The sequence below is a fragment of the Pleuronectes platessa genome, chromosome 4 (assembly GCF_947347685.1).
Source record: "Pleuronectes platessa chromosome 4, fPlePla1.1, whole genome shotgun sequence".
Taxonomy (NCBI): Eukaryota; Metazoa; Chordata; class Actinopteri; order Pleuronectiformes; family Pleuronectidae; genus Pleuronectes; species Pleuronectes platessa.
The window spans coordinates 12,834,823-13,113,194 of record NC_070629.1 but is presented as its reverse complement, the minus strand read 5'-3'; the positions used below and the strand labels follow the sequence as shown (position 1 = coordinate 13,113,194).

The 278,372-nt window shown below is 43.4% G+C and overlaps 1 protein-coding gene and 3 long non-coding RNA genes across 8 annotated transcripts; 1 reads left to right on the top strand and 3 right to left on the bottom strand.

Moving 5' to 3' along the window:
- The first annotated feature begins 20,785 nt into the window (after positions 1 to 20,785).
- On the top strand, positions 20,786 to 23,589 carry LOC128438439 (uncharacterized). Of its 3 annotated transcripts, XR_008338337.1 has the most exons (5): positions 20,786 to 20,897; positions 21,306 to 21,488; positions 22,108 to 22,194; positions 22,955 to 23,102; positions 23,333 to 23,589. It is a non-coding gene; the product is annotated as an uncharacterized LOC128438439 (long non-coding RNA). The 3 variants fall into 3 exon arrangements; XR_008338338.1 differs by lacking the exons at positions 22,955 to 23,102; positions 23,333 to 23,589 and adding an exon at positions 22,322 to 22,948; XR_008338336.1 differs by lacking the exons at positions 22,955 to 23,102; positions 23,333 to 23,589 and having other exon boundaries at positions 22,108 to 22,948.
- Positions 23,590 to 25,027: 1,438 nt separating this feature from the next.
- LOC128438438 (uncharacterized) lies at positions 25,028 to 27,816 on the bottom strand. Of its 2 annotated transcripts, XR_008338334.1 has the most exons (5): positions 27,711 to 27,816; positions 27,120 to 27,302; positions 26,414 to 26,500; positions 25,507 to 25,654; positions 25,028 to 25,276 (listed from the first exon to the last, which is right to left on the bottom strand). It is a non-coding gene; the product is annotated as an uncharacterized LOC128438438 (long non-coding RNA). The 2 variants fall into 2 exon arrangements; XR_008338335.1 differs by lacking the exons at positions 25,028 to 25,276; positions 25,507 to 25,654 and adding an exon at positions 25,661 to 26,287.
- Positions 27,817 to 160,302: 132,486 nt separating this feature from the next.
- Positions 160,303 to 232,244, bottom strand: LOC128438616 (uncharacterized). The gene is made up of 4 exons (XR_008338356.1): positions 232,170 to 232,244; positions 231,698 to 231,778; positions 161,658 to 161,746; positions 160,303 to 160,396 (listed from the first exon to the last, which is right to left on the bottom strand). It is a non-coding gene; the product is annotated as an uncharacterized LOC128438616 (long non-coding RNA).
- Positions 232,245 to 261,414: 29,170 nt separating this feature from the next.
- On the bottom strand, positions 261,415 to 278,152 carry mn1b (meningioma 1b). 2 transcript variants are annotated; one of them, XM_053421566.1, is made up of 3 exons: positions 277,410 to 278,152; positions 273,691 to 277,302; positions 261,415 to 262,939 (listed from the first exon to the last, which is right to left on the bottom strand). In XM_053421566.1, the coding sequence occupies exons 2-3, from the start codon at positions 277,250 to 277,252 to the stop codon at positions 262,710 to 262,712; spliced, it is 3,792 nt and encodes a 1,263-aa protein (XP_053277541.1). In that variant the 5' UTR covers positions 277,253 to 277,302; positions 277,410 to 278,152; the 3' UTR covers positions 261,415 to 262,709. The 2 variants fall into 2 exon arrangements, with proteins under 2 accessions (XP_053277541.1, XP_053277540.1); XM_053421565.1 differs by having other exon boundaries at positions 273,691 to 278,149.
- Between the last annotated feature and the right edge of the window lie 220 nt (positions 278,153 to 278,372).

The window sequence follows — 278,372 nt, the reverse complement described above, 5'->3', positions numbered from 1 at the left end:
CACTTAAAACATGAGGAGCTTCATTAAGTCCCAATGAAGCAGTGATTAAATATGAACCACACAATGAACCACTGCGGTCAAGCCAGCCGACACTCGCATCTCTGTGGTCAAATCAGCTGACACAGAAATTCTACTGCACTCATATACTGACACTGGAGACACGGAGTACTCGAAGTTAGAGGAAGAACTCATGTGGGCCTTCAGTGTCCTTATGCTAATGAGAAAGGCGGGCCTAAACTCAGTCTCGAGCAGGATTGGTCAACTGAACTACACACACACACACAAAGCCCCTGCGCTCCGCCACACACTCGCTCAGAGACACAAGCAGTGACTGAGACTTGAGCTCATCGCCGTGAAACAGCCGGTCAGTGACTTTGTAGAACAGTGGAAACACAGAGCTTCTCTGGTCACATCTGCTTAGAGATCAGCGGCTTCATGATCAGAGCAGAAGCTGCAGGTGGTTTGTACCGAGCTGGAGTTTCTGTTTCCTCCTTCTCCTCTCGGCTCGCTCCTTGTGCTCAGTAGAACCATAGACTGTATATAAGTAGAACACGTGACGCTCACAGTCAGGACTACTGACACCTAAATCATCCCAATAAAAAATAACCTTAACTAATCCTCTGAACTTGAACTAGTTCATTTTAAGTGTGAACTGGCTCAACGCTGCAAACAGCTACTGGACACCAGTCAGCATTGAGAGGCAGAAGTAGTAGGGCTGGATCATTACACTCTTCTGACCAATCCTGCATGAGACTGTGGTTAGGCCCGCCTTTCTCATTAGCATAAGGACACTGCAAATGAAAAGGAAATGTATCAGGGAATAAATAAATGTGCAAATATATTTAAGACATTTATTTTGACATTTCTGTTGTTATTAACGCATTTATTTATTTATTTCTGTATTAATTAATTAATTTCCTTTTTTATTTATTTATTTATTTCTGTATTTATTTATTATTACTTAAGTCATGTATGGTCCTCCATACTGAGAAGAGTAAAAATAAATTTGATTCAAAGTGAAACTGTAGAGATGTAAAATGAGTGGGCGGTCCTTCATATATGTCCCAGGATGCATTTGTGACCACACAATGAAATTAACAGCCTCAGTTATACCAGGTTCTTAGCCTCCTACTTACTGCTGTCGAGAGTGCTCGCAAGACCAAATCAGCAAGTTACTGCTGCAGTTACTAGGTCGAGGCTGGTTAGAGCACTTACAGCATGTGTGTACGGTCACATACGGTTATAACGAACTTTGATAACGGGGATAGCAGGCTAGCCACCATGCTAACTGCGGTGGGAACAGCGCAAAAACCCGCTGACTTTAATCCCACGGCTTAGGTTAGAAGCAAACACTTGGTAGTAGCTAGTATCGGGTGTCCGTGCTGACTGTGTGTGGAAGCTGGGGGGAGCTAGCTGCCTCCGTGTAGCTTCAAGCTGTTGCAGCTGTTGAATTAGCAACGCAGTTTGGAAACAAGACCGGGGAACCGCTGCGCTAAGACACGATAACATAAGCATTTTGACCCGCTGGGTGTCACTTTATTTCAGCAAAAACTGTCGCGTAATCAACAGCCTTTTTCTGTTAGCTGCCATCGTTCACTGTGTGTGAGGAGCCGGGGGGACATAAATAAACCAGCGTGGACTTCTTCTATATACATCATGAGGTAGGCTTCTCTATGCTCGACTTCAGTTGCGCCCACTACTGTTCTGGCGGTGAATTGTTTTCGGAACAAAAAGGCTCGTACCAGTGAACAAATCTTTTGTGGACTCAACACTCCAACCACCCCTCTATCGGCAAAGTGGTGAGTAGATAATGAGGGAATTTTCATTTTGGGTGAACTATCCATTTAAGGCCACTGCGCACATCCTGCTTCAGTTGCTTGATCCGTTCCGAGTGTGATGGAAATTCATCTTGAGATTTGAAATAATGAAATTCTCAGACCGGAGTTGCCATTGAGTCTTTATAATACTAATCTCTGCAGAGTTACACAACAAGCACGGGTGCTCAGGATGGAACAACTGGCTGCAAGTGTGAAAAAGGCGTTTCACATGAGAATATGTAAAACTGAAGACATGCCAGAGCTAGTCTTCTGTTTCTGCTTCTTCTTTCGGTTTATTGGCGGATGGAAACCAACATCAAGGCGCATTCAATACTAGGTTGATCTGTAGAGTGGACGAAGCCAGCCCCTATTCCATCTCAATGTTCTAAAAATCGACATGATAAAATGTTGTTCCTTAAGATCCAGCAAAGATCCAATTCCACATTAATCTTATTATCATTATCTCTTCTTCATTGGCGGGTGGAAACTAAGGTCAAGGTGCGAATCCGCCATCTACTGTGACAACTGTACCTCCATATCAGAGCCTGACTATGAGAGACAAGGTGCTACCTTTGACAGGTGTCGTGTTTAAGAGCGTTTTCAAACACCAACGCAGAGACAGAACACAGAGCACTACGCAGAATGGAAAGTTCAAGCTTGTTTATTGTACGATCAAAGATGACACGAGGTTGAGACAATGAAGCGGTGTGCGGATGATTTCGATCGCAGGATTCATTTTCAGGAATTATTATGAAATATAATTTCATATTCAAATATTGACGTAGTCTCTTAGGCTGGGTTTCAATATCTGGTTTCCTCAGTGCTGATACATTCTGGCATTCTTCCAGGTGTGCCTACTATCTCTGAAGGATTCCTCCTCTTCATTATCATTAGAAAGGACTTGCCGTCGATGGTTTGTTTCAGTGTAAACTGCAGACCTCTGTCGCTTGGCAGCCTGACGTCTGGGAGCCAAGTCTTCTTCTGTGTCAGTCGTCAATGTCAGGCTATCTGCTCCCTGCCTAGCAGCAAAATTTGAATCCGGGCAGCGAGGGTCCTGCTCGACCCTGGAGTTCGAAACTTTCTGTCGCTTTCGCTTTTCTTCTGTCGAATCCCTGAGTTTATTCTGAAGGTCACTGTTCAAGTGCTGCTGCTTCTCTGTTGGGATAAGAGCCTGGGAAGATATCTTTCTCTTCCGTCCTTGTCTGGAAACCTTGTATATTTCCTTCTCAGCTTGTAGCTTATTCACCACCTCCATGGAGCTGGTAGTTCTAGAGTCCCTGTGCTTCATCCTCTTCTTGTATAAGGGTGACCTAGATCTTCCTTTCCTATGGATGAGCTGTTCATTCAGGGATCTTTCTTTTTCCAACTGTTGTTGGGTCTCCAGCAGGTCATTGCAGGCCTGGACTCTCCACCTTCGTTCATATTGAGCGTTGTCCCTCTCGTTGTCTAACAGGTCTTTCAGATGTCTGATCTCTTTTTGAAGGCCCTGGTACTCATTCCTGGTGTACCAATATTTTTCTCTCTCTCTCTTTTCAGAGGTCAACTTGAATCGTGACATGGTGGGACAACTTGCTCTTTCTTCCTGGGGTTGAATCAGGTTGAATCAGCAGTAATCTTGCTGTTTGATTTTGTCGTTAAGCAGATGCCTGATATTGTTTATCAAAAAGCTTCTTTCTCTCTCAAAGCTGTGAGATGCTTAGAATGATCAAACGCTGGATTATAGGCAATGATTAAGTCAAGAGCTGCATGACACATCAAAGACATAGAATGTCTATAATCTTAGATTATTCAATTCTCCTATGATCTTGTTTGCATTGTTTACATTCTAAATAAAAATCTGTGATTCAAATTTAAACATTAAAATATGCTTCCCTTTTAATATTGAAAACATGGTTAATTGATCCTAAAGTGATTGACAGGCCTAGCAAACAATTACACACTGTTTTTATCAATGATCAATTGAAACGTTGATGTCACTTCTTGTTTTGCTGAGATCAGCTTCTTGTTCAGTGACTCTACACAAGCAGCTCTAGTTTTTACTTGTCCATCTCAAACAAGTTTGCTGCATAAAAATACACATCCATATATTTACACCTTAACTCTGTGCACTGGGCTCTGAGTGAGGCCAAAGTGCAGATGACCTACAGTCAGCCCAGTATCTGAAGGCATCCTGTACAGAGATGAAGCACTAACTAACTGCTTTTAAGCTTTTCTCCCCTTTATTTTCATAATATGTATTTGATCATTAATATCTAATATTATATTTAGTTATATATCTTTACAGTACTGCTCAGCACCTGTAGAAATAATGCCATGAACAGTATGTATTTGTCAGTCATGGAGAAAAACCTTGATGTAATTAATAGACCACCAGCTCTCCTCTGCTTACAATTTAAAAATGTGTTCCCACTGACCCCATGATGCTGAGATCATGGCTCTATGGGCCCAGATCATCTTCTGATGGGGGACTCAGACAAAGACATTTTCAGTCAGTGGCGCTGTGTCACAACCAGGAGCTGCTGGAAACACAGTGTGAACTATTTTTAGTGAACCATGGCGACATCCTGCAGAGCCAGGGGCCAGGAGGGAAGCTTCATCTCCGGGTGGTGGACTGCGTTCCAGCCAGCCGATATACTCGCATCTCTGTGGTCAAATCAGCCGACACAGAAACTCTACTGCACTCATATACTGACACTTATGGTAAACGCATCCAAACCGCCCAGAAAGGGGACGGCAACGGAGTACTCGAAGTTAGAGGAAGAACTCATGTGGTCCTACGTCCGGTTTACAAAATAAACTGTTAAAATTTAGCCTATACCAAATGCATAATTGAAAAATAATTTCTTGGATTAAATTCACAAGAAGTATATATTGTCTTACCTGTGTCATTTTTATGAATATCATTTTGACAATACCAATTATGAGATTTTACAAAAATAAAATTCGCTTCAATTAGGTAATTTCTGGATACTTCAAAGTACTTTTAAAACACTTTACTCAATACTTTCAGAGAGAGACTGATATGCCTGTGTTCAGGACCTCCCTGACTACCTACATACTGAATATCCAACATTTTTACTGTATAGATTAAGAGATTTTTCAAAGTTAAGTCAAACATGTGTACAATCAAATCAGTTCCATCTATACGGTAAAAATATTTGATAAATAGCATGTAGGTAGTCAGAGAGGTCCTGAACACAGGAATATCCAGAAAGTGATTTGATTGTATACATGTTGGACTTTACTTTGAAAAATCTCTTAATCTATACAGTAAATATGTTTGATATTCAGTACATTGATAATTTGAGAGGTGCTGAACACAAGCATATCAGGCTCTCTCTGGAATTATTGATCAAAGTGTTTTTACAGTACTTTGAAATATTCAGAAATTAGCTACATGAAGCTAAAATTGTGTGACTTTTATTTAGTAAAATCTCTAAATTGATACAGTCAAAATGCTATTCATACAAATTACACTATAAATGAGACGATATATACCTCTTGTGAATATAATCCAATAAATTTCCTTTTCAATTATGCATTTTGTATATGCTCCATGTCAACAGTTTATTTTGAAAAAACGTTTTGGATGCGTTTACCATAAATGTCAGTATATGCGCGCAGTAGAATTTCTGTGTCGGCTGGCTTGAACGCAGTCAATGAACCGATGTGTGTTTGTGTGTGTGTGTGTGTGTGTGTGTGTGTGTGTGTGTGTGTGTGTGTGTGTGTGTGTGTGTGTGTGTGTGTGTGTGTGTGTGTGTGTGTGTGCGCGCGCGCGCGTGTATGTGCGTTTGTGTGCATAAACCAGTGGATCATGAAGTTAAAAGGAGTTATGTCACAGTGTGTCTCAGTAGAAGTGCAGCAGCAGCAGCAGCAGCAGCACAGTGTGTTGTTGGGTTTCAGGTGGATGCTGCTGGTGTTGGTGGCTGCAGGCGGTCGCTGCTCTGTTGCCCTGGAAACACAGATGGTGGATGAAGGGCGCGCATACAAAAGAGAGTAAAACCTGTGGCGGCGGCGGAGGGAGCAGCTGGAGAGCGAGAGAGCACCGGCTCATTCAGTCCTGTGCTCTCTCTCTCTCCATGGTGGAGGACGTTTCTTTCTCTCTCTCCCTCCCTCCCCCTCTCTCTCTCTAACACCTTCCATCCATTTCCTTTGTCTCGGGGGTTTTCCGTCTCCACTTGTCCCTGTTTACCCAGGACTGGACCATCCCGTCAGTCAGTGCGCAGCTGTTGTCGGCACTCCCACATCTGCTGCTGTCGGCTCCACAGCCATATAGACGACGCTCGGCAGTGGAACATGTTAGTATGTGTCTGCGGAGAGCCGCCTTTCACGGCACAAACACACACACACACACACACACACACACACACACACACACACACACTCACACTGCTTTTTTTTGCCAGGATGGAAAGAAGAAGAGGAGAAGGAAGACGTGGTTTCTTTTTCACCGCGATGCTGCAGGACAGGTGCGTGATGAATTAGGGAATCAGGTAGGAGAATGAAATAATCCCGTAGTTCATTTTATTCTCCTCTTCTTTTACATTCCCACTCATTTTGACTGTGCTTAATATCAAAGTATATCACATTGGGGGATTTCAGTCCCCTGATTGGATAAACATTCACTCATTTACCGTCCTGCAGCAGAGGGCCTGGTGTGAGGAGAATGTCTTGCCTCAACGTGACACCCTTGGGGGATTTATGAATATCAAATTATGTTTATTTATGGAAAAACAATCTCTGGTGGAATCATGGCATGTTCAGATATACGATCTGTTTAATCTTGCCGCTGTAGGCAGTCGTAGGCTACAGCATAGCCAATACACAGGCTTTCATCAGATAGTTTAACATATATAACATGACTGCAGTTGCTGTAACATTTTGTTGTACCTTTTAGACATAGTCTAAAGTTCTTATCTTATGTGAAATATGTAATTATTTAGTTTCTGGGTCAATATAAGGCAATGTGGGTCAAAATATAGCAACAAATTTGATGTAAAAGCATAGAAGCTAAACTGCAGATGTCTATGATCAGCTACATATGTTTTATACATTGATTCTTTATGCCTTATCTATTTAGGTAACCTTGTGGACACTGCTGCACGGACATGACGCTGTACTTATCTACGGAGCTGCTGACAGGTCACCTTTCAGGACGCCAGGAGGATCCACATGGGAACCAACAGCGTGACAGGTTATGTGTATTGGCTGGATTATCTTTATTCACATCGTGACAGAAGTTAATCACAGGCACATTAACAGGAGACTTTAATGGCAACTCTGTCAAGCCAGTAAGATAAATGACATCAATTAAGCCTATTTCCTGTGATCCATCTTTTAGCATTGGATGTAGTTCATCCCTGTTGTCTCTAAATAAAAAGGAGAAATGAGAGAAGGGCCATTCCCTGGGGTTACACAGGGAAGACAGTTGGGTTGCGTCCCACTTTTCTGCTGCTTTGTGTTGTGTGTTCCTCTCCAGTTACACTGAAGAAAGAGCAGATCTGGGCTCGCCCTGGACCTCATTGTAAACCTGGCGACATTGCACCATCCCCGCCTCCGCTGCTGCAAACCAACAAGACTGGTAAATGATCTCCGGGTATATTTACACCACCCTGACTTTTATTTCCCTCGTGTTCACTTTACAGCGTGACTTGTTATATAAGGGTTTTGGATGAATATAAACCACAGAGCCCATTTCTATGGAATCTTATCTTGGCTTTGCCCACATACAGTGTGTGTCCCTCCCTGTGTATATATGTGTGTTAAGCCCCTGTGCTAGCTGAGAGTGCAGATAAATGGGGAACAGATGGAACATGAGAGATTAGTTATGTGTTAAATCGCTGCCATATTTTCTGCTATATGCCACTCTCCTTTCCAGGATTATGGTTCAGAGGGGAGATAAACCAACCTAAAAGAGTAGACGTGACCAAATCAGATTAGCACAATCTACTTTTCAGATTCGTTTATTCGACATTATGCAGGATTATCCTGTAAAAAAAAGTGTTTGCATATTTGTTAGACTGCAACAGAAATATGTCTTTAAAAGCATGTCTTGTAGGAGTAGTCAACAGGAATGTAAAGCTCATCATTGTTTACTTTCTTGTGACTGTAACTGTTGTTAAATGCCATTCCCCCCCCCAGGGATCGATGCACGATGCCACCACTGCTCTCCTGCACCTTCAGACGGAGAGGATCCATGTTGGAGTGTTCCCCCACTGACAGATGATCTTTGCTGCCTTTGTGCGTCAGTGAACGCAGCTTTGAAGAGTTAAAAACCCCGCCGCTCCTTAGCATAGTCAGTGTGAGCATGATCAGATTAAACAGGAATGTATTTCATCTGAAAAAGTTTTGCGCTGGAACGTTGAGGTTGTTTTTTTGTCACCCCCTCAAACGTCTGTATTTCTCCCCCCTCATCCCCTGCTGTGAGTAATACCAAATCCAGCTTCATCCGCCCCCGCTCTCACTTTTGGCTGATCAAAACCACTGACACTGCAGCCATCGAACGCGTCACGCTCGCTTTCCTCAGCTGCCGTGTGCAGTGACCTCTTCCCGCTGTTACCTTGGTTACTCTGTCTCACGCTGTAGTCACTTCTCGCCCGTGTAGGAGACACTTTTAACAACAGTGTTTCCTTGTGTGGTCATTTCTCAACAAAGCAAGAATGTATCTGGGCCAGGACCAGAATACATTGTTATACATTAATAGTATTCTCAGTGTGCGAGGATGGTGTCCACACATTTTACAAAGTGTGATCTACACAGTATGTCTTTGTTTGTCTTGAATCCTCTTAATTTGAGTGAATTTATACAGAAGGTTTTTTTTACTGTCAGTGTGGGTGTGTTTGTGTGTCTGTGTGAGTGCACTGGTGTGTATGCATGGGCTCTAATCAGGTTTGTGTGTGTTCATCCTCGTAACTGTGCATGTGTATTTGTCTGTCTGATATTTGTACAGGGCCTGAAACTATAAACTGCTTAACTGTGATTTCCCCATAGCCGAAAACCTTCTTTAAAAAAAAATTTGAAAACGCCACTGGATGTAACAAAAGTATTTACATATGATTCTTAGCATTTGTTACGACCTCATTGAAGAACCAGTTGGGTGATTGTGATTTAGATAATCACAAGAATGCTGCTGGAAATTAATGGTGTGTAGTTTTCTAAACGACGCCTGCTGGCATTAATTACACTGCTCGGTTGCTCGCAGCCTCGTCATCTGATACTTAAGCAAATCACATCAAATGCTAATAATTACATGCAAATAGCTTTCTACCCAGGTCTGGATCGTACTACTAACAGTATCTCACTAATACCTAACAGTACTAATGTGTGCTAATGATGATTACTAACCTGTCCTCTGAATGCTGATGGCTGGCCTGGTTCCTCTCTAACCCACTGACTAACCCTCTGCTTTACACACTCCTCTCTCATGACCCTGCAATCCTTCTACCGATGGCCACCGTCAGATTAATTATTAATCACAAAGAAAAAAATCTAAAATCTTTTAAAGTGAGCTCGTCAAGAAGGGTTTCAGGACATGGGAAGGGAAATGTTATTAACCACCAAATGAAAAGGGGAGCAGACGCAGCTGCTGGTATAAAGATGGGTTGACCACGCACCTAGCAGAAGCTGACTCTCATCTGATTCCACGTGTTCTTTACAGTTTATTCACTCGCCGAAGGCTGAATTCAAACATTCAGAGAGCAGCTTTGTGTCTGTGTCTGTGCGCTGTGTGGTCAACCTGTGCAGGTGAGTGCCTGGCTTGTTGTGCAATGACACACACACAAGCCGAGCAAACCTCCGCTCCACTACTAACTCCTTATGGTGTTGATACTAACAATGGCGAGGGTGTAAAGACCCGCCTGTCGCTCTTACTAAGATCTCTGTTCTCCCTGACTGAAAAACGTTCAGTCCTGATGTCTCCTTCTTAATTTCTTTGATCCGATCAGATCTACGTGATGTTCATTAAATCACATTGCATGGAAACCTTTATCCTAAATATCCTCTACAGTGTCATGAGTAAGTGCAGTGAGCCGTACGACTAAAAACATCACGAGTCCTGATGACTGAGCTCAGCAGCTACTAACATCACCTGAAGTGAACAGTTACTAACCCGAAGAGCGTTTGAACAGCTCTCTGCAAACTAACAAACTAACCCACTAATAAACTAATGATCTAACAAAAACAACAACTAAATTTACTAACTCACTTTGTGATGAGACTTAGTGAAGCAGCCTGATTTTGAGGAGTTGCATTATTTATTGAATGTACTAACAGAGTTAATATTTTATGAATTCATGACAGGATTGAATGTGTGTGTGTGTGTGTGTGTGTGTGTGTGTGTGTGTGTGTGTGTGTGTGTGTGTGTGTGTGTGTGTCAGAGAGAGCACAGAAGAGCATGTCAGTGTGTGTTTGCGCAGAATGTAACATGTGACTATAGTCATCGGAGCCAAATGTTTCCACTATTACTCTTTGAAAAGAAATGAGCATTAACATGCCTCTAAATCTCAGTTAAGACAATCAGCCTGTGCATGTGAATGCATCATGGCATGTAAATAAAAATGAGTTATGTATACAACTATTTTTATTCCCTATTGCTAATTCATCAGTTGTCTTTTACGATAAACTTTTGTAATAAACATATCTAAACAAAACATGTTTTCTGTCTCTCTATTATAACAGCTAACAACCAAGTGTAATGCAAAAGGTCCCGTGCAGCCACGTATTCGACCAGCACAACATCTTCACTCTCCTGTCTGTTGTTATCATACTCACACATTATTACTGCCAACACACACACACACACACACAAGGAAAGATTCAACAGTAGTACTCTCATACTGATAACATTGATTGTGTCATTTAAAAGATAATAAATAAAAAGTGTTTCATTCGTCTGTATCTGAATTTGATCTCTGAACCACTTGGGGCTTGGGATAAATTTTTCCAGGTAAGAAGTTCAGTCTTTTGTGACATGCACATATATCTGGACACATTTATTTTTTAAATGAACTAAGTTACAAGTGATCTGTGTGGAGGGAGTTTTTCAAGGTTTGTTCATGTCTACAAGTGATACAGTTACATGTATCAACGCCGAATGAATCTATTTAAACTTTTCAAAATAATATTGTCCTGGTACATTTGGCTACACATCAGTAGGATTTTAGATTTGTCATGGGTGCATTGTGACAGCAGGGGGCAGCAACTCATCACGATTTGATATTGTTTTGGTGCAATATGAGCTCTTCTACTTGCTTATTGGATTTTCTGCAGCTGCTGGAAAAAGGTTTACACTGGTGTAACGATGTCAAACTGTTTACTATTCATTTTGATCCAATTTCACGTTGATGGTTAAAACTACCCATTTCTGAATTTGTTTAAACCACATGTTCTATTATGGGATCGTACGTGACTTAAATAAAAGTAAAAATAAAAGTGTGACACATGTGGCTGTTGATTCCAATCCCTTGTCTGTTGAGATAAAAGGGTCAAAGGTCACCAGCAATGCAGACAGCATCATAGTCCAATAACATTAAATCCACCAAAGTGTCCCACGGCTTGTTCAGCCATGACCAATTAAACTTCTTGATGTATTTATTACAAGTACTTTTGTCTCTTTCTAATAAATACCTATTTTTCTTATTTTTCTGGTCCTTATGCTCCAACTAAATGATTGACATTTAGTTGGAGTATAACACACACACACACATATACACACACACACACACACACACACACACACACACACACACACACACACACACACACACAGACACACACACCTCAGTGAACCTTCATTCCATCGTCCTCCTTCGCCTGTTTCAGACAGACGAGGGTCTACTCTGCTCTGCCCCTCATTTTAGCTCGATGTGATCCAGATGAGGGGGGGTTTCCAAAGGTAGGAGCAGCGCAGGGCCTGGGGTCTTCATGGGTCAGCTGTAATTCACCACAGAGCTCAGAGAGCAGAGTCTTAACACCCACAAAACCCCTCACAGTACAGTGAGGCTCCACTTAACATCTTAAATATCACACAAACTCCAGTTCAAAGGGATGTATGTTGGGATGAAAAAGATTAATCGGCTTAATGATGTTCTCCGGTGGATGGTTAGTTTTAAAAACACACTAATGCTCTACAGGGACGAGGATGCCGCAGAGATATTTGTGGCCCATCGAGAGAGAGAGAGAGAGAGAGAGAGACATGAAGAGATGAAAAAATGGGACAAGAAATATCTCCACAATTAGGCTCAGAATCGTCTCAGAATTTCAACACTTATTTATTTCCATTTTAGTCCTTGATTGAAAAGAGGAATCTCTGAGCACAGTGCATGTGTGTGTGCGTGTTAGTGTGTGTGTGTATGTGTGTGTGTGTGTGTGTGTGTCTGTGTGTCTGTGTGTCTGTGTTTATATGTGCGATCCAGCTCTGTGTCAACAGAGACTCCATTACAGGGAGGATGTCTACTGGAATAGTAGCTCACTGCCTCCAGTGGAATTTGTCTGTAAGCTGTAAAAGATGGCGAAGGAGAAGAAGAAAAATGTGAACCTTCATGGGAACTATTTCTCTCTGCAGCAGTGACGGCAGATGTTATTAATTTGAAGAGAATCACATTTATTTACATGCACTGAATGTGTTTGTGAACGGGTGAATGGCAAATGGCAAATGCAGTGTAAAGAGCTTTGGGTGGTCATCAACACCAGAAAAGCTCTATATAAATACAGACTGTTTACAATGTTTTTACATTTTGTTTTCATTCTTTATTTATTCTAACTTAGAAACTCCTAGAGTGTTTCCTTCTGAAATCACAGAATTACATGAAAAGAAACTTGTACAAACTGCACACACAGTCCAGGAAGTGCATGACAAGCTAATCATACATCCTGCTCATATGAAAAAGTGCAAAACATGAAAGAAACCAACACATTGACTAATATTCAGTGGCATTCTGCAGCTTTCTTGTCAGTCCAGAGTCTGTGTTATTCTTGTAATAAACAGAATATGCAGTATAAGCACAGTTAGACCATTGCATTTGGGGAAGGGCTACTCAAATACTCCAATACTTGTATTACTTTAAGTACATTTAAAAGCAAGTACTAACTTTTACTGAAGTAGAAACATTAATGTTACATTTATAATTCTTTATGAGTACATTTTTGTCCATGTATTTAAATTTTAATTAAGTGAAATGTTCGAGTGCCTTATCAACTGCTAGATATATCTGTCCAATAAGGTAGCTCCACTGTGATGTGGTGAGATGGTAATCCTCCCTTCTGCACATCTCATCCGCCTTCTCTCCCTGATGCGTCTGCTAGTGAGGATAAATATTTCTGCTTAAGACGTCAGCGTCTCCAGAGAAAAAACTTCATTCCTCCACCCTGCAAGACAGACCCTTGTGTCTATATTCAGAAAGACACACACTTCAGCAGCGCCCGGCCCTGCAGAGTTTAAAATAGTAAATCCCCTCAAAGGCAGTTCAAGGCCTAAATAGAGATCTCTCTCCCTGCAGGTGTGTGTGTGTGTGTGTGTGTTTATATCTGCGTCTCTGCCTCGTAGTGAGAATGAAAACGAGAGACTATGTCATGGTTGAGATTCTATACTTTTAGGTGGTATCTCTTATTATGGCCTGCTGCATGCTCAGTGCTGTTAAGTTATCTTATGAGCCAAAAAAGAGAAGTGTTATTATTATTATTATTTATTTTATTTATTTATTTATTATGCAAATACAGCTGTGCAAAATATCAACTGGAAGCACCTTTACAAACTCCAGTGAAACAACCCCCCTCACACAGCAGGTTAATAATAAAATGCCATGCAAAGTATTCTACTAAAAGTTGTGTGTCACCTCTATAAGACTGCAAAATGTTGGAAATTTATGAATGTTGGTTTACTAAAAAATGTATTCTTACAATGAAACAAGTCTCTTTCATTTTCATTAAAGAAGATGTTGCATATTTCTTCATGTATCATAAAATTTGCTCTCGCAGTCCACTACATATAAATGCACACAGGGCTTGGAGCTCGTGGCCGGTTCTCATATTATTTTGGGCCCCTCTACAAGTATGGGAGAGCAGGAAGGAAAGTGGAGAGCAGCAGAATTTGGGTCAAGGGTTGCAGCTCTTTAAATGTACAATAGGGGCTTTAAACATGAGGGCAGGGGGAGTTCAAGAAAATGGTTTGCAGACTTTTAAAACATTGAAAGACGTGAGAAACGTGGCTAATCTCTATGAACAGGACGATCTTTGTATTCAGAAAAGTGCAGGTTCTTCACTCTGACAAAAGATCCCTGGACTGACCTGATGCAATATATCAACAAAATGTGCATGGTGTATTTTGGAAAATCTGACGGCACAGGTTTTTCTTCTGCATTATGCGGATGGAAAAATGACCTTCAAACTTGTATTCGAGTTTTGTGGAATATTTTACTACAGCTATTTTCTCTCTCCCCTGTTTCTCGCCTCACAGCCTTCCCCCTTTTTCTGCTTCTAAACTTTTAAATCATCTTCTATTAAACTATTAAACACATGATCGGCTTCCATTAAACTATTTGACACATGATCCACTTGGTCACACCATTTCCTCCTCGCTGCCGTGCCATTCTTCCAAACACTGAATCCTTGTTAATGGTGTGAAAATTGTGATATTAAGTCAGAGACCCCGTGCTTCCTAAATGTCTTTCTTTTCCCCGCCTGCAGCCAACATCCAGAGAGCAGATAAGCAGACAGTCGGAGAGGGCCAATCTGTCCTGCTGGACGGTAAATGATGGACAGTAATTAAAAGTTAGCTAATAACCTCTTCACACCTGACATTTCAACAGGGAGGTCTTGGACACCATTATCTACATATAGATTAAACAGTATAATTGGCAGGGAGATAGGGTTAGGAGGATCGCGAGAGGGAAAGGAGCGAGAGAGAGAGAGAGAAAGAGAGAGAGAGAGAGAAAAAGGCCAGGCCATCGCCAAACCATTAAGCAGAATATCTGAGTGACACTCTGATTTTTCTCCTCTTGCTAATGCGACAGGAATTGAGCTGAACTAAAATGCTAAATGAATGAAGCCTATCTCGGCCTGGTTATTACCAGGGCAAACATCGGCCACGGAAAATAGCTTTAATTTCATAATAATTGCTGGATGGACGTGACTCGTTAGAGACACAATGTGAGAGTGAAAAGTGAGGGAGAGAGGGAGAGAGGGGGGAGGAGGACGGGAGAAACTCTCGTGAGGATGAATGCTGTTAGTTGGGCTGCATCATTTCTGCTCCCACACACTGCAATTTACACAAACTCATTGATAAATTACAGAGTGGACTGAGACATTAGTCGACCAGCCATTATGATTGTGGAAAAACAACATTTAGAACAAACATGCTCAAACAGTTTAACACTTTCATGTTTCCCACAGGTTTGTACCCAACAATAATGTGGCATTACACATGCATCACATAATAATGTACAGAGCTCCTGGTGGCTTCACTGATGAGCATGTAGTTTAAGAACCGCTCACTCTCCAAGATCAGTGGAAACTGCTGTCGTGATGAGATTGATACCACACTGTCAGGCTGAAACCGGCAGTCTGTTAGCCTAGCTTAGCTCAAACACTGGACGCTAAGGGAAACAGCTAGCCTGCCTGGGTCTGTCAAAACATAACACCACGTCTAACCAGGTCACTGCTGCACTTCAAAACCGAGAAATCTAGAATGTCACTCAGGAGTTCACAGCCGCTTTATGAAACCACATTTAAATTCACTAGATCCAGATTTTCATACTGATCTGCACTAAATTGCACACACTCATAAATATTAGTCCTCTGCAAATACCACATTTTTTCATCAAGATCCATGAATTATTCCCTGAGAAATCAAGGAATGTGTTGACAAAAAAGGTCCTGGATCTGCCGCCTAATCTGCATAAATGGATTCTCCCCTGACCCAGACAACATCCTTCCACCAAGTTTCATGATATTGTGCGTAATCCTGCACACAGGCAGACAAACAAAAGGCAGATGAAAACACAACGTCCTTGGCGTAGGTAACTACGTCATTTAAGTGTGTCGCATTGTGTCACACTCGGGTCTCTCCGAGAAGTATCTCAACATAGAGGTTCTTTTGGAAAAGTACCTTGTTGAAGTGGTAGTATTTCTTTCACATGTATTTATAGCCTGTGTATTCCAACCTGAGGCTTTGTGATCAGAAATGTATTCCCAAAACAAAACTGGTGAGCCAAAATAAGGATAGATCCTGCACAACAGGAGAAGTTAAACAGATGGGAAGACATTGTTCACTCAACACCTCTATAACAGAGGTTGAGATTGTTACAACTCTCCTAAGTAAGTGATGTAAAAGTTGCCAAACAACTCTCTGTCTTGTGCTTCTCCCAACAATAAATCAAGTTGACGTTGAAAACTGAAAAATCAAGATGAAAGCATGCACGTACTTGATCCATTTAAATGTGTAACACAGTTAAATGTAACCTTTAAAAACCTGCCAGGTCACTGCTGTGTTATTCTCTCATTATTGTTCAGTGATGAATATAAACCCTCTCCCCAGCTATACCAGGGTCATTTAGGCACATTTTTGGACAGCCTTTGATTTTTGGTCAATTATTTTTCTCCGTCTGAAAAGGGGCAATTAACCTCCTGTTTGACGCAATTGCTTTTACCCAGTCGTTCTTCTTTATATTTTTCTGCACAAGCAATTTATTGAGGGATAATAGTCCCCCCCCCCCCCCCCCACCTCCAACCTCCTCAAAAAGGGAGAGAAAAAAAAGTACTTCAAATTGCAGATATTTGCCACTTGCTCACTTTAAGAATCAGTTGCTATATCCCACGGTATATTTTAGTGGTCAAATGTGATTGGCTGCAGACAAATAATAAACAAATAACATAAAAGCGCCCGCTGCTTTGGTGGATTTTGAATTTGTGGGAGAAAAAGGGAAGATTATTGTTGAATTAATGAACTAAATGTCACAATCTCATCAGTACAGTGGCCCTGAAGTGCAAATCACAAAGCAAAACAACATATCAAAAAACAGACTGACAAATGACAAAACACATTTTGTGAGCATTTGCTTAAATGTTAAAAAGACATGCAGTGGGAGCGTACGTCAACACAGCTACACAAAGATCGTGACTCTGTCTTTGATATATGTTCGTCTCTTGCTCCTGTAAAAAATGACAAAAGATTTCAACTACTAAAGCTCATTATATATTTAGTGAACATCACATACAAGTGTTAGACCATTGGTGTTACTATATTCTTAGCCAAAGAAAATCTGCATACACACTACTTAGTCAGCAGTGCTCAGTTTTATTAAATTGTGTTACACTGAATGTATTACTTGTTTCTATTTAAATGTCTATAACTTGTCCGAGTCAACATTTATAACTACAAATATTTTAAAAAACTGACAAATTATTTTTTTCTTAATTAGCTTAACTGTTTATATCCTCTGTAAATGTTAAATATGCTGTTTGAAACATAAAATTTAAAACATTTGTTTTAGAATTTGGGATTACGTTTTTACCAGTTGAGGAATGTGTCGTTACGATGTAGTTACACTCTCCACCACTAGATGTCCCTCTTGCTTTAGTCTGGAGGCAGCTGTGCTGGCCTTGTGGCGAGTGTATCTGAGCCATCTGTCCATGACTTGTCTCTCCAGACCTCGGGTTCATCCATCATGTCCAGAGGTGCTAGTCTCTCTGAAACCAAACAAGAAAACATTTCTTTATTCCTCGGCTTCATCTGTCCTCTCGGCTCTTTCCTCTCACATTCTCCACATTCTCTCTCCGCCTCGTTCCCTCTCCGTCTGTCTCTTTCCGTCCCTCCGCCTTCGATAAAAGGATCACTTTACTGTTTATACAAGGGGATTGGTGTTGTTAACAGGTGTAAGGTAATGGGATCCCGACTGGCAGCCAGGCACAGAGAGGGTCGCACCCCCTCCTCTCTCCAACACCAGCGATACTCCGCTGATGGATTGCACCCACCATTCATCTAAATTATGTCACTGGCAATGAGCTATCAGTTCAATCTGGCCTAAACGAAGCACAGGGTTTGTTTCTGTTGACACTTCCTCAGCACTCACTTCTCCTCCTGATTACTGTCAGGGCCTGTAGGAGTTACAGAGCTGCTCAGCCAAGTTCTAGGTTGGGTCCCTTTACTCTGTGGGGTGTGTGTGTGTGTGTGTGTGTGTGTGTGTGTGTGTGTGTGTGTGTGTGTGTGTGTGTGTGGTGTGGCCCCTTCTTACCCTTTCACTCTGTGAAGGGATGTTGGGGACAAGGATGGAGACTTTGAATTTGCGTTCAGCATCTACTGTTTGCTGTTATATGAACACATGCAATTACTTTAGACCCTGGTTTATCTGGTGAATCTGAAAAAAAGATTTGATCATTAATGGCATCAAGTGCAGTTCATCTACCACGGCAGAGTGATCCGTCCTGTACCGAGTGGAAGTTGAACCAGGCTTACACGACTGTGTAAATAGTAAGGTGCTTCTTTACTTCTGCCATTTTAATCGGCTCCAGCCATTTTGGATCCTGTGTTTCTCTTCTCTCCCAGCCTTCTCCGTGCGTGCCCTCCTCCTCCTCCTCCTCCTCGTGTTTAATTCCTTTTTCTCCTGTTGACCCTTAGAAATACTCCCAGCTGCAGAACAGATGTTCAATATCTCTTTCTTGCTTTCTTCCTTTCTATATAACTCCCCAGACAATGACTGAATTGATCATTCTGACCACACAGCAGGACATACCAGGTAAACCATAATTACCATAAAGGCTGTAACATCATTTACACTTCTTACAATTTTGTCTTTCTCTCTCCTGCCACTTCTTACCATTTTAATTTCACTGGATGTTTCTCTCAAGTTCAAAGTTGGCCTATAGGAATTCCTCCCTCCTCCAGTGAGTGCTTTCGGGAAGAGGGCGAGTGGGGGAGCGCGGAGGGGAGTGATGGGGCCCCGAGTGCAAACAGCGAAGTTCAGCTCTGCTCTTTCCTCTCATTGAGTAAAAGTATTCCTAAGGAAAGAACGAGTTTGATTCATTGAGAGAATTCCTGAAGCTGATTATTTTATGTGAAGCTCGTTAAAGATGAAGTTAAGTCTCTATTTTCCTGGTGGTCGAAAACGCCTCATGGCTCAGACTTCTTCGCTAGAGCGGTGTAGAAAAGCAAACAAGCAGAAATTGACAAAAGGGAGAATTAAGAGAAGGCGCCGCCATTACACTGGTTTTGTGATTTGCTGGTTAATTGAGCCTATCCAACACATTGTTAGCTTGTTATATCAGACAAACAACCCAATAAATGTTCCCTGGATTACATTATTACAGCTGTAAAAATGTACCCAGGGAATCGGATCCTCGATATAAAAAACTTGTGATCATGCCTCCCCCATACTCATTGTTTTTTATTGAGTTCTTCATCCACAGGAGCCAAATATAGAATTAAAGTCGCGCTGATAGAAACAATACGCAATACTTAGTTTGGAGTCTACAGCAAGCACTTTAAAATGCACATTTTACCCATGCCTGACAGCAAGTTCACAAGACTTACAAAAGAAAGCCTTTCACAACATTTGCGTCATTCTTTTGATGTCTAGACATTATATGTTTTTCTTTTTTATTCCTGAGAAACTAAAAACCCTCCATCTGACAGGCTAGTGTGTCATCTCCTGAGAGAGAGGTACTTGACTGAAGTCACTGTGTAGACAGTACAAAGCTCCAGCGTTGGTCCATATTCATGAAGGTGTAGCTATTACTGACATATTTTCTTATGGGAACAAATCACCACTAGGCCGTGAAGAAGCTGCAGTGTAAACCATTCAGTCTCTGGAGCTTTGTCACATCCAGCTGATCTGAGTCCAGTTTTTGTGCCGTATCTTGCCGTCTGAGGAAGTTCCCATGGACGGGACAGTTTTCGGTCCCGTCCCTCAGCAGAGTCAGAGGGTGGATGGTAAGAGGGAAGAGGGGAGGCTGTGTGTGTGTGTGTGTGTGTGTGTGTGTGTGTGTGTGTGTGTGTGTGTGTGTGTGTGTGTGTGTGTGAGAGAGCAAGGGTTGGGCTGACAGGAGCGAGGATGTGAGGTGAAGATCAATGAGGTTTGAAAGCAAACTAAAGTGCAGAAGTCAAAGAGATCTACAGAGGGAGCATCTGTTGTGTCTTCTGTTCGCAGCAGTTTGGGGTTTTGGCCTCCAGTGCGTCAGGGTTCAATCTGAATCTCATGATCTATTTCTGGAGGGGGGGTGTTGGAAATGTCAAACGATGGGCTGTGATTCGCAGACAAAATTTCTTCTTTTGTATTAAATTAAGCATGCGATTCTTTCTCTTCCTTTTTTCAAACTACAAATTGTCACAACATTACCACAACAGAGGGATTACATCAGAAAACCTCCAGAGAGGCAACCCAGTCTCATCAGAAAATGTTCAATGGCAACGTTGGTCCACTTGGACCGACGTTACCATCTCACAATCTGGCCTCTCAGATTGTGAGATGGTAACATTTAGTCCTCCCATTGTTTTGCATTGGCGTGTTCTCACGTCACGTGACTCTCAAGCTCCCGTCTGCGGAGAGGAAAACATGGCGGAGATTCCTTGTTTTTTCAGATAAAAATATAATTTTGTAACTTAGTTTGGGCATAAAAATACATTCTGACACCATTTCTAGCGAGAAATGTGGTCTTTGCTTCCACAGTCTTCAGCCAGTTCGTGCTTATGATAAATATTTTAATAGTTATCACGCATGTTTTTATCGTTGCTATGATGGTTGCCATGGCACCACGGGCGCAGCTTGGTGTTTAAATCACAGTCCCTGCGTGGTGTCCTTCAGTGATCGTGAATGTTATTCATGTTATATAATAGTAATATTTGAGGCTAGATTACATCTCTAATGAGAAGGATCATGCGAGTCTGTTTATACCGAGGCCGGCCCGAGTGCGCGACCGGCCCGAGCGGCGCGAGCCGAGCGGCCCGAGTGCGCGAGCGGACCGAGTGCGCGAGCGGACATGACGTGTGGCTGTCGTAAAAACCCTATTTGTAAACAACCAGCCCTTTAACTCGGGGCTGCGTCATAAACACGGCGCGCTTGGAAGACCACGATGTCATCTTCCTTCTGTCAGGTAAGTAGTTTATTGTTTTTAAAGATCGTTACGATCTAGGTTTACAGTCCGAGTGCGGAGAGAGTCCGTCAATCCACACTATGGACGCTGTTCATCAGCTAATACGCCATTGTTAGCCACATGCTTCAGCCCACGGTAGCCTGTGCTACCTGGGAGGTGAATACATGGTTGTTGAAAGCAGTTCAAGACGCTTAGCTCATCATTGAGGGACGCTACAATATAAATATAAACATGAATTTGATTTATGAATGCTTTAGATTAATAAGGAGTGTATTTGTCTACCATTACTCCACAATATCAGGTCAATTTGGTTTAATGTATAGTATGCACTATGACAATAATGTTTCCATGTTATGGAGTTGCGATTCATTTTATAAAACAATTGCTATGTTCTGTTTTTTAATCAAGGAGGATCCAAGTGAAGCTACAGGAGTTCCATTAACGTCAACAACTTGGACCAAACAGTTTGTTTTGCTTGATGAAGAGCAGGAAGGGCAGCCTGGAGAGAAAGAGAAGCCGGGTTGAGCCCACTACCATCATCCACGTACCACGAGGAAGATGAGGGAGAGAAATGATCCTACCATTAAAGAGGTACTTTTAAGTTACATACCAGAAAAAACATTTTATATAATTTGCCAAATATACATTTTTATTAAATCCCCAAAGTACACTTGCTGAAATACAAGTTAATATCACACTGAAAGAATTTTGATCAATCATGCTTCCCTGCTGTGATTGTTTAACTAGGAAAACAACTTTTTCCACAGGAAGGCAAGTAAATTTAAGGAATACATGTGCAAAGTTTTCCTCTGTTATGTATAATGATGACCCCCATCAAACATAATGTTAGCAATATTTACACCTTTTAATTTATACTGTTTATTTCTGTCTACATGTGTGAATTTGCCTTCATTAGTTTCAGAAAAGAGCGATGATGTATCGGTCAGTGGGCGGCAGCACGAGACTCCGCAAACTAGTCTGTAAGCAAAGCAGACAAAGGCATCGAGGTTGCGGCCTGCCATCATTGTTATTTTGCTTAAGGGACTGAATATGTTTCATGTAGAAATATTAGCATTTCCCTTATATCTACCAAAACTGCTTGTTTCACAGACTGCAGTTTTGTTTTGATCCGATGTGGTGTGCAAATACAACCGTATCTGCAATGGGTTGTGGGGCATTAACATTTGTAACTCTAATTTTGTTTTGACAGACTGTGAAAAGAACGTTGAGAACATCACCACTCTACAGGAAGACACAGTCCAGTAATGGGTGTCAGAAGTTCAGTAGTGAACGACAGGTACTGTGGAAAAATATGTGTCATTGTTGTACAATGTCCTTTGACTCTGTTTAAACAAGGTCAACACAAAAAGGTTTGATTGTAAACTGATATCGGTATGAATTCATGTTATTCTCCTCGTCAAAAGAAACAAACAATCCAAATTACCTGCAGAAAGCCCTTGATGGACGCTTCAGCTGCATCGTCAGACTGGCCAGACAGCAAGATGCCAACTTTAATGCCAATTTATTTGTGTAACATTCTGTGACCAAATGTATAGATAACTTTTTGTAGATTGTAAAAATAGATAACCCATTTATTACAAAAAAACTACACTAGAATTATCGCACTGCGTTGTATGACTCCGCTAACCAGAGCAGTGTCCGTCTACATATTTCTACATATTTTCTCTCATATAAATGACACTGTATCTCTTGACAACTGAAACCATAAGATGAGGTCAGTGTGGCCTTGACCTTTTTACTTTAAGACAAATACAAAGTTAGACAATCCGAAAACATGCAGTTATGCCTCCGGCGACTCGCTATTGCAGAGGCATTAAAACCGTAGTGTAGTAGATTGGATTTTATTGGTGTTACATTGGACATCTTGTATGGGTACACCAAAAAATATATTTGGTTTCACATTCTAGATGGCAATAAGCAGAGTCATCAACTCAGGAAAAATATTTCTGTAGAAAAGAAAGCCTTGTATGTGTGTATGTATACATACACACAAACGCACAATTGAGACGTTTTTGTCTTTTATCATATATTCTCAGGCAGTACTGATGCATTTACTGAGAGGGGACGTGAGGGCCTACTCTGCGTGCTCAGAGTTCAAGCCCAGCAGGCTGCAGCGGGCCTGATATATTCTGGAACAGCAGCACAGTCTTTGGATGACTCCTCTGAAGATGAAAACATGGCGAGGTACTTCTCCACTGATGAAGAACTGTGAGGGCTGTGATTAGCTACACTCTCTTGCTACAAGGCTACTCATGCTACTCCCTGGCAGCCTTAGGAAGGCATTAGCTTGCTGTGTGGTAGCTGTTAGCTTCAGCATTTTTAGTTTTTAGTGGCCTGTCTGACGTTTATGTTAAAAAAAAATCAGAGGGAACCATCTTCATAATTTAACACTATGGTTTGTTTGTGTCCTTCAGTTCTTCTCAAGAGAAGCAGTACAGGTGTGCCTCAGCTCCACGGTCCCTCCTGCAGCCTCCGCTCCTGATGCTAACCTCATGTCTCCATCACACCAAGCAGCAGACCTGGATTGACAGACCTTTCTCCAGAGCTGCCCCCTCCCTCTGAAACCCCCCTCTCCAAAACACTATTTGTGTAGTTTTTAAAGTATTTTTTGCATGAGAATTGTTGATCATAACATTTCCAGCAGATGCCTTAATATAATGTTTGTGCACAATAAATGACATTGATCATAACATAATGGTATTTCCTTGCACTTCTACACCATGATATTGTCAGATAAGATGCTGATTACATTAAAGCAGTGAATGCTCTGCTTTAAGCAACATAAACACACAATGATTCAATGGATCTGAAGTAGAATGGGCACATTACATTCTGTAGAGAATGCCTCAGTTATGGAAGTCAGAAAATAACTTTCTTTATCTGAGGTTCCAGCCATTTATAGTCACAGCAAAGCACACAGGTCTGGTTGTCTAAGTGGCGCCCATATCATTGTTTAAGATGTGTAACATCAAGTTTGTGTTTCAGTGCAAAATTAGTCATTAGTCAAGAGTTCACCTTCTTCTTTACACTAAAATTAGGTGACCCAGATGTTTCACAATGCAATCTGATAAGGTCTTATGAGAAACATTCTTAACATTAAAGAAATCAACACAGAGGATAGCAATATCTGTTTGACTTTAATCCGTAGCTGATAATCAGCGGCCTGACTTATTCAAACACATTAATACTACAATGAATAAGGCAGGGGTTTTCCATCAGAAATCATTTCTGGGACATTAATTTAAAAGATCTCCAGTATAAGCAAATGTATTCTAAAATTGGTTTATATCCAAGTGTGAGGCTGTCCTGGCACATGGAAATAAGATATATATATATTGTTTGTATTAGCTTTCCCTCAGTTTAGTACTTGCACTTCTTGAAAAGCTCTATATAAATAAGATGTATTAATGTTTATACATTGCCCTCTAGTATATGTTTTCCTAAAAGTCACTGTAGATACAGAAATAACAGTATGGTTCAGGTGACAGTAAGTGGAAGCTGAAGGTAATTTCCATGTGCTCAAGAGAAACATAACGTGACGATATAGTTGATTTCTGATAGAAGGCCCTGCCTCATTCATTGTAGTATTAATGTGTTTGAATAAGTCAGGCTGCCGTTTACCAGCTACTGATTAAAGTCAAACAGTTATTGCTATCCTCTGTGTTGATTTCTTTAATGTTAAGAATGTTTCTCATAAGACCTTATCAGATTGCATTGTGAAACATCTGGGTCACCTAATTTTAGTGTAAACAAGATGGTGAACTCTTGACTAATGACTAATTTTGCACTGAAACACAAACTTGATGTTACACATCTTAAACAATGATATGGGCGCCACTTAGACAACCAGACCTGTGTGCTTTGCTGTGACTATAAATGGCTGGAACCTCAGATAAAGAAAGTTATTTTCTGACTTCCATAACTGAGGCATTCTCTACAGAATGTAATGTGCCCATTCTACTTCAGATCCATTGAATCATTGTGTGTTTATGTTGCTTAAAGCAGAGCATTCACTGCTTTAATGTAATCAGCATCTTATCTGCCAATATCATGGTGTAGAAGTGCAAGGAAATACCATTATGTTATGATCAATGTCATTTATTGTGCACAAACATTATATTAAGGCATCTGCTGGAAATGTTATGATCAACAATTCTCATGCAAAAAATACTTTAAAAACTACACAAATAGTGTTTTGGAGAGGGGGGTTTCAGAGGGAGGGGGCAGCTCTGGAGAAAGGTCTGTCAATCCAGGTCTGCTGCTTGGTGTGATGGAGACATGAGGTTAGCATCAGGAGCGGAGGCTGCAGGAGGGACCGTGGAGCTGAGGCACACCTGTACTGCTTCTCTTGAGAAGAACTGAAGGACACAAACAAACCATAGTGTTAAATTATGAAGATGGTTCCCTCTGATTTTTTTTTAACATAAACGTCAGACAGGCCACTAAAAACTAAAAATGCTGAAGCTAACAGCTACCACACAGCAAGCTAATGCCTTCCTAAGGCTGCCAGGGAGTAGCATGAGTAGCCTTGTAGCAAGAGAGTGTAGCTAATCACAGCCCTCACAGTTCTTCATCAGTGGAGAAGTACCTCGCCATGTTTTCATCTTCAGAGGAGTCATCCAAAGACTGTGCTGCTGTTCCAGAATATATCAGGCCCGCTGCAGCCTGCTGGGCTTGAACTCTGAGCACGCAGAGTAGGCCCTCACGTCCCCTCTCAGTAAATGCATCAGTACTGCCTGAGAATATATGATAAAAGACAAAAACGTCTCAATTGTGCGTTTGTGTGTATGTATACATACACACATACAAGGCTTTCTTTTCTACAGAAATATTTTTCCTGAGTTGATGACTCTGCTTATTGCCATCTAGAATGTGAAACCAAATATATTTTTTGGTGTACCCATACAAGATGTCCAATGTAACACCAATAAAATCCAATCTACTACACTACGGTTTTAATGCCTCTGCAATAGCGAGTCGCCGGAGGCATAACTGCATGTTTTCGGATTGTCTAACTTTGTATTTGTCTTAAAGTAAAAAGGTCAAGGCCACACTGACCTCATCTTATGGTTTCAGTTGTCAAGAGATACAGTGTCATTTATATGAGAGAAAATATGTAGAAATATGTAGACGGACACTGCTCTGGTTAGCGGAGTCATACAACGCAGTGCGATAATTCTAGTGTAGTTTTTTTGTAATAAATGGGTTATCTATTTTTACAATCTACAAAAAGTTATCTATACATTTGGTCACAGAATGTTACACAAATAAATTGGCATTAAAGTTGGCATCTTGCTGTCTGGCCAGTCTGACGATGCAGCTGAAGCGTCCATCAAGGGCTTTCTGCAGGTAATTTGGATTGTTTGTTTCTTTTGACGAGGAGAATAACATGAATTCATACCGATATCAGTTTACAATCAAACCTTTTTGTGTTGACCTTGTTAAACAGAGTCAAAGGACATTGTACAACAATGACACATATTTTTCCACAGTACCTGTCGTTCACTACTGAACTTCTGACACCCATTACTGGACTGTGTCTTCCTGTAGAGTGGTGATGTTCTCAACGTTCTTTTCACAGTCTGTCAAAACAAAATTAGAGTTACAAATGTTAATGCCCCACAACCCATTGCAGATACGGTTGTATTTGCACACCACATCGGATCAAAACAAAACTGCAGTCTGTGAAACAAGCAGTTTTGGTAGATATAAGGGAAATGCTAATATTTCTACATGAAACATATTCAGTCCCTTAAGCAAAATAACAATGATGGCAGGCCGCAACCTCGATGCCTTTGTCTGCTTTGCTTACAGACTAGTTTGCGGAGTCTCGTGCTGCCGCTTACTGACCGATACATCATCGCTCTTTTCTGAAACTAATGAAGGCAAATTCACACATGTAGACAGAAATAAACAGTATAAATTAAAAGGTGTAAATATTGCTAACATTATGTTTGATGGGGGTCATCATTATACATAACAGAGGAAAACTTTGCACATGTATTCCTTAAATTTACTTGCCTTCCTGTGGAAAAAGTTGTTTTCCTAGTTAAACAATCACAGCAGGGAAGCACGATTGATCAAAATTCTTTCAGTGTGATATTAACTTGTATTTCAGCAAGTGTACTTTGGGGATTTAATAAAAATGTATATTTGGCAAATTATATAAAATGTTTTTTCTGGTATGTAACTTAAAAGTACCTCTTTAATGGTAGGATCATTTCTCTCCCTCATCTTCCTCGTGGTACGTGGATGATGGTAGTGGGCTCAACCCGGCTTCTCTTTCTCTCCAGGCTGCCCTTCCTGCTCTTCATCAAGCAAAACAAACTGTTTGGTCCAAGTTGTTGACGTTAATGAAACTCCTGTAGCTTCACTTGGATCCTCCTTGATTAAAAAACAGAACATAGCAATTGTTTTATAAAATGAATCGCAACTCCATAACATGGAAACATTATTGTCATAGTGCATACTATACATTAAACCAAATTGACCTGATATTGTGGAGTAATGGTAGACAAATACACTCCTTATTAATCTAAAGCATTCATAAATCAAATTCATGTTTATATTTATATTGTAGCGTCCCTCAATGATGAGCTAAGCGTCTTGAACTGCTTTCAACAACCATGTATTCACCTCCCAGGTAGCACAGGCTACCGTGGGCTGAAGCATGTGGCTAACAATGGCGTATTAGCTGATGAACAGCGTCCATAGTGTGGATTGACGGACTCTCTCCGCACTCGGACTGTAAACCTAGATCGTAACGATCTTTAAAAACAATAAACTACTTACCTGACAGAAGGAAGATGACATCGTGGTCTTCCAAGCGCGCCGTGTTTATGACGCAGCCCCGAGTTAAAGGGCTGGTTGTTTACAAATAGGGTTTTTACGACAGCCACACGTCATGTCCGCTCGCGCACTCGGGCCGCTCGGCTCGCGCCGCTGGGGCCGCTCGGATCGCGGACTCGGGCCGGTCGCGCACTCGGGCCGCTCGGCTCGCGCCACTCGGGCCGGTCGCGCACTCGGGCCGGCCTCGGTATAAACAGACTCGCATGATCCTTCTCATTAGAGATGTAATCTAGCCTCAAATATTACTATTATATAACATGAATAACATTCACGATCACTGAAGGACACCACGCAGGGACTGTGATTTAAACACCAAGCTGCGCCCGTGGTGCCATGGCAACCATCATAGCAACGATAAAAACATGCGTGATAACTATTAAAATATTTATCATAAGCACGAACTGGCTGAAGACTGTGGAAGCAAAGACCACATTTCTCGCTAGAAATGGTGTCAGAATGTATTTTTATGCCCAAACTAAGTTACAAAATTATATTTTTATCTGAAAAAACAAGGAATCTCCGCCATGTTTTCCTCTCCGCGGACGGGAGCTTGAGAGTCACGTGACGTGAGAACACGCCAATGCAAAACAATGGGAGGACTAAATGTTACCATCTCACAATCTAAGAGGCCAGATTGTGAGATGGTAACGTCGGTCCAAGTGGACCAACGTTGCCATTGAACATTTTCTGATGAGACTGGGTTGAGAGAGGAGACACACATTCACTGAGATTTTTTTTTTTTCATTAATCTTTCAGATTACTCCTGCCATATTTATATAGTACTCTTTTATTCCTCAGTGAAGTTACAATGGTTAAACAGACAAGCTGCAAAATGCAGAGATTCATTTGCTTCCAACAATTAGTCAGTACCAAGGGTGAGCTTTCACAATTGCACCTTGTAATTAATGCAAATAAGCCGACAATTTTAAGTGTTTGCTGACCGCTTACAAACACACGACCTTAACAATGGTGCTATTGATCAGACGCACCGATTGTTTTTCTTGTGTTTGTTGAGACCATTCCTCTCTTTGCCAATATCCCGCCCTCCTGCAAGATGACATTGAGCATGCGACGGGTTGAGCACACACAGGAGTGAGGGTTAGCAACAAGTCAATAACTAAAACACAGCAGAACAGTGAAGGTTGTGGAGGTGTTGTATGCACGCAGACTGCTAAGTGCACGTCTACCTGTGAGCATTAGTGCTCTTGCATGGCAGGCTTCTGTAGTCTGTTACAGGGCCCAGGTATTCCTCCTCTACCTCATTAGTACTGATTTACGCCACGGCAAGTTGGAGGCAGGCAGGATGGACCTCCCACCTCCCCCCACTGTTTACACACACACAGACACACACGCACACACACATTGCCCTGTACTTCCCCCTCTCCCCCCTTTCCCTCCCTTCTCCCTATCTCTCTCCTTCTCATTCTCCTGCCGTGCACAGACAATGGGGCCCTGGAGAATACCGGCTTGTGCTGAATTATTCAAATCAGCAGTGGCAGCAAGCCGGAGAGCAAAGGAGAGAGGCAAGGAGGTGGAGGAGAGAGAGAGAGAGAGAGACAAGATAAAGAGAGAGAGAGAGAGATAGAGGAAGAGATTGATAGAGAGAAAGGCATTGTAGAAGTGGTGGATCTCGTCTCTGCATGCAAATAGCCTCTTGCTCCTCTTTCGCTCCATCTCTCTCTCTCCCTCTCTCCAGTCACCCCCTGCCCTTCACTGCTTCATTAATACACATCTGTACCCCAGCCCTCCCATCCACCTCCTGCCTCTGCTCGCTCCTAGTGAGGAGGAGGAGAGAAACAGAGGAGAGGGGGGAAGAGGAGGAGGAGGTGATGGTGGTGGGGAGGGTGGGAGGCGGGGAGGCACTCGACAGCAGCAGCACGCTGTTGGCAGGAGGAGAATGCGCCGGTAATTAGCCAGCACCGGTACAGACGAGAGAAGAAAAAAAAAACAGGAAGGGGAAAGGAGAAGAAGAGGAAAGGAGGAAAAAAAGAGCAAAGCTCTGAAAACAAGTCTCCTGCCAGGCTGAACTCCCCAGAGGCGAGACCTGGACATGACGATGTGCAATCTGGGAACAAAGGAAGGAGAGAAGAGCTGGGAAAGAGATGGGAGGCTGAAGAGTGGGCCCATGACAGCACCTGCAGAGATGGAGAATGTGATTGTGTGTATGTGTGTGGGAATGTAGGCACTATTTTCTCTCATTGTGTATGCCGCTCAGTGAAGGATGCTGTCAGATGTACAGATACAAGATTCATCACCAGCATTTCTGCCTTACACTGTAGGGTAACAACTATGTTTATTTGCCTCATATAAAAATATAATCTCTTCTAAAATTTACAAAGATATTCTGCTGTCAGGATCTGCTGTCACAATCCCTCTAACGCTGATTGGCTGTCTGCATCCACTTCCACACCCGGCCTCACCGAGGCTGCACAGCATCACATATTTAGACGAAAAGCCAAGAGGGGCCAAGGTTTACATCTGTTATTAGGCAAGCCATGAAGCATAAGTTAATTTATAAATCATACTTATAATAATCTTAATATTCTCCCCAGCAACATAGCTGTTGAACGGGTTGCTAGGCAACATAGTGGTAAATGGTTTCTGGCAAAGCAGATCATATTTGAAGGGGGGCTGTTTGGCAATTTACTTTAAACATGACTCAGCTAATCACCATTATTTATACAAACATGTAACAGACAGTTTAGTCTCGATAATGTTAGAATGGCAGGTGGCATCTCCTGAGGTCATGACGGAGGTATTTCTGTGCGTGGTGTTATCAAACGTAAATGAACTTGAGAAGGTAATGAAGACACTCTGACCTGCCCTCACTAATTTGCTGAAAGCCTCTAAATTGTGCTGGTGATTTTTTCTTTGATATATACTTTGAAAAATGAGAATCAGTGGAGACAGGGTGTGTATGAGAGAGAGTGCGAGAGAGAGAGAGAGAGAGAGAGAGAGAGAGAGAGAGAGAGAGAGAGAGAGAGAGAGAGAGAGAGAGAGAGAAAAAAAAAGTTGACCCTTGAGTCCTCTGTTAGCCTCATTAGTGAGAGGACTTGGTTCATTAAATGATGAGAGCGAGCTGTGTGGTCTAAAGCTCAGATCACACACTGAGAGCCTGCGTCTCCGTGTTTAATTTCAGTTCAGTTAGTTTGAAACTTCAGATGAAATATGATTTCAACAATGAAATCCTCACACCTGAGACCTGTTCTACAGAGAAAGTTCAAGCCTTTCTCTTTGTAATCTGGCTTCACTAAACCTAACAATCAGGCTCAACTTGAGCTGCTTTCAGACTGAACTCTGACCATACCTGACAATCTCTGGAGGGGCTGCATGTGTGAAAGCAAATGTCCGAGTCAGTCGCCCCCGACATTGTCAAGAGTTTCTCCTGCCAGCCCCCCCGACAAAATCACTGCATAATATCTGAGTGAGCCCATGTGCAAGTGGCTGCGTTGATGACGGATGCAAAACTTCCGCTTAATAGAGGTAGCTGCAAATGTTTCAATATCATACACATTTGCTAAACGTGCAGCTTAGTCCAACGTCCTCGCACGGAAATATTACCAACACTAGGAAAATGGGAAGTGGAAGTCTGACATGTTTAATATGTCAAAAATCACATTGATCAATGCTCCTCCCTCGCTATCATTGATGTGTGGTGGCCTCTCATGACTTGGCTGTGGAAAAATTCTTCCCCTGTGCCTGAGCGCGTCAGGCCCTTCCAGCCGTGCAGAGCCCCAGGAGAGGCTGGCTGTGGTTTGACGGGCTCCGTGCTTCCCTCCAGCAGCAGCCGTGGCATGAGCCAGCCAGCCGGCCAGCCTGCCCGGCCTCCCCACACACCGTTTGGAGTGTCAGCCCACCGTGCTCTACTGGGACCTGGGCTTGGCAGTGATGGTTATAGGGCTCAGATGGGCGGTTGATGGGGCCTTCTGCCTGGCAGCCCCATGAGGGCAAGTAGAGGGGGTGGAGGAGACAGGTGTGTTTATGTTCCACTTGTTGCCCCTCACCCCACCCTCACCCTCTGGACAGATGCCCATATCATTGATTTTTGGAAGTCAGAGAAGTCAAAGACGGGGAGTCAGTCAAAGGAAAACAAAGGGAGGCATGGGTCGGAGGGAGAGAAGGGAAAACATGAAACGATGGCATGAAAACTGATCTAAAAAGCTGCTCAATAAAAAATCAATAGAGGAGTCCTGTAGAGTGTGGTTCCAGATAAAAGCCTCCCTCCTGTACATAGGCCTGTGCATACGATTTCCTCCACTAACATATTCCCAGCCTAGGGCGAGAAACACACTTCCAGGAAATCCATTTTTCACAACTCTCTCTGGGCAGTTTGAGCAGTCCCTTCATGGTCATCAGAGTCTTTTAGAAAATGATATGAATATTACCCCATGGTCTTGGAAGAAGCATTATGCAGGGTTGACGACTGAAGCGGAGTCAAGCCGTTCGGCTCAGCAGGTTGAACGGCTTTGAGTAATCAGGGTTTGGGGATTTTAATTAGGACAATTAAGTCCTAATTGCAATGTAAACACATTGTGCTGCCAAAACCCCAGACCCCCAGAGTGAGGCCTCTGTACCGTAGCCTCCCATTTTGCTCCTCTGTCTAAAGAACAGCATGGCCCCCATATTGGACAGTAAATGCTGTAAAGAACCTGAGTGAAACTACCTATGAGGAGGACACCGTGCGCATGACATAGATTCATCTTGTATTTGAATGCATCCTTAGTGGAGTTTTATTTTTACATAACTCAGTCTCAACTAAAGCTGTTGTTGAGCAGGTTATGTGTTCTGTACTTGCTGCTTCAGTTAGTGGACACAAGGAAAGTATTAAGATCTTGTGCTGAAACATGTTCATGTTTAGATTTAGCTTTTCTAAATTCTTAAAGAACGATTCACCACTGGAATCTTCATTTGTTTGACTCACAAAGAACAGTTATTTTTTTTTGTAATATCAAAGTCAATGCAGGAAAACCAGAGATTACATCTTTCTTATTTCATGTTTTATTTTTCCCTTTGTAGTCTACATAACTCCGGATAATCTCCTGAAATAATCTGGAGGGGCTGTATGTAAGAACGCAAATGTCCGAGTCAGATGCTGCAGACATTCTGCTAACTTTTTTTTTTTTACTGCCAGCCCCCTTTTAAATACTCTGGATATCATCTGAGTAAACCAATGTGCTAGGAAACGATTTGTGCATTTGAAGAGACTGAAGAGTTCAAATCCTTTGAATTGCAATTTCAGAAAGGATTTAAAAAATTGAGTAGAAAGTTTTATGTTATGTAAAATACTTGACAGTTTTTAATTTATATATTTAACATTTTTGCATATAATCATCCTTTACATTACATTTCATTTAGCTGATGCTTTTATCCAAAACCTTATATGAGGGTTCAAACCCAGAACACAACAACAATCAAGTGAACACAATCCTACAAAGTGCTACATGTTAGTGCCATATTAGTGCAGTCTTTATTTTTATCCAAAGTGTCGTTCGAAGAGATGTGTCTTTAGTCTGCGGTGGAAGACGTGGAGACTTTCTGCTTTCCTGAGCTTGTTCCACCATTTAGGAGCCAGGACACCAAACAGTCATGATTTTATTGAGTGGCTAGCTCGCAGTGAGGGAGCAGCATATATTGTTACTTAAACACAGATGAAATAGCACTGTCATGTATTTATTTCTGCATCGAATACGGATATATTTGTATTATTCCTGTTCATTCTGTACATGCAGTATGTGTACTATAATGTGCATATACACACATGCAAGATCAGCCTAGGGTGATCGTCTTTCTTCCTCTCTTGTGTGTACACAGATGCATTGCTTTTGTTTGTCTTTCTCTGAATTAAATATTTAATCGCATTATCTTTCATCCTATGGTGACTGACAATTAACTACCTTTTATGTCCCTGGTAGTTTGTAATGTAGATGTAGGCATGTGCTCACATGGAGGTGAGTGGAAATGTAGTGTCAGAGTGGACGTATTGGCCAGTTTAGCTATAAGTCAGAGTGAAATTAAAATACTACTGATGTAATGCTAAATGTATTGATGTGAAATCTAATTTTCAGCGCAATACCAGATTTGAGAGACCATGTAGAGAACGCCAAACAATGTGATGATAAAACTTGTCGCTGCTGCTGAATATGAGGGAGGGGGCAAACACACAGGACAGTGCCCGTTGTTCTCTCATCAGCTCTGGAGGCTCAGAGATGAGAAGGAGCTCCACAGAGAGGGAGCAGGGAGGTGACAGGGTGTCAGGCTGATGTCACCTCCCACAGTCCCACAATTCTGTGTCTGCAGAGGTCAAAAAGTCACGATGTTAACTGTGACTGTTTGTCTTCGCTGGAATAAAAACGATACCCTCAGGTGTTTCAGGCTCATATTTTTGTTGATTTAAATTCTTGCATCATCGTCGTTCTCATAATTCATCATTGCCTTTTCCTTTTTGGCAGCTAGTCCCATGTGGATGTAATTGGTGGTGGGCCTCAGTATGATGAGGCTGCAAAGTGTTTTCAGTCCCTGATGTTCCCCACACACAAATTACCTCCGTCAAGCAGGCTACGCTTTCGTCTGCGTTTGCTTGTCTGTCTGTTAGTTAGCAGGATTACACAAAAACTAGAGGACGGATTAATAGGAAACTCAGTGGAAGGATACGTTGTGGGTCAGGAAAAGACGCCTTCATTTATGGTACAGATCTGGATCAGTGGGCAGCTCCAGGAATATCTTTCAATCTCTTTAAAATGGGGCATTATTGAAATTTGTCGTGATATCTCCGAGAATAATTAATTTATCTTGATAAAAAAATATGTTTTTTATGGGTTTGTCATTTGGTGCAGATCCAAATATAAATCTGAATCTAGTGTATTTGAATGTGTTTTCATAAGGTGACTGTTGATAAAGGACAATGAAATGCAACATATTCTTCTAACTCCTGACTGGTTTCCATTTGTGGTTCAAACCCCCGCTGTAGTCCCATAGGAGGAGATATGTTCTACTATTTGTTGCTGGAGACCTATCGTGCCAGTTTTCAATACAGCAGGGATCATGGCTGCCCTTCCACACCCAGCTCACCTCCAGAACCACATAAGCACCCTAATTGTGGTGCCACTTCCTATTACGCATGTCATTCCTCATGCCACACTCCCGGCCAGCTGCTCAAAAGGGGATGCAACACGAGGGCATGGGCAGGATGCATTAGGGATCCCATCCAGCTTTGGTGTTCAATGCACAATAATCTGTTTTGGCTCATTTTCCCACCCAACAGATGAAACTATTTGCAAAGATCTGTACTTATTGTCTAAAAGAAGCTGTAATCACTTTAACACGCAGTTTAAGTCTCCAAAATGACCCTGTTTTTTTTTTAAAAAGTTTTTGGTGTTTCTATTGTGTACGGCTTATTTTATCGTTGGAATTCTCATTTTGGATGCAACTTTACAAATCCCACATTTTGGTTTCACGCAGAGTAATATATGATCACTGTTGGCTCTCCGCCTCTGGGCAAAAAGCAGTGTTAAGTACATGAGGAACACATCTGAATAGCTGGATATTAGACATCTTTTGTTCTGTCTCATTACCTTTGCAAATGTAATCCAGGACTCAAAAAGTCGTCCATCCCTTTGAGTGGATGTACGTGCTCCCCGTGATAGTGTTTCCTCGGTATGCTCCCTGCTCCCAGAAAATAGCCGGACCTGACAACTCCCCCGCCCCCACCTGCCACCACTAGGACAAAGCAGAAACTATATTCGGCAAATGAGGCAGGGAGTGGAGGCAATGGTTGACTGGTCCTAAGGTGAAGGCAAAGGCTGTGTCCGGAGGGGCGGGATAGAAGAAACCTGAAGCCTTCTCAAAATGAGACTATTTCACAGCCATCATCATGATCTCACTTCTCGCTGGGCACTGGGCAGCTCTTGTGGAGCGACCTGTGATATTGTTGCTGAGGCTGAGAGGGCGGCCTGAAGCCCCGGAGGAACAGAAGTTCTGTGCTGTGATACGGAGATAATGAAACAAGAAAAACACACATACGCAGAAATGTGTCCATGCATATACGTGCCCACAATAAGGGGAAAGGACATTACAAATATTAAAGAAATTTAACCTCATTAAAAAGGCCATTGTGTGTTTGTTTTCTCGTGGCTAGGACACCAGTGAGTTTGATGTGAGACTGAAGCCCTATGTTAACAGCTGCAGATGCTATTATTACAATGAGCATTTAATTGCTGACTTGTTCATTAACACTAAATAAAAAAATATTATCTGTCCCTCATAATGAGGATATACTGGGTGTCTGTGACTGGAGAGCAAGATGTGGAGCAGGAAACTCCTCATTTTATTACATAGAATTCTTTACTTATGATGATCATAATTTTCAGTTAAGTTAATAAGATGGATGCTGAAATGCACCTACTCTTCCATAATCTAATGCACATTCTTACATTAACTACGGGACACAGGAGTGATTGTAAGTGAACTAATTGCTGTTACAGCTGTTTATGTGAAGAATGTAGTGTTGACTACCTGCTAAGCAGCAGAGAGCAGGGAGCTAGAGGCCCTGTGCAGACCTAACATCCGTCTCACAAGTGGCTCTGTTTAAGAGCCGGCCATATGGGCACACTCTTGTAACAGTGTGACCATGAATGCATCCTGGGCCACATCTAAGGAGTGCCTACTCAACATACAGTGCCTTGCATAAGTATTCACCCCCTTTGGACTTTTCTACATTTTGTCATGGTATAACCACAGATTAAAATTTATTTCATCGTGAGTTTATGTAATGGACCAACACAAAATAGTGCATCATTTGGAAGTGGGGGGAAATATTACATGGATTTCACAATTATTTACAAATAAAAATCTGAAAAGTGTTGAGTGCATATGTATTCACCCCCTTTACTGTGAAACCCCTAACAAAGATCTGGTGCGACCAATTGCATTCACAAGTCACATTTGCAAGTCACATAATTAGTAAATAGGGTCCACCTGTCTGCAATTTAATCTCAGTATAAATACACCTGTTCTGTGACGGACTCAGAGTTTGTTGGAGATCATTACTGAACAAACAGCATCATGAAGACCAAGGAGCTCACCAAACAGGTCAGGGATAAAGTTGTGGAGAAATATGAAGCAGGGTTAGGTTATAAAAAAATATCCAGAGCTTTGAACATCTCTCTGAGCACCATAAAATCCATCATAAGAAAATGGAAAGAATATGGCACAACCGCAAACCTACCAAGAGGAGGCCGTCCACCCAAACTGAAGAGTCGGACAAGGAGAAAATTAATCAGAGAAGCAACCAGGAGGCCCATGGTTACTCTGGAGGAGTTGCAGAGATCCACAGCTGAGGTGGGAGAATCTGTCCACAGGACAACTATTAGTCGTCTACTCCACAAATCTGGCCTTTATGGAAGAGTGGCAAGAAGAAAGCCATTGTTGAAAGGGATCCATAAAAAATCCCGTTTGGAGTTTGCCAGAAGCCATGTGGGAGACACAGCAAACATGTGGAAGAAGGTGCTCTGGTCAGATGAGACCAAAATTGAACTTTTTGGCCTCAATGCAAAACGCTATGTGTGGCGAAAACCCAACACTGCCCATCACCCTGAGCACACCATCCCAACAGTGAAACATGGTGGTGGTAGCATCATGCTGTGGGGATGCTTCTCTTCAGCAGGTACAGGGAAACTGGTCAGAATAGAGGGAAAGATGGATGGAGCCAAATACAGGGAAATCCTTGAAGAAAATCTGATGCAGTCTGCAAAAGACTTGAGACTGGGGCGGAGGTTCATCTTCCAGCAGGACAATGACCCTAAACATACAGCCAGAGCTACAAAGGAATGGTTTGGATTAAAGAATGTTAATGTCTTAAAATGGCCCAGTCAAAGCCCAGACCTCAATCCAATAGAGAATCTATGGCAAGACTTGAAGATTGCGGTTCACAGACGGTCTCCATCCAATCTGACTGAGCTTCATCTTTTTTGCCAAGAAGAATGGACAAACCTTTCCATCTCTAGATGTGCAAAGCTGGAAGAGACATACCCCAAAAGACTTGCAGCTGTAATTGCAGCGAAAGGGGGTTCTACCAAGTATTGACACAGGGGGGTGAATACTTATGCACCCAACAGATGTCAACTTTGTTGTTCTCATTATTGTTTGTGTCACAATAACATTTATTTTGCACCTCCAAAGTACTATGCATGTTTTGTTGATCAAACGGGAAAAAGTTTATTTAAGTCTATTTGAATTCCAGTTAGTAACAGTACATAATGGGAAAAAGTCCAAGGGGGGTGAATACTTATGCAAGGCACTGTATTTCCTCTGGCCTGATACAGTGTCCACTTTGACCACCACATATTGATTTTCAATTTTTTATTTTTTTACGATTTCAAATTAGTAAAATCTTATTTCATTGTAGAGCCCCACATATAAATTTGATTCGGTCAGCATCCCCTTGCTCTGCTCTGCTCTCTCTCTTTCTCTCTCTCTGGCTCTCATACACACACACACTCGCACACACACACATTGACAATATGGCTGTCTGTCATAGCTGGACTGGCTAAAAACAACGACACATTTGGTCTTTTCAAATGGCAATGATATGTATTTATTTGCATTTAGCAACTGAGAGCCCCTTATTTTCATGATCAGGTAGAGACCATTGAGATATTAGGCTCACACTCACCAGGTGGCCCATAATGAATAGGCAGTTGTTTGCTATCATATTTTCCACTTCAACCTGGCAACAAAAGGGCTAATATGCCAATGCTGTGTTGATAACTTGTTTCCACTGCTTCCCAGGGGCCTCAAAATCAGTTATTATATGGTTAAGGTTTTACGTCTTGGTCATAGCTTCTCTTCTGGTGGACACCAGATACACTGCAAGTTGCACAACTTAGAGAATAATACATCTGGGATAAGGTTGGAAGAAAGAGGGTTATAATATATATTAGGGTTGTAAACAAATTGATGTTCGATTTTGAAATCAACATCGGTAAGTGCAGTTTGTAGACATCAATAAGTGTCACCAACGGAAAGTCGACATTACATGAACATGTGGTCCTTTGTTTCACTTGTTTCTTGCCAAGTTTTGGGCTCTGGTAAGGAATCTGAAAGTTTAAAGCATTTATCTAATCTCATTTTTTTCAAACAAAAGAGAAAAACATTAGACTGGTTGAAAGAGCAATGTTGCATTGATTTGAGATTTTTCTGTGGCTACAGAGCACCGACATTTGAGTAAAGAAGATTATTCTGCAGATCAGCAGTCGTGTTGGCTCTCGCAGCTCAGATCCTCTTCACCGTTTACAGGCCTTTTGTGTAACATCCTGTGAATTTATTCCTTCTCAGAAAGTTTCTGTATAATATTCAACAATGCTTGAACATGACTGGGCTGTCCCTTCAGCTGGACATAAACTTCTATTCATCTGAATAATCATCTGAGAAACGTGGTTCATAAAACAAATTGTCATTATAAAAGACATAAAGACATTTTGCGAGCAGGTTGTGGAGTGAGAGCTGGTTGAAAAGCGAGCGATGCCGTTGCCTTGTGTGCGGAGCCTTTCCTGTGCTGCTTCCTCTTTTATGGTCTGACCTTTCTCTTAATTGGCTGCCATGTCTTTACACTGAGATTCTGTTGGTCTCCCAGCCAAGTAATTTCTCCCCCTCTCCCAGCTAAAGCGTTTCCCTCTGACCCATAAATTGGAAGTGCTTTAACCTTTCCTGAGTGCTCACTTTATAGTGCTCTCTTTATTCTTTTATTATGCAGATGAAATGGATTTTCAAATTTAAAAAAAAGTGAGTGGTGTCACTCACACCTGCATTTTTTTAATGAAACCTTTTTTATCCTCAACTTTGGTTGCAAAGCTTGTTTTCCGAAGCGAGCACATGAGAGAGAGACAGCAAAATGTTAATTAACACTACAGTTATCTAATTTAATACAAAGAATAGCATGACTGTCTGAAGACCCCTGTATTGCATTATTGCATTATCCCCTTCTCTTTATAGTCAACAATTACAAACTTACCTAAATCAGCAGGCGTGAAATAATTCCCACAAAAAACTGATGCATGAAACGATAATGATAAGAAATCATGGCCTAGTTTACCCATTTCCTCCAGTTATCTATAAAAGCCATTACGTGTGCATTAATCAACTATCTATTAGGCTAAACAAGGTTCATAATATATCTGTAAAAGTGTATGTGTGTGCTCGGGGTGTAATATACTTGATGTATTGATATGTTTATTTCAATTTATTTCAAGACCTCATCCTGCGAGTCTGACCCCGGAATCAATACCTTCATTTATGCTCCACCACCTTCAATCAATTCTGGCCCTGTCTCCTCCACACGATGGACTGCCTCTGACTGGACACATGTAAGCAGAGCTCCATAGCTCTCTCGCTCTCTCTCTTCTGTGTCGCTGTGCAGTGGGAGGTAACTGGTCGCTCAAATCCTAGATTGGCTGCCGGTCATCATCCCACAGCCTTTCCCCGACTCCGTACTCCTTTCTCAGCATCCTCCTCCGGCTCTCACCTCCCTGCTTGCACTCATGACTGGCAGCTATATAGCTCTGATTCATGATAAACAAAAGCACACAGCCACGGGCGGAATGAGCAAGGCACATACAGAACAAATGCAAATGGCCCTTAGTTGTGTCATGAGCTGCTTCTCTCTCCACACTGCGCTCTCTGTCTCACCCATTCTGGCAGACCTATCAGCAGACATGAATAATCTCATTCCTTTCAAATAAAAATGCCGTGTACATGCAGATGTGCTTTGGCATCCCTTTGGCCACACCACAGAATTGTATTCCTACCAACTTAAAACAAAGCTGTTCAGGACTACGTACGGGCCTTGCGAGGGAGATTTAGCCATTAAGCCAGGTCACCTCCTTTTATAAATGCGCAAGGTTGAGGAAAGCCAGAAGGTTTTATTCTTCTTAAAAAGCATGCATGAGCTAGCAGTATTGCTCAAACCGCCTCCTCAGGATTTATTAGCCAATTTCCACTACCATTGTCTTTCACTTCAATCTCAGAAGTGAGGGTGCACCGGGCAGAATATAGGGCTGCAATCATCCGAGTGTGTGGCGACAAAACCCCCAGCACTTGCACCTGGAACTCAATAGATATTCATGAACATTCTCGTATTTAGAGAAGGAAATAACTTAATACCGACAGTGTCGATGGAATAATAGCCATTTCCTGCCTGACTTGCAGCCCCTCAGAAAATGAGATTGCGCTGGCCGTCATTTTTCTTGTCTACTGGGTGTTTCCATGCAGAGGTCTATGGCTGCAGCTATGCTCCCTGCATCGGCAATGAGGTACAGATAGAGAGAGCGGCGGGAGAGAGATGGAGGGCGAGAGAAGAAGAGCGACACAGAGAGAGAAAGCGAGGGTGACTGAGTGAGACAGGCCGACTCCAACAGGAGACAGAGGATTATTGTCAGTTTTACTATGAATAAAAATGAAGGTTAAATAGAAAATAAAAACATAAAATGTGACAGAGTCATAATGTGTACCATTTTCTAAAACACCAACTTGGTGTCCCTCATACCAGCCTGCTTCTCTAAAGGTAACACAGCTCCTGGGCTTCAGTGTAAACAGGACAGAACTCGACCAAGCTAAGAGATGCTGCTCCCCGGCTGAACAAAGGGAAATATTTCATTTGTACCATGATTAAGACTGATTACTCTTGCGAGACATGGGGATGCAAGTGTGTCCAAACAGGATAAGAGATGGGGGAAAAAAACTAAAACGGGAGAAGAAGAAAAAGAAGATAGAGGAGGGACTTGAGTGACATAAATGGATGCCTGACCTGAGAGACAAAGGAATCTTACAAACTATTCCTTACCATTACTCGGCCTGTCACGTTACCCCCGCCACCGCTCTTATAAATGAACCATTTCACAGAGGAGCTCAATCCTGCAGCCCTCTCTCTTCTCCACAATTAGGTTTCTCCTCTTTGTAAGCCTTCCTTATCTCTTTGCTTTTACTCAGGCCTTCATCAGCGTGGACATATATCACGATTTTCCTTTCCATTCCATTCTCATTTAGACCTTCATCCTCACGAGTGCACCGCATACATCATGAGTTTAGAGGGAGCTTAGAAAGATTCTGGTAAAGGTTGATGCTCTAACTGTTTCTACGCAAAACCTACTGAAACGTAAAGGTAGTGTTGCTAATTTGCTTAGTTGTTGAAATCCTCTTAACGACCTGATAACCATCAATACATAAAGATGCTGAAAAAAACCCGGAATCTGTGCCCCTCGCAGGACTATAATAAACAAGACCAATCATTTCATTTGGTCAGAATAAAATTATATGCTGTTGTAGCTTTTGGTCACAACTTACCTACCTGTCCTCACCCTGCCGGTGCTCTCACTGCGCTTGACCGTAGTCTTCAGCCAGAGAGACATTATCCGCTTTAGAAGAGACAATAGCTAGAAGTTAGCGATAATTCACGGAAAATTTGTCTTCTATAAGTTGTATGTTCATGTGTTTTGGGGGCGTAGCTTTTACGAGGGGGCCAGTGTGATGGTGTGTGATGTATGGGTTGCAATTTTACCGAGTGTAGCCTGCTCTTTCTAGCTTTTCCAGGTTTACCTACCATGGCTTTAAATTTGGACTAACATATAGCTGTTGAAAGGACCTTCACAAGATAAACAAATATAACATGGCATAATAGAGCAAACCTACAACAACCTACTTCAGACATATTGTCAGACACTGCTCTGGGTCAAAAGGATCCTGGAGGCTCTGGCATCCCAGCAGGACTTCAACTGACCAGCTGTATGAGGTACTGAAAGAAAATGGGATATCCCTTCTTTTTTCAAGTAAGAATGAGGACGAGATCATCACTAGATGATAGAATCAGCTTAAAAGAGTATAGCAATGTGCAGTGCTGTTGATGTTTATTTGTTCAGGTCCCAGTAAATAAAGGCTTTAAAACAAAGCCTCAAAACCGAAAATGCACTTTTATATCATCAGTGGAGTGGCTGAATCCTGTCTTTCTTCACGGTTCATCTTGACCTGTCATGTCAGCCTTTAACTTTCTCTCCTGCTGAAAGACCATAAAAAAAAAAAAAAAGAACTTTTGGTACGAGCAGGTATAACAAGATTGCACTGCTGAGCACACAAGAGGCCTAATTCCCTCAGTGAGTCTCTACAGAGAGTTAGCAGACCAAATCCAGGAATGGGTGGCTGAGCTTTGGCCATTTCAGTGCGTAACTCACGGGGCACACAAACAGCAGTCTGAGGTAGAAAGTCTTGCTATTTTTGGCTGAGTTGCAAGTCTCCTCTGTGGATTGAGAAACAGGGATGAGCAAAAGTGTGTGAGTGAGGATTTTATGTGGTATAATAATATGAATTTGCACCATGAGGAGAGATTTTTCTTTAGAGAGTTCAGAGTTGCAATAATGGGGGGTAGGGACAATGAAAGATTGTGCGGAGGGGAAGTGGTGGTAGTACTTGGGGAGTTGGATGGGAGGGTGATGTTGGAGGAGTGGTGCTGTTTAAATTAATCTGATCTTGGGTGCCTCAGAGACAGGGCCGGTGTGAGCTCGCCACGCACCCAGACAGAAATCTGAGCAGATTGCACCACTGCTTTGTATTCCAAATTAATTGGCCTCTGAAGATCGCCCTCCGCCCCTCACAACACTACTGATCCACATTTCCCTCCCCTCAATTAAAAGTGTGTACCCCTCCCGTAGCCCTCTGTGCTCACTCCTGAAGACTTCTCGCTCCCCTTGTTACCAAGAACAAACTGGACCCCCACGTCTGAGCTCAGCAGGACTGTAGGGAAAAAGAACAAACTCAAAGGAGGGAGTAATTATAATAATCCATCACTCTGAGTGTATAGTAATTGTCATTAATTGAGCTTAAAAGGTGAAGCTGTCTGTATTTTACATTTACATCCATACTAACAAGTATTAGCTGTTGTTTATTAGCTGTTGCTTATTCCTCTGTGCCACAACAGTGTTACCCAAAATCTATAACACATGAATGAGCCACATTGTTGCATGGTCTTCATTACACTGTACATAAATACTGCTTATTTTGAGTTGATCCCACATTCACCCTCCTGCTGCATTGACTGCACACTAAAGGTAACACTAAAAAACAGTTATGTGTCAACCCTGAAAAACTGTTCACGACAATTTCACTTTTTACTCCTTTGTAGATTCTGTTTAATAAAATCTACAGTACCCAGCTTTCTTGCTTCTAAAAAGGCATATATGTAGATTTTTACATAGCCAACATTAGCATTAACAGCTATTCACTTACCATTCTCAATGGTAAGTGAGGAGATTAAAGTATCCTGAATAGTAATTGAACAGTTGAGCACTCTTTTTACTTTCATAATAATTAGTTTTACACTTCGCTGGATGCATGACAGTGAATTGCAGTCAACATAACAGGCCTGATTGTTTGGTTGTTCTGTTCTTGCTGAACTGTTACTATAGTTCCTTAAGCAGCAGGGGGGCACATTATATGATCATGCTCCTCCTTATAAATGAAAGTCAGTCATGATATGCTCAAGGTAACAATACCAGCCATAACAAAATGGTGATGATAAACAAACAAAAAGAACCGTGACTCCAGTGTATATCCACAGCATGTATTTGATGCTTTATATCACATGATGGGAGCCTTCTGTCTGTGAGCCATGAATGGCCCATGAGACATTTGGATCTGCCCCATAAATAAATTAATAAATACAAAATAGCAACAAAGAAATACAAAAGAATTGTGATGTCAGCAATTAGTTTTTGGTCTGTGATAAAAGAAAACATAAAACAGTAGACTAGCATGTCCTACATGGTGGTGATGAGGAGGCCAATTTCAAGTTTTATCACAGTTGCAACATGCAGCTAAACTGGCTGAGTTGCAGGACAAATGCTCCTGGGTAGAGTGAACACTCTCCAGGGGAGTTCGGGTGCCCAACAAGCACTATTCCACAAAACTGAGAGACAGTGTCATACAGGCAAGTTGTTTATTGTTGCTGATGTAAAGCTGCGACACCAGACAAAAGTGAAATTATTCAGTTTTCCTCGATGAATCATGGCAGGGGGGAATTACTAATAACCCTTAAAGGACATTTAAAGTTTTCACTGAATTCTGTGATGAGTCAAAACACATAAATTTAATAATATTTAAACAATGTTTACAGAGTTTAATACCGGAGAGGCTAGTCTAGATAGTGAAGCTGACGCCACACCGTTTACAACTTGACGTTATAATGCCCATTGAATTTGTGGGGGCTGACACGTAAGCAGCCATGAAGTTTGTTTTGAAAATGATTTTTCACATCTTGGAAACAATTGGAAGTATATTTTTCCTTTATATCATGCAATATGCAACACTGGCGATACAGCGAGGTAAAACCAGCTGTAAGTATTATCATCGTCATTGTTATCATGATCATCATTATGATTGTCATCACTAACATCTGACGTCAGACACTTTGCCAAAGAGAAGCAAGTCCAGCCATTAAAGGGATAGTTCACCCAGCAATGAAAATCAAGAGATATCAGTGGACATTAAGTCTTAAAACAGAATGTAAAGGACCTTGTCTCAGCCCTGACATTCATATTTGACTCGAAACGAGGTTATTTACATCGTGTTTTAAGCCTAAATGTCCACTGATATCTTCTCACAATGTGCATTCAGGGACCATCGGAAATGCCAACGTCTGCTAGCTTAGCCACTTCCTGTGGACATTTAGGATTAAAACCAAGTGTAAATGATGCCATTTCAACTTGAATATGAATGTCAGGGCTTGCAGACACTTTGGTGACCACAAATGAGAAGTATGGAGTCATGTTATGTTTTTTCTTCTGTTGTTTTATTATGTCTAAAGAATAGCTCACAATTGAATTCAATTGTATTGGACTCTGCTGCACCAAAGTCTACCCCTGATACTCCAAAAGTGTTTTGTGGACTCAAACACTTAATCCACCCCTTCATCGGCATAGAGGTGAGTAGATGATGAGTTAATCTCCTTTCAGGGTGAACTATCCCTTTAAATCATAGAGTTTAGTGTGATATAAATGTTCAATAATCAAGTTTGGCCTGAAGAGGCTAGAAACTGAGATGGCCTTTGATTGGAAAAATATTTGCTGCTTCCAACAATAACCTTCTCTGTAAAGTCAAGTGATGGAAAAGTGATCCATCTTGTCGTAAAAATACAAAAATGTGCTCACAACTGACATATTTATTTATGAGAGTTAAGAAGTTGTGGGGGGTTGTAAAAATGTCGCATGAATCTATTTATTGAACAAAGGACAGCAAAACACCACAACAAACATCAGGCGCAAACACTCAACATCCAAGATATTTCAGTCAGGAGAGATGTGAAAATGTTCTCAGAGGAGAATTGCCCCTGCGGACAACAAATGCCAAAACAACTCTGACAAAGAAAGAAAGGAGAAAAATATGAGCGAACAGAAGGAACAACAATTATTTATGTAAATAATGTGCCATTGCTGCTTATAATTAGTGGGGAAATTAAGCAGAAAAGAAAAGAGGGGGAGGGGGGGGGGGGGGACATCACGCATGTCACCCAACTAATTTTTCTCATGCAAATTAACAATCGAAATTATAAATGGAAATGGTGTTGTTGTGATCGAGAAAGAGAGAGAGAGATGCCCTGCTTTCCCCCCCTCCCGACTTCACTCTGTTTGGAATTCATTATCATGGTGAAGCAAGCAGAGGCAGATGCAGTTTGACACAAAGGGTGAAGTCGATAGCAGCAGCAGGAGGAGGATATTAGATTGGATTATTGTTTTGGACAGAATGGACTTAAAAATAAAAAAAATATGCAAAGGGACAGAGAGAAAAGAGTTTAATGTTTTTAATAAACGTAGAAATATCCATCCATCGCTCCCTGTGTTGATTGTTAAACCTCAACATCTCTTTGACATCATTAAACCTTTGTCAGACACAAAACTCAACACTGTTTCTTTGGTATATTTGTCCTGTTCGGGTCCATCGGTACTGTCCCTCTTCACTATTTGTCTCTGTACCTAACGCAACCAAGCCAGTGTCCACAGATCAGATGTGCTCAGGTGCTGACACAGTTATCAGACACCAAAATCCCTGACACTCTCCCAGCGAGAGGTGCTGGTTGCAGGAACTATAAAGGTGGTGTCAATGAGGGTGTGATAACTGTGAAAGTCTGTCTACATGTGTCTCCCGTGTGCTCGTCTCTCTCCACACACAGGCACACACACTCTGCGACCTGCTTTCTGCCTCTCCTCTGTCACTGGGAAGTGTTTTTAAAAGAAAGAGCCGCGATCAAACAAAGTCGGAAAATGCCTGTCTGGCGTTCATCTGACAGCCCTGCATCCTGAACCCTTTTAAAAGAGGGTGCGGAGGAAAAAAGGGAGAGAAAATAGGACATGTTTCGCACGATTTATGCAGCGTTAATTTTCCAGCCCCCGCGTCGACTGTTTACAGAGTCCTGTGCATCTCAAACCTCTCTTGTTCTCTGCGCCCCGCACGCACCCCCCTCATCACAAACCACAATTCCTCCTTTACTTTTCCCTCCCACCCCTCCACCCCTTACTTTTTTGGCTTATGTTATTCAAATTTTTTTTTTCTTTCCTTCCAGTCTTTTTGTGTCACTAGTGAGGATGGTTTCCCTTGGGGTGGCTAAATTTACATCTCTCCATATGACAAACACAAACAAAGAAGCAAATAAATCAAATGTGAGGTAGAGAGAGAAAGGAGAAGCAGAGGAGGAGGAGGGTGAGAAGCAGGATGTTTATCAGCCTCAGAACATATACAGTATATGCCTATAGCAGCCGATTATAGTTGTGCAACGCTGTTTGGATAATGAAAGGATTGAACATTGCCATGCACGATTCTTAGCTTTGTTTTTTGTTTTTTCATGTGGATAAAGTGCCGGCATTAAAACCCCAACTGTCTTCAACAATGACACCCAATGACAGTTGGCTTGACAGCTTTTGGATAATAAGATTTGAAATAAAAACATAGAATAGAAAAGTTAAAAATAGATATGTGTGTGGTTGTTTTTCTAAGGCCTTGAGTGTTTGCGAGAACAGGGGGACTCGACTGGGCAAGAGGAGCCATTACCTCAACACCTGTGTCACCTGTCATCCGTCTCCAGGGACCAGGCTGGATGTGTGTGGGTGGGTGGGTGCATGTCAGAGAATGCTGCAGAAACTAACCTCCATCACTGCTCCCCGCCGCCCTCCCTATACACCAGCTAGGTTTACCATAAAATTTCACTTATGAAAATTCATGCAGCGCAAACAAAGCCCCAAAAGAATCAGCCTGCATGTGCTCAGTTCCTGTCTGTCGCTGCAAGTCTGTGCAGTAAGTGTATACATGCATGTGAGTGAGGGGCTTCAGCAGAATGGAGTATTCATCAACAACGGACTGTGCACAAGTGCTCAGACCCTCTCTCCTGCTTTTGCACCTGAATACTGAGAGGAGATTTGGTGTGGGGGCCTCTGTAGAGGAGAGGTGGCGGGACCTGATTAGTCTCTTTTCAAATGTGTGTGTGTGTGTGTGTGCATGTGCGTGCGTGCGTCACTACTTGTGACAAGCAGAGGAGCCCTGCTGTGTCTCAGTGCGTCCTCTCTGATACATTATTAATTAGGCAGCGTTTAGAGTAACGAGCAGAGCATTTGAGCCCCCCCCCCCCCTCCATTGGTGACACGCTCCCTTGGAATCTGACTGCAGATCAGAGGAAGAGACAATCCAACACTGCATCACCACCTTCCAGGAATACCAGAGAGCCAGGCTCCCAGGGAGCTGGAAGACAGGAAGTATCACAATACATCCAGCTGTAATCGCTCAGCTCACACACACTGGCAGTGGTTTGTCCACTGACGCGTTGGAACTATCTTCTGCACAGGTGGAAAGTACAAGATTTAAAGGAGTTATGTGCTTAAATACAATGTTGAGTTGCTCTCACTTTATTCTATTTATTGATTTTTTTGGGCAATTTGAAAATCTTTATACCAATATGTATTCTAACAGTGATCAAGCATTTTTTCTGTTACCTCAAAACTCTGGAATACTTTGCCCCTCACTATTGGATTGCGTTGTGCATATTCTACATAATAAAAAATCTGGAGAGTCTGATTCCCTGATCAAACCACTGAATATCTGTTGCATGTTAAGAAATCTTACTAAACACATAAGGATCAGTAAACTACTCTATTTGTTTATACAGTGCACTTCACTAACAAGTGTTAAACCCTTTAAAAAGTCTGCTCCTTGCCCAGGACTATATATATCCTGAATCCCTAACACAGACTGGTAAAATAACTAAGAATAGAACTCTAAATAAAAGGTTAGAAAATGTACCTTTAATGTCATGTGCACATTTGTGCAATATTTGGTAGTATTAACTGCAATTTACCTGTTGGTTAGGTGCAACATTACTCCATTATATTACTAAGAATGTATGCATGGTTACATTTCAAGAGTTGTTGTGAGTTGTTTTTTTCAATCATTTAAATGATCTATATTGCATTTATTGTGTAGGCTTAGTAGCAACAGGATTATCCCACAATTACCTTGTCTGGTTTGAAAACAACAGATTATTTATCAAATACATCTAAAATTACAATGAAAGCTTCATTATTTTGTGTGTGTGTGTGTGTATGTGTGAGTGGGAAAATGGTGGGCAAACTGAAAGGATCAACAGCAGGAGCCTCATTGAGCCACAAATCCACATCTATCTTCTCCTCTCCTTATTTTGACAAATGAAGATTTGACAACACATCTTTCTGTTATTATACACCTCTCCCTCTGATAAATACAAATGCAGTCATCCAAATGCCGTTTTTCTCTCAGCTGTTAATTCTTCTATTGTTTTTCATGATTTCATGTTTTGGGTCATAATCCTCCTCCTCCCTCTCGCAGGTGCATGTTCACATTATACTCATCTCTTTCTGCTACTGTCGGACAAATTCAATAATTTTCTGCCCCCTTTGTCATCCCTTTAGCCCCCCTCCTTCCTTTGTCTCCTCCGACTGCCCTTCAAATCTTGTGGGTCTGTCTGGGTCTCTGTTGTCTTCCTCATTACTGACTGTTCAGCCATTTGATTTTCTGAAACGGCTGCTGTGCAGCCATGCCGGGACCTTCTCATCCCTATTATTACCCACAACACACACATATGTGTTTTGTTGTATTTGTGAGGACCATGACCCTAAACAATGTTGTGAGGACAACTCTCTTTGCTGATACTAGGAACATTTAAAAAAAATGTTTACCACCAGGTGGAGGTACATTTCAAGTTTTAACTTGAAATGTTAAAACACATGATGTTCATACAACACCTGAATTTAGCAGTAGTTGTGAGGACCAAGCGGTTGCTAGGCAAGATCTATTCTTCTCGTTTTTTCGTGCAACAATCTTTGATAGTTATTATCTCTTAAGAGGTCCCAAATAGTCAATCTGGCACCAAGAATTTATTATTACACTGCTGCCACACAATTGGCTGAATGCATTCATGAATGAGCAGTCATACAGGTGTTCATAATAAAGTGCTCTGTAACTTTAAGTGCTGTACAAATATTTTGAGTGACAGAAGCTGCACATTTCAACCACTTATACTTAAACCTCTCGGTTGCAGCTAAAAAAGTCATCCATTATTTGTAGCTTCTGCATCTATTGCAACATTTATTCAAGCTTATTCATCATTCTAGATCCAGGCCTGGACCCTGCTCTCTCCTGCCCACCATCGGTGTCAATGCCTTCCCACATTTGCAAGTCACCTGACCAGCAGACAATATCCTCAATAACCCATGATTCAAAAACGTTATACTACACACCTGCTTGGTAGCCTGTGAATACTGTTAGCTGTGGCATTGCAGCCCTTTTACTGTAATTGAATTTGTCCGCCTAAATTTGGTGAGAAACAGGTGTAGAATGTCTCTTTGTTATTTTTTATTTTATCTTTACAAATACATTTTATTTTCACAAATCTGAAATTGGTTTTCAGACAGATTTAAGGCATAATCTGAAATGTCTAACATGATAGAAGGGGCTTCAAAAGACAGAATCTGTCACTTAGTAAGTTTCCCTTAACTTTCCCCCTTAATAGCCGAATCAGAAGCTGGAAACGGAATGCGACCTCAGCTTTGTTTACTAACATATAATTATAAATATTTAAAAATAAATAAATAAACACCTCAATTTATTGATGACTGATAGCTCTCAGTTTAACGCAGGCATGGCTAGTTCAAGTCTTATATTATTATAGTTGCTGATAAAGTGCTGTAAACCATACTTGGTATGTATTGTTAAATCTTCCTTTTAAAAGTGGGGTTTTCATTTTAACATCCTTATTTTACATTTAACTGTTGTGCTAAATGTGAATCTATTTTCAACATTCTAGCCTGTAAAAATTACATTTTTGTTGAATAAATAATTAATTAAATATAAATTATCTCTTTGTCAGTAAAAAAAATCACCCTTTCATCATCCCCACCCGTTTTCACAACCCACACGCCACCATATCCAACCTGAAAGGGAACGGGATGCCGATCCGCTGTCGGTTGTAAATTAGACGTATCTTCATAACATGTGATGTTATTACGCAATCTAGCAATTTTTAGCTATTTTCAGAGAGCAAATAGCTAATTCTGGTGAGATTTTTATGGCAACACTGGTTCTGCAGCACACACGCGCTGCTTATGTAGCCAGGGTGGACACCGCAAAAAGTATAGGCCATCAGGGGGCCATAGCATTATTATTTTTGTGAGGGCCGCTCCAAAAGGTCTTCACAACCAAAACTGTTCTCACAGAAAATCTTGTGTCACAATAGTTGGTCCTACCAAGTACAGCAAAACCAACATGCACACACACACATACACCAGAACATATAAAGACACAAGCAGCCTCTCCCTTTTTCTGCTATGATGCATGCAGCGTCAATGAATATGTGGACTTTCTGTGCTTCTGTTTGCTGCATGCAGAGTGCCCAAACACCGGACAGTGTTGTAGTGTAGGGTAGCGTGATAGTGACAGCTAAGATTTAGCTTTTATTTTTCCAGGGCTACTCAGCAGAATGTAAAAAGTGCTTCCATAAAGAAGTGTATCTTAGAGCGACTGCCTGTGATTCCACACCACAGTTGGCGATGACACCACCATTTCTCTTGGTGACGGATGCACTGTTGTATCCTCCCAACTCTCTGCCCCACTGTGGTTGTGAATGTTGCTGGCAAAGCGTGGAAACACTGGGGCAAGGCCTTATTTTTTGCCCGAGGAAGATTTCCATTCAAAACCAAATCAGTAAAAAAAACTCAAGAGCATTAACAACATGTGTCACCCTCATTTAAACATAATTTGAATCCTTGGCTAGGAAATTTGCTGATCCCAGCAGGCGCAAACCATTGCATCCTGCTGCACCACTGCATGGGACGTCTCAACACCTCCCCACCAACCAACATCTCACGGCCTACAGCAGGTTATACTATCTCTAGGAATGTCATGGCGTGCGCTTGAAGCATTATCAGAGCTTCCTTTACATGTTTTGCTTTTCTTATATTTAATCAGCATACAAATTAGGCTCAAGTGGTTGAGTAGCGAACCATAGGTTTTTAGGCCTCTTGGCTTTCCCAGTGACATGAATTTGACATATGACAGACGAGGAATCCTGTGTTCATGTCAAATATCGACCTGAAATTCTGTTAACAGATTTAACATTCCAATATATAATATTCTATTCTATAATAACAAACTGTAAAAACACAATTTTCAAACAAGACCATTAAAGTTGTTATGCTGCCACATGAAAGACTAAAATAATTTTATATTCATATATGACTATGCCCCCATTCAAGGCTGTGTGACCCACCAACACACACACACACACACACACACACAACCCTCCTGCATTCAGTCTATTCATTATCTAACCCCCTAAAGCGGTCCAGAGGGGCAAACTGTGTGGTCACTGCAAGCCAAACATGCTTAGAGGCTGCAGGCCAGAGCCAAATGGCTCAGGCTCTGGCCTGCCCTAGGTGTCAACAGGCCCCCTCGGCCCTAAGTGCCAGGCTTCCTCCTGAAAGAGAAGAGGAGATCGAGAGCCAGATAGAGAGCCTTCTCATTACCTACTCCCCGGGGCTGCAACTAAGCAGGAAAGTGTGAGGGCCATGTCACCTCTGTGGATGGCCCTCATGAATTGTGTTTAATTGAAATCTGATATATCTGAGTCCCCACTTGGCGCACTACTAGTCAAGCAGCAGGCTGGGTTTCATCCTGCCAAGCGAAGTTGGAAAAAAAAACTGGAAGGACCTCCATTTTTCACATTTTCACATCTTCCCAAACTCACATTTTTGCAATCCACAGACTTATTGATTTGTTTGTGAGCTGTGAACATGGTCCATCGTTGGCGGGGCTCTAAGACAGTAAGAGCTGATCATAGAGAACAGTTTGATGCTAACTGGGTGTACTCTGTGCTGACCTTGGCTGAAGTACACACTGTAGGCTTGCTGAAATCCCAGCCTCTCACAGAGGTGATGCCAGGTGGGGATACAGGCAGTGAAGATGCATCCACACAAAGAGCTGTTTAACTGTCCAGAGGCCCTCTGGGTACTCCACCTTTCACTTTACCCTTTTAATATTTCATATCCTGTGCCCCAACCACACTCTGGCCAAATGCCTCTGTATGGGTTACTGGAATATGGATGAGAGTGCACATTTACCCATTTACCTGGATGTCAATCCGAAGCAGCTCTAAACAATACACCTCTCCCCTCGCAACCTCACCTCTGCTCACCTCAGCGCACCTCGCTGGGCCCAGAGCTCGCTTGTTAGAGAGAGTAGGACGGATCGAAAGGCGAAGAAAATAGACTGAAAAATCCTACAAACAGGAGCCCGGGGATAACAAATACACACGTGTGGAGAAGATGTTGGACATAGAGAAGGGGGATTATACAGGTGACTAACATAACTTATTCATTAGTGACTATAGCTATGTAAGTCACTTTTTAGAGAGGGAGTATTTCTATTTTATGCTACTGTATAGTTCTACTCATCTAGATACTTTTTTAGGGGGGCCATTAATACTCAACTACATTTATCCTACATCAGGTGTCTTGCCTGCTGGTGTTGAAGCTCCTGCTGCAGATTGTCACCTACACTGAAGATACAGAAAGGCCTCAAAATAAATTATTTGGGTGAAATGCTGTGCAACTCTGTGAATACCTTGCTCGGCTCATTCCTCTCTGACAAGGCTGGAGTGAGCCGTGGGGCTGGCCAGTGAACGACATGTGTCACTGAACAAAAAAATCAAGCAAAAAAAATTAAATTGCTAAACAGTCCCTTGTGTGGATTTGATTATTTACACAATAAATTGTCTAATCTCTGGGAGATTACTGAGATCGAGAGCAGTTTATCATTCAGTACTGAGACACAAGTTACTTCTTTCACTTGATGTGTTTTTGTATTGTATTGTGTAACTTCAACGGTACCTAACAAATTAATCCATTTCTTCTCCCAGGCCTGAATAACAGAGTCCTCCTCCCTCTTGGCAACCCTGTTAACCAGTCGTTTACGTCCTCTTCTTTCTCCAGGTTTGGGGAAACCTTTGACTTGGTGGGTTTTGCTGGAGCTGGGGTCTCTGCTTGACTTCTTGAAGCAAATGTGGCACTTTCCACTCAGGGGGGGCTTTGGAGACTTAACCATGTCCTCTCTGCCCCTGGGCGCCTGTGAAGTGACTTGTTTACTGAAAACAAGAGCAGGTTATAACTCAGCAGTGTGAAACCAGTTTCTCCTGCCACTGTATGGTATTGTATTATATTGTGTTGTGTTCTTTCAATGGTACCTGAAACTGACAGAGCCTCCCTGCTGCTCTCTTTTCTTGCTGACAAATAGTTGTCCTCCTCTTGGATCAGTTCCATTATGGACTTTTTCTTCGTCCCTTTTTATGGGGCTTGGGTATGTCTACCAGCCATGGTGGGCTTTTTCTCAAACCAGGTAAAGGAGGCTGTCTTTTCAGACTCTGTTGAACTGTCGGTCTCATCCTCCTCATGGCTTTACCAGTTAACTGAGTTGTGGCGCTGCGAAGGGACAGTTGTGACGTAGTTTGGTTTCTTCTCTGTGGTAGAAACACTTTCATCCAGATTTAAAAACCTAATGATAAGAAGAGAAAGTTAAATGTAATATGCACCTAAAAGCAGACAAGCCGAAAATTAACTCAATTAATATTAAATACTTGACCCTAGCTCACAGCAAAGTCAAGTCACAGTGTATCAATTTGGTCACTCAGCAGATTTGTTGTCATTAAAGTTTGAAGCAGTACAAAGTTGACAAAAATCTCACCCGTCATGGCTCTTCTCATATCTTTCAGTGACATAGATTTCTAGGAACGACTTTGATTATCTAACTCATTCTTCTTTGATGTGATGCAGCTGGTGACTAACTAACTGGTGGACGGACTCTTTTGGAAGCACCTGGGCCCGGTGCTCTCCCTGCTATAAAAGGCCCGTCCTCCTGGCTGAGACTCTCTCTCTCACTCACCTGACTTTTATGCCTCGTCTTTGCTTTGTTCTCATCCATCCAACATCCTCCCCGCACCACACACACGGTTCACTCATATGCACCCGTGCACCCTAACTACTGATTACACTAATGGAAATACATCATTACCTTCTTACTTCGTGTTTTTTTCGTTGTCAGATTATTTTATTTAAATAAATTATAATTTTTTTTCTTTCAACCAGCATCTCCCTTCCTGTTGTCTAGGCTTCTGAGCCGAGTCGTGACATGGATTGAAACACTTGACCCACCCCTCCATCGGCATAGTGGTGAGTAGATGATTAGTGAATTTCATTTTTGAGTGAACTTTCCCTTTAAGGACTTTGCTTGGGGTTATGAAGTCCTCACCAATGAATGAGTCAGCTAATGATTTCTCTACCAAGAGATTCAACAAAACATCAATATAATGCAACATCATTACAATATTTAGAAAATTTAGATATAATATAAATTTCGAATCAATTTCATTTATATGGAGCCAAATCATAACATACATTATAAGGCACTTTATATAAAGTCAAGACCAACAGTTCCTACAGCGAGCACGAACTTTGGTGACTGTGGCGAGAAAAAAAACCTCCTTATTAACAGGAAGACACCTCTGGCAGAAAAAACAGACTCAATGTGGGCGGCCATCTGCCTTGACCTGTGGGGTGAGTGGAGAAAAGTGGGCAAGAGAGGAGAAGTGAGTGGAAAAAAGGGGAGAGAAGAGAGAGGACTCTAAAGGCCATAAGCCCCCCCACCCTCACTGCCATGCACAAACTAGTTTAAGATTGGTCCCTACACTTAATGCTGTTAGGCTGTGGTTTAATATTTCCTTAATATCTATGGTTAAAGACAATGTGTTACAGAGAGTAATTATAGCTAATGATTGCGGTGTGAGAGAGGAGCAGAAAGTGTGGTGTGTTTTGAAAGAAACCAGTGAATATTTGTCTAATAGACCTTTTTTTTTAATTGGTCCGTCCGCATGTGATAAGGGTGTTAAAAATGTATGATTTATAACTATTGAGCCAGCAATTACATTTTAATTAGGCAGTAATTTATGATAATTTGTCTTCTTTCACAGCAGAACAGTTAATAATTATTAATTAGCGGTTGATGATTGGTCCTTTGAACATGTACCCTAATGGCCAATTCTCAGCCTATGAACAGAGACCTCTGCAAGAACCGCCGACTTATGTGTATAAACACGTTTGAGAAGAAAGACCTGGAAAGAATATAGAAATATTAGACAAAAACAGAAAACAGAAACATGTCATCCCCATCTGTACTGGCACCAGATTTTTTTTCACGTTACCAGGCTGGCTATGTGTGCCTGCCAAGTCCATCCATCTATCTCTGCCTCAGTGTGCCAAGCCAACAGAGAGAGAAAGATGACAGGAATGCACACCAGGAAGACTTATGCCAAGTGGAGTAAAGTAGAGACAATTTAAAGGCACAGGCAGAAAACAGAGAGCCACACCTTCCCCAGTCCTTTATCAACAACTGTTATTTGTCTAACAATTTCAAGTGGTTGAAATTATCTGTGTCTTTGGTTTTAGATATTGACCCCGGGCTACTTTCACTCATAAGTGCTAGCAGATTGCTGCTGGTGCTTTCCACTTCATGCCACTCTCTCTCAGTGCTGTTTCTTATTTGCTGTCTCCATTTCCTCACTTCCCCTCTTTGCCTGTGAACCTCAGAACCTCTGGATTTACTTTAATATACTTGCACGTCTTGACTTGTGCAGCTAGATTCCCACAGATAAAGGTAGGGAGGAATATTCATCAGCATCTCTTTTGAAGACTCACTCTAGTTAGGTAAGTTAACAGGGTAGAAAACTACAGGAGGGACTGTGGCTTTGGTTTTTCGCTGGACAAGTCAAGAGAGGACAGAGCTTGTCAAAACCAGCAAGGTGAAGTCAAGTTAACCCCTTTTAAACCCTCTCACTGATTTGAACTATTCATTCGTTCCACTATTATATTTGAGTCTTCAAAGGGGCCGTGTCAAAGAGGCAGAGAGGAGGGGGTTCAAAAGGCTGTGACAATCAGGAAAGTATGTGGCTATGAAATAAATTTGGGTTCCTTTGTACGCCCAATCCCTCTGTTGGCTGCTTCGTTTGATAAGTAAAATACATCTTTAAGATATTTAGCACATATTAAAATTAATAACAGCATTTTCCAAGTTTGAGATATATTATACATATTTTTAACTTCTCCTCCAGGACATCTCCTTTTGATTAAATACATCTCTCCAGTTTTTGCTCATAATGCGGAGCAGATATGTGAAATGGGAGGGAGAGGGGTATGGTGACTTTACTGTATATTCTAAAGACGTCTGTTTGTAAAGCTGGTTGGATCATTAAAGACAGACATTGTGTGAGTGTCTCTGCAGCGTTTTTCCCTATCTGCCGTCAACTTCCTCCTCCACCTCTGAAACTCAATTTGATGGACACAAAATCGTAGTCTCGTAGGAGCGTGTGAACTTAACGTAGGAACTAAGATTCTTTCATTAATTCATACTTGCTCACTCAGCTGTCAGTTTGATCCAGTCTTCACACGCTCCCAGCTTGTCCTTATTTCTGCTTCTCACCATTGCACACATTGGTTGTTTTTCTCCATATGGTGCAATCTTTCCACTTGAGGTCACTGTGTTAATAGTACTCGTTTGTCCCTTTGCTTTTCTTGCAAGCTCTGAAGTAAACTTAAGTCAGTATGGTCGGAAGAAGTAACTGCAATGAGAGGGCAGGACAACAGGACCCATTGAGACAATTATTTCAATTTATTCACCTTATGACGTTCGAGAGTATTTTTGCTAACACACATTTTCAAATTTGTTTATATGCTGCAATCCTCATTTGACAGTTAGACACCAAGCATGTGTTTTTAAAAAGTAGCCCATAATTATATTTAAAGGCTTTATGACGTCGCCTCTACAACTATGGCAGCATGAAAAACAACAAGTATCCTTTCAGATATTTCCTATTAAAATAATGTTTACGGCACAGCAGTTTACTTAGGGCGGCTGTGGCTCAGGGCTTTGAGTGGTTCGATCCCAGTCTTCGCCATTCCGCATGCCAAAGTGTGGTTGGGCAAGATACTGAACCCCAAATTGCCCCATTTATGCACTGTATACATGTGTTTGTGGGAATGGGTGAATGTGGAACTGTAATGTAAGGTGAGTGGTCATCAAGACTAGAAAAGCGCTATATAAATACAGACCATTTATTGCGAGAGCAAACAGGAACTTTGACTGCAGGTCTGTGCCGTATTGGTTTCAAGTCTGAGACCCACTGTTTCTTCAAGTCCGGCTTTGCGGCCTGTGGTCCAAATACATATTTATTTGTTTCCGTATGTGCAAAATTAAATGAGGCTAATTATGGTGACTCAGATAAGTGTTGTCATACGATGTGCTTTATTGACTAGACTCCCATTCAGCGGAGTAAATGCATCTTTTGGCCCTTTTTGTTTAAAGACATACCATAACCCTACGCACACAAAGCAAGGCAGCTGCTAATTAAATCAATATGAGATAATGAAGTGCAATTAGAGGCACTAGCTGGGCTGATCCCGTGCTGTAAGCACTGTTTCCCTCCCTTTGGGCTAGCGCCTCTTAAGAACCTGTTTTCCACTTCCAGGAGCCACAATCCCCACAGCAACCGTTTGGAGGAGTGATCACTGAGCTCCCGAGGCTGCCAACGCATTCTCACACTCAAACAGAGTTCTGCTCTCCATTTATCCTCACCTTCCTCTCTGCAAGAACAGAGCGCACACATGCTGTTTACCCCCCCCCCCCCCCCCCCCCGCGCCCCCACTCCTTTCTCCAGCTTCTCACATTTTCACCTCTGCCTCTTTTTTGCTTCCACTGCCTCCTTCTAACCTGGCAACTTGTTATGCTGCACATTTTTAGGATCAGTGAATTTTTCATTCCAGAGAGTCGTTATAGCGTTCAACGGTCTGAAAGATGACGGGACACGCTGTGCTCTGCTGCATGAAGTCAGACTGTTAAACACTGTGAATTAAACACACCGCCTGTTTTAAATTATAATACTGGATTTGCTATTTACCTAAATTACAGATTTATTAATTACAAAAAAAGGTACCATATCACTGCCCTAAATTCATTGATTGAGGCCTCCTGTTACTGTTCATCATCATTATTGTCACTTTACATTATCACAGTAATTATCCTCTGGGTTGCCACCGGATTCTTACAAGTCACCAGATGGCACTATTTAGCTTCCACAAACGGCGTCAAGGCCTCAACAGGAGCATGTAGATGGTCGTTTCCTCTTGTGCAGAGCTCCAGCAGCAGCTTCCTCCCTCAGTCCGCGGTTGACCTCTGCAGCTTCCGGATCATATTCAACCCTGTGGTGTTTCTCTCTGAGATGGGATCCGGCAGAACAAGGTGAGCTGTTTACCAGCTAAACATCTGTGTCACTCTACGAATGTGTAGACATGTCAAACCCTGATGTGAGATCTGCTGCCACTCTCTTAGATATTTACCACATAAAGTGATCTGAAAAGTCAACAAACATATTCAGATGGAGGTGTGCGGGGGGGGTGGGGAGGTGATGGTGGTTCAGGTGAAAACAGGAACTGTTCTGCATCAGGTCTGTCTTCATGCTTTCCCTTTGGCATCAGGAGCACTTAGCAGTGGCATCTTCAGCACCACGTGCAGTGACGTCTAATGGGCTTTTAAGAGCTTCGCAAGGGGACTATTTGTGTACCTTCAGTGGAAGCCTGTGATCCCTATGTGACAACAGTATTTTAAGCTGGCTCCACAGCGGCGGAGGATGAGTACCCTGAGCTGTGGCTTTCCCCAGGGGAGCGCTACTGCTACTGAGATCTAACAGCTCAACTTCTCTCCCACTTTCCAACTCAGGTGTCTTTTTCCGGCTAGACAACTGAGAAGTCTTGATTCCTCCCTTTCACCAGAAAAATGCATGTTTGTGAAGAAGTAGAACAACACTAAACAGGGCGTTTTCGACACCTGCTCCGTTGAAGACGGGAAAAGTTTTGATTTGTCACAGGAGATGTTTGGTTTTCCCCAGAGACCCAGGAGTTAGACTTTTTTATTTTTTTCAATTGACTTCCCTATGTTGAACTACTTTGCAGGTTAACAAGTGAATCTCAAGGACTTTAAACATATTAAGGAGTGATGTTATTACCAAGTATAGCCAACACACAGTGACCTTTCTTTAAGACAACAAACACAATCCTCTTATTCTCAAAGGTAAAGAAAACACAATGTACCTGAGCAGTGTCAGGATGGGCCGGTCCCATTGGCTGTAAACTGTAGGTGCTGTGATCTTCATAGTAAAACAAGTGTCTCCGCTCCTCAATGTTTGTAAACTAGAGCTGTTGTTAGTCATTTATCAAGCTCAGTTTATTCTTTAAAGACATCATTTTAAAGACTCTGGAAACTGTTGATTTGTGTTGGTTTTTCCTAAAAAATATCTCAATGAGACTATCTAACAAGTGTCCTGGCACCTTCAAACTCACAAGTCCATCAGGAAGCAATACATGTAAGACATAGGTCTGTTCTAAAAGCAGCGTTCAGGAAGCCACTGAGAATCTAGAACCGTTTTCAGACATGCACTCTTGCCTTTCGCCCATGAACAACACAATGGGAGATTCTCCACTCAGACACGTTCACATCAACATAGAAATCTACAGAGCGTTCAGGTGAGGGGGGGGTGCAGCAGGCAGGATGTAACATATTTATTCTGCTGCGGAGCCTTATCACCAAATGCGCTCTTATTATCTTCGTCAGTGTCTTTTACATCTATGACAACACTTTTTCATCCTCAGATATTGGTTTTTAAATGTTTTGTGTCTGTCGTCATGATTAACTTGCTAGCAATGAATCTTGGAAAGGATCTTCTGCTGTGCTCTCACATCGGCTCCCTCTGACTTTTTACCAGGGAGCCGGCCGGAGAAACTCAGCAGAATGGTGTGATGGTGACGTCTATACCCCCACTGCTTTGAAATATTCTATTGCAGCTCAGTGGTTATGAATTCTTGAAAGCGTGAGGAGTGGACTCGAGCCGGGTCTGAGATGAGAGCCAATCAATTATCACATCCAACATTACCTCATCACAGGAGAGGAGAGGAGGAGTGAGGAATGCTGGGATTGAATCTGACACGTTATAGGACTCTAAATTACTCAGCAGTGGTGGAATAATGTCTGTCCGAACAATCTATAAGGAGTGACTTTTCTTTTTTGACAAACAGAAATATTACATTGCATTGGGGCAACGCTGCTTGTTTTGTTTCTAGATGTATGTTAACAAGCATTTAGACTAAACTGATAAGCATTATGTTTTGTTGTTTCATTTGTTCAAAATGTCTGAGCAGTTTTAACTGCAGCATAAATTAGGAGAGTTATCTCAGTAGAATTGCTTTTTCTAAGAAAAGATGAGACTAAATGATTCTCTGAGATGGCTATTTCATCCTTCTGGTGTAAAGTTTGTAATAGCAACCCGAGACATCAAGAAAGCTGAAAGATAGACAGAGAGACAGAGAGAGAGATGGGAGGGAGATTAGCAGTGTAGGGTGTGGGATGTTATCTCAGCTGTGAATGAGACAATATAATTATGATATGGAAATGATGCTGAAAGAGGAAAGTCGAGCAGACTGGAGCTTATCTTGTTAGAATGGCGCTATGCCTACCATCTCCAATATCAATTACCAATGTCTCAATAACAATTACGAAATAATTCATCTATCTGGGACTCTATTCTGTTCTCCAGTAATAATATTATGTACTTGGAATCAATTTGCTGCTGCTTCTTGAAACAGATAAATGAGTTTGATGCGATTCTTGCATTGTTTACTTCAGTGACAGCCAATAACGCAAATTCTGATTGGCGATACGAGAGCGAGGTAGAAACAACCAAAGAGAGTTTCATTGAACTTCTCTAACCAGGGAGAACTTTTGGTGAGTGTGAGCGCAGAATACACAAATAGGTCTCCTCTCAATCTTTCATTGGGGAACAAATTCAAACTCTTTTCACACCGCATTTTAACACGTGCACACACGAGCAGGCATTAACACACACACACACACTAAAACACACACACACACACACACACACACACACACACACAGTGAATCTGCCATTTAATAATTATGAGGCGTAAAATCCTTGCCGACGGCGAGCATACTGAAGGATGTAATTATGACCTCTTTCAGAGAGCCCACGCTCAGTGGCAATGCCTACATTTCCACCCAGAGAGAGAAAAACACTCCCAAGGAATGACGGGAAAACATGCCCTTCATTGCAATTAAGGACAATAATTCTCGGCAAGAAAATTGTTTCAATTGCTTTTCAGCCCAGGAGCATAATGGCATTGATGGGGGTGATGGTTTGAAATGGGGGTTGACTGTGGGATGAGGACTGACATTTAAGGTGGTGAAACTGTCGGTTAAGTGTAAATTAGGATTTAAACTATAGGAGAGTTTGAAAAAAATATATCATGTTTGCACAAATTAATCTGTATAAGCCTGATATGTATATTTTTATCGCAGCAATCGGTCTCAAGAGAAGTGGAGGATCTACAATATGTTCCTCTGTTCCACTAAACTGAAATGTGTTATCCCTCAGTTTTTACCTGAGTACTTTTTTTGACATTTGCTCTATTGAATTCTTAAATATCTTTGTAAGGGACTGGAAAACATTTATTGTTAAAATTCAAATTTGAAAATAATGTATCCCAGTTGAAAATAAAGATGAACCCCCACAATAAAATGTACAGTTTTGAGAATGTAATTTTCAGAGCTTTTGAGCAAACATCTAACTGGATCATCCTTTGTGCTGTACTGGTCTGCTGCATTTCTATATCAACCAGTTGTGTTTAATACCACTAGAAAGTAGTTTCTTTCCAGTGCTACATAACAAATCTTGTTTAGTAACAGCAGCAGTGTGGGACTGAAGGTCTATTCCACTGAGACGTTGTAAGTAGCGCTCATGCATGAGCTGATAAATAGATGTTGGGGCAGCAGCATGGTCTGTGAATAAAGAGAAAATCCTTCCCAGAGAGAAACCATACATAAGCTCCGCCAGTGGTCATCGTATTCTCTCTGAAGCTTTTGTGAGAAAGAATCCTGAGTCCTCAAGCTTCCAGAGGCAACGAGCTGTGACTGGCCCTGACCTTTGCCCCTGCTGCACAAGCCAAAGGAGAAATTCCTGTAAAGATCGATAGAGTATCGCATATTTATTGTTCTACAAAGACCACTAAATACAATCCTGAAATGATTAGGACGTATGGAATATCAGATATAAATAAAACAGTCATTTACTGCATTTTTGTGACGTCCATGCTCTTACACTAAATGAATGATTGATTTACTGTAATCAAGTAATGTTTTAAAGCTGTTGACAATCAACCAGCAAAGAGCGAAAGCTATAATTTCATCTCTCAGCTAGCTCTTGCTACTTTAGCTGAGTATGCATCTCTCTGGTAAGCAAGCTGCAAAAAACATCTGGTTTCGCAAAAAGGACTTTCCATCAGACATTCAGGTCTTGAAATGTATCTTAATCTCTTAAAAAGAGCGAAAGTGTTGTCACTGTTTCCTTTAGAATGAAAAGTGCTAACAGTGACGTTATGTATTATCCAAATTAATTGGTTTTATTGTTTCTGGAAACAGGTAGCATTTTTTTTTGTGTACATTCTTCAAATGAAGTTCAATTCACCTCCAAAGCAGGACAGTCTGATTGGTTGAGATCACTGACTGTCTATGAAGATAGATGACACAACAGCTCCCAAAAGTGAAGCCAAAGCGTCTTGATTGCCACCTGGTGGCTGGCTGCAATATAGGTCATGAACATCGACTTGTCCATGTTAGAATGGATATGGACCAAATACAATTTCTTCAAAGATGTTTTTTGTCATTTTAGATGTTCTTATCACACAGATGTATTTTAAATGGTTAATTCCTCCAAGTTTGGTGAAATACAATTATGAAACATATCTACTCAATCTGACGGGCAATTTCTTCTCCTTTCTTGAAATGTGACAGTATATAAAATGATTTCTGACATACTTTCAGTCTATAAGTATGAGATTTACCTAAAGCTCAGGCGGCTTCTTTGCAGCCTGATGGTGAGGACAGCTGGACTGTTTGCGGGGAGGGCTGTAGGCAGGGGATCTGGATGCTGTGTTTGTATAGGAAATCCTGCGGTGGGATTGCATCTGTGGTAGCTGGCGGAACAAAGGTCTGAATGAGGAGAAATGGGCACCGGAGGGAAATGGAAAGCAGCTTTAGAGAAGGAAGGCATGCACACACGTGTGCTGGCTGTTTACATTGGGCTGGGACGCTACACGCCGATGCATTCCAGCGCTCACGGTGGGCTCACCAGATCCGGATCCATGTTTTCACGCTTGACTTTTCTTCACCTAAATGTGTGCATATGTGTCTCAGGATTCTGCGCTCAAAGCAGAAGGCTCTGTAGCTTCTTAGCAGGAGAATATGTAGAAATCAGGGACCTCAGGTTGTAACTCTTTACAGCACTTTTTTCTTTGTTTCAGGTCATTTTTATGCAGCGTGTCTGTCATCTAGCTCTGGCTGTTGGTGGTTTGACAGGTAGCGGCCCAGTGGTTCGCAGTCGCATGCATCCCATATCCCTTCCCTGTCTCTAAACAGTTAACACAGCGCTTTCACTCCCCTCTGCAGTCAGAGGGTCCTTTACTGCAATCAAAATTCAGAAGAAAATGGAATCCTTTATATGCAAAACAAACAATGCGGAGGAAATAAAACATTCAGGCGAGCTGTCAGGTCCTTTCAAGAATCAATATGAGGCCTTTCATCTGCATCCCAACCTCTTCCTGGTAATTATCCTGCATATTTTATGCCCCCCTCTATGCCTGCTTAGACACAAACATATAATATACCACACACATGCACATAAACACACACGTTGCCACAGTCACCGAGGCTTTCAAATGCACAAACATACCCTCATGTAAACAGATGCACATAAAAAAACTAGTTTGCATAAATCTCTGAAATATTTTTGTTTACTGGCATTTGTGCACTTGTTATTATAACACAATAGTAATTTGCAACAATTATGATTGTGTAACCTCAGTTAATTATAAACCAACATATCTTGTATCTCACTCACATTAGGTCACATACAGTGAGAACGCAGCAGAAGAGCAGTGGCCGGTCCGACACCTTGATCAGGATTTAAGTGTTGTCAGTGACAGAGTGACGTGCCCTTGAACAGAATCACCTTTAAAGTGTCCTGTCATCACATTCCTGCCTCCCATTACCAGGGCCCGGGTTGGGGGGGGATCTGTGGGACGACAGAGTGATGCAAAGACGTCCCTCTCCTAACCAGGCATGAGCACCCCCGCGATGTCCGACCAGGGATCACAAGGATGGAGAATAGATGAGCTCTTATTGGTCTCGTGGCAGAGATAGTTAAAAAACTGTGGACTTGAGTGTAAACCTGAGTGGCTGCTGGGTGAGTTGACACAAGTGACCAACTGGCAGTGGTGAAGCCTCATCGTGCTGCTGCTAGATCTACACCAACACGTTTTTATTATAAAGAAAAAATCATCTCAGCCCGTCATTATGATCTTCGTCCAAACTATCACACCTGAAAAAGTATCTAATCTGTACACTGGGCATGTGCTTGTCGGTGGAGACAGGAAGCACTTACACTGCAGTTGGTTGCTTAGTTACAGATGATGCTACGAATGCGAAACAGCAACGGTGGAAAGTAAGAGCGGGAATTTATTTTCTTGAAGAGGTGTTACTGAAAGTGTTTACAACGTTTTGCCTTCACTGGGGTTCATCAACGTTTCCAGACTTACCCATTTTAGAAGTTTTAAAAACTCAGAGTAGTTTGGACGGCCAGAGTTAAGGTAGTAACAGTGACGTGTTTTAAAACTATAAACATGGCAGTGTGGATGAAGCCTATTTCTTCAAGAAAATGTTAAACAGCTGCCCTTTTTAGTTTTCATCTGTAATCTGCAACCAGCAAAGCGGGTCACATGATCGTCAGGGGCAGACTATCCAGTGCTACTGCTAGCAAGCTAATCTGCTAGCATGTCTTTCCTCCCGGCTGAGCTACAGGGCAAATGTTCACTTTAATCTAATGACCCACACTGACTTTAAGTTCAAAGCTATTACGGGAAATGAACATGTTTTGATGAGAACTGATTATTTCAGATAATTATAATCGTAATTAGCAAGTCTTTACCTGAGTAACACACCAACACAGAAACACCCATTATTATAACATAACATTATGTTGTGTTTTTTGTTAGGTGGCCTATGATGGAGTGAATTTATGATTAACATGAGAACAGCAAAGGGAGTTAGGTAACAGTAGCCTATAGAACGACAAAGTCTGCCATAGATTGACAAAAAACAGAATTTTCACAGGGGACTGCTGTTAATTTTCTGTGTGAAACCCATAATACTATTAATATTGTTTCTTTTATCCATGACCGTTCCACAACCACATGTTTATTATCGTTTGGACGAACCATGGTATAATCCTTCAATCCCTTTTTTCTCCTCTAGTTCCATATTTTCATGAAGTGGCTTCTTAAAGCTATAAGAATCACATTGATACCATTCTTAACGTTTTTGAAAAATAGGGAAGTTGGCTTTAACAAGTCTTCACTTGACGCCTTCTCTCTCGTAGGTTTTTCTAATAAGAACATTTTTCAGATTACATTTTTGGTTCAATCTCATTCTCATCTCAGTTTTGTGCTTCACCACTGTTTACCCTCTGCAATTCAAGTGCCTTAAACATTGTGGCGGTGCATCAAGACCTTTTCCATACTTTTTTGGCTACAGAAAAAAGAAATGCATAAAAAGAAGTATGAATGAACCCTTTTCCTTCTGCTCTATTATATTTGCAATTGTAAGCTGATGTAACCCAATCAACACTCAAATAAATCATGTCGGTGGAACACGGACAGAGAAAACAAAAGCGTTTAGCAGCTGACAAACTGTGAACGAAGGAGAAAATCTGCGTTTCTTTCTTGTGTCTTTAGCTTGATTTTCAGGGGGTGAAACAGAAAATCGTCCCAATGACGATCCTCTGAGACACAAAGCCCACGTTGGAGTGAGTATGGGCCTGGAAGGGTGTGATGGAAGGGCTGTAATGAGGCATAGCAGACAATGAAATATTAAAGTTTCTAATTAAATAGAGAGACCTCTTCCACTCTCGTCAAGGTTGTTTGGACCATTATCTCTGCCATGTGATCAGCAGTGACCAGATCCATTTAGGAGTTCCCATGTGCTGGAACTGAAAAAAGCAGCACAGACACACACACACTACTCAGTGCTACTATACTGTAAACACACGCACACATACACACACGCATGCACACACACACACACACACACACACACACACACACACACACACACACACACACACACACACACACACACACACACACACACACACACACTAATGTTTATATAGCTATCTTACTGAGGTCACTCATTGGCATAATACTTTCCCTAGGCCCTTACCCTAACCATCCAAACTAAATTCCTAACCCTAACCTAATTATAATCCTAACCCTAAAACCAAGTCTTACCCCCCCCCCCCCCCCCCCCCCCCCCCCAAACAGTCCAAAATGAGAGGACTGGCCTGAAGGTCCTACATTTTCCAAAAATGTCTTCACTCTGTAGGATGTAGGCTGAAACTGGACCTCGCAAAGATAGCTGTACAAGAGCCCCTCCACACACACACACACACACACACACACACACACACACACACACACACCTATAACAAATCTCCGTCAACCTTCTGAAGAGATATCTGCAGTTTTTTCAACAGAGACTTTCAGACTGTTTATACAACTGACAGCCAAGCATGGGGTAAGAAATGGAAAAAAGTCTCTGGAACGAGAGACTGCTGCTCCTTTTCCACTGGTCAAGAGACCCACTTACAAACACTAGCATCAGGCTTTTGTCTCCACTGGTAATCAGCAATCATCCCAGGTCTAATGACATGGGTATCTTTATTTTAGCAGTTTAGATGCTGAAGCTACATCTTTTCTGCGTGACGCAATGTGGGCATTGTCACGTTAATATTAAAGTTAGTGAACAAAATGTGCAAACAGAAAAAAAAAATGATATCGTGCAAGTTGCAATACTGGCAAGACAGTGAGGTCAGAGGTCATCTCATTATATGTTGTATTTGTATTGTCGAACATAACTATACCGGGGGAATAAAAAAAAAGAAGGCAAACTCCTCGACTTACTTTTGGTGTAAAAGACGCTCATGACATACAGCCCCTCGTAACTTTACGTTGTTTTCTGAAGGTGTTCAATTTCTAACGGTGAAGTGTGTCTGAGAAAGAAATGCGGAAGACAGACGGACATAAAGAAAGAAAGAAACAAAGATGCTTTCAGGTGCAGTGGACTGGGCTTTGTGGGTGTCAGAGGTGAAGCAGCACTTCTTCTATAAAACTCTCGGCTGCTGTGGAGCATGCATGTGTAAGCAGCTTGTTTTCTCCAACCTGGTGAAAATGTAAAAAGACCTTGCTCTTTACAAGCACTGAGGCCTGGGACAAAGAGACCTGGGGCCTGCACACAGCTGTATATTAAGCAGACAGCCATTGTGTGTGGAATAACTACCATCCTTGCTTGAATTTTAATCACACTGTTTTATTAAGCTCACTGGGGTTTTTCCTTGACATAGTTTTAATGATTTGTCCGGCATGTTCTAACCATATACATTGTATAGGTCAAAGTCACAGCATAAATATATTTCTCATACAAAAATTATTAGATTTGTCCCTTTATTGACTTTGCAAACCTTCTCTATATGTATCACACAGAATTGAATGTACGAATCCTTCATCATATCATCATGTATCTCTACTTGCTAACCTGTTTATAACAGAATTAAAAGACATGAACATTAACCTGACAATATTATATCATAGACTATGCAATTAACCTGCAACTGCAATTACACAGTTTATAGAGTAAGAAACTCTAAAGTGCTGATTCAATATTTTTCGTTTTCACTCGCTCTTCACCTTGCACCCTAACGTATGAGCACATACACAGCAGGGAGGAGGAATGTAGATATTATAGCCAACTGGGCACCAATAGGTGGCCCTCTCTCCCCTGCAGGAGGAGTTCCCAACTACATGCACATTTGATTTAAGTGTCACTAAAAACAGTGAGCTTCTCTGCAGCATGAACACGAGACCGACCTTGTGTTAGCAAAAAAGACAAAGTTTCAAAATGACCTCTATCTTATTTCTTGGATTAAAAATCTTGGCCGTTTGATTAATTTTTACATATGCAACTAAACATGTTCATGTTTTTTAACATGCTATGACGCAGTTGGATGTAATTCCTTGTGGATCTTGGCTGTAATAGGGACATGAATACAGTCTCAGAATATATTGTAAAATTCTCATGGGATAAAGAAGAATGTGCCTGAATTTCACTGACACCGTCTATCCATCCATCCTTTCATCTTTCATTCATGAATTGGCGACTCTAGCCAGAGGCTCTCCTCCCCATTCACAAAGTGCTGCGAAGCAAACAAATCTGATCAGATCCAAACAGAGCCACACACACACACAAACACACAAACACACAAACACACACACACACACACACACACACACACACACACACACACACACACACACACACACACACACACACACACACACACACACACACACCTTTCCTGTGAACTGTCTTGATCTTGCAGGCGCATGAGGCAACATCAGGCACGCTAGACTGATCACCCGCTGCCCCTGAGCACAGCTCTAGTGGCTGCGATGGCATCCATGGACATATACCATGTGTGTTAAGCTCCTGTTGCTCCCTGACTCCCTGCTCCTAACTCCACTTCCTCCCCCTCCTCCCCCTCCGCTCTGTTCTCCCTCTGGAGACTTCAGCCTGATTGGATTCTGAAAGAGAGATCGAACACAGAGGTCAAAGAGAGCCTCGAGGACGGTCCTCATCTAAGTATGTATGTGTGTATGTGTGTGTGTGTGTGTGTGTGTGTGTGTGTGTGTGTGTGTGTGTGTTGCCATGGGCCTCTGGTCAATTCATGTGCACCTCTTGACAGGAAAAAAACACTGTTCCATATCTTTTTCCATATAAGATTTCCACCTTATGAGCGAGGATCTTATGAACTGGAAACTTATACGAGTGCCGGTTATGTTGGAGTTTATTGGCATGTAGGTAACTGCAGCATAATGAGCACAAATGAAATGCATGCGTGTACATTATTAACCTTTCGTTTACAATGTGTCATCAAGGTGCTTTGTCACCATGTGATCACCTTATTAATCTCACTGTATGGGACATCAGGACACGTTTTTTTTTGCTGACTAGAATCGGGCCGCGTCCCTCCAATCTTGAGCTCTTGGAACATGCAGTACAATACTAATAGCGGCTGCCGTGCCTGGGTTAAACCTACGCTCAGCGATATAAGGACCGTGAAGTCAATTAATTTCTGGCTGCTTAATGACTTGGAACCTCGGTGGTGCAGACACCCCTCCCCTCGCCCACATCTCCAGATTGATTGAGTGGATTTCATGGACATGCTGCAGCATCCACAGAAATGCTGTGAGGATTGATCATATTCAGTTTTCCTATTACCTCCATGTTTAAATGTCATCAGGATCCTTTACTTGCACTTAAAAAAATATCGGCTGAATTAATATATTCACGTCCAAAAGGTGAATTTCAAATAGGTATATTTTGCTGTAGGGAGAGCCAGCCAATCATGAGGATGTTTGTCATAACCTATAAACTATGATGCACATGACATGCAGGTATAATGTGAAGGTCACTGTGTACTCTGTGTACATGTGTGCACAGACTGGACTTTTTTCCCCCCTGGATATCATCATTCTAACTGCGCGATGCAAGGAGGCGAATAATTACGTCACTCAGAAAACCATCAGTCCTCCACGCTTGGGTCACTTCCTTGTCCTCCCTCCTCTCCCTCTCTACCCTTCTCTGTTCTTCTGCGCCGTCGGCGCATAAATGTCCCCTTGACGGGGAGGAAAACTTCATTTCTGCATACTGTCCTCTTGTTTGTTTCCTGCGGTTCCTGTGAGAAGCAAAACAAAAAAAATGCACTGATCACTATCCCTGCTGTTCAAGGCTACTCGAAGGTTCTTGTCCTCTCTGTCTCTCCTGGGCAGGGTAGGACGGAGGGAGGGGGAAAGACAGGAGAGAGAGCGAGAGATTGAAAAAGATGGGGAGCAAGAGAGAGAGAGAGAGAGAGGGAAGAAAGATACGGGTGGTGTTGTGGCAGGTTGTAAGTGAATGAACGCGTGTGGGTGCGGGAAGGCGGGGTGGGCAAGCTGTGAAATTGCTCCAGCACCAGCGACACCCGCTCTGCACACCGCTCCCACCGAGGCCTCAGCCAGTCTCCTGCACTGTAGGAACCCCCCTCTACTGCCCCCCCTCAAACTCTCAGCTCCCAAACCCCAGACCCCCCTCCTGTCTGTCTTTTTTTTTTTTTCAGGTCTGCTGCACACGGGGCGGAAAAGATCGTATTTATCACCTGTCAGCATTTGGCAGCCCTGAGTTACGCGACGCAGGACAGCATAAAATTATCATACACAGGCATGAAATTACAAAACCGCCCGGGGACCCCACAACAAAATTATTTTATTATTTCCCCCCCAAAAACAGGATGGAGGGTGTTTGGCTGTGAGGTGAGGAGGTGACAGGTGAGAAGTGGGGGTGACAGATGGGGCTGGGGGGGGGGGGGGCGATGAATACAGTGGAGAGATGTGGGAAGTGACAGAGAGGAGAAATCCAAGAGGACATTTGGGGAAACTGTCCTTCACACTCATTGTGTGAAAAAAACAAAGACTGGCTCAGGCTCAGTTGGTCCAAACAGTGTCCGTGAGGTCTCCATCTGCTGCCCCTGTTAATTGTGCCTTAATCCTGTTGTACTGACTTTTACCATAAGCAATCAAACCATATATTAAATGTCACATTAGTTATAGTTAACTGCTAAATGTTTTGTGTAATAAGGACCATGTCTCGAATTGCCAATGCAAAAATGTGAGAAAGACTGTAACTTAGCACTAGCATATTTCCTCAAGCTTAGGGAACAGGCCTTTATTAGAGTCAGGTCTTTATTCCTAAGTATCTCTGTTTGATCTGTCTTTTGGTCGGGTTTCGGTGGAAAGGATTCTTCGATCCACTCCGGTTTGCTCTGTAAAATGTACCACCTCCCGCTGCTGATACAAACTCAACTCTTCTTTTTATCTTTTCAAATTGAGTGTTTCAGCGGACAGAAACATTTCAATCCTCCAGCCATTGAAGTGTGTCAACATGTTGGACACAAGAACACACGAGTCATGTCATGTTATTTGATCATCCCAGTAGGATTGTACACTCCAGAGCGTGAACAAAGCTGGGAAAATGTTGCAGCCACAACATATGCAACTAGAATGGCATTCAGAAGATCCCCTTAACTTCAATTAAGCTGCAAGTACTTGTTCACACTCATAAATATCAGTTCCCTAAATAAACCTGGCAAATGAAAATAAATGCCTTATCTCCTGGATCTGCACCCTGATGCCAATCTGCACCAACATTAAATGGGCTCTTCCCTGACCCATACTTCACCCTTTCAAGTTTCACTAATCCATGAAGTAATTTTTGTGTAATGCTGCAAACCTAACATAAACCCCCCAAAAATGAAGAAAGACTTAAAATAATACTTTTTAAATACTAAATAACTAACTAACAACTAAATGTTCAAATAGCCTTATTCTGTTTTTATTCAGTCATCTAAAATATTATAATCTACATTAAATTTAACAGGCTTGCACTTTGTCTGTTCAGTACACAATCCTGCCTTTTGTATAACAGAGGATATACACGTGTGCTGATTGGGTAACATCCCTGACCCACACACACACAAACTCAGAATATGAGAAAAATGTATCAAAGTTTGTTGCGCATTGTTTCAGGGGTGCACACTGTTGTCTCAGCTGGTGAGCAACTGCTTTCAGGTTTTCATAATTTGTGTCCAGAGTTTATACAATTTGTTCACGTTCTTAAAAAAAATCATAAGATGATGGGAACTTGTTTCTATTTTACCTGCAAAGACATTTAAACTGACCTTTTTAATCTGCATTTGTCTGCATTCTTGGCACCATAATGTGTGTGCGTGTGTGTGTCTGAGTGCGCGTGTGTGTGTCTGAGTGTAGGAGGGGATGGCACTGACAGAGGGAGAGGTGGCTTTACATAGGTCCTTCATAATGCTGTGGGTATACTAAATGCTTCATTAACGCCACACACAGGAAATGGCGGGGTCAATATTTATAGACCCTACACAGAGCACTATGTAGATATGGGATCTGTTGGCTTGCATTCCAGGGAGGAGAATCAAATTAAGTCAACAGGGGACTGGAGTTTTTCTCTCCTGGTCTCTCTTTCTCTGTGAGACGGTCAATTTCCCAACGATCGACGGTGGAGGCTGGCCACCGCAGGCTTGACCCCGAATGTGTGGAGAGGAGGAAGTGCCGCACTGATGCAGAAGAGAGGTGGCACTAAAGATAACTATGTATGCTATTTTTTTCCATGAGATATTTAAGACACAAAAATCAAATAATAATTCTATAATTAATTTCCTTCCTCCACCTACTTTCTTTTCTTTACATTGCCAGTTTTCACAAGTGCATTTTAAACACTTAAAGTGAAAACTTTATAGATAGAGGGAAAACACACAACAAAAACCTCCAGAGCTTTGACTCCAGCGTGTGAAAATGTGCCATGTAAATAGCTTTGGAAGAAGAAGCAGGGAAGATGAGACTCTGTGTTACATTCGCACAAAGAGAGGGATTGGAGAAAGGAGGAGGGGATAGGGAGAGAGAGAGAGAGAGAGACAGAGAGAGAGTGAAGGTATTGCCATAATTCCTGTGTGTCGGCATGGCTGTTAGGAGCTCAGGTGGTTGAGCGTTTGCCCCGGCCAGGCCTCATCAACGTGAAGGGCGATCTCATCCTTTCTGCATCTCTCCTCTCCTCTGCTTGATTAATTGGGTTCCAAATACGCCGGCGGAATACGTAATGTGCCCCCTCACAACGGTGCGCCCACCCCACCAGAGCGCCCCCCCCCTAAACCACCCCACCCCACATCACCCTCTCCACCGCTGCCGACACCCTTTCTCTCCCTCCACCTGCCTCCCAACCTCATTGCCCCCCCACCCCCTCCCCTCTGTCTCACCTCCATCTCCCACCCCTCTCCTCACCTCAGACCCTCTCTCATTCTCATTCCTCTCTCTACCTCTCTCCATCTCTGTGCGCGCTTGGCAATCTCCAAAACACATTAGCATACACTTGGTATTCTGCAGGCAGGCCGAGGTGTGGGGGGGGGGGGGGGGGAGAGAGAGAGAGAGAGAGAGAGAGGGGAAAAAAATGATGAAATATGAAAAACAATTTAACAATAATAATGATGCTGATGATAAAATTAATTATGCCCGGGGAATGGCGGATGAGGAGGGGGGAAAAAAAGAGAAGGAGGCCTCGGCAGCAGTCGCTCACTTAATTTGATTCCCAGACGCCGGCGGATATCAGGTGCCATTTGACAAGTAGACACAATGAGCGTGCACTGCAAAATCTCTATATGCCTATAGTGTGTGTGTGTGTGTGTGTGTGTGTGTGTGTGTGTGTGTGTGTGTGTGTGTGTGTGTGTGTGTGTGTGTGTGTGTGTGTGCGTGTTGCATGTGAGAGTCGTTATAAAGGTGCCATCACAAGCGCCTACGACAACACAGGCGGTGGTTCTTTTTTTCTTTCTCACAGTATGTGTTCATATAGTGACACAGTGTATGACGGCACACCCTGCAGACAACACGGCTAACGTACGTGTGGGCATGCGTACATGTCAGCCCACCCACATCTCTGCCTGCACATCCCTGTTTCTTTTTTTTCCTTTTTTTTTTGAGAAGGCTGCGAAAAAGGAAAAACACATTCTGCTTTTCAACTGAAAAAACCACATCTGTAGCCGGCACACAACTCTGCAAACATGTTGCAGTGAGTGATGTCGCCTCCATCTACCAAATGTAGATTTTCCACAACATGTTTTTATTTCCCTAGTCCTCTGAAAAAAAACGCAGCTTCTCCCCCTGGGACTTTGACTGACACATACAGGCTTTAGGGGTAGGAGTCAAGCATGACTGGCTCTCTTGGGGGGGTGGGTTTAACATTTTAGAGTATTTTTCTCCACAACTATACTGCCGCACTGATCTGTTCCGTAGAAACGCACTCTGGCGCTGCTATAGTAAACTCATCTCATTAGGATAAACGATGAGATCATCCTGGGTGGGGTCTGTTTCAATCTCCCTGCATCTCATGTTGCATTAACACGCCTGTCATCATGAATGTGCCACGCTGTGTCCCTTTGTGTTATTTACACCGAGGCTTAACAGTTCCACTTTTTCCCCCCCACCACAATCCAAAACTGCACCGCGTCGGAGCGGAGTAATAAAAACATCCTTATCTTCCTTATCCAGACAATCTCCAAGGTTTCGGCTCTCGCTCTCGGTCTTCCTCTGTGGGTATCTTTACGTCTGCGTGCGTGTGTTTTTGTGTTAGTGTGTGTGACAGAGAGAGAGAGAGAGAAGAAAGATGAGAGTGGGAGAAGGAGGGGTGGGCCTTGATAGAAGTGAAAGGGGGCAGAGACCGGTGGCTGCATTGATTTAATTTGCGGAGGTTTGCACGACGGCGAGGCATCCCTTTTAACGATCACTAAATTGTTTTCTGACAGAACCCCACCAAGCAATTTCTCCCCCCCGACATTTGATTTACATATGATCTTTAAACACCGCCGAGGCCGTGCTAGCTATTTGGTTATCATTCAAATCACTCTCCTCTGTGTCACACTCCGGGATAGGTCACTCTCCTCGTGGCGGCTCCTGAGACGAGACATCAGAGAGAGAGAGAGAGAGAGAGAGAGAGAGAGTGAGGGAGGCGGGAGAGGAATAAAGAGGAATGTATAACTAATGTAATAAATTGATTAAGGGGCAAAATCAATTGGTTTGCAGCCCGGCAATGAAGATCTAGTGCTTAATTCAGCGTGGACCCTGCAAGCCGGGGCATTAGCAGCAGAAAGGGAGCTGAAAATCTAATTGGTGCTAAATGAAGTAGTGTACAGTAATGGGCGCAGGGACACTAAGAGGGGGTCCCATCTTTTACCTTTGCAAGCTCCAATCACTATCGTCTTTGAATGCACTCAAAGCACACCTCAACTTTGATTCTCCCTAATGCATTTAATAAGCCTAGTTTACTGGATTGAAGGTAAAAGACAGAGAGCGAGCTGGGAGCATTTGCATGTCTTTGAAGAATGAAAGAAGAGCAGCCCTTTAACCCGAGAAGCAAGAACCTCCGAAACTTGAGCGCACTGATGAAGAATGATTGCGGTGGATTTTTTTTCTTCTTTTGGTGAACACATGAAATATCAGGACAGAGCTGGGTAAATTATAAAAATGAGTTTCTGAGTAACAAGGTCTGCATGACACACACCCTTGATTTCATTTCCCTCCACAGGATGGCATGATGCACACGCGCGCATCACGCTTCTTATGCCGTCGCAGGAATCCACGGAGGTTTGCCGTGATTTCTCAAATCGCGTTGCTTTACAAAAGATCCATTTATAATGTCGTTTTGACTGCTGCTCGTAGGATGAAGACGCAGAAAGGTTAAGTTAAGTTTAAGCCAATTAGAGTCCCACTGAGGACGACAGGGTCTTCCTGCACACTGGCACAATTAAGGATGATCTTTAAGATGAGACACACTGCCAGGCAAACCACTCCCCGTCAAAATGGAGTTGCTGTAAAGCACAGCGACAAAATGACATTATCTGTCTGCTTGTTCTACACCCCGGCTAATGTAAAGTGAGGTTCTGACATTAAGAGGAGTCATTCTGAATGTGCCTCTGCATGTTCCAGAGCGGCCTGCTTCATGCTGACTCTTTCCATTTGTTCTAAATGTTAACACTAAGAGGGAAAACTACAAATACACAATTTGGGTATGATACTTTTTTTCTCTTCAGCATTTGGCGACCCACCAAAGATGGTGGGAGAGGAAGAGTGGGAGTGGAGGGCTCACTGCAATTTACTTGTTTTGAAGAGAATTTAAAAAGTATTCAGAAACTAACTCTAAAGATGACTGGAAAGAAAAACAGGAAATTATATTTTGATTGTTGTTCTCTTCTAGAAAATCCCAGATGTGCTGGAACATCATAAACCTTGTGAATTTCTTTGTGCTTCAATAAAGTGTGCACGCCAACGTCAACCCAACAGTGTGTTGAGATCAAGTGATCTGTCAATAAAATCCAGAGGTCTTCTATGAACGAACCTTTCCTTCCCTGGCCGGCTTTTTACAAGACAGGTTTTAGTGAGTCGCCATAAAAGCAATGAGGAGCTACTTAAGTGCACAACAGGGACAGAGCCCTGTAAAGATCATCAACAACCGTCCCTTCACTTCCTTCAGAAGAGAGAGTGCGGAAGGAGGATATCGGAATGTCACAAAATAAATAGTAAATAAGAATGAAAGTAATCGTGAAAAAGCCGTTTTCTAAATCCTGCTTTTTAGTGCCTCGCTGGTGTTCAGCCGAGTCTCTGCGTGGGTTTATTCACACACAGAGGCAATAAACCACCTGGATGTTATCTGAGGCAGACCACATGCAGCCTGATTGAAACTGCTGGTGTTTGTTTCCATCTTTTTTAGATTACAAATGCATTTGAAACTCGTGAATTGCCTCCTTTTATTGCTGTTTTCTTTATCCACACGTCTTTAGAGAAAGCAAATAATCGTAGATTTGGTGATGTGGACCCAGGCTGTCGGTTAGGACGTCGCCTAATAAAACTTTTCCTCATTTGCTTTTAATTAAACAAGTGGCACTTTTCAGCTTTTTGATAGCATGTACATCGATCATCATTGTGAAGGAATGAATGCTAAACAACACCTGAAGTTGGTCCACACAAACAGGAAGTTACATAACAATTATCCATACAGTTATGCATTTCTCTCTGCATCAGTAACCAAGAGTGGATGGTCTTGGACATGCATTCATGCCCTCACGCTCCGCAATAGTGATTTAGATAAATTATGAATCGGAGCGTGCCGTCTGTCTGGTACAGGATTTGTACAGTTGATTGTAAGTGTCTTTACACATATATATATTTATAGGAATGAAATAATAAATGGTGAAGAATGGCTCGACCTGGGTCAGGTCGAGCCATTGGGATGGAGGGAGAAGGAGAAAAAGAGACGGAGCAGGGCGCTATAGCGAGTGGCTCAGGGTAGGAGAGTTATCAAAGTGGCCCTATGCATGTGAATGAGTCTATTGATCGTGGCGCCGATCGATGCTGTATTTATAACACACGGGAAGGCTGAATCAATGCATACTAAATGTGTGAAGAGGCGGGGACGCTGGGGCAGGGGTGCAGGACGAGGGCAGGGGGACGGGAGGGGCGTGAGGATGGAGAGGCGGAGGCTTGTTAAATAACCGGCGTTTGCATTTTCTGTTTACTCAGCACTAGTGGGTCCGGGGGTTTGGAATGAGTTTAGTTGCGGGAGGTTACGCGTCCCTCACATCAGAGCTTGTTATTCTGAGGGGCTGTCAGTCAGAGCTGCATGTGGCGATCCATGTGTGTGTGCCCTCGAAGCAGCAGCACCTCCCAAGTCTAAACTTCTACAGCAGCGCATGCATGATGCAAGATGAGAAATATTTGAAAAATGCACAAACACCTCAGACGTCCTCTCACAGAGTTGCACAGTCTCCTCCAGCTCTCGCTCAGCAGAGGCAACAGTAGCCCATGTCGGACGAGGCTGGTAAGAAAGCCCTGAATACTTCTCCCCCCCCCCCCCCCACACACACATGCTGGTACCATACAAAACAATTAGCATTTTAATTGTTTGCCATTTTCTATCATTTGTCCCTCTTTGTTTTCTTTCCTGCTGCACGGGTGTGTACCCGTAAGGATGCATAATCATAATAATATCCTCTGGTTAGAGACACATTTTCTGTAAATGAATCTTTTCTTTAAATCAATTTGAATGACTGTGTGCAGCAGAGAAAAAAATAGACGTGAAGTAGAATTTTGAGGAAAACAGACCCGCTTATTATCAAATATTAACCTTGTGTAAAGCGGAATTCCACAGACTGTCGACTTTAGTTCTCACATGTCTCCGATAAGACAGGAAGTGACGGATGTTACCGGCTTTCGCTTCCCCGCGGGCACATCGCATGTTGACGACTGGAGCCGAGCTCAAGCTTCACGTCGTGTTCAGGTTCTTCCGTTCAAAGTGCTCCCAGAGAACACATAACATTTTACTGTTTTGTCCTGGCTGGGACATTTTTTGGTAAGACGAAGACTCCTCTGGGTCTGCTTTGGTTTTTGACTTTTATAGCATCCTACTGAAGACTGAAGGAGCGGACTCACTCACTGCCCGTCGTAAACATGCGCGCAGGTGAACACACACACACAGACACACGCACACACACGCACACACAAATACTCACATATGTGACCATAGCCACGCAAGCTGTTTATATAGGAAGGACTACATGGACCGTTTACTATACCTTTGAAATACCCTGAAATGTCAACTTTATTATCAGTAGAAGGATACCGTCAGTGTTAAAGGCTGTAATGTTTCCTACAGTGACCATGACCCGAGGCATGAAAGTCATTAAAGTAGCAATGCATCCTGGTTAATTGAAGGTTAAGTCAATAGAGAAAACAGGCCTTGAAGCGAATAGAGCAACACCTGAGAGGTTTCCCGGTTTAGACAGGTTAAGATGCCAAACATGAGAAACATAAACATCTGGATTACATACATTTACAGTATTTGGTGTTACTGTTCATCATAAAACAATATGATTGTATCCTTGACCAACATGTAATACGTCCAGAGCCGTTAAGGATATGGCATCAGATGCGTTTTAGTTTGACCTGGAAGCAGAGAGCCACCTCTCATCGCAGGTCATCACAGGCCGAGGCCGTGGAAGAGGTGCTCGGGAGTACAACTACTTCCCAGAGATTTATGTCCCTGAAAAGCCACAGGGAGGGTTCATGGAGAGCTCACAGAGGTCATGGAGCTCACTCAGTTTCAGCTCAGTGTTAATTTCTTTTCATTTGGTCCATGTGGACCTGATCACATTCTGCCAGAGAAAGGGTAGCAGAAAGTTGAACGTTCTCAAAGCTGTGTGCCGCTTTTGTGTGCATACAAATGAGACAAATGATACAAGAGACACAGTTAAGAATAGTTTAGCCTTTTACTTTGATCGTTTTTTTGTGCTGTAAATATGAAACTCAGCTTTGCACCAAGTCTCAAGAACCTGGTTCTGTCCAATGGTACAAAAACACTATTCTTTAAGTTTTGTGTTTTAGTCTAAATTTGAGTTTTTCCAAATAAGGCACGGCTACGTCGCATCAGCTTTTCATTTGAAAGTTTAAAAGTAGTGTTTGTGTTTTCTTCAGGAGCATCATATACAGTCGCTGGTGATGTAAAATGTTACCACTGTCACAGAAGGTTCAGAAGAGGAGGGAGTGTAACTTAAACATGTGTTTCCAAAAAACGAGTAGCGCTGCATATGTGCTTATCTCACAGGCCTTGACTTTGAGACTCAGTTCTGGACGTATGCTTTTTATAGCTCTCCCCCCCATTTGAAACTCACATCTAAAAAGCAAACATTTCTCTCCCTCTGTTCATGCGCACCATCCGGGTCCCTGGTCTCCTGCACATGTTGGCGCCGCTCCAACGCCAGCATCTGCTTTCTGCGTCCTGCACCGCGTCCAGCCCCAGGAATCCCTCCTCTGGACGGAATGTTTCTGTTCATGGGAACACGGGGCCCTTGCAGACTCGGCGCTGGTATTCAGACTGTGTACAGCATCCCGACGCTGTAAGCTGTTCATAATGATACGACCTTTCACAACAAGGAGGGCTTTCGCACACTCAGCTGAATGTGAACTGGCAGGTTCAATAGGCCATTAGTGCAATACCGGGGGAAACGCGGCACAAAACATGACATAAGAAGTCATAACAGCTCAATAATACTCCCCTGTTATCATGATACATTACAAGCAGCTGATGCTTTCAGTCTGTGTTCTGACTGATGGTGGCTTAGCTGCCTGTTGTAAATTACTGTATAATATATCAGGTCCAGCATTATTGTAAAACAAGCGTTCATTACAGCTTCCACAACGACCTTGTGAAAACAACAAAACACATTCACATTTGTCTTTCTTTAAATGCTTCTAAAAACAGTTAGACCAGATTTGACTCTCTCTTTAATAATAATATGACAGCAAAACAAAACTTATAGTTGTGAAATTCTATAGTAATGTTGGGTAGTTATATTAAGTTTCACGCCAGGGAAGCATGTAAAAAAAATGTAATTCAACTGTATGGTGGCTCGCACCAAATTCGATTCCCTACAGCCGCCCCAACCCCACCCCCCCCCCCCACCCCCCACCCCCCATCTGACCCACCCGCCCGGTTAACATGGGGCTCAGCATCATCAATTTCAAAAGTATTACTACAGAATCCTGGAGTTTAAAGCTCTCTGTTATTTTGAAAACTAAAATGTAAAACAGGGTTTTTGCAGGTTTAAGAGGAATTTTTAAAGAGTTTTTTGGTTCAATAGATATTAAATCTCAGATCTATGTAATTATTTTCTCTGAAAACCCTCCCAATTTAAAAGCACAACAGGTGTAGCGTTACATAAATGTTAACTCATGTTAATTAAGACCTATACCTACATATATTGAAGAACTAGTACATGATATTTTAACATATTTTAAATTTTCTAAGACCCCGTGGAAACCCTGGTGTATGAGTGGATGTTGCCTGTATCTTGGAAGCAACGTGTCTTTTGGCCTGTTGTCATGCTACCTCTCACAAGGAGCCTGTGCATATCACACAGAAGTAGACTCAAATATGCATGTACAGTAAAGCACAACTCAGCCCACCCTCCTACAGTGCACACACACACAACACACACACAACACAAATACACACACACACACACAATGTTGTTACGTGCAGTAGCAAACATTACCTCTATAACTCAATTTAGAGAGGGATGTTAAAGTGAATACACAATGTGAAAAACGAGCGCGCAGTTACAGTTGAAATATGGATGTTCACAGGTATATATATTTGTCTGCACCGTGAATCATTTAATCTCACCTCTCAGAGTCTGGAAAATCTTTTCACAAGTAAATTTATTCTGTGATTAATCCTGGAACAGCGGAAAAAAAATTATTCATGAATTTTTCAAATGTTCTAAACATTCAAGTGAGCGCGTGGAGAAACTTGTGAGATGTGCTCGGCAGGTCTGAAGAATATTGGAACGGACTGAATTGAACCCACACTGCCTCTGATCATATACGTCTTTAATCATTGAAATGACCTGCGCATGTTAAGGGTGTTATCTTCAAACTCCAAGATACGCGGCAAATAGGCATGCACAAATATTTCTTTAATCCAGCCATGTTTTGAAAAAATGCTAAAGTTGAACTAATTTAATGTGGAAATTAACAAAAGGAAAACAGCCAGACCAGCAGCTACTACTTGTGGAAATAATTATCCATTTAAAACATATTAAAACAGCAGGGGTGAGCGGGAAGACTTGAAGAGCCGGGGCTGGCTGACAGCAGACGCCTGATGTATGGCTTAGCAAATTTCATTAAGGGTAAGAATGGCCCGGCGCTAAAGCCTCAGAAATATCACTGGTGTTTTTTTAATTTGTCAGGTAATTTGTTACAGTGTGATTGAAGAAACTGCTCATGTAATTGGAAAGAGTCAATCTATGAGGGAAGAAGGGGGCGAGGAACGGCTGAGGAGAGGAAGAGAGAGAGAGAGAGAGAGAGAGAGAGAGAGAGAGAGATGAAGGTGGAGATGGGATGGAGGAGGCTGGTGGGGGGAGAAGGTGGGGCAGATAAATTGGAGGCAAAGAGCACGTTTAGCTCCGACAGCAGCAGACTGAGATATAGAGGACAGAAGAAGTGAGAGAGGGGAGATAAATAGAAAAGCCATAGACAAAGTGAAAGTGAATAAAAGCAGAGCACGGATAAATGGAAACTCATTTTAATTCTTAACTGCTGACAGCATCTTTGCTATAATGCCTATGAGGAAGACTCCCTGATACTCGCTCTATATCCTGTTAGGCAAACTGAACTCAGCTTGTGTGTGTGTCTGTGTCTGTGTGCGTGTGTGTATGCGTGTGTGTATGCGTGTGCGTGTGCTCTACACATGTCCCCAGGCTGTTTGGATGTGGTCACTCACAAGACTTTGATAGCTGACGCTCTCTCGGACTTGAAACATTTACAGTGGAGCTGAGATCATGGCGGTCTGCCCGAGGCTCAGGCTGGGAGTGGGCCGCACACTGAAGGACCGACTCCACTCCACTGATTAGTCACATTCAACCTTTAATAAAAGAAAGAAAGCAGTAACTAGACCGTGTGTGGTGGTGATTAGAACATTATAAAGTGTATATAGGCCAGATGTCATAAATTACCCTCAGCACATGACAGACATGGACATCTAAAATCATAAACCTAGTGTAATAATATAAAGATTGTGTCTCTCCGGCACCTGTGTCCTTCACTGTGAATGTGAAGAGGTGAACTGCTGATAGAAAGTCAGGATATGGGGGAAAAAAAGATTTCTGTGACAGTCTGAAACTCTTTCAAAGTCTTATTTCTGTTATTTTCTGAATTCCTCAGGTAAAATGACAGGTGCTTTGCATCTAATTCTTTCCGAATGCCGTCGTCTGGATGCCACTGATTGTAATCAGAAGGGCTGATGACGCCGGAGGCCTTTTTTCTTTCTGTAACTTCAGGGGATCTTTCCGGCAGCAGGAGGCCTGGATGTTCAAGTGCTTTAACCAACAATCAGACACAGAACAAACACAAACTAACACAGTATAGAGCGTACTCATTTTAAATTTATGATTAGAAAACAGCTGTTGCATAGTCTGAATAAAACATTGCCACACTCGCTGCCGGTACATAAAAAACATGTTTGTTTATTTCACCTGATCAATTCATTTGAATCACCTGCAAAAACAGGTTTTTTATTCGGTGAATACATTGTTTGTCATTAATGTGTTTCTTGCAAAGTTAACTGGAGGTCGGTTTAAATCATAAAGGCATATTTATACGCTCAATTAACAGATAGAGAAGTTTAACCTATTGTTGTAAACCGCCCTCACAACTAGCTTCAGATTGTTCAGTTCAATCTGAATCAAAATAACAGGAGAGAAAGTGTTTGGATCATCGGACCAAAATCTATTCCAGCCTAGAGAGATGACCTAGGTCAGGACCAAACTCCAGTTTGTTTAGTGTAAAACAATATTTTTAATAGTTAGGGACCAATCGCAGGAAGTTGAAACAAAATAGTAAAACCATAATGATATAATGTGATAATAAAATTTAAAAAGTGAACTGATTAATACGTTTTTTCAAAACTGAAAGACTACCTTTTTATCTGTGGACCTTAGTCAAATAAGATTCAAATACAGAAGCCAAATTGACAACATGCCGACATCACACACCTGTCAACACCTACAAATCAATCAATGTCAAATAAGGTAGACGCAGCCCACACACGTGATGATGGCATGACAAACATACATCATACAAAAGTCTTTAGCCTGCTCGCTAAATTGTAATGTGGGAGTGAAACTAAAATGTATCAAAGACATCAACCCATGGTTTAAACTTTCAAGTGTGAAAATCCTCTTGATGTATTATCAGGGATTGGACCGAAGAACCAGGTGCTTGTGGTTAAAACATCAAAATATAAAGGCACTTTGAAAAATGTAATTTTCCATACAGGGCTGTATCTCAAACATGTGTCTGTTATATTTCATGCTTTCGGATGCAAAGATGTGCATTAATTATAAGTAAAACCATTTGTCACTGTAACTCCTGACATGGTCGTGTCTCCTCCCAGCTTTGAACCTGCGGTGGCGTATTGTAGTAGTGAAGCACAGTTTGTTGCATAACAGGTCGGCTGATTTGTTGTGTTTACCTGATGATAATAAAGTGCAAATACTCCTCCACTTGTGGTGAGTCATGCTCGCTCACATAGTGGGCATACCATTATATTTGTTTGCGACTTAGGCAACAACATTTGATGTTTTGCTTTTAAAGGAGCTACACTTGGATGGCAGAGAATCATTTATATAATAATTTATATAAAATAATGACAAACAAACAGCAGTAAGTCTATGAGGCTACTTTGATATGTGACCACAGTGTATTCATACTGAATCTGTAGTTTTTGACAATACCCTTATGGGAATGAGTGAATTTATTAGGTTTATTCAAAGACTTTCCATCCAGGAACTGTTGATGCTGCACAGCAACAATGCAAAGCAGGCGGCTGGGGCTCCGGAGGAAGAGCGAGTCATTCACTAACCAGAAGGTCGGCGGTTCGACCCCATTCTGTCTGCTGAAGTGTCCTTGAGGAGGAAACTGGACCCCAAATTGCCGGTGACGGCTTTGCCAGCAGTGTGTGATGTGCGATACAGAAAGTGCTGTACATAGATGCCCTGATTGTGTGTGTGTGAAATGGTAGAAACCTTAGTGTTAAGCTCCCTCGGTGGTCATCAAGATAGAGACCATATACCATTTTATTTACCATTCTGGAACAGCATGTTTTGGTCAAGGCTCTTCCCCGGGCCATAAGTCATCTCTAAATCAGTTTTGTACTCCGGGAAAGATAAAACATACACACAGATTTTTATTTTATTCTATTTCACATTTTATTTCACAGAGGTCTCCCCTGGTTGGGTTTTGTGTCCTAGCTAGAAAAATGCGAAGTCAAAAACCATGGACTGCACTGGCATGCAAACACAGAGTGTTCATACATTCCAGGGGGCTTAATAGGTTGTGTCTGTCATTTAGGTGTATGATGCAGTGGTGGCGGTGTGATATGTTGCTATGGAAACATGGTGGCATATCTGTTGCCGTGGCGCTCTGCACATTTCATCACATTCACAACAGTAATACGCATAATAATGGGGGTGGCGGGAGAGTATTTTAAAAAGGATCAGATCGCCTCTGAATTGATGTCAGTTCGATCACAGTGACAGCCTCTATCCACATTTGAATCAACGTCCCCGTGGTGAAAAGTAAAGGCTTAATGGTAAAACGACTCTCCAATCACAGACGGAGAAGTCTGTGCGTAAAAAGCTGTTATTTAGCTGTAGCTCCAATTTTGTCCTTCGCCTTCTCCCCCCCTCCGCAGCTTATTGGCCTTGGCCACCCTGTAATGTGTGGTGCCTACACTGCCACAATTCCTCCTGGCTCTCGGCTGAGTACGTATCGATTGGTTGCTGGTGTGTATTACGCTGAGGGAAGGTGTCAGAGGGAGAGGGAGGGGAGGGAGGTGGCGGGGAGGGGGAGGTGGAAGACAGAGTGGGAGTTAGGTGGAGGAAATGTCTTGACAGCTCACTCATATAATACGACAATAACACCTTCAGAACTTCTGTGGAGCAGCGCTGATCTGTGCTGGGTGTTTGGGCTTATCTGGTGCATCTTCATCTTTCACAACCGTTAATCCCTTTGCAGCCGGCAAGATTTTTGTTTAAGAAGAAACCTGGTGATTAGAGGAATACATCGTTCCTTCACTGAACCACACCACACAGAAGAAAAATGAATTGGAGTTGTTAGCATCTCTGAGCTCTCTCTTTGTCCTTTCTAGTCCAAACACAGAGATGAGTTCTCCATTTATAATTCAGTGATACTGAATCGGGCTCTATCTCCATGCAGCCCCTCTGCTTTCCACCGGCCTGTGATTACCACTGACTATATAAAGGACAATCAGTGTACGGGACTTCCCTCATTGTCATAAAGGTAAATGAGGCGTGGGGATAGTGGAGCCTTGGTGCGCTCTGCACAGCTCAGCACAACCTTGCATGCGCACACACACACACACACACACACACACACACACACACACACACACACACACACACACACACACACACACACACACACACACACACACACACACACACACACACACACACACACACACACACACACACACACACACACACACACACACACACACACACACACACACACACACACACACACACGCACACACACACACAAAGCCAGCATGAAGAATGCAGATGTGGGTAAAGAGTAGAGGATTCAAAGGAATTCATTTTTTAGATGTAGGAACAGGTATAAATAATAACTTTTATATGTATGACACTTTTCAGAACACAGTTACAAAGTCCATCCATTTATTATTTATACCATTTATCCTTTGAGGGCCGGGAGGAGCTGGAGCCAATCCCAGCTGACATGAGGCGTGATGCAGGGCCAATATAGAGAAACAGCCATTCTTACCTATATGGTCAATTTAGAGTCTCCAATTAACCTAACCCCAATCTGCATGTCTATGTGGGATGAGAGGCCGGACTACCCCACAGACACTGGGAGAACATACAACCCAACACAGAAAAAAAAGGATTCAGGAGCCTTCTTGATGTGAGGCGACAGTGCTAGTTGTGCTAACCACCCGCCCACACGGCACACAGTCAAGATAAAAACAGCCAAACTTGGAAGATCAGACCACAATGAAACAGACTGTATAAAAAAAAAAAGGGCTTCCAGTAAAAGCAGAAGAGTGATTATTAGAGTCTTGTAGGTTGCAGGTAAACTTATTAGGACATTACATACTGGTGGGTAAACAGCCAGAAATGCATACTTACTTATAAATGTAAATTAATGTTCTCTAAATTAGTGCTTGGACTGTAACAAGTACATTTTATGATCATATTATTTTAAATAACGTTTGTGCAAATGTGTCCTGAGAATTGATGTTCATTTATTTGTTTTTTTCAGTATACATTTTTTCTTAAACTTCCATCTAATCGGATCTATTCTAATCTATTATGCTCAGCTATGCAGGGTACGGCCTCTTTTACATCCTCCTGTCTTTTCACCTGGTGCCTTCACACTCTCCCACGGCAATCCAAGCTACAAAACCCTCACCACAATCAACCGAGGAGAGTATCAGGCCGTGAGTATCCCTATGCAGCACACAGCGGAGAGGGAAGTCTGATTCATAGTGGGCCACTCTGCTCTTCATCACTTTAATAAATGGCCCGGGGGAGCGGGGAACATTTTTGCCTGCTACAGAGGTATACTGATCAGAACGGGGACATTTAAGCCCTCTGTCTCTGCCACTCCTTTTACCTTGCCCACTTCCTTTTGTCTCTTCTTCTCGCTCTCTCTCTCCCTCTCTCCATTTCCAACATCCTTCCTGGCCATGTCTGTCTGGGTGTCTGCCTTAAACAGGATGGATTCTCTCGGTACTTTAAAGGATGGCTACATCAGAGGGCCAGCTGGCCTCACTCCTTCATCAGCGACACTGACCTTCTGCTTGTCACCGCTTAAGCGGCCGTCACATCCACTCCACAGGCTCATCGGCCACTGCCACAGGGAAAAAAAGCTAAAGAGCTACCTTAATCCAATACAGCGTCTGAGAGCCACGTAAACAGCCAGTGTTTTATGTACTGGGCCAGACACGGCCTGTGTGCAGAGCTGTGCTGGGATGTGTGCTGCTGCGTTCAGGGCCAGCAGTGATTGTCCGTCAGCCCTCTTGAGTAAGATTCAAAATAGAGGACTGAACTAATCAGTTTGCGATCATTTCAAAGCACAGAATGGAATCAATTTCTATTACTGTGGCAATAATACCAGGTTTAGCTAAGATAATGCAAAACGACACTTTCAACAATAGGTGCCTCCATCATTTTCAACAAGGCGACAGCACCTTCATCAAACTGTAACCTTGTGCAATGAAAGCAATGGAAAAAAAAGATACTGGCTCTTTAACAACTCCTTCACTTACAGTGCTGGGGCTACCCTGGCTCCTGAACACATACTGACCTAAAGATGCAGTGACACAAAAAGCTCAAAGATAATTAAATATTGATTTTTGTTTTCTAATCCTATATAAAAATTGTCCTGAGACTCCCAGCGGTAGTTTTCACCCTCAGTAAAAGAGGGGGAAAAGTCTGGATTGGCGGTTAACCTCTATTTCATGTAGGGGGGGGGGGGATGGGGGTGATGGGATGGGGGTGGCAGCGATGCCGATACGTTCTTGGCTCCAGCCTTGAACCTGGCCCGCACCATTACTCTCCTGCTGCTGATGACACTGATCCCCTCTCTAATCTTTCTCCTGGAGCGGACCATGGCAGGCTGCCTCTACGCTGCATGCCCGATTGATATTCTCCTCACCCGGCTCCCCCCATGTTGAATTTACCCCCCCCCCCCCCCCCCCAACTCCCCCAATCCACTCCTCCTCTTTTTTTTTACTACCCACCCCTGATACCTCGCTCCATCTCTTCCCGCTCACAGAAGCAGAACTTTGAGGTGACAAGGAGCTCTCTCTCTCTTTCTCCATCTCTCTCTCTCTTCTCCATCTCTCTCTCTGTCTTTCAAAAAAGAAAAAACCTCTCCTTCAAACGTTCTCTCTTTCTCTTTCACACACACTCAGCACAAAAACACAAAAAAACGAATTCAGAAACTGGTGCCTTTGGCCATGCAGTTGGTACAATTAAAAAAAGTTGGTGATCAATAATGTAAATAAAACTGCAATAACATTCATTCACAGAATGAGGCTGAGGGAACCTGGAACCAGTTTGTTACAAAGCTCCATCAAAGACGCGATACACCAAAGTAAAGCTAGATGAGAATTTGAACATTATGACTGATCCTGAGCTACATGGTCAAGTGGTGTGAATCAATGTGTGTGTGTGTGTGTGTGTGTGTGTGTGTCATAATTTCAGGAAATAACAATGTAGTAGCACTCAATTAGCATAGAGATGTCGACGGCTTATGTTGTTAAATTTGTTTGTCAAGAGACATAGAAACAAGAGCAACAAAGCAAAAATGAATCTCCAACACACACACACACACACTCACGAACGCACGAGAACACACATTCAAAATGGATCGAGCATGCCCTGCAGGGGGCAGCAGTGACCAGCCCAGTCTCCTGCTACTCAGTGCATATGCATCAACTTTTTATCCCCTCCATCATGCATGCAGACAAACAAACAGTCCTCTGGGCTTGTGGGCCGATAATAAGTGATGTTATTAGCACCCCCCCCCCCCCCTCACCCCATGGGCTCACGGCAGCGTCAAACCTCCTTCCCTCGCCCTGTGAAACATACAGCGCAACCTGCTGTCACCGCCAACCCCCCCAACCACAAACATACAACAACACACGCTCTGAAGTCCTGTAGAATCACCTGCACCACATCATGTGATCGACGCCATGCATCCGGATCCTCTACTTCATTAAATAACACTCCAGCACTGCCACCATGGCCTTCAGTCGCTAAGTGCTCCCCCATCGCCCCTCTTAACCCTGCTCTCCTCCTGCGTGGAACTGAAAGGATAACCCAGTTAAGAAAAGAGGGAGAGAGAGAGAGAGAGAGAGAGAGAGAGAGAGAGAGAGAGAGAGAGAGAGAGAGGGGGTGAGAGTTAGAGAGAAAGAGAGACATTGAATTCACAGCTCCGTGCTATTTAGTCCCAGGTAGGTCTGTCAGAAGGGGCTGTGAAGGAAGTGGCGTCTCTCGTAATAGATTATGTTAATGCCCTGAATACAGTAAAAGCAGTGTGCCTGGATTCAGGCGACATAAACACTTTTAAAACATTTCAGCGAGTTGAGACATTGCATCTTTAATTGCTGTGACATTTTTTTTTCAAACTCAAGGAGATGTTTATTCAAGGCAGCATGCACAAGCACCCTCATGTTTTATTTACAAAGCCACCAAAGTCAAAATTAACTTATGTGGAAAAAGAGTTTCTAGAGGCGCCAAGGTGATCTGGGATAAGAGGGTTCTTAAAATTTCAAGTGTTGTCCTCATCCTTAGACAATGGCTGCAAAGCACCAGCCATCAGGATTTGTTTAAATGACAGTGTCGACAGTATACAGCATCTCATCAAAACAATATCCTGAGTTTTCTGGGTTGTCAAACAGCAAAATTAAATATATGTGCATCTACGTGTGTCAGTTTTAGGGTCTGATAGCAATTAGTTGAGTTACTTTTAAAGTGTTTCTGTATTTTAGTTAATAAAATGTCCCAACTTTAAACAAACACACAACAAAGCACATAAGTCAGGTGACACATCATGTGAATTGAACATGCATCACTGTAGCTCTGCAGGCTGCAAGTTTGCCTATGGAGAGATAATTCAGCTTGTTAACTGCTGCTGTTCCCTGAACCGAAGATGCCATTATGTTCTCTGCAACATGTGCTGATGGGATCATTGAATGGAATCCTGTGAAAACATTGCATCACAGTAAATGTAGAGTTTACTGAGGTTACCATGCATGTGAAATGCTCTTCAGCCTTAGAAACAGATGATTGAGTTGGTGGGAATAGTCTATTATCTCCTGATACAGGACAACCAGACTGGGGTTACTGGACATTTCATTGTGGTAATCTCAATCAATTTCTATATATTTCACAAAATTTAAAATTGGATTATTCAAATAATATATCGATTCTTGAACACATATCTCAGGAGTTAAGAGAATCTGGACTTAACTTCAGCTCATCTGACACATTCATTTTATTCAATAAGCCTTCTATTCATAAAAATTTCTTTTTAACAAATCTCATTTAACAATGTTTTCAATCTGTCTTTCTGAAAATATGCGACATTCTTGTGGGTTATTTTCCATATTGTGACACTAATCATTATCTTCTACAGCTCTCGCTAAAGGTTCAAGCCAGTGTAGTTGTACATCAGTTCTCTAACAATTGATTTGTGAGCATATCAAAAAAATGTACTTGCATCAATGAATGGGTTTGTCTTAATAAAATAAGATTCACAAACTAATTAATCTATTCATTTTCCTTGTACCTTAGCTGTTATCTTAGCTGCTGTAATTACTGACCTGTCTGAGCTGCTGTAACTGCCGCCCCGTGACTCACCTCTTCTGTCGAGCTGTGATGCTTAACCCACAATGTTCTAGGTCTAACAAGAAATACAGTTAAATGCTGCCAATATAGATATTCAATGAACAACAAAATCAGATAGTGTTGAGAAGGGTCATGCTCCAAGGCTGCATCTTTGGTTAGGCGCATTATTACAAATGACAGTGTGTTTTTGAATGAGGTTTTCTTACTTTTGCAGCTGAATCCGTTTCCTTCGGCTTTCTGCAGCGTCTTTAGCGAAGGATAATACGAAGGATGGGTGACTGACAAGACAACAGGACGAGGAAGTGCATATACAGGGTTTGCTGATGGACTCTGGAGTTTCAGATAATCAGTGATAAGTTAAGAAAGAGAGGAGCAGAATTTAAGCATTAGTGTTACCTCAGAGTGTATGTCCATACGACAACAAGATTGGGGTTGGGATTTGTTATAATTGTGCTGAAAAACAATATGAAGCTGTTGACTAGTCGCAGAAGGAGATGTCTAACACACAATATAGACAGTAATATATATATATAGATATACGTATATACTAGAGCTGTGAAAAATAACGCGTTAACGCGTTATGATTAAATTACAGGATTAATTCGTTTTTTTTTTTTTTAACGCATTTAACGCATGCGCAGAAGGACCTTCCAATTCCGCCGCCTCTGCACTAGTCGCCGCTCTAATGCAGTCAGACGGCAGCTGCCATTCAAACAAACAAACAACATGGATAATTCTGATGAACCTGAGGACCTTCTGGACGGGAAGATCGTGTTCCAAAAAAACAAAGATCGAACATTCAGTAAAACCAAGGTGATATGCACACTCTGCGAGAAGTTATCGTTTCGACGTAGCAATACCCGCCTAACCACCGCAACGCGAAGCATGTGTTGGTCGGCGAGGGGCGTTCAAGTGGAATGCGCCAAACCAGACTCACTCGCCGGACACATTGTGCAAAAGAAGCGGTCAGCTTTACTGTCAGAGAATTTGAACAAGTTAGTTTGCCTCACCAACTGGCTAAAGAACGAGTAGCTAAGAGGGCCTTTAGAGGCATTAGATTGTATCATGGTGTGGTTAATGGTTGTGTGACAAAAAATATAAAAAATGTCAACCATCCTATGGCTAAGAAGCTCAAATAATTTCTGTTTGATTTAAAAAAAAAAAGTTTTATTCAACCACACAATGGCTAAGGAGCCCGAATTCTGTTTAGGATGAAGATTATATTAATGTTCCATATGGAAAAGCAATGATAACTGCTGAAGAACTGCTGAGTTGCAGCACAAAAGAAAAGTTAAATGTCATAAATCTTGTTTTCACAAAAATATTCCGAGAAAATCGGTAATGTGATTAATCATGATTAATCCATAGAAACCTGTGATTAATTTGATTAAACATTTTAATCATTTCACAGCCCTATGTGTCTTTTTGTCTTTTTTGTTATGTCTATTTGAAATAATAAAGTCTTATAAGTCTAATTAAGGCTGATAGAGCAATACAAATCAATCAATCAATCGTATACATAAACAATTAAATGGTAAAAATGTTTTGCGTGACTTTTTAATTAAGTTCTAAAAAGTCCATAAGGTATATTTAACAATAAGGTCAATAGTTGCTATAAAATACACAAGGTATGTCGACTGTTTAAACAAACGCACAACGAGGGTTAAATCTGACATCACTTCATATTCATGAATGTAAACTTCTTAACTGCATAAATTATATTTTACAGTATCAGATTTTTTTATATAATTTCTGTTTGGAGGCTCTCAGGATTGAGGCGAGGCATCTATCTGCTCCTCTGCCTCATCGTGACCGCAAAGACCTTGAGCATGTGCGCCTATTATAGCAAAAGTCTGACTGGATCCAAAATGAATTTGTACATGACAGCTCTGTCAAACATCCATACACCTCCCTCTACCCCCACCAGCAGCTCGCCCACTCCCACCCACCCACAGCCCCCCTCCAGACAGGCAGACAGGTGGACGGCACGCGCAGGGGCAGAATGGTTCTGGAGGGGGTGAGTGGGTGATATTGATTCAATGTCCACTGTACTTGGAGAGAGAGGGGGCCAACGGCGCTTTTCTTACAAGGCTAACTCTGGACCAATCTCATCACACATTCTCTCAGGGGACTTTTTTTCTCTTTTTTTTTTTTACCTATTCCCTCTTTTATTTTCCTTCCTGCATTGCATTTGTTCTTTCTTTCATTTTTATTCTGTTAAAGGCACAAAAAAAAACAAGGTCGACAAAGATTGTCCTCCCTGCAGTCAACAGAGGGAGGAGGAGGGTACAGATAGCTCTCTAGAAGACAGGCCTGGGAGCCGAGATATCCCACAATGCAGCTGATAAGAAAGTGGGCCATATAACCTTTGGTGGGCACGTGACAGGAATGCAGACGGCGGACAGCTAGCGTTGTGAGCAGGATTGGGTGGGAAGATTCTGCTGCTGCTTCAGCCGCACTTGAAAGATGAAGTCAAAGTCGGGGGGAAGGAGGGAGGATGAAGAACGAAGGCGGCGATAAGCAAAAGAAGATGTTAGGTGCCGGAGAGAGAGAGGGGGAGAGGATGAAAGAGAGGAAAGATAGATAAAGAGAAGAACTGAGGGGATGGAAGTGCAGGAAAGTGGTGGATGTTATGTCTCACTGAAAAGCAAAAATTGCAACTGGCTTGGCTTTATTCCAAAAAACGAAACACGGAATAAGCCCGGTAGACAGGAAGCTGGAAAGAGGTAAAGTGAAAACACCATTTGAAGTATAATTTTATTTTCAGCCTATTTAGAAATGATTCCTTTAAACTAAAATAGTGACAGGGAAGTAACACTAGTTCATTTTGGCAGCCACTCAAAGCATCTTTTCCTAAATTCCTTTTTATCTCACATGATATATGATACTTGACTCTGCAGAACGCTGTATTTGAATCCCTTGTTCGTAATCAGACTGGCTGAATTAAATTAATAGACTGTTGCTTTTCGCACAGGCACCACCGTGGATCATATCCATGCAATGCTACATTCAGCAGCTCCCTTCCCTGCCGCACGCTAACACATATCAGCATGATTTGCTCCAACGTGGGAATAATTGACCCTGAACAATTATTACAATGAGAGCTCTCATTTTTCTTCTCCTCAGTTTGTCTTGTTTCCCTTCCCTCTCTGTTATAAACCATGCGGTGCGTGGCGAAGGCTCCCCTTGGTCTCTAAACCGAGGACTTGCCGCGGCGCAGCAGAATCCCGGGAAAGACGCCTCACAAATGAAGTTCTCTCCATCTCAGGAGACTCCGCGTCATTTGTTTTCATTATTTTGACAACCCCTTTTTTGAAGAGCTCTCCTCCTCAGCCTGCATTCGCCTCTCTCTCTCTCTCTCTTTCTCTCTCTCCAACGTTGCTTCTGTGCCCCCATTCCCCCCCATTTATTTGGAGCTCATCCCGAGTGAGGCGCAGCGATGTGTTTCAGTCACAGCTCTCTGCCTCAGAAGACATGAGGAGGGGGCGGGCGGGGGGGGGGAGAGAGAGGCAGAGAGGCACTTCCTTACCTAGATAAATAGACACCTCCTATCTCTCTCTCCACCCTCGCTCCCTGTCTTTGCAGCGAGACGTTCGGAATCAGCTCCGACTGGGTCAGGTCAGCTCTCCCGCTCTGTTTCTGGCCTTTCAGCAGCTTTCAGAACAAAATCAAAAAGAGACAATATAAGCTGAAATTCACTTTGGGGGGCGGGCTGGAGGAATAAACTAATTTCTTCCATTTCCCTCTCGCTCCAAACTCATTATTTACTTTTCAGGAAACGTCTCCATCCCGCTGGAGGTCATACCATTCTACCAATAAATGGAGAATATGTTAATCATCCTTCTTCAATGAATATTCAATGCAGGTCATATTATTCAATATAACCATTACCTTAATTGTACTGTAATCAAAGCTAAATTGACATGCTCTTTGTTCATGTGCACGCTAAGAGGAAAGCCGCCGAAAGGGTGGAAAATATAATAGGTTGAATCTGTAACTGAAACAATGCAATGCCCTGTTGCACATTCCCAGACGAGCTCGTTTTCAATCCAACGTTTTCTTGTTAGTCCCTAAACTGAGGTACCGAAAGTATCTCAAACAGACTGATTTGTATATTCCTGAAACAAAGACCTCAAACATCAACACTTCATGGTAAACAAATCATCCCTTCTCTCATCTGAGTTCACCTCCTCCGTTTCAAAGCTGGTCTTGATTTGTCTTTGGTTTCAGCCCTGCTTCACTACCACACTAACAGAGCAATACATGAACTCCAAAGGAAAAGTTGAAATCTTGTGGGAGAACAGGCTGTTCACACATCTGGCTCACTGCTCTACAGTCCAGTAAGTACTGTTTCTTTTTTTCTAGCATGCATATGGATGGAGTTTTACACATAGGACCGTGTAGAGAGTGTTCTGACAAAGGAAACCAATTGGACGTTAAATTAATTTCACTCGTTTTTAGCGGCTGACCTGACCTGCCTTTGCTCTCCAGTGTCAAGTGAGTTAAAAAGTCTGTGGTGTTTAAGTCCACACCCCAGTTTTTATATATGGAAAAAAGTTACATGCAGCATTCTTTCTTATTAAATAAATAAATCCACTTTCACTGTAACACTTTTGGGGATCAGCAATGTCTCTAAAGTTTCTGCGTCCACGGTTGTGTGTTTGATTATTATCTTGAACTACATCAAGGAGGTTTCGATTTTTAACTCTGTATGTTCCCCCGAAATGAGGATAGTCGAAGTGTTCAGGGGACAGAGGATGTCCCACCATGTAAAGATGGTTAAGTCCTATAATGCAAATTTGGATCCCTGCAAAAAATAGCTGGGTTCCTTCTTGGCCCATGTCCCGTCCATTCACCAAGTTTCGTGGAACGCCATTGAGTAGTAAGAAACCAACCACCCAACAAACAGACATACAGACTGGTATACCTAACCTCCTTGATGAATATAATTACGCAGGAAAGTTTTTCTTCTATCTCAATCTTCAGGATTAACCACAAGGCTTTGGTTTCGATCCATCAGGAAGAACTCAACTCCCTCTGTAACAATCCCACAGGGAGGAATCCATCATAGAGGAGACAGAAAACCTCCGTCATAGACCCCACTGGACCTGGGAATCAGCGTCATCGTGCATTCCACTGTTTCAATATAAATGCACTGCATTATTGCAATATTCTATATCCTAGATTTACATCAAGAGTCAATCCTTCAGTGCAAGGAGTTGGGGGGAGCGGTGGAGAGACTCAGAGCGGAGAGTTACAGTAGAGAGCATTCACATCCTATTTCAGACCAGCAGCTAATGTCCTACTTTTTCAGGACCATAACCAAAGTCTTTCCCAAGCATCAACCAAGTTAACCAAAGAATAACCATACAAAGAAAAGACCACATGACTGTTTGAAGACAAGGGTCAAAAACAAGTCAATGAAAGAGGTGAGTCAAAACGAAAGCGAGAGAGGCAGAGTGGAGGCAAGACAGGGATAGTTTACCACCAGCGTTCCCTTGCTCGGCGATGATAGCCAGTGAAGCAGAAAAGTGAATTACCCCTCTACTCCAGCATTTCTTAATTTAATATCTCCGATGAGTGGCTTCACTTCTGGATTGGGCCAGGGTGTGCACATTTGTGCTGTGTCACAAAACATTAGACACTGTCGCCGCTGTTCATTTCTGTATGGTAATTCTGAGGCACACCTCTTACTCCAGGCATCAGGGGACGTCTCTCCAGAATTTCTATTTTGAGTATTTTATTGGGAGAATAATCAGCCACTGATGTATATTTAGCTGCTTTTGGCCGAGCCACGGAGGACTATGTAATGGCTGATTGAATAAAAGGCCGTACTTATTTCAATTGTTCATCTATTTTGCTTTCATTTGTGTTTCCCCGGGAAGGAACTTGTGCTCAGGGGTAATAAAGGAATATAAGTGTGAATGAAACTAAATGAGTTTGAGTGTTAGTCACCAGTGTTCGAGTTCATATAACAACACAGTTTTCATACATCTTGCTTTACTCTTGTTTTTATACTAGCCACATTACCAGCAGTTCTGACTAAGCAAGTCAAAACAGTGGCAAAGTGCCAACATACTTCAACGGTCTAATGATCGTGTGAAAGTGAAAAAGTCACATGGTCGATTCCCTCATCAAGAGTTAGAGCAACCATGAGACACATCAGCATCGCTCTGAGGACAGTGGTGACATGGTGGTATCATTGTGGGTGGTGACTTTCTCAGCGCTGCGTGCTAAGTGTTGCTGTATGTGCTTTGGGTGATAGGGCACCCCATAACCTGCCCATCCCCCCCCCCCCCCCCCCCCCCTTCCTCATAGCCAGGCAATTGGCAGGCAAACAGCTGCTTGGTCTAAGCGGGCTGCATATCAATGGCTCTAATTAATTGGATTAATGGAGAGGGTTCTGGGATTTGGGGAGAGGCTGGAGGAAGCATTTCAGCGGAAACAGAATTGCCGTCCCTGAGGGCAGGGGGGTCGTGAGGGAGCTGGGAGGGGGCACACAGTTGAATATGGATGAGGAAAAATTGAGTTAAAACAGAGGAGACTGCGGCATTCATTAGACCGCCCACCCTGTGAAGTAGCTGCTTAATATGCGTGCTATTACTATGCAAATCAGAGATAATGAAACGCAGAGGATTTTTTTAATCAGAGGAAGAACAAGCAGATGTTGGGAGGGCTTGGAAAGAAGTGCCATGAGTGTTTGTGTGTGTGTTTGTGTATGTGTGAGTGTGAATGCTGTGTGTATGTGTGTGAGTATGTGTCACTGTCTGTGAGAATATGTGAGAGTATGCACATGCCAGAGCTGGAAGGTGTCAAGTCCTCCTCTGAAAAGAAGTAAAATAATGCAATCAGTTCAGTCAAAGCTACTCTGCACAAACTCCATGTGAACACGTTATCTGGGGGCCTCACTCAGACTGATTAATCTTCTCTGCAGGAGCTGCATTAAGAAATCAGAATTAAGAACAGGTTATTTATTGGAGAGATTTGTGTTGGTACCTTGGGGAGAGATAAAGCTTGATCGACTCATACCCGACCAATCTCTGCATTGCCCATGGTGATACGCTAAATCCCTGCAGCAGTCCTCCCCAACTGAAGAGTCAACACTGGGATATTCCAGCTGTGCTGGATGGCCAAGTCCGCCTGCTGGCAACAGAGCAGAGTGTGTCTGTGTGTGTGTGTGTTGATGTGCAATGAACTGAGAATGATGCTATGTGTTTGTGGCATCTCATATACATCAGTGAGTGTATGTATGCTCTGGTAAAGACTCCTGCATGGAAAGCTTCTCAGTGTAAGTGGCTCCCCATGGCCCCTTGCTCTCGCTGCCTAATCAAGGCGTTTCTCTGTGGGCCTGTTACATTAAGTGTTCTCTCAGCACAAGTGGAGGAATCAGGCAGACTGGATGAAGTCATCGATCATCAGGCAGCTGCCTTTTTAGCTGTAGCTGCCCTGCAGCACTAAGTCTGAGCAAGATGTTGGATAGGCTCAGGCTGCATTGACAGACCAGCCGGTGGTGTCACTCATGGGTTTTATTTCCTTTGCCGTTCAAATGGATACATGCATCCCACAGTGTTAATTGAGACAAATTAAACAAGAAACAGAGGTTGATTTTATCTGTAAGGGATCAATACTATGTGGAGTCGTGTGGATAACAGCAGACAAGGGAGCCAACATTTGTGTTGTGTTGAGATGGACTTCAGTGGTGCAGTGGTGCAGGACAGTTGGTTACATGTGTCGTTGATATGTACAGGATAGAAAGAGGAGGAAAGAGGGAGAGTAAACAAATTAATGTGTCAGCCCTTTGCCTCAATAGATTGTTATCATTAGACAGAGAATGTCAAGTGGGTCTTCCCCAGTAGGCCATATAGAATATTACAGGAGTGAATCTCCATCCTGTTTGACTCCCCATGGCACAGTAATAACAACAATCTAATGATGCACAATACATCAGGTGTACTGAAGTCCCACTATCCCGGAGCCAGGCTGGAATTTGATCTCAGCCTTGATAATGAGAATGGTGATGATGATGAGGTGGCTGAGTGATGATGATGGTGGTGTCCCTTGTTAGTGTGTCTCGGTCCTAATTAGAGTGGGTTATTACAAGGCTGGATTTAAGAGCTACAGTAGGTAGACGAGGCAGAGTCAGGCGAGTGTCGCTGATTAACAACCCCTAAATAAAATCAATTTCTGCCGTGCAGGCTCACAGTGATTATGGAAAATTATTTTGCATGCCCAAAATTTCTCTCAGCTACAAATCAAATCAATGTGTCATCCTGCTTGGTGTCTGAACACTCTTTAACAATGTAAGGAAACGGAGGTCACACTCAGATATTTATCATGATGATTCAGTAACTTCACATCTATAACGGCACTATTCACTATTTATGTACAGGACTCTAAGTATTGCCTTGCACCTGCACAGACCCACCAAAGACCACCATCAACCCAAATATATTGCAAGCCTGAAAGAGACAGCTTTTACTTTGAAAAGGTTACAGGAAAAGTCCAAATATTTAAGAAATATTCAACAGATGGACATTTTGTTATGGACAGGGTAGTACATGAAAAAAAAGGCGAGGCCTGGACTCTCTAGAGGACCTGCTCGTCTCAGGTGGGCAGTGTGGCTGCTCTAACTTGATAATATGGGCAACGAAATGAAAAGCAAGACATTCTGCGACACACGAGCCGCTCATGTATCCACTGTGGCCCGGGCATTAGTCCATATGGGAATTGCAGGAGGACCCAACATATGAAAAACTGGATCCTATGATTCCCTTAATCCAATTCTGTAGTATCTTCCACTATATTTCCCCTGCATCGCCATGCACTCCACGCCTCAACATTGTAAGGCAGGCTTTATGGTAAAAATCCCAAGTCTATAACTAAAATAACCTGATAACACCATCGAACAACAGCCCCATGTGTGTGCCCGCTCTGATTGTGAGATTCAGTTTGCTGGTTACAATCTGTAAATGTCCAGATTATAGTCAGTATATGATTAATGGGAGCACAGTTTTCGAACTACCTGACATCTGGGGTCATGACCAAGTTGTACAAGCTGAAAGTCCTGAGAATCAGCGATGCACTGCACTTATTACACTCCGAGAATGAGCCATTGAGCCACAGCATTAATAAGCAGCACTTTGCTCTGCACCTTGCAACACAGATACCAACTCATTCAGCCGAGTGGCTTCAGACTGTGAAGGTCAGAGAGGATAAACCCCGTTTCGCTCCATCGCCCCACAGGGATATGTTGGTATGTGTGCGTGAACGTATGTGTGAGAGGTGTGTGTCAGGTGCTAGAAGCAGCACATAAAATCATCACACAGCACAGCACTCTGATATAATACGGAGTAACTCCTGCTCACATTTTCCACCATCGCCACCTCCAACACACACAAGCCGTGTATTGTTTTAAAAAGTTGCCAAATCAATGACAGATATAGCTGCAGCCTATTTTCCATCCACATGGCAACATGTTACTGCACCTTATGTCCTGCTCAAATCTTACCGTATAGTAAGAAGTCCAGCCTCAGACGTGTGCCAAAAGGTTTAAATAGCAGAAGAGTTTCGTAGTGTGTTGGTCTCTACCATGATCCAGGAGTTTATCTAATAGTTTCTGTGTTTTTCAGGGTGTTGTCACGGACACAGAATCTGTTTGGATGTGTGTCTGTGTGCGCTTGCCTCGGTTTTCCTTTGTTTGCATGTGGCTTTGGCATGAAGGGGCCGGGAGGTTTGGTCGGAGAGGCGCGGGCTGATGTCAGCTGGCCAGTGGGCACACGGTTCAGTCGCATCAGATTGCCATCACAGGCCGGTTTTGGCGCAACTCTGCCGCTCTCGCGCTCACTCTCCTGTCTCTGCTCCCCATCCCCCTTCCCTCCTTATTAACTCCAGCCTCTTTGTCTGCCTCTTCGTGTCTCTATGTGGATTTGTGTACTGGTAATGCTTTGGAAGCAATTCGGGGCTCATTTGAAAATTACCTGACCAATTATTGCTGGTGTAATACCCAACTAATTCTGAGCAGTTGCACACAAAGCCACTGATCAAGCACATTAACTTGTGCGATGTGCAGGTGGTTCACAGTTCCAATTTCACACAAGCCAAAGTCTATTTACTTCCAGTTGAGCTTGTTTTTTTCTGCATGGGGGGAGCATGGACCTCCTTGATATCTATTCTGCTTCAATTAGCAACAGATGCCTCCTCGCAGAGCGCTAACCCTAATTGTACGTGATGAGCAAAGCTAATCGCCCTGGTGCCGCCTGACCTTCCTGCAGCTGTGTGGAGGAACTACTCCCCGAGCCACTTCTCAGACCTCTGCTGAACACACACACACTTGCCGGCGCACCGACACACACACAGTGCTCCCCAATATTTAAAATCAAGGGTGGCTGGGGGTACTGGGAACGGGGCTAGCTTCGATGACCGCAAATTAGCTGCTGTAATTGCATATGCCTCCCTGTGCCTGTAATTTCTCAGGCCTGTTTGGTGCAGTGAGGAGAGTCTGTTTGTTTTGGTGTCAAGGCGATTTAGAATCAAAATGTGGACCTCCGGCACGCATGTGGACCCCCAAGCCAAATGGCAGTGTTACAGCCTTAAATAGACCCAACTCCCCGACTGCACAGTGCAGCCCAGAGGGGGACAGCGGAAAAAAGAGCACGAGGAAGGGAAGAACCAACTGTGTTCACTTAAGCATATTGTTCGGCTTTCATGGTTTTTGCTGCTGGCTAATATAAATAACCAGGAGCGCTGCAAAAAATTCTGAGACCCCCTAAGAACAATTTAACAGCAGCTATGATGTAACACATATCTAAAAATACCTGGCATGGTGGAGGGCTTCATCCAGCTGTGGGCCCCCTGAACCATTCAGATGGTGGTAGCTCTCATTCTGTACAAAGTGTAATGCCACTGGGTCTGCTGTTTTTACACTGTATGGTGTATTCCGTTTGCCCTTTTACTACGAACAAATGCAGAATTTGAAGTATTTTCTAAGTGGTTTCTCCTTGTAAAGTTATTCAAACACCAATAACATAGTCATCCAAGTTAGAGGGAAATTTGATCCTTGCCAAAATGGAATTTTCACAAAGTCTCGAGCTTATGGTTTTGCATTAAACGTGGTAACTCTTCAGAACCCTCGGGCTTATTGCAGAGGCTTAGGCAGAGCTTACATAAGTGTGCGAGGCAGAGAGAAGCAAGCGTTGTGAGCTTGTAGACCACCGGGCGAAGGAGTGAGCCAGTGTTCGGCTCACTTGAAAAGTAAAATTTCTCTTATTTACCAAAGACAATGACTTGCAGATGATTTTTGCTCTCCTCAAAAATTTGCAAGCTAGCAAGCAGCCAAACAAACATAAATCACATTAATTAGCTTTGCAGCTGTGGTGCAGTCCTGCTGATGCCTCAGTGGCTTCAGTGAGATAAGGAATCCTTATGCCATAGTGTAAATAGAAACAGCAAACCAAGATTGAACAACAAAGACCAATTAGCGCTTTGGGTTGATGATTTAGGCTCATATTTAGATTAATTATACTCTTGAGGATCTGAAAGTAAACATTTGATCTCATCCTATCTTAATCAAAGACACTAAATTACCTGCGTAAACCCTCTTTACTCTGTTCTTTAACTGGGATTTAATCTTGTTCAGTTCCTCTGCATTGGATTCTCAGAATAGATAGACAAACATTTAAAGGGTGTAAAAGCATTAAACATGTAAAAATGCAGGGTAAATATTTCTATAAGCTTTAATTGTATGTGAATTAGTGTTAATATTACTTGGTTGCGTGCTCTGTCTCAGATTGACAGTGATTCCTCTGTTTGGATTACTCTACCTGCAGCATGACAATCAAATAACAACATATTATACACACATACAGAATATGCACTTCACAGGGGAAATGGACAGTGCACTCTTTGTATAATACATGTCAACATGCACAAAATATTCAAGTTTTATGCCCTATTTCACATGAAAACAATTCAGTTTACATTGTTAATGAAAATGAAAGTTGCACTATATTAATAAATACTTTGATTAACAGTCGGAGCAGCTTGTCCCAGTCAAAAGATGAGTTTGGTTTGTGGTCAGAAGTTTGAGCACATGAACATTGTAAAATAAACTTCACTCAAAGTTTAAGTTGCTAAATAAAAACATGAATAAACTCAACATCAAGATAAGCTTTGATTACAACTCACAAAGTTAAGTTTTACAAGTTGTTTAATAAATGATCGGTTACTGTTTGAACTCAAGGTTTTAACGTAATATATTGTATTTGTATCCCTTATCTATATTAACTAATAATGGTAAGTTTACAACTTTCCTTAAACATCACACTGAATAAACTATCAGCTCAAAACTTGCAGATATCCAGAATTTCTGAAATGTGGGCTTTTCTTTTTAACATGCATCTCAGGCCCCAGCCTGACAAACTGTTGTCTAGCTGTTTTGTGTGCAACACAGAGAGCAGACTGTAAACATGTAAGAGGCAGTGTTGCAAACTGCCATAAAATCACAAATTTAGATGCATATTCAGAATGAGCTCCATACATGACCAACAATGCTCCTACAACCTGAAATATTAGCATATCCTAAATATATTAATTGGAAAATGCTGAATTCAAAATATCCAAACTGAATGTGCTGTTGACATGACGTTTGTTTTACCCAATATATCCTTGGAATATACCTGGAATCGTGCAATATTAATGTGCATGTACGTTGTATATGAATCTAACACATCGCAACAATGGTCTCACAGACTTTCTAATGATCAGTTTTTCTGACCAGTATAAACAGCATATAATAATATATATTTTTATCATTATTATTTTCACTCTAGCTTAAGATTTATATTAATATGACATTGGTTGCATACAACAAGCCCAATTATGTATTTAACATTTCCTTCTTTAAAAATCTTTTATCAATAGTTTACTCAGAAAAAGGTGCCGGTTTGCGTCTTTGTCTTCATTCTGTGCCGTGTAAGACACATGCATGTGCAGAAAACATATTTTTCACAGTTATACTGCGTCCAGTGCTGTCTCACAAGGTTTTATGAACAACAGTACTAACAAGTCTTGGTAGCAGCAATAATCTCTGATGAACTTTTTTATCAAAGGATTAGTGACTGATTAACTGTTTTCTATGTTATATGTGGCGTTATTAGAGTGTATGGAGTCACTTATCCATCATCAGCCATTACACAAGTCGAAACATTATGCATATGTGTACTTATATATATATACATGAAGGAACAATACATATATATATATTTTTTTATTTATTTGTATCCTCACATAACTGTAAAAATACTAAAGCGACATCAAAGCATGTCAATATCTTCAAGATGATTTCTGGGGCAGTCACTGCCAAACACTCAAGCTTTGAATGTTTGTCACTGAAGCTGTTGCCAGACACCACAAAAACAAAAAATAGCATGGACGTCATTCTTCACTTTAAAGAAGTTCAGCACCACCCAGTGTGTTTTCCTTTACTACCTAATGTTTTTGCTAGAATTTAATGGATCTCTTACTAAAAGCAGGATTAACTCTTAACTGACTGACCTGGATGCGACTTCACACAGTGCTCACTGAACTGTGTGCCGTGATTAAAAAAAAAGAAAAGGGGAACGTAAATTCTAGAGCAGAGCAGCACTTGATCCTCACATAGTTTAGGCTGCGTGGGTGTGACTGCTGACAGTGCACTTGTCAAATGTCCAGTGCTTGACACACGTCAGGGGAATCACTCACACAGACGAGAGGTTTCAAGTGAACGCTCACATGTTAATGCTGGTCTCTGGAGCTAAATGAAGCCTGGGCACACACTGCTCATGGCCGTATCCCTTGGCCACCACAGTTAAACACCACATTGACCACTGCTGGTCAGGACTCCAACCACCATGGCCAGGGAAAATTCTCAGTGGTCAACGTTTTCTCTTTTTGTTCCATTGCACTATGAAGCAAAACATATTTGCCTGTTCTGAAATGATTAGAAGTTTACGAGAGCAAGAAAAGCTGCAGTGAAAGTTTCACGGCACAAAACGTATCAAGTGAAACCACGAAGAGTATTTTCCTGATTGTTGACATTTTGAAGTAAATATTTTGATTTTGAAAGGAGCCGTTTCTACCAATAAGCCATAGTTGTGGAGTCATCTCATTTCTGATATTTTCCTCAGAAACCACCTTCTGCTGGCAGATGACTATCAGACATGAGGCTCACATCAATGCACAGTTTGGAGTCTCAACATCACATGATGGTAACGTCACCTCATTCTGACCCTGATCTGCTCTCTGTGTGCGTGAGAAAGCTGTAGCCCCAAAATCAAAAGTATTTTGAGCCAATGTTTTGAGTTAAATGAAAAGTAAAGTTTCACTTTACATAGACATAAAAGTAATTTATTTTGATACATGTCTGGTATAAATAAAAAACTTAATTAAGAGTTTGTTGTGTGTTGTGCTTCAAAATGTATTTCACTATTTATGAATGTGTGTAACCATTGATTGTGGTGTGATCTCTCCTTACGACATACATTTCTAATTACTGGTGGATGCATGTAAAACATTTTAGTCACATACTCGTTGTTAACATACAAATTAATCAAATATTACAACACATGTTTGGGTCATAATTGTGTATAATGATCAGCATGTGACATTTAATACATATTCTTTCAAATGTATTTAAATGTTCCTATACTACCAAAAATACTACCATACTACATTTAATTCATATGAACCATGCTAATTGATATATTTTGCAGTAGTGTTGTGTAAATTAACCACATTAGAAAACAAGTTTGGAATATTGGACTATTTAAACACTCTTGAAGTAAAAGTTAAAGCTATTTAAAAAGTTAAATATCTCCATTAGTAATTTCCCCACTCTTTCTCTGTATTCTAAGGTAGGAGGTGTTTATGAGGGGAAGTAATTACTTGAGACTGTGTTATAAAGTGGTGACTGTGTGGGGTGGGTCATGTTAAAATGGGACAAACAGAGTGAATATTTAAGCATATTTCTTCACGAGTAAAGGGCAGATGACACCTTAAATCTTCCGGGTGAAATGTTGCCACATACTGTTCTGTGTTGATGTTCCATGTTGTGTGTTGTTTTCTAACCAGCATGCAATGAGTCAGTGAAGGGCTGTGTTGTTCAGCCGTAGTGAAGAAAGTGCTCTACGTGTGATTTACAGTGGCTCATAACAGTAATTAATACAGACCTTAATGATGTTGAGTGTAGCAAAGCTTCTCACACCCTTTTTTTTTATAATTCATGACCTCCGTGTCGTCATTCTTCTTCTTTTCCACTCGTCTTTCCCTCCTCTATTTGTGTTCCCTGTGAAAGTTGCCGTTACCACAGAGATGGAACAGAAAAACATATTTCTCTGGAAGCAGCTGAGAAACAGATGAATGTTGAAGACTCTGCACCGGAGTCAGGCAACTTCTTTCGTTAACGCTCTGCATCTTTCTGTTTTTTCTCCAGCATATTTATCATTCTCCTTTTTTTTTGTATTTAAAATGAAAATTGCAGAAGTGGGCTAATGATAAATATGTTGTTTTCCAGTTTGTCTTGGAGGCACAAACAGCGTCATGTGCTTCAGGGCATAAACACCCAAACAGATGTTGAATTTGTAAAGATTTGGAGCAAATAGCCATCTAGCTTAGAGAACTGCAGTGATAATCACAAACCCGTTTGTTCAACTCCAAAAAGCGAGAGTAAATCCTAATCTGGGACGGACCTCAAAGAAACATTAAAAAAAAGTGATCTCATCGTGCTAATGACGGCTGTAATAATTTTCTAAAAGTCCCCTTGAGTTCTGCCAGTGGTGGTGCCTGTGCTCTAAAAATGTCAGTCACAATGAAGGGGTTAACCCGAGCCCTATAAGAGAGCCGATGGAATATTACACAAACAGAAGGACTGTATCTGATCCCAGCTCAGCATGTTGTAAGACCGTCCCATTCCAATCTCGCCTCTCTCTGTCACCTCATTAAAAATACAAAGAGGCCAAAGAAGGGCCAGTCCTGAGCAATCTCTGTTAAAGCTGCCAGTGAATGCAATGGCGTTAATGTCATTTAATGCTGTTTCATCTGAAAAGCCACATTAGAGTCAGATTCAGTAATCTGGGTTTGCCCATGCTCGTCTGTATGATGTCATTATGCTAAACTGACCTTTATAGCCAGATTAGGAGGGTTGCAGGGAATAGAAGGAGGCTTTGGAAAGGGAATTAACAAGGAATGAAAAATGGTGTATTTGGCATATGGATGATGAAGTATTCAGCAGCATTTTCAACCTAAGTGCCAAATCAGAATGGGGGTGACAAAATGCCCCTTTGTGGGTTGATCAGCTCATACCCATGTCTTTAAATGAATGTTTAGCTCTTTCAGGAATTCCTGGTGTTAAATATTGGTCTTTTTCTCACCTTAATAATCCACTGCACAAGAAAGATAATCGTGTTCATACAGTATAAAACCTCTGGGTTTTTCTACATCCACTGCACTTTTTAAGTGCATTTGTTCCACTAAAAGGTTTTCGGATTATTTTCAGTCTGGCTGTTCTCCCTGCAGAATTATTCCTGTTCTCTTTATATTTGGACAACATCTATTATGTTGAGCCGGCTGAGCTCCTTCTCATAGAGTACTGAGACGAGGAGGTGCAGCGCACAAAGAAATCCCTCACTTCCAGAGTCATGAGGCAGGATCAGAACTTACACACTGTTCTCTCTACCTTATACACTAAATCACAACAGACAGCCAAAATGTGGCGGGAGTGAAAAAGGTTGTTTATTTTGCAAAAAGGTTAATAAAGCCATACTTAATCTTAAAGTTATGCTCATATTGCTCATCCGGAGTTCTCTGAGTCCTTGTCTGTGTAACTGCGCATGACCTTTGCTTTGAGAAACATCTCCACCGAGACGAGAACAAAAACAAGGTGACGATAAAGTCCACATCAACGATCCTTCAAATACCAGAGAAGAACATTGTGAGCACGAGTCTATTCTCATTTGGTATGGTTGTTATTTTCTGGTGCATGCTAATGACACAAAGCAACATTGGGGATATGCAAAGTAAGCTGTGACATCATACTTTCCCAAATGTTATGTTTTGATGCATAGAACCATAGTTTTTGAAAATATTTGAAATGTTTTGAAAGGCCTCCTTAAAAACCTCTGTTTTAGAGACTTAAAACTGAATTGGTGTGTGGGTAAGAGTTACAAACACAGAGTTAAAATGTTGATTTGTAAAATATCCCAATTAGTTTGGGCAGAGCTTGAGATCCCAGCTTGGAAAGATGGATAGACCAATCAGCTGCCATCACTACTACCTCCACACATCCAAACACTGGTTTAACCTCACACAGGGGAGGGAAAAAGAGATTTGCACATCCAATAAACACAGAGACTCAGTGTGGGAGAGACATTAGACGTGACCCTGTTCAGCTTTGGTGGGGTTGAATTACTGGGTGGTGAACTTACTTACTTCCCGTCCTTTTGGCACGAGGGGGGACTCTCCCTTTTCTTCTCTGCTCCCGGTGGCTGGAGACGGGAGGTTTCACTCTGATGGAGTTGTCTGCTGGGCTAAAGGGGAAGAAATATTGTGTTCTAGTGGAGCTTTGACACATCAACACCAGCATCACTCAAACAGCCCCAAGGTATTGGAGCAGAGGTGAAATGTATGAAGGAAGTGGAGGCAGAATAGTGAAATGTACATGTCCTCCTGTACTATGAATATCAGTAAACACATTCACTTTACACGCCAAATCCGTATGTTTTATTATCCATGATCCAGTCAAGATTGTCATTCACAGAAACCTTGGACTTTGAGTCCAACGCGTTTTATTATTCTATTAGTTCAAAAATGTTGCCGTAGGAGATAAAATGGAGTCATGCAGTGAGGAGGGTTTCTTCTTGAAAAAGAAAATATTAGCTCCATCCAATCCTGAGAATCAGTCCAGGAACAAGGAGAGTTTCATCTTCTGATCAAGGAGCTGCGAAATTATCCAGACCGATTCCAAGTCTATTTCAAGATGTCAGTTTGAAAGGAAGAAAACAAATTTCCGTGATCCAATTGATTCCGAACATCAGCTGGCAGAATGTCTGAGATAAGGACACACACACACAATGACACGGGCGCAACAAGCACGGTGGCTCTGAGTGCTCAAACAACCTTCTAAAACGCCTTTGACAAATGCAAAATACACCGACTGCGAAAGGTATGCAAAAGACAAAGAAAGTTTGGCACAGAAAAGGACAACTAATGTTAAAGTATTGATTACAGTCACCTGATCAGGCACATGTCAACCATACATAACTGTGACACTTCACACACCTGACATATACCCATATTTATTACCTAGAGACACTAAATGCATCTCTTGTCAGATCTGGCTCCTCCTCTGTTGACATGATAAACGTCGACTGCACAGGGGGCCGGTTCATCTTACACTTTCTTATCATATCATTATCACACTGTCGCGTCATTATCATAATTATTATCATGTTAGGTGCTACCATGTAGAAATAAATGACGGGTCAGCTATACTCCTCTCTAAGGAGAAGGCAACGCCTTGTTAGTGATCCCTGAGAAATTGCCCAGTGAGCATGTCTGTTGGCTTGTCTGTGACCGAGGTGTGACCGTCACCACTGAGCGGGGACCAGCAGATGGTAACACGTTCGGTTTACGGAAAGAAACTGTAAAACATACTCAGTGCTTCAGAGGGAAATGGCAAAACAGAGCAATTTCCCACAGACCACTACTGTGCAAGCAGAAGAGATTCCAAGATCTGTTTACTTGGCCCTGTGGGATTCTGGGTAAATGGACCGCCACCATCCTCCGGCGAAGCCACACCGCCGTTCCTTAATGACCAATCTCTGAGTAAATTGGGCCTTTCTGACCTGAAGCTGGACCAAGATTCAGAAACTATCTATTTGAGGCTAAAGAAAAACTATCTCCGTCTACACAAGTGTTTTAGCTCTGCATCCGATGCTTTGCTTAGCATTAGAAAATATCACTAACGAGAGATAACAATGGCAATGAGTGGGAACTGTGACTGTGTGCAGATGACTGAGTCATCGTTTTGCTCTTCCACATTACCTTGCACCCCGAGCTTCAGCTACATTTCAAAACTTTTCCAATAGTGTGGACAACGTAAACGTAGTAACAGAGATGTGAAACTAAAACGTAGCACGGATGAGGCCTGAGACACTGTGGGTTGTTCATACCAGTGTGTGACGACTGAAATAACATATCTGTGTAAATCTACATGATGTTTTGTATTTGTAGATGTAGAGAACAGAGGTTGAATACAGGCAGGTAAAAGATGCTTTAGATTCTTAAACTTTGTTTCTACACACCATGATCCTGTTTGACTCACAGTTTATTGTGTCATGCTAAGCCTGGATGTTCTCTGTCATTCTGTCTGCGGCACCAAAACAAACAGTAATGCGTTGTGGGGTAAAAAAACAACAACAACGTGCATGCTTCTTTTTTTCAACCCATTTCCTTCACACCGCTTGTCAGAGAAGCACTCGTCTAACTGTCGGGCCTCAGCAAAGTGCAGAGTGACAGAGACGATGACAGCAGGGGGAGTGACAGTTATGGGGACAGGAACACTCCCATGCTCAGTGCTCGTGCACTATTCCATCATTAGCCAATGAAGCCCTCATAAAAGTGAGTTATGTGCCACCAGAGGGGAGGTTCCATATGGCACAAGTGATCCAGAAAGGCAACGTGTCGCAAAAGACCCCTAGAGCCCAACAAGTCAGCTTTTACAGGGGCCTCCCTCCCCGTCATTAATTGATTTTAATAACAGGCTGCGAGGGGGCAGAATGCTCTCATTCATTGGGCTGATGGGGCTTTTCCCAGGTCCCTCAGCGAACACTGCAGCACTTAGAGCTGTTTGTTTGGATTGCCTCTAGTGTGTGTGGCTCTCAGACTGGCTCGGTTACTCAGTGAGACACATACTCAATGTCCCGGCCGCTCACCCGCTCGCTCGCTCAAACATTTGTTCATTTACCAGCTCAATAATTTCTTCACTCAATCACTGGCCCAGTCATTTATACACTCATTTATTCATTCCTCCGCCCCACAGGCTCACCCGGGCCTATCATGCTTTAAAGCAGGGTCCATGGGAATGTGATTGGTGTTTGGGAACAGGTCCTGTAACTTCAGAGCCGGACAAGATCCATGTGGTGTCAAAATTTGTGGAGAAAAAGTCAAGAATACATGAACAACACCTGCACTTTCATCTCCAGCTGAAACCAGGGATCCACAATCCAGTGTGAGTTTACGGGGAGGTGAGTTCTTTCTTTACTCTTCCTCTGATCAAGTCTTTGTCTCAGTCATTCCTGAGACTCAAAGGGAAAAATCCCTCATTTTGCATATTTTTTACTTTGATTGTTCAGCAGTCTGACTGAAGCTGGGTTTGGGGAGTGTGTGCCAGATGATGGGGAGGGATAGGGAGGGAGCTTGGCCTGTCATAACTGTATAATACACCCATTACTCCTGTGCAGCAGAATTACCACTGATGGAAATGGGATTTTGGAAGATATATGGAATGTAATTATTAAATACATATATGCATAGGCTTTTTTACTCTGAAAAGGAGCTTTGGCGTGATATTTTTTCAGGTGACAGTAGCTAGTGTGTGTGTGTGCATGTATACGCCATCTCTATTTCTGTGTGCATTGGAATGACTGTTACCTTATCTTGACAAAAGTGGAACCTATATTTTGCATTTTGTTTCTGTCTTTTGCCTATAAAAGATGCCACAGTGCTTCCCAGTGTTTGGATCCCTGTGACCGGCTCGTTCAGCATCCTGCCTCTGCGCCTCTGCAGCATCCTTCCTCCGGGGTTGACCCTGTGCTGAACATCTCCCAGGAAGCTGAGGTCTGACACTCCTAAACAGGCGGAGGGGGTCACGCTGACTCATTCCAGCAGTGAAGCTGTCTGAAGAGTTAGCCGCCTCCCGAATACCAATTTTTCAAGCTCTCTCAACCAAATAGCTCATGGAGAGAAACCAAATTCCCCTGCAGTGAGTAATGCGAAGATAAGAAAGAGAGAATATTTGCTCGCGTACGCTCACTATCCACGTGAGCAGAGCAAAATATTACTTTTCTTTGGATATAAATGCCATGCCGCGCGCTTCTGCCATAATGTCCTATACTGAGTTTCTGTATTATTGTAATGAGTGTGCTGCTGAAGCATGCAACACGACAGCAGGAACATGAGGCAGTGTGTATGGTTTTTCTGTGTGGTGTACCTTAGGCGAGGGGCCTCTGCAGGAGGTTTTCTTTGGAAAGCCCCTGGTGTGAAAATAGGGCCTCCCAGTCTGGCCTGAGAGGCTGTGTAAACACAGGATCCAGTCGGGCCAGCCCGCTCTGGACTGGACCTCTCCAAACAGAAACCATGAGTCAGCCTCAGGAACCCATCCATATTCCTCCTTCAGGGATAATCAGCCAAATGCGGCCTGGAAAATGTTCCCGCTATAGGAGTGTTGGAGGAACTAGGCCGTATAGGAACTTGTAACTCTTATCCATATGGACATTTTGTATAGAAATTTAGGATAGTGTGCTGATGTTGGACGTGATTTTAGACCAAAAAACAGGCCCCTCTCTCATATTTATTTTCCTTTTCATTGAAACCACAAAACCACCGAGCAAATACTTTTAGTTTAAAAGAGAAACTTATGACTTCATACATGACAGCCACTGCACAAATTGAGTCCACTGAACAAAGAAGACTGAACTTGTTCTAAAACCAACCAGAAACCATTGGAGTCTCTGCAGCCATCTTCACGTCAGTGTCTGAGTGAGTGGAAGACTTTATTAAGGCGTTCGGGCGTCTGAGCTCTGCAGAGAGGGAGAGTTTCCCCCTCGTCTCCGGTCTGCGTGAGTGGAGGGGCCGGGGCCTCACACTCCACTGAAGAATATTTATCTTTCCAGCTGGTTAGATGGATTAAATGACCATCCCGCAGCGAAGGGAGAAGGAAAGGGAGTTGGAGAGAAAGAGCAAGAGAGAGAGAGAGAGAGAGAGAGAGAGAGAGAGAGAGAGAGAGAGAGAGAGAGAGAGAGAGAGAGAGAGGTGAGGAGACGGAGAAAGTTTGGAGGAGGAAATGTGCCACAGGGAAAGAGAGCAGTAAGAGGGCGAGGAGTGGAAAGACGCTTTAGTCTTCTACTCAGAAGAGAGTAAAACAATAAGAATGACTTGGCAAGTCACATTTACCCCCGACTGTGACAAATATGATTGTGACTTTGTCTTCTCTCTGTGCTGGAGGGGGGGCGAGACATGCAAACCCAAACTCACGCACACACACACTTGCAATTACAAATGCACATGCACGCTCAATGACACACAAACACACAGAGCTAATTAACTTCCTGACACATTCACAGAAATTCATTTCAAAGACAGAACGCATATGTTCATGCAAATGTGATGAGAAACCGTTAAATGCTCAAATATCTGAAGCAAATGGAAAATATTTCTCAATCACACACCCCAGCATCAATTTGTTCTCGACTTGACTTTTCTTTTTTTACATTTCACACTGAAAGCACACCTGCTGCTCCTCTGTGTTAAGGTCACCTTAAAGTCATACTTCATGATATTAATTGATTTGCTGTATATTAAAATATGTCTTGTATGCTATTGAACTGGTAATTGGAGGAAGACTGGGACAAAAGGAAAGAAACACTATTGAAGAATATACAGATTACAGCTCCTCTACAAATACACAAGATAGAGAAGCTCAACCTTAACAAAGCAAGTTTAACAAATGTTTTCGAGGAGACTTCTGCCAACTCAAACTAGACAATAACTGAACAATATTAAATATGAGCTCCACAATGTTAAGCAAAGAATGACGAGGACTGATTTATCAAGAGCAAAGTCAAGACATCAGACTGGTGCTAAGCAAATCAATTAAGTGATAATACAATAAGATGATATATTTATAATGATGCAGAGGGAAACCAGAGGTTGAGGACGGTGGAGATTGTGGGAAAGTTACTGAAGGACACACTAGAAGCTCCCACAGCTGCAGAGCTTGACATCTAGAGGGCACAGTAGGACTTGCCCCGAGAACCTCCGAGGACAGGAAAGACAAGCCACAGTCAATAGAAGTCAGATTCCTCCGACTGAAAACTAAAAGCAGTCCAGCGTAAATTATATTTAAAGGTGAAGCTAAACCAGAAAAAGAATTGTAGAGTTGAAGTTCTTGTTAACCTCAAGGGTATAAGCTTAGCAAAATCTAAAACAGATTGTAGTATATCAATATCCAGAAAGACATATTGTAAGATAGATTTTCTTCTATATTATTTACATTACTGCATTCACCCCAAAAACTTATTTTCTTTAGTCTTAGCTGAAGGTTTTATCCCTTCAAAATGAATATTTGATTTAGATTTTACATTGTTTCGAGTTCGAGTGTGTAGGTTTTATTTCAAAACCTTGCAGTTAACCAAAGATGAGAAGAAAGATATGCCAGTGTACCCATCATATATAGTGCTCAATAGAAAAACAGGTCTACCTTCCATCCCCATGCAGCCAATCTTAATCTTAATCAGCAAAGATCATAAATAAAAACATTACAATTCTTAAATAATGTGTTTATACCTCAGTTCTATGCAGTGCAGGTCAAGAAGGAACACAGCTCAGTTTTCAAATGCCTAAAGGTACACACTTAGAAGAAACATGACTTTTATCAATATTTACAAATTCCACATTATGTCAATATGTAGGTGGAAAATGTGAACCCAGGGGAAATATAGGTCTAACAGAACTGTTAAGAGAAGCATGTTATGCAGCTGCTGGTCGTAGACTTATTTTTATGAATCTATAGGGGTCTGATAAATCTACTTATACGTCTTAAAGGCCTGATTTAATTTTGACAAATTAATTGAGTAAAAAATCGCTCCTGCTCATGTGAAGATATATGGCAAATATTCACTCTGATATCTATTTAAAAACTTTTAATATGTATATGTACATGTATATTTACATTCATATATATATATATATATATATATATAATACATATATGTGTATTATGTAGAAATAAATGTCAATGTAAAACCACTTTTAAAAATGTGTCCTTCCACTTAATCGACATATCTCATTACACGGGTTTTTTATCTTCCCATTCATTCTCTCACTACTCCATTTAGCCCACTGGGCAGTGAACATAATCACCCCACTGATATAAGCACATGAACCACTAATAAAGGAGGGTAATAACATCAAAGGCCGACCCTGTGAAATGTGATGCCGGGGTATTCAGACAGGAATGTTGAATGGATGGCAGCTATGTGTGCGTGATTGTGGTTTTGCAGAGTGCAATCTAAGAGGAGAGCTGAAGTCATGGAAATTTCCCTGTGTAAAAGTGAAGCATGACAATGGATTTGGAGCATCAAGGCCCGTGGGATTATGGGGATCACATAAATCCCCCCCTCCTCCCTCCCCCTCCCTCCTCGCCATCATTTTAGCAAACCACATCAAACTCCATGTTAAGGGTTAATAATCCAGATCCCCACCTCTTCCCGTACCCCTCGCACCCAAACTCAAATCCCTAACATTAACACGTGTATCCAGATGTACACACACACATACACAAACATGGGGACACACAACATAAACAGACCCTTGCTGGTATTCCATGCACAGGCGGCTAACCTGGCACCACAGTGAACCACACACGCATGCACACACAGCTATACACACATACTACGCCCCTCAGCCCCCACTCTGCTCCCTCTCCTCACAGTGTATCATCTGGAGCTCTGAGGTATAAGAGCAGAGGATTTTGTCGGAGGAGCCTGAAATCAATCGATGCGCTACAACAACCCCAGCTTCTCTCCACCCCTCCAACACTTCACTTAACCACGTGTGTGTGTGTGAGTGTGTGTGTGTGTGTGTACGTGCACATGTATGTGTGTTTTACGCTCTCTCTCTCTCTCTCTCAGTCCAAGTCCACTTTAACATCTGTACTAGCAGTAATCAACAGTTTACGCACACGCAAACACGGACACACACAAGCACACACACACCCACACACAAACCCCCCCCCCCCCACACACACACACACACACAAACACACACACAGCACTGCAGGGAGAGAGGAGCGTGCTATGCGGAGAGCTGCAGCTCCTTTCCTCTATTAGCCTGCTGTCGGAGGGAAGGCAGGGATAATATATAAGCCAACAGGATTAGGAGGCAACAAAGCATCAGGCTGAAGAAATCCCTCACAGCCTTGGGGTCCAACTGAGGCCTCTGCCGCTCCTTCGGCCGTGCAGTGGCTAACCGAGCCTAGCCAACCAACACACGCATGCGTGTCTCCAGCTGTCAACCAGTCCAGTGTTCCTGGACACCACCATTATCTCTCCTACTTACCCCTCCTGCTCCATTCATGATCTCTGAATACCACACATGCTTCAAATAGGAGGTCAAACCCTTATTTTCTGTTTCACAGACATGATTATAGCTTTGGGCCTTCTACCTGTGGGAATCACTTCCATCTGACAGTCTAAACTGCTCTAACCACGTACAGTGCATCTTGTCCAACATTTGCATTTCAAAGAAGGTGCAAGCACCTACATCATGAGCTTGATGGCTGCCTAACAGCAGTGTGGCTCCCTATATAAGGTGTTGAGCTGGAAGTAAATCCATGTGATTAATCAGGTCTGAAGCTAAAACATAATAATAACCCCCTTTATATTAATGTGCAGCTCATGGCTTGAACAGCTCCATGGAAAGGCCATTAGTCACCAGCTCCCTGCAAAGCCACAATTAAGCAGTCACATATTCCTCTCTCTCTCTCTCTTTAATCACAGTGCTGTCTCCTTCGTTATGTATTCTGTTCCTGGGTGATCGTGTCTTCGGGCACTGACTTGGACAAGGAAATGTTTTTATTTTCCTGCTTGTTAAGCTGCGTATTAACAGAAGTAGCACAATTTCCTGAGCAAAGGTGAAGAGACACTGGGTTCCACTTGTAGCTGCCATCAGAGTCACTTATACAGTTTGAGTTCATTCAATACATTTGGAGTTAAAAGGGTTATTAAAAAAGATTATGTACATTTTAGTTAAACATATATTCTCTTAGTAAATATAAATATAACTGTGATGAATGGGAATTACCATTACAGAACTGATCACTGGCATGTGAATGTAAGGCTGGGGTTTTAATTGTTGCGACACCCTGTGCATGCATTCGTCACTTGGGGCAGGACACCTGGAACAAGATTCAGATCTGAAGATTTGAAAAGTTTGGATGAAAAAAAGTATGTATTCATATGTAATCATGCTGATTGATATTAACGTGATAGCTGCTTGACACACTTTAATTTACAATGAGAGAATGAGCAGGCTAATAACATGTGAATTTGACTTCTTATGTGAGCAATATTTTCTTTGGTGTTTGGTGATCATTATCCTCCATAAGAATGCTCTGTATTTAATGGTCTCATTGTATAATTGTTTGCATTTTATTTTCTTTAGTTCTGATGGTGTTTTGACAGGATGCTGGAAGCGTGTTTGATGGAAATGAATGCCTATAACCAAAAGAACATTTCAACTGAAAGGAGGCTACCCAAAGTAAAAAGTAAAAGTTAAGTTAATGCACCTTCCAAGGTCAACACGATCTGCAGGACAACACTGAGACTTTTCTGGAATACCTTAAAAATACATAATTATAGTTATAGATATGATTTTAGAACATTTTAGTAGTGCACTTTATCACCCACTGTTCTTTCATTTGAGGCAGTGGGTGTATGAAAAGGGGGAACTGACAGTTTTTATAATTGTTATAGAAATCTTATTTAAATTCAGGAGCTTACAGATTTTTTTTCTTGTGAGGGACACTTTAAAAAGCTGTCATGCACACCAACCACAGGCACTTCCTCCTCCTTCCCCTCCCCTCTCTCCTCCGTTCTCCTTTTTTTGTGATATCCTCTAATTTTGCCTGTGCCTCTGCAAATTTGTCGCGGCGCGTGGGCCCGTTTGATTTCATTAAACAGAATATTTAAGCATAAAAATTGTTTAATCGTCTCATGTCATTAGGAGATGGATTTCATTTTGCATACATTTGCATACTTCCCCCTCAAATTAAAGCAGGCAAATATGCAAATGCAGAGTCCCAGGTTATGGCGGAGGTGTTTATTGTCATCACTTCAGGTAGTTCCACACTGCGGCGCCTCCGCAGAACAGGGGTGACAGCAACATCTGGAGGCCTGGGGGTTGGGGAGGGAGGAAAGGGGAGAGGCAGAAGGTGTAGGTGTGGAGATGAAGGTGTGTAATAGGCTGCGGTTCAGTTTTGGCATTTTCAACAGCAGAACGCACTGATCCACCGCCGCAACTGCCGCAGCATCTAGTGCACCGAAAAAACGGAGTATCTGTCATCACACCATACTGGCTGCTCTAATTACCAACTTCATCCCCTGTGCTTTGGACGTCCCCGCACTAAAATGTATAGTGAGCCGATGAAGACATAAAACGCAGCACTGTTCTTTCAACTGTAGCCTCTGCATGTGTTTTTATCAGCTGTTCTGCTGCTATTGTCCACATGGCTAAGCACTGCTGCTAATGAGGCAGTAATTAGCAACAGCGTAACGCTTCTTCACCCGTGCTTAAGTCCTCACTCAATTTTTCTCCCCCCTGCACTGTAATTTTCTCATGCTGCAATTTCAGGCATCACAGCAGAATTTGTTCTGGCACAATAAAAAGGTTTAACTGCAGATACGAAAAGCGTCCGTCTGGATCGAACCTCGTTTCATTTACAATCAGGACGAGGCCATGCTGGTGATCCAGAGGAGGGCGTCACCTTTCACCTTAGATTCTATTCTCACTGTATCACACCCAAGTGTTGCTGCTTATTAAGAATAGAAACTAAAGGAGCGTGCCATTGTGTGCTGTGTCAATAAATACTGTACACAGCAATTGAATATGATCCTGAGGAGGTTCACTAAAGACAAGGAATAATCATGAAGGAGAATCCTGGGAGGAGGCACAACCGGTGTGTATATGTATCTGGTTATTACCCATGTGAATGCACAGCTTGAAAAATGAATGAACAACATGACTGTGACCTGTTTGTAAGACCAACCAAAAGAAAGAGGGAGCGAGTGTCCAAATAGAAACAGACTAAACATACCTCAGCAGGACCTGCCTCAGTACGTACCCCCACAGCTTCATAAACAAGCTGCAGAGACTAATGACAGATTGATTGCTGTGTGTGTGTGTGTGTGTGTGTGTGTGTGTGTGTGTGTGTGTGTGTGTGTGTGTGTGTGTGTGTGTGTGTGTGTGTGTGTGTGTGCCACTCACTGAAATGGACATAAAGCCATATTCAGCGTTTCACATAATATTCCTCTTCATGTGGTCGTAGAGTGATTATCTACGTTAGCATAATGAACGCTTTGGCAACATTTGTGCAGGATGTGTGGACTGAATGACCCCCGCCGACTCTGTGTTGTAACCTTCACACGTCCGCTCTGCGTGCGCTGCCTCTCAGTCTGCAGTTACAGATGAAAAGGAGAAATAAAGATGCGACACACTGTGAGCAGCTCAAGTCTCTGCTTCATTCAGGACATCGCTTGGAGACGGACGCTTTGGCAAAGTTGCCATGGGTGTGATTTTAGTCGCCTTTCCTAAAAGAGAAAGGGTTTATTTAATTAGTGTTTATAATGAATTCTTTCCCAAGGTCTTTCTTACATTTCAATTATTAAATAAACTGCTGATACTATGTCTGTTTTCTCCACATATCAAAACGCTTGAGGCAGTTAGAGCTCTGGACTCTGGCAGGAAGAACATGCTTCAGTTGTTTGAGAAGCGTGAACACAAAGCACAAACCTGTCTCATGTTGGAAATGCTGGACAGGAGTTGTTTTTTTAATTGTTCACAGCCTAACACGGGCAGCTACTATCTCAGTGAGATAAGAACAATAACACACCGGTCGGGACTATGTGGCTTTATCTATTCATCAAGTGGTGAAAGTATTATAATGAAATTAAACTGTATTTCCTCTGCTGTACACTGGTAAGGTATCTTTATCTGTTTGTGTCATGTTGTCTCTGCAGTTGCTCAGAGACTTTGACACCCTGAAGGACATCAGTGCTGTTCACTTGGACCTGAAGTCAGAGACTATAATGCTGTGCAAGCCAGCTGTGTGAGGCCTTCAGAGTGAAACCAATAGATTTCGGCGTGTCCTTCGCTGCCTGAGAAGAGACACAATTCCACCTCTGGGTTACAGGTGTGGATTCAATCTGCAAAGCTTATCTTTCATGGCACTTTCACACCTTATTTATTTAGCCACAACCATAAAAACAGGCGTGAAAGGTGCCTCGGACCACGGTACGGTCCATCGTGTGAAAACAATATTTTTAGACAATTCTGACTTACGGACCAATTGCAGAGAGTAGAGACAGCATAAAATAGTAGAGGAAGAAAAAGAAGCCTCCCTGTCTCTCCAGAAATTGAGTTGCCCAGGTTCACAGGATTGCCTCCAGTCTCAATGGAATGTTTGATTGACAAGGATGTTCAACTAGTGTTTGACCTTTGTGCTGCTGAAAGTCAAAACATAATGATATTTCAGTGTTAACGAAATGAACAAAAAGCTAATTCATTTTCTCCATTCAAGCGGAAAGACGTCTTTATTCTTAATCCACTTTATTCAGTAAATACAACACGCCAACGTCAGACACACCGCCGTCTGCAAATCAATCAATGTCATGTGGGCATAGACGCAGCCCACAGAGGTGAGGACGACAGGACGCACGTGTGTCATACAAAAGTCTTTAGTGTCCCTAACTTACAATCTGAAACCAAAACTACAGGAAGATCAAATGTAAGCTCTGTAACAAATATATGAACTTTAGGTGCAGACCAATTTAATGGTTGTGTGTGTGTTTGCGCACGTGAATGTTTGCCTATAATCATGAGGGCCAATTTTGGCTGGTCCTCACAAATTAAATTGGCTTTATGAAGGTTAAGATTTGTTTTTAGGGTTAGGGTTCGGCATTTAGTTGTGATTGTTAAGGACAGGGTAAGGGGCTAGGCAATGCATTATGTCAATAAATGTCCTAAAACTATAGAGAGGCAGACGTGTGTGTGTGTGTGTGTGTGTGTGTGTGTGTGTGTGTGTGTGTGTGTGTGTGTGTGTGTGTGTGTGTGTGTGTGCTCTCTTATAACAAAACAAGGCTGTTACACTCAAAGAAAGGCGACACTGAAAGATTCTGACAAGCCACTAGCTCTATATGTTGCTATCTGCCCAGCATTACCTTGTTGTAACAGGTTAGACAACTGCAGAGAGCCGGAGCCCGACATGAGGTCCGGGTGAGGAACCAGGGCCCTGTAGTGACTGTGCAGAGTGGCAGAGGCCTGATGACACTCAGCCCCAGTGGCAGGGACTGGGGTAATAAATCATGGGCAGTGGCAGTCAGATAAACGGTGCTCCGAAGCTGATTGGGAGAAGAAACCATTGTGACGAGTGTGAGGTGGAGAGGAGGCATTGATGACCTGAGTGAATAAGGGTCACCACTCGGCGAAGGCAGACCCAAACAGCTCCCTGCGTCTTAATTTACCCTGAAAAGCCATTACAGCCACTCGGCTTGCCTCTTCCTGACCCTCCCCTCCTCTCTACTTCTCCTCTCGCTCGCAGAGGAACAGTCATTCTCCAGGACCTCAATGGCCCTTCAGCACAAACTCTGAAATGAGCTCTACTATCTGGAAGCAGGCGTTGTTCCACCCTGAGGAGCCGGTGTCTCACAGAGTGGTGGCCCCTCTGCTGGTCATTCAGGTACTACTAGACTAATTCATAATGATCTCAGAGATTGTTTATTAATGGTTTCAAGAGCTGCTTGCATTGGCCAGATCTTTTTACCAGCCCCTCAAACAAAATGTTTATCATGACTATAAAATGTTGTCAGGATTGTAGCTTAAAAACATGCTTTTATATTTAGTCAAATAAACTAGCCAATTTAATTAGGTATTTGTTTGATGCACAGTGTAAATGCTGTTTTTATACTAAAATATTATTGCATTAAACATTACACTTTTTCATCAGTATATGCTACAAATTAAGATTTTGTAAACAAAACATTTGATGAGCTTATGTAAGTTATAGATACCGTAATATTCAGTTCAACAACCAAACTCCTATATCAGAAAAATGCTAGTAACATAAAAATATATCTAAAATTATGATACTGACGCGGCCCATTTTTCTCACATGTACTTTTGTTTTTGATATTTTTAATAAACTTATATAATTACTTACGTTTATAATAACAAACGTCACTATTAATAACAAAATATTTTTACTTTTACTTAAGTAAACTGCCTTCCTACATCCAATGTGTTAAATTAAAATATATTTTTATAAGCAAAAAAAACTCCAACAACATAAAGCAAGCAATAATCATCTTTTAATTGTGTAAACATAATGCAGAAAAGATGGATGATTTAACCTTGATTATAATTATAATAATAATAACAATAATAATAATAATAATAATTATTATTTTTTTTTTGTTATGATGCTAACTTCCTCAGTGAACCTCACTAAAAACAGCTCGACCTCTCCAGGCTCAGCTTGCTCACTGGCTGATAGTTTTTTTCTACAAGGGGATAAATTAGATTTTGTTGTTGTCCATAACAAGTTTCAGTCACTTGTATTTTCTGGAATAATATTTGAAAATACATTTATTTACATTTAAAAATGAAGTTGAAGTGAATGAGTGATGTGTTGGCTGGTTGCCTGGTTCAATTTGGAGCCGACTCCTTGTTGTTGTTCAATAATTTGTGCGAATAAAAGTAAAACAGTTTTAAGCAAAGCTCCAGTGGCAGTGTAGGAATTATAAAGCAACCTTTATGACTCACAGTATTCATCGGAGCCAGCACTAACACAGGTGCTGTGTGCTGCTGTGCCACTTGGCAGAGCTGGAAACTACTTAGTAATCCTTCTTGATTATTAAAAAACAATTTAAAACTACAAAACAGCTCTATGACTTAACTTGACCAGTAAATCAGGACTCCCACTTGATGTCATGAATAAAGGACACAGTTTCCAAAACAAAAACAGCCATTAGTCTCAAACTGTAACCACCTGATACAACAGAGGTGGCAAAGAGAGAAGCTAATGTCAAGTATCAAAAGATTTGTGTAAAACGATTTCTGCTTTAAAAACCTGTTGTGTTACCACATGATAATCCACAGTCATGGTAATATAATCCTCTCACAGCAGACAAAGGCAGGAGAAACCTCCTGCTTTTAAAGGAAAATGGTGGAACAGGTTCAAGGTATAATATATGTTATCTTCCCACAGTATGCACCGAATAGTTTATAAAGGAATAAACTAAAACGACAATACTGCTAATATAGCTCCACAATAAACTTAAGAAATAACTGAAAAAGCATTGATGGTTTTTCTCTTGAAGAAAATGAGCAAGAGACTAAATTTGAAGCTTTGATTGATCAGAAATTTTTTCCCATCCTATGATATATAAAATGTGACATCATCAATAAATTACATAAGAAGTCAGACGATTACATCACGTCTCCTTCAAGATAAACACATTTCAAGGTATCTCTGCATCCTATTGGACAATAGACATATATAGAATGAAAAATAATTCCTGATCATATAGCAGGATATCATCATGACGTCAGTATGAGGTAATGCATTAGCTTAAGAAAGCAAAACGATTACTGACACGACCTTAAGCTTAATTAGATAAACCAATCATCCATAATCATATGAAAAAGATGATATCATGATGTTGTCCTCATGAAATTACATTATTACAATATACACACAGTATATCTGCTGCGTACGTGTACTGTATCACCCCTCTGATGCTTTTAATTATTTATTTTTTGCTTTACTCTGCAGCTACTACGATAACATGCCCAGAGCAAAAGGAGTAAAAAGAGGTTTTCTGTTTTTAGTAAATCCTTTAATTACTGTTGGTCTAGTGAATGTTTCCAGAAGTCCAGTCCAGATTACAGTGACAGTCCATCACTGGTCCAAAACAATATGGTGACTGAAGCTTGTGTACAGCGCTGTGCAGAGGAGGAATTACAATGTTTGCAGTGGCTCATCCAACCAGCGCCCTGGAAACTCTCTCCCCTGAGTGACGCCTGTCAGTGACACTCTATCAGCTGCCTACATGCACCCAGCTCCCCTCTGCTCCACCCCACTCTGAGTTCTTTCTCTCTGTTCCCGCTATGTACTATCTTGCCTCCTCTCCTCTCCTTGCATTGTTTCTCTCCTTTTCTGCTCTCTCACTCTCAATCTTTTTTCCCCCTTATGTGTTTAACGCTCCTTCTCCCTCCTCTTGTCTTTCCACTCCAACCGTCTCTCTCTAAAACTCTTCCCTTATCCTCCTCTCCCCAACTTACTCCTTATCCAAGCTTTTCCTTCCTATTCCCCGACTCATGATTAGATAGCACTGGTGTTTGTGCATTGGCTCCCAGCGGACAATCACGCTGGGAGAGAGGACGGTGGGGGGAATGCAAGGGTTCCATTTTCTATTAGAACAAAACATGCCTGTGGGGCCAGCAGGCGTCAACTGGAAATGCAATCTGGGCCTTTGAGCTGACACCCAGAGTGAGGTAGAGGGGTAGTGTGGGGAGCGGGCGCCGCTGTTGTGTGGTGGTACTCCAGAGTGAATGTTATCATTCTCTGGAGATCCAAGGCTGCCTCCCCGGGCCCCTCCCTCAAACCTGGACACCTCTGAGAAAAACTGGTCCCAGTGGCCTGCAGTGAGAAGCGCTAATTCTGAGCACGGTGCCCTCTAGCATTTCCCCTTTATCTCAGCCACATGCAATGTTCAGAAGCTTTTATTGATCGCAGACCACTATTTGTTAAAAAATGCTCAGTTTATATGCCTATGTTATCAGATAGGAGTGTCACTCTCCACAGAGCAGAAGATAAGTGAGTAGAAATGTGTAGGAAGAGGAAAGAGAAGGACAGATGAAGGGAACATATAGGTGGTTGGTCTCAGCAGGGCTGGTGTGAATGCAGATAGGGAGTTCCTGGACATGCATAATTCACCACATGGGAGATAGGAGAGGAGGTGGGTAGGAAGAAAGGGAATAGGAGGATGGGTGGGTGGGTGGGTGAGAGAGAGAGAGAGTGAGAGAGAGGAGGGTGGGAGAGAAGGAAAGATGGAGAAAGGAGAAAGAGGAAAATGAGCAGTGCGTCTCAGGCAGCGTCAGCGTCTACAGTGAGGAGGTAATTAGGGAGCTGTCACTTGTTCCTGTCAGGCACTACTCCTGCTGAAACATTGAGCGTGTGTGTGTGTGTGTGTGTGTGTGCGCGTTAGGTTTCTCTTGTGGGGGAGGGCTGAGCTTGTGTATGACTGTGTGTATGTGTCTGTCTGCGTTTGTGTGTGTGTGCGTGGCGTGAGTGCGTGAGTGTGTATGTTTGTGAATGCATGCAGGGTTGCATGTGTATATAAATTGTGTGGAGGCGACTGGGGAGGGTGCGGCGCAAGTTGAATTCAAATGAGACAGAAACACCAGAAGAAAAACAGAATAAAGTAACAGATTTACTGCGAGGGAATTGTAATAATGGTGGATAAATATGACTCAGAAGTGCACGGCTGAAAGTATTAACAGAGGGGCTGTGGAAAGACGAACTGTCTGGACGGGGACAAGGACAGAGAGAGAGATGAGGGCGGATCACATTTGATAAGCGATATTTGTGCCTACCATGGATTATTACACACACACACACACACACACACACACACACACACACACACACACACACACACACACACACACACACACACACACACACACACACACACACACACACACACACACACACACACACACACACACACACACACACACACACACACACACACGACAAAACCCCCCCTGAGCAACAGCCAAGTGATTTGTTGTGGTAAACATATTCATATGCATGCATTATTGACACGACTCACACACACATACTCAGTAGCCAATGTGTCTACTGTCACCCCTCTGCATGCTGATTGTAATCTCAAGTCGAAACAAAAAAAAATACAAATGTTTAAACAGTCTACTTGTCATATCAGTGTGGGCAACGAGCATATACTTGACAGATCCTTAAGGAAGAGAGACAGAACACGCAGATGTAGGTACATAGACACAGACATATATGACACACACACAAATGCACAGTCAGTCAGGGAATGTGATGCATGGGTATTTAAAGCTGTGAATGCCTTTATAATCTGCAGCCCCTCAGGAGACAGTAGCTCGCCATATGAGGGAACCAGTGTGGGCCTGTCTGTAGAGTTTTCCCTGTGACACCGGCACTCATACCACTCACTGGGTGTTCCAATTAAAACCCACCCCTGCCAGGAGAGCAACGGCTCTCCCACAATACTCCGCTCTCCCACATGCACGCGCACATGTGCACCGGGCACACGCACGCACACACACACGCTGCTGACAGACCACAAACACAGTCAGGCTGACGATGATGGATGGTGTGCATAACCTGGCTGGTGATATAGACTTTGGCTAAACAGCTCAGGCCTTCACCAGGGGTTTGTCCTCAGGCAGGTGGCGGGCTTCCTCCACACAGGTGGTTCACTAGTGATGTGGAGGATAATTATCTCAATAGGAAAATTTTACATAGCATGAGGAACGTTTTTAAGCGTTGGCTTGCAGCACAATAATGCATCGCGACACCATTAAACAGTTAAACTTTAGTAGGACTGTTATGTCCTAGTTGCTGTTTTCTTTCTGGCAATAAACGCTGCTGATTATTACATGAGGTTCCTAACAGGCGAGTTGGACGACCACACAAGTTATCAGCTCCAGAGCATGTCAGCACGGAGGAAACAAGTTGATGAGACAAAACAAAACATGAATGCACGTTCTTTTCATGGGGAAGAGCATAATAACCCCGATAACAATTTGTAAGGACTTCTGTGCATTGGGTTTCTGACTTGCCGATTCTGTGTAAACAAGGCATATTGCGCGCTAATGTCACAGAAAGAGATGTGCCATTTTCCGCGGGCTGGCCCATAAAAGGCTCATTAGGGCACTTGAGACGTATTTGCTCTGCAAGGGGCTGCCATTAAACACATCACAAGGCCTAATAAATACATTATTTAAAAGCTGTGCTCCAATTACTAATTGATTAGAGTCGAGCACCTCATCAATAACGCAGAAGCAGCCCCTTCAAATCAAAACACACATGATTTATACATGAAAGGCTTTAAAACGGATAAGTTCTCTGCTAATCAGTCATAAATGTTTTAAACACCAAATTCTTTTTTCTCGCGTTTTGAAAAAAAAGAAGAGAAAATTGAGGACCTGTCAGACAGCTTTGTGTGTGTGTGTGTGTGTGTGTGTGTGTGTGTGTGTGTGAGAGTGTGTGAGAGTGTGTGAGAGTTAGTGTGTGTGTGTGTGTGTGTGTGTGTGTGTGTGTGTGTGTGTGTGTATGTGCGTGCGTGTGTTAGGGGAGAGGCTCAGTATTTGAAATGTGCACCACAGACAGAGAAACGCACACCTTTCCCATTGGGAATCAATTTCAATGAGGTGGAAAACATAGAATGAAGTAACCCTTCAGTCAAATATGACAAGTATATATGAGACAGATATTACTTTAATGGAGTAAGATTTGAATAAAAGTCTAACAAGTGAAAATGGCTATCACTTTTCGTTCCATCTATATTAGCATTAGCGTCCCTATAGGCAGAGTACTCCTGTCTTTGAAGGCAATTGTTCCATTAACACTAATGCAATATTAATTACTAAACTATTTAATTTAACGTATGCTTACATGTGTCTTATACAATTGAAATGAATTATTTAATAATAGGCTCAATGACATTCATTAATAAACTATACATATTTCAATGTGACAGACCAACTGCTGCAGACCATGACAAATAAATTGCTCTGAATAATTTTAAGAATATGTTTGGTGATTTTTTTTCTCAATCTTGGTTTTGTGAAACAGTGCAGTATATATATGGCGGATGATTATCAAAGCCCTGTGGGAGGTTTTGCCATTTCAGTGTGCACAAAGGAAGGCTGGTCATCTTAACAGAGTATGAAACATTATATGAAGCACAAAAGAAAATTACCAAAGCAGCAGAAATAATGCAATAGACAGTTTTTTGTGCTTCACCTTTCAAAGAGACATTGTTGTATATTTTTCCAGACATTTGAGCCCCTGTGCATAGCACTAGTTCTACGGCTGATCATAGCTGGGTAGCGTACCTGGAGGAAAGCAAGAGAGTACAAGCAGTAGTGCAATGAAAAACAAAGAAGTAATCAAAGGCTGGAGCTCCAGATGAGCAGGAGGCCCACAGGAGAGCCCAGAAATCGAGAAATACTGCCTTACTACGGATATCAAACAGAATACAATGTAAAGAGAGATTAACATGCTTATGTCATGCATGTAATTCTTGCATGCATCCGGCCCTTCTACTGCTCAATGTTATCATCTATAGTTGGTGACGACTGACGAGCAAAGAGTGTTTGAACAGCCCACCTTCACATAAGGTGTGTCAGACAGTTTAATAGGCTGAGACAAGCTCTCAGAGAAGATGTACAACGGGAATACGTACAATTGAACTATGAGGATGGTAACAACTTTATGGACGATGGCAAGCATGCTGCAAATAGCGCTGCACACAGCTATACGATGCAACAGAGTAAACACCAAGTCTTTATAAGAAGTGTCTAGAAGAAATGGCTCTGTGTGAAACTGTGGGGGGACAAATTAGAGTATGCTGGGCTGCCACAGTCGAGATAATTACTGATAAACACTGGTTTGACATTACAAGACAAGCACCACCTTGATGGAGGCATGTGTCCTCAGGACGACCTTCTAGTTTATTTATTCGTTTGCTCCTCTTTGTTAGTTCGCAGGATTACACAGAGGAATCTAGCCCGGGTCGGCAGACACGCATTGCGGGTTTTTTCACTTCCTTTAAAATTGTGAGACACTAAAGAAAATGCATTCATTTAGGTGAAGATAATCTGACAGATTAAGGGGACTTGACTGGCGGAGGTATAAGATCTACTGAGTGTCATTCTAGTTGGTTATGGTATTTTTCTGATACTTATTGATGATATAATAAATTCCAACAAGTTTTGTGTTGGATGAAAGGTTTAGATTTGTGTGTAGAGTGCATCCTTAGAAAAAAAGGTTTTGCGTCGGGTTTCAGTGGGAGAATCTAGTGTCAAGCCTGAAAAGTTTGATTGTGTGCTAAGTCAATAAAACTGAGGCGTGAAAGGCTTCCTGTAAATAAAAGATTACACGGGTATAGACAGTCACAGGGTTTTGTGTGAAAATAAAATGTTTAGAGAGTTTGATTGTTTACTCTATATCACCTTTTCAGTAACCTAGAACTACAGACTGGAACACACACACTAACACACACACACACACTAACACACACACACACACACACACACACACACACGTTACAGCCAGCAGCTATCTGATGCTCAACAAAGCATCCCAAAGAAATAGGTTAAGTCAGGTCATTCAGGTTCCTGAATTGACAGACTGGAAGGATGAAGAAGAAGAAGAGGGGAGGTAAGATGAAGAGGAGACAGGGGTCATGGAGCGGCTGAACCTTTGGGGGCCAGCCGACTGTGTACTTTACTGGTAAGAGCATTCAGACGTGAATGTCTCTGTATCAGCCAACCTGAGTACACAAGACCAGTCAAATCCATCGCACCCTGTGAACAAGCTTTACATCAAGCTGCACCTGTCAGTCTGCGTGCGTTCAGACCAAGACGAGGAAGACAGCTCAGATCCTCAGGGTGGGTGTCATCGCTGATCAAATAAACTGCTTATGAGCACCACCACTGACTTTGCTAAATCATAAGGTACCTACTGTTTGGAGCCCATAGGAGGGTTAGCTCAGTTTTAATATACATAGTGAGTTGCCATCATCTTTGCTAATGAGGCTTAACATCTATTTTGTGTTTAGTGCAGCAGCAGCGTCGACGCTGATAATAATGATACTGAGATAATATGTGAAACTGCAAGTGATGGAGAATGTGATGATTGTATAGCAATTAATGGATGTTAAGATGAAGGAGTAGAGGAGGATGATCGTGATTGCGCTGGTGATGGTGATGGAGGTTGGAGAACGTATCGCCACTCTGGAGAGTCAGAAGCAGCTGGTCTGAGGAATTGAGGAGCTGAGCGCGGCGTGCCACGGGGGGTTGTCACTCCGCGATGAAGAGACAGGTCCATGCCTATGACGGAGTCTCCCAGCAGCCACCGCAGCGCCCCATGGAAGCTAAATCTAATCGCCTGCGCTGGTGTTGCCCCCCCCCCCCACTGTCAGCTCACTGAGCTGGCTCCGCATCACCAGGGAGCTCCACATACACACAGACACACACACACAGACACTGCCATACACTGACAGCAAGCGCAGCACAGGGACATACGAAGAAGAAGATGGTGGATGAAGGATGATCCTGTGGAGTTAGGATGCACATATTCAGCTTGCATGATCCTCCATGTGTGTGCATGGGTGTGTGTGTGGTATGCATGCTTCCCTGTATGCACACGCACATTCACCCACGCACGTTCACACATTTCATGATGACACTAATGTGTGATAGTACTTTAAACATAGGCATATCATTTGTCTGTTAATGAGTAGAGGGAGATGAGCATGAGTTGAATATGGTAATTTGCTGCCGTATTAGCCTCCAGAGGATAGCTTAGAAAGTGTGAGTGTGTGTGTGTGTGTGTGTGTGTGTGTGTGTGTGTATGTGTGTTTAGTAGGTAATGTACATTGGCCTTGTTGCTCTTTGAGTCTTGATACTCAGGCTGCACCCCTTGTCTTCCCATGCTACGGGAACTGCTGGCTCATTATTCTGCTATCTACCGCTGCCTCTGTTTGCTTATTTAGGATGAGACGCCGTGCTTGTGAATGTGTCCAAGGAAGTCCCGTGATGTTTGCGTTGCCATGTTTACATGCCTGCCGCAGGGTTTATTTATCTACGGGTCTGCTAGATTTGTCTTATAGACTGCTTATGTCGTTTTTTAACTGGTTTATTTGAGTATCAGCCCCGACTGCATGCATGAGCTTTAATGTGAGAGTCTGGCTGTGCTCCAACAAGTTTTTTTTTTTTTTTATTATTCAGCGCGGTGTTGGCCATTTCTTTTCTGTAAGCTTTTATTGCGCTTGAGCTGGAGAAGGTGACAGATTTATGAATTGTAACTCTCTGTTGTCAGCCATTGCAGCACCACAATAAATGTTTTGTTTGCTTGCTCATCAGCTAAAGAGTACAGGTTAAACACTGGTGGGCCATTGAAAAGATGCATTAGCTTTTACAGGAATTGTTAACAATCCATTGTACATCTGCACAACACTGTTAATTCTTACAATAAACGTTTGTTTTTCACCCAAGTGACCGAACAGTCATTTGTCCAATTGCATTGTTTTTAAAAAGCTCCAGTTGGCACCAAAGACTCAAGCAATCTAACAAGCTGAATGCTAAGATGATTAGCAAGAGCACTGTAGTGTAGATCCCATAAACAGTCTCTCTCCTCTTTTTCTCAATACAAACGACCTTGTGTAAAGGCTGTCACCCTGGAGGCTGAATTCTATGGATGATATACTTGTGTAGAACAGCGTCCTTGTCTGCAAGATGGAGCCTATGGTGGTGGTTCATATGGATGAGAAGTGACAGGGGTCGGGAAGTGAAGAGGTGTCTGTCATATGCGTCTGTGCCTTTGACCTCATGTTCTCATAATAAGGGGTAAGGACTCTGCTTTGTCACTCCCAGGTCAGGTGACAGCGTGGCAGGCTTGGCATAGGACAAGCAGACAGGGGTGAATCTAAACAGCTATGCAGAGACACACTCACAAGGGTGTTGAGACATACAACATACTATTCACAAACACACACACTGACACTAAGAGCGATACACATATTTTGCAAGTTGCTTTCCTTAATCCTCTTCCTTAAGACCCAAGTGCCTGATGTACCCTCCCTCTTCTCCCCTTTCCCTTTACCACCCCTATAGGTCTCCTTAATATTCCAATCGGAACACATTAAAGCAATGGCCGAGAAATGGAAGGATGCCAGGCGACCAAAAGGAGCATTACTCATCGAGGTCATGCTCCACTGCACAAAACACAATCCCTCATACATCATCATAACTGCCACCCAGTGACAATTACAATTGAGATGGCAAGAACTAGGAAAGAGCTACTTAATTTAACATCCAATTATTACAAGTTATCACCCCTTGATCAATGTAATATAACAGACATTCAATGTTGCATGTGACACTAGAGGTGGAGGCCTGCACGAGTTGGTTGCCTTAAGGGTGGTAGGTGCTGGAGGTGGTGGGGAAACATACAGCACCTCTAGGATAAATAAGTTTCCTGTGATTCTTCCTATGAGTCAGTCGACACCCTTGGTGTGCATCACGTGACAAACAACGAGGGTGGAAGTCTATAAATAGCTATTTGACATTATCACATTTATGTATATGCATAAATGCTGTGAGCCAACTACCTTGGGAGGTGCTTTAAAAAACAAAGGAGTAACGAAGGCAGGAAATAGTCGGCGTATATGATAAAAACTTTAGCAGTAAATATAGCTTTTTCAAGATTCCTTTTGTATCCGTGGCTGCAGCATCTTCAAACACTGAAAAGTGACTGCAGGTTGTTGGGAAGCACTTGATCATAAGACAGTGGCTTGTGATGGCTTTCTGTGTGATATTCTGCCCGTCATTCCGACAGCAGCGAAATCTTCCACATCTTCTGTAGATCAATCCAGAACAGGTCTGCAATAACATCCCAACATCCATGCTATTGATTATTTAGTGCCACAACAATAAACCGATATGACCTGTAGCCGAAATGCGTTACCACAAGAGATTAAGTCATAAAACAGCAGCCTGTGCCAATAAACTGCACTGTTTACTGGATTGATATATTCAATGGAGAGGGAGACTTTTCCTCTGTTTCTAATAGGGCTTGACACAGGCGTGTATCGCTCCTCTGGATTACACATAAAGGTTGGTGACAAATTATAGGAGGATCATCGTTACCCTAACTACTGTAACTAATGAGGCAAATTAGAATGATGATGTAGATGATTTTGAGGACGGCAATAATCATAAAGATGAGGAGGAACTGTAGGACGGGCTTTTATTGTTTCAACGAAATGGGAAACCAGCCAAAATCCGGCAAAGTTTATCCTCTTGCATTAAATGGAGGATGTGAGTTCCTGTAAGCCTCTTTGAACATAAACTAAAACAAACATACTTGACTCACTGTGGCAAAGAAGAGTAAAATCCATTTAGTAAATCTGCATATCAATATTAGCCACTATTAGCATAGTGTATCAATGTTGAATATACAAAATTCACATCCCCTTTTCAGAGTGATCCGAGGTTGGAGTCATAGTGGAATAATCAAAATAGGCCTTAAAGCCTTTTAAATCCTAATTCAAATATATATGCTAATTAATCTGGATTAATTTATAATTTATGTTAATTATGTGTCTTCTGTTAGTATTGTGTCTGTTTTTTTTTCTTAGTAAATGTAGGCGGGAGCACCGCTGACTTCGCTGAGATGGTAAATGTGTATATCCACAAGTTCAAATCCTTCTTTGCCTTTTTTCTTATAGCTGCTCCAATTTTTTTCCTTTAACTTCCTCTTTCTTTTCTTTCTTTCTTTCCCTATGATTTTATCACCCTCACAACTCTGCTCTCTGAGCCCAGTGGCAGATTCCTTCAGCATTTCAATCAGGTGCTAAAAATAACCATCTTTTCTTTTATTCACACTGGCTTTGCTATAATGCAGGCACTCTGCACGGGCAGACTAGAGGTCAATCCATTATCTCACCAGTACCCATACAAGCTGCTGTCTGACTCCTCAGCGCCAAACACAGAGACAAACCTCGCCTCCCTCAGTCTAGTACACAATCTTCTCACAGATTTAATATTTCCACAACCTTCTTGAAAGGAATCCATCGCCATATACGCCTTTTTAGCAAGAAACCATATGCAATTTTTCAATTCTTATCCAAAAAGACAGTTTATTAGCTCTGTGTTTTGTAGCACCCTTAATATATTTTGCATTATCTCAACAAAAAAAAGATGATATGATTGTGCAAGGTTTCATGTGTGCCGCATTCACTTTGCATTCAAAATTATTGCTTCCTTTCTGTTGATTTAGCTGATAACCACAGCATGCAGATTATTTATGTGGAAAATGTGGCAAATCAGCGGATCTAGTTATACTTATTAGGGAGATAGAAGCTATTTATATTCTGACATGTATTACTTTACGTCTGCATGCTACCGCTCCCTATGCTTTAATTTCCATATGGCTGTGGCACTTTATTCTCCATCTGCAATAATGTGATCCTTCCTCTGGAAAGATTAAAGATCAATATCCTCTCAGGCCTGTGAGTTAAGGGGGAAAGCAGGGAAAATAAGACCATCCACTTCATCCCTATTGATATATGTCATAGTAAGATGGTGTAGATGATAATGAAATTGTTGAAAATGTACAATTTATGTGTCAATGAGTTACCTTCTCTGAGGTTTCCACCATACTCCCCACAGGCCATTGTCAAGCCCAAACCATTAGCACGTTCTGTGGGTAACATTAACCTTTCCACATAGGCTTACCAATATCTCATCACAGCCCAGGTCTCTCTGTCCCGCACCTTTAAATACTGCTCGTTTATGGGATTGGTTGTCTCACGGGCCTTTAAAACATATATATGCATTAGAAAAATGATAATTGGTAAAGTCCATCATCTGCCGCTTTTTATGACAATTTCTTTGAGTTACAGCCGTTAGTCTGGCTTCCGCCTGCTCGTCTCCAGGGGCCTGGAGGAGTCAGGCCACTTTCAGCCCTGAGACACGGGGTCTTTTTCCACAGCCATCAGCGAGGTGTCATTGTCTTTAAGAGCATGTTGCTCTTCATGTTTGGGTCAGGAGCTCGGAGGAGAAGATAGCCTCTCAATGGAACAATGAGGGAAGAGTATTGATCTTGGAGCATTTGGCTGCCACCAATTCATGCACATGACCACTGGCTGGACAAGGTGAAGCTGAAACATCACATGCTACATCCTAAACAATTTTCAAAAGCTTTAAGGCCGTTAGAGGTTTCATTTACCAATATTCAATTCATTCATTTTTCTATTTTATTCTTCAATATTTTATTTGCATTCTTCTTATCTATGTAGTTATTAAACATGGATTGTAACAATGAGTGACCAGTTTTATATTCAGAACCAGTGCTTATTTGGGAGTAGCTTACCTGCCAGTAAAAACGTTTTGCATTATTAGTGTGCTGCATGCTTGTGAGCCTGTGTGTCTGCCTCGGTGTGTGTGTCGGTGTGCGTGTGTGTCAGGAGGTTGATTGTTGTGGTGGTCGTGATCGTGGCTGCAGGGCTCCTAATGAAGGTGTGCGTAATAAAATCAGTGCACTGGGTCCTCGTCTGCGCCCCGCCTCCCTCAAACTCCATCTGATTGAAAATGGAACAGCTGTGATGATTTAATTTACATGTTAATAACCAACGGGCCTCCAGAAAATCGTCCAATAAATGCCTTTTTATTACCGCCTGTATCTCCTGCGACGCAGGGGAATGAGTGAATGAGGGTGTGAGTGGGGGTGAGAAGAAGGAGAGGAGCATGGGGGGGGGGGAGAAAAGGCGACTGTAATTAATTGTTTTAAGCGATTCTATTTAAACAAAAATTATCTGGTGGAGATGTGCGCGGAATGAACATGGACTAGTTGGCGGAGATGAGCATGCAGGGCTTGAAGTGCGGGGGGGGGATGGCGCTGGTGATGGGGGGTGGGGGTATGGGGGGGGGGGTGGGGGGTTGCAACGTTGTCTCTCCTTCTAAAGCTCAGACGCGAATTATTCTATTCTACAGATTTTCATGAGCTCACATTCAGTCTGGATTTTCGTGATATCCTGCCAATCTGATTCCATCTTGTTGCCGAGGCTGAGACAGCATTAAGATGTCAGCTTGAAGGGAATATAGACTTATTCACAGATGTGTGTGTACATACTATTATACACTTATTCAGTACGTGTCAGTGGTGGCTTCACAGCTGGATGTATAGTTGTATGACATTCAGCAGGATGTTAAAGCTCAAGTTTGAATAGTTTAACTGCACGTTACTAACGTCACCAACGTCATCACCATCACCATCATCATCATCACTATCGCAGTCTTGACACCCTCTTCATTAGGGAACTCAGTGAAACACTATTCAGTGGTTGCCATCCTGTTTTTTATGGATCACCAGTACTTGCTATAGGAATGAATTCTTGACCAGCTGATTCAGAGTCTTCCATGGAGCTTGACTGGTGGCTAAATAATCCTCTGTCATTAACTTTTATTGGCCTCCGGGGCAAAGCTGTGACATCACCAAGGCTAAAACAGTGATAGAGAATCTGGATTTGTTGAAGTTCTGCCTCTTGTGTGCCTGTTCTCCGCTGTGATTTAAACCTCTTCCCCTCCCCTCTCCTCATTCCACCTTTCTCTCTAAAACCACCCAGGGAACTGAGAATTCCTTCCCAACCACGGAGAATAGAGGACGAAGAAATAAGGGTTGAACCAAGGCTCGCTCCGCTCATCTTTCCCACCCCCTTTTCATTCTCTCCATCTTTTCTCCTCCACCTCCCCAGCCCCCTCCTCCCCCTGTGTCCCAGTCCTTGGAGAGGTGGCCCTTCCACCGTGGCCATTCATGTCATTGTCAGCAAAGCCACATGGTCGCGTCTCCCCGCTTCTCTTGGGACATGGGGGGCAACGGAGACAGGGCCCTCGCTGGGTGGGAACAGTAATTAAAGAATAGAAGCAAAAAATATAAAGAGAAAGAACAAAAGGCAAATGAACAAAAGGAATAACAGATTAGGCTGGGAGGGGAACGAGAGCAGGCTTGAGGTCCGTGGAAACCATTAGGGAATATTCCCAGGCAGTGTACAGTACTGCACAACAGCTCAGTGGTGGGATCTATTAATGATCCAAATACCTCCAAGCCCTTTTACCACCACTCACATAAAGTGCTGCAGGGGAGATACGTATGCAAAGGGTTTGCATCGCTGCCTTGTGTCGTGTTGTAGAGAAACTTGGAATTTCATCCAACTGTCACAAGCATCCTTGTCACCCCTTTGATCACTGGGTGTTCATTTTATTGACTTGGCTTACTGCTGGTGTGTGACATTAGAGAACACAGGTTGGCTGGGGTCCTCCCAGCCCTCTGAGATTTGACACAGTTAGAGCTGTAATGCACTCGGTGCCCTGAGGCCTTGTCATGCCAAGACGGAAAGCCAACCCACAAACAACACCTAAAGCTGTTTACCTTTCAATCCTAAAAGCAACGAGATCTGACTGTGACACTGCAGAAAGGCAGAGAAACAGAACCAAATTTATGCTAATAGAATATTGTTTAGTGGGCTTTAAAAGACATTCGCCTGCTATGTTGTGTTCGCAGTGGGGACTGCCAGGGGGAGAGGGATACAGACAGAGATACTGAAGAAGAGAAAACACAGAGATAGCAAGGAGAGAGGGGAGGTAAACAGAGAGATCATGCCTACGTGTCGCACATTCCAATACAGATCGGAGAAAAGTTCTGGGGTGGTTCCCAGGAAGCGCTAACTTTGGAGAGGTAAAAGGTCACTGTATCTGGACAATGACGCCAGCTCAGCGTCTATTGACGGGGAGGGGCCAGGGGCATTGTGGGAAGGGCACAAAGTGGCTCTTACTGCCAGTCATGGTTGTGTAGTATTTGCATGGGCTGCCAATCACCTCAGAAAGGAATGCACTCAGGTCAGGAGGGTCAGGCAGGCGGAGTCTGGCCGAGTGTGAACACAACAAGCCCTGACGCATCAGGGATGATGGGCTGAAGTGTGTCTGCGTGTGTGTGTGTGTTACTGCTGCAGATAGTAAGATCACATATATACATTTATAGCTCTGAAAGTTCTCTATGTAAAAGTCTGATATCTTTTTTGAATATAATCAGTATTTGAAGGTAGGACTTTTATCAGGGTGGCCATACAACACCGGCACATCCCCTGGAAGCAAATTCTTTGCCCCTCCAGCTACTTTAACTCTGGCACCCATTTTAAAGTTTGTGTGACAATTCTAGCGGAGCCTGCAGCTCGCCCTAACCATCCTCACCCCCTCTCTCTGACCGTGAGCAGTTCTGTGAAATGGAAGGAGGAAGAAAGCAAATTGTTTGTGCCGTGGGCCCTGACAGGAGGCAACAGCACCCCAGTATTAGCTAAGGATAAAAGTAATGGGATTTGTAGTGGTGAGGCAGCGTGTGTCGCAAGGTGCTGTTGATGGGTGATAGGGGTGAATCGCCGCCTTTAAAAGCTGATAAGTATCTATGTGAGAGAGGGGACAGAGAGCAGGGCAGCCGGCAACAGAGCCTACCACAGATAAATACCGTTTCCTGTGACTACTCCTGTCTGTGTAACTTGTTATCCATGTATTAGGATTTTGTCTCCCATCAGTAGTTAAATTATATTATATCATATTTCTTTTTATCAGTGAAGACATGTTCAGTCCACCATAATTCTGCCAGTATAGAAATCTTCATTTCACTTACTAAGCCATAGCAAAATGATTTTGTTGTCATCCAAAATTATTCATATACATTTGTAATCCTTTTTTGTCAGCTGCTATTCAGTTTATTCCTATACTTTCCTTTGTTGCAAGCCTACTCACATTATAATATATTATAATATATTACAGTATATTTTTTAATTATATAATTTGTCATTTCTATTTGAAATTTTAAAAACTATTCCCAGAAACTTTCTTCCAGACTCGTGTCTAGATATATAACAGCGGATAAGCGTCTATCAAAATGTGTTATAACAACTACATATGGATTTATAATATAATGACACAATCATCTTGTTTTAACTGGTATATGTCCCATTATATGTAAGAATATAAAGTGATATTTGTTTGATAGGAAAAGTTTGGGATATTACGTCATAAAAACATGATTTTGATACATGAGAAATGTCTAAATGGCCGTGACTAGAAGCACCATTTTGTTTTCATTTAAAATACGTAAGCTGACGTAGGCAGCAACTCACAGGATTCACGCAAAGAAAATCACAATTCGGTGTAATCTAATTTAGTTTTTAATAAATTGGTATCTTCTGTTTATGCTTCAGCTCTTTAGGGCATAGAGCTCTTGAATCACCAGATAAACAACATAATAATATAGTAATATATATATTACACTGTTCTCTGACACTGTCTGCACCGAGTGTCTTTGATTTCCTCTCACACTGTAGCACTTCTATCCCAGCAAAGACCATAATACCACTCTGATTACACAGATGTGACCAAATATCCCGGAGGACGGGGCGGCGAGGTGCTGTCGAGCCGGGCGGTGAGTGCCGGAGTCAAAGTGGTGAAGCGAGCCCTCTGACCACCTCGGTGGAAAAGGGTCAGTGTTGGCCGGCCTGCGGAGTTCCACACTGCAACCACAGCGGCTTCATCTGTGACTCCTCAGAGCGAGAGCTGAACAGCAGGTGGAGGCATGGCCTGTACTCACTGCTACCGGAGCTGCAAGCCAAGTGTGTCAGGTCACGTGGCTTTCAGTTTGTAAAATGATTGTTAAGAGGAAACCTGAAGTTAATTGAGGTTCCTCTCATCAGCTGCAGATAGATTGTAAACTAAGCGAGGATTCATCAAACACTTCTTCTGCTTTTGAACTGAATGAGGTGCAGAGCAGAATGGCTGCAAACACATGTCAAATATAAATAAATACTACAATTACTTTAATAATATCAGATGAACCTTTCCTCAAGTTTAATCAAACATCTTAATGTCTTGTGTTTATTTTCTCGGGACACCAGAGCAGCGTGTCCCCTAAGAACCTATCTCGCTACCGCTCGGCTTTTCTGTCAGCCACAAACTGGAAACATTGGTTCACTCCGCTAAAAAATGTCATCCTTTTTAAATTAAACCTACAAAAGAACCCTGAACCCATACACTTGAAAAATATACAGACATGTTATCCTTTGCATTCAAAAATACACATACTATCAGTGAATGTTTGGAGAGAGAGGTGAGGGAAGAGAGAGAAAAAAAGGGAAGGGAGCAGACTTTTTCATATTGACTCAGCGGGCGCTTCGCCACGCAATTAGTCTAAACTACGAAGAGAGCGAGAGGCGGGGGAGAGTGAGATAACCCAAAAAATAAAAAGCTGTCTGTGGAAAATTTGGAGCACATCCCAAAATACACAAACTTTCCCGACGAGCACATTTCTTAGGTATGCTGTAATCTCATATGGCTGGCCTTTTCTGAGCCCCTCCGTGAGACTTCTCTCTCCTCTCCGCTGAGCTTTCCAAGCTCCCCAGCCCCCAGACCTAACCAGTCTACTTCACCGTCTGGCCTACTCGCAGGCCCCCAGTCCCTGCCTCCACAAAATCCCCTTCCAAAACCCACTGTCCACACATGGCAATCATTAGGCAACTCTCTTAAAGAGCAACACTATACCACCAATTGCAGCCTTGCATGAAATTTTGATCACTTAAAACCATCTTAAAGAGGCAGCAGCCCCTTTCTGCTCCACAATCTCCTTTTCCCTCTCTCCATGAATGGCAATGGTAACCCCCTCTCCCTCATTGTACCAGCCCAACAAAGCCAAATGAGGCTTGTAGCCACTTAAAAGAATCAGCACCATTAAGGGACACTCTTTAAATAAACCTCACGAAGAAAGAGAAAGAAATACAATGCTTTGTGATATGTGTCGGTTGGTTAAACTGCATTTTCTGCTGCATTTGCTGCCCTTGTAGTGGAATGCAAACAAGAAAAGAGCAGCTCCTGGTACAGAGGAGATGGATTTTTGACAAATTCAAGCTCTAAAAAGCGAATCGCTATTTGCAGGACGTTGTCAAAATACCATATCGGAGAGAATAGCACAGCGCTAAATGAGTTACAAAAGAATTGCAGGTATGACGCTAAATCGGGCCTAAGTGGACGGTGGAGAGAGAAGAGAACAACAGCCAAAAACCCTGCGGAGCTAACTCGTAAACAATGATTAAGGCACCTCAAGCGTTGGCATGCCCACTCTTTGACACTCACCTAACACCACTGGTTCATTAGCTCCGGCTTTTCCTTTACTGCTGGCTTTAGTGTCATAAAATTAACACATTTAGCAAAAGAGCAGAAACAGGCTCAAACTGTGGTGAGGCTTTAACAAGCCTCTCCTGGGTGAACCGTTTGTCTCACCTAGCGGAAAAGAACAGGGTCCCTGCAGGCCAGCAATTGCCATTTGTGGGGCAGGCGGAAACAGAGAGAGGAGGAGAGAAATGAAAGATATAAAGATGGGAAAGGAAAGGAAAGGAAAGAAGAAAGGAAAAGGGAAGGGAAAGGAGGGGAAAGGAAAGGAAAGGAAAGGAAAGGAAAGGAAAGGAGGGATGGGTGAAGAGGGGGATTAGGGCTCCATGTGGAGCCGTTTATCCTGAGGAGCACAGGGAGGAGAGATAAAGCTCCAGAGGGCCCCACACGGCCCCTCAGACAGACCCTGTGCCAGGGGAACAGCTTACCCTGCCTTGTGCCCAGCAGATGAATAGGATTTAAGCAAAAGTAGATTTTGCTGAACTCTTCCCCTTCCATTCATCTTCTGTCTAAAAAACTTTCCCCATTCTGAAGGGGGAGCCACAGTGGAGATAATGCTGTGTTGTAGATGGTTGGCTGGAGAGGAAGACATGGCCAGTTGCCTTACTGGTGGAAGGGTTCAACTGGCATGGCTGCCAAGATTTAGAAACACATTATAATAAAACAGACTCATAATGAAACACCCAGTGTTAATATAAAACAAAGAGTAATGTGAATCAAATGATGCTTTTTTTATTTTTATGTTCTAACTGTAGTATTAGTAGTGGAGCTTGGAAACAATAATTTTACTATCATCGCTCTCGAGTCTAATTACTACACAAAATGAGCCTGGAGGAAACATGGGTTGTACAAAAACAACATCTTAGCACAATTACATTCTATGAGTCTTCCACACACAGTACACACATGGTTGGTAAGAAGGGCATTGAATACAATGACATCTAATCTGTTCATATCTACACTACGCTGCAGCACCACTAGCACCGGGCTTATCCTGCTTTAACCTGTTTGCAGAAGATTGCAGCACAGCTCTCAGCTTTAAATCAGATATTCAACCCTTACTTGGCCTGTTCGATTTTCCCCGCTAATTTTTTTTTTCTTGTGTGGCTGCATATTAAGAGGCACAACGTCGTTTGGAATGCTGGTTTCTATTTTTGAAATGTTCTGAAACGATGTTTGCATACATTTGCATAGCCAAGTGCAAATTGAGCCATGAATATGCAAATGCAGAGCTGATGTCTGTGGCAGCCTCCGCTCTGCCAGGTTTATAGAAGAATTCGTTTACACACACACATGCATGCATACACATGCGTGCACGCACGCACCCGTGCACACGCTCACACACCTGCACATGCAGATTTCCTCTCACCCCTTCCAATCTCGGCACGTTTAGGGAGGACTACTTGTTTAAAACATGATTCTGAAAATCATTCATTTGCTCGTGCTGCCTTATTAACTTGGTATTTTCTGTGTGCTGTTTTTCTGTTGATGCGTTGCCCTGTATGCTTTTCCATTGCCTCATTAAGGCGTGAGATGGACTGCGTGCTTGCATAAAGGTCCTCTAGCTGACACTGAGACCAGACGCCAGCTCATGCCTAGCGCAGCCGGCCCCTCAAAATAAAGTCTGACTTAATTTGTTTACTGTATCTGTGGGCGCTCACTCTGCCACCCTCTTAGCTGCCAAATCATCCCCCCCCCCCCCCCCCCTCGCCAATTCTTCCACTGTCTTTCTTCATCTTTGAACCTCAGAGCCAGTAGACGCACATGAGAGTTTTAAATAGAATTATTGCGGGCACAAAGTCTGCCTCCTGCTGAAGTTGTAGGCGTTGTTGTTAGACCTTTTGATAAAAAAACACTTGGGACACGGTGAGTATTATAATACCTCTTTATCGCCACAATTACCGGGTACACGTGGGTATTTTAAAAGCTGGTAAACACGCTAAAAACATCTTGCAAAAAAAGCCATTTACCCGCCTGTCACCTTTCAATCAATGCCGGTTGGAGCCGTAGCCGATTAAAACCTGTATCTACTATTGCAGAGTCATTAGACTATATGGGCATATCACAGAATTTCTCATAGGCTTTCTTTTACATAGTGAGATATGGCGTTAACCTTGGCTCTCTGAACGCCATTCAAATTTTCTCTCTAAGTAGTTGCGCTTTTAGCTCCTTAGAAATCTGACAAGTAATCATTCCCCTTAAACAATTTTCTCAAGCCTGGCTGCTGTGAAAATACTCTGATCTATATGTTTTACAATTTTTTTTTATTTTAAAGACAAAATAATTTCAAATATCTGCAGTCAGTCTATAAATGTGTGTTAGCCTAATGAATCATTTCTTCTCCGCTTAGGTGGATTTTCAATGGCCCTCTGATTAGGGGTGGTCCAACATTTGTAATCCTCCATCCAGCCCTTAATGGCTTAAGTTGCAGTTCCTCACTGATTGGCACCAAGTCTGTGCACAGTGTTATTGGATAAGGGGGGAAAGAAAACAGTTTAATTAGGGAATAGGGAGGAAAAAAACAAATCTTGCATTTAAGTTTTCAATTAACCCAATTAAGGGCAAATGGATGAACAGCCAGAGACACAATAGGAGCTGTGTTGCTGGCAACGCTCGCCTTTACTGGTGCACTTACGCTTCTGTAACATCTCGGAGGTTCTTCTTGTGATTCTGTGCCTCCATTTCAGATCTCAGTGGGGATCCCAAACAAAGCCGACGAAATCTGCACATGTACTCCAGAGAAATTATGCTAATGAAGGGGAAACAAAAAAAGAACCTTATCGTGACGCTCCATTCCCCTGAGCCCCAGATTAAAAACTCATTCATTTGTTAAATATTTGACACATCTTTGCTTGAGCTTTGAGCCGAGGGATTTGTGGAGTACTTCATATCAACGTGTGTGGGAGAAATGCCCCCCTCTGATACTGGCACAGACAGCCTGGCACGTTTACAGAGGGCCAGACGAAATGTGTGCATGTGCATATGAACACAGAATCCACTATAACGCGCCCTGAGCTGCATCGATGCAGACAATTCTTTGTTTACGGAAGCGACAATGTCTCTACTGTGTGTTGTTTGTCTACAAAGTGTTGTCTCAATATTTATTTCAGCATCATTATTCTAATTTATTTTTCTATGTGGCTGCCGCACAAACAGACTTTAAATAGGACATATTATGTGTTGTGTTCTACACCTACAGGTTTTGACCTATAGTCCCCCTGCAGTGACATTACCTAACTCCCCAGTTCCTTCGTAGTGGGTGGTGTGTAAATGCTGCGACTAACCATGAGCACCTTCAACATTTGAAACACATCAGTTGCTTGTAGCTCAGGTTAGCATGTGAACCAGACACAGAGCTGTGCAAGCATGAAGGAGGGATGAGGAGAAACATGGGAGAAGTAATGCAGCAGGGCACAAAGCCATTACGCCTACCCCGAAAATAATTCACAAGGGACAAAGCAGCTTTACGGCTTCATTCCTGGATAAGAATAAAAGGAGGGGGTTAGGATTTTGTGTGTGTGTGGGGGGGGGGGGGGGGGGGGGATCAGGGAACGGTAGGGAGGGGGTGGCATAATTAGATGATCACAAACTGTACCAGCGGCTCAGTTTTCAATCTGTGGTCCAAATTACAAACCGTCATATTTTTAAAGTCATGCTGACATTCTTTCGTTCCCAGCAGCTGCCAAGAACAACCGACGCCGGGCTTGTCTTGGCGTCGGATCAAAAAGAAGGACCTAGCTCCAGTCACACAGCAAACTGAAAACATTTACACAGCTGGGACCCTCGAACCCTGAGGCTGCCCTGCCCTGCTGCAAGGACCTGTGCTGGGGCAATGGGAGAGAATAGAGGGAGGGGCTGGAGGGGGGACCAGGTGCTTCTGGGGAATGTAGGAGGTCCGAGGATGGAGCAAAGGATAATGACTGCTATGAGCTCACTGTTACTCACCCGCTGTTCCCCCTTGTCCCAAAAGTCATGTTTATCTACGCCCCTGTTCTGATGGCAGTACAAAATACAGAGCGCGAACACAAAACAAGTGTCTGCAAAGACGTGCACAGACAAGCACACAAGCATCCAAGCATATTTATATTCTACGAACCAGTTAGGAAAACGGATTTTGATAAGATTCTGCCATTAGTCCGGTAAATCTGTATTTATATTTATAAGCGCTCATGCATTAAATATACATTTGTGTGCTCGGGCCGAGATAAGGTAAGATTTCTTCCATTGCACTGCATGCAGTAGGTCCCTAAAGTTTATGCATAGGTTCATAATTATACCAGATGTTTGCATCAATGCCATTTATGGAGGATTTTGACTCCTTCACATTGTTTTTCTGCATAATGTGAAACCATCAGGATGAAATATAATATTGCTTTGCTTTCCTCCCTGAACAGCTACATACGTACCGACACCTGTTATAATGAGCACTGAAAAACATGGGGCCAAAAGTGAGAAAGTCCCAGCAAGGCAAAATCGTATCCTCCAGTTCAGTTTTGCGGAAATTGTTCAAATTTGATTGCTTTAGCATACGAGTGCATTCTTAAAAGCCAAGCGAGGAGACATCCACAGGACCGTATTTGGATTTTTGCCTTGAAGCAGCCCTCCTTTTACCTGTCAGTCCTAAATAAAGAAGGGGGCTCAGGTTTAAGTCTGGGTTTAAACACTACATCCTTTGAATCCAATCCAGGTGAGGGTGGAGATGGGTGAGGGGAGACCTCTGTATGAGAAACGTCTGGAGAAGAAAGGTAGTGTTTAAGTGGTGGTGCAGAGGAGGGGGCAGAGAGGAGCGATGAATCCAAGGTTGTGCTGACCCCTTGTGACCTCATCCCAGTAACTCTAAAACCCCAGAGGAACAATGACATCACTCCCTCATTCCAAGACTGAAAATCAAAGCACTGCGGTGATGAACCATCAGTCGGCGCACGCACACACACAAATACAGACTCACACACACACACTAAACTATTAAACCCAATTTCTAATGTGCGTATGTGCATGTGACCATTCACCGCCGTGGAAACAGGAGATGAAGAGGGCGGGAACATCTCATAAGTAGAACCAGATTTGAATTTCAGACATTTATGCCCACCACTTCTTTTATGCTTGATCTCCCAATGAAAGCTTCTCATGAGAAAAACATTTCTCAGTGAAAGGTTCAGACTTATAAACTGACACGACCATGACCCGTCGCTTCAAACACCTTAGAACTTTTCCCCCTTATCTATGTTTCCACAGTTAATCCTATAAAAACAGGGATACGGTGTTCGGTGATTTACGATAGCAAAAAGTGAGAAGACAAATATCTCAATCCGCAGACCACCAGTCACCAGATAAGTTATGTATCGTTGGTCACTGTAAAACTATTCAACTGATTTTATCTTATTTTCATGTAATAATTTCGCTGTTGTTTCGCTGCAACAGAGGAGTTCAGTGCAATTGTGAAATTGTGTACGGATATGGACCATGGTTAATGTGACATGGACGAGTATCAGGCTGGGACATGAACCTTTAAGCTTAACTTGTAATTGTATTTAAAGTTCATCTTCCTATCTTTAAATAGTTGAAGCAGTGGACTTGTAGTAAATGTATGAGTCCCTGTCTGTGTCTGAACAGAGGACACACCAGAAAAAGAAGGGTTAGGGTTAGAAGGGTTAGGGTTAGACCTTAAGGAAAAATCCATACTACAATGTTTTTGTTTACAAAAATCTCTGTCCATGCAAGCGTTTTGGCTCCTCATCAGTTTTAATCCCTGTCTGAAAACACATATCACATGACCACTTACAAACACTAGGCATGTGAGTACCAAGGCAAACAGGAATCACTCGATTAACAGCTCATCTCCTACACATGTAAGCAGTTGACTCAATGTAAAATGCTGAATTTAAATAAACAACAGCTGTTAGCAAAGACAACATGGTCACCAACGCCTGCAAATGATCATTAATGTTATTCTGCACAGGTAGATGACTCTAATGCTGTTTGTTTCCACCTGGAGAGGGTCATGTGATAAGAGCCTGACGAATCAGCAATGGCTACATCGTGACTTGTGAGTGTCTACGTCGTTATTTCCAAACATTTCGTTCCGTTCAGCCTTTTCAACAGTTTTCAAAACAAAACGGCGTCAGCAGCATTTTAAAACGTTTTAGCTTTAGCGGCTCCAATACTCCAGAGTAGAGTGGACGACGGGCCTATCCGTGGTGGAGTTAATACATTTTCAAACAAAAATGTCGTAGTATGGATGAAGCCTAAGAGAAGTAGGTTTGAAGGTGAACAGGATCAAAAAGGTCTCTTAATTGCGAGAGTAAGATGAGAAGGATTGGAAATGTCTCATGTCTCTCGCTTAGCTCAGAGGGATTTGGGCTTTTGGGGCGCTGGTTGGTGGAAACTTTGTGACAATTTCTGTAATTTCATATTTATCAGACAGATATGAGAGTCGTTTCAGTCCCCTCAAATAACTCTTGGAAGTAAAAAGTATATTTCCGAAGAAACCATAACCCCAGACATTTATAAAAAATGTCTGTTTCTCAAATGTTAGTCTTAGTGCGCTGAAAAATACAGGATTTATCGTAACACAGGCTACGGAGGAACGGAGCCAACATTGTAACCCTACCAACACAGCATGCTGCACACGGCTTCATCCTCACCTTCAGTGGAGACGGGGTAGGCCTGTGACAAAGAGCCTTGCAAATGGCAACATGCTAATTGTCGTAAGTATCTGATTGGTGTAATAGCGCTTTACAAGTTATGTGGTGGGTAATAAAGTGACAGTGCGTTTAGCTCCAAATCATGCGGAAGACGCATGCTGAGCTGTCTGACGCTGGCAGAAAGGACTGCTCAATTAGGGAGCAGATTTAAGATGAGAGCGTTCATTCCCCAGCCCAATTAATTAGCACTAAGAGAGGCGAGGCAGCCAGAGAGCAGAGGAGAGATTTAGCCAGGAAGTGCCCACCAGGGACTCGCTCTCCTGCTCCTATCTCCTCACCCTTACTCTATTCCATGCTCTATTTCCCTCCATGTCCTGCTCATTCTTTTATTCTTACACTCTGTTCCTTTGACTCCTAGCTCACCTTATGCCCCTCCCCCCTCTGTTATTAACAGTCTTATAGAGGTCCAACACACCAGTATAATGATCTGCGTTTGATTACACAACCATCGCGATTTCTCATTAGATCATCAAGTTAGGTGGATCTACAGACATTGCTGTCATTTGCTGTCCCTGTAAACACATGTGATGCAACTAAGACATTCTTTAAGCTCACATTAGTATTAGTTTAAAGGTTCAGTGTGTAGAATTTTGTGACATCTAGTGGTGAAGTTGCATGTTGCAGTTGATTAACTCTCATCGCACCCCCTCCTTCCAAACATGAAAGAGAACCTATGGAAACCTTCAGTCGTCATAAAACTCAAAAGGTGTTAGTTTGTCAAGTTTGGGCTACTGTTAAAAACATGGCTGCCTCCATAGAGAGCACCCGCTCCCGATGTAAATATAAAGCATTTAAATATAAAGGGGCCATTTGAGGGTAAGGGAAATTACAATTTGTACAATCTAGATGAAACACACTAGTGAAAACATCACTAGGATTCGTTCATATTAATTTATTCCTTTTTGTCAATAGATCCCTTTCACCTAAATCTTACACACTGAACCTTTAAGCTCCAACTAAGCTCTAAAGGCTCTTCAAGGCATCACATAGCCAAATTTACTAGAGATGTCTATAAAATCATCTAAAAATCTGCATCTAATGAAATGGCATATCGGATTGCCAGAATGTAAAATAACTTAAAATGACCCTTAAATATTCCACACAATATATACGCATATGGCTTGTGCTTATGTGAAGTCCTGGCATAAGCAGACACATAATATATGTGTGTGTTAAATCAAACACCCACACTGAATAAAGTGTTTCAACTATCTGGCACCACTTAAACCTGCAGTAAATTATTTTATGGGCATCAAATTGATGTGTAACATGGCCATCGCAAAGAGAGGCTTATTCGTACATCTACTCAGTCTGTCTGATAAATACAACTCCAATTACCCTCATCTCTTACCTCACTTTTGTTCTCCACCAGCTCCGGTGGGAAGCGCGTGACTCCTTGTAAAGCTTGATTCTTCGCTAACTAGACTATGCAAAGTTTCTAACAGGTAGTGCACAGGGGAGTTAACCCACATCTGGCTGGTTGACACATATACGAAAAGACACCGATTGGTTGAAGAGAAGCACAAAAGTTAAGTTGCAAAGCAAAAAAAAAAAGGGGAGATTTTCTTAAAGCTCACAATAAAAAAACACATTTGATCGGTTGTTATTGTGGATAACAGCTTTTAATGAGCAATATGTTACTTCAGTCATTAGGGATCTCTCAATGAAAACAATAACAAAAGACCTAGTTTGATGATGTCGTGAAGCAGCATGGGATGACGGGAGGTGCTGTCCAACGCCCCATTTTCTCGCCCCATAATCTTCTTGGGTTGCAACTGTTTGTGTGTTTGCACTCCACGCGGAGAGGTTCGTCAGAACGGCAATAAATAGTCAGGATCTGTTACGAGGGACCAATACAACAGCTGACTTGCTAACTAGCTAACTGGCTAGCAGTGTCATGCATGGTTTGCCCCATAAGTTATGGCAGAGATGGACAAAGCCACGGGTAAAGTGCGTATGAAGCAATTAAAATACGACTAAAATTAAATATCCTGTTAAAATTGAGAATTTCTTAGGGTTGGAAGCATTCTGGATAACATAAGTACACAAGTCAGCAAAATATATTACATAGGACATTTTGATGAAGTATTGTTACATATTATATCTTTAAAGGGACACTGAAGTTCATGTTTTTACAGGGCCATGTGAGCAGACCCTAATGCGAAGGAAATACTGTGAAAAAGTATGTTTTTTATATTAGAATATACACATACCATCCAATAATATGAAAAACTCCCTCAGTTGCTAGATGCACAGAATATGTAAAATGCAGTGGCACAACATATTTAATGGTTGTTCTATAGTCATTCATGTCTTTGTTGTCAGAGTTAATGCAGGTTTCATCAAACCAGGCCATACATTTGTTATCATAATGCTTTTCAGATTAGTTTATGATGATGTCAGACCTATCCCTTGGGCTGGTATTTCAACAACACACTGGAAACCGATTATTTGTGCCTAAAAGAAAAAAAGAAAGAAGCATACATATTTATAATGGGACGTAGCCGATACCTGCGATGGTTTGTCAATAAGCAAGGGCTGTTAATATATTGTGTCTGGACCCGTGACCCCGCCTGCCTGAATGTCAGATAACTTACACTATTACTGCCACTGCCCACCGGCCATCTATCAAAACACAGCAAAACATCAATATCAGAAGCTCGTCCCAAAACTCTAAAAATTACCCTGGTTAGAGGCAGGAAAATAAAAACCAATCAATGTGTGGTCTGGAAGGAAGGGCCAGTCCTCACTGTGCTGTATGAATTGTTGATGCCTCTGCTGCTTAAGCTCCAGACTATCAATTACGAGATAAACAGGGTCTAGGTGATTGTTGTCATGGTGCACGGGGCTGCCATCCAATTAGATCTTGCACCGATTAATGTGTTAATATCTTACATAATTGGTGTTCGGGGCTATTTTTTTCTCCCTCTCTCAAATACCACGCTGATCTTTATAGAGACTAATATTACACCATTAGCACAATCTTATCTGGGCAAAGTAATATAGATGAAATATATAGAAAGACACTGTATAATTCAAAAACCCATTCCGGTGGCTTGACAGACTATTTCTGCATGTTTCCAAATCATCACCTTTTTTAAGGTCCCACACTCTTTCCGATTGTTAAGCCAAAAATTAAATCAATAATATGAAAATAATGTTCGTGCTGCAGACCACTTGATTGTTCGGGGTACATAAATTCTTATCAGTTTTATCACTTAGCTGTGAAAAGGCTCACAGATAAAACAACACCGGCTTTGTTGTCAGTTTTTTAGGGAGGAGGCTGGAACAAAAAAGAGACAGGGTGAAAAAACATTTGGTACAGAAAATAAGCAATGAGAGAGAGAGAGAGAGAGAGAGAAAGGAAAGAAACAACAGAGGAGAGAATATTTGAAAAGAGCCAAGGAAGAGTCCGGACAGAAGAAGGATAAGGAGGGGGAAAAAAAGGAGAAAGAGAGACGAGAGCAAGGGATGAGACGGCTGCCTGGAAAGACAATTAGTATTCATGCGGCGTGGCGCTCCAGAGAGGATTAATGGACTCTGATGCCTAATATCCTGGAGAACAATTAATTTGCCCACAGTTTTGTCATGGTTGAAAGTCAAATGCTGGAACAGATCGATGCGCACAGCCGCCAGTGAAATCGCGGCAGCCCCTTCTGCCGGGCGCAGAATTTTAATTTCATCATCATCATTTTCCCCGGCTGCCACCCTCAACGAAGCTGTCCCTGACATGGCTGAGAGGGCCGCCACGTCCCGACAGGCACGGTGCACAAGCACACATGAAAAGCACAGTGCACACACACAAACACGCAGCAGTCACACATGCACATGATCGGTGTAGAAAACCCTCACAACCACACACACACTCCTTGATACAAACATCCACACAAACCCTTTTCTATACACTTTTGCATCAGAAATACAGATGCCCCGTGCGACTGTGAATCTCTCCTTTGTCCTACCTGCCTGGCTGAACAGACACAGCATATATCTTCACTTTCATACACAACCATTCTCTGAGACGGCCGAGAGTCTAACTATAAAACACAAAATCACACCACTGATTACTCACTCCATAGTTAAATGTTGTAAATGACGTACAGTTAACAAAGGACATGGTGAAAAGAAAAGAAAAAACAAAAGGAATTGATAGCGGTGGAAGGTGAATGGTGTGATACTGCGATGAGATCAGTAGAGATGGGCCTTAGTCACATGGCACCGTCAAACGTCTACTGACAAAAAAAACAGGAAAACTCTCGGACAATCACATTGCAGTAAGAGTGACAACTAATAACCAAAAGGCGGCGTGAGTCTAGAGATTCTCCAGGAGCGGGCCTGTGCTAATAACATCAATAACACAATCACATGTCGACATCACCATAGGCAACACAGCGCTGATCGCCACGCGCCGCCGCACCATCGTCAAAGGCGGTAAATATTTCATCAGGGATGCAGATGTGTCAATTAAAGATATGTAGAGACACAGCAAGAGCCCTCTTCTGACTCCTCGCTTTATTTGTCTTTTAGCTTCTCTGCCTTGCTCAAGGATATTCTCATTAGCACATTAATGCAACACAAATGAGAAGGACACAGGAAACAAGCAGGAAGACAAGTGGGAAAAAATAGAGACGTGCTTTTGGAGGATTCGCTTCCGATGAGCTTCACCCTGACTTCATCTGACCGGTGTAGTAATTAAATCTTAACTCAAGAGAAATAAAACCTAACAACAACAATACACATGAAACCTAAAATGATTTTAAAATGCAGCTACAATCTCAGAGAGTATGTGGTTTCAAACCATCAACAGACCTGTTTTTATTTTTCCTTACTGGTGAGTGTCATCCTGTCCTCGGAACCGGCCGCTCTGCTCTGTATTATCATACGGTCCTGGTTTTCACTTCCATGGTTTTTGTCACAGTTACCCTCCGAGGGGGAGAAAAAAACCCGTAGACATCACTCTATGAATTATTAAAGGCGCTGGTGCTAATTTATTTAATGAATTAAGAAGAGTCCAGTGGGGGGTATTTCAATAATGGATCACTGTTAGTAGTGTTTTAATAAGGATGGCACACACTGATTGGGTAATTACATCTCAGCTCTCCCTATGCTGCTCCACTCTGGGGCCACGAGAGGACGAAGCGTTGTGATGGTGGAGAAGTTGTGTGGCTTCTATATTTATCATAAAACACACATCACGAGTCCTACTCACTGGCCTCCCATTAGAGATCGAACTGGGCTGTGCCCCACAGCAGTCAATTGAAAGGGTTATTGGATAGATGGATGCAGAGCACAATCAATCAGCAAGCAAATGTTTGTGCACATGAGCTTCTCACCATATGTAGTGTATAGTATACATGCTTTTATTTTGTATATTATGGGATAGGGCGATTGCTTGTTTGTTTTTGTTTATTTTGACAATTGAAATAATATGTTTTAAGAATAATATTTTTCCCTGTCAATCGACATAACTTAAAAAGCTTTATTGAACATAACAAATATTAATTCAAGCAGAAGAAATAAACACGTATTTTTTTCTCCATCAATGTAAAATGTAACTAAGCATTTTATGCAGTCTAGCATTTTAATTAATACTACCAATTTAATGTAATGGTGCATAGCGATGCAGCCACATTTGTAATTTCTCCGTTATAACTATGAAATAATCACCGTCATTACAGTGATGTTCAATTTAACCACAATAAATCACAGAGGAAGAGTTCAGGTGAACCGTGGAAACCAGCGGCACTAAAAAAATAACGTCAGATAACAAATCTTTACGGTAACTATGACTACCGTGCAACAGCTCACAATAAAGACACTCATATTGTGCTGTGGCCAGAACGCATAATGCTCATTGATGCATTATAAGTTCTGTCATAAAACGTTACGCATTGGTGACTGGAAATGTTTGAGAATAGTAATGCCAGTTTCTTTTTCATTTGGAGATCTGTTGGGCCTCTCGTTATGAGCAGATAAGAGGTGAAACATTAGTGCACATACAGCTCAGCATCATGATTTACCACAGTACGAGTTAATCAGTTTAAATATGACCATCTTAAAAGATTTTCTTTCTTGATGTTTTTGTTGAGATAAAAATTTTTTAAAGGCAATGTAGAAACAAGAGTTGATGCGATCAAATAAATTCGCTGTTTCTATGTTTAGCTGTATTTCCGTATATTTATAGAGATATATTTATGCAATCATATTAAATATAGAGATTAATTACATATGTACTATTTCCTTTGTTAAGAAAAGTAAATGTTAACAAGTTGCATATGTAATGTCAATGTGACGGTTCCACCTGAGTTTACCAATGTCACTGTGTGAAGAGGACCCAAGCACAGAAACGTAACAAAAATTAAACAATATTGATCTAAATTAAGTCAATAGTTTTAAACCTGACAACAGCACTGCTGCAGTAAAACATATGTTTTAAATGGCAGGGGTAATAAAATAAATACAGTAAGTGTTAAAATACACAAGCCAGAGGATTACAGTAAATATGTCTAACCACATATAGGTCAGAAAAACTGATCAATCCTGTCGGTGCGCGATTTTTAACACTTAGTCCACTTAAACCCCAAAAATGAGAAAGATCACAAAGGAAAGTAGATGGAGGGAGGGAGGAAAATAATCATTTCTCAGCAAAAATGTCAGGCCCGGTTATGAATTTTTTAGAAAGCAATAAAGCCCACAAGCCTCGTCTCGCTCTTGTCTTACCGCTCAACACATTCAATAGCTCGCAGTGAGACACAGGGAAGGAGAGAGGGAGGAGGAGAGAAAGAAAGACAGAGACCAGCAGAGTGAAAGAGAGAGAGTGAAAGAGACTGTATATAATGGGGGCTTCATTGGTCCAGGCTGGGCCTGTAATGGGACTGGATCCCGATCAATAGAGACGCTCCTCAGGCCATTCGTTGGCGTAATGACTTTAGGTTTCTCAATAATTAAGATATTGTCACTGTGCTGACTGCAGGGTCAGCCAATCATTAACCCCATGTTAAATATGCCTTTGTTTTAATTGCTTTGCCTTAACTCCTCCAGATACGCAGGCAGGCAAATTAAAGGGACAGCGCCTCTTTTCCCTGCGTGTATGAGAGTCAGAGAGGGAAAGGAGGAGAGAGATAGGAGCCCTGAGGCGTACTTGTATATGTACTGTTGAGGTGTCTGTGTTCAGCACATCACCAACCTATTAACTGCCTCTATTTTTAGCTTTCAGAATAGATTCTTTCTTCTAACAAAGGCATCAACTGTGCCGTGGCATATATTCCTCTCCTCTTTAAATATAAAGATTCACTTCTGGAGGTTTGACAAGAGACGAACCAGCCTCTTTTATTTTCTTTTGAGCGCTCGGTCTATTGAGCAAATTCTTACGGAGGCTGTGTCATTTGATTTTCATTTGGGTGTTTCAAAGATAATGCGAGCTCTAAACATTTCAAAATTCTCGGCAGCGAGGCTGAATGAGGAGCCGGCAGCGGCACAGCCTACTCAGACAGTAATATTCCTACCTCACTTCCCCCATCCCAGCAATCACTCCCACCCATTCCTGCCCCAGCTGGGTGATGAGAAACAATGAATTTATATCTGACGTGCTGCCATTCTTTTCTCCCTTCCACACAGAGTGCTGTGCTTCCCTCTGTCCCGTCTGCCGCCTTGCCATTGGCTCTTGGTAAATGGACTAAAGCGCCACTCAATAGGCCGATGCACTCCGTGAAGGCGAGGGGGCTTGACCTTTCCTGGCGTGGGGAAACGCAATTCATATCGGCCCCAGACCAGCTGCCCGCTAAACGAACATCTATTCCAATTTCCAGACGCTTGCAACACAAAAAACAGGAGTGGGGTAGGGGTGGGTGGGCGTGCATTGGGTGCTGGGGTAGGTGGGGTTCGGTTGGGTGGGGTTGAGGGAGAGGGGATTGTGAGAAGGGAAGTCCTGATGGATTTTAGATTGGTTTCTCAATTTCTCCTCACTCAAGAGAGGTGGGGGGGGAGATGAGACAAAGAGGAAAAACAAACAGCAAACACATGAACGTCCGCACACATGCACACACAACTGGGAGCTAAAACTGACCCGGTGATTTACTGATTATTTATTTACTTGTCGGTGTGTTTATTATGCCGAGATGTTAAATGATTTTATGGGATTTCACTTGATATATTTGACTGCACCCTTTTTTTTTTACCGAGGCTAAATCATCAACACCAGACAGACTATTAATGACGGACCACCAAGAGAGACGGTTACTGTGGAGACCGCATTCCCCCAGGACCGACTCATGACAAACACACAAACAAGTATGAACACACAACACAGGATCCTACAATCAGACCCTCACAGAATGTACGCACACTCACACTTTGGACGCTTGCAAACACACAAATTCTCACGCACCCATTCGCTGGATATCGGGAGGAGTTTTCAGCGTGTGCAGCGGTTCAGTCAACACTTGGCTGCTTTTAACGCATGATCATTTATTAAATCACAGAAGTTGGTGCACGCTGCAAAAAGGCAGAGTAAATTAAACGTTGGATTTGTCATCATATACACATGCGACTAAGACAAGTCCATTCAGATGCAAGGCAAGCAAACTGTCTGAGAGAGAAATGAGCATCTGCCCTGAACACGGGTCTATTTTTTTTTGTTGCAAGTGTGTGTGTGTGTGTGTGTGTGTGTGTGTGTGTGTGTGTGTGTCTGTGTGTGTGTACGAATGTGTGAAAGCAAAAAATCCAAAGCCACACTCACACACACACATACAAATTAAAATGAAAGTGGCTTATGCATTAAAGCAGTACTGTGGCCTGAACACTACATCACCACGTTGAGTCCCTTCTCTGTCTTAAGGATGGCTGCATTAATTGTACTGCTGTCTATAAATATATACTGTATAAATATATATGTATGCCTGTCTTCATGTTCCTTCTTACTGATTGAATATTTGACGCATCATATATTATTTATCAGACACTAGCTTCATTTATCGAGTGGAAATAATATGGTACACATTTCAGTTTTGCTATGGCTGATCTACATTTCACCATTCGCTGCAGGGGATGTAAGAGACCTTGGTGGCAGAGCTGGAGAGGGCTGTTACAAAGACGCCTATACTGAGGCATGCAGACAAATGCGCTTACGCATAAACAGAGACGTATAAACAAGCACACAAACACACGCGGGCACAAGGAGGTAAACAATTCCCACTTTTGAGAGCTGGAGTTATGCCTTGGGCAACAAACCAATCATAGCTCTGCTGTATGAGCATGTTTTTTAGATAAACAACGGGTATTGGTAATTTGGCACAGCTCCCTTGGACATAGCAATGTGTAAGCAGTGTGTCCTTAAACTGTGAGTACACCAAATGAGCCACACAGCAGCACCAAGTCAGATACGAGGACGCGGTGCCTGAGGTCTCTCGGGTGTTCTGCTTTTCCCCGTAGCCCTCTGTCTGTCTGGCAATGTCTGCATGGCATTGTAAGGCCCGGCCCAATTAAACCTATTTAGAGAGCCTTCAGCCTTGGGCTCAGCGGGGACTCAACATGTCACCCTACCTTCCACAGACATGTGACTTCCTGCCTGTAACAAAGACGGCTCATGCGGTATGATGTAACCATTCAGCATTGTAGTGAAATATGCACTTTTCCACCACGGAGTTAATGTTTGTTATTTTTATTCTTCAAGTATCAATGATACCTGTTTTAGCAACTCTCCTCGTAGCTCCCTTCATTCTTGGTGGTACTGATGGGTGGGATGTGGGTTGGCTACATGGACGGAGATCAGATTTCCTACACCCCACAAAAGCAAACACAGCTAGTCGGCAGTGTGTGCCGTGCATCCCTGGAGTCCAACTGCTGCTCTGAAACCAATTTAGCAGCCCATGCTGGATAGAGTAAACCTCAGCCCCCTCCCTCTTTTCTTCTATCCATCCATCCTTTCCCTCCCTTTCCTTCCCTCTCCCTTCTGTCTTTACTCAGTTCTCCTCTCCCTAAGCGTTACTCTCTGGAAGACACGGTGGGGCCGAGGGAGAGGGAGGGAGGAGAGGGTGGGAGAGTTTTGGGCAAAAGAAGGGGGAAAAAAGAGGGGAAAGGGTTCTCTTCTTTCTGAAATCATGCTCTGGATCAGTCTGGAGAGGCCTTGTGTGTTTGGATTGGCATGGCGGCTGGCAGACGACAGGGGGAGGTGGAGCTGGAAGAGAGTTATAAATAAACATTTCAACAGGGCTGGGGAGAGGTGTCGGCAGGCCTCAGGCCACGGACCTTCCCTGGGCTCCTTGGCGCCCCTCCAGGTCACATTACATGAGTAAACTGCTGCACAGCAACACCGTGTGTGTGGGTGTGTGTGTGTGTGTGTATATTCTCAATGAAGGCCTCACTATGCCAACCTGAGAGAATTTGCATATTATAACACAAAGACAAAATGTTCCAGTCAAACTTCCTTGAGTGAAGTTCTGGGTCTCTGGTGAAACAATTTCATTCATTCATATCAAGATAATTAATAAGTTGGAAAAATGTGTTATGTTGGTTGGATATGTCATTAAAAAATGCATTTGTTCACAAAGTCATAAAGATATTTTTTCTTATATAAACAATGTGTTTATGACACTATTATTCAATGGCGCTCTAGGAAGGATTTTTTTAGTTGATTTTGAAAATGATTTTTGAAAGGCCATCATCTTAGCAATCCACTTTGTGGTACGCCTGTTTACAATCAATCTGTATTAGGAGTTACATTCAATATCACTTTCCATATTGTGCCTTTTATTACCATCGCAGACATCAGAAAAATTAAACACAGCATAAACAGTCCTATGAAAACGAGACAATGATACATTGCATAACTGTGTATATCAACATATGCACACAATTGCAAGCAGGCATTTTTGTCTGATCCATCACTGTGTTGAAGACTCTGGCAGATCTGCCAAGCAGCTAACAGGCATTTTGAAAGAAGCCGCGGGGGTAAAGTGCAGCACAGTGAATCCAATCCTGGGAACGAGAACAGACGCCCAGTACTTTGCCCTCCTCTGCCCAGGCTGAGAGCTGGATTTGGGCACTGGGCTAAGAAACCCTTGGCAGCAACACTTCGCCCTGCTCTTACGTGGATGGGAATGCGAAAATTGGATATCAGACTGTGCGGACTGAGGAATGGTTACAGTTATGCACTATATCTGTATCTGTATTTACAGATAGCACCTGTACACCTCACAAAACCGAAGGTTCCTGTAAGTATGTACCGTATGTGTAAGTATGAACTATGTTTTATGACTTTGGTGTGTAGATTTCTTCGTCCAGTATAAACTCACCCTCCCAGATGGTTTTCCATCCAATCAGGCCTCAGCACTCCCCTCGAGTTCCCCTGTGTAACTCAGGTTCACGCTTGATGGACAGATCCCACAGTTCTGTTATAGGAAAAGAGGCATTTAGGTTTCATGGTTACTTATTGCAGGCAGATTTTTATGGTTGTATTTTGGCATAGAGCACTGGTGCTTTTGGCTTGAGTTTTCCACATCTGTGCTCCACGGGGGTCATCTTGTGCCTTCACTGCAACCCCTCGAAAAGAAAAACGGGACATGGTGATCATATTTAGTTACATAGGTGTGGACAACCATGTACAGAATGGTGCTGTAGGACAAAATCATTGTTGTGACTGCACCATTACAGCAGCTAACTTTGGGACTTCTTGAACACATTAAGGCTCTGGTGAAAAATAAATCTTCCAACGGACGGCAGAAATGATAGACCACAGTTTTTAAAGGGCTGAAACAAAGAAAACTATTAGGAGGAGTGGTGGATCCAGCTGCATTTTAAATTAAGATGAAAGGGGGGGGAAGAGAAGGGAAAGAACTCTGAAGGAAAAAGAGCTCAAAGGGAAATGTCGACCACAAAATGCTATGAAGTCAGAGCGGGCCTATCTCTTTTTAGTCAATTGTGGTTTTGCTCCACGATTTACTATAAAAACCTGGCAGAGTCCTAGGGGGCTAGTTAGCAGTTCCCATTGATATGACTGGAGCTGGGTGGCTTCACCACATGCTTGGCCAGGGGTGAAGTGACTCATAAACACTTGGAGGCTGAGGGGTGGGGGTTGTTGGGTGGGTTGGTGGGCCATCCACCTGTGGAGAGACTACACAGCCTGTAGTCAAAACAGACACCACTGACCCTCTGTTTAGGCGTCAGACGACTGGAGGGTTTCACATAGTAACTTTAATTTTTCTGGTGTAATCATGATAGAAATCACTCATAACTGAATAACTGGCACTGAGAACAAACTAAATACAATGTGCTAAGTTAGCAGTGACAAAACCAGTGACTCTCAAACAACTTTCCAATAGACTGCACTGTCTGAAGGCAAAAACAATTAAATCAGATTATTCAAATTCTGGTTATGAAAACCACTGGGTAAATACAAGCTTTTCTTAAACTATAAAGTCTGTAAGTGATGGATTATTATATAGCATGTACCAAATGCTTTTTCATACATGGACTGAACTAAGTGTAAAAACACAATGTGAACCTTTGCTGTGTTTTATGGCCTGGGTCCATTTTTCCACACATACATGTTATTACATGTCTGTTTTTTCTCCTTTTTTGTTAATTCAGACAGAGAGAGGGAGAGAATTGGGGATACAGATAGGGGGAGGGAAAGCAGTGCAATACTATTACCATTTCCTGTTTCTGTGGAGCCCGGGGTCTTCGGGGAGCAAGCTGAGAGGAGTCCTGGCAGCCGGCCGCCTCCGTTGGGCCAAGACACACTGTGGAACGGGGAGAAAATCGTGAAACCTGCCTGCAGAGAAGCTACTTTTAAATAATCCCGACACAAGGCTCGGAGAGCACTCATTATACACGACTACGACCTAATGAGAAATTAACCCAACATCAGATAAGCACTCACAATATTTACAGGAATGGCTTCATAATGCGGCTTCTTAACTTTAGCATTTTCTGTGATAAATCGCTTTTCCTCCTAAATCAGGATAAAACTAGTCAACTGACGATATTTGCTCTCGGCATCTCATCTTCACAACAGTAAGGCAACTGTTTCTAATTAAATTTTAGTATCATTTTCTGGATAGTCTTTACTGAGAAAACATTCTTATAACTCTGAGTCTTTTACACTGTGGCTTTTCACTATAAACAGTCATAATAATACACCACAATTTTATTGCAGAAAGAAAAAAACAGGGATGCAGAAATAGTAGCAGTGGAATTTGGAGGAGGATAGAGGAATATGTGAGCAGAATCTAGTGAAGCATAAACCTACGTGCTAAAAAATACACTTTTGACCCAAAACTCCATACAGTTAATGCAGCAGTAACGCCTAAGTTATTGCTACAGTAGAGTATTTCATGCTTATGTTCATTACACAGATATCTTGGGTATAAATATTTCCACATATTACTTTGTTATAATAACAGCATTAACACAAACAGTATTAGAAAGCTGTTTTTTTGTTTTGTTATTACAGCCCAGGGTTAGAGTTTATAGACTGAACCCTCAGGTAAATGTTGTACCTAAAAATTTGTACTTGGAAACCTGTCTTGTAAGGGATCACTTAAGTAAACAAACATAGTCAAATAAGAGACAAATGTCGAATAGCCCCGAAACCCCTGGCCCACCCTGGAGGAGACCCCCTTTCTCCGGTGCTACCCAACACAACCTCCAGCCCTGCCAGCATGCTGTTCTCCTGACAGGCTCCGGCTCTGAGGCCTTAAGAAAACAAACTGGCTCTGATTGTGAAAATAGTGCCGTAGGGCCCTCCCAGTGCCCGCCGCTTATCTCGCACAAGGCGGGCTTTGTGTACTGAGGGGGCTCCTTGATGGCCCTCAACCACCCCACCAGGTGGAGACTTCTAGGGCCAAACTTCTCATGCACCTTCCACCCCCCACCGTTTTCCCTCATTGCCCTCATGCATACAGTGACGCCCCCTTAGAGACCTCTGTGTATATTTTTAAAGGGGAGCATCAGGAAATTGATCCACAGGCCCCACACCGGTCTGTTGGCAAAAACCAGTTCCTCAACAGTTGGAGATGTTGAGACTTTCCAACCACAAAATGCCAGAAAATATTTCATTTACAAATTATAAATAATAGATGCTTGATATATGAAATCGCATTCACTGAAAATAAGCATTAATAAAGCTCAGGATAAAAAGTGTTGGTAGATATACTAAGTTTTTCATTAGTTTTTCGGTAGCATAGAACATTTTTAATTACCTTACTAAGCCTTGTTAAAGAAACTGATCTAGGATCTAAAAATCTAGATCTGAACCTTTTATTAGGATCTCCATCAAAATTCGGTTTCAGAACATCTTTAAAATAAATATCAAGACTTCTGAAACATTTCAACAAAAACAATACTTGACTTCCTCAGGTTACACTAATTTAGGGAGAAAATTCAACAACACAATCAGAAAGAAAATCAACAACTGGTCATCTTTACAAGAAGATGAAAGAAAAAATATTGTGAATATATGTGTCTCCCCTCAACCAAGATGAAAGAAGATAGACCAGTGATATTATAGCATTGCCACTGCATTTGATGGGTATTTCTATTGGAGTGATAGTTGACAACAATCGCACGGTTTCCTGTCCGTCTAATGTTCAGCCAGACAAATTGTCAGCATAAGAACAGATGCTCTAGTTCACTGGCTTCAGAAAAACTGGATGTGAAACTCGTTATTAGCATCATTGGAAAGTCAATGATAACTCACCCACAATTATGAGTGAAGTTTTCCGTGAGGTCACAAGCCAAGTCAAACTATCTGCTATGCCAAGCTGCCTTTATAATAATGATAGTTACCCCGAGGCATCTATGACAAACACAACCCACTAGTTAACGCACACGCTTATCACCTGTTGTAACATCTTCCTCTGTGAGAAAATCACACATAGAATGAAACTCAAACATATCAATTGAAAGCCAATTCTGTACATTGAGTCAATTGTGTGTGTTCTATTGGCCTGGGGAAGAGGAACTGCAGATTGGCACTTGGAAGTTTCAATCTACTCAGACAGTTTTATTTGACACAATTAATCATATTCAAAAATTTGCTCCATATAGTAATTTCTGTCACTTAATTTCCAGCAGTCAATTATTGCAAACTACCAGAAACTGCTTTACACTGGAGTAAGTGATGGAAAGAGATTTTAGCTTAAAAAAAGATTTCGTATTTCTTTGTACAAGGGATGAGACAAGAACTGTAACTGCAATACTTTGCATGCTGATGTTCGCATTTATCTCAAAGCTGTTTATAACCCAGTGTCATACTAGACTGACATCAGTGGACCATCACAAAAACCATGAAGTTTTTACCATCTGTGTCTCTCTCTTTACCAGCTCACTGTCTGTAGTTCAGGGTGTTCATGAGTGCAAGCATGTTCCAGGCCTCCAGAGGTTCACTGGTCAGTCAAAGCCAAGTTTCAATGCAGCGTAGCTATGCAGCTTTTTACAAAACCACCTGTCAGACTCAATGGCCCGAAACCATCTATAAGCTTAACCACTTGATTGATGGAGCAAGGTGTAAGCTGTACACAGTCTTTAAACTGGTTTGCATGTGGATGGACAGAGTTCTAACTGCTTGATAATTGAGGCAGTTGTTGGTGAATAAATTTGTGCGTTTTAGAATGAATCTCTATTTGTGCTAGAACGACATTCCTATTTTTAATTAAAGCTCAGTGAGCAACAGCTTGGATATTACGATAGAATCAATGGTTGCTTGTGCTACAAGAATCTTCAGATGCTAATGGTACCAATGGCTCAACCTTACCAGTAAAAAAAAAAGGAAGTGTACTTCTCAGCTTTATTTCCAATCATATACATTGGCAAAGACCCTCTTTGATCAGATACATGACTAATGGTCTCCACTAATACAATTACCTGTTTTGATATGAATGAAGTGGATTTATTTGGAAATACCGACTGTTTCTGTAAGCATGTGCTTGAGTGTTTGGGTTGAGTTTAGCCTCTGACTAAACTAAACTCACCCGATCACAGTACTTCGTCCTGTTATTTACTTCCAGTATGCATCTCTCATTTCCATCTTGTCCCTTTATGTTAATGGGGTGGATTTGTAAAGCCCTGGGATACTTGTGAAGTTTCCACTTAAGTTAGGACATATCTAAGCTTACTAACCTTATGTTGTATTAAATTGTGCTGCCTCAAAGGTTCCCCTCACATTCTGCCTGAGCACACATTAAGGTCACATAATGACGACTGGGGAAAAAATCTGATTGGTCTACTTAGTTTCCATAAGTTCAACTTGTTAAAAAAACACAATTCCTCCTGAAACGACATATTTAGAACATCCCTTGGATTCAGGTGGAAGCTCCGTCAACAGGGAGAAAAATCTGCCTCATAATTGATTTAGTCTAATAGCTGTGATTTAGCACAGCTGCCAGCTGTGTAGACACAGACAAAGAGCACAACACAGAGAGCACCTTCACTATTCACTTATCCAGTCAACTCCATATACTGAAGTGGGGGTGGATAAAGAAAACAGCTGAAGATCGATGACGAAGGCAAATAGTCTTTCTTTGAGGTTTTTGAAAAGTGGGCAGCAAATATAAAAAATAAAACAAAGGTGACACTTTATATATTGTCTAACTCTGAGGAATTTTTCCATCTTATTCTTGAAAAATAAAATGCAATGATGAAATTTGTACAATGGCATAAGGGGAAACTAATATCTTCCATATGGAACATAAACTGAGCCTCGTTTGAGGTGGATGCTGTTGCACCAACCGTATTTCAGTTGGAATTCATTAGAAAGCTGGGGTTACATATTTCTTATGGAAACCAAAAGAAATGAGAAATGTGGATGAGGTTGTTTTTTCCAAGGTCCTTGGAGAGCCTGTATGTGATCTGAGACACTCGGGGTGGCGTCTGGATGAGCATGGGTTTGGATCAGGACCCTGCATCTGGGGCACATGTGCCGTCAACAGGGACAGAGAGACGGGGATACTGAGCCAAAAACTCTCTCTCTCTCTCGCGCGCGCTCTCTCTCTCTCTGTCTCTTTTTCTTTGTCTGAAAAAAAACCTGAATGACTTTCCTGACGAAGCCACAAAACTTTAAACTTCCTAATGTAGTTTTAAAGCTTATTATGTGAATAAGATAAAAAATTGTTTTAAACAACTGTCTTTATGAAACAATGGTATTGACACGTCCAATTGAAAAATGATCTCCGTAAAGAGCCGGTTTTCCCTGCGGTGGTTCAGAGACAACGCAAATCTGCTATAGACAACCAATACTACCAAAGATGAAAGGAGCAAAACTATGCAGCAGTGGTAAACAAAGAAAAGGCTGTGGTTGTTGTGCTTCCTTGGCTGAAGGAACCGCATCTCGTCCCCCCTTGCAGTTTTTGGCATCTCCCAGGCTCGCAGTCCATTAGCAGCATCAGGAGGCCCGGGGCAGCCGACAGGAGTGTGACCGGAGATTATTGTCCTGTGTGCTTGTTTGGGTTAAGGCTTTAGATGGGGAAATGGGATTAGGATAGGCCCGGCTGGAGGGACACACACTAATGGGAAGCAGAGGAGCACTCGCCTGATCCTCCTCGACTCAGAGAGAGCAACCCTGTTATCCCACCTGATTGGATTAGCCCCCTGTTAAATGTGCTATGATAAGGGAGGACCACTGCTGAGACTCTCCTCGGTGCTGCTGGGGTGGGAGCGCACAGATACATGTACAGGGAGCAAATAGATTCCTCCACACGCTTTTTAATATCTGCTTCATGTTTGGCTCTGATTTGGTTGTGACGTGTAACTTGAATGTAGCATACGACATTTGTTTTTTTCATATTATATCATTTTTTGCTTTCAGATATGATAGATAACAGTTTTCCAACTACAACATCTTTCATGTACCGTAGCTGCTTGGGTGGACCACTGAAGTAGTTTATGGCATAATTTACAGTAACCTCACCTTCTATCACGCATCTTTTTATATGTATGCAAATCTTCGAGACTCAAACTTGCTAATTGCAGCCACTCCACCAATCAGACAGTAATTACTGGTATCCTGTCTGACTTTCCTTCCAATGGCTGAGCAGCTAATTTGAGCCGCGGTTTAAACAGCTGGAAAATCGCATCTCATGACAAAACTGGCGGCCTATGTTTGACTGTGCATGCATGCGAATGTGTGATTGTGTATCTGTGCTACTCTTTATGTGTATGCCACTTTTTGGTGTGTAAGGTTTATTGAAATAAACTCATCGTAAAATCTGCCTGGGCAGATGTGTGTAATGTAATATTTCTACAGGATCTCCTTCATACCTGCAGCTCTGCTCCTCTATCAATATGTTAACTATCTGACCTACCTGCCAGATTAGTCCCCCTCTCCGTGATTGATTAACATTTTATTAATGTTTCCATTTGCCACAGGTTCAGGTGATACAGCATGACACACGGTGCCTACTCTAGGTGATGATTGGATTAAAAAGGTTACTGATCCCATAATTGCTTTTAAATTACCCTCCATGTGAGTGTGCGTCATTAATGTAATGATTATCCACATCAGACCAATGTTACCTCAGTGAATCTTTAGCCATTTAGCCTTGATAAGGTGACATGTCACACTCATCATTGAACACCGGCATAATCTGCTCAGACAAAAAGATATAGAAATCCTTTTCCAGAAAACATCGATTGTTATTAAGAGTGAAAGCAGCGACGGGCAGTCAACTGGTCATTTTGGTAAAGTACAACCTCACAGCCTAACAACAGTTAAAACCATTATCCCAAAGCTCCCACATGTCCAGTTGACGGCTGCTTACCAATTAGTCCTCTGTATATAGATCACTGTTACCTACTTAACTAAATCGTTGCTAATGGCTCGCTAATGGCAAAGTAGCTACAAATGGGTCTGATTGCTTGCAAAAAAACAGTCATAACAAAGCCTGGTTATTAAATATTTGGAGGAGGCGGGATTTGTGACCTATCCTGCAGGCAGCCACTAGGTGGCGATAAAGAGAGTTTGACTTTACTTCTGGGGAGCCATCATGTCGTCCATCTTTACATACAGTTTATGGTTAGAATACAAGCTCACGCAATGCTTAAAGGTTTCGTGGGTAGGATTTAGTGACTTCTAGCAGTGAAGTTGCCCCCCCCCCCCGCCCCATCATGTCAGAGAATATACAATGGGTATCATTGCAAAAATGAAAGAGGCTCTACGGGTGGTGCAACATAGCAGACTCCATTGAACAGAACTCTCTCCCAACGAATGTATAAAGGGCTCATTCTAAGTGAACAAAACTATAACAAATTTTTGTTTCAGATGATTATACACCAATTAAAACATAGGTCTGAAAATGAAATCCTCTTATATCCATTCAAACCCAGGAACTATGACTGAAAAGGTTTTTCTGTTTATAAACTGTGACCAAACAAGTACAACATGAAATAAAATTGCTTGGGGCTGCTAGCGGCTGTCATGTGGGCCAGTTGTGCATCAGGCGGTGGGCAGGATTAATAAAGAAATGTTGCAGCCTTTCTTATTGCAGCAGAGTATTTTCCATCAGCTTGTGTTTTGTTCATCCAGTAAATTCTTAGGGAAAGGAGTGTTTCATGCTTATGCAACTGGATGTGTCAGTGGATTTTTTTGTCTCCGGTAGTCAAAAGAAATGGCTCAGGGTGCAATTACTGTACTTGTATAATGACCCGGAGACTGTTCCGTCGTTTGGGTTTGACGTAAACCTAACTTGAAACCAAATCACACAGATAACTTGTTGAACAATCTGAACAACAGCTTATTCTTCACAAAATATATGTAGGAAGATTGATAATACATATTGTCTTAGCAAGTGCATATTAAGACTAAATCTTTATTTATTAATATAGCAGTAAACATGGATTCCTTAGTAAGGAGGGTCAAGAGCCAAAACACAACAACAGCCCTGCTTTTCTGCTTCAACGATGCCAGAAGACGTGCAGCAAACTCTCTCTGCTTCCCTGCAAACACAATCTCATTGGACGTTTTCCACTGGAACTAATAGAAAACAGTTCTGTTTAACCTATGACTGTTTTTCTCATTGTTGTTGTTTTATTAAACTGGAGAGTTTCAGATGCGAGCGCTGAACTTTTCTGACACTTCACGAAATGTAAAGAAGCAAATGTTTTTTTTAAGAATTAGATGGTAGCGTAAGCATTTTACATGGGAATGTGCACAAAGATTGGCACAGGCGAGAAGCAACAAACATCTCTTACAGTGTTATATGAAAAAATGTGAGTCATGCTGAGGTGAATAAATGATGGGATGTTTCTCGATCTATTTTGTGCAGCATATTCATAGTTAAACCTCTATCTGCATCCAAATGTGTGTACCTGTGTGTTCGGAATGAGTGTGTGTTCATTCAGTGTTCGGTCGAGCTGCGTATGTGTGCGTGTGTGTGTCTTTCTCATCCAGAGCAAGTCGTGAAACCTAATTGCTTGCACATGTGGAGGATTTTCAAGTGTTTAGAATAAAGTTGGTTTCAAGAAGAAGAAAAGAAAATGTAAGGAGGGAGAGGGCGGGTGGGGGGGGGGGCAGTCTTCTGCTAGAGACAGCCGCCCTGAACCCCTCCCTCTGCTGAAACCAATGCCTTTCTCTTTCTCTACTCACGGGAGTAAAGGTCAGGGGTCACAGGGGGAAGATCTCCGTGATTGGACACAGGCATGTAGTATCTAACATGGAGGACACAGTAAAGTTATAGAGTGAAACGTGAGACTCGCTCGCATCAGATCAAAGTGATATAAATGGGAAAAAAAACACAGCTAAACTTCTACCTTGTGGTCACTAAATGTAAAAGTACATCCAAAGCAAATGAGGCGAAAAAAGAAAGGCACAGCAAAGGAAGAAAAAGCCTCACATACCTCGCCTCACCCCTCCTCTCACCCCTTAGTCCTTCTTAGGGGGGAGATAAAGTGTTCCAGAGACGGGGAACCCAGCACAATTTCAAAAGATGTATCAGAGGGTAAAGATGGAAAAGTGCTTTTAATCTTGTGTAACCCTATAGGGCTCTAAATGGGAAGGGCTTCAGAGAAGGAATCCTTTAAAGAGGACATATAATCCTAATTAAAACACAGAGCAGAGCTACCACTTGATCTGCTGGGGCCTCCGATTCAGCTCGACCACGCTGTAGTTAGGGATCTTTTATTGTTGTTGAAGACACATTAATGAAATAATGGTCTATAGAAGCAAATCAAATGATCGTTATTGCTTTCCTACATCGCTCTAATGAATACCTTTACTTCGCACCAACCGCTATTCGGAGCACACGCAGGCTTCAAAGCTCAGAGCATGAAAACAACTGCAATCTATCAGACACATTACGGTGAACGTAATCTGAAAATAGGCTTCATCTCTAACACAGCATCCAATGAGGTTTTTTTCCATTTTCATCGTAATCTTTGGAATCCTATCAAAGAAAACATGCTATTGTCATAATTACCTGTACAGACTTTCAGTGAGGCTGAAAATACTATAAACTCTAAAAACATAACGTTATGGCAAAAGTAATACTGCCCCCCCACCACATCCTTTAAACAATCTCTCCCCAACTCTCTTTTGTCTCATTTTTAACAATCTGTGTCCTTTCTTTACAGTGGTGAGTCCCCCCCGTCCCCCCCACTTCCATTGATCAGGGTAATTGAGAACAGTCATGTACCCCCACCCCACCACCACCACCCCACTTCTCTGCTGTCCTCATCCCCACTGCCCCTCCCCAGCCTCATGAAAGCCCAGACATCTGGTCCACATACACCCAAAAGTCTTCACCCCCCGGCCCCGTCACCTCCGAGCCTGTGTCCTTCTCGGGAATAACCAGACAGAGTCCCAGGACATTTGAGTGGAGAACAAGAAAATGTAGAAGAAGAAAAAACACACGGATCCAACGAGGACAAAAAGATGGAGAAACCGAACACACAAAAACAAAAGTGAGGCCACAGAGAGCCTCACAAAACATGTTGGCATGGTGTAGATCTAGATGATGGACCAAAAATAATTAGTTTATTTTTTCTTATTACATCATTTAAATGTTAATGAAACGCCTCCACTTCTTCCTTCACAGCGCGGACTGAGAAAACACCATATGATAGGCGACTGAGAGGCCTGGTTCTCCAGCAGCAGGATCATTTGCCTTTATGCATATACTATGGGCATAAAGGCTATGGTGTGAGGTATTATGGGACTATAAAGAAAAGTGACAATATCACCTATGAGAAAATATAATGTGCCACCCTGTAGTTCTTTTATGTTAGGAAATGTGTGTTCACCCCAAGTCTGCAGTAGAAAATGTAATGATAGAAAGAGAAGTGTGGGATTTTATGTTGTGTGTGTGTCAGCGTGTGTGTGTGTGCGTGTGCGTGTGTGTAGCGGTGTAAGTTACATGTTGCAGATAGAGATCAGGCAGGGACAGATTTAATTAACAGATATCTCTGCTTAATGTAGATTCTTTTGGCTCCCTCAGATCCTCTTGTGCTTATCCAACCAGAAATAACTTATCTTGGCTCCACACTAGTCATAATGTATTTCTTACACCATTTAAGGGAACAGGGGCTTCGGCAGAGAGACTACACTTTCATGTTTACTCACAGCAAACGGCAGTTGGCAAGATTAGCGCTCTGAGAATTGTCGCTAATATCTGCAGGACGTGTTACATCCACATACATTCCACATCCTATGCAGCATTTCACACATTGTCTTTGGAGAATGTGTGTGTGTGTGTGTTTGTGTGTGTGTGTGTGCGTGTGTGTGTATTAATTTGCTTGCCATAAACTTAAGCTAATAGAGATTTGCCCTTTTAACTATCTCTCAAGGTGACCAGATTACTGACATCAATTAAAGCAGGTCCTGCTGGCTGGACGCCCAAAGCACACGCTCACCCTCAGAGGAAGAGAAGAGATCATCATCCAATAAATCACACGAGGAAAGGAGGGAAGGGGAGAGAGGGAAAGAGGGAGGGGGAAAAAGTGAGTGAAACTGACAATACAGCAAAACAGACAGGGAGACTTTAGAGAAACTTCGGTTACCTCGTAGAAGCTATTGCCTGTTTCAATGATTCCTATAAAGTAAATAATGAAATAAAGTTTAATGCTTATGGATTTTATATACGGATTCTACACTAAGTACAGTCCTACTAAAGCTGCCACAGTTCAGTGATCTGGAAAGAGTCAATGGGATGGAAGAGGAAGAGAAGGAGAAATTAAAGACAAGTAGATGAGACTGTGAAGAGAAGGTCACAGACAGTTTATTTTTATACTGCACTGAGAAACTCAATTATCAACACAGTCGTCCATACAACAAATGTGTGTTTTTGTTTATCTAAGAGCATCATTTAATGCATGGGTGCATTAATAAGTGTGATTATGAGAGTATATGTATGTTTATTGCCTTACATTTGGTTGCAGCAATCTTTGAGCCTATTGGTGACAATGAATCAGCCACTGGGGGCAAATATTTCTGGTTACTGGTTGAGACAGCGGGTGTCCAGCCGTTCACTGAACACTGTTTCTAGTCCAACTAGTTTCTTTTAATACGAGTCAAAAGTTTCTTCACATAAAACACAAACAGCAATTTTTATGAATATTTTAGGTCCAGACGACATTTTGGCTCATAAACTAATAGAGATAAATCAAAAGGCTGATAGCTGAAGCATTTCGGTCGACGTGTTCCACCTCTTTTGCTCTCCACACCAAAGCCAAAGCCTGCTTGAATGGGATTGGTCAAACTTGCGGCTCCAAAATCTTGTCTCTACAGATTCTTATACAACATATAGAATCTGTTCATACGGAGATTATGGTTATAGTTATTCACATGTAGTTCATGTGAATGTATGCACATTCATATGGTTATGTGTTAGAAACATTTAGGACATTTGAGAGTTTGTGTATGTGTGCATGCATGCGTGTCATTCCATGTGCGAGTGTGTGTGTCAGTCGAACTCTTCCCCCAGGCTTTCTTTCATGTCCGCTCATTAACACTTTACACTGAAAGTGGAGAGCTAAAGTTGCCTGAGCGTGAGTCAGATTCCCTCATCCAAGTCCACCGGCAGGCAGCCCGCTCCGCTCACTCTAAACTCTGTAGATTCAAAGTATTACACATCATTTTACAGGAATGTGAGGGCCTGTGGCTTAGTGGCTTGTTCAAGAGAGAGATCCACGAGTGGAGCTCCTGCATTCACCCCCGGTCTCTTCTTTTACAGTATTTCCCATTTGGCCGCTGGTGTAGGGTTACTTGAAACCAAATCAGTGCCTGGTGAATTCATTATGCAGGTGATGCAATGTCAACTTCTTTATGTGGGTGGGATAACTGATAGCAATCACTCCCTTAAGGCTATGTAGACTACTACATAGTGCTACTGCTGCGAATATATTACATTATGGAGAAGCACATGTCATTTTGTGCAAGATAGCTGTATTTTTAAAGTATCAAACCAGGCATGCAAGCATCTATGTGTGCACCAAGTGATGATCTAAAATCCTCAGCATGTCCATCCGGTTACACCCACGTGCGCAGACACAATGAGTCCATCATTAAAAGGACTAAAATACAATCCAATGACACATAGCACTCTGTTTAAAAGCATACTTTAAGGGGGGGATGAGGAACTTTAATTAACCTGGGCTGCAGATAGGAGGGAAGGAGCAGTTATCCACTGGCCTCTGGCATGGTGCCTGTGCAGCCCGGAGAGGTGAAATATATTCTTATGGATCCGAAGTCAGCCCCGTGCAAAATATTCTCTGCCTTCACATACTCATTAACCTTGCAGGTGCGAATGCGGACAGAGATTGGGACAGATGATAGAGAGAAGGGATACAAGAGATAAGGAGTCAGACGAGAGAGAAGGAGAGAGGGAAAGGGAGAGGAGAGAAATTGCCTGATCACTTCACCGCACACCGTTAGCAATTTAATCAAGGGCCTAACAAACATGGGGTTATTTCTCTAACTGCATTGGAGTCTTCAGTTAATACAGTCGTCCCTAATTCAAAACAACGCCTGACAATACTGCAGACACGAGTATGAGTGAAAAGATAATTGATTGTTTTTAATCGTTAAGACATTTTCCTTGCTTCAATGAAACTGCCCCCCCCCCCCCCCAGTCCTAAACTTGTCAGTTCTCAATGTAACACCTGCCCCTGTGGCCTCTCCTGTCTCTGTACCCCCCTTTCTTCAAAACAGCCCCCCACCCACTCGCCCTCTGAGTTAGTGACTCCGTAGACCTCGGGTCCAGCTTTCCCAGACGGTGATTTAAAATAACAATTGCATGCATATCGGGTTTCGGGCCTCTGAAATACATGTGGGATGAGGTAATGTGATCAGTCTAGAGCGCCATCCAAGCCTCTTACTCTCTCGCTGTGTGCATGTGTGCGTGCATGTCTTAACTGTCTTCATGTTTATATTCTGTTAAAAGGACTCTATGCATTTTAAATGCAGAATGTGGTGCAGAGAGAATAAATAGCACACAGAAGTTTAAAAACAGCCACTCTCCGTCATGCTGGACATCGTGTCGAGCGTGAGAGCTTAGTGCCTGTTTTCAATTAGATCCCGAGTTAAAATGGCATTAAACTCTTACATGGTTTCATTGAGTCAAAATTACAACTCAATTAATACCCCATAAAATGGTCACAGAGTTAACGATTGAGCAAAGAGACAGAGCCATAACGTTACCCATAACATTAAAATCAGAAGTCAGGGCTGCAGTGCCTCGCTGCACATGGAGAGGCACAGGACGCTTGTCGACCCAGTAAGTGCCAGTGAGTAAACACTAATAATAGCTTCCATAAACCCACTCATATGGCACTGTGGGCCAGGCCTACGGGGACCATTAAAAAATGCTGCGGCTTAGGGCATCCCTCGCAAAAAAAAGACCTGTGCAGAAGTATTGTGCCGCGCGCGACACTGGTGGATGGCGGCAGAGCAGGGTGATAAGAGCGACTCCTGGAAACAAAGAGCCGGAGGGACAGATACGACAAGCAATTAGAGAGGAGAATAAAAGCAGCCATTATGCAGGAAAAGAAACTACAGATGAATGCTCCGCAGTGATGGAGCAGCGCTCTGATTAACAGTAATACCAGGAGAATTGTTTTTGTGATTAGGAGCGACTGCAGCTTAGCATGGCAGTTCCACTCTCCGTATGATTTGTGGACTTCTCAACCAGCTTTGCATAAAAACGCTAACAAGCTACCTGGATGCAGTAAATAAAATATTAGGAAAGAAGGCATCAACTACAAAGTTATCCAGAGAAGTAAAGCAGCATCAGTAGGTTCGTATTTTTTTGCTTCATCCACAGTCCCCGTACCACCCCCCCACCACCCCCCCCTTGTCGTAGATTCTCTATAATTCCTATCCCTCATCGCTCTCTCACCCCCCCCCCCCCCCCCCCATCCTCTACATGGCTTTAATAAACACACACTCCTGGTTTAATCTCACCGCAACACGTTCATCTCACTGCAGAGACGGGACCCAAATCACTCACTCCTATCCTCCCCCACATGTCCTTTTTTGTATTCTCCCCCAGCCCCTTCCCTCCCATGACAGGTACCTTTCAATCAGGTAATCACTGGTTAAGTAGCCATTTTCCATTTCTGGGCCTATTGAGGTCTGGCCATGTAGAAAAGACAGGGCCTTGTAGGTATGGCTGCTAATGGGGCAACAGACAAGGCCTCCCCATTCTGTCAAGGGGAGCCGAGAAGGAGAGTGTCTTATCAGCGAGCCACAGCCACCATCCCTCACCAAATTGGCTTCTCCTTACCATCTCTTCCTTTCTCCTCCTCTCTCTTTCTGCTGGCCACCGTCCCCACCTGCTTATCCGTAACTTCTTCCCACCCTTGTAACTTTTTATTTCTTTTTTCCCCTTCAGATCACAGGGCTGTATGAGGAATGATGACAGGTTAGTTCACGTGTAATCTGCCGTGCTGGAGAAGGCCATCCACAGGCCTCAAGTCTCTGACTGCTCCCTCACTCTGAGAACTACAGAGATTCACTCAGTAGTTTTCCATGGCCGCTTTTCTGCTTCTCGTTTTTAATTTCTCAATTTTTTCTTTCGCGGGCTCCAATTTTTAAGTGAAAACACTGAAACAACTCGTGCCATAATATGCAATCGACCATTACACATAGCTCCCTTTCTCTCTGCATTTTTTCCAAATATTCCTGCTCATTCCCTTTTATCCCGGGATGTGCGCAATTAAAGTGCAATCTCCTCTCCTGCTCCCCCCCCCCCCCGGTCCCATATGTTGTTGAGTGGCGAAGCTGTTGAGAAAGAGAAGTGTTAACCTCCTCTCCAAACCGCAGGCAGAAGGGCTGCATTCCTCCCCGAGTACTCAACGTGCTGTTTATCTGCAACCATGCACTCAGTCGCCATGGCAACCCCAACCAAATACACTGGCCTGTTCAACTCTGTTTAATTTTTTCCTCCCTTTTTTTGATTTCATCATTGGGCTCCCAAGCTCCCTCTCTCTAAGATAAACAGAGATGGAGCCTGTACTTAGCCAAGCCTGCGTGAGTTTGTTTTGAGTCTCCGCCCGGTTCGGGTCCATGACGCTGTTTCGCCATCCCTCTCACTTTTTCACAGCTTGAGAATTGGAAAATGCTCAGCGCTTGTGGAGCAGAGGAGGCCGGGGCTGCGGTCGGAGTTGGCCCGGCTCATCTGAGACATGACGCCCCAAATAGTTTCGGAGCGGCGTGTTCCTTGCATGGCTTACGACATGTCAAACTCGGAGATGAGTCGCGTCTTAAAAAACGGTGGCCTCTGGGACCACTGAAGATTCATAATTTATCTGTTTACACACTGTCACCACCGAACGAAATAAACAAATTTTATCACTCGCTTTCATACGCGGAGCACTCGTACGCAATCATACATAAGCTTGTCATATTCAGGAAATCAGTGAGATGAGCCCTAAAACTCACATTAACGGACTATAGCCTGTAAGACGACACTTTGTTCTCTTAATTAGCACTTCTTCTACTCCATTCAGCCGACGTTCCAATGGTTGACTATTCCTTTATTAGGCAGGATTCCATCTCCAGCTTTCCAATAGGCACTTAACTCCTGTCTAATAGAGGATTTTCCCACACTTCCTCTGACAAGTCATTCAACTGAGAAGAGTTAATTTGTTTCTAATGCTTGGCTAATGGAGGATCCCGATGGCAGGAATTGAGTGCTGGATTTTTTGGGGGGATTGACTTCCTCGCCACATCCTCGTCTAAAATGAAGTCTATAAGATGAGGATTTTTTCTTTTTGCCTCCTTCAAACCACAGAGTTGTAGCAAGAATCAGTTTACCCGAGGTCTTGAGAACGAGGGAGAGGGAAAAATGGAAATGAAAAACTATAAGGGCTAAGTTACACTCCACTAAACATTAAGCTGAATTGAATGTTGAGCCCTTAGAGTCCAATCAGAAGTCACACTACTGCAGCGAGAAAGGACTGCCCTCCTGCAACGGTGCATACATTGTTGGTTTTTATTATTCTCTCTTTTTTTTCTAGCTGCGGATGTCAGAGGGGGACTCGGTGGGACTATCTCAGCCCTGCAGTGGCCAGTCAGTTAGCGTGTGAGTGACAGCCTGTGGCACTATCAGCTGTCCTGCTGCACAGCAGAAGTGTCAGAGAGGGAGAGAGCCGGGGTGAGGGTGAGGATGAAAGTAGAGCCATGCCAGGCACAGGGGATGAGGCTCACCAAGGGCTATCTGGAAATAGCACTGTGGCCCAAATATGGCTCCTCTAATCAATCTAATTCCGTCTGCAAGCTCTGGCCTTCTCTCTCAGACGTTTCACTGCGTCAAGATAACCTTATCTTAACCTGCCACATCCTTTACAATTAGCGCTCGTTCTATAGACACACACAATAGCACACACCAGCACAGTGGAAAACACACACAAATCTACAGCCTGTGTACTGCACGGGTAAATCAGCTTTTACCAGTTTTGTTACCGCTCCATCTTTAGATACAGAACATTTGTAATTGAAAGTTGTGTGTCGAGTTGATTTGCAAAACCTCACGTCACTTCCCGAATAATGCAAACCACGTGAAAACCCTTGTTTTTTCGGAGCTTTGCATGGTTTCATTTCTTTGCTAACGTCCGTAGCAGCTGTCAGACATTTAACGTGATCTGGGAAGCGAAGTGCATCCACTGGGACGGTGCATGACAATAGCCTGAAAAAGCGAACGTTGTTTAGCAGAAAAAAACTTCAGCTCTGCTACTGTTTATACTTCACACCTGTGTTCTGGAAGAGCGAGCGCTAGTGGGGCATCGTATGCCGGTGATACATGATCATCAGAGCATTTTGGTATGGCTAGTGTGGCGGAGGGAGGGGGTGACGACGAGGGGGGGGGGGGTTGTTCAAAGTGCTGTGGGCTCTGTCACGTCATCTTAGATTGGAGGGGGTAGAGGACTATGAAGATGAGACTTTAATGAGCTAGCACTCAACATGGCGACACTCACCACACCTGATCAGCTCCTGATTGCCATGGGAATCCTCTGTTCCCTTAACCTGCCGGGAGGCAAGGCAGAGACAGCAGCTCCTGCTGGAAACATGGGCAGATCAAAGAGAATCTGCCAGAAATGAATATGTTTATGCTTGTGTGCATTAGCATAAGAGAGGGGAAGGGATTTTTTTTTTTTTTCCTTTATGAGTGTAACGATCAAGTATTGGAGGAGGTGCAATTCTTTTGTTCCATTTTAAACTTGCTCGGTGTTATCCTGGCCAATCTTCAAAAATATCTCCACAGAAGATAAATCTCAGCAAGGTCAAACTAACAAAGACTTTACCTCCTCCCTGTTTTCTCTTCCCTCTGATAACTCTTTGGATTTCAAATACATTCTCTGCTGCCTTCCCTGAAGTCAGGGACACAAGCAGCCTATTGATCCGTCGCTCCGCTGTTTTATGTCCGTGCATTCAGTGTGTGTTGGTGTCTGTGCCAAGAATATATGCATGTGTGCTCCTGTGTGCTCTTACAGCTCTTTTTGTGTCTGTGAAATCAGGACACACTCACAAAAACACACACACATGCACGCATGCACGCACGCACACACAAGCCAATGGTGACTTACCAGGATAATTAGGACTAGTAATGATGTGGTGGGTGGGGAGCCTTTACCTCACCAATGCTGATGACCAGTGCCCTTGAAATCCATCATGGGGATGAAGGTGGAGAGATACAGCCTGATCAGCATACAGCCAGTCACAAAGAAAACACAGCAGCTACACCACCTTCCATCACATTCAAAAGATGTTTTATCTTTTTACACTACATAATGAAAAGGGAAATGATTAATCACGTCTTTTACAGAACTAAAACTACAATGGTGGCATATTGCTCTGCCTCTTTAACATTTCTATAACAATGACGTGATTTAATGGACAAGCATATTTGGAGCAGCTCACCTCTGAAGGGGGCAAGAGTATTTGAAGACTCTTAACAGTAGCACAGAGAGCAAGAGAACCAAAGCGTTTAACCCACAGCAGTTTGCCCCTCATTTGACACCACACCAAAGAAAAAAAAGATTAAAATAATTGATCAATTTACTCAGGGGCCAAACTGATCAATAAGATACATTATTAAAAGAAGGCTATTGATCAGGATGGAGGCAAGCCGACTAAAATGTTTACCGCAGCAGAGAGGCCGGGATCAATTGTGCGGCCAATGCAGTTGAATAGAGCCCCATGTGGATCAATGCAAGATGGAGCAATGGGGCTTATGGATCTGCCCACTCTCCGATGTGTCTTTGTAGCAGGCTGAAAATGAAAAAGTGAAAGTTTGAGATACAGTAGAGATCGAGTCAGAGGCGGGACAGGCTCTGCCTTCTTTACCACCACAGCAGACTTTTTTTGTGAGGAAGAAATGGATTTAATGCGTTTAGAGCTTTTATTTTGTATATGGTGAGCATTCTGTGCATTATGGATATTCGCATGACCTTTTTAGTCTCTGACATTAACGTTGATATCTTTTTGAAAAATGAGTGTCCTACAATTGCATGTTGTACAATGGAATATGACAACACAATTTTTACAGCAAGAAACTAACAAACTTTTTATCTTTCTCACAATATCTTCCAACTGCATTTCAGTTTAGCTAACTGTCACATTCTCCAATTTTGTCTGAGTCTAAACCAGTATTTACTGTAAATGCTAAATTAGTAAGTAGACATTTCAAATGACTCTGCACTTTCAATTGCTTCACCACATAATGATGAGGTAACTTTCACAAATATAAATGGATTTCTTATGAAAGTCAAGTTACAGGTCTCTGCGAGTCGAAGGTGGGGAAATCCCATGCAACCGTCTGCAGCTACTACATGTAAATACATGTAAAAACAATTCAAATTTGGTCTTCAAATACATACATATAATGTTGAATAAATATATTTGACAAAGCTATGTATGTATAAACTGTATTGGTATATGTATACATAATGACTGCATGAACTCAAATTTCCATGTACATTCCTATGTGTTATGTGTGCACACAGTACTGTACACTATGTGTGTGTGTGTGTGTGTGTGTGTGTGTGTGTGTGTTAATTTATGGGCTGTTAACTGTGGACAGGAACATTTAAAAAAAGTCAACACAGACCACTACTCCGCCATCAGTTCAAGGAGCTATTTTCCACACAAAAGAAAGCTTTGAGGAGAGAAAAGAGAAGGGCAGAAAAAAGAAACTGATTTTAAAATGTGCTCTAAAGAAAAGCAGACTCAAGGCTCCTCTCTTCGCTCCCTTCTTTTCTGGCTCCTTTCTTTGCCGCTATAGAAAGGAACAGAATGATTGTGGGGTGCAATCGGAGGGGGGAGGACGGGGGTTACTGAATAGACCTCAACGCTTTTACAGATTTCCTCTCTCCCCACCATGGAGGACATCTGACCTTTGAGGGGGAAGGATGAGGGAGACAGGGGGAGACAGAGATAAAGAAGGAGGGGTTGTCGGGAGAGAGGGGAGGGAAATCATAATGAAAAGTGGTAATTCCTTAGAGAGTGAGTGAGAAAGAAATGTCTAAGGGCCAGTAATGAGATCGTCTGACTAGCGGGTTGCTATAGCAACCACCACATTATTACTATACACTACACTGTATGAATGAGAGAAAGACCATCTATTGTTGTCACAAGTGGATGGGTCAGAGGGAGAGAGAGAGAAAGACTATGAGAGAGGTGAGGAGAAGCAACTCCGAGTGAAATGGCTGATGCATTAAATGCCAATAATTGCCGAAAATTAATATAAATTGTAATGATACATTCTTTTGAGTCCATTATAATGTACTTAAAGTTATCTTATCTTATCTTAAATTGGTCAGTCCAGTTTAAGGCTGAGTGCAGGGAGCTACACCTCCTGGACGATCCAGGTGGAAGACAGTGACTGTCTGCCCAGCGTCCGCGGTGTCTAATTGGTCAGCCAGGGATCCAGGTGGGGGAGAGTTAACCCTGAGCAATTGTTTGGTTGGTTGGTCAGCGCCGCGCTCCCCCAGCTCGGAGCTGAGCTGCAGATCTGATTACTGTGGTCTCTTTACAAAGCCCGCTTCCACCACCTGCTCCCACTCCACTCCTCCAGCCTCTGATAAACTATCATCACTGCAGATTGAGACAAATGATCTCCCTCTCCCTCGTAGTCCCACTGCCCAACTGTTTGTGCATGTGTGTGTGTGTGTGTGTGTGTGTCAAAGAGAAAGAGAGAATGGTAGAAGTTACAGCTATAAAGAGATAACTTAATGTTTACAGTAAGTTTTTAAAGTGAATTACATGTATGCCTTGCTGTGTGAATAAACTTGGAATAGTTTGGATTCCTGGGTGAAAGTGAAAATACATCCAGGGAGACGGAACAAACCATTTGTTTGAATACACATTTTTTCACTCAAACTTGCCTTTTTGGGTCTGTACGGTGGAGTCGTGTGACACTGGCCCGTGGGTAACGAACATTTCCTTCCTTGGAGGAAGTACTGGTTCATGTGAGCCCCGGAGACAGGAGGCGGTGTGGGTCAGCGATAATCATATTGAATGGACAATGCCGTAGATAGGTGTGGGCAAGCCAACCCGCATGCCTGGTTTGACAGTGAGGGCCTGCAGGAACTGGCCGCGAATACACACTCACGCTACGGGGTCAACAACATAACAAAACAGCCAGATAAGGAGCACAGACATCCCACTTCCATTTCTTTTTTCCGTTTGTTTGTGTGGGTATCATGGAAAAGGCACAAAGACGTGGCATTTAGACAGAATGAGCAGGCATCATGTGCTATTCCTGTGTGTGTGTGTGTGTGTGTGTGTGTGTGTGTGTGTGTGATTTTGATTTATATCCCAGTGGGGATATTAACCTGAATACACACTAACCCATGGGAACGTCTGATACCAAGTGACACCCTGAAAAAGCAGTTTCCACTATGGCGGGCGGAGACTTACCTATGGATACCGACAGGATTTTGAAGATTACATTTAAGGTTTCATTGTTATGGTTAAGGTTAGGGTAAGGATCAGGGAAAGCATCATGTCAATAAGTGTCCCCCACGGGGATAGTGAAACAAATTGTGTGTGTGCGTGCATGTGCATGTGTGTGTGTGTGTGTGTGTGTGTGTGTGTGTGTGTGTGTTAGAGAGAGGAGGGGAAAGGCTCCAACCTGCTCCCTTCAGACAGATGTAATATTGAAATACTGGTCGAATGTTTCTCTCTTGTGGGAATGATTGAGTTTTTATTTGGAGTAAAACTTTCATCTCCGCTCTCCACACAGACAAGCTACCTTAAACACAAGTTGGGTGGAAAGTCACACTCACCATATATGGCTAAAATGTAATCGACCACCTGGCCTGACATGTATTTACAGTTTGCATGCATATTTTGAAATTTTTACTCCAAAAGCGAGTCACACGAATTATAGCTGTTTGGATAATCAGTGTAATATAATAGGACAATATTGTCACAAAATAAGATGTTTTCAGTTTTACATGAGGGACGAAAAGAGGTCAGTGTGGAAGAATAGAGGGAAGAGGAGGAAGGGTGGACCAGCCACAGACACTGTCAGATCTGTAGATAGTTACACTTATTTACTTCAGTAGGCCATCTTTTTTTTAATTTAAGTTACATAATTGCAATCCTGTTCAGTTATTCTAATATAATAATTAATTTGTTTTTAGCCTGTGTTACAAGACTTCTAAAACGTAGCAACAGGATTAGTGTAGAAATACTCTGTTACAGGGTCTTTCATTTATAATAATCATTATTCTGAATGTCTTTATAAAAATAATAATTATAATTACAAATACTAATTGGGTAGAATGGCATAGTTCAGATTAATATAATGTTGATGGATTTTAACGGGTGTATTAATGGTGGGAATAACTTTATGTATTGCAGTGTAGCTTGTGCATTTCCCAGAGGATCTTGGAGAATTGTCTTATCTTAATTTAATTTGATCCTTCAGAATTTCTACATCCACAGAAAAAAACATCCTATTATGTATTGATAATCTGTAGTTTGACATAAATATAACAAATGTACCTGGTGTGGTACGAGGTGGTATTATATATTGTATAAAAGATCCTCTCTACTGTATTTTTTAACTGGTATTCACATAAAAGTAAATGGCTCTTAAATGGTTAATAATCATCTGCTGATATTGGTTTATAGGTCATGTTCTAACTGCAGAGTCATGATCCTCTTGATATGGAAAAAGCCGTACAGTGGTAACATGGAACCACTTGCACTTACTGTCCAACCCCATTGCACAAAGAAGGGGCCTAGTGCCATCCTGCTGGATTTACACTAAGTATGACCTGCCAACCATGAAAAACTGTTGTGTAATTTTTCTAGACGTAATAAGCGGTAGATTTTTTTGTGGCACCCAGCAGTATATCAGGAGGTTCATCAACATTGCAGCAGATAAAGCAGTGATAAAGCACTGCTCTTGACAGTTCAACATAGTAAAAGTTAAAGTTATGACTTTTATTAAACTAATGCTATCAGGTACAACTGGGTGTCGTCAATCTGTGTGTTATTCAAAAGGAACACGTTCGAATGTGGACAGTGTGGAACCAAATCTCTTCGATATCTTGCCCTCTGTTAAGGGCCCCAGGGAGTGAAGTTACTAATTTGGTCAAATTTGGACACACGATATATTCAACATTAAAAAATTTGGAAAATCATGCGACCAGCAGTGGTGGCTCCCTGGTTCAGCAGTCGGTTTTTTACTTGCCACAGCTCAATAACTCCAGGTCACATTTGCAGTTTTAGAAAGAAATCTTAGCATTACCACAGGGCAGGAAAAACAGTCCAATTCAAACAGGCAGGTTTAGAACTGCACTTGTTAAATATAAATACGGACCCCAAGGTTGCAAGAATAATTCTTCCTGCTGTTACACTTCTTGTCAATGCTGCCACCACACCATTGACTTAATGGAGGAAGATTGTCTCGCGCTGCTCAAAAAGGCAGGCGGTGGAACCAGAGAAGAAGCACCAGTCCAAAAGCTGCGATCGTCCATACAGTCCTAGTGGATGTCATTGATGAGGTAGGAGCAGTGAGTGAAGGGAGAGACCGAACCAGTGGAAAAACTAGAGGGATCCCAAAGTGTTGGAGAAAACGTGTTGAAGAAGGCGGTTTTTATATTTACCGGAAAAGTTTGTGAGATATATTATTTTTCCAACCGGATGGAATTTCTTGTCTCATGAAACAAACAAGCTGTTTGGAGGGAAACCAATATTCTCAACCCCTTGGACATGGGATATCACTTGGGATCGAAAACTTTCACTTGCTATTTGCCCCTCAACGTTTAACGAAACGGGTAACCACGGCAACCCCCGGATGTTTTGTTTCCCCAAAGCAGTGACAGGGACATAACTGCCATTTCTATCTCTGCTCTTATCAGCCCTGGACCGGAGGACACAGACTGCCCTTCCTTGTCCCTGCGACTACAGCCTCTTTTAGGAATCTGGGGCCACCGCTTGCCATTGTGCTGTCCTACAGGAAGTACGGTTCACTGCTCACTCCCAGCATTCAATGGGTTTCCTGTGTCAGGTTACCACTTCCTGTGTTTATTTTCTTAGCTTTTTGTCTGTATCCACCCTATAGGACTTTTCTGACATCCACTAAAGCATACAAAGGGAGATGATGGCACTATCTCAGCATTTGGGAGGTGTTCCACACTGACAAATGTGTCTTTATCTGTTCAGGGATATACCTCTCCCAGCACGATGGGCTCTGCCTTGTCTGACTGTGACCTGTCTTCTGGCGCGGCTTTAAATTCCCAAGTCTCTATCGGGTCGGCGGAAAAGAGTTTTCCCCAGCTAAACCAAAAAGGACCTCAATCAATTTCAAATTAAGCAGTTCCTTCAATGGACATTGTCTTTGACAGATAAGCTTGTTACACCTTGAGAAAGGACTAAAGGATAGACTTTCGAACAATCTCTTCAAAGTAATTATTGCTCTGCTTAGAGTTCTTTGTCTTTCTACTCCCCTAAAACAAATAGCTTTGGAAAACTTAGCTGGGTGTGATTGATAGAGAGCATGAATGATGTATAAAGTCTATTTTACCCAGATCGATAGTGAATTTCATTAGGACACACGTCTCGTGCGCACACACACAAACACATACACACCTCCTTTACCGAGGACATTGCAGGGTTTTCATTCTTACAAGCCCTCCGTTGTGTTTTCATTGATGAACATAACAGGGCGAGTATGTGCCTGTTATCATTCCATATCACCGCCTCGAAACAAGGTGCCCTGTCTAATGCTGACTCTCTGAATTGGCTTGATGTGGTTAGGCTATCCACGTGCTCCCTGCAACGAGTTCACCTGCATGCTAAGCACTGACCTCTCAACCAAAGCAACACAAGCCTTTTTTTTCATTTACCCCTGTGAGAGTCCCCCTGAGGATATCTCACCTCTATTGTCCTTCCTCCGACTCCTCTGTATGCCCTCAGTGATGACCACGCTGATCCTCCATTCACATCCCACATCCACCGCGGTGACTAACATCCAACTTGACAGGAGGAGTGGAAGCTGAATGTAGGTGATGGATGTGTAGGTGATTATATATTGCACCATACGTGCTGAAGTCTTGGATATACATGTCTAAATCTTTTCTCCCTAGAAAGTGTTAAGCAAGGGAGAGACTAAACACGCATGGTGGACGGGGGGGGAGCGGGGTCTGGAAATCATTTCCTACTTAGTGTTTATATACACAGCCAGTGCTGGTCTTTAGATGGTGTTCAGACTCAGTGCAGTGTTGTGGGACTTCATACACCCTGGCCAGACACACCAGGAACACAACCGGTGACAGATGGGGACATGAGCATTGACTCTTTTTGGACTCACTCAAACAGTTTTTGCTTTTACAGAAACAGCATTTTTATCCAACGGCTCATTTCCTCTCGGCTTATTCCTGCAATTCACGATGGATGGAAGGATAAAGAACGCAGATCAGTGAGCTCAGAGGGAGAGAAACCAAATCAGTGGCTTGCTTACTCTAAAAATCTGTCCACACATAAAATGATCCGTTCTACATAACACAAAAGAACAAGCTTTGAAAGACGCTCATTTTAAACAAATAAATAGGAAAACAAATTGCAATCTCCTGAAATATTTGATACACATGTGCTGAAGGGTAAATATTCCCATTTGGATGGATCCACTTGCCAAAGAATATCAAACAAAATCGTAAACAATGACAAAAGTACCCTACAAAGACCCACATGGCTGCACTGTTCACAACACGCCTGGGCTCTGACAATGTCTGAACATGCATTACACTTGGCGTTTTACGACAGAGGTCAATAACTGTGACCTCGACAAGCCTGTATTTCATGGCGGTGACTCGGGCAGCGGACCGTGAGGTGCTGGTGGATGTGGTTGGGGATGTAACCACTCAGGATCTCATCTCCAAGACTCCCAGTGGATGCTGGGCCAGTAATGAGAATGTTTTACTTATTTTACATTGTGCTTGCATGTATGTGTGTAGAAGTGGGGGTGATGGGGTTGTCCACTCTGTTACGATGTCATGATAAATAATGACTTTGTATCTGTCGCTTGCCAAAATTCCATTTGAAAGAAAATGGTTTTATCCCTGCACCGTAAATCTCAACCTTCGCTCCTTGTATTTGTTGATATGTGATATACTTATAATGTAAATTTAGGTTTAAGATCTCAGAGAAGGATGCAGCGTTTACAGTTAATTAACAGAGTTTCCTACTTTTTCATTCAGCTTTTTTTAGGCAATTCTGTATAATTAATCATTCTGTCCAGGGAGAGCAGTGAAACAGCATCGTGACACACCATCAACCACCTTCATACCTTGCACCTCATCTGCACAGGTTTTCTAGTTTTCTTACTTATTTCTCATCTTTTGGTTCCTTTTAAGTTCCTGTCTTTTCTCTGAACTCCAGTCTTTGCTTCTTAATTTGCTTCATCGTTCCCCCTATTTTTCTATTCAATATGTTTGTTATGTATTAAACACTTGGCGATAAATCTGATCTGATTCGGTTAAGCATGCCAAGGAGGCTTATTGACAAAACACATTTGAATTAATATGGTTCAGTGTATCTCTTGGCGTACAGGTTTTTTCATTTCTAGCGGATACATACAATCACATCCTGACTTAATCCAAAGCCTCGGAATAAGAGCACAGACACAGAGGGCAGAATTACTGTAGGAGTCAGTAGAGAGCAGGCAAATGCACCACTGGGGAAAAAAAGAAGGGTGCTACAGCCACAGGAGTACACTCGGCTGCTCTTTCCGTAATGTTCACTTGTGTCAGCACACAACCAAAAGTCTTGATCTAAACTCCATGACACCAGTTATTACATCTGATAGGTAGGTATGCACAGAGGCGACAAAGCCAGCGAGGAAAGAGAGCAGAGCAGCGAGGGTTTACACACGTATACTCCAAGATCAGCTGCTCCACTTGCACTTTGTGTCCCCCCCCCCTTCTTCCTTACCTCCCCGCTTTCTGGGAGTTACATTCCACGCATAAAATATGCAACCCAAAAGCCTCTGGGCCCCCTAAGAAATAAAGAGGACAGTTACCGTGGCAACCTTGAACAACAGCCGCACACAACATCCCGCTGATGGACAGCGCGCTCCAGGAGGCCAGTGCACAGGTGCTATTTTCTTTCAAAACATAAAGAAAGACAGAAGGATCAAAAATTGCGAATGTGTTTAAATATTAAGAAGATTACCTTACCAAGTGCTCTATTTTGTATTACTTTCGCAGTTCAGATGTCTTGTGTCCACTGAACATGTGTGCGTCATCGGGAAAAGAAATCATTACTTTTCTTATCGCCGACCACAGATGTCCAGACTGTTTATACTTAGCAAAGCAAGAGTTTGGACGGCAGTGCTGCAAACTCGAATTATCAAAAATGTCAGCAATCATTAGTTGTGTTGATTATCAGGGGGAAACAAAAGCAGAATGCATGTGATAATTCAACACCTTTCAGGTAAAAAAAAACATCCCTTGGCCGGCAGTAAAAATGTAGCACACTTCTCCAACGCGATATTAAAAGCAGATAACAACCCTAAAGGAAGCGTGTGAAAGATAAAGGGATGCAGAGTGGGAGTGGGAGTCGTGCTTGAGGGTTTGTAAATGGCATGGAGCATGGGTCCGGTTCCCACCAAACACTTGATCAGCCTAATTAAAAGAATCTTGGCGTGATGGGTTCTGAACAGTGGGGCGTCAGGCCACGTGCCAATTCTGCACTCACCTCCTCTCTCCCACACACGTCCAGGCGTTGCCTTCAACCACAACAACACGAGGAATTAAAGGAGAGAAAGTACATTTCGGGAAAATTCTCAACATGCTCTGCTTAGTTGTGCGGCTAACAGGAAAATGTATTTGAAGCACAGCGGAGGCTCACTGTCAAAGACGTGTCTGCTGTAACTGACCACTGGCTCTCCCGGTCGTCCTCTTAAGTCTGAAAAGAGCATTGAGAGTCCGTTGGACAGAGTATCCTGAGTGCTAAAGTGAGTCATCTTTGGCAACTCCTGGAAAGAAAACCAGCCTTTGGGAGCACTACTGTACATATGAATCAAACTTATGTATGTGGAGGGGCTGCCAGGACTTAATGCGTTGCACATTGCTGGAGCATGCAAACACATATGTACTGTATCCTAGCACACATATGCGCACACACACACACACACACACACACACACACACACACACACACACACACACACACACACACACACACACACACACACACACACACACACACACACACACACACACACACACACACACACACACACACACACACACACACAACACACACAAACACACACAAACACAAACTCGTACAAACAGTTATCCATGTTTGTTTAAGCGTTATTCTTTTTCTCCAAAATAGACACACCAGGGTTGCTACAACAGTAGGACACAATCTACAAAACAACCTTGCTCAGAAGAAGAGTATCGTCTTACATGGGGGGGGGAAATCTAAAATTTTATTGGGTAAGAAAGTGGAAAATATTAGAGAGGCCTCTGGACACCATCTTTTTATGAGTTCAAAAGGAGAATCTTTTCATTTAATACTGAAAATGATCAAAAAAATATGTATATTAAATTATAGGAAATTATCTTTAACTGCATGGCCATCTTTTTTCAAATATCAAGTTATTAATCATTATATATGCATTTTTATTGAATCAATACATTTGTAGGGGTTTTAAATTGATGTGTTTCTTTTTTAACAGATTTTTTTCGAAAATAAAATCTTCAGCAATGCAATAAAAAAAATTGCCAAGCTGCTTCTGGTGAGCAGTGCATCAGTGACACACGGTGCATCCATCCACTGTCTGACCTCCATTATCTCCACCCTCTACCTGTACCATGAAATCTCACCAAACGGTTGTAATTTCAATGGTAAGTGGTTACACAGCAATGTATATTGTTCCTCGACATGTCACCTTGCCCACAGCACCACCTGTCCATTTAAAGCCCTGTTCTTCCACCGTGCTGTGGTGAGGAGACAGCAGAGGACAAGCAGGTAATGGGATTGCCACACCCTGTTTGGGCTCAAAGACACAGAGGCTCTCAGCTGTGGGACAGCACGCAGGGATGTGTCTGGGGAGCATCACCTGGATGCTGGAATCACTCAACCTGCACGAGCTCATTGTTCACCGCTGTCTCCATCCATGTAGGAGAGGAAAACAGAAGGACAATGTAGAAGGAAAGTGTCCCCAAAAAACAGTGTGTGTAAATGTACGTGCATGTGCATGTGCAATGTCATGACATGGCCACTTTCCCCTGAGTCGACTTTCAGGGCCTGCACCTTTGAGATAAAAGAGAACAGGAAAGCTTGTTGGTTTTTTTCTGCCAGTTCTCTAATCCTTCACTTTAACTATTATTCCCCTTTCACTCCTTGGGTTTCTCTATCTATAGAAGAGAGGTTCTTACAGTTACATTTCCAGTTTCCCAACAGCACTGAAGACCCTCGAGAATTACCTATGTTCTGAGATTAGGAGCCTATAATTCCCTTTATTGTTGAGGCTATAATGAATAACATAAGATGCTTATTTTGTGAGTATTAAGTCTGAAGGATAAGCATTTGGTCTGGGTGGGTTTTCTTCTTTTCAACCTTGCTTCGTTCTCACCCTGATACCCCACCTTCCATACAGCAATAAATCCAACAGCTCCATGCTGCATCCAGCATCGTTCTGTCCTCCCATCCACCTCAACTTAAAAAGAAAAAAAAAACTTTTCCATCTTCCAAATCCCTTCATCCATGGCCTACAGGTTATCTCCCCCTACTCCAGACATAATCCTGGCCCCTCTGGCAGAAAAATAGAGGTAGAGTGAGTGGGAAAGAAGAGAAAAGACCATATAGAGACAGAAACAGCAAGACAACAACACAGAGACACAGAGGGGGAGACACACACATAGAGAGGCAGAGAGAGAAGTAGCGACGGGGGAAGAAAGACAAGGAGAGGTAAAGATACAGAGAGAAACAAGAAGTATGTAGACAAACAGCAATGCTGTTAAGTCAGTGGAGCAACAAGAAAACGTAAACATCTTCCCTTTTCCAACAGCCTTTAGCAGGGGGAGGGGGGGGGGGGGGTGTAGACCTGTCAACAATTGTTAACACATGTGTCCAGGCTTCCTCTAGGCCGTTTACTTGGAGACTGGAGGAGGCTCAGCACCAAAGATTTATGGCTCCCGGGGAATAAGTGGAAGTGTGTTATTGATAAGTTGCTGCGAGGAGGTGAGGGGCGCCCACTGCAGTAATTAGAGGATGAACTTGCAGCCCATTGATTGAATGGAGTCGTGGACCGACACCAGAGCCACTTCATACAGTACCAGAGTCACAGTGTGACCTCACTGTGGACAGGTGACCTCACCTCCGGGCTGAGAGTCTGAGGATGTGTATCATCATAGATAAGGACCTAGAAAGGGTCTGATGTGTCTAGGTGTTGAGTTCGATCAACAAATGAGCCTCTGCAGCTGGTGTTGCATTAGAACTTAGTTTTGAGCAGTCAGGCCCAAATCCGCCTTTATGCAAGCTTTAGAGTACGTGTGTGCATGTGGGTGGAGGGGGGAAGAGTGCTGCTTCTGTTAAAGCCTAGCATTATCCCAGCATTCACCAGTGTTTCCAGTGACCACAGCCTTGGAGGCTGGCCCAGTCCTTCTAGACACTGCTTAGCAATGGGACCCACCATTGTTTGATTTGGCTGCATATTCTAGTGTTTTCAACGTTGCCTGAAAGAGGAGGGGTCAGCTGAAGCAGTGAAGAAGTCTGGACTGAAAGTGGGAGGAGAAGTGAGGCTACAGTCTTCCAATTCCCTGGCTTTCCTAGAACTGAGGGAAAAAACGACAGATGCACGAGTTGACTTCAAGTTCTGCTTCTTTCCTTTTTTTCAATTCCTCCATTCGGTACCAAAAGTAATTCTCTGCTTGTTTCGATTGGCAGTTGCATCAGAGAGGTTTACTTCATAAGATGTCTAAGATAGTGAAAGATATCCTTTATCAAGGCAAAGTAATGCATTCCTGTGATGCATGGGGTTATACAATTTGCCAAAAGTCCCCACATGTATGGATTTCTGCTTGCTTGACTGTCCTGTTTGTCTTTGGGATTGCAATGTATGGATTCATTTAAAAGACTAATAATTAATGAATCCTTTCTATTCAGTTTCCCTATTTTGGTGTGTCATCTGCAGTGCTGATACTGTCAACACAAGACTCACTGAAAGTATTATTTATATATCCCTAGAAGATGACCTACTCTTCATAGTAGACATTACAGAGGAAGTGTTCCAGTGCCTAAAGAAAGCTCAGTTTGAGCCGTTCATCGTAATGAACACTGAAGAACTTCCAGCACACGCACCTACCTGAATCCTATCGTCCCCCAGAGTCAACATTTTAACAGTGCAGAGCTCCCATGCGTAGCCAGGAGCTGCTCGTGAAATCTGAATCCCTCCATCTCATTAATAGTAGATGCCCTCTATCTAGGGTTGGAGATGCCTGAATAATTCTCTCTTGGGTTTTTATCATTCAAATGTATTCCACCCAATGAGACACCTGTTCTGCAACTTGGGCCTCCATGACTCCGGCATGAGCCTTCTTCCTGCAGCACCACGGGGACTATTTTCGCTCACTGAGGGACCCACAGGCGAGGCAAACTTTTCTAAGGACACCTAAACATGCCTATGCTATTGTAGGCCGTCTCATCCTCCATCACAACCTAGAAGGAATCCGCATTCTGCACACAGCAGAACTCTTTCAGCAGGACCAAACCTGAATGAATCCACTCTGACTTTAAAATAGATTTCACTAACGGCAGTAACTAGAGTGTACTCCTTTAACCAAACATACCACTACCCCCACCACCACCCTCTCCCTAACTCCCACTCGCATCACGCATCCACCTTACCCTCCCCTTCTGCCCAGGTGAGTGTTGTTCAAGCTGCACCAGCAGTGGAATTACACAGGCAAGACGAAGAAAGCGGACAATTATCTTCAATATCTGTCAGACACATGACAGCAACAGCCCCCCCCCACACCCCCCACCCCAGCACCACCACCACCCAACCCACCCACCAACACACCAAACACACACGCTGACAAGCCAAGGGAAAGTACAAAGAATGGGGGTGTGCTGCTCTTTTGATTGTTCAGAGGCATAGAAATTGTCTCTCGCTCTCTCTCTGTCCTTCTCTCTCTCTGTCTCTCTCCTTCCCCCTCTTTCTCAGTGCCTTTTTCTGCTCATTACCCACCACATTTGCATGCAGGCTGCCAAAGAGCACGTAACGATGGGGAGGGAAATAAAATAAAAGGATTAGAACAATGGTAATCACTTGTGCTGTGTGTGTGTGTGTGTGTGTGTGTGTGTGTGTGTGTGTGTGTTTGTGTGTGTGTGTTTGCATGCGAAGGTGACAGAAACTGAAGTATAGAGAAAGCACCTTGCTTAAAAAAACGATTTTGAATTTTGAACGATAAGAGAAAAAAGGATGAAAAGCTGCAGGTATAATTAAAATCCTGGGTCGACTCTTCTTTTTGTGTCAAAACAACTCTAACACACATTATTTTCTCTAATTCGAAAAAATTAGGGAAATTGTGCATTAGATCCACAGTTTTGGTCTATAAACAAAAAATTGTAAGTTTGAATGATTTAACATGTGTAGCTAACCTTTCAGTATATGGGTGAAGTAAGAGTACAGAAAAAGTTTACAGTTTGAAACAAGCATGATTAGGAAAGAATTTATTCTGGGCTTCCCAGCACTTTACTGAGAATGTGGACTAAGTTATAATAATTTCCAACTTTTCAGTATGTCCTTGGGGTCTTTACCTTCCAGAGTTGCCAGCTAATGCCCTCTGGGTAGAGAGGCTCGGTAACTGACATGAGCTCAAGCATGCAGACAAGAGCTAATAGAGCTGGGCCATATCAGCAGGGTTGGAGGGATGGTAGGGACTAGCCATATCGCAGCCCTGGGTAAGACCTGCAGGAAAGACTCTTTCAGAACAGGGAAGGTCGATGAAAGACCCCCATGAGCCACAGAATGGATTATGTCTCCTTCCCTCTCAGCGCACTGATAACCACATCAGCTTCGAGGACCCCCTCAGGGCCAGAGCAGGTGAGGCTGGCTATCTCTCTCACTTACAATCATGAATCCTTGATGCATTAACTGTGTTTCAGATGCATGTGAATGTAGAGCGGTTCGAGCAAAAAGGAACAGATGGAGATAAAGGATGGAATGTGTTACTACGGAGGAAGTGGAGAGAGGAAACAAGAGACCAATCAGCAGACGCACAGCAGAGCTAGGGAATGCTAACCTTTGAAGGACTCGCAGTTAGAAAGAGGAGGGTGAGTGGGGATCTGTGATAATAGCACACACTTGATCACGCCATTACCTCGAATTAGGGATAATTAGCCTTGGTAAACTGGGCACGAAACACGCCTATGATGTTGGGCCCAGAAGGCATGCTGTGGTACCTTTTACAGCCCGGTGGCTGATTTGGGGCACAAGCAACTGCTGCTTGCAGAACGGCAAGGAAGTGATAAAGCGAGTGGGCCCGGCTGGCTGGTAGCAAACTGGGAGCAATTATCAAAGAGAGCTTATAATCAAACATCCGAATCGCAAACACGGACTATAAAACCCCCTTTGGCTTACATCCAGGAGTCATTTTATCCAATTAGGTAAATGGCTGTAATGTGGGGGATTGAGGTGGGGATGAGCGGAGGGAGCTGAGGCAATAAGCGCATGGAGCTCAACAATTATACATTGCAGAAGATAATTGTCAATATTTTTGTCCTACAGTTATTATCTTGTTTTCTGTTGAAAGAGCACGGAAATTAGGCAACTGAAAACCTGTTTGTCAGGTACACATTTCTGTCACTTCAAATCTGGCGGTTGCACAGCCACATTTATTTTGTGGCAGTTCCAAACAGCAATCCCTGTATTTGTATTTGATTACCAAATTTTACAGCAGAAGAAAAAGTCAATCAAACTTCTAGATTGTTTCAGATAAAAAGGTTTGTCTCCGGACAGAACAGGATTACACCCGGTCAAGACCTGGTGACCAGTGAGCAGATGCTGGATGATCCCTGTAGCCACATTATCTGGAGCTAAATTTAGTCTCCTTGAACACTATGTGTACATACAAATCACCATCAGCCATAAAACAGCTGAGTGGGGACTGGGAGGTAAACCAGTGACTTCAGCTCTCATTTAAAAAGGTCCTGGTGGTTTTGATGAACCACAACCCTTGTCATTCCCTTTAAAGATCAGTATTCAAACACTGATTGCGACAGCTCTCACTTTAAAGAGCTCTTGCCTCACTTACCTCTCTCGGTGTGAGTTAATTGGGAGCAGGATTGTTCAGTGGTGATGAAATCCAGATACAACCCAGTGTGTGTGTGTCTGCGTGTGTGTGTGTGTGTGTGTGTGTGTGTGTGTGTGTGTGTGTGTGTGTGTGTGTGTGTGTGTGTGCAACAACTCTCTACCACACCAGAGAGGAATGTACCAGGCAGGGTAAAGGGAGTAAAGATGCTGAACACGTGGCCTTCAGAGCTCCTGAAACCTGAAAGTCACATTCCACATCGGCTTGACACTTCGTGGGCTACTGAACGATCTGGGGTTCCCTCTCTGTGAGTGACAAGCGCTGCACTAAGGGCTGTTGCCATGCACTTGTTAACCCTGCTCTTCTTCCCTTCTGCCATTCAAGGAACAGCTCACACTGCACCAATACTATGTTAAGAGCTATGCAAATAGCAATTTCAGACACCACAAGCGAGACTGGGATATTTATGGTGAAGCGTCAGAGTCGCCGAGAAAATGCAGTTAACTGGCTGACATGGTGAGACCAATGTGAAAGGACAGCACAGATGTGGGGATCTGGTTTCATTCGGGCTCATTTAAACTATACAAAGCATATAAAGTTTAAATTTGACGGATGAAAGTTATATTCCAACATTTTGAGAGGTTTACTTATTTGATGTCTTACCAAAATTGCAAAGATCAAGATAGATCTGAATTGATCCCCCCCCCCCCCCTCTGAAAAAAATATCTGGACAATTTAAAGGGAGTGGACCAGCTTAAACAAGTCTTCACTTTATAATATACATAATAAATACTAATATATTCAGAAGGATCTAAATTGATGAGCATTACAGATTAAGAATACCCCCCAAGAAATAACCGTAAACAAAATATAATCACACCGAGGTAAATATGTTACCCACAGGTGTCAGTTAAATATCTCCAAAACTGCTGATTATGCGTGAAAGTTAAATGAAACCAGTCACCCGAGGTTACAAATAGAATGGGAAGCAGACTGCAAAAGACAGGTGAGCAGTAATGAGAGAGAGCGCACAATGGTGTGTTTGTTTTTGTGTCTATGCATTCCCTTTAAGTGTGTGTGCATTTGTGTGTCAATTAGGGTTGAAACGGTACAAAACAAATCACGGCTCGGTACGTTTTGGTACACTACAAACAATGATTAGAAAATATTAAACTGCATCTATTTTTATTCAACCCTGGTCTCTCTTGCACTATGTAATTTTTTAATGAGTAAAAGGACAAAATAAACCTTTTCTCAGATAACTACATTATTGCATTACTGCACCGTTGTAGTAATGTATATTTATCATAATTAAATAAATGTTTTTTCTTCTGTTTTTTCTTCTAAAAAAATTGTACTTGTCCACATAGGGTGCAGAGCGAGTTTTAGTTATAAAGGGCTGGTGTGACTTGCTGGCTGAAATGCAAACAGAGGGAACTTCGTAACGGGGCTCGATTACTATCACTGTGTGTGTTTCAAACCTGTGTTCTCAACAATAGAGAACGGTCACATAGAAAAAAAAAAATATTTCGCTCATTATTGCTTTGAATTATTTGCAAGTGGCAGCTTTAATGCCGCTGGGATTACACAGAACTAGATCTTTCCTTGTCCCACTCATGTTAGGGCTATTCCCAATATTAGTGGGACATCAGTCTGATGATGCCGTTTCAAACAAGTTGGCATGTTCGATATACTACCAGCTACATGTCCAATGGCAGCTGTGCAATGTCGGCTTTTGTACGATCCTCTTGTCTTTGTCCATCGTCATTACAGTGACTGCGACGCTGAAGTGTTCCCACACAGCAGACTTAAATGACGAGGGAGGGTCTTCACATTCCTTTGTTTGTCTTTGGTCGCTATGGCCACGAGGCTACAGCACATCCGGTCCTTCGCCTTAAGTTCTGCACGTGGACTCACTGCAGTCGCAGGGTGCACGTGCGTACCCAACCGAAAGGCCTGACCCGAAAATGTTCGGTTCGGATACATCTACCGCTACACCCCTGGTGTCTATGTGTGATTGTGCCCGAATGTGCGCATGTTTCTGATAGAGAGGGAGTCGGACTCCTCCAGATGCGAACACCTATGCTCTCAAACTCCAGCTCCTTCACTAATAAACTCCAATATTAGTTCCAGCCTCTAAACTCAGGAATGTGACACTTTAACTCTTTCCCGCCCGTACAGGCTGCACCCGGCAGCCCTCCCAGCCCAGGGCCCACCGGCAGACTCACTCAGGCATGAGATGCTGGCTGTGTGTGCGTGTTCGTGGCATGTCCTACATGAGCAGACACAAACAGGGGCTGCTCAATAGTGAGGTGGCCTCTATCCCCCAGGGGGCCTGGACAGGCAAACACAAGAGCAACAGGGATGGTGTTTCCTGTAAACAACTTAGTGTTACAGTGAAGGTGTCATGCAGGAGGCAGAGCAACACAGTGTGAGTGTGTGAGTGTGTGTGTGTTTGTGCGTGTGTGTGTGTGTGTGTGTTTTAGAAGACATATGATACTCCTTTCTTTTTGCTCTAAGAGAAAAGAGGGGATTCTTTTTGCATAATGTTTGCAAGTAATGAAGATTCTTTGTTAAATTCATTTACAAATTTGTTCCAAGTACAACATTTACCCTTAATCACATGTTCTCCTGGCTCTACTGTTTCCTGCAAGTTTTTTTTGTATTAAAAACACCAGATCTCTTCTGGTCTTGCATACAGTAGTTTGTGGTCATCAAATCACATCATCTTTCTCCGCCCGCCATCAATTTGTCAGTTGATAAAGAGGAGAGGCCCGAGTGATGACTGATGGGATTTACTGCATAACCTCAAAATATTAAATCACATCCTGCTTTAAAAGGCAAACAAGCCCTGTACAGCGAATATCCACACTACTGTCCTATACAATTACTGGTGGCTGCTTTGGCATAACTGTGGGCACAGATCAGAAAACATGCATGTTACGTCTGTGCCATCACTCATTGGATTCTCACAAGTTGTTGTCAAGCCTTGATGTTTATCGCCTGCCCCTGACATCATGGTGGAGCCACAGGAGAGCCGCAAAATCTAAATTTGGTTGAGAGGAAGGAAGAGTTAGCAGAGCAGAGGTCGGAGGAAAAAGTGGAAGCCAGCAAAACAGATTGTGATTGGGCGAACACATCTGTCAATCTAGGACCCCCCCCCCCCCCCAAAAAAAAAGCTTCTTTCTAGTGCTTCAAATGTCCTTACAAATAATTATTCTGAAAATAACAACTACACACATTTTGTCGACTTTTATCAAGAGTTTTTTTTATTATCACCAAGGTGGTTGTGTTTTCACTATACTACTGAACAGATGGTTAATTTATTTCATTAAATTTTGTTCATTTCTAAATTTAAAAAAAATCTGAGATCTTGATGAAAAATGCTTTGAGGACTGATATTTAGGAGTGTGTGAGGTTTGGTGTGGCTTGATTAAATTGAAGGAGAATGTCGGTTATTGGTGGAGTTTTGCACTCGACTGAGTGTGAGGCTATATTACTTATTTTATAAATTTCTGAGTTTATTAATTTATCAGTTTTCTGTGTATATTCCCATATTTGGAGAAGCTATGGCTTAATTTTGAAAGAGACATGTTTAAATAAAGTAAATTGTATATGAGCATATGAGGGCTTTTCGTTTTTTGAGTTTTTCTGTGTAAGACAATCAGGGCATCTAAAATAAGGTCATTGATCTGCAAACGTAGGCAACGGATGCAATCGATGACAACTTCTGCAAGAACTGTGGAGGTGGGAGAAAGAGGCTGAGCGTGAGAGGAGGGTGATGTTTGGAAATGTTCACTATTATAAAGATTATTTATTAGATATGTTTGACAGGTAGTCTATGGGGAACAAATAGTAAATTTGATAGTCAGGGAATTTGATCTGCAAAAGGTCAAACAAATATTGCGTGTAGTTTTTTTCCGGCTTGTTTCATGCTCATGTTTGCAGGAGTGTATCCACCTCCCTCTGAAGTGTGCAAGCGTATCGCAGCAGATCTGTAAAAGCATGAAATGAGCGATACACTGATATTGAAACGCCATTTCTGGTTGACATTCTTGAAAACAAACCGGCTCCACCCTCAGGAAAGGCAGAGGAAGGATGCTCCCGGCCCTGTTGCATTATAGAGAGTCACGTTATGATTCAGCTTTCATTCCTTCAGAGGTGGCAGCCAATCTGTGGGCTGGTGGCAGTGTGAATCAGGACTGTTGCAACTCCCACTATCACACTTTGAGGCTGAAAATGTGTCCACTGGATATCAAGTAAGTGTGACTATCGATGCTTGAGTGTTTTTCATGTGGCCCTAATGTGACAATGGAAACACATTTCCGGAAAACAGAATAACATTCCCTTTAGCAAAAATAGTGAAGTCTTCAGAAGATTTCATAACATGTCTTATGTAATAGGGGAGACACAGAGGAATATAATGGTCCTGTTTCTTTGACATGGACAGTATCTCTATTTAGTGTTGATGCCAGACTGTCTCACAGTGACATTCTAACTTTGGGGGTTCCTCTTCTGTTAAGGCCCCGGTGCTATAAATGCTTGTTTTTGCTGACTTGTACTTGTTGGCCTTTTACGATTTAATTCTTCACATGCACTGAATGTTGGCATAGTTGTTAAGCAGTGTATCCACTAGAGGGCAGCACAGAGTAAAGAGTTTCTGAAAACAACAAACATGGCGTTGGTTGAGGAAGTTGTGATGATGTAACACTTAATGAAGAGGTAGAAACACATCATGTTTTTAGATAAATGTTCTGATATCATCCTCGGAGGCACGCTCACGTACGCACAGACGTACTGGAAACCCACACTCATTCGCCCGCGGCCTCGACGGTGGGGGGCATTTGTGTGGCTATCACTAGCATAACCACTTCCGGTAGTGGACTCTTTGGCTAAAAACATTGTGTAAATGAGGCCATTTCGAGTCAAATATGAATGCCGGGACTTGCCGACACTTTGATGACACCACACGAGAGATATATTTTTTTTTCTAATGACTTATTACATCTGAAGAAGAGATCGCCTTAGCTGAAACACTGTTTACGCCTAAAACTCTTGAAGTGTTTTTCTGACTCAAACACTTCACCCACCCCCTCCATCGACATAGTGTTGAGTAGTGCATTTACATTTTTGGGTGAACTGTCCCTTTAACCCAGCAGAGATCAATAGAATTGTTATTGTAATACCGGATCAAGAATTGCCATCATGTAGGTAAACAATCGGTTCAGACCTTCAGAGCTTGTTCATGCACTAAGGAGCACAGTGTGCATGCATGTGGTGAGTGGGGATATTTGGGTGTCAGATGGACTGAATGTGTCCTATGGAGCGGGCTCAACATGTTAAACTGCAGGGCTGCAACAGGGCAGGCTGCAGAGGCATGACTGATCTATTGAGAGGAGCATCAGTGGGAAACGCATCCATGGCTCCAATCAATATCTCCTTATTTGTTTGTGGGCATGCAAGTGTAAAATTGTGTGTTGTCTCTCTTTCAAGTCCTGTAAGTTAGGGCCTTGAATTTAGGGAGCGATGGCGGAGAGCTGAGAGCAACGACGGGTGGAATAGAGAGATGGTTGGCATCTCAATCCCCCGTAAAGGCAATGTCGTGGACAGTATTCACAAAATGAGCTCAGCTTCATTCACAAATACAAAAGCCACCCGCTCTCTCCGAGGTGACAAAGAGGCCAGCTCATTCTTTTGCATTTACCTATTTAGCATCAGGATTGTATTCCTCTGGTTTCCTTCCTCTGCTATCAAGTGGCCTCTCCTGTGCCTCTTGAAGACTGAGGCTTTGAATGGGGATGAGCAGCCAGGGTGCTATAGCTGCCACCTGGGGAACCTTTAGTTTTACATCTGCTGAGGGAAGAGCCACATCCACATGATGGATCTCAAGCCAGAGCAGTGGCCCAGAGAGACTACACTCAAGCTTAAGTAAAGGCTTTCTTCAGGCCACTCTTCAACCATGAATTGGATTAGAAAGAAAACACACATTACTTTGTTAAATAAATACTGCATTATACTATTTTCTCTCATTTACTGTAACACCAACCCAGGGCCTCAATTAAGTCTCCCCGAATGTCGTGAATATCAGGGACTTAAATGAATTATTTGCTTTAGCCCGAGGCCCATGTCTAACAGAGACTCGTTGCTTGTAAGCAGCATGAATTCACATCTTCCAATGAGGTAATTTAAAACAATGGCCTTTTCGAAGGTTGCAGTACTTTCATGAGGCACGCACCGTTACGAGGCAAACCCAATTATTCATCACAGAAATCGGATTTATTATATTATTTTTATTGTCAAAGTGGCAAATACAATAACTAGAATGGCGCTCAGTAGAACGCGTGCCTCCACCAAGGCCCAACAGTCCCCTTAAATTCAATCAAGCGGCACCAAATTGCACTCACAGATATCAGTCTATCCTAAATGTTCCTGGGGTTTTTTTCATCGAGATCCATGAATTATTCTCTGGAATCAAAAAAAAAAACATTGTAAAAGGAAGTGAAACAAAGTACTTTAAGATCAATGGAATTGAACCAGTAGTAGTTGAGTAATCCTGCTAACTATCAAATAAATAAGTGCAAATGGAAAAATAATGGCAGAGGTACTTATTGATTATTAATTTATAACAGATAAACACTTATAAAGGAGAGGCGGTGGACTAGTGGCAGAAACTTGGACTATGGGCAGAAAAGGTCTCTGGTTCGTTTCTGGTTCGACTCCACGGAGAAACAACAAAAAGACGAACCTGGATTGATCTGTCCAAAAATCCAAGAGGATTCTCCCTACCCTGTCTAGTGCCCCTGAGCAAGGCACCTTACTCCCCCAACATCTGCTCCCCGGGCGCCGTACATGGTCGCTCACTGCTCTGTGTGTCCTGCACCAGATGGGTCAAAAGCAGAGGTTAAATTTCCCTACCTGCATGAGTGTGCCTGTGCATGTCTGTGCATGTGTTTGGGACTAATAAATGCATCTTATTGTGAATGTATGCTTTTATTTAATTCATGTTTTTGTTTCTTAAGTCTATATATTGTTACTACACTGTTTAACAATCACTGATTTACTTTTACTTGTTGGTCATTTAATTCTCTAAGTAACATTGAATATTTAATGTAAACTTTTGAAATTATTCGTTTTTTTATTTGATCAAACTTTTTAAATAACTATTGCTTAAAACACTCTGGTAAACACTGTCTCTTTCCTGATGGCGAATATAAACAAATGTAGTTTATCATACTGCCAACTTAAATAAATGATGCCCATGCACGTATATAAAAACACAAAAAGCATAATGAGCCCGCCACACACACACACACACACACACACACACACACACACACACACACACACACACACACACACACACACACACACACACACACACACACACACACACACACACACACACACACACACACACACACACACACACACACACACACACACACACACACACACACACACACACAGACACACACACACAGGTTACTATGCCATGATGTGCGACCATGATGACAGCCCCGTGATGAGAGAGGCTCAGTGCTGTAGAGCACATGACAGTCAAAGGTAGTGTCCTGTCAGTCAGCCAGCGTTACAGTGGGATGCCAGGGCTGGGAGATGGCAGTTGGTGAACTCTGTGAACGACAGGCTGAAACCTGAAGCAGGCCCCCTCAAGAGCAACTCACAGAAAAAAACAGGTGCCCTGCATCGGGCGCACTGACAGTGGTTTTGGGGGGGGTGACAACACCCCCTATTCTAAGCATTATGCAATGTCACCGGGCTCATGAACAAATGACCCCTCAGGAATAGCTGTGAGCTGTTGGGACACAGTGTTCTGATGAAATAACACCATCTTTTAAACTCCAGTCCCTAAAGGCAGTGACAGTGACTAACCTTTTCAGATGGTCGTATTTGAAGGCCACCAAAGTATACATTGCTTCTCCAGACCTTTTCAGTCCGTTGACACAGCCTACATTGAAGTAGCAGAAAGCAGCAGCCCAGCGTGCCAACACAGCCCCACAATGTGCTGTCAGACCCTCTGCTGGTTCCAGGTCTCTGATGGAGAAGACAGGTCAAAGGTCAGGGCTGGGCACACACAGAGGGGATCTCCCTGACCTGTGCACACACGGCCTCTCACCTCATTCACGTCACGGTAATACCAACAGCATACAGCCTTACTGCAACATTCAGTGGCTATGAGAGAACTATTTCTGAGAATGATGAGGAGCATCTATTATTGGTGTGGTGGTTTGACCTTGCACCTGTTCCGCGTGGCATTAATGGAATGGGGGTTAGCTGTTCATGTGAGCGCCTGGCTGCGCACCCCTGTGTCTTTCCCTTTTATATCTTTGTGTATTTCACATAAGTGCATCTTGACACCGCATTTCAGAGTGCACCCATGCAGTACAGTATGTTTTTATGTGCATGTGTGTACTGTATGTGTGTGGTGCTCCCCCATCGGTAAAGCTTCGCTACCACCGTCACCCCCCACCACCCCAACAGGGACAATGCAATCAGACATCACCACAGGAACCTGATATAATGATCGCTGTGGAGTGTGCTAATTAACACTGAATAGAGCTCATAATCGCGGTGCCTTTGCCAACAGAACCGTCGACAGAAGAGCACACAGGCGTTTTGTCAATGAGCCGAGCAGAGACAGCCTTGCACACAAAATCCAGCTCATTCCATGGAAAGTGCCCTGGCACCTAACGACACATGAGCAGTACATTGAGAGTACATGCTCCTTTATTATGGGTGTAAACTGCATGACAGGGCACAAGACTTTGAGTGAATCGTGTCCTTATTCAAGGGCCCTTAGGCTGTTTTCACTCCCGGCTGCAGTAAACAGTATCATTATTTATATCGCCAATGCCTAGGAAGGTGTGTGCATACACGGGGAGAGCACAACACTGGCTGTGAGCACACAAATCCAAACACACAACCGCTGGTCTCCTTTGAGATGTCAGCGATCTGCTCACGGTTTGGTGGAGCCATTGTTCAGTAGGGCTCATATTCTTTAACGGGGGGCCTTTGGTTGTTGTAAACAGCATGAATTTTTAATCCAGCCCAAGATTCTGGGCTGGTAATGAATGTGTCTCGGCAGCCAGTCTCTCTGGGGAGGGAGGCCCCTGGCTCCTGTTGCTAAGTTTCAGCAATGCCGGAGTTCTGGAGGAATCGGCCTGTTACGCCCCACCAATCTAACACTAACACACACAAACACACATGCACACACATACTAAAACGATCTACACTAAAACATCCTTTAACATTATACACACAGGACAAGCACGGACAAATACTTAATATACCATAAAGTAAAGCTTAAACACATATAAGTTTATTTTCTATAACAAATACAGTATGTCCTATAAATGTATTCCAACTTATAGAAAATGAGAATACGCTTTAGAATGTATACTTTATATTTTAACATCAAAATATATATATTAACAGTATACACGTAAATATATATGTCTATATACACACACACACATCCATACATACATATACACACACATACATAGATATATAAAAGATGAAGCTCATTGTAATTACACTGTAACAAAATATACGTGTGCACACAGGAAAAGATACATGTTTGCAGAAATAATGTCCTGACAAACTCTAATTGTTGCCATCCGAAGAAAGACAGCCTCGTTTTTCAATGAACTCCCTCCCTTTCTATTAGGTCTCTTCCTCTGGCCAAGCTGATTTGAAGAGTGGTTCTATGTTTTCGTTCTTCCAGCTTGCTTTTTTTCTCCTCAGCGGATCCATATCTTCGATTCTGCAGCAAGAGGCTGTCACTCATTTTATTAGTCTAAAGCCTGCTCGTTCGATAGTGTCAATTCCAAGCCATGGACATTGACCTGAAGGAGTTCCTCCTCAACACCCAGCCCCAAATCAACCACTTTCTCTGCAGAAATTCTCCCCCATCAAGCATTTTTGCCATAGGCAGCAAAATGCCCTCAAACTCCTCCCAAACAGCTTCACTCTGACCTCAGAGCTGCGGCTTGAGGAAGAAGGAGCCTATTTATCTGCATCTTTGCAGAGTTACAGACACATTTAGATTACCAATGATGACTGTGTGCAAGCTTTGACAAAAGCAGGAGCATAATTAAAAGAGGAAGTTTTACAGTGGTTTTTCTCGTTTATGCCTAACTCTATCCCTGACCCATTAGCCAAGTCTTATCTAAGACTGTAGAGATTGTGTGATGTTGAGACTGAAAATAGATGTGCTCCCATTGGGGCATCTCCTGTCATAGAGAAAAGCTTCAATAAAACTGAGAGATGTATACTATATGTCAAAGGGTTAAATCAAAGTGCTGCTTTTTTAAGTAAAAAAGCGGTGGAATTCTCTCGTCCTCTTTTTTTCTGTCTCCCCCTCCTGAAGCGATTAAATTGCTGATTGATTTTTGTATCTCAGCTCAATTCCTTGCCCCTCACTCTCCGTCTCTTGCCATTGATCGTCACAAGGCTGCTGACTCCAAAGTCAGAGGACCCATCCTCTCTGGCCTCCGGAAATGAACTTGTTAGATGGGCTGTGCGATTTATTGCTCATGAGGCCTGGTGTCTGCGTGTGAATGTGTGTGTCTATAGGGGCTAGTGTGTGTGTGTGTGTGTGTGTGTGTGCGCCAAAGCTGCTTTCGCAGGGTTTAAAATTTATTGCATGTCTGCATTTCTCTGTACACCAGTGCATGTGCGCGTCCCTGTTGAGGGAGTTAAGTGTTGAATTTACTCCACAATGTGTACGTGCGTATGCATGTGTGTATGGATATTATTCATCTTTGACAACATTACATATGCCACACGACTTCAGGTTGTTTTCTGATTTTCAATAAATCAGACGCATAATAAATCTTCTCTTTTTATGACAAGTTATGTCCCGTTTACCTTTCATTTTGCCTGATCTTGTGTTGTAGCAGTGTAACATCCAAAATGCAAAATTATTGATCATGTCGAGGTCTCGTTGAACAGTTTTCTGCTGATGTAGGATGTTGAGACTTCCTCTCAGTATTCCTCGGTGTCCTGCTCGCTGATCTACCCCGTCCACCTGTGTGTGGCGTCAGACACGGCCCTGTCCTCTGCGGCAGCCTCCTCTGACATATTGATTGGGTTCCATTTAAAAGCCCTGTTCTCCCACCGTTATTTACTCCAATAGTAAATCTTTACAATGCCGTAAAAGACTGTTTTACACAGTTAGGTTATACAATCTCCCTGCTGCAGCAGCCAGACAGGCGTGTGTCAGGAGAGGAGAGGAGAGCAGAGGAGAGGATAGGAGAGAGAGGAGGTTTGGGCTCATCTCTCCCTATAGGCAGATGCAGTGGCACTAGAAAGGGCCTTGGCACTACTTTAAAGGGTGCTCCAAGAGAATGAGCTGCCTGCTCTCCCTCAACTTCCCTCTCCTCACTCCAGTGTGCTTTGGCACTTCACCATCCTTTTTGTTTTAAGCTGCTGTTGTTTTTTTTGTTTTTTTTGCTCTCTGATCCGTAGCATTTAATTTGATGTAAGTGCCAGCCTCTGTTATTAGTTTATTAGTTTGTATTCTGCAGGAACCAATCTTGCCAATGTCTGACCAAGACCTCGAATTGAAGTGTTGTCTTACTATCAAACTTACTAAAGGTTTTTTATGTGCGCATTCACACCACCACCAGTCTGCATCATGATAGCACTCGAGTCTCGTCTTTCCATGTTGATATTTTTGTCTTTTTCATACAGATATATTTGTATTATTTTGTTTAATGTTTGTTTGTTTTTCAGTTTTGCGTCCAAAGAAACGTGGCACCCACTCGCTCGCAGTGAATCCTCCTGCTGTATTTTCACATAGGCTCATTTCGATATTATCCAGGGTTTTCACTAGGGGGATGGCAGGAGATTCTCTGGATAATGTCCACAGCTACTGACTCAGACATTTGCGTTCCCACATAAAGCTCCTCCAGACAATTTCAGGAGATTATCCGGAGTTCAGTGCATATCTGAAAACAGCTGCTAGGATGATGATTCATTTGAAATGTGCACCACAATCTAAAGTCTAGAGAGACAACATAAAACTTGACTAAAGGACAGAATAATTAGTATTACGACATGTGTGCCAGGCAGTGAGGAAGTCATGAACCAGCTTTGACTCATGAGTTCTCAGAGGTCACCATGCAAGCAACGTAAATCCTTCAGCTTGGATAAAGCCGAGGTCTTTATTTTTATTAGAGGACATATGCTCCGCTTGTTCCCACCAGCTCTCTTCACTGCAGACCCCAGGCCTTCAGCCCTGTCCAGGCGCAGTACTGCTGTGGTCCACAAGTCACACCAGAGGTAATAATTACTTAATTTAGGAGCAGGGAGGCGGGCCATGCCGCGGCGTTTATTGGTGTTGATGCCGAGCAGACTTCAAAAAGCCACTGGGCCCATAATTTATCTCTCTCCACGGACCCCGAGTGTTTCAGGAACAGAGCGAGGAAGACATGGAGTAAACGAGAGGAAGAGAGAGAGAGAGAGAGTGAGTGTCTGTCTTTCAGTGGGTGTTTAATGCTGCTTGGCTGTTGACTTTGGTGTAGTGATTCTTTGATGTCAGTAACATGATCATCAAGGATCTTTTCCCCAACCCCCTGCAGTAGCTGTGCACCAGCAGCCATGCGTTCCACCTCGCAAACTCATCCAAGTTGAACTTGGCTATCCAAATCATCCGCCGCCACGCGCTCTCACATGGGATACCCAAACTGAAAGTGTACACTCGAGAAAAAAAAGAAGATAATTTGGAATAAACAATAAATAATTCAGCAGAGCGGTTAAATAAGTAATAGTATGATATCTATTTCTTTGGTGGCACTATTGCCTTGCTTTATTTATTAATGGGCTTAATAGACACCGTGTCTTGCCATGAAGAGCAAAGTCTAAAAAGTCTACAGAGAGTCTCTTGAACCGAGTTCTTAAGGGAAAGAGAAAGTTACGACTTCGTTTATCTTGTCTGTCCCTCCATATGCCTTTTTCCGTGTCTCTGAAGTGGCGAGACGCAGTGCGCAGTCTAGACTTTTTATTTTGTTGGGGAAAGGGTCAAGGAGTGACATGAGCCAGCTGTGGAATCCTGATCATAGTGGCTCCCCCAAATTCTTACCTTCCCTCCCTCACATCACACACACACACACACACACACACACAAGCGTATTCCAATTCCCAGGTCTCCTGTAATAGCCATGAGATGCTCCAAAAATACCCTCCCCCACCCCATCCAGAGAAGGGTTATCCACCCGACTCTGGGGAGATAGAATGTCTCTCTCCATATCTGGCAACCATGACCACAAATTAAGTGAGTGCTCCTGTGAAATATTCCCTTCGTGTGGCTCTGGGTTTATAAGTGGCTGGAAGGATACAGAAACTCCTGAGACTTGAAACAAGCATACGTGTGAACACTTGATCATCAATGCACAATTAAGTGATACAACAGCCTCTTCAAGCCCTCTCTTACTATAAGGGCTTACCGCCTGTGAGCCACCCAGCTTTGGCTCACAGAGTTGGGTTAAGACCATTGGGATGAATCCAGCTCGCCACACAGCACACCTCCGAGCTGAGCAGATGTGAGAAAACACTTTTACTATAATTTGTACCATGTGGGTTAAAACTTTTAGGGCACCAGAAAATTGTGAAAAGCAAAATTTGAGTAGTTAATGATTTTTCCTTTAAATATTAAAGGATTACAAATGAGTTCATTGAAAACTAATACACTCAGAATTAACCACAAACCACAAAACGTAACCCTGCTTTTAGCACCTTTCCTAACAGGCTCCCCTCCCTGTAATTCTCGAGTTAATAAAGAGGAAAAGGGTGTAAGTAGCTGTAAACTAAGGTGGGTGGGCTGAGGGGCTGTTGTTCATGTGTTGACACCATCTAATATGTTGATAAATGTGTGCTTCAGTGGCCAGTCAACAACTCGCTAATATATGGCCACAACACTTTGTGCCGCTGAGGAGGACTGAGGCAGGAGAGACTGTGGCGCAGAGCAGAGCTGAGGAGTGTAAGCGTTTTAGCAGATAGGTGCACGAGAACATGCCGTCATCCTGAAACATGGCCGGCTACAGCCAGAGGCCGTAAATCTAGCAGCGCCAGAAATTCAATGCTGGCTACAATGTGACCAGGCACCTGCAGTCTGCAGTGTAGGTACTGCAGTAACCTGACGAGCACACACCATAGATTACTGCATAGAAATGTGCACATTTCTTTAACTCTACTATTATTCATGCACTTTAAGTTGTTGCACGGTTTGTGGCAACAAAAAAACAACTTGTTTGAGCATGTGCATACCTGCAAATGCATGCACGGATACACAATGCACACATGCACACACTCACACATGCAGCCCCCCACCCAGTGAGATTACCTGGGGTGGAGAGAGGATAAGAAAACACAGCCAGGTCTGCCCCCTATGGCCTACGTCTGTTAGGAGAGGATGCCTCTCGCCTCCCATTTCCCCTGGTCCACAGGAGGCCCATCTCCACACAGCCACTGACCCATCAGTCCCGCATGGCTAACTGGGCTCCTGTGTATTCACTGCAGCAGAGAAACACTGAAGGGAGGGAGGGGTGAAGGGGCCTACAACATCTGGGAACCATCAAGCCAAAAGAGCCTTAGATCCTGAGATTCCAGTCTCCGACCCTTCTCCTCTCCCCCCCCCCCCCCCCCTGCCTCTACTCAACCCCTCCACCACCTTTCCTCTCCATCTGTCTCCCTCCATCTCTCCTCTCCTCTTCCACCCGTCTCTTCCTCTCCTCCCCTCGTCGCAGCTGCCCATCATTTCCATGTCTCTTCGGCAGTGGGCCTAATCCAAACAGATTGTCTAACTGTTTCAAAAACATACTCCCTTTCTCAGCCCCCTCTCCCTCTCGGTCATGTGTTCATCCCAAGGAACAGACACTCTCTTTCATAGCATAGGAGTTGCTGGTGTCAGTCTGGCCTGGGTTAGCAGGTTACTGCTGCACAAAACCATTTCAGAAGGAATGATCCAGCCGGGCCCCAAAGCACTTTGGCAGAGCTCAGTTTAAAACTCACTCCTGAAACTTAACACAACATCCCTCTCCTCTCCCTCCACTTCCCCATTAGGTCTGTATAGGATCGGCCACAGCTGGCCTTATAGGCACACTGTGTGTGGTTCAGAGCCCATTGTCTCAGGCATATTGTCCAGCTCTGCCACCCTATTCCACAGGCGAGTGCTGGGCCAGGGAGAGCCTTTAGGGGGAAAGCCCCAGTAGGGGGTTTGGTGGCTGGTAGGTATCCCTGGAGACCACCAGGCCTCCCACTGGGTAGCCTTTCTACATCAGAGGCTCCCCCTGCCAATGCCTGCTGAACTCCTGCATATTGTGTTTTGTTTAGAAGGAAGCTCCGTCCCTATTTACCATAATTGAATTAAAAGGATTAACATGGTTCCAGTGTTGCTCACATCTGTGTTTTCTATGATTCCACCTCTCTCCCCGTGTCTTGGATTCTTGAGGGAGGGGGCTGGGGATTTGAAGCTATACTTCAACATTTTCCTGTGAAGGATTTTTAAAACCTGTTTTACGATGTGCATGTGCTAAAAAGCATAGATTTCAGAATGTACTGTATTCAAATCTAATTAAAAACAATTATGAAAACTTGATTTTCATAATTAGTTTTATTCAAATTTAAATCTGAAAGCTATTTATTATATATAGAGACATTTTCGGGGATTAAAGATGGAATCAGTTAAAAGGTGATCTTGTAAAAATGTAGTGAACCTAGCAGTCAGATTCTCTGTGTTGATTTTAGCCCTTTCGTGGAGCTGTCCCAATTGGAGCGTATGGATTGTGACTGAGGGTCAGGAGAGCAGTGGCCTGCAGATCAGAGGCTGGATTAATTGTTGACACTCTCCCAGTCCAAACAAAACCCTCACAACCCCCATTACAAACACACACACGCGCACACACGCACTCTCTCCCTCCCAACTACACTGGGGTCCTGACAGACACTTTGATTTATGTCTCGCCACCAACAAAAAAAGAGAACAAAATCAATTGGCTATTACCGCACTTAGCACTGGGCTGTCACCACCTGGGAGTGGAGTGTTGAAAATAAAAGACAGAGTCCATACAACACTTCCATACCACTCCATATACTCGTTCCCACTGGGGAGACCAGATCAGTGCTCAATCTCCATATACACAGCCAGTCTCCAAACTGTGTGTCTGTAACACTTGTGTTAAGGGGCAGCGGTAGCTCGGAGGTCAGAGAAGCTGGCTTGTGACTGAAGTGACGATGGCTGAAATTACCAGACGGGCTGTAAAACTATGGCTGGAGAAAGCAGCAACCACGGCTACAACACCCCTGAGTAAGGTTCTATTCCTCATCTGGACATTTCCAGGTGTCTGTGACTGTGAGAATATGGAACACAGTGCTGAAGAAACAGACCAGACATTCAACGTTTATATATATATATATGAAAGACCCTGTTGCACTGAATCTGTAAAAGCCGTTTTCAGACATGAACTCCAGATAATGTCCAGACCTTCTTCAGAGTTTGCCTTTAAACATAATCTGAAAAGCAGGAGATTCTCCGCTCAGACAGTTCCACAACACAGCAGTCTTCAGAGCATCGGGTGAGGGGTGGTGCAGAAGTCAGAGGTAGGACGTAATGTATACATTTTTCAGAGATCAAATGTTTTTGTTCACAGCACATGGACACTGGTGTCGGCACAAAAGCTCTCTCAACATCTCGTCAGTGTCTTCTACGGCACTACTACTACACTACGCAAAAATCGGTTCTGTTCCTTGACATAGTTCAACCCTCTAAGCTGTGAATGAAGCACCCTCTCATAACTGTTGCTGTTCCCCTTCACCTTCCCGTGACCCTTCTGTCTTACACTCATACTTGTCCTGCTGTATTTAGATATTTGTATTCCCAATGGAAGCTATTCCAGACATGCATCACCCAAGCAGTGGAGGGATATTTTTATGGTGAAGCTTCAGGGGGGTGGGGTGCCGGGAGGTAGAGGGTTAGCTGCATGGAAAGGCCAGGGATGTTTGATTTAGGGACCAATTTCGTTACAAAACTGAAATAGAGAAGCTCTCAAGCTGTGAAGCAAGTTGTATACAGTGGGAGACTGTGAGAAAAAGCCATCGCGACCAGAAAAAGTTTAAAGAGAGAAAGTGGAGAAGTAAAAACAGGCACTACAACACCTTTTTTTTCTTTTCCCCATATAGGGGCGTGCAAAATGGAGTACAGTTGTCAGCGGTAAAATGGGCCACAGTGCATCACTATCTGCCCCCCCCTCCATGTCATCTTGTCCCTAGCCAGCACAGGAACCATGTCTGACCCAACAACTGTGTGTCTGCCAACTGGAATGCAGACCAGGGTCAGTGGCGGGGGCCTCATGGCCTCCTAGGGACTATTCTGAGAGAAGGAGCTCATCTCTGTTCCAACCCTATACTGGCGTCTTGTGACTGTGGTTAAAAATGGCCCTATGTGCTCACTGGCTCTAAAACACAATCACTCGCTCTCCCTCATCCTCTCTTGCTCTCCCACTCACAGTCAGAGACACACAAATACACATGCATGCGCTCACACACAAACGAGACATCACTGGTGAGCGGCAAATTGGAAACTTGGGGACGTGAAGCCACAGACTCTTCATGTGTTTATTAAGTGTCTATTATTCCACGTTTTTGCAGTGTTTGTCACAGGCTCCATCGACTTAATATTAGGCTAATGATCATTTTGGGGGAAAAGTTCTATGATAATATCTTATCGTATGGTATCACGTGTACAATCAATCGCAGTCAGCAAATCTTCAGAGGTGTTAAGCCAGTACAGCTTGGAACTAGATGTATGTACAGCTACATACAAGTGGACACACCCACACTTGTGGTGTGTGTTTGAGTCCCAGCACAGAAGCACATTTTCAGCCTCAGAGACATTACGCTCATACATGTCGCACAGTTAAAACTTACAAATCAAACTTTGTGTCCGTCCGTATAGTACCAAGTACCAACCAACCCACTGACTATACACTGTAATCACTGTGTATTTAGCGTTATCTTTAGAGGGCTGGCCCTGTGAGTTCTCTTTACGACACTGTAAACTTTAACTGCCTGGGTCTTAGTGCTTTAGCTCCAGTCCAGCCACCCGAGGGAACCAGGGAGCTTACAGAGGGAGCTTATGGGATTGAATGGGAGAAAGCCACTGTTGTCCATCTCAACAGCAGCAGCAGCAGCAGCAGCAGCAGCAGCAGTGGCAGCATGACAGCTCACAGCCAGATATTCTGACACTGCCATGTAGTTGTTAAGGCAACCATTTTATTGGCAGCCAAGCATAACCAGAAATATATACTTGTACGGCCGGGCTGACCAATATGGCAAAAATTCAAAAAAGGAAGAAGCGTCAGTCGATATTGATAATTGTCAAGATACATGTCAATTAATTATTGCAGATCTTTGCTCCTGAGTGAAGGATGTAGTTTTAAAAAAAAAATTATAAGCAGAAAATAACAAACACGTGATAAACCCCAAATATTTAAATATCTGAAATAGATTAATTGTGTTTTATGCCTCCGTACTATAAATCAATAAGACTTACATTGATATATCTTGAATTTTTGTTGTCATGCTTCCGGGATAATTCTATTGCAAGAATTATTGAAATCGTTCTGTCACCTAGCCCTCCATACACCTATTAACATGCAATAAGGTATATAATACTGCTTTGTTTCACTTTTAGACAATGAATCTCAATTCATACAAAAGGACAACATGAACAGAAGAAAGAGTTAACTCGTTCTAACCTTCCAACCTATTCGTCAGACATGCTCAAACAACTACTACCTGTAATCTGTTCATTCTGGATAATAGTGGATGGATAAACCGATGCCCAGTCCCATAAAATGATAGCTCAGTGCCTCTTCAGCTCCAGTTGGCTTTTATTTCCAACTCTGCGTGTGATGAAGAGGCTTCTTGCTGTTAAATCATCTATTTCATGAGTTGCTGGCACTCCAAGGAAAAAAGAACCTCAAGTAGGCTATTAGAGCCTGGCTGTGTTAATGCAGCCACCCATTAAAAAATCCCCATAGAGCTGAGGAAAGTGGACTCATGCACATTATATGTGCACATACCCACAGAATCACACCCTCGGAAAAATATGCATCCACGCACAAAAACCTGTGCATATATATTATTACCTTAACTATTACTAAATATGTGGAGTCACGGTCACAGCCTACTGCATCCTGGTGTATAATTACAAACAATGCACTACACAAAAATCACATCTATATTTTGGAATCCTCTCGATAGATCGGGTAGAACAGGAATTTAGTGTTGAGCATGAACATATCTATATTTTGTTGAATACGTTTCTTGCACACTAGTGATTCTTATGCGTTGGGAATAAACAAAATCTGAAACAATGATACAGTGCATACACACAGAAGTTGTGCAGCACATACCCATAGAGACACCTGTTGTGACACTCAGATTGCCACAGCCCCAAGATAGTCGGCCAACTCTGAGAGGGCTTGCTCATGCGAGTGACCTCCTGGGGGCCGGGACAGAGCTGCCTTCTGGTGCTATACAAACAGGACTTTTATAGGCATGTTTACGAGTGGCTTGTCGTAGTGTTTTGGGACAGGCTAGGCTGAGCCAGGTTGAGCCGAGCTCGGGGAGGGGGCAAGGTTTGATGTCAGGCAGGACAGTACAACCCTGTCTGGGCGTCTGGGTCATATACCATGGCCTCTGCTCTCTCTGGTTTCAGCTCAGGTTGCTGTTTCATGTGCGCTCTCCTGCAGGGGGACACTAACTATCAACATAGCTCCTCTGTGAATGGCATAGGTCATTGCACACATGTGGTTGTAGGGTGTCTACTTGGTGCACGCAATGGATCATGCAAAGAACCCACCCCACTGTGAAAATGAATCTTGTAACTAAGAGCTAAATACGCTGCAAAAAAATGAGAAAACATGGTTATATTGCCTGGGTCGATGCATTGATGTCACAATGGCATCGAGGTTTACACTGGAGGACGGGATGAGCTTTGAGCCAGGGCACAGTTGCTTTCTAAGCCTCAATATTGTGTAGTATTACCACACCTGTGCTAAAGGCCAGATGAGGCCCTGACCTGTGGGCTGAAGAATCATTATGGGCTCATAAAGGGCCCTGTGCCAAACCTCCACTCAGTAAGCCTGGATCCACATGGAGTCAATGCAGCTGATTAATTAGTCAAGCAATCAATGGGCTGTGCCTTCCATCTACTGATTTCCGCTAATATTTTGCCCAGGTACTGCAGCAATTACTTCGCATGTAGAAACGTACGTACGCAAACACCCACAGACACACACACACACGGTATGCAAGAAAACATGCATATCTATAGACACACAAATGCACACACAAGTCATCACATGTGTTTCTCCCCTTACCAAACACATAGACTTGCCTACAAAAATAATAATGAGACACAAAAACAAAGAAAAACACTTTGAATGGGGGATAAGGGGCGACAAAGGGAAAAAAGCTGTGGGAATAAGTACGAAAGTTCTCACCTTCAAAGCAGTGAGAGCAGGCTGGCTGTCAGTCAGGAGAGGGAGGTGCCATTTGAAGGATCAGTCATCCTTGACAGTGCTGTCATGGAGAGCCTTAATTAGCCAGGATTACTTCCTCACTTAATGAAGCATGCGCTTCTTCGTCTCGGCCCGAATACCACTCTCCCCTCTCCCTATTTTTCCCTCCCTCAGGTTTTCTCCTCCGTCTATCTCCCTCACTCATCCTCTGTGGCTGCTCTGTGTGCTTCTCTCCAGGCAGGCTGCTCAAACCGCTCTTCATATTGGAGACTTCTCGCATCCCCTATCATAGACGCTCTGTCACTTCCACTAACCCAAGAGGGTGTGTTCACTCCCCCTCTACTCGCTTTCTCCCTCATGCACCCTGAGTTCCTCCTCAAGTGTGGCTAAGACTTTGCCAGATTTTTCCTCCACCGCTGTCTTTGGACAGTCTGACTGGCAGACCCACACGTAGTCTGACTGACAAACTTATTGAATAATTAATGATGTGGTCTTTTCCAAAGACACGTCGCGGTGGTGCTGCATCAGGTGATGTCGTCTTTGTTCAAACTTCAGAGGTTTCTATTGCCTCTCTCGTCTCATATGCCACTTTGTTAATTTTCAGTTATCAAACACACATGCATTGCAATATGTTGAAATCATATGACGTATTTAAAGCTGCAGGAGAGCAGAAGAAGATGGAATCGTTGAGTGTGAGGATGGTGTGGGAAGGGAGTTGAAAGTTGTGAAAGAGAGGGCTGACTAATAAAGTGGTGAGAGGATGGGCAGAGTATGAGGAGAGGAGCAGGAGGAGGAGGAGAGAAGTGAAGGCGAGGTACAGGCTCAGAAGAGCAAGGAGAGCAATTTGCCGCCACAGCGCACACAATGTCCCCTCCATGCCTGTGGGCCATGTGAAGACTGCTCCTTCAATTACACTTCACACTGGTCAGGGGGAAAGAGATAGACGAAGAGAGACAGACAGACAGTGAGGGTAGGAGATGGAGGGAGAGACAAAAACAGATATTGGAAGAGAGATCTCAATGGAGATATAAACAATGAGCTTCCGATAAAACAAGGCTAAAAGAGCAGATTAGACAGGATGTTCCTGGGTCCAAATTTAAAGTAATATTCCATGAATATTCAGCAGTTAGTATTGATGAATTAGCCTCGATGAAGATACAGAAATGTTTGCCTGTTCAGTTAACAATTGCCGAGTCAAGAAAATCGATCATTTGTTTTCCTGAATACCGAAAACTACTGACAAATGTGCCTGACAAGGACCTCTAGTGGCCATGCAGTTCTGCTTTGATTTGATAGTGAGAGGTTTACAGCTTGTGACACAGGAGACAGCAAGAAGTCAATGTTTTCTTCTGACCACAATCGTAACTAGGTTACAGAGCTTGTGGAAGGCACATTTAAGGAACCGACAGAGTAGGGCTCGGCAATATGGCAAAACATTATATCAAGATAAAAAATATTCATATCAGTCTACATCGGTAATTATCACTATTAATGTCACATTGTCGTTTCCTTTAGGTTTAAGGACTGATTTTTGCTTCTAAGTGAAGGTTGTGGTTTTAAAGTCTTGAAAAACAGCAAAACATTTTACAAGTCTGAGGTAGATCAAGTCTGTGTTGAACTTCCTCACTGTATTTGCATAATGCATCAATACATTTCAATATATTTTGTTATATTGATGAAAATGATATGCACTTCCTTAAAGTCCAATGACATACAAGAAACAGTTTTTAAATTTTTTTGAAAATAGATGCAATTCATACTAACTTTTATATTCCCTACAATGCAGCATTACTGCGTATTTCCTGCCAAATAAACCACCATATCTATCAAACTCTACAGGCCAAAGAGTAACACAGTTTTCGGTGAGCATTTGTTGTCTCATAGCTCAAACCTGGTGACATCATCAGGGGGATTTTCTCAGACTTTAAACCATCTCCATGTGTGTGTCTTTTTAAAACAATATCTAGGGCCCTGATCATATCTAATATTAACGTTCCTGTTAAGTGATCCGTTCACTAAGTAGAAGCTGGAATGTACCAAAGTTTAGAATGCATATGAGATCCAATTACTCAAACCATACGCAGAGGTGATCTGGGATGTCTGTTGGAATATTGTTTTAGCAGTGTCAACACAAATGCTTCAACATTGAAGGACTGACTACTGAGCAGACTGGCCTGATACAGTTTGGGATAATCTGAAAATAGCATTACACTTCTCAGTGTTTCACATACGCTGATTTATTTGTGGCCACTTATTTTCTCAGCCCCTCCTGGCTGAGAAAACTGACAATGGACACATCTGTATACTCAGATTGGCTAAAACATAATTTGGACTTCGGGAACAGAAATCACATTAGTGTTTATTTGCATATAGAGCAGGGAAGTGAGATCTGATCACAAGTGATCCCAGGAGACACTAGGAGAGGTAATGTAATGCCAGGTGGGAACTGACATTATGTGTTATCAGACCACTTGAGATGTATGTTAGCACCAGGTCTGAGCAGGGTTTGGGATTGTTTTTTCACACAAATGCATCGTTCCCCTCTGTAATGATGGAAACAGGACCACCCCTGGTCCAACATGCTTCTCCTGCATCTCGCACACACAGGAGAGTGAGACGTCCAGGCCACATTGGACAGGACAACAGGCACAGAGGGACCGTGAGCAGGCTGCTGTCAGCAAGCCAGATGAAGTGATACAAGGACCACAGTGAGGTCGCTAACATGGCTAACAGATATGAAGCCAACAGAGTGGCTGAGTGAGGCTGACAGGAGGGCATGTTCTAATAGAGGCCACAGTCAAGATGGAGGCTGGCTCCCCGTCTTCCACCGCTCCCTCCCTCCTCAACACGTCTCCTCTAAAAAATGCCCACCAGGCATGGGCCAGCTGCTGAAGAAAAGGAGGAGGGATGTAGAGGGCTGGAGGGATTGAGGGATGGAGGTGGAGGTTTGGGAGTGTCGAAGGGGCGGAGGTCTGGGGGGTGTCTGTATCAATCAGTCACAGGCTGACAGCTGACTCCTGTGCCCGCCATGGCCACGGGCAACTGACCAGAACCAGGCCAGAGCTGGCCAGCTGTGTGCGTGCGTGAATGTTTGTCTCTCATACATACACACATTCATACACAAGCACACAAATTTGTATGTCTCATCTTCCACCCAGTACTAGCCATATCCTCGCCATCTCTCTACCTCACCCTGCTCTCCCTGCCTCCCCAACCTGTCCGTGACATCTTACAAGTCAATCAATCAGTTTCAGCGAGCTGGCATGAGAGCACTGCATTCATCCAGAGCACACCCTGCCTGTCATACTTGCTGAAGTATTTTTATTTAAACTGACCTTCAAACCAATCCACTTTTCTGCCTCTGTAGCAGCTCAAGTATGTGAAGGAACATAAGAGAGTGTTCGGCGAGAGAAGAATGGCAGAGGGAAGGCAGAGAGCAACATCTGGTGTCTTTCAGTTCCACCCTCAGCAGCTTTTTACCTGGGCTCCTGGTGTCTGAGAACCTGCTTCTGGTATGCCCTCAAAAAGTCAAACTATTGTTTCATCTCTATCCAGGAGTGTGTGTGTGTGTATGGGTGTGTGTGTGTGTGTGTGTGTGTGTGTGTGTGTGTGTGTTCTCTCATGTTGAGATTCTCTCTGAAATGTATGTGGTAAACCAAAGGATGCTGCTTTGGTGGTTTGTTTTTAGTGTGTACTTTTGTGTAATTCCATATATTATATATATACACACACACACTTATATATATATACATATATAGACATACAGTCACATGTTATGCAACAATAGGCATAAACAGTGACAGTTTAATTATCATAACTAGATGTTGTCTGCTGCAATTTGTCAGAACTGTCCACCTTACTCCCACTTCCATCGAGATTCTTGAGTTCCATATGTTTCATTGTTTATTCTTCGCTCTATGGTCTCTCTCTGAGAGAGAGAGAGAGAGAGATAGAGAGAAAGAGAGAGAGAAAGAGAGAGAGAGAGACAGAGAGAGAGTGAGAGACAGAAAGAGAGAGAGAGAATAGTTGCCCCCTTCCCATCCTCCCCTCAGATCTACTTCAGATTTCGGGGGGGGACCTTGTGTTCCTCAAGTCTGTTATTTGGCCTGATTTTACCCCCCCCCCCATCCCCATTCTTCAACAAACTCCCCCCGGCCCCTCCCTGTCGCGGCCCCACAAGCCTCCCCTCCACCACCACCACCCCCTCCGGCTTCTGACAGTACCTCAGCGGGAGAGCGCAGCACTGATGGATGCCACAGATGGGCCTTTCCCTTGGAGCTCCCAGCCTCTGCGCAGTGTGTGCTCGGCAGGGTCAGAAGCCAGGCCTCCCCATGAAATGCATGTTGTAACAGGAAACAAAAGAAGGGTCCCCCCCCCCCCCCCATCCTCACCAACAGACATTGCAACCCCCTTTAGCCTCCTATCCCCCCAAAAAAAGGAGGGAAGCTGAGGAGCTGGTCAGGGAGGAGGGGTGCTGGAGGGTTAAAAGTCGGAGAGGGAGGGTCATGGAGAAAAAGGAGCGGCACTTTAGGATGAAAACAAGAGAAGATGTAAGAGGACATTTTCAGCTGGGGTGCCGCGTGGACAACTTTGCTCTCTCACACGGTGCTTGATTTTTTAAGGGTTCTTTGTTTGGTGTAATTGTGTCCCCGCCACTGTGTGGGAGCACAGCTTTCACGCTAATGCACAGAGTGTATTTTTAACTGGCCATCACCAAGTGTGTACATGTGCACTTGTTGTTGGTTGCACTGTGACATACAGTTGTTGTTCTGTTGGAAGTCCGCCCACACTCCATCCAGTCCTCAGCAGTGACATTGCCTGTCAGTTTGCTGAATAGATACGTTGAGTGACATTGAGAGACAGGCCCTCAAAGTGCATCTCCTCCAGTGTGAAGGAAAAAAGCTTTTGATGCTTCGATGTAGCTGCAAGCAACACTTCACACTCACTGAGGGAAGCTGCTGGATAGAGCCTCGAAAGGATTATGTAATTGCCCTTTACAATCTGATACTGTGGATTAATAAGATTGATTACTGATGGATACATGTAGATGGATGCATGGATAAATAGTCTTGTAAGCACCAGAAGAATCTGAGGGACAGTGAAAACTAATAAGTAATTAGGCAACAGGTAAATACACATACAGCCAATATTTTAATCATAAAAATAGGGGGGGGGGGGGCTTGCACTCAAGTACATAGGTGTATGTGTGTGTGTGTGTGTGTGTGTGTGTGTGTGCGTGTGTGTGTGTGTGTGTTTGTGTGTCAGTACATTACGTGTTGTTGTTTTTAGACACAAAATCAAGAGAATTGGCGAAGGAGTTTACTCGGTTTGCCTTTCACAGATCCACAACAAAACAGGATGTTCTACACAGATGCGTTCGCAACTCCGTTCGCAACTCCGCTGCAGAGATCACGTGATTCTCTTTACAACACACAGACACCGTTGTCAACTCTTATCACTACAAAGTCGCTTGACGAAGCATCATCAACCCCACCCGATTTGCTCGTGGTGAATCCAGCGGGGATCTCCTGCTGTGTTCACACATTGACTTCTCCTGGATTTCTAAAGACATTATACTAGGAGGCTAGGCAGAGAAAGTCCACAGGAACTGTGGATCCTTTTACTCGGATAGCGCAGGCACGCACACAACTGCACACGCACACACACGCACACACCCCTCTGGAGAACATACAGAGGGACTACGGAGTTCAGTGCATGTCTGAAAGCAGCATAACAGTCATTGTGTGTTGTCAAAGGAGGGAGGCGATTTACTTCATTTGCTTGTGCATTGTCCATTTGCACATTACACAGATTGATGCGTACATATAGTGCATAAATGGACCTCCCACCCTCTCTCTATCTCTCACTGGGTGGGTGCACTGCGCTTTGTGTGTGTGTGTGTGTGTGTGCTGCATTAGGTTGAGCTAAGCTGATCCTAGTTAGATTCCAGCCTGTTGGAGCTGTGAGTCGCACCAGGCAGCATAGCCAGCCTCTGGCTATCCACTAAATTAAAGGCCTAATGCACAATCCTTCGTGCAGGCTGACAAACTAATGAAATGGAGAAGTAGGGGCCCCTGGGAGGATTGGGCGGCAGATGAAGACGGCTCCAATGAGGGATTCAACCCAGGAGCAGCCTCCCCATCGTGTCTTATCCATCCACAGCTTCCTATCACACTCTTACTCGCTTGCTCCGTCTCTCAGTTGTTCTTTATTTTCTCTCTCACATTTTCTTGAATAAAGCGGAGGGTGTCAACTGCATGTCTCGGTGTACGGGTAAGGAGCCATACAGCTCTGCAGTGGGCAGCGTGTATGTTTGTGCGTGGACAGCACTGTGTCTGATCATCCAGAGAGATGGGTAGGTGGGGCCGATCTTTTTGGCAGCGGCCTGTTTTTTTTTTGCCACCAAACATGATGGTGTGCCCACAGAGCCCTGAACAGACTTAACCCACTAACCTTGAAAGAGGTGCATCGTCTATAAATAACTTCCACCAATTAAAGCTGTTTTTCTGAGTCCTCCCCACTGAGCCTGGCACCTCGGAGTCCCCGACGACTCATCTCTAGAGCAGCGCAGCACAGGAGCCACCACCCTGCTAATTAGAGTTGCTATCATTCACCTGCCCCTGTCTTGCTGCTTGGCCCTGCTGTCTCTCTCGCTCACAGACACACACACACAAACACACACACACACACAGCTATTATACATGCACATGACATATAAATGCAAAATACCTGTGTTCACTCACAAAAAAAACACGGCTATACCACAATATCTGAGGCAGAGGATTAGCCCTGAGGAGATGACTCAGTACTTTGCCCACTTGTTAGACACGGCTGCTTAATCAAAACTGCCAACAACAGGCGACACGGAGAAATTTAACATTAAAAGAGGATGCGTCACAGGCCTCCAGTGCTTTTGGCAAGTGAGGAAAGGCAAATGGAGGCAAGAGAGAGAGAGAAAGAGAGCGCGCTACAGAGGGAAAAGGGCTGCATTACGCTTTAATTGCCATCGCTATTAATTAGAAGTCTTGGAAATCTGTTGCGGGTTGGGTCTTTTCCCCCCTCCTTCCCTCCGGTTTGTCGTCCTTATGAAGCTATCTATTAACATCTTAATTGCCGCCTGGTCGGCCGTGTTGTGCTGTGGCAGCCGCGCTGAGTAAAACACAGCCTCCCTGACATCCAATCCTGGAGGCTGGCTGACTTCTTTGCTAGACGATTGGCTGACTGGAGGAACTTTTTGGCCGCATCATTAATGCAAACAACAAACGATCTAATCCGAAGGCCTGCACGCTGCAATGACTGTCTATAAGCAGAATGAGTGAATATTTGAGACAGAGAAATGTACTGAATAGTGTCTACCAGGAGCTAAAAAGGGATAAAATGCCTCTCTCTTCGTTCATCCCTCCACTCATGTGTTTGTCATTGTCACGGGTGTGAAATTGGTCAGTCAGATGCTGATGATGAAGTGGCTCAAATGTAATGAATTCTATCTAGCCCATAAGTGGTTGACCTAGGGTTGATCAGAGGTTAACACCACTTCACCCCTAAGACAGGTCCCATTAGCAATTATATTGTGCATTAACAATCGCCGTGTGTGTGGGTTAATCTTACAGTTTGCGAATCGCCTCACATGTGTGTGTTGGAGTGTCCTTTTTCGGGTGTGTTATCACTGCATAACTTTTGCACAAATATGATGCCGGCTTCATGATTGAGCCTAAGCATGAAGAATGGTTTGTGTGTCACTGACACCCACAGACAGACCCCAGCCGGGGACTGTCAGTCAAACCTTATCTGTCTATCATCGTCCCCTCACCAGCCTGCAGTCGGATGTGTTGTGCTAAATGGCATTTTTACACATTAATGCATTTGATTACACTGAGGGATGGATGGAAGGCTCTGGCAGCTACACACGATGCTCTACCCCCCCCCCCCCCCCCCCCACTCACCAACACCATGCACCACGCCCATTAACACACACATTTGCTAATAAGCCTTGCTTTGACATTTGAAGTAACATTATTAAAGGGCTCATTTGAAGCACAGGAGCCCCAGGCAGGAGGTTATTTTCATCAGGTAGGCCAGGGCAGCTTGAGACTGGAGGGTCAGGTAGAGTAGGGGGCATAAGGAGGGAGTGGGGGGTGGGCTTGGTGTCACCAGAGCCCCTGGGTTTGACATTCACAGCACAACAGACAGCAGAGCTGGATGCTGGGATGCATTCCATCTATGCACGCATGACAGAGACCCTCCCTGTACACAGCCACCCACAGTCCCACATATGACCTTTCCAGAAAACTGGGGTCAGCTTCAAGTTTTTGTTGTTGTTGTCGGCATCGACTCCAAAGAATAGACGACAATATTGCAACTTTGAACTTTTGAGGTCTTGTCCTCTCATCGCGTTTCTTGCCTTTTTGCTCCACGCTGGACAAAACCTGAGAGTTTGAGAAGTGGGCAGGCTGTCTGGATTAGTGCTGAGCTGCACACTTTTAGAACCAGTTCCAAATAGTGGCAACATGCTGGGTTGTGGGGATCAGGATCAAGGTAATCACCTCACTATGGCTCCCTGTCTTTCCCTGGTCTTAAATTATTGGTATGTTACGTGTGTAAAGCAAGGCAGGCAGGAAAGCAAGTGTGTACATATTGTGTTGCTGCTGCATTTTGTGTATCCAAATGTGACTGTCTGAGTGTGTTTGCATGTGCCAGTGCATGTAGTTTGTGTGTGTGTGTGTGCATGTATGTAGACAGGTTAGATGGGGCTCACAGGGTCAGGAGATGCTGCAGGGCTCTGCTGACGGCTGCAGGAAACCAATCAACCTTGTCTGTGTATTCCCCGACCCGTCGTTTTCTTAATGACCTGCCCTGACAGGCCTGCTGCAGCCCTGGCCAAACCTCCCTGCAACGCTCAATGGATGACCGGCCCCCATCAGCAACATGCTAATGACCCAAAGAGAGGGAGGAGGGAGGGTTGTATGGAAGTGAGAGGAGAGGAGAAGCACCCTGTATATACACTATATTACCATAAGCGGACCCGTCGTAATTCCACCTACGCTTGCTTACACTGAAATGAACTAGCTTGCATATTTCCACAACTCAAGTGCAATTTTAGTTCACATGCCAGAGTTCTGGAATCAGAGGCGTGACACATAGTGCCACGGCATCAGTGTGTGTCCCACTGTTCTGGTTCTAGTTCTGATGTTCAGATCTTCCACGCAGACATTCATTCATATCTTTTATACAGAGCGGCACAGTCTAACCTTGTAAATGGAGCTGTCAAATGATTTTCATTGTATGTTCCACTGGTTCAAAAGTTAGGGTTTGGATAACATGGCTTCATGGTGTCTTAATTATCTTCTTCTCAGAAAGCGCCATCTCCATCCCTTACACATATTGTGTCTTCATCTATGTCTTTTGGATCTGGGTGCGGTGAAGAGAGGATCAAACATCATGTCAATATTTATAAGAAGTAGTAGATAAGAAAGAAGAAACAAGATGAACTTGACTTCTTGTAACAAATTTAATTTCAACGAGGTCAGGACGCTTCTATCACTGGTGAAGGAAACACTGAGGTGGGTCTACCCATCACAGCATTTCACTGTGAAGAAACGAAGGTCAATCATCAAAGCCCATAATTACTGCTTTTATTTACAGCCACTGCTACTATAGCACATGCTTAAAGGTATCGACTGTGAGTTTTAATTAATGTCTCTCCTTGAAGTTGCCAATTTAGAAAACCACCATCTCTATGTCACTTGTTTTGATCTGCCCGTCTACAAATAGCACAAAGAGAAAACATGATGAAGGTGAACTCCAGCTGAGGATGCAAGTGTAGCAGAGCCCAGAGTGCTGGTGACTTTGTAACATCAAGACCTTCAGTATAACGGTACCAACCAAATCCAATGCTTTTTATAGGTTTGACAAGTTATATACTTTTAAAAATATCTGTATACAACGATAGGCATTGGAATATTTGTTTGTGTTTAGTGTCTGCTCTCTAGGTCTGAATTCCTGCCTATTGTAATGTAGGTTTATACCAGGACAGGGCTCAAGAGTGAGACCAAAAATCTGTGAAGTGCGACTAAACATTTTCCTTGGTCGCACCGGTGCACCAAACATTTAGCTGGTGTGGCTCTGTATTTGAACGAGTCGTGTTGCTTCCTCATCTCATCCTCTCTTCTGAGTTTACACTCACACTCAGAACAGACGCAGCAGTCGGTTTGTACCATGTCAGAGTCTCTGTCTGTCCGAGTGTCCTCCCCCCACACTCCTGCTGACCTGCACTCACTTTACACCCTAACAATAAACACTAACGATTGTCACAAGTTATCAGGACCTGAACAGCACTGAAGTTTACTTTGTGTTTGTTTGATTCGCTCCACGAAACATGTATTTAAACTCATGGAAAAGAAGTCCATTTTTTTGCGCACACTCTCTACTACACACAAGACAAGATGCACACAGCCAGGACATCAGTATTAAAGTGACCAGAACGATCCGGATTAATGATGCGACAACATCAATTAATAACTAAATAAATGTGATTGTAAGTGTGAAGAGCAACAGAGACGAGCAAACTTCACAAAACTTCTACACAATCCTAGAGCAAACGCTGGAATACCAATCTAATTAAATTCTAATAAATCATAACCATCCTGTTTACTGTTTATGTTGTGTGAATAGTAAATCCACACCTTGTTGCTGCAATGCTATCTTAAAGCAGTAGAAAGGGATTGCACGACTGACTAACAAAAATCGATTGGCCCTTGTTTTCAAGTGAAATTAGAAAAACAATATGCTATTATGACAGGTTCATATTATCCGTACAGACAAGCACCACAACCAATTGTCAAGTTATGATGCACTGTGGTTTAGCAAAACTTAAAATCAACTTTTTTCCCCCTGGACAAATAGCCGACTGTGGTCGGGTTATTATGTCTCAATGCTTTTATTTCCCTCAGTTTTATCTTTTGTCTTATGAAGCCCTCCATTGTTGATTTTTATTTTATAGCCAAAACCTAACATTTTCCTTCGTAGTGAACAATACCAACCCATTTATATAGCTGCCACCATTAAACATCTCAAAGAGTTTTTTTGCTATTTCTGCCCCTTACTTACACAACTTAGATTTGCAATTAAACTAAAACCAGTCTGTGCTCGATCAGACATGGAGACATCCCTCCATCCTTTCCCATGTCAGGACATCTATACAGCCAGCGAACAAACCAACCACACTGCTCTTCACTTCCCACACCTGTTCTGGGCTGTCTGGTCATTGAAGTCATTGACCTGAAATCTGATAGCAGTCAATGAGCCAGCTAAAATCGGAATCCACCGCTGCAAGCACACACACTCTCTTAATAATACTGTTTACGTTAACAGCATTAACACAGAGGAGGAGAGAAGGCGGCTGGAGGGAGAGAGCGAGGGAAGTAGAGAAAGCATGACTGAGGATGAAAGAAAATTAAAAAAAACGTATCTATCATTGAACACGTAGATTTTTTTCCTGTTGTACGAGACACAGCTGCGCATGCAATTCATCATCTTTTATTTAGAAGATGTAGGGAGACCCATAAAGCCAAGTAAGATGAAATGTGTCTCTGGAATAAATTGTGACTATTCCATGTTTTCTCAGTGATAGAACTGTATTTCACTCCCTGTCATTATGATGTTGCCAGAATCCCCTGGCAGGCACAGGGAGGTTTGGGACTTTTAAGCCGTTTGTTTCATCTCAGGTATTAACCCCAATTTTATACCTACGCAGTGAGATAATCATGGTTTCAAGCTGTTAGTGTTTTCTCCACTCACCAAATCTACACACTTTTAATCCCTGGAAACTAATTAAGATTTATATAATCATCATTTTCGCCAGTTTAGTTAAGTCAGTGCGTGTGTGCCTGAGTTGTGTGTGTGTTTGTGTGAGAAAATCAAGGGAGAGGAAAAAAGAAGGACGCTGCATAACAGTGTTAATTTTGGCAGCTATTTTTGATTTAGTCTTAGTCTTAGTCTTTTGACGAAAATGCATATTAGTTTTAGTCACCTTTTAGTCATTTTAATCCTTCTTAGTTTTAGTCTAGTTTTAGTCGACGAAAACAAATTCCATTTTAGTCTAGTTTTAGTCGACGAAAACTAATTCCATTTTAGTCTAGTTTTAGTCGACGAAAACTAATTCCATTTTAGTCTAGTTTTAGTCGACGAAAACTAATTCCATTTTAGTCTAGTTTTAGTCACATTTAATAGCCACATTAAACTCCTTTTCTAAAAACATACAGCTGCAGCCTAATAGCTTAAAAATATATATTTAATTTTAAATGTGAAAACAAAAGGGAGAGCAGGTCAGACTGGAGCCGGACACAGAAACTGAACATCGGTACAAACCAACTGCAGCTTCTGCTCTGATGAAGAAGCTGCGGCGCTGATCTCTGAGCAGCTGAGACCATAGAAACTCTGGTTTTCACTGTTTCCATAGTTAAGAAGCAGTCGGTCACTGAGAGGCTGCTCCACGAGAACGCGCTCTGCTTTCACTGTGTCTCTCTGAGCGAGTGCGCGAGGCGGGGGGCGGAGCTACGGACCGGAGCGCTATCTGGGAGCGCACAGGCACACACACACACACACACACACACACACAGATTCACTCGCCCGCTACTGATACTTCATGACGGCCTGATACGATGATGTTTTAAAAATTATTGTGACTTAGTCAACCACCAACATTTTCGTCTCGTCTCGTCTCGTCAACGAAAATTAAAATAGATTTCGTCATAGTTTTTATTTTCAAAGATTCGTTTTCGTTACGTCTTCGTCTCGTCTTCGTCATGGAAAAAAGGTCGTTAGCGAATATATTTCGTCATCGTCTTCGTCAACGAAATTAACACTGCTGCATAAGAAGAAACTGGGGGAAAGCATGTGGAAACCCAGCATCTTTGAGAGGAAAGTGAATGGAGGTAGAGCGTTAGACAAGGCTTCCTTTATGTGTTTTGGGAAGGCATCATGCTGCTGCAGTGCTTTGGATGGGCACTGACTGACCACCCTCCTGACCCCCTCACCACACAAACACACTCATACGTTCACGCTATCCTTATTAGGACTTTGCATTGACTTCCATTCATTGTGAACAGCCAAACCATAAACCTCATCCCTAACCTTAACCATGACCAATTCATGCCCAACCCGAACTTTAACCCAACCACAATTAAAATCTTACCTCTAACTTAGACCAGGACCTCAAGAATGCCGTTTTGCCTCATTTGGTCCTCATGAGGTCTACTGGTCCTGATAAGGTCAGTGTTTATACTTGAAAAATAAGTACTCACATGAATACCTCTATGTCTGTGAGGACATTCATTGACATAATCCATTCCCTAGCTCCATAGCCTAACCTTAGCCATCCAAACTAAATGCCAAACCTCAACCCCTGCTCTCACCCACACATTAACCAAATTCCATAACCGTAACCCTAAAACCACGTCTTAACCCTTAAACAGCCGTTTGAAATTTGTAAGGAATGCCCCAAATGTCCTTTCCCCAAAAAACCTGACTCCATGTCTCCACTCACATAACTCAAACTGGTTCTCATAAAGATACAAGGACAACTACACTCACACACACACACACACATCGCTGTCAGACCCTGGAAATACCTCACATTCCTTCCACTTCACTGACTGCTTTACGGCCAAGGAGAGATAACAAAGGAATGGGCAGCCATTGAATACAAGCCCGCAGAGTGGACTGAGAAACCTCATTTTTTCAGACTGCAACCACTGGACAGCACACCGTATCTCCCCCATCCCACACAGTGATGGAGTGTACTGTATCGAGGTGGGGTGTACTGCACATCGGAATAAGCCAACAGCCTGGCTCACCTGTTAATCCTATTGAATTGAAACCTCATCCCACTCTGAGCAGCATGTTGGCTCGTCCTCGTACCTGGGCTGGACTCATACCCGGCCTGACTCCAGTCCTACCACTCTCCCCTGGGATTAGGTTTTCTCTTTCTCTTGGGCTCAAGTTGCCAGCTCAGGTATCCCGGATTCCCTGGGTCTCACTCCTCCTGTTTCACCTCCTGTAACTAGCCTCCTTTCCTTTTGCCATGCTCTGGTCATCTATACTATTCACCCCATGAGTCTTCATCAGGATGACAAAGAGGGATGGCAAACACATGCGGTGCTATTCATCCACTTGTATGTTTTGGTCCACTGATGCACAATCAAGATCAAATAGATGATATTGCTTGCACAGGAGACAGCAGATTGATTTCCAGGGCTGGTTCATTATAGTGTAAGGGGAGAGCTTCACAGTCAGGTGATGTTCTGGCTGAAGTCTCTCCAAACCTCTGCTGTACGTTGGCCAGAAAGCAGGACTGACAGTGGACGAGCACATCGCTCGGAGGTGTGCTTCCCCACGAAACTGGCAGGTGGAAATTCACCTGGATTCAACCATCACGAACCAGCTCGAGCTGTCTCTCGTCCTCACTTCACTTTCTTACCCCTACTTGACATGTGCAGCCTACCTGGTCACCAATGAAACAGAACCAGAAAGCACTGTCTATTTATATCTGGCTTTAACACAGATTATACTGGGATCAGTTTTCCTCCATCCGTCAAATCAATCCATCCAAGACACTTTCTAGTGTGTAGTGTAAACTCCTGCAGGATCAGCTGCCCTATCAAGTCTGTAACCGCCAGTGCAACATGTAACCTTTACCTAGGTGGAGAATCTAAGCTGCTGATCCTGGGTTTAGTATCAAAGGTATCAATATCTCAGATTTTCTCAAATGTCTTAGAGAGCTTAGAGCTGCGTTTGGTTCCAGGTTTACCTGAGCCTCCGGATTCACTACATTTACTAAGTTTGGTAAAGACAGACCACACAACCACAAAAAACACTAGAAACATATCTTTTTTTAAAGGTTTTCTGTTCCGTATCACTTCTCTGGAACACAGGTTTAACTTTTTTTTAACAAGTTAGCTCCATTTGACTCAAATCTACGATGTAAAATATGCCATGGAAATAAAATTAGAATGCAGAAATATTTACAATTAAATATAAATCATAATCATTTTGTGTGTATATATATATATAAGATAATAGATCAAGATTAAATAAAGAAACCACATAAATTTCCCATACAAACACTTCATCCACCCATCCATTAACTACACCACTTATCCTTTAAGAGTCGCAGGGAGGGTGAAGCTAATCCCAGCTGGCATTGGAGGAGAGGCAGAGTGCACTCAGGACAGATCGCCAACCCATCCAGGGTTTCTGTCAGTATCAACAAGGTTAAGACTTTCTGAGACCTTTTAAAGAGTTAATATAAGAAATTCAAGACCTTTGTCCAAAATTATTTGCACTTCCCCATTATTAAAGAAAAAGTGAAGTAGACACTCGGTCTCCACTGTCTTTCCCACAGCCAAGCCAAGTGTGCTCCAATAAATTCTGAAGTGTAGTCCAATAAATTCTGACCTTGGTGTTCGTAAACAGTCAATTAATAGTTCCATATTGGTCTAGTTGATAGGTTTAGTAAAGCATGCCTCTGCATCTGTTATCTCCGAGAAAGAGAACAAACACAGAGAAATTACAAACCATGCTGCCAAAGCATTTCTCTTGAAAAAACTAAATGTAAGTGTGACCGAAGTAGCATTAAATGAACATTGACATATTTAAACCAATATATATACACCAACCAAATATCTGATATTTTAATGTATTTAAGTCTTTTTAGGGTCAAAACTTCAGATTATAGATTTCTAGACCTATCGGAAACCCTCCCATCACAGGCCCAACATACAGAGACAACCCAATTAACTTTCTGAGCGAAAACAATTCAATTATCAGTCCTCTCAGTCCTTTCTTTCTTTTTACATTCCCTGAAGTTAACCGACTCAGGAAAAGGAAGTGTAAATAATATTGAATTCTCCTGAGTGAAGTGTCCTTTCATTTGTTTCCTACCTGTCGTTTGGAGTGCATGGAGCATCCAGATGTTTCCGCGTCCTAGCAGTGATGAACCCGATGACAGACGAAGAAGAAGCTCTATGTTGAATCATACAGTTATTTTAATTTTCAGGGTCACTGTTTATCATTATAGACTTTAACCCTCGTGATAACTTTTATGAACTACATTGTTCCATAGTCCCTGGTGTGAATAAACCTCATTATAACACCTGGATCTACACACCTTTATTATTTCTTACAGCGTACACAAAATTATTATTATTATTATAAACAATCAAATCCAGGTTTACTAGATCTACAGCTGCAGGATATAGCTTAGCTTAGCTTCTTAGGCCGCAATTAAACCAGCAGAGTGTAAAACAACTGAAGCTGATGAGCATGTTGACTTCAGGTCACACACACACATGTCCGCACTGCGTCTGATTCAGAAACACGAGATTCAACTCTGAACTGTGAGCCGCTGACTCACCAGGATGATCCACTTAGTCAGAAAGAAACGACTCAACGAGTTGGACTCAAACACAACTTCTCTGTCAACGGCGTCTCCACTACACTGTGAGGCGTTTATGGTACATCTGTAAATTGTAGTTACATAAAAAAAAAACTTTTATATTGGAGCTGGGGAAATCTGTGAAGTGGAGAAATGGGTTTTGTTGGACATTTAAGGAAACTTACGTTCTTGATTTAGCTTTTTATATATATAATAACTTAATTTTCAATAGTAGATATGAACTGTACTGTAGTTATGATGGTAGCCAATGTATATCATAAAATACAGTAAAATGCATAATGTACAATAACAACATTACTTTCACACCAAGTCAAGAAATGTCACAAACGATTTCTTTGTGTGCAGGAAAATGTCATTTATTTGTGTTACTCATGTCCTCAGAAGATTTGAGGGGACAGACAGAGAGGAGGAGTCACTCAGATTTAGCAAAATTTGGGAGATGCATGAATAAATTGGGAGGGGGTTAGCACATCAAGTGGGGGCTGATCTGTGAGCCCAGCAGGAGGCCATGTCCCCCCTGGGGAGGGGTTTCCAGGCGTGGCAAACCCTAGGGCCAGGCGCACAGAGGCACACAGGGTTAACATGATGGTAACACTGGCCGGCACCAGCCTTGCCTCCTCGCATTGCCACGTCCTTGTAGAACTGCCAGACCTTTGAGTTGGGTGGGAGTGGGGGTTTTTTGGTTATTTTTTGGAAGACAGTGGGTGGGAAGTGTGGTGCTGACGTGGTCTAGTGGTAATCCCAAATGGCACAGGCAAGGCCCCAGGAAGTGTATTGGGAGCGCAGTGGTGGCTCCATGTCATGGCCAGCCGGGGCTAATGTGTCAGCTGGGTGATTCCCCAAATCTTCATCGTCTTGCACCAGGACAGCCCTCAACCACAGTGGACCGCTGAAGATGACATATGCTCCAGGCAGGGACTGACTCTGTGCGTTAGTGCAATAAGTAATCTGTGTCACTTCTCACACACATGCATGTCTACATCGCTTTTTTTTCTCATAAATAGACGCATTTATGAAAGTGTATATCTGTGTGTAAATATCGGCCTGCCTGCCTGTCACTGCATGTTTGAGTGTATACAGTGCGTGAGTATGAGTGTGTGTGGACCCAGACGGATGGTGGAGAGAGTCTCATTGATGTTGATGCAGTCCAGACATCTTTATTTAAAGCTGATGTGGTTAAAGTAGCCTCTTAAGTCGCTCTTTCCATGCCTCCATGTGAAGAGGTTCGCTAATCGCTCTGCCATGTCTGCGTGCAGGACAAGCAGAAGCATTCCCTGTAGCCTGGCAATTTGATCACAGCTGATTAGAGCCTCGCCTATTGCCTGGAGGCGAACAGGTAGTGCTAGTAGGTTAGTGTTGAAAAGTATATAATAACAGAGCTGTTAGCTCAAAGGCAAAATGTGTCCTAAAATATACTTATAGTGCCAACCTGACTGAGCTGCAGTTGTGGTCCAGGACTGCAGAGCATTGCAAACATCCAGTGGGAAATCCATAGAAGTTTGACTTTTTGCAGAAGCAGCAGCTCCTTCCCCTGCTCGCTTGCTCCTCTCCTGACAGAGCTGCTGCTCATCGGGCTGCCTCAGGCCTGTTGTGGCTGGATGCTGCCGTCCAAGCCTACATGTCAGTGTGAGACAGGCTCTCCCTGACCTCTCTAGCGCTGGGGGCCTCCCAGCCCCAAGGAGGGGCCCCCTGCTCCATCACATCCCTTCCAATTACTGACATCCTGCCGCCTTTGAACACACAGGAATCATAGTGAAGAATAGCAGAGGTCAGACTGCAGATGGAGAGGGGTGGAAACGGCAGAGTCTAAGTAAGAGAGAAAGAAAGAGAAAAGGGGGGAGAAGAGTGAAAAGCTATTTGTGTCATTGATGCCTCTGTAGCCCCCTCCACCAACCCTCCATCTTTTTCAAGGCTTCTGACTGAACCCTAATCAGGAGCAACTGTTTCAACAACAAAGACCAAGGGGCAGTGAGAGTTAAAAATGGCCCTCCCATCAGTTAAAACAGAGAAAACAAAGCACACTACATTCCTGAAAAAAGGCAAGTGTGGGTCAGTTTAACTGTGCAAAACATCTGAAAGGAAAATTTGACAATTTTCAATAAGAACCAACATTAGGCCCTGTAGAGGGGATAGGAAACACTACCATTTGCTTTTTTTAATTAATATGAAATGACATTTCACAGAGTAGTGGATTATAGGGGTGGGGGGGGGTGGGCATATACTGTAAATAAGCAGCTTGGTTATGAGAATGACAAGAGACACACAAGCTGTGACTGGTTTAAACGTACAGTATGAATGAATGAGTGACTGTGCTCGGGGAAGCGAATGGGGGGGGGGGGGGGGTGCATGCTTGTGCATGTCTGCATGTAGGCTTTGGCATATGAGATTGGTTGGTGCGTCTGGCAAGGGCCCAGTGCCCTTAAACCCAAATTAGCCTTTCCAAACCCATATCCCCATGGCACAATGAAAAATCCCACTCATACACATAAGCCCACACGCTCACCAACACAAATATGCACACACGCACACTCTTAAAAAGAAACACCAATGACCTCACTTTCCCAAACTGTGGTGACCACTGCCAGGCCAGAAATCCCTTTAAGGCCTCCCTTTCAGACAGTAAGCACTGTGCTGCTGAGTAGCCATATCAAGGGTCATTTTGGGGTCAGAATGAGCTGCTATTAGACTGCAGCCATTCAAGCATAAAAAATGTAATCGTGTTTGTGGTAATAGCGCTGCATCAAAGTAGTTTTGACATGTTCACTGTAGTGTGGCAAGTATAAAAATAGCTTCCCTTTATGAAATAAACCTAACCATGTATGCCTTTTTGTATTCTTGCCTTAGCAAATTAGTTTTCGGTGTGTGTGCGTGTTTGTGTGTATATGTGTGTGTGTGTGTGTGTATGTGTGAGAAAGTAGAGTTTAAAGAGTGTTGAAAACTATTAGCCTGCTGCGGAGAGGCACTGTGCAGAGAATGAGTGATGAATTATTGAAGTGGCGCTTTGGTGTGAATGAAGTGTTGAAAATGTCCATTGCCACGGAGCACTTTGACGTTCGTGCACACGGCTTTCAATAGCTTGTGAGACAATTCATACGTTGGTCCAGACAACGACCCTTCCACGCCTGTTTTGTTTTTTTTAACCCTCAACAAAACGTGTAAAAGTGGGTACCTACTCTTCCACCTCTTTCATGAATCTGCACTACCCTCTCCTCCTGTCATAACATTTCACTTCATTTCTTTGCCCTTTCTTCCTCCTTCTTCATCCTCTCACCATCTCTTTTTTCTGTCAGTCTCTCTCTTCGCCCCTGCTCTCTTCCAACAGGATCCTCAGCATTTCCTCTTGTTACAGCACATCCAGTGATCAGTCACCGCGATTCCACTCTTTCAAGTCTCCCCTGTTTCAAAGAGCCATTGCCGGTGGGGGGAGAGTGAGCAGGAATTTGAACCGATGCCTCTCGACAGCAGGGCCGCTCCTGCACGTTACACCCCAGCAGCACCAACGGAGGAGGATGGGAGGGCGAAAGAGAGAGGGAGGAGGAGAGGGAGGAGGAGGAGGAGGGCTCTCAGATACACACCGCACATGAAAGTCACCTCGCTCCAACCGGGAGAAATCACGGGCCCTGACGGAAAGGTAACAGCCGGCCGCAGGCACCGGACGAGTTGCTAGGAGACAGGGAAGCGCTGTGTGGTTGACGGGATGCTCGGGCAGGCGGGGGTGCTCACTCAGATGGAGCCCACTGACACGTACAGACACTCTGACGACATACAGCTAAATGTAAACACACTGACACATGAAGGGAGCAGGCGTGGAACAGAAATACACAACATGACAGCCAGATTGCATTCCCTGGATTTACACTGCACAAAGACTTTTTTTTTTTATCATATGCCTTAATGTTGATTGGTTCAGCCTCCTGATGTATGTGTCATCGACTGAAGGTGAATACAAGGTGTTGATCAGCACTGTCCACAGAGATGCATGGGTGCACACATACAGGCGGCCCACTCTCCGGTAGGAAGGTGTTTTATGGTTGTGGATAATAAGATGGCTGCCTGCCTCTCTCCTTGACCTGCCGCTGAACCTGCCATTTTTGACAACTACACTGGAGAGATGTTAGATGGCAAGAGACCAGGCAACTCTACCTGACTGCGTTCAGTCAACAAGAAGGCTCCGGCTCCTGACTCATTCAAGCTCTTAATTTCAATCTCTCCCTCCGACCCAGAATTCCTTCCCCTCAATTCGACACGTTGGGTCCTGCGAGGAGAGCATCCTGGGGATTAGGCATGACATGATGTGTTTCCGATGATTTAGCCGCCTCACTCCGGTGGTGAGAGGTGCTCTGTGGAATGAGCCGGCCTGCCCACAGATAGTGCTCTTGGATGCAGCAGTGGGGAGGCTAACTAGCCTTATCTAAAGTATTTGGAGGGGAGGACACAGGCGCCTTCGCTTCCATTATATCATTATGTAAACACAAGGCTGTGCCACAGGTTGACGGGCTGTATTTCATAAATCGGCCGAGAACAAGCCTGTCTTGATTAAAGCAAGCTTACATCACTGGGAGAAATCAATCTATTTAATTGGTCCACTTTTGTCAAATATATTAGCTTAAGACCTGCATGAGACCATTATATTGAAGCGTGTAAATGAATATGCTTTCAGCCGATGCTGTTAAGATTCACTGAGCTTGTTGTCGTGATTTATTACGTGCTTACTAAACACGTTCTCCCTCACTTGACCACAGTGCGGCTGACGGGAGAAGAAAAGATGAGAGAAAAGGTGTAAGGACCAACGCAACTCATCTTCAAAGTGGTTCATTTCATGATTGCAGTCATAATGATGCAAGATTGAGGAGTGTGGCAACACTGGCCCAACTGCATATCAAGGCTTCAGAATGTCAGAAAGTCTATAGAACGAGCTGTAAAAAAAAAACTCTATCACCTGCATTTGACGCATAAATCTCCCCGGCCTGCTTTGCATATGATCTTCCTTGTTTTTTTTCAATGAATCAGACCGGGTTTATCTTCCCCTCCATGGTTGTGAAGTCATGTCAACCATTTTAGCATTCATGGCAGGCCGCAGCAAGGCACAATAACAAGTGGTCTATTCAAATTAAATCAGTAATGGCATTGTCCATATTTCAGGCAGGTCATGCGTTTATATTTATTCAAAGAATGAAGACAGGTCGGTTCCTCTCACAATTATCTCTTTTCATTTAAAGAATGAATGTGCATGTCAGGGCTTCTTTTACTCTCTTTCTCTCTATTCTAAGTTCCCCCCCATCCTCGCTGCCCCCGCCATCACTGGGCGACAGTAGAGGTCGTTAGTGGAAGAGGGATGATGCCAAACTTGACTGGAGTCGGGCCTTATCTCTATTCTTTACACTCTCGCTTTTGTTTCAAGGGCTTTGTTTACACACGCCCCATTAATCACCTTCTGCCTTCCCACAATCCCACAGCATTTAAAGTGGGTGCTCGTCCAGGGGGACAATGTGCGGCACAGGTGCCAGTGTAAATCTTTCTTTCTTCTCCTCTTAAGGAAGGAAATGAAGATTCCCAGACCTCTGGCCACCTTCTCCTCTCAGGTTTCTCTATTATCTTTTCTTTACTCTGCCCTTGGCCTTGATCACTATCTCGACATATCTCTACAACTCGGCCCAAGAGGGTTCTGATTACCAAACATTTACACGCTGCGCCACTGTGCACAAGTCTATCTGGCCCACCGACGCCACCCTATACGCTGTTTAATTCAGTCTCAACAGCTGACTGACACTGCCCTCATGTCTTGACAGCCGAGTGTGAGCGTATGCAGACAGGATGCTGTTGAACAAACATTAATCACACCACAGGACGCCACAGGCAGAGATGAAGATGGAGGACAGAGGAGGAACTGCCCGCCAGTGGCTCCAAGGACTGCAGGGTCACCTCTATGAGACACCTCTCCGTAAAGTGCTGTAAACCCCAAACGGTGCAGACAGTCCTCCATCTGCCTCACTGTAGGATGGAGGCGTGAGCATTGTCTGCCATGTTCCAAAGTGACCACATTTTTCCTCCTTGTCTTCTCAGGGATGGGACTAAGAGACACTCAGACCCCTGCATTCATCTCTGCAATGACTTTGATACTTAGAATATCAATGAATGTGTGGAAATAGGTGCAAACAGCAGGCCCTGCTATGCCATAATGAGGATGGAACATGTGAAAATGTGTGAATTATTTTTCGGCGTGTGCCATTTTGCAGCTACATTGCTGAATTTGAATGGTCTGCGAGAGTATATGTGCAGTGCATGTACGGGAGCTCAGTGAGAGCGCTTTAATGCATAGCCCCGTTTAATTGCATAGTCAATGCATTCATCATTCAGAATGCAGAGCCTGGCTAAAATGAATTGAATTATCTGGCGGGGAGAACAAAGAGATGTACATTGAGTTTGTCCGTAATTTATCGTTGCAGAGTGTAGCGAGCGGAGAGCATGAGAGGCTGGGAGACTTAGAGGCAGAGGGGAGGATAGAGAGACCTGGTGGAGGACAAGAGGGAGACAGAAAAAAAAAACGGGAGAGATGGGCAGAAGGAGAGAAGCAGTGACGGATAAATGGGAGGAAGGATAGAGGGGTCTGGGGGAGGAGAGAAGAGCAGAGAGACAGGGAAGGAGAGAGTGAGAGAAATGTGTAGGAGAGACAGGAGATAGGGAGGCCGTAGAGGAGCGGAGGAGGAACAGCGAGTGAGAGAGGAAGGTAGGGAGGATGAGGAAGGAGGGAGATAATAGTGAAGCCCCGGAGGAGGAAGAGGTGGAGATATGGCGGGAAGAAGAGAGAGAGAGAGAGGGAGAGGGGCGCTTGTGTGCTGCACCAGAGATAGACCAGAGACAGACCTGACACCTTCCTCCAGATTCCTGAGGGGATAAAACATAAGCAGTGTGTGTGTGTGTGTGTGTGTGTGTGTGTGTGTGTGTGCGTGTGTGCGTGTGGGTGTATTTGTGTCCATTCCAACATGCCTGCACAAGTATGGAATTTGACAGAGGTTTGTGGGAGATTCCTTGTGTTGTTGTACATGTAAATGTTGAACGAGTGGTCGACACCTTTCCCAGGGTGAACACCTGGACGTGTACACCTACATGACCCCCTTCATTAAATCACCGCTTGTCCAGGGTCCCCCTCACTCAACACACACACACACACACACACACATACACACATACACACGCAAACACACACACAGACATTGGCACACATTTACTCTGCCAAGGCTCCATCTCCCTCCGTTGACTGTGAAGTAATTGCAGCGAGTATTGAAGGGAAAGCTTGTGCAGCCCATGGTGGTGGTGGTGGAGAGGGGCGGGGGGGGGGGCGGACTGAGGAAAATCTATTTCCCAATACTATCTAACTGCAGCTTTCCTCCAATGGACTTGCATTCCTGGTACTGGCTGTGTCCCATTGATTCTTTCCCAACATCATCTGAAAATCTATGAGCATAAAGGGCAGCTCCGCAAAGTACAAAGCACATAAGTGCACATCATGTTCTATACCGGCCACTGTAGGAGGAGACTCTCACTTTCACCTTTCTCGTGTTCACTTGCTCTGTGTTCTTCCTCGCTACCTCCTACCATTATTCTCACCCCCGTCCTCAAACGGTGTCGGGGGGTCGGGGTGTGGCGGCGAGGATGGATCCAGACAGAAGAGGGGAGGGAGAGGTGGAGGTGAGTGGGAGGGAGGGGAGGCACCGGGGAAAGGCCGTATGGATTATTCTGCACAGGTTGTGACATCTCCTGACAGTGCATTATACGGCAGGGAGCTAAGAAATGCATTTCCACATCCTGTTTCTGTGGAATAACTTACTCCTAGAAACCGAGCATCTCAGATTTTTGGCTTGGAGACCTGCTGATTGTTCGGTGCTTTACTTAAACAATTCTCTTGTATTTCACCGTCTAATTTTCTGTCTTCCTAGTAGACACAATGGGTGCCTCTTCAAGCAGATATATGTGTGTGCTTCTTTTCTGTCAAGATGCTGTGTCTAGACCTAAACCCCAGAATATGATCGTGGCAGTGATACAACATTCCTTGGACTGATCCATACTGTCCAACACACATTCACACGGCTGGAGTGTGTGCCAAGCAGCTCAGTGCTTAGACTGGGAGCAGACTACAGTTCCTCCCACTACGAGCACTTGCCAAGGACTTAAAATTAGACTGTGAAAAGATACACATTGTGCTGCATGGTTTGGAGCCACGGCCTGAGCATAACACAACCTTTTGATAACACGGTCTTGAAGCAAACACTCGGAGAGGGGGCGAGAGTGAGGGGGTGCATTCACAATTCCTGGAAAATTTACGACGCTTAGAGAGTGTTTCAAGGGACCTTAAAAAACATTGGTATGTCAATCAGAGGCACGGCTATTGATTGCCTATACCATGTGCTACCTAATGATGATTATTTCCTGACTGCAGGCTCCCTTTAAGGCATTATAGGGAAAATATAGTGAACACTCTAATATTTATGAGCTGGTGGTCAGCACAGCCCATGTAAACCTTTCATTTATTTCTTCAGGAAGGGTCATCTGATGTGCACCTGGTTTATTAAAAGGTCGTAGCTCTCCCTCGTTGCACGGTGCACTGTAAGCAAAATGCTCTTCACCTCCATGGTACTGAGGTAGCAGCAGAGAGGCTAATGGTACAGACCTTATCAGATAAAAGCAACATTAACTGCATGGCTAGATAAGTAAGAAGGTGTTTTTATTCTTTGGAATATCGGATGAACTGACCCTTTCAAGATAAGGTTTGATATTAAAGAAATATGCCTTTACACTTTCTTGTATGAGAAGATTAAAACCACTGTGTGAAGTTACAGCCTGCAGCCTGTTAGTTCAGTTAGACTGGAAACAGGGAGGTACACTTGGCCTGGCTTGGGCCACAAGTAACATAATCCACCAATCCACTCAGCATCTCCAAATTTAATCAACTGAAAAAACTAAATAAAAAGATAAAACTGTATTTAGCTGTTTTTCAAGGCTGCACATGCTTGACTATTGTTGGCTGGGCCCAAGAACTTATTCAAGGAGTTTCTGTGGTATTACTGGTAAACTCATAGACTGAATATAAAGATGGAAAAAGGTTTTCTACTGACCCTAACCCCACTATCCAGACATTTATCCCAAATATCCCAGATATGAACAATGATAATAATAATAAACTTTATTTATGCAGCACTTTTCAAAATAAAGTTACAAAGGGCTTTAAATAAAGAGGGATTAGGACATGTTAGGACTAAGGCAATTAAATTCTGGCAATTAAAACCGTGCTATCTCTGTGCATTTGGAGCCAGAGTCTGCATAGAAGTGATCATGGACGGGAGCCACATCCCGTCAACACACGCACTCCACTAACCACGAGTCTCAGCTGTCAATCATAACGTTTCACCCAAATAAAAAAACAAACTTACTCTAAAAACAGATTTGATCAAACATCAGTGCTATAAAACTTCCTAAGATGTTATGGACCATCTCTGAGAAGATGTATTTGAAGTGTATTTATGGTGCTTATTTATTTCAGTCCATGTCCCGTCCTTTAACGATAGTATACAGTTTATGTCCGTCTTTGTATCCAGTCTATGGCACAAACTGCTCCCAGCCAAGAAATAGTCTTATACATAAGCCCCTCTATTGTCATATTTAACTTACGAAACAGATAAACTTGTTTCTTGTCTTCATAATTGTCTCCTTGCTGTAGCCTTCGATTTAGCACACAGACACTTTTGCACAGCTATGATGGGATTACATTATTCAAGGTGGGACACAGAATTTTTCTCCACCTTTACAGTGTATGCGTTTTTTGATGTCACTGCTAATTAGCCCATATGGGGGAGTCGGACATGCAAACAAAGGGGTGTATACGTACTGTATGGTAAGTAAATACCACAAGCCACTTAACTAACAGGCAGAGGAATGACAGACAAAGACTGTGTACATCATCCTGACTCTGGTTTACCTATGTTTGCAGCTTTACCCCCCAGGGGACATTACTGCCTCATCAGAGAAGGGAAGAGAATGACATGTGCCAAAATACCCAGAGGCCAGAGGTCATTTGATGAACAGAGTGAGATTAAGATGCATGAGAGGTTGGAAGCTCAGTGGCTGACGGGTCAGAGTTCGTCAGCAGCGCAGGTGTCCATGAGTCAGGAGCAGCCATACAGGTGAGGTCACATTCCCCTTCACAACAGGAAGCTTCCTGTGTTATGAGCCTGGGGGTAAACCAAACACTGAAAGGTAGTGTACGATTATGTGTGTTTAAAGGTGAGGACATGTCAGTGTGTGGATGTGTGGGTAGTTAAAAGTGGATATGTATCAGTATGTGTCATATGCAAACAATGTTCCATATCCAGAGGTGTGGCTTCAACCCAATAAAAAATCTAAATGAAGACACTCCCCCACGTCACATGATTTGAGCGAGTGGGCCTCTGTCTACATACCTCGTTCCCTTCAAAAGTAAGAGGGATCCGTTTTTACACCCGTGTATGCACATGAATGATATAATGAGTTTTGACACACCCAACATGCCTACAAAATAACTACCATGCCCGATGGAATAGAAACATGGCCCTGCCTCACACACACAAATACACACACACTCCAGGCACCGATAAACAACGTGCGACACGACCAAACCACCCCGTGGTGAACAAGCAGGCATGGAGCCACAGCTGTGTCCCAAGCCATCACATCGACCAGGGGCCTCAAAGACAACATGTCCGCGTCAAGAAAATGACAAACGAGTTTCATACATGGCTAAGAGCTGGAGCAGGGAGACGGGGGAAGAGTGAGCTCTCGTACACTGACATTAAAGATGCATGGAGGAGAGAAAGGAAGACAAAACGAGATAGAGAGCAAGATGGAGAGAGAAGGTCAGTGGGCGGACAACCACCGGCCCTGTCAAAAGAGTTTAGTAAGACAACAGAGATCACACTGTAGGTTTAGGTTAGCTGCGTTTGGCTCACCGCTTGTGCAACTTATAGAAACAACTCTCATGCAGTTTTCTCTCAAGAAAAGCTGGTTTTCAGAGAAGCTTAGACGAGCAGATGAATGGGGAGGAGAGAAAGAGAGGATCTCGGGCCCAGAGGAAGAATGCAGAGGAAGGATGAGTCCTTTCTAAGAAGATGGGGGACGGCCAGAGCCGGGCGCAAAAAGAAGATCCTGTTTGCTGTCCCTTGATACAGTATACACACTAAATAGTCTTTGCAGCAGATTTCAGAGACAGACCCTTGTCTTTGTTCGGCTAATAGGCAGACCACTCTAAATGGGCTGTTTTTCAACCCTCTGACACAAAGACACTTTTTCATGACTCCTCAGTGCCATCGTTTTCCTGCTCCTCTTCTTCAGATATCTGGAACAGAGCGCTCTCTGTGTCTTGATGTGTCGCTCCCACAGCACCGGAGCTTTGAGCAAACTCTCTCACACTGCTCGCCATTGCCGGGCTCACATCCCTATAGTAAAACCACACTGCTCAACAGACACCAGCCAGGAGCTAGCGACTGCAGGCGCCCTTGCAGGGTCCCACGCAGTGAATACTTGGACCATTAACTGACCAAGTCACAATACCCAATGGATGAAATCAACATTTTACTGCAGCCCATAAAGTTTTTGCTCATAAAGATGGAATCAATAGGAGAAAGTGATGACCCCATGACAGCCTTAAATGTATTTGTACCATCAACAGAGTGGTTCCATGACATGAACCATCATTCTGTACAATCACGATATACATTTTAATGAGGTGTGTTGCCCTTTTCCGAGTCGGTCTGCACTCGTCGTCGTCAGCTGCACTGTAAACCTCCGAGTTGTTGTTCCTTTACTGCTCTGAGCCCTCAGGCTGCTTTGCACCTACCGGAGGTGAGCTGAGTTCATTATCTAATAGCAATTCCCACCAGTGGTTTTCAGCTTCTATTCCTGCACACTAACCGTAAACAGTGAAGCCCCCGACAATTACAGGTGTAGAAAAAGACAAATTACTTACATCTATATATATTTTTTATCTCCACTAGCTCTGCAAGATGTAACAGAGCACGGCTGTCAGGTACAAATCACCATTAGTTGTTGCTTTTCTTCCATTTCAACTTTCGATTTCAGAGGATTTCATGGTCCCCAGAGTCATGAAACTTGCTCCACGTATAATGAAATGTGCAAATATTCAACACAAGTAAAAACTATAAAACTGACTAAAAGTCAAGTTATAGGGGATTAACCTGACAACAGCTTCCTCCTCAGAAAAAGTTGTTCAGTCTAGAATTAAGTCTGAATGTTTTCATCGCTGTACATTTGTTGGTATATTGGTTTGTTTATGAGCAAGACTTCACAAAAACTACGCAAATTTACCATGAAACTTGGTTGAAGGTTGTGGCTTGGATTGGGGAAGGACCTATTACATTTTGGTGCAGATTGGACAAGGGGGCCGATCCATTTTCTTGGTATTTATGAGTGTGTGCATTTTGGTGCAGATCCAAATAAAAATTAATTTAAATGCAGTTTCATAAGGGGACTGTTGGGCCTTGGCGGAGGTATATTCTCTCTCTCTCTCTCTCTCTCTCTCTCTCTCTCTCTTTCTCTCTTTCTCTCTCTCTCTCTCTCTCAACTTTCTCTCTTTCTCTCTCTCTAGTTATTTCTACTGAAGTAATTCAGCTCATTAAATTATTTCATAAACAAGGTGAATTATTAAAGAGAAGATAAAAAAAAACCTCAAAAACTGCTGCAAAGATTATCAGCGTTGCTATTCACACTTATGTATGAGGTCTTTGACCATCGATATGCTGTTTCCATGAGTGTGGAGTCAAATGTCACGCAGGCTGTCTGTGGACTTTGATAGATCAATCTCTCTCCCACCAGCCGTCCCCGGGGCTTTCATCTGCTTATCTCTGACCACTGTCTGTCTGCCTGACCGCCTTTACTCATTCACACTCGGAGGCTTCCGCCCAGCCCTGAAGCTCTCACTCCGAAAAGCCCACATACCACACTCAGTGACCACAGCTACCAGTGGAAGTGAAGCGTCCCCCCCCCCCCCCCCCTCCCTCCCTCCCTCCCCATCTTCACACTCTTTTGTGTGTAGCCTATGTGGTATGCAGACATATACGTAAGCATGCCTCATTAAGCGACTACTCATTGCTGTTGGTGAACCTCCCTCAAGCCCATTCATGTCTGTGACTGGAGTCATACGTGTATAAGCAATTTGTCATCATTTTTGCGGAGATTCATCAGATTCCATGCTCCTGCTCCTTCGGGGCACATCCAATAATTTTTGCACCTTTGTGGCTTTACTCTGCAACATTAGGTTGTAGACATGTTTGCTTCATCTCTAATTGCTGCGAAAACTTTGACTTAATTGTGTTGCCGCTCCTTCTGAGACCCAGTTACTAAATCCAACATTTACTAAACCTACAGCCCCTGATCTGTCTGTATCCCACACTCGCTCACGCTTGCACCCAATGTCTCTCTCTTTTTTTTAAGAAGAGATTCTCATATAGACTTATTTACATATCCTACAGAGGCATATTCTACATGTGACTGCTGCTGCTGGAGGCTTTCCCGCCCACTCCAGAGGGTCTTTTCAGCCCCGGGGCTGCTGGAGTGATGGGATTAGAGGAGGCCTGGAGCGTGTCCACGTCTAGAGCCGAGCGGGACCGTGCTCCGACGACCCACCAACCTCAATGCTATTGTCCCGCTTCCCAGCGACCCACTCCAGGTGCCAGGCAATAGAGAAGATGCTCCAAACTTTCCCAGGAATGAGGCGGACTGACAAAAATAGTTCATTTAGCGCCGCAACCTGCGGTGCTCCCCCGCCTCCCCCCTCCGCTTCTACCACCACCAGCTCACTGAGAAGCTGAAAAGGAGAGTATCGTCAAAAAAGAGGCAGAGGGGATGTCTTTCTTGCTCTTTCTCTCTCTTCTCTTGCTTACTCCCTCAGTCTTTTAAAAGTAAATTCCCCTTTTTTGGTGGGGTGTGGGGGGCCGGTGGGAGGACAGTTGTTTTGTGTCCCTTCATTGGCTGATTTACATCTCCACAGCTTCTCTATCAAAGTGGCCATTGTCAGTTGTGACCTATGAAAATTACAGGGGACACTGGGGGCCTTTCTCCTTTGACAGGCTACTTGCTCGCACACAGACAAGCGTCCGCACGCGCGTACACACACACACACACACATACACACACAAACATAGACAAACACATTAAAGAAAACACCCAACAGTATAAACACACACCCACAACATACACCCTTTGCTTTCTTTTAATTTATTCAGATTTTACACTTCCAATAGCCATCGTCTCCACTCCTTTTTCTAAACATACAGAGGATCCAGAAAAGAGAGATGAAGGGAGGGAGGGAAGGAGGAGTCAGGTCATCCAGGAGTAAGGGAGACACATCCATTTGCACACCAATTGTTTTTTCCATCTCCCTGCGCCAGGGAGAAGAGAAAGACCACCTCTCTACCTCTGAGACCACCGTCCCTCCTCCTCCTCCTGCTTCTCCTCCCCTTCATCCCTCCGCTCCACCCTCCCGCCCTCCCTCTTCTGTGAAATCAGCATGAATGGAGAGCCACATTCAGTGGGGATGAATGGGATGGGGTGGAAATGGGTAGGGGGTCATTCTGACCACCGCAGCCCTCCAATGCCAGAGCCACATGTGCATCATATTAACATATGAAGCCTTGTCACTGCTGTGTCCACCCTCCCAACTGATCTCATTCACATTCACACACACACACACACACACGCAAACACACACACACACACACACACACACACACACACACACACACACACACACACACACACACACACACACACAGACTCGGAGCCATTGGGTCAGGTGCGATGCCGTTTTATCACCAGAAATCTCTCAGCAGCTTAGGAGGATTGGGCACAAGCGGTGGGGTGAACTTATGGGCAACAGGGACACAAGGGTGGTGGAGGGTGAGTGGGGCCAGGGTAAAGCAAGTGGGACTCTTGCCAAAAACATAGATTAAGGAGAAAAAAAACAAAGCAAGCCCGATAATGGCAATGAAAGACAAAGCTTCCACTACCGGAATTAAAAGAGGAACTGCGCAGCAATCTGCAGATCCGAAAAGCATTGAACTGTAGTTAAGCAAATTTGAAAAACAAGTTCAAAAAAATGTGAGGAGAGGGCCAAAGAAAACGTACCTTGGGCCCTCGCTGCACAGGGACCTTTTTTAGACTGCCTTTCCTGTTAGACTTTCCCTCATCGAGACAGTGCGTCACACGCAGGGAGTCTGCGGGCCCAACAGATGTTAACCCTTTGCAAGCTACACAGCAGCCTTTCCTGAGGAGAACTCCACAAGGCCTGTTCACACACTGTCTGCAGGCCGGGTCCGCAATGTTTGGACTGAGCCTCTCGCTACTCCGCCGTACTCCCCTCAGGCTCTAATCTGTTTTACAGCACAGAGGATTTAATGATCATATTACAGCTCCTACCTCTCAGGAGTGCTTGCCTAGCATTTAAAAAAAAAAAAACAGGTTTGGATCCAACTGGCACATGTTGAGCGGTCGTAGCCTTAACAGTTGCATGGTAATATCATAATGCGAAAAAAAGTTGCACTCCTCACCTCTAGTTAAGTGTTGTGTATATGGATGCATGTGTGTGTGTGTGTGTGTGTGTGTACTGGCGGGGGGGGGGGAGTTATTAATCACTGCCTGAGAGCTGACATCAGGCAGCCAGTAAACGTTAATTAGGACCACCCAATGGCCGGGCCACTGTCATTAGCTAATTGAGTTTGTTTATGTGTTTGTGTTTGCAGGGACAGAATAAAAAAAGGAAAAAAAAATGAGAGAGCGAGTGTGTGGAGGGAGGGGGTGAGGAAGGGAAGTTGGGAGGCAGAGGGAGGAGGAAGGAGGGAGGAAAGAGGGAGGGAGGGAGGGAGGGAGGGAGAGAGAGATGCGGGCTTGTCTCATCCAGTGCCCTGTTGTGGTGACATGTCCTTCAGCTCAATCCATAGGGAGAGAGACAGACAGAGGGGGAGAGAGGGATGGTGCAAAGGAGAGGAGGAGAAGATAGAAATACAGCCCCCCCCCCAACCCAACACCACCACCACTCCTCTGTCTCAGCAGCCTCAGGCCTCAGCCACGACCGGAAACGTCCTCCTCAGGCAAGCCACGGAAAGAAAGACATAAAAGAGGCAACACACACACACACACACACACTCCCTGAAGTTCACAGAATCCGGTGCGTTCTTGCCCCACTGATTTCCACAAGCATGCATGTTTGTGGAAATCAAATACATTCACACATAACACTGACGCACACTCACACACATATGTGAGCTCATGCAGCCCCTGGTCTTCCCCTGGTGTGTGTTTCACACACTCTGCAGCCTCCCCAGGCTGTTTAGAGTGATGCTGTGTGCATAGAGCAGCCATGCCTCACTGCTGCATGGTCTCAGATGGCCTGGTGTGGCTGGCTGTGGTTATGCCTGTTGAGTCCGCCTGACCACCACATGATGAATCACATCCCCGCTCTGTCCAAAACGACACACTCACACTCACACACTGGCCGACCCACCAGTGCTCAACACAGCTCTGAGCGGTCCAGGCAAGAGAAACAACTGTCCTCTTCCCTCGTCGAGCAAGGAGATTAATTTTAACAAGCCAAGTCGGAGCTCTCAACAGCAGTACAGAGAGCAGGAAAAGCAGAAAATCCACCAAGGAGCAAAGGGGAGGAGGGAAAAAGCTGAGCTGCAGCCCTCCGCTGTCAGGGTCTCTCTTCTTCTCTCGCTGTGATTTGTGCCCTTGGCCGGGTCCGATTCATGTCCCACAGATAGCTCAGCTCATGCCCCAGTAGGCTTGTTAAAGCAGTTGAATGAATGCCTACATGTAAGGATTTGGCCCAAAAGCTAGGACAAAAAAAACAACAACAAGAAAGCAAATCCAGGCGGACAGACGACAAAGTGAGACATTGGCCAGTTTGTTTTGTTACTTTCTCCTGCTGCTTTTTATAGGCAGCACAGCGGTCATTGAGATTATTGCTGTCTGCTGTTGCTTAAAAATAAAACACCTCCAATTTCAATTACAGTCTACAATACAAAAGAACCGTGATAACGTGAAAGGAAGGCAATTCGAGGAAAGCCTGATGTTTTACCACTGTGTTTTCAGGTGTTTAACTTTTCTGTTTAGTTACCGTCAGACCAGTAAGAACAAAACTCACTGAAAGTTAAAATCACGTTATACAATTGTCTGTTTTTACCAGACAATGTTTGTCCAAGTAATTTACAATTACTCTAAAAGTCTAAAATCAGGCGACAAATGTTGTTCATCATCAAACTGAATCTTGAAAAATCAAATCACTTCAGTTTAAATGTATATCTCTGGGACAGAGAATCTGCTTTTCACTGCTCGGTTATCAAGCATTTTATTTTGAAAGGTGTTTTTTATTCAATGACAACTGCAGCTCTTAATGTTTTATGTAAGAATTATTTTACAGGTAACCTTTCAGGAATCCTTTTTCCCATATCCTTCATAATTACACATATTTTGATTAATATCACTTTACAGTATTTTACTTTGTAAACTATCCAGGTTTAATGCTCACATCCATGCAAGTGTGTAAATTATGTTTTGCTTGTGCACTGGGAAGTCCCATTTCACTTTGTCTGAGATATGCTTCTAACTGTTCACCAAATTATCTGGTGCAATAACTGCTAATGTATCACCAGGGAATCTGCTCAGCCAATCACCTGCAGGCATACACTCCTGTTTGGAGACTGTGTTGCACTCTTCCAGTGAACAGAGTGAAAGGTAAAGAGGAAAAAACAAAAACAAAGGAGTAAAAAAAATGAGAAAATCATCCATCAGACAGGTGGATTTCTGTTACCATGGCACCTTGGCACGGTTGAAGAGCACGGAGCTCTGAGCTAAACTACCTCCACCCGCACCACCTTTTTCCAATGCTCCACCTTCCCCTCACCCCAGCACACCTGCTCAAACCCCAGAGGAGGGTTGGCGCACTCTGTGCAGCACACATCCATGAGAGATCCTCCCGAGCAAGGACGGGGAGGAGAGACACCTCCAGCTGGATGCTGGGATCCAGGGTTGGAGCTCTAAAATTAGCCCCAGCATGGGGTGTAAGAGCAGGGGAGCTGGGAAGGGCTGTGGGAGGGAGTGTGGAAGAAGAGAAGATAGAATGAGGGTGGGAAACTTGTGGAGGAGAAGGAATGCTGGGAGGTGGAGGGGGGCGGAAGGGTGGTGACAGCACACATCCACTGAGACGCTTCTCTGCACATTCACTCGGCTGTGGCAAATTAAATGTCTGAACTAGCACTTCATAAATATACAGGCATACACACACCTCTCCACACACAATTATGCATGTTCATAACACCGACTCTCACACATCCACACATTCACTTCCACAAATACACTTTGCACAGACACGAGCGAAAGCACTCAAATACCACACCATTAAACCATTTGCTCATTGTGAGATGACTACGCTGGAGCTTAAGCTCCATGAATGGTCCAGTGTCAATGGGCATCTGTGTCCCCATGTCCCACTTAGTCCCCTGCTGAGGAGCCCAACCTGCAGCTCAGTGTGGGAGAGCAGAGGGCAGATGGGTAGAGTCCGATTATAGAGTTGTCTGACCTCTCTCATAGGCAGCTCCCTGTGCTCCGTGCCCAGGGCCGGCACAGAAAGAGTGTTTGTTGTTGGTATTAGGAGCTAAACGGCTTAACGGTTAGCAGACGTGCTTGTAGAGGGTCGAGCACATAGTTTTGACTTGCTGCCAGACTCTTGGAAACAAGGCAGTTCAGGGTCGCCTCAATAGGCTAAAAGGGGGAAAGGGAAAAGGAGACGGAGAAGGAGAGCCAGATGGAGGACGGACTTATAGTTAAGAGGCACAGGTGTGGGTACAATGAATGTTGTTCTTCATAAGGGAGATATACATTTGTCATTCATTATGATCATACAACTTACCAGCCCGCTCACAGACGAGTGTCCAGCTACACAACTGTTTGATGATCTGTATATCACTGCAGAAAGACAAGCAGTGTTCTATAAAACAGGAAACTCTAAGATGTTGTGCCGCATCACCACTTTCTGCTGCACCGCCTCCGTACCTCACTACCCCACCTGTCAATCACTCTACCGACTTCCTGTTAAATCCAATTCTCTCGATTTTACCCGGAGGTCATGTCTGAAAACGGCTCAATTGTGTTTGAGGTTGAGAAATCAGGCTCATCAGAGACAAACCAGGCTCATCAGAGACAAACCAGGCTCATCAGAGACAAACCAGGCTCATCAGAGACGGCTTCTGAAGCTGAAAAACATCAGCCAAGTTTTGTCAACTTTTCCTTCAGCTAAGCCAGTTAATCACATGTGTGCTGCATGTGGTTGTAGATGTTGATAATGTAAAATATAATGCTTCCAAATATGCACTGCAACCAGAACTTAACTTGACATTACCCAGACAAGGTTTATGTTATAACGTAAATGTCCAAATTCGTAGGACAGTACAATAGAATGACAAAATGTTAATGTCAGTATTCAAATGTGAACTCTGGAAAACAACAGGAAAGAGTCCGGAACATTCAAGCGAGGGGTGGCGTCCGGGTGGAGCATGCAGGAGGCGGGACATGATGTATAATTTCTGCTGCGGAGATCACATGTTTTTGTTTACGGCACATTGACACAATTTACGCAAAAAGCTCTCGAAGAACCAATGAGACATTACGGTTGGCATCCTCTACGTGTCTGGCTCCTCTTTTTCACCCTGAGTTATTTGTTTTCTTCCAGTTTCAAGTCTGTTGCGTGTTAGAAATGTCAACACTGTCTCGTTGTGAATTTTACAGAAGTTTTCCAGCTGTATTCTCACATGGGCTCACTCCAGACATTTTACCAGTGGACTGTGAGGGAAAGTTCCAGAAAAAATCCCAAGCATCTGACTTGGACATGTGCTTCCTCACATCTGCTTCCTCACCCCTCCAGAAAACTTCGGGAAAATGTCTGGACTTCAGTGCGTCTTATGTATCGTCTGACTGCAAGCTCATGTACAGCAGGCTATTCTGCAGAGACCTGACAGTGAGCTTATGAGTGTGTTGGTGATGTAACTGGCACACAGCAGGAAGAAAACCAGCATCCGGGGGTGAAGAAGAAGGATCACCGCAGTGTTCCTTTTGCGTCACGTCCTGTCTCTTTTAAACCAAACAGTGTTTCCAGAAGGTGAGAACGTGTCTGACTCAAACAATCTCCTTTTGCTTGCTGCAAGTGTGAAAGGGCAACTCAGGACAACGTCTCTGGAGATTGTCCAGAGATCATGTGAAAAAAAATGGCCTGTGTAGTGTGTGTGAAAGGCTGGTTTAATGCCCAGAACACATGAAACTGACTACCGCTGTTATTTCAGTGGATTTTGGCTACATTTAAGTCTATCTACAAACATGGCTAACATAAGTACACAGACTAAAAAGTAAACTGCACTCAGATTAAGTTGAAGTACTGCTAACAGACTGTGTCAACTGTGAGCGCAGGCCGAGATGAAAAGGCCTACAGTAATCCCCTCTGGCCTGTCAATTTCCCTAATCTCCTGCTTTTGTTGTTGCTGGAGCACAGAGGAGGGTGTGACGGGGTCAGGGGTGAAAGTTAAGAGCCTAGATGGATGGAGGAGGAGTGGACAGATGAGGTTTCATGTCCTGAGAAGACTGTGCCTTTGGCTGAAAACCACCGCTTCCCCCTGCAGAACCCCCTGCTCTCTCCCCCCACCACCAAGCCTGAGATAAGAGCGAAGGAGGAGGAGGGGTCTCTTGGAAACACAAACTAGTTTCTGACTCACACAGGTCAAGGGTCAGTGGGACAACTTCCAGCAGTGAACACCTATCTGCATTGTACATCACACACATGCACACACATGTCCTCTGACTTTGGGCTTTTGTCATTTCCTGTCTTTTGTTGAAGCCCTGTTCAACAGAAAACCACACAGCACTCAGGCTTCATCCGCATGGTTACGTTTTCTTTTGAAAACCGAGTTTTCAAGGCAGAACTTCCTTTGTCCCCACACGGGTTTTGGCTCCATTTCAGTTTTAATCCCAATCTTTACTAATTCTTGAAAACTCATGGATGAACACTGCACATGCTGGTGTCAGTAATTGCCAACAAATGGCTTGTTTTCCGCTGTTAGCAAAGACAACATGTTCAGAAACGCTTGTAACTCACTATCCATATTGCTCTCAGCACTGGTAGCCGGGGCTAATGTGATACAAGCCTGACAAATCAGCGAAGGCAACATAATGACCAAAAAGACCCAATCATCATGCAGTTGTAAGCGTCTTGGTCATTGTTTCCCGACATCTCTGTTTCTGTCGGTCCCGATTAAACGCAGCACCAGAGTTTTCAAACTAAAGCAGCCAGCAGCATTTCCAAACTTCTCTGTTGTAGCGTCTCTAAATCTCTGGCGTATTTGTGGATGCAAGGAGTATCTGCAGCAGAGTGGATGTGTTTCCAAACAAAACGTAGTAGCCTCAATTGTATTTACAGAGGGATTACACGTGTTGGATGTTTTAATTTTCTTATATATACTAGATTCAAGCTTGTTGTGACAACTGTAGAGACAGCAGAGCTGCGAGGCAGAATCCTGGAAAGACTTTGACTGTGTCACTAGTTGTACTACCGGATAGAACTATCTCCTGAATGTAGACTAACAGGAAACAAAAACAGAAAAGACAGACAGAATGACGTCTTGGCTCAAACACCCGCTGCAGGAACGCCCACACTCTTTTTCACCCTGCACCGTTTTGACAGAGGTGTGAAGGTCCCTCCCTCCAGCCAAATACCTGTGGGATTATTAACATGCAGCCTGAAACACGTCTGGCCCAAAGGACCAACCCACAATCTGGGTAAAAACAACATATAAGCCAGGGAGCTGGAGAAATCCCCGGCCTTTATGTGAGAGGCGACTGGAGGAGATGAGGTTGCACTAGCATGTCTTCTCCTCTCCGACCCCGGGGGGTGATAGGTTGAGAACAGTGGCTTGCATTGTTTGACTGTACAACCCCCACCCACCACCACCACCCCCACCGCTGCCGCCTCTTCACCCTGTACCCCACCCAGCTGAAGATCGAGTTAACTCTTGCCTGCGGTCACTCCACCTCTCAGGAACCCAATCCTGCGCCGCTCTGTGTCTCTCTCCTGGGGCAGCCGGTGAGAGGTTAAAGCGTCAGCCCCTTTCTCTTATATGATTCATTACCAGCAGAGCTTCGCTGATGAGAATAAAGGCCGTAAGTGCGAGCTGCTGCACCACAGCAGGCAGATATCAATCAGCCGTGTGTGCTGATATTGTGCACTTTGAGCTCTGGCCCTCCTGTGAGAGCTAATGCACAAACGTATTCCTTCGGCATTGTGTAATTACCAGTTTGCATGTCGACGTCTCCGAGTTTGCACTGTGAGAACGTGCACCTACACTTATCGGTGGGTTGTCGTGTGAGTGTGTGTGTGTCACATGTGTACAGAGGGAAGAGGTTCCTTTGTCTTGTTCCTGATGCTAAGGGGCAGAGCAGGGGAGCAGGGCTGGGCCAGTGGCTCGTAAATCACAGGAGAGGATAGAGAGTAACAGCTCAAATTAAGATAAAACCCCCTTAATTATCAGCTAAACAGCCTGGTGTCCCCTCTCTCCCTGGGCTATCTGTCACCCAGCAAGCAGGCCCAGTCACCAGGGGACAGACTTTAATGCTCCTCACACACACAGAGGGGAGCTGCTGACACACGCGCACACACACACACATACAACACACACGCAACACACACTGTCTCGCCTCTTGTCTTTACCTCAGACACACAGAACATAAGCCAGGACATGACCAAAACTTCTGCCGTGCATCTAGTTCCACCCATGTCACCATCCGACATGTGTCTGTCAATCAAATTAACTTGTAACGTATCACCTCTTTGCATCTGTTGGACCGCCCCCCCCTCCCCACATCCACACCAACACACACATGCACATACTCTCCTCCGCCTTTTCTCTCTTTGCTTATTCACCGCGCCAATTATCATTACCCTAATGACTTCTCAATGGCCCTCAGTCCTCTCCCTTTTCAAAGGCTATCTCTACCTTGCCCTCCTCCTCTCTCTCAATTTGCAGCCCAATGAGATGTCCTGACATTCTTGTGTGTTTTCAGTGACACACACACACACACACACACACACACACACACACGCACACACACTCATATACACAAGTAGCGGCTCCCCAGAGGCAGTAGGTGGGGAAGTTGGGCAGCCTGGGTCTACTCAAAGCTGCAGAGAATGGTTGAGGCGCACTGAGGCAACGTGTGTGTGTGTGTGTGTGTGTGTGTCTGTGTGTGTGTGTGTGTGTGTGTGTGTGTGTGTGTGTGTGTGTGTGTGTGTGTGTGTGTTAGGGTTTCAGCACACATTTTTGTGTCAGAGTAAGTGCAAGAGAAAGAGGAGAGGAGGGTGGGTGGAGAAAAAAGGAGAGACCAAAGAACTATTTTTTGGCATTGGTGGTGTTTAAATGTTTTTTGTTACAAGGCCTCTTCTTCCTCTTTTTTCCCCCCTCAGTTGTCTTGCAGGCAGCGTATTGATTTTATATTAGGTCTGCGCTACCATCTGGCTGCTTTTCATTCCTCTGTTTTTATAAAGCAAAGGGAACCGAGAGAGAGAGAGAGACAGATAGAGAGATCGAAAAGGCTGGGCACAAAATTCATTATGCTTTAAATAAGGACGGTGACAGAAAGGGGAGCATACAGATTAGTGTGTGTTTTTATGTGTGTGTGTGACAGAGACAGAGTGGGTTTGTGCTTCACCACATAGTTTATGTTTGTGAGCATTATATGTGTGTGTGTGTGTGTTTTATTCGTGCATGTGGATAAAGAAGGAATGGTGGCAATAGACAGCCAGCCTTACCAATAAAGTGCAAAGAGTTGAATTTGACAGCAGAGAATTTTCACTGAGGGACCTCTTCACACACACACACACACACACACACAAACACACACACACACACTGATTCACACACCCCGACCCACAAGTCCTCTCATCCATTTCCTCATGGTTGCCCCCGTCCACTAAAAAAGAAAAGGGAAAAGAAAACAGATAGTCCCGAGAGAAAAATTGGAGCCCCTGAGAGCAACAAATCTTTATCTCCCTCCATCTCTCCTTCTCTTGTCCCCCTCGTTCCCTCAGGAGCAAGTTGACTGGCCAGTCCCCCCCCCCCCCCCCATCATCCATTGATTTGTTTCATCAATGTGTGATTGTCTGATGACAAATATTTAACATCCTGCCACCGTATTGATCTGAATACTGTGAGTGAAAAGGGAAGCGAGGACGCTGCTTTCCTCCATCACATGGTCAAACTCATATTTGTTCTCCGTCTATGGTACATTCTGTAAAACGCATGCGTGTTTGCCAGCTCATAGATGCGAAGCATTGTCGAGATGGTACATTTAGATTTTTATATCTATTTCAGATGCCAAGAAAATAGTTTTTAATGTGTAAATACCACAGATACCAGAAGGAATCAGTGTTTCTGGAGGAAAAAACTGTAGGAAACCTCTGGATGAGATGCAAAAGACAGACGAAATTCCTGTAATGCAAGATATAATAGCTGTTTTGCTCATCTTGGATAAAGTAACTGATTACATTTCTCCACAGCAAGTACATATTTCTTCGACAGATTTGTGCTATTAGTGACCAAGACTTCATGAGAGACGCAAAAAACAAATACGTTGGCTGGGCACGGTCATGCTTTATACAAGGATGCCACAGCGACATGCGGGGTGCTGATGCTGAGCAAGTTGTCACAGAGCGCCGTCGTCCGGCACTGAGCCTGCACTGAGACCCGGGACTGTTCTGTGATTAATGGTAGGGGACGCGCCCCACTAATTGTGGTTCCTGACACAGGCACACGTCCCCAGACAAAGCAGGACAGAGCCGGAGCAGGGTGCCATGCTCAATCACCTTCCAGCAGAAAGCCTGTGTGCTGCTGCTCTGGTGGGGGGGTTTCGGAGGAAAGAGAGGTCACACGAAATCTGGCAGTGACAGTAGAGGAGAGCTCAGACGAGACTCAAGTATCCAACCAATTTCAGGAAGAGGGGAGAACGCTGAAAGTCTGGCCATACGGCTCGGACGGGGATTTACTAGAGACAAACGGAAAAGAGGGAGTAACAGAAACTGTAGAGGTAGAGCATCCTGACATGGAAGAGGGAGATTTACTGTAGGCCCTGCTTTATCCTCACTGGATTATCCTCATTGGATTTGAATTTAAGTCTGTTTCTGTGTAACTACATGCACCTGTTGCAGCAATTTTGTATCATCAGAGCAGTATTGTATTTGCATCATTGTAAGTCTTGAAATCTTCAAAACATATTGCACTCATCTTTAAATATGTCGTTCTTTACGTTTTAGGTTCTCAGGAGTCAGTGTTTTTGATGATGTACTTTAACTTGAATTTTACAACCAGAGTAAACTTTTTACACAACTGACCCATGGACTCTGAAACGTCAGGATACATGCCCCCCCCACAACCCATGCAAATGTCTTGTGCCTCTCTTCCATCTGCGGGCATCTTTTGATAGCGAGGACAGATGGAGGTTGTGAATTGGCTGCAGCGAGGGACTCTTCACACTCAGCTCTATCAAGAAATCCCTTTATAGGGGGAGGGAGGCAAACTGTTTTCTTATTGTTGCTATCAGCACAGAAGGTTATGGCCAGTTCCTCAGAAAGACAAGATCTGCTGCGTCGCTGTCTTCATCACCTCAGGACATGTCAATGGAAATTTCAGCCTGATGATTTTTAACATATTGATATATTAGTGTTATAAACATCCAAACTATATGTCAGCATTTATGTGTTGGCACGCGGCTACGAATGTTTCTTAATTGTACCTCGGCCTCTCCGCAGCTCTATCGTCCCCGGGTCCGAGTCATTCAGGCAGAGCCCCCCTTGGTCCCTCTTTGGCCCCTCAGGCCCCCCAGGCCCCTCTGAGCTTCCCACAAAAAGTCCACAATGCTATTCAAACAATAGGCCAAGGGACAAAGAGCACATTTACACAAGTGGAGCTTTCTTTGAAAGCATAAAGGCACTGTTTGGAAGATTTCCAACTAAACCCCCCCAACATCCCCCAAACCACCCTAAAAAAAAAAAACAGCCCCATTTGCCCCTCTACACCCCAACTCTCCGTTTGCGAGCTTAAAAAAAGTTCACCATTCTAGTGATGGAGACGTGGGAGCCAAGTATACTACACCAAGCCCAATCCCACCCGCCAATCCACAAGCACCCCCAATTTAGCCAAACCCCCTCTTTACAGGACAAAAGCCTTTTAGAGGCCGAGTGTATGTGAGGGGTCTGGTGGATACCATAGTGGCTTAAAGACCGTGGAGGCCTCTAAGAGACACTTCTTTTACTCCCAGTCTCCCTCCATTCCTCTCTCTCTCTCTCTCTCTCTCTCTCTCTCTCTCTCTCAGGCACTGAAAAGTTCAGTTAGGGGTAGAAAGAGTTTGGAGAAAGATGGGAGGGGGACAGAGGAGAAGGAATGGGGGGTGTAGAGGGTGCTCTTATGTCAACATTGTGGTATTTTCCCAAAGATGCATATCGCCTCTATACAAATAGGAGATGTATTTATAGGAGTACATAGAAAGCTGCATGAGAGGGAGAGTGTTTGGCCAAGCTTTCTGGCCATGGCCCCCATGGCTCCATGGATGGTCTTCATGGCTAGTGAAATTGTTATTCTTTAGATGCGCGTTGGCTGGGAAACACACAAGTTCTCAGGCGACCACACAGTACTCTCCTTCCCCAATATGGCTGCCATGCAGGGGAGGGACCATTGAAGAAAAATGTCCAGCACTATACATCTTGACCGGAGCTAATATCACAAGGACTCTGATTTTGTCACCGGTTACATCCACTCTTCTATGCTTTCGTCTAAAACACATTAACTCTGTTGTGAACACACCTGGCGTCCACTCTACTTTGTAGTTTTAGAGCCACTGAAACTGAGAAATTTGCTAAAGCCACTAACCGCGTTTTAGTTTGAAAACAGGCTGCGTTTTGGTCTGGTCGGGCAGAAACGGAAACAATCACGTAGACACCAACAACCCCTTGATGATTTGGTCTTTTCCGTTACGACGTAGCCTTAGCTGATTCGTGAGGCTCCTATCACATGACCCCCTTCAGTAAGAAAACATTAGCCTCAACTACCAGTGTACAACATAACATGGATAATCTAAAGCAAATGTTGCTGACCCTGTTGTCTCTGCTAGCAGATGTTGTGTAGTTAAATTCATTGCATTTTACAATCACGGAACAGACCACTTGCATGCATAGGAGACAAGTTTGTACGCTTGTACGACACACCAGACAATGAATGGGCAAGTTGGGTCCAAGATAATTATCACATTCAGATACATTACAATAACACACTCCTAATGAGGCCGGTAATTGAGCAGCATGTAATTTTAGACTTTAATTCATTTCCATGAAAGCCTCACGAACACAACAACAATCCGCAATGCACAAACTGTGTGTGAGCATCAGAGACCTGTCGGCACAAGCCCTTGTCCTGCCATAAAACAGGTCAGCTAAACCAGACAGGCAGGTAATGTGTCACCACAGGAGTCTTCTGGCACAAACACATACAAACTGAGCTGAGCTGACTGTATAAGGAAATGTAGCACCTTGGCATGAAAGCACAAAGCTCAGCCTGAGCATTAGTCAACAATAGCAGAAGCACTTGAACCCTTTTTGATCCCTAAACCCAACCTGGCTGTGAAAATAACAAAGCTTTTGATCCATTAAAAGTTCGCTAGTCAGGCGTGCCGTCGCTATTGCTAAATACTAGTCAAACCAGTAGCATCAATGACAGTGAGCTTGTGTGCTTGTACAATGTGTCCTCTGTGAACAATGGAAAGGCGTCAGATCTAATTGTCGCATGGAATTGTGACCTAATGCATACAACTAGGATTAAATGCTTACACAACATATCTGGTAAACATAATCACATACACAAAATTGTGTCAACCATAAAGGCACAAAAATGGCTTGCAATATTTTACTGATTCCGTGACTAAACCTAACAAAGAATCTCCGGCTTTAGTTTCACAGTGAGCAGTGTAATCACTCCCTAAACAGACCCTCCCAGGTGACATGACAGTCTCTCATATAACCAGTCTCTGCTGTTTGCCACCGGTGCAGCTCTCTGTGCATCACATTCACAACAGGCTCTGCAATCCGACACAGCAGGCGCCCACTACAGCAGCAAGCACAAATACATCTGAATAACACAGACAGGGTCCTGCAGGGAGCTCCTGTGTGTGTGTGTCTGTGTGTGTATTGGTGTGTGCGCGCGCTTGTATCCTAGACAGCGGTGATGCAGGTTGATCACTAGCCCTGTTAGGTAGCATTGACGTCTCCACCTCAGAGTTGGCACACAGGGGAGTTATTGATTAGCATTAAGCATCCATGCAGATGGCCAATAAAGAGCAGGTGAGCCAAAGAGGGCCTGGGGAGTGGAAAGAGGGAGGGTGTGTGTGTGTGTGTGTGTGTGTGTGTGTGTGTGTGTGTGTGTGTGTGTGTGTGTGTGTGCGTGTGTGTGTGAGAGAGAGTGAGTGAGTGAGTGCAAGGACTGAAGGTGGAGGAGGAGGTAGTAAGATGGAGCTGCGAAGCCCAAACCAGCGGAGATGATTAGGAAAACAGAAAAGAGAGAAGACTCGGCATATAAAAAAAAAAATGTCAAAGAAACAGAACGATTTTCATTTTGTTTTAACACTTCACAGTTTGACTAATATTGTTATCATTATCTTGCAGTAAAAATGTGTGCCATTGCTTATTTATCATAGACGCGGAGCATTGGAGCAGAGATGTCAGAGAAGATTGGTGGATAAAATGCGACACCGGTTTCGAGCAGGAGAACATGGAATTAATTGTCTTGGTTCCCTAATCCACCAGGAAACGACTATTCCAGCCTTCTTGAAGTGGCGGCTTCCTTTAATATGGTGCAGGTACCTGCATGCTTGTCAGGTGGTGTGCATCAGTTCACAACATCCCTGTCATATCTGTCACTTGGAATATACAGTACAGTAGACACCTCTGTAATTCACAGATGATCCTCAGGGTACACAGGCTTCTACAGGAGCGAATATTTCTTTTGAATTGTACACAAAATAAAAAACTACATCATGTTTGATTTCCTATCTGTGAATAATAACCAAGTAAACACAAAAGTCACCTTTAACGTCATATTTATTGTTATTTAGTTACTCAATAAAACATATACAGATATATACAATATGCAGGAAAACAGACGACTGCACTTTACATATTATTAAAAAAAGAAAACAAAAAAAACAAAATCAGTTTGTAAATTGCCGTCACAGTCCTCCATCTATTGTTTCAGAAATTCAAATTCAACAGAAGCTTTATTTAAAGATTACAAGATTGCCTAACACACAGCAAATTTTTCTCTTATTATACATGTGCAATACCAAAAGTTTTTTTTTTTTCAATTCCCTTTTAAAACGATCCCTTGACCTCCATCTTCAGTTCCCATTGGATGGATTGTATACGAGTGGTTGAGCTCATGAGGATGGAGAAGAGGAGAGAGGAAGAAGAGAAGAGAAGAGAGGAGAGGAGAAGACAGAAGAAGAGGAGAGAGGAGAGAGGAGAAGAGTCAAGGCCAATATTAAGAACAGAGTACTAAAATAAATCTTAAATGATAAAGTTTAACATTTTCTTTTAAAAAGAGGGGGAAATAAAATTGTTGGATTACATTCATGCATAATCATCCCTCTTCCCATCATCCTCTACGTCTCCTTCTCTGGGGTCAGACCACTTCTAATGAACCAGTGGGCCTCATTAGAGAGTGTGAGTGTGTGTGTGTGTGTGTGTGTGTGTTTGAGTGTGTGAGTGTGGGGGGAGGGGGGGGAATCCAGATTTCTGTCAAATAGTAGAGTTACATTGATGGGGAGGATTAATACATTAGAGCTGCGACCATGTAAATTAAAAGTCATGAGAACACGATCGCGTCAAAAGACTCAACACTGGTATACAATCACAGCCAGCGACAACTGGACAAAATCTTTTCTTCTGGTTTTCTTCTTCCCCTTTGACATTTCTTTATTTTTCTTCAACAAAGAAAAAACAAACAAAAAAAAAATATCGATTTGAGGTTTTCCAGAATTGGGCCTTGTTGAGAGGAGCCCAAGCTGTATTGTCCAGCAGTATGTGAGCGAGCTTCCTAATGTGTGACTGCATGTGTCAGAAAAAACATGGTATTTTTGCGTGTGTGAGTGTGTTCTTGTGTGTGTGTGTTTGTAATGTGTGTGTTTGTATGTTCATGTTTGCATTTATGAGTGTAAATGTCTTTCTCTCCCTGAACAGGCATCATAATCATCATCATCATCATCATCATCATCATAAGCATAATCATCATCATCCTCTTCCTCATTGTCTTTTAATCTGTCATTCTTTTTATGTTGTCATCTTCTGTACTGCTTCCTGCTCGGCCTTCTGCTTCCTGTTCAAGTCAGGGCCGCCACAAATGTCCCGAATCGATTGGAGATATCAGAGTGGAGAGAGCGCCAGGACGAGACGGGGCCCCCTCTGCCCTTACTGTCCCCCAGCTCGTCTGTGCAGTGGACAGACAGACACTGCATGTGGTTCCCTCCGCTGCTCCCACCGCCACCGCCACCTCCACCTCCGCCGGCGCCTGGGGCCCCGACTCCAGTCTTACTCTGGGACAGCTCCGATTCTGCAAACAAGCACAGAGAGGAGAAGGTTAATTGAGACTGTGAGAAAAACAACAAATTCAAAACTTTAAGCAACTGTCATCCTGTGATACAGATGAACCACTTTAAATACAGACTTTTAATTCCCGTGTCATCTTCACATCCCACTCTAAATCTGCACTGTGAAATTTATTCAACACTATTCCATCCCCCCATCAACACAACCGGAGAAGGAGGCTGTAAGCAAAGTTTCCTGTCCTCACACTCCTCCTCCTCCTCATGCCTCACATACACACACGAACATGCACGCATTCATTTGCTCTTGGTCAGGCGTGCAAATCAGGAATGCTCCTGCCTGACCTCCAGTCAGGGGTCAAAGAGCGCAGAGAAAACTGGCCTTTCACCTTGCTTGACCCAATTTACTGGCGTAATGGCCATGCCACGGTATCAACCCTGTGTCACAGAGATATGGAGCCTCATATTAAATGGTTGCACCACGCTTCCAGAAAATCGATATACAGGTTGATTATACGTCATATTAAAGAGTTAATGCTGACGCCCGAGATGCATTCTTCACATATGGACAAAAAAAAATCACTTTGTGCCATGTAACGAAAAATTAGTCAAGGGGAAGATTGACGAGGACAGGAAACGCTTTGCTAAACTATACATAAAAGCTCAGCGACACGCTTTATCTGCCGAGGTACAGACAGCAGCACGGGTGAGGACAAGAGGATGGAAATTAAGAAAAAATTTGAAGTAGACAAAAGAAAAAGCAGGAGGAAGCGAAGCACTGCAGGTCGGGTTAGGTATGACACTGTGTGCTTTTGGTAGTGCCTCCGAGCGAGCCCAGAGCAGAGAGGAAATACGTGTGAAGATGTTACGGATCCCTCACTAAAATCGTCCCGATAATTCTCCCATCTCCTCACCACACAGAACAGATCACTGCCTTGCTCCGTGTGGATGGTTGAAACAGATCAGTGTGCAGCACAGAGACACAGAGCTCTAAGGCGCGGGGACGACTCGGTGTCTGAGTGTGGAGACAGGTAGAAAACAGCTCTGACAAGCCGAGCTACGTGTGTCAGAGAGGGAAGAGGCTGTGATCGACAGTCTGGGCGCGGAGGCTGCAGATCACAACACTCCAGTCACTCTGCCGCTCACCTACGAGACAGGAGAGGTGCCGCGCAGACCCCCGCATCATCCACAACCCCCTTTCCCCTTTCATGAGCTCAGCTTAAACTGTTTTTATTTTTTGCTCTGCTTAACGTTTCCACACCCCCCCATTCCTCTCTCCCTCTCAGATTTTACAAGCCCTGAGGCAGCAGTGACACGGCGTTAACAAAACACAGCCAGGGAGGAGAAGGCCGGCAGCGCTGACCAGGCCGGGCCGGGCAGCTATAGGACGACCAAGAGAAGCAAGCAGAGGCAGACATGCAGGCAGTGAGGCACGCTTGCCCCCCAGCCTGTCTGGGCTGCGACCACTGGAATGGAAAAGTGAGGGGGGGGGTTGGGGGGGGTGGTGATAAAAGGTCATGCAGCCAGTCCTCCCGTTGTTCCCTGTTTCGTCTCTCTCCGACTGTTGGTTTCCCCCCCCCCCCCCCCCTCACTGGAGACGTGGTGTAAGTGGGGGCTGAGGGGTGTGGGGGTGAAGGAGGAACAAGGATTTGGAGCAGTGTTGCGGTGGTGGTGGCAAGGAGATCTAACATTTGCCAGAGGGTCCAGTCACACACCTCAGCATGGCGGATCCCCACCCCCTGCCAGTATCGCTCCCCCCACACCCATTCTCCTAGAGCCCCCCCCCCCCCCCCCAAAAACCCACACTCCCTCTCTCTTCCCAGCGCTCTTGCCCTCGAGCACCCGCCGGCAGCTCATGCTAGCTGGGCACAGCAGGGTCCGCACCGGCCTGAATAGGCAGCCAAGCGTTCCCCTGGCTCACTGCTGACACACAGCAAACTGACAACACGCACAGCCAGAAAACACACAACACGCCAGCCACTGCCGCCGCTGTACGGCCACATCAGCCCTCAGCTGCTGCTCCACATGAGCACGCACGCCCACATGCATATGGACACGGACGCAGAAACAAACACACACGGCCCCAGCGAGACTCATCACTCAGTTTCAATGCAAGGACCAGAGACGGAAAAATAATCTGCACATCACAGTTCTAATTACCAACACGCCGATTCTCTTTTCTGCCGCACACACTCACAAATGTATCACCTGCATAATCCCAGTATTCACTTTGAAACTCAAACTCATGTTTGAAATAAATATTTACAACCTAATTTTATAAATAATGACTATTTATTATGTTTTCTTTTTTTAATCACATCTTCACTTGTAAGACCTGCAATCAACATAATTCATATTTTGTTACGTTGCACTTTTTCATTAACAGTGCCTGTAAAATCCACTACTCTAAAAATAAGCCCGACACTTGACCACCACAGGATTAAAATATCACCCACTATTACAGGGTAGCCAAAGGGGGGGATTCAGGGAATGGGATTTTTATGGAGAAAAAAAATCGAGACACTACAGTTAAATTGTAAGCATTATCCATGGCGGCGCATTCGTTCAAAAGTGGAAACGGCAGTGTGAAATCCTGCATCACACAAGTCTAAATCCCAAATCACCGTGACATTTTACAAACAGGGAAATCTCTCCCTTTTTTTCCCAATAAGATCTGTCTTGTTATGGCTGTTCATTGACTAACGTAGGATTCATATCCACGGTAATATCTCAATAATAGCCTATTCGTCTGAGGGGAACAAGTGCTTAGCATCAACAAGCGAGGGAGAAAACACCTAATAAAAAAAGGAACAGTCGCAGCACAAGCAGCCGCACCGGAGCACGGATACACCTAAATATCCTTAACCACATTACAGCCAGAGAAGATTACCACAGTGATGTGTTAAGTAAATACTGAATTTAATGTGATGCACTTATATATCGCTGTATCTCTCGCCCCCAGTGCTGTATTTTGTTATTTAGTGTCTGGGGTGACGATTTCACACACAAACACCTGCATACACATGCACACACACACACACACACACACACTCACACACACACACACACACACACACGCACACACACACACACACACACACACACAGCAGCAGGGTTTGGGAGCCGTCTCACAGACACAGCCAGAGACGATTTACAGAGATGAGTGGAGCTTCGACTGCCATGGAGGCAGGGAGCACGGCGCTCAGCACAGCTCCGGTTGTCTGGTTGACACCGATGTGTCTGGGAGCTGACGGCCTGACATGGGTTTACATGTCATACCACACACACTCAACACACTGGAAGCAGCGCAGGAAGGTAAACAATGGCTACTCGCAGACTGCTTTTACTATCATCCTAATAATCCCTGCAATTATTTTCTCAATTAATCATAAAAAGCAAAAAATGTAGTTTGTCACAGTTGAAAATTTAAATTGTTGAAGCTGACACAGATATTGTGAGTAATACATTTGTCAATTTAATGGCGGAGGAAGATTATTAAAGAGCGAGCCAGAAGGTTTGAATCTACGGGGCGTTGTTCTGCTACAAGTTCCTCGGAGCCGTCACACTGATTTCCCAGGCCCCACAATCCCATGCGGCAGGCCTCTGCCCTTTCTATCCTGAGCTCTATACTTCCATGACGACACTTCACCTTTGACCTTGTGCTCCCGGGGCCACGACCCCATCCTCTCTGAACACAAACCAGCCCAATCAGAAGGCTCTGCTCGCTGACAAAAACACCCAAAGGCCTGCGCTCCTATGACAGTGTGTGTCATCAGGTCAGATTCCTTTAGCATAACAACTACCACTCTGGCCTTGTGCGAGGTCTCTGTCTTTGTCAGCACAAAACGCCCGTCCCAATTCACGGAGGAAAAGTCGGATTAAAAAAAAAAAAATGAAAAACGCCGCGAGAGAAGATCTGATTTTAACCAGCAGGGATGCAGAGCCGGAGAAAATGTTTGCTGTCTGGCTGAAACATAAGACGCCCCCCCCCCCATGATGTCTCCCCTCAGTGTCAGCAGTGACAGGACGTGCAGGCCGGTGCCAAAACAATGATAGGAGGTAATTAAGACCCCCACAAAATCAAATAACATCCTTCAGCTACATGTGCGTGTTCAGGGAAGACTTCATAAAGTGCATGTGGGACTAACAGAGGTATTAGCCATGTGTCTCATGCCCCAGGGTGAGCGGGGGGGCATGTAAGGCTCCCCTGCAACCCCCCTCCCCAAAAACCCACCCATGTGCCTTGGTGCGACCTTTCCCTCAGTGCAGGGAGCCGATCTGTGGAGAGCGGGGAGGGGGGGGGGGGGGCTTATTTAGGTTTAAATTCCCCCCATCCTCTCTGGCCTGCAACATACAGAGAGAGGGGGAAGAAGAAAAAACTTGCTCAGGCAGGCATCGCCCCCAGCGTTCGTTACCTTTTTCTCCCGCAACACACCCGTTCCCTTTGCCTCAAACACACACACACACACGTGAAAACACACACCCCTCTGGCCACAAGAAGTGCTTAGGAAACCAGACACAAATCAGAACATGGGAAGTGATTTAATGCCTCCTTCATAACTCACAACCATGTCCAGGCCCTGTCCAGCATGTCATCCAAGTCAGTGACATATTGATCTACTACGCTGTCTCTATTTGGTTTCAGCACAGCACTGCACACTCGTGTTTCCACCGTTTTGTAAAAGGTCAACCGCCGGGAAAACTGTGGCAATTTTCAGATCAGGAGCGACACCTTTATTCTGAATAAAATGATGTGTAATTATGAATTAAACTACAAAATATCAAACAAGGCGTAAATAGATCGTTTTACACACGGTGATTAAATACATTACGTTTAAACCTGATATTGTTGGATGACTATTTAAGAAAGGACATATTGTCAAAAGTTATAGGCACATTTATATATAAATAAATATGTTTATATCTTCTACATAGAGACGAGAATGAACAATAGTCATGGAGCATGAAAGTGATGGAAAAAACAGTTTTGAAATATTTCATTTTCTCTTCCATAAATGAAAATGGTAGCTATTACCCAGCCACTCGTCTCATGTAGGAAACTACAGATGTTCTCTGAAGAGAGAAAAAAAACCTTCTCTCTATCTCTGTTACTTTCTGTTTCACTCAATCAGTCTCTACCTCTGTCTCCCGGGAGAAACAGCTCCAGTGTCATAACTCATTTGTCAGTTCCTCCATACAAATTAAAGGCGTCTGACGACTACCTGTACGGCAAATAACATAACCGCTGCTGGCAGCGTGACAACATCTGCACCTCCGAAAACCTGAAAACACACCCACACACACACACCTTTTTAACAGTGCACTGGCATCACTGGTAACATATGAAACCAGTAGCACCTTTCAGGAGCTGTGTGTCCAACTGATGCCTTTTTTTTTTTTTGACTGGTTTGGCCGGCTCTGGCAGACGCTCAACAGGACAGTGGACATTTGGAGGCATGTCACATACGTCCACAATCGAATCCTGTGCATCTCACAGCTGAATTCAGCTTTGCATTCGCTGCTGCATCCAAGCAGAATATTTACCACATGCTGAGACAAGTTTTATTCTATTCCAACACCCTTCCCCAGGGAAAACAAAACACCGGATGAGCTGCTATTTTGAAGAGTCGAGGATCCAGCAAAGCAAAAGGCCTGACACCTTTGTTCGTCTTCCTCTCTCTTCATCAGTCACGAGCACGCTTCTTTAAAAGGCTTCTTTGAATGTCAGCAGTGCTCAATGTCTTGCAAAATCCCAGAAACATAGGGCACACATGCACACCCACACGCACACAGACACAGTAACACATAAACAAACAGGATTGCAAACACGCTTGCAAACACATGTCTTAAACTTCCAGACACTTTAAATGCATGATAGGCATTTTTCAGTCCTGCACTATTCACAAGTCGAGTAAATGCTCTTAAATATTTTTCAACACATTAGATTTAAGTGAGCGTGTTCCACCGAGCGAGACACCTGAGATCTGCCGGCTGAGGCCGGGAGCCTGACACCGAGTCTAAATAAATCAAACTTTATGTCTACAGCTGACAAATCCACACTATCAAGTTGCAGTGTCTACAAACCTGCCCTTCGTCACGCGCTCACGTGCACGCCAGGGCGCACGGATGCACACAGTCACATACAGCAAGGAGGAAAAAAATACAACGTGATAACAGTAAAACGAGCGTCATTTTCTTTGTCCATGTTAAGACAGGACCGTGTTGAGGAGGACAGGAGTTTCTCAGGTGCTGCTTTGTCACGACAGGACTATGTTGCTGAAATCAGCACTTACAGACATTACCAGTCCTTTGTAGCCCTGATGAACCCGTCCATAACCAAGTCGACTTACAGGAGTAACCGGAGGATGAATTATGACTTTTGGAAACAATATTACAGAGGCTAATTGCTATGATTATCATAATGATTATCATTACTGCAGCACAGGGATGTGCGAGAGGCTCGTGGATGCGCGGTGTTAAAAATGTCGATATGAAACACCTTGTAATGACAGGTAAAGAACACAGACGGCCCCAAGCTGTTTTTTTCCACATTCAAACACGTGTCAATCACTTTCTTGTGTGCGTGAAAGGAAATAGAAATTACTGATGTGATTTGTGGGATTGTTGTCACACTGAAATGTCAAAGCCAGGTAGTCTCACAGGACTGTTCACCGCGGTGGAATATCAATACGGTTCTTTCTGTGGATTTAAACGCTTTCTAGTGGCGGCGATAAGACGCAAGTTCCCTCCTTTCAAACCTGTCAAAGTCCCAGCGCCGGAGATTTGATCATTATTAGAGCTGTTTAAGGCCTGATTACTGAGAGTGAGGAGTGAAACTATTCCACAGGGTCAACTGTGAAGTGCTTGATAAATAATAAGTCACTCACAAGGAGCGAAAAGTGAAAATAAAAAGAACCGAATCACTTCCTATGCCTGCTGGTTGCCTGTTATCAAGACTGTGCACAAGTTTCCAAAGGAACGGTCGACTTCTGGCTAAGATATACACGAGTGAAGGGAAGAGGAAGAGCGTAAGAGAATTTTTTTTTTTTTTCTTAAAAAGGGGAAATAATATTAACTGACAACGTACAGGCAGAGTTGCTTGTGTGCACCTCAACTTCTCAAGGGCAGAAGATGCCGCGGAGCTCTGGAGAATCTGCCGCCTGTGAGATTGGTAGGAGGCAGGTATGAGGAAAACTGAAAGTACGTGCTGTCACAGAGAGAGGAGGCCGCAGAGGGCCACCGCTGCAGCTCACATCACTTTACAACAGGGAGCGCAGAGAGGACGAGCCGGGCGGACGCACGCCTGCACTCTGAGGGAAATAAGCGCCTGTTTCAGTTTTATTGGCTCCTCGTCTGCACATTAAAACATTCAGAGCAAGTTAGTGAAAAATGTATAATGTTGAATTTCTGCGCTGGGTCTTATTCATACCGAAGCGAAGACCGGTGGCTCCAAAACCAGAACCATCTGGTTTCACTGAGCGAGGGACACTTTCACCTCATATGACAAGACTGACCCTTGACCCCTTCATCAGCTCAAACTGAGGAAACTCCTGAGCATCACCAAGGTTCATCTGTTTCACTTCCCCAGCAGATAAACTGAACTTCATAAAGTACAAACACTAACTGGTAAAAAAACAGCAAAATACTCATCGTGTGTTATCTCTCAACAGAAACACATCATCTCAGCTGAATGTCTGAAAACAACATTTTGTTTGACCGTAAATAGTGAAAGTTCTGTTTATAATTATAATAAATTCAAATGCCTTTTCTAATAGGACATTTTCATTATTCATTGTGCGTCTGAAATAAGGTAGTTGTGTGTATTAATTGCTGAACATAAATATTGAACGTAATAACTTCTGAGTGCCCGTTGTTTAATAATGACGCAACCAAGTGAGATAAAAACAAGGCTTGTGTGTGTGTGTATATATCAACACATATTTGATCTGCCTATTTTTAAGACGTATTTATGGTTCAGATAATTTCAGGTGATGTCCTCCTGTGGTGATAATTAAAATGTGAAATTCAACCTGTAAGTGGGAAGAAATTATTTCCGCTGCTGTTAGAATTACACCCATTAATTTCAACCTTATGAAAATCATCTTTTTCTTGACCACATTATATTTTAATTTGCTTAATATATTTCAAACTAGAGTCACTGATATTATCCATTAGATTTTGGTTCAGGAGCACTGAACACTAGACTAAGGGGGATATTTTTTGCGGTGTGAAAAGCCAGTGGGATGCTGGAACTACACTGTGGGCTATGACTTTTCTTAAATTATTATGTTATTTTGCTCCCTTCTGTGTAGCCTAAGCATTAGATTCAATCTCAAAATCCCCCTCCCCTCCCAAATACACCTCCACCCTTTTTTCATCTTTGCTGTCTGAAGCACTCAAATGAGAAACTGTCAGGAGCCGTGATTTGTGCTAACTAGCTATCGATCGCTCCAGAGCTGCAAGCCTCCTGTCCATGTAGGGAGGGCTGAGAGGGAGCAGAGGAGACGTGGAGAGGGAGAGAGAAGGAGGGAGGAGAGGAGGTGAAAGGAAAGCAGAAAAGACAATATTCTGCTTTTAAATACCTACTGTTATTGTGAATTTGTACTGTCAAATGTGCTATCAGCCCCCAGAGATAGTGAGACAGTGAAAGCAACAGGGCGAGTGTGGCTGACTGCTTATCAGTGTTGGGTTTCCTCCTCAAAAGAAGACTCATTAATCATGATCAGAAGTAATGATGTTACATATCACTCCCTGGCATTACCCTTTTTTTTCTTCTTCAGCAATCCCCTGTGCTCTGTCTTTTATAATATTTTATTCTATATGAAAAACATATCTCAGTTCCCTTTTTTGTTAATGACAACGGAAGGAATGACGGAAATAAAAAAGCCACAATGTTCAATGACCTTGTCATTTGTCTGTTAAATTAGCCGAGAGGACCAGAGGGGACAAGTCATGAGGAAAACAAATAGCTGCATGAAGGAGAATCTACTTTTGACTATTCTGCCTTAAATTAATATCTTCACTGATTCTTATTTTCTATTCATTCATAGTCAGGATGAAACCTGAGATGAGCTGAAGCGGTCGTTTACACACAGCTCGTGTTCCAGCCTCAGTGTGACTCTGTGTCTGTCTCTGAGAAACAATGCGCCCGAGTCCAGACTCGGCGGTGCGCGCCCCCGCGCCTCTCTGCACCCGCACTAATCAGAACAAAGAGGCGCTCGAGACGCGCAAGGAGCTTTCCACAAATTATATCTATAAAGATATATAGACATATAGATATTTCTATACAATATATATGCATCCTTACTTTCACAGTGGGTTTAGTTTAAAATCATTTATAAATAGCCAACATTAAAAAATGACAAGACAATAAATGCAAGAGGGAAATAAAATACATATAAATCATTATATAAATCACGATAAATAAATAAAACCTGGAGACATATTCTGCTACATAAAGCTACAAGGCTATTTCACTTTGTAACATAAAATACACATTTGATTTTATATTATGAGTAAGGCATAAAATATAATATTAATAGAATAAAAATATAGCCAAATAATGTAGTCGTAATAATATGAATGAAACATAATAATAATTTATTGTTTTACTTTTATTAATTATTATTATTATTAAGACAAGTTTCTGATCTGCAGCTGAAGAAGGTAACACTCAAATGAGTTGTATTTTGATTTAGAGTCACCATTAAAACATTGAAATTAATCTACACCATAAATGTGCAGATTATAGTAATAATAATAATATCTGTTTCTAATACAAAAATGGTCTTCTGGCCAGAAGATAATTTTTTTTATTTTAGTTAAGAAACCCTGACCTGTAAGAAACTCCCAGTTTACTCTGAGTTTGATAATAGTATTAATAAATAATTTCAAAAGTGAAAAAAAGTAAATAATAGCAACTGTAGCAATAAGCAAATACTCAATTATTCTTCTTCTTCTTATTATTATAACTATTAATATTTAGTATGGAGGGTTTTCAAAAAGGATATTAAAAGTAAAAGTAAAGGCTGTGTTAATGTCACGGTGAAATTTTTATCCTGCCAATCTAAAGCTCAGTCCACTCTCAGCGGCTCCCTACGATCCCATGATAATAACAAAAACAAACACGTAACAAGCCGAAGGAAACCCCGCTGCGCTAACGCATATCCTCAAAAAGCTATTAATCTTCTCAATGTAGTTGTTCACCCTGAAAACCGAGATAAAGAACTGCAGGAAATGTTTACTTTTCCCCAGCAGGTCTTTGTACTGTGTCTGTACGACGAAGAAACCTATAAGAAATACACTGTCGAGGCTTTACTGCGTTCGCTCACTATTTAAAACCGTTGTGATCATCACTTATTTCACTGACAGCGCAACAGAACACGAACAAACAACAAAAGAATGAATGAAATGTGTTAAATCTTTTCCCCCCCCTTTTTTAAGACTTGAATGTCTCACATCATCATTAAATTAATTATCTTCCTATAGGCAAACCCCCTTAAATTCAAATAGCCCAGTTAAGAGAGACGGCTTCTCTCTGCAACGCACAATATGCACAAGGTCCTCTATTATCAGCTCTTTGTACCTGTGTGCTGTGGCCATGCATTTCAGGTTTAGGTTTTTAAAGATTTATAACACACACATTTTAAAAGGCAGAATGGATCAGTTAATGAAGCCTGAGCTGCTCGTGTGAGAGACAGAGAGACAGAGAGAAAGTAAAAGTCATAGAACTATAAGATAATGAAAACTCTTCAATTACCTTCTTTACTGTTGTTTTGGCTCTTGTTTTTTTCCCAGGGTCCCATGGCCTTGTCATCCTCTGACCCATCCATCATGGCCTTGTCGCTGGGCACGTACCAGGTGGCGTGCTGCTCTGCCATGAGGGTGTCAAGGTCAATAGTGCCTATTGAGCCCTTCCCAGCATCCGGGCTGCAGCTCACCAGCTCATTGTCTCCATTCTGCGAGGGACAGTCACCATTCTTTTTGCCGTTTTTAACGGCTACAGGCTGGTCCTCAGAGATACTGAATTGCTGTCGCTGAAGCTGGATCTGGGCCTGCAGAATCTCCAGGGGATGGATTTCATCCTGGCCAGAGGTGCTGGATGGGGTGCGTACCTGCTCCACCCCAGGAGTGCCCGGGTGGCTCGGCCCACTGGCCCCTGATCCCCCACCAGCATTCAGTCCATAGCTGTCTGGTGTCGAGGTAGTATGATTGTTAATGCCCATACTCAGGGCCTTCTGTCCATTTATCAACCCGTGGTCACTCCTCTGCATTTTGGGTGAGCCGGTCATCATAGGGCTGCGATTGGGCTTGGTGACCGGGGCCCCTCCGGCATCTGAGCTGGAGGACACCTCGTCCTCGTTGCCATAGTGGGTGCTGACATCGTCAGGAAAGTCCACTCGTGGTGAGCTACTGTCAGACTTTGCCACACTTTGAATGCCGCTGTCCAAAGAAGACATCAGGTCGGCCTGGTCCCCTAACATCAGGTCACCTCCTTTTCCCCATGAGGGTGACTGGAGGTGTTTTTCGTGGGGCGTGCCCCCACCCCTCTCCCCAACGCCAGCTGAGGGGGTCTGCTGGCCTGGACTTACAACAGGGTTACCATTGTCAGAGGAAAAAAAAATTCCAGGGCTCACATGTCCACTGTCTCTTTTTCTCCTCCCTCTCCCTCTCCCACTCCCTGTTGTTGCCTTCCCCTCACTGCACGGGGTAGCGTCCATGTTGTAAGTTGGGGAGAGGGCACTGGCTTCCCCCTGCACCGTCTGGCTTTGACTTGCAGGCTTAGAGTTGCTATTCCCGGTGCCAGGCATCTGGCTGTTCTGGGAAGTGCCGCTCTGAAAATATTCAGGACCAGCACTGCCAGTCCCATTAGATGTGCTGCTATTAATGTCCTGCTCTGTCTGACTCAGTTTTCGCTTGCCCTCATTTTGGTTCTTCTTGTTGAATGTTACGTTAAGATTGGGGGCCCCTAGGCTAGCGATCATGTTCTGGCAGGCCGTGGAAAGGGCCGCCAGGCAGCTCTGTCCAAAAACACTGTCTTTAGCACTGGTTTTGCTGAAGTTCCCAAGGGACAGAGCTCCAAGCTTACTAACAGACGACCGCTGGCCTGGGGGGAACTCAGACTGAGGAGGGTAGCTCCCTGGTGAGGTGCTCACCCCCTGGGGAGCGCTGTGGGCTGACCCCTGACGGTTGGCCCCCCCATAGGGAAACGTTGGCTGTGCTCCCATTGGAGGTGCAGGGAAGTCGGCAGGCCGCCTCTCTGACGGTGCATTCGGATGCCCTGATCCTGCTCCTGGAGACTGCATTTGTGAAAGGTTACCCATGTTACCGCTGAACTGTGCGTGCATGCCCGGGGAATGGAGAGCCTGTACATGCCCATCTCCTGGTATCCTCATGGGCTCCTGCATGCCCATGCCTGGCCTAAACATCATCCCAGCCCCATTCTGCTGCAGACCCATGTCATGCGGCCCTGATTCATTTCCTGCTCCACCCATACGCCGTGACATCATCTCCCCAGGTGGGTGGGCCCCTTGGAACCAGGCGTTCTCCTGAGTGACATGAGGATTTTGTCCATCAATGCTGGGCATCCTGCCACCAGCCTCTCTGTCGAAGTTGGGCTGAGGCATGCCCCCCACTGGGCCTCCGTGAGCCATCGGGCCAGGAGGCACTTCACCGTGGTGGCCGAGCTGCTGCAGACTAGGCTGCCTCATCCTCTGCTGCTGGTTGCGAGAGGCCATCTGTTTTATCATCATGGCTGCGTTCTGACGCTGCTGCAGAGACTGCTGCTCAGGCCCAGGATGCTGCAGGGGACCTGGTGGGAAGCCTTCACTTACAGGTGGGGTGAACTCTCCAGGCAGGCCGGGGTATGCAGAGGGAGAGAGGTGGTTATCCATACCACCACACCAGCCTTCACCCCCATGTGCATTGGGAAAGTCAAATCTTGGCCTCTTCGCCATGTTCATATAAGGAGAGTCAAAGTGTTGAAGCCTCTGATTCGGGGGCTGTTGGGAGGGAGGGGGAGCTGGCTGCTGCATATTAAACATGGGGTCCCCATAGGGGTGCAGACCCCTATTTTCCAGTCTGTGAATGGGATATTCAAACTGGTTGTGTTGGCCAGGAATCATGACCCCTCCATCCAGAATGTTAGGGTTAGTGGGGCCGGGCTCAGCCTGAGGGGGTCGGGGGAGGCCAGGGGGGCATGAGTTCTGTCTGGCTATCAAGCTAGCCTGTTGTTGCTGTTGCATGAGAGGATGTCTTGTATTGACCCCCGGCTCCATTCCCACGGGCACCTTCCGGCCATTTCCAAAGCGCTCAAAAAACACTCCATGCTGAGGCTGCTGGGGTTGTGGCGGTGGCTGATGTCCCTTAGAGATGCCCTGCATACCTGGTGTCCGTGGCATGCCAGGGTTCCCTGGGAAATTTCCGCCAGGAACGGGCCTTCCTGGCCCAAAATGGGGTAACTGAGATTCTGATTCTGATGGGGAAAATACAGGTACATCAAAATGTCCAGATGGGGGCTCACTAGGGAAGTTATACTCTAATCCCTCCACAGCTCCCTGGTTTGGCATCCGCCGAGACTCCAGGCCATGAGACTCAGAGGAGGAGGATGAAGAGGAGGGGAGACCATGGAAGGAGGCTGCTCTGTTAGGGGACTGGTCGAGGGGTAGACAGGGAGCAGGGACAGCATGGCTGCCGCTGGGAGGCCCGTGATGTTGAAAGTCAGGCATATTACCAGGCCGCTGCTGCTGCTGTTGCTGCTGCTGCTGCTGCTGCTGGGGAAAGCCATCCCCTGCCTGTCCCTCAGCGAGAGGATCAAATCCTTCTCCAAAGCCCTGCTGTGGTCCCATGCCATTGTTGTTGAAGCCCATTAACCTGCCACCGTGCAGGCATGACGACCCTGGCTCTGGGCCTCCAAAATTCCCACTGAAATGTGGGTGATGTTGGTGGGGGTGAGGTTGATGGCCGTGAGGATGTCCTTGATGAGGTTGCTGGTTGTTAAAAAATCCATGCATGGGTCCTTGCTGCTGCTGCGGCTGCTGCTGCGGCTGCTGCTGAAGTCCGCCGCCTGCATGCATGTCCGAGTGGCCCCGCGGGTGGAAGCCGCCGTACTGCTCTCCGTTCATGTTCATATTGAGCCCCAGCATTTGCGGCTCGCTCAGAGGACCCATGCCGGGTTCCACTGCTCCCGGGGGGCCTCCAGCGTGAAAACCTGGGCTTTTATAGTGGGATCCCATGTTCAGTCTCTGTTGGTTTATGTTTCTCTCTGACTGGCCAGGGTTTCTGCTATTAATCTGAGAACTGAACTGCTCCAGCCCAAACATACTCCCCTGCAATCAATCCCACATGACGGCCAGTTGGACAGTTTTTTCGTCTGTCCCCAAAAAGAAAAACGAAAAAAACATATATAAGAAACTATTTAAATGTTTAAATAACACTGGTGAATAAACTGCTGTGCCCGCTTTAAAATTTGAAACTCACCAGATAAGTTCTCATTGTTGTGGATCAATTGTTTTTGTTTTCCAACTTCTCCAAGTGCGCGTCGGAGAGACGGGACAGGCTGTGTCCAAATACGCACGTAAAGTGTGTCTCTGTCCTCGCGTTTAATCGTGCACCTGACTGCTTCTCTTTTTCTCTTTGCTTAAAAAGACAAATGTAAAACAATTTTACTTAACTTGCTGCACGAGTGACTTATAATATTCCAAAGTTTGTCTGTGCGTATTTCTCCGGAGCGAACATGGCACTATCAAACAAAAAAAAGGAGAGCGCTGGAGAACTGGAGCGATAGAAGTGGGAATATGAACATTTCTAACAGCTAATTCATTATTCCAGTCCAAAGTCAAATGTCCCAGTGCGACTTTTTTTATAAGGTCCCATAGTGGAAACAAGGGAAAAGTCCAGTCGCAGCCGTGGATAGCAAAACTACCTCTGCGCTTTTGAGGGGGGGAAATCTTTCTTGGGATAAATACTGGCCACGGATCTCCTTCAAAAAATCTCTCATCAACCGCTGAGCAGGCGTGAAACCAAAAGTCCAGTGTGACGGAAAAGTCCACGGACACGGCTCTTCTCCTCTCCAGGTACCGGAGAACCGGAGCGTCCGTTTACGCGACCTGAACCCGGAGCGGAGCGGTGCGCACTACCCGCACTCCACAACCACGGATCGGCTTGACAGCATCCTCCACCCGCTGCCGGTCATGCGCTGAGCAGCGACGCGCGGTGCCTTCGAGTCCTCCCGGTGCGTGTCGCTCCTGGCGTGTGCGTCTCTCCGTTTACCGACTGCGGTCTGGTGCGTAGCGAGCGATCCACAGACTCTCTCTCTCTCTCTCTGCTCTGCCGCTCTGTGTGAGACCGACGCGTCCGGAGGAGCCTGCAACAAGTTTTGCATTTCTGCAGCCACTTCCATCCGCGAGGTCTCAGCCAATCAGAGCGAGCGGAGGGAGCTTC

What these genes read in the sequence shown, in the direction of transcription:
- mn1b (XM_053421566.1), bottom strand. Translation starts at nt 277,252, where the DNA reads ATGTTTGGGCTGGAGCAGTTCAGTTCTCAGATTAATAGCAGAAACCCT. An exon ending in CCAAAACAACAGTAAAGAAG is followed by an intron (nt 262,940 to 273,690) that starts GTAATTGAAGAG and finishes GCTTGTTTGCAG; the next exon opens with AATCGGAGCTGTCCCAGAGT.